The sequence below is a fragment of the Astatotilapia calliptera genome, chromosome 1, assembly GCF_900246225.1.
Source record: "Astatotilapia calliptera chromosome 1, fAstCal1.2, whole genome shotgun sequence".
Lineage (NCBI taxonomy): Eukaryota > Metazoa > Chordata > Actinopteri > Cichliformes > Cichlidae > Astatotilapia > Astatotilapia calliptera.
Window position 1 is genome coordinate 18,671,805 of NC_039302.1, and position 263,599 is coordinate 18,935,403.

Sequence of the window (263,599 nt, forward strand, 5' to 3'; positions counted from 1 at the left end):
TCAAAGATAATCGAAAGAGCGTCAGGGAGCAAAACTTGAAACAGAGTTCCTTTAAGTCTCTTCTTCATTCTCCACGTGGTTTCCGTGCATTCATTTGGAAGCTGCCTAACTATTTGTGCTAAAATGTAATCTTTTTTGTGATGTTGATCACTGTGTGTGTTGCATTTCTGGGCTGTGCTCTGTAACCTCTGTGTTCCCCGTCTGTCCAGGTGTGATTTACCTTAAGAACATGATAACCCAGCACTGGAGCGATGGAGACGGTTCAGGCACAGAGACGCCTGTTAATAACATCCCCGAGGAGGACAGGCAGTTCATTCGAGACACCATAGTGGAGGCCATCATCCACTCCCCCGAGCGCATCAGGTAACCACAAACCCCACTGGATGAGTAGAGAGAGGAGGAGCTGAGGAGAGTTTGTCACTCTTGCATTAAGTTGCCCAATCTGAAAGTCGTCTGTTGAACTTTTCAGGGTCCAGCTGACAACATGTATTCACCACATGATCAAGCATGACTACCCCGGCAAGTGGACGGCCATCGTGGACAAGATTGGCTTCTACCTGCAGTCAGACAACAGTGCAGGGTGGCTGGGCATCTTGCTTTGTCTTTACCAGCTTGTCAAAAACTACGAGTAAGTCAGAGTTTTCATTGTTGACCTTTACATGGTCTTATACCACACGCCCTGGGTCTAACATTGAGCTTGTGGACCTTGTGTATGAAACAGGTACAAGAAACCAGAAGAGCGTCAACCACTGGTGGCCGCCATGCACATCTTCATGCCCATGCTGAAAGAACGCTTCATCCAGCTGCTCTCTGACCACTCTACTGACTCTGTCCTCATACAGAAACAGATCTTTAAAATTCTCTATGCCCTCTTCCAGGTATTCTTTGGTTTGCTCAGCAAAATCATTGTTTATTTTTAATTCTCCTTCTTTGACACACATCTTAATATCTGGTGACACTGGAGTAAATGACTGGTTCCTTGTCTCCTTCCACAGTACAACCTTCCTCTGGAGCTCATCAACAGACAGAACCTGACAGAGTGGATGGAAATCCTGAAGACGGTAGTAGACAGAGATGTGCCTCCGGTAAGTAGGGAAAAAAGATTTCCAGTTTCCACAAGGTGTTCACATTTACCTGCTCCGCATGCTGACTGCGATACTGGTTCCTGTCTGTGCTGCAGGAGACGATGCAGATCGATGAAGATGAGCGGCCTGAGCTTCCATGGTGGAAGTGTAAGAAGTGGGCCCTCCACATCTTGGCTCGGCTCTTTGAGAGGTAAAAATCCAATAATTGTTCCCTTAACTTGTTCAGCAAATGATAGGAGCAAGTTTAACACACAGACTGCATGTTTAAAAAAAAAAAAAAAAAAAAAGTAAATAAAAATAGACGCACCGACTGGGTTTGGACTCAGCATTTTTGAAGCGACATTGATGGAACTATACTTGGATTAGTATAAGTTAATCCTACTAGACAGCAGTCACCAGGGCTGCTTGTGTTGCTACATCAATCTTCCTCACCCTTCACTTTAAGCGTTACAGTGTCCCCCAAAAAAATTCTCACCTCCAGTTATTATGAGGAAAGAAACTAACCAGTTTTTTGTACCAGGCTGTAAATGTGCTATTTAATGGTGTTTTAATACTTCAGCCCTAAAGATTGCCACTCGGTTTAACATTCATACTCTGTTTGCAGGTATGGAAGCCCAGGAAACACAACCAAAGAGTACGCAGAGTTTGCTGAACTTTTCCTAAAGGAATATGCAGTCGGTGCACAGCAGGTAAGAACTTTGGAAGATGAAAGAGCAGCAGCATCTCACCTTTTAAATTGAACTTTGTTTTTTGGAGTGAAACCCACAAGTGTAAGGAGTTTCTTTGCACACTTTGCCTCTAGGTGCTGCTGAAAGTGTTATACCAATACAAGGAAAAGCAATATGTGGCTCCCAGAGTACTCCAACAGACGCTCAACTATATCAACCAGGGCATAGCGCACGCTCTGACGTGGAAAAACCTCAAACAACACATCCAGGTAAAAATTCAAAATGTTTAAATGTGCTAGATATTTCACAATTATGTATAAGACTGTTAGTGGTTTCTGGAACACTTTGAAAAAGAGCAGTGAATGAACCTTGATAACTGCAGTTTAAAGTGCATCTTTCCATTTGTAATGATTGCAATGAGCACTTTGATGTACTGTTTCTGTCCACGAACAAACCTGACATCTGTGTTGATGCTCGCTGACCATTGTGACTTTGATCTTTCAGGGCATCATTCAGGACGTGGTTTTCCCCCTCATGTGTTACACAGATAGCGATGAGGAGCTCTGGCAGGAGGATCCATACGAGTACATCCGCATGAAATTTGGTAAGCTGAGACGATCAATGCCTGAAATCCAAAAGAGTCCGTGCATGAGTGATGACTAACAATTACTCCAATCTGTGCTGTCTCTGTCAGATGTATTCGAGGATTTTATCTCTCCAACAACCGCAGCCCAGACGCTTCTCTTCACTGCCTGCAACAAGAGGAAAGAGGTGAGGCCATTTTTTGTTAATTGTATTAAAAATTTATACCCTTTTAAGAGGGAGGAAAAAAATAACTATCCCTATAATCTGTATTTGAGGTCCAGAAAATAATAAAATGTTCTTCTTACTGTTTAGGTGCTGCAAAAGACTATGGGCTTCTGTTACCAGATTCTCACAGACCCCACCTCTGACCCCAGGAAAAAGGACGGCGCCCTTCACATGATAGGCTCTCTGGCTGAAATCCTGCTCAAGGTAAACGTCTCTCCACTGGCCCGTTTTCTCCACTTATCTGGCAAATCCTGTTTTCTAGGCACAAACTAAAAGACATTTAGTTCCACTTTCACTCATGTGTTCAGTTGCAGATATTGCACTGATGGTGAAAACTGCTCTTTACTTTATTGCAGTCCATTTTAATACTTTCCTAGCTGTGGGCAAAATATCAGTGCTGAAGCTGTGTAATTATCAATCATCTGAATTCAGCCTGCATCCTCTTTCTGCAAACCACTGCAAGTGTAAACTGTTTTGATTGCCTCGTGAAACTTACTTTTTTCTTCTTCCTCGTTTTATGCAGAAAAAGATATACAAAGACCAGATGGAGTTCATGCTGCAGAATCACGTCTTCCCCCTGTTCCGCAGTGAACTGGGATACATGAGAGCCAGAGTAAGTGATCACATAATCCACATAATCACCAGTCGTCAGACTTGTGTGATAATAGCACGGAATAACTTTATGTAGGATGTGTTTAATCAGTGGTCCTGCCACCTTTTCCCATAGGCTTGCTGGGTGCTGCATTACTTCTGCGAGGTGAAGTTCAAAAATGACCAGAATCTGCAAACGGCCCTCGAGCTGACCCGCAACTGTCTAATCAATGACAATGAGATGCCAGTTAAGGTGGAGGCCGCTATCGCCCTACAAGTTCTCATTAGCAATCAGGAGAAGGGTGAGATAATCTATTCATGGAGCCTGTGATACTAAAACACTAAAGTTCAGTTCCCATCTAACAACATTTTTCCTTGTGTCGTTTTTAGCCAAAGAATACATCACCCCCTTCATTCGGCCAGTGATGCAGGCACTCCTGCACATCGTCAGAGAGACGGAGAATGACGACCTCACTAATGTCATACAGAAGATGATCTGTGAATACAGTGAGGAGGTCACTCCAATTGCAGTGGAGATGACACAGCATTTGGTAAGTGCAGACATGATGGAGGCTACATTGTCATGGCATAATCTCACAAAGATGCCACATAAAACTGCTCCTATAGAGCAATAAATGAGGAGAGGGCTGTCATCCCATAAGGAAAAAAATGTTGTATTCATTTTTTTTAAAGAATTTGAAGATTAATTGCAAGTTTCTCATGACAGATAAAGTACCAGTGGCCTGATTTTTAATAAATATATAATATCCCTGGGAAAGGAAGAATCAGTATCGCGATTAAGTGTCCTGTCATGTTTCTGACTTTTCTTCCCTTTAGCTTCTTTATTTTCCATCTCATGCACTGATGACTGATGCTGAATGTTTGCAAAGTGACTGCAGTTCCTCTTTGCTGCTTTTAACAGAAAGCTACAACAAAATCTCCCCCCCTTTCCTGTTTTTGTTGCTTTTCCCTTTTCAGAAGTGGAGCCTTCATATTAATCAATCTCCTGCCTGATGATTCATGTGTTGCTATGAGGTTCACTAGAAAGTACTCTGCTCATCATAGACGCAGTCGTAATGCTCTTTCCTGTTTGCTCTCTGGCAGGCCATGACGTTCAACCAGGTGATTCAGACGGGCCCTGACGAGGAGGGAGGGGATGACAAGGCTGTGACCGCCATGGGCATCCTCAACACCATCGACACACTGCTGAGTGTGGTGGAGGACCACAAAGAGGTTAGCATCATAGCCACCGTAGCCGCTGCCCACATGTACACCCCTCCCGGCTGATCGCTCATCTCGGTGCCACTTCCTCTGTGGAAGCGGCTCTGGTCTGCTGCTACAGCGTTCCTGCCAACACACTCGAGCCACCCACCAACTCCTGGGAACACGCTCTGTTCTCACCATGTTCAAAATGACTCAGAGGCTGAGGCAGACGCTAGAAATAGAGCCGGGGCACGCTGCCACCATGTCTGCTGAAACGCAGGACTACTGCTGCTCAGTCAATAAGCACTCTGGGTTTTTTAAATTGCGTAATGGTTCTGTAATTCAGGATTGTCAACATGCATTGCTTTGCTGCACCAAAGTGGTATTATTTTATTTGACCTGTGGATTTGGGAAAATGGAAATGTAACCAAATCAATGGCTGTAGGTGCATTAGAGGACCTAACAGCACAGATGGTATTGACTCAAATAAGTGTTGTCCCAGGTTACAGTTAGTACAGTTGGGGAGTTCTAGTCCAAAGTTTCCAAGTGGATCTGGAAATTTGTGTTTTCAATTCAAATTTCCACATATAACAAGTAGGGGTGCAACGATACACAAAATTCACGGTTCGGTTCGATACTTTGGTGTCACGGTTTGATATTTTTTCGATACAAAAAAATGTTCATGCCTTTTTAATTTGTCATTTATTAAAATTATAAATATATATTTAACTCAAAAGTAGTTTTTAAATTTAATGTTGCTGAAACAAAATAATAAAAAAAATCTATGTGATCGAGGAATCACTCATCTTTGGAAAAGAGAGTTTATTACAGAGAAATGGCTCTTTCCAAAATAAAAGCTACACTATATACGCTTCTTCTGGGCTATATTCTCAGCAGCATATTAAACATATCAGGTCCCCATAAGGAGAATCATGTGCTAACGGCTGTCTAAATGACTCGGGTAAAGTTTGTAGCATGCGTGCTTGTTGTTTTTGTCTTTGCACTAGGATGCTGTTGGTGTAAATGTGCAGTCATATTCGTTGTGTTCCCACTAGTGCTGTCAGCGTTAATCTCGTTAAAATGACCTTAACGCCACAACACGGCAAATCTCCGTTAACAAGCTACCGCGGATCGCCCCGTGCGTGGGGCTGAACGGCCAACACGTTAACGAGCTAACTGCGCTAACACACTAGTTCCCACCAATGTAATTGAGCATTGCGTGGCACATCCGACACACTGTTTTACTTTTGTCCATGACGCGCTTACCTTCAGGGTCATGCTTCACATGAAGACCAACATGGTTCCAAACGCCACATCTGAATGAGGGTGGGGGAGGTTCAATTTGCCATGTTGCAAGGAGAGCTTAACTTCTGTCTCGCTAGCTTGCCCTGCGCTCAGTGAATCTGCGTTCGACTAGGCTGCACTGTCGAGCGCAGATCCACTGAGCGCTCAACACAGACAGCATCGTCAGAAGGAAAGTTGATAAAATAAATTAAAAATTTTGTATTGTTCGATACATATGCGTACCGAACTGTATCGAACGGTTCAATATCGATAAGAGTATCATTGCACCCCTAATAACAAGGTTTGCATCCAAAAGACTGTTTTCTATTACCGTATTTTCACGACCATAAGACGCACTGTGCTAAAAGGCGCAGTCTCAGTTATGTGTGCCATTACTGTATTTAACACACACATAAGGCGCACTGGATCATAGGGCGCATACAAGTACCGTATGCGTATTTAAAAATAAAGCGGGAGCAAACCTGAGTTCGGTACCTCACTCACATTTTTATTACCAGTAATCGTCATCATCAACAACACACAAGCATACAAGTGTGCGTATTTAAAAATAAAGCAGGAGCAAAACAAAGTTTGGTACTCACATTTTTATCATCAATCAAACCCATCGAAGTCCTCATCCTCTGTGTCTGAATTGAACAGCTGCGCTAAATCTCCATCAAACATGCCAGGTTCACTGTCTTCACTGTCAGAGTCACTTTCCGTGCCGTGCGGCTCCTCGGAAATGATGCCGGCTTTTGCGAAAGCTCGAACAACAGTGCCAGCAGCCATGTTAGCCCAAGCAGCTACAATCCATTGGCAAATTGTGGCGTAACTCGCCCGGCGCTGCCTTCCACTCTTGGTGAAACTGTGGTCTCCATCGGTCATCCATCGCTGGATGCGTTTGTCGCCGATGTGTTTGCTGCAGTAGGAGCGGAAGATGGCCAGCTTTTCCTTATAATCCGCTGGAAGTTGCTGCGCTACCGTAGTCCTGGTCCGGATGGAAAAATGGCACCGTTTCATAAAAAGTGAAAGTGAAACTGCTTTTAGTCGAATGGTGACCGTCGAAACGCTTCTCCCGCTCGTTCTTTGCTCGATGATCGCCTTATGTCCGCGGAAACTCAGCTGCGTCTTCTTGACCTGTCGGAGCTTGTTTTCCAGCTTCCTCTACTTGCGAACCATCGATTCATTAACCTTAAATTCTCTCGCCGCTGCTCGATTTCCATGTTCCTCCGCGTAGCTGATGGCCTTCAGTTTAAACTGTGCTTCGGAAGCGTGTCTCTTTGCCATTTTCAGGGTTGTTAAAACAACGATGTCCTGCATAACGCACATACCTGTTCTTTTATACAGGTATGTGCAATAAAGTCAACGCACACACTTCACCCTTTAGCGTTCTCATGGTGTTCTCTACTACGTCCTCCTTACAACACACAGGGTGCACTGCGCTATAGGGCGCGCCGCACTTTTTGAAGAAAATCTAAGACTTTTAAGTGCGCCTTATGGTTGTGAAAATACGGTAAATCATTTTACTTCCTACTCGTGCTAAATTTAAGAGCCTTATGTGACGCAAAAGCAATATAGTTTTGATCTCAACAGCTGCATCTTCTTTAGTGAAACTGAAAGTGAATTCTGAATTTTCTTTGATGTTTTGTGGTATTTCAGATCATCCAGCAGCTCGAGGGCATCTGCCTGCAGGTTATCGGCACTGTGCTGCAGCAGCATGTACTGGGTAAGGGAGACCGGTTCTTCCTGTGTTTCCACTTTCCTCCCGCATGCTGGTCTTAAACTCTTTGTGGTAAACAGATCGTGTTTACCTCCAGTGATGCACTTTCGATTTTACCCCCAGAATTCTACGAGGAGATCCTGTCCTTGGCCCACAGCCTCACCTGCCAGCAGGTGTCACCGCAGATGTGGCAGCTCCTTCCACTTGTGTATGAAGTCTTCCAGCAGGATGGCTTTGACTATTTCACAGGTACTTTGATTTTCCATTGAATTTTTCACACCCTGTGTAATTTTGTCTGTCTGTTCAGCTGAGTGAATAACTGTCTTTCTTTCAGATATGATGCCTCTCCTTCACAACTATGTCACAGTTGATACGGACACCCTCCTCTCTGACACTAAATACCTGGAGATAATCTATAGCATGTGTAAGAAGGTAAGGTGCTGCAGTTTATTCTACATAATGTGAGATGGGCTTTTTTTTTTTTAATATTCAGGCTAAACTAGTTGCTGAGCGCGATTTTGGTGTTAAACCATCCTGTGTGTTCACACAGATCCTGACGGGCGATCCAGGTGAGGACCCAGAGTGCCACGCAGCCAAGCTCCTAGAAGTGATCATTCTGCAGTGCAAAGGCCGCGGCATTGATCAGGTCAGTGTTAAATAAAGACTGCATCTACGCATCAGAACAATGAGCTGTTATATTAAAAAGAGCATCACCACTTGGCTGTGAAATAAAATGTAAAAGTAGATTTTTGTTGTACAGTTCCTGCTTGGGATTTTTTTGTATTATTATTATTCATTTATTTATTTTTAAACTTCATCCTGCCCTTGAAGGTTGTGCCTTTGTTTGTGACGACTGCATTGGAGCGTTTGACGCGGGAGGTGAAGACCAGCGAGCTGAGGACTATGTGCCTCCAGGTGGCCATTGCTGCACTGTACTACAGCCCTCCTCTGCTCCTCAACACTCTGGAGAATCTCCGCTTTCCCAACAACACAGAACCAATCACAAACCACTTCATAAGCCAGTGGCTGAAAGACGTTGACTGCTTCCTGGGGTAAGAATGATGTTTTTAATACTGCGAATCGCAGCTTAGGTGTGCGCCAGTCAGCAATTGAAGATGCACAAAACACATTTGCTTTTATTTCCCCAACTGACATTGAATAGTAATCACTGTTAATCAGCACGAATGACTACTCGTAAATTTAAAACAGGCTGTTAGGGCCATTTCTAACAAAACCCTGCACTTGTTTTCTTTATAGCTGCATATATGTTTATTAGTTTTTATTATCCATTTAGCTTGTCACTGATCTTGTAAAAGAACTTTTTAATAGTATAGGTACTTTGGATTTTGGATTAATAGGCTGTATTTCTCACTGTGAAGAAGAGACTGGGAATGAATCACGGTGTTGTCTACAAGCAGCATCAGGCTCTGTCTATGACGCTGTTTGCTGATTTTTATGGCTGCGTTAGTTCTTGTTTTGCTGCATATTCCCCTCATACTGAGTTGAGATTACATTAATGGAGCTGGGTACTGAAACTGCAATAAAAGCCTCCCAACAAGGGAAGGGAGAGAGCTTTTCATTTGCTTGTGGAGAATTTCAAAACGTTGACAAACAAAGAACTGTTGTTCCAGACTCCTGAACCTTTTGGTCTAGCTTTGCTCCTGTGGTTCACTGATGCTGGTGCTCAGTAAGTGTAGAACAACATGGCAGTTAATGTAGCGGCCTGTTGTCACATCTGACCGATGGCTCTTTTTTAGAAAGGTTGGGTCGGTGCAGCTGCTGCGTGACTGGAGGGATATGCAGATGAGACACTGAGGGGGGGGGGGAGAGGGAAAGTCACCTTTTTTTAGGAAAAATATTTGTCTTCTCCAGAATTAACTGACTATTTTTATTTTAGTTGATTTAAAGGTTACCTTGAAATCACTATTAACAGTCTGTCTGCTGGCAGTGAAAATATTAGAGTATAAAATTAAAGTGACTGGCCCAAGCATCTTATCTCAGTATATCTTGTGTTGACTGTTCATCCTTGTTGAATCTCAGAAGATTCAGCACCTTTTAATGCTTTTACTCCTCTCTCTCAGCCTCCATGACAGGAAGATGTGCATTCTGGGACTGTGTGCTCTCATGGACCTCGAGCACAGGCCTCAGGCCATCAACCAGGTGGCCAGCCAGCTTCTTCCAGCAGCCATCTTGCTTTTCAGTGGCCTCAAGAGGGCGTACGCTTGTCGAGCAGAGCATGAGAACGAGGAAGACGATGACGAGGAGGATGGGGAAGAAGAGGATGATAATGGTAAGATGAAGATTTTTATTTATTTCTTTTAAATGTGTCTAAGCGTTCAGCGTTAATCAGGGAGGTAATGTCTAAATGTGTCATCTTACGTCTGTAATTATAGCGGAGCTGGGCAGCGACGAGGATGACATTGACGAGGAGGGCCAAGAATACCTGGAGATGCTGGCAAAGCATGCAGGCGAGGACGGAGACGACGAGGACTGGGAGGAGGACGACGCAGAGGAGACTGCACTCGAGGGCTACACTACAGCCGTAGATGACGAAGATAACTTGGTGGACGAATATCAGATCTTCAAAGTCATTCTACAGAGTAAGACCACAAGCTACTGATGGCCTAAAAACAAACCACTATATGCATGTGTATTTTTTTTTCACTAATTGATGTCACCTCAATGTGGTGCAGATCTCCAGAACCGTGACCCAGCATGGTACCAGGCGCTAACACAATCCCTCGACGAGGAACAGGGCAAACAGCTTCAGGACATCGCCACACTTGCAGATCAGAGACGGGCAGCACATGGTGAGGCCCGGCTAAGACTACCCAAGTTTGCCAATTTAAATCTTGTGGTGCTCTAAAGTCTGAAAATAAAGTGCTTTTGTATGTGCTGCTTTTTCTTTTTCATTGTTGTTGATGCAGTTGTACCTGTAATAAAAACTACTTTAGCATTCACTGCCTCCATCTAATTGCATTTCAGACTGATGTACTGAAATAAGCCATTATTGGCTCAGAAATGCAAGGCATAAAAAAAAAAAAAGACGCTTGCCACACGAAAGAAAACATGTCTAAAATCCCACTTCAGTAATAAATGGGATCTTCCTCACCATTGCAGCTTTGATAATGGACCACAGCGATGGCCAAGCAGTTTGTTCCAGACTTTCTTTGGTTAGACTATCTTTTCCTTCTTCATGGGGGCCTAATAGGCATGCATAAACAAATAAATAGTAAAGGCTGCCCAGTGGGAGTAAATCAAGGTACCTGTCATGGTAAAAAGATAAAGATTTTACTTGGTTGTTTTGGGTGAGCTGCATAGCTGGACAGCAGTAAATCTTGAGCAAACAACTGTTTTCTGCTGTTTTATTTTATTAAAAAATATATTGCCCATCTTATTACAGAATCCAAGATGATCGAGAAACACGGCGGATACAAGTTCACAGCGCCAGTGGTGCCATCTACTTTCAACTTTGGAGGCACTGCTCCAGGAATGAATTGAGTCATCTGTTCTACTTTTTATTACTCCGTGACTGATTGTAGTGAAGTGAAAAAAGAGAAAAAAAAAGAAAAAAAAGCTTGTGTTGTTCCCTTAAGTAGTGGTTCCAGAACTGGTTCTTCTCAGTCATTCTTCAATCTGTCAAATGGGGGAAATTGCACCAAATTGCAACAAGTGGCTGGGGGGAAAAACGAACCAAGAACTTGAGCACGATGCAGGAGATGATGATGATGATGATGATGAAGAAGCTCTGAACAGCGCTGTCTTCTGGAGCCCAGCGTGGAGGGGGATACCATGACAGCAACTCTTTTTGGCTTTGTTTTTTTGTTGTTTCTTTCTCACTTACACAAAATTTGGGGGATTAACCGTTAGAATTGATAATGGGACTAAATATTTCATTATCACTGTCATGGCCATTTGGCCTAATAAGATTATACCTCTGGTAGTGGTGAAATCAACGTTATCTTCAGCATAAACAAAACTCATGTTTATGTACATACAAGCCAAGGTTATTGTTTATTTTTCAAGTAGCCTTGAAAAAAAGCAACCAGAGGCATTTGTAAGGTATCAACAGCTGTATTCATATGTAGCATATTGGATAATTCATAGCACTATGTGATGCCTGATCTCTGTAAATTAATAATACTAGCACTTTCATATTGTTCAGGTCTCCTAGCCCTCTGTATCAGACTGCAAATTTTTTTTAAATTGAAAACTATTTAAAATGAAAACAGCTGTAACTTTGTTACTTTGCAAGTGATTTCTGTAATGGCAGGTTGTAATAATCTGGTTACAGAGGGGATCAGTGGGCGACTTCAGGAAAAGAGAATGCTCTTGGTGTTCACTATTGGCTGCAGGACAAGTGTGAGCACTGACAGTGCAGTTGGATACATCTTTGAAGCATGTACAATTGGACTTATCGTGAAGGTCTCAAGCTTTTGGTTGGTGTATGGATGAACCATCTATATATACAACAACATATTAAAAAAAAACAAAAAAGATAAGGGAATTCATGATGACGAGTGTCTCCTTATCAAGGCTCGTGTCTTTACCTGCTTTAGAAATGTGTTTCATGACGAATGAGTAAATAACGTTAAACTTGGATGACTACCCCTCAAAAAGCAGCGCTCTCAGGTGATCACAGATCAGAGTTCTTTCTTTTTTTAAATTAAGTATGTGCACGATGCTCTGGTAACCACTCAAACAAGGTTATCCTAGGTAACTCAAATGTGAAAAAAAACCCATTTTACTTAACTAAAGCAAAAATAAAAACTATACTTTGGGGGGGGATGAACTGAAATGGTTTTGTGACCTTGCAAAAATATAATAAAAATGTAAAAGCCAATATTCTTAGCTTTAGTAATTGTTAACTTGGTAAAAATGTTACTTTTGCAGAGGTCTTTATTGAGATTCTGGATGTCTACAGGATTGTGAATTAGCTTCCTTTAAGAAGTTTTGTGTTTTTATTGTAACACCTGATTTTCCTAAATCTTACCTTCAGTAAAATGAAGCAAATCAGAAAGTGGGTTATTTGATAAGGTTTGTCAGATACAGTCCAACAGCACCAACTTGGACCAGAGGTGGTGTATTACGGTAAGTACAATTACTTGAGTAAATTTTTATTCGTTTCCGCTTTTCCCCACTAAATCCTGGAGGGCGGCATTGTACTCCAGTAACTGTTTCGAGCGCTTAGGTTGTTAGCTTAAGCTACCCAAAAGTCAAAGTCAACTTTATTGTCAGTTTTGTGATACTGGAGGGCATGCAACTAGAATAACTCAAAAATGAGATCCAGATAAATATGAGGTGTAAATATTATGGACTAAAGCCAAAAAATGGTGTAGCTACATATTAAACTAATTGTAAAAGTAAATATACTTTATGTTTACTTTTACAAAGTAACAAATTTTGTTATGTTATTTGATTTTCATTTGGGTGGTTATGCTTCTTTGTATCTAAATGCTTCTTTCAACACTTTCCAAAACAAGTATTCATTACAAAATTATTTTAGATTCCCACTCTTAGAGGAGGGAAATCACGCCTGTTGTTGTTTTTCTTTTCTTTTTCTTTGTTTTCCCAAAACAAGTTTTTAATTCTGTATTTATTTCTGATAAAATGATCTTAATTATTGAGGCCCCTAACCCTTTGAGTAGTTCAGGTCACCCCATGTGAAAAACAAAATACTGGAGTAACCTCTGAAGACGTCCTTAAGCGTTGCCCTCGAAGTTGCCTGGATTTGAAGTATTCTTTTGGGTTCAGGTTACTTTATCTGTAACCTTAGCTAGATTTGAGTTAGTGTAGCAGGTTACACTTACCTAATGAGTGAAAGATCACCTGTTTAATCCCAGGAGGAGACAGAAATCTGTTTGAGGTTGTATCAGGAAGAGCATCTGGTGTAAAACCTAAGAAATCAAACACATGGGAATAAGTAGATTTGGTCTGCAGGGGGAGTCATCCTCACCAGCACATTTTCAACACAAATTAGAATAACACAACATAATGAAGAGATAAAAAATCCACGTAGTGGTCAGTATGAACGTCCAATAACTTGACCTGCTTTTGTATACCATCAAAAGTATATGTGGAATCAAATTGCAGCACCGAGTCCAGGTAGGCAGTTATAACATGTAGAACTAGGAAGTGGAGGTTATGCTCTCCTCCTTTAGGCTCTCAAACTTTTTCCAGCATGCTCCCAATCCAGCGGCTGGGACACTCTACAAATAATTAACAATTAGAAAAAAGGGGCCAAATCGGTTAATTTTATTTTTAGTTAAAAACAAGCCAGCTCTCTTCTGTCTGGCTGCACATGTTAAACAGAAGGCTTGGACAGTAGGCGGGAGGAGCAAGGTTACTCAGAGCTGTGTCCCTGACGTCACCATATCAGGGATAACGGCTCTTCTTGACATCACAGAGAGCCGAGACTGGAAAAAGAATGTTTAAAAGTGTTTAAAGCAGCCTGAAGTGTGCGTTTTTGTCTCACGTGGATTTTTGAAGTCATGAACGACCACATTTAATCCAAACACCTACCAACGTAGAGCATAGCAGGCTCACTTTAAAGTTACTTATTCATGATTAAATAAACTGTTGACGTGTTACTTGGTTTTAATTACTCAGGTCAACTGACGTAGCAGGTTCAGCTCTTTCAAGGTTACTGCTGAATGTAATGATGTGGGTGAAATGTACAATCCTGAACTCTGGCCTGAAGGGGCTCTGGTCCGGCGTTTTTATGAACCTCGTAAGCCCGGTACGGTGGTGCCAAGCTCAGTGGATCCAGCAGGGGAGATAACTGCGCCTTTTGGTACCAACGTATCAACATGAAGATGTCTATTCGGGTATTATCTTACAACTGTCGTGGTCTACGTTTGGGACAGAGTGCAGGGGACAAAGCTCGACAGATTGTTGTGGACAGTCTGCTTGCAGAATGTGACATTTTATGCTTGCAGGAGACATGGTTGTCCAAACAGGACCTGGGAAAACTTAACTGTCTAAATGCAAGTTTTTTGGGAGTGGGGGAATTAACAACTGATCTCAGCACAGCTATAGTCAGAGGCAGAATACCTGGAGGGGTTGCTGTGCTTTGGGACAAAAAAATAGACCCTGTGATAAAGCCCATTAGACTGGATGTAGACTGGTGTATTGGTATACAATATACACAGAACAATAGTAGTTTTATCATTCTTAATATTTATACTCGCTATGAATCTTGTCAAAATGAGCAAGAATACCTCAGTAGGCTGGCTTTTATTAATGCATTTATTCAAGACAATGATACTTACAGCATATATGTTTTGGGTGATTTTAATGCTGATCTCACAGACAGCAGTTCTCAGTTTGCTGACCACTTAACTCATTTTTGTCAAGTTAATAATCTTATCTTGTCTACCAAAGTGTTACTGCCTGCAGATAGCTATACATACATAAGTGAAGCCTGGCATAGTACATCATGGCTGGACCACTGTATCTGTACAGCTGATGGACATGCAGCTTTAGCAAACATGACTATTAGGTATGAGGTAACTGTGTCAGATCATATACCTTTTGGTTTTACTGTGAATGTGGAACAAATGCCAGCAACAACTGGAAACAATATTGCTAATATTGCTACCAGTGTAAAATTAGACTGGTCAGCTTGTAGTGAAGATGATTTCTTAGCTTATCATAGTAATACCGATATACATCTGAACAACATTTCTTTGCCGAAAGAAGCTATTTTGTGCAAGGATGTCAACTGTAAGAATGCTGTGCATAAACATTTACTCTGCTCCATGTATGATGATATAGTGACTGCTCTGCATGAAAGTGGTACACTGCTTGATAAACAATATAAGCATAAGAAACCTAACATCAGACCTGGCTGGAAAGAACATGTATCCATGTACCATGATGAAGCTCGCATAGCTTATAAATGTTGGGCCATGGCTGGAAGACCTAAACAAGGCCCAGAATTTGAACAGAAAAAATGTGCGAATGCCAGATATAAGTACGCTGTTTGCTTTATAACTAAAAATGAGCAAATGCTGAGAGCAGATTCTTTGGCCAGGAAAATGTTGTGTAATAATATGGCAGATTTTTGGAAAGAGGTGAAAGCTCTTAATAACTGTAAACCATCTCTACCATCAACTGTTGAAGGTGTTTCTGGGGCAGATAACATTGCAGCATTATGGAGACAGCATTACAGTGCATTGTTTAACTGTATAAAAAGTGATCCATATGAGGACAATCTTGACATGAGTAATGACACAATAAGTGTAAGGACACATGAAGTATATGAAGCCATTCATAGGTTGTCTGATAATAAATCCTCTGGTTTGGATCACATCACTGCAGAACATTTAAAACATGCTAGTGTAAGGCTAGCTCCTCTTTTAGCACTCTGTTTCACTGGGTTTATGATTCATGGCATATTACCAGACTCAATGCTGTGTATTTTACTGGTACCAGTTATGAAAGACAAAGCTGCAAAAGTGAGCTGTTTGGATAATTACAGGCCGATTGCACTAGCCAGTATTTTATCTAAGGTGTTAGAAAGAATCTTGTTTGACAGAGTTAGTGTGTTCATCTCTTCTCTGGATAATCAGTTTGGCTTTAAACCAAAGCACGGCACTGACATGTGCATATATGCACTCAAGGAAATAGTCAGGTTGTATAGGGCTAAAAATTCATCTGTCCTCATGTGTTTCATTGATGCCTCTAAGGCTTTTGATCGAGTGAACCACAGAAAACTTTTTGATAAATTGAAGACACGGGGAGTTCCTCAATACATCGTGAGGATTCTCTCTTACTGGTACGCTCATCAGAACATGCAGGTTAAATGGGGAAGCAGTATTTCTGCCCCCTTTGGTGTCAGCAATGGTGTCAGACAGGGTGGGATTTTGTCTCCAATTTTATTTAATTTATATGTCGATGATTTGTCCATACAGCTGAGAGCCTGTAACACTGGGTGTATATTAGGTGAAGCACTGATAAATCATCTTATGTATGCAGATGACCTGGTTGTTTTTAGTCCAAGCAGTGCTGGGTTACAGGATCTTCTTAATGTCTGTACTGAATATGGTGTGCAATATGACATTGAGTACAATGCTGCTAAAAGTGCTGTTTTGATATGTAGAACCAAGCAGGATAAACAGCTAAATTTCCCTTTGTTTAAACTGGCACAAAAAACTCTTGAAGTTCATAAAAAGGTGAAATACCTCGGTCACTTTATTACTGAGCAAATGAATGATGATGATGATGATGACATATACAGACAACGATGTAAGCTCTATGTGCAGGCAAATACTATTGCACGCAAATTCAGCTTTTGTTCACTTCCAGTTAAAGTGGCTTTGTTTAAAGCGTATTGCACACCGCTATATACTGCCCCCTTGTGGTCATCCTACAAACAATGTAGCATGCAGAAGCTGCATGTTGCATATAATGATGCGATGAGAATCCTTTGCAGGATACCTAGAAGTGGTAGTGCCAGTCAGATGTTTGTAGCTGTGGGTGTTTGGACTTTTAAAGCACTTTTAAGAAAGTTAATGTTCAGTTTTAGAGAACGACTGGATGGTTCGAGTAACAGTATAATTTTAGCACTTACAGATCCGACAGTGAGTTGTTCCCGTTACTCATCCAGTCTCAGAAAGCACTGGTTAAAGTGTTTGTGTATTTATTGATTTATTTTAAGTAATTGTGTTTTATGTATATTATGGTTTTATATTTTTACAAATGCTTTATATACTTATTTATATACATATATATATTTAATGGTATACCTTGTGTTGTGTGTGTGTGTGTGTGGGGGGGGAGTTGTGTGTGTGTGTTTCTTGTCTTGTTTTTATGGACATGTAGTCTGCCAATAAAGATTGAATTGAATTGAATTGAATTGAACAAACTTCCACTAGCAGCGGGACGCATAACAAAAACTAAACAACATGTGGCGCTATCACACTTCTCCCTTTTTTGCGCCTCTAGCGCAGCGCTTCTCTCTGAGAGGCGGATAGTTTCAAACCCGCAAACATACGCAGAGAGGGAGACGGACGGAGAGACACACAGACACCTCCTGCGGTGCTGCTGAGGGACAAAATGTGGCTGCGAGAGGAGCTTTTGAAATCCATATGGCACGCATTCACAGCCCTGGACGTGGATCAGCGTGGAAAAGTCTCCAAGTCTCAGTTAAAGGTGCGTTTCGGTTCTTTTTTTCTTCTTCCAGTTCAGAGCCTCTTCTGCAGGACACTAATACTTAAACTCTGCCGTTATTTTTACTCAGTAACGTAACTGCTGAATAAATGACACTTCCTGTATTCACTGTTTTTTTTTCTGACTTTATGTGTGATAAACGCGGCTGAGTTGGTTTTACTTAGTTAAAACTTAGTGAAAGTAAATCCGTGAACTTTCACTCAATTTTATACGTGTTTCCCTCAATCACAAATTATGCTGAGTGCAGGGATTGTTACAAACGTGGGCTTAAACATATAATCATGTTATCATAAACATATACTGTCAAAGAAAATCCAGTTTCAGGCAGCTCCACTGTAGAAAGAGGTGGTGTTTTACTGTATGACAGCCTGGGCCTAAGTTTGTTTGCCTGGTGGCTCTGCTGTCTGTGTGCCCAGCCTGACAAAGACACTGTCTGACTTCAAGGCTCCTGCAGGGTTTTTCATCTCTAACATATGGACACTGCAGCACAGCCAGGAAAACTGAAAAAGTCCCTATTTATGGAGATGTATTTATACACACTGCTTGTTGAACTATTCACACGAAGCCGTAAAACCTTTTGTACCCTGGTGCATTAACGCAGTCGCACTAATCACCAGGGACAAGCTTTGTTCTGAGGAGTGAACATTCATCTTCAAGAACTGGAGTTAACGCTTGGTCAGCAGTGCTTGTAAATGTTAGAAGTGTTTTGCATGCATATCTGCAAACATGAAAACGGCGAGAGTGAACCCAAGCCTAACCTTTAATTTAACCTCGTGTGTGTTATTTTGAGGAAGTGTAATTTGACATATGTTGAGGTAATGTACTGTCCAAAAGCTGGCCTTCATCTTTGTATTTGCTAGGAAAATAGGAAATAGGTGGAGCGATTTATTGAAATGTGTGCAATGATAGGTGGAAATGCGGAATAGGAAGCAAAAACATTTTATAAAATTCATACAAACTTAAAAGTCAATATCCGTCTTGGACTTGAACTCTCACGCAGCTTTGTTGCCATTTATTTTACGAAGTCTTCAGGACTAGCTCTCCAGGCTTCTTGAAGGACAATTAAAGCTCTTCGTTGTTTCTGTTCTCTGTCAGGATGATCCCACGCTGCTTTAAAAATGTTGAGGTTTAGGCTCTGGGGAGGCCAGTCCATGACTCATAGTGTTTCATTGTGTCTATCCTATCCAAGCATAACCACCTTGGTGTGCTTTTACTGCACTGGCATTGTGTTTGAAATTATTGTCATTCTGAACAATTAATCCAGTGCCAATCAGATGCTTTCCAGATGATATTGCATGTAACAGATTCACATTTGATGGTGCTTTTTTTCTATATTGATAAATGCAGCTCACACAATGACAGAGCCTCCACCCTGTGTTACAGATGACTGTAGACACTCACTGTTGTACCTCTCTCCCCTTGCCTCCTCCATACATACTGATGATGGTTTGAAACATACATTTCAAATCTGGATTCATCGCTCAGTAAGATCTGTTACCACTGATTTTTTTGTAGTTTGCCTTCATTAAGAACGGCTTCTTGATATCCACCCGTCCACTGAGACCATTTCTGATGAGGCTTCAGGAAACAGTAGAAGAATCAATTAAAGGGTCTAGACTGGAGTTTTTCTTTTCTCTTAAGGACATGACTTTCAGATACTGATGTGCTGTAGATAGTCTTTTGGGTCTGGCACTGACAGGGAGCTATTAACAAAGTGCCTAAAGATATTATCTTAAAATGGGTTCTTTGCTAAGTTGTCTGTTAGGTGTAGACACAACAGTGGTTCACGACACATCGAGTTTAGAGCCTTCTTTATGCTTGAATGAGTCATGTGTCACCAGTAAGTGGCTTAACAAACAACAACAAACAAAAATTTCTTCTTAAAATTGTCTCATACAAGGACTTAATGAAAAAGGAGTGAAAAAGCAGCAAATGTCCAAAGACCTTCAGAAAACCTGGAGAACTTTTTTTTCAAGACTGCCATAAAAATATCCAAGAAAGCCCGGCAGCATCTGTTCCTTTGTTTATTGTCCATTTATTGTTGTGTTTTTCAGGTGCTGTCTCATAATCTGTGCACAGTGATGAAGATCCCACATGACCCTGTGGCCCTTGAAGAGCATTTCAAAGATAACGATGAAGGGCCTCTCTCCAACCAGGGCTACATGCCTTACCTCAACAGGTTTATTCTTGACAAGGTGGGAGCAAAGAGCCTTGGTTCAAATGTTGTTCTCAGTATGGATACTTGAGACTTCTAAGAGATGTGAAAACTAGAAGTTGGTCAGTTAAACACTATGACATGTTAACACTCTCTCAGTGCTCGCTGAATAACAATGACTGTGAACAGAAGCTGATCACGGGGTGGCGCCATAGCTCACCTGGCTTAACCAGGTGAGGCTTCTGCAAACTCCTGGGTTTAAGCCTGCCCCAGACCACTTTCCTGTGCATCATTTGCCCTCACTTTCTCTCCCTACTGTCTTCTCCTGTCAAGACAGTAATGCACCAAAATAAAAAATCTGGAATATGCAGTGTTCACTTTAACATGACGGGTTTCTGACTCACTCGCTTTAGCATCTTGTGCAAGAATGCTGAGACTTCTGAGACAAGACTCGGATGACAAATGCGTCATCCTGTTTGATGATACAAATTCTTAGTATTCAGCAGTTTTTGACCTTGTTTACACTTTAAAATGTGTCTCACCAGCAAACATCTGCTCCACATAGTCATTTACACCTGTGACTCCAAGCTGTCCAGCTGATAAGTTGTATTCACATTTTGTTACTGCTCACGTAACACCAGCTTGAAGGCCCTCCATGCAATAAATTAAAATCTTAATAAGCTGCTGTACATGTGCATACATCTCAAAGCATGACATGTCTACAAAGGACATATGGTCAAATGTGTCACCCCAACATTGCTCATTGTCTTTGATACTGTGCGCTTGTGAACTGCTTACCCGTCATGCATTTTAAAGCTAACTGCAAACAGGCCCTTTGATGCATCGTGTTGTCGACACTAAGAAGTGCCAAAGCTTTTATTTACACTGGATATCACACTTTGCCAGGAACAATCCTCAAAAGGCTTTGTAGGACGAAAATTAAAAACGCAAAAAAAAAAAAAAAGTAGTCAGTTACACAATAAAAATAGTAAAAACCTGCCAACACACACTTCACACACGGTTTTGTGGCACTGAAAACGATGACTAATCATGGTCTGTTTTGCTCAGTGCACACAGAGTAGCAATGTGTTTTGTTTTGTTTTTAATCAATGCAATAATGGTTTAATGAATGTTAATGAAATCTGTGAATAAAATGAGTTTCATCCTCACATATTCTTGGCACAAGTGGATCCTTGTGTCTTCGCTCTGCAGCTTAGCAAGCGGCAAACGCACGACAAACGTGCATTTTATAAAAGTTTGATAAAACCGAGCCAGGAAACTGCTTTGTTTCTCTCTGTTTTCTCGCTTTTCTCTCGTAGGCTCTGACTTGAATAAAAATGAGGCATTTAATTACATCACGTTTGCACCTCACATCCTGCAGACTCGAGGTTTTGAAAGCTCTAAGCAGTCTCCTGCTTAGCATTTGTAAACACGAAAACCCTTGTTCCTTTGTGCTTCCGACTTTGAATTTGACTGAATTCTGCATTTTTAATCTCAGGTATGTGGGGATTTCGACATAATGGAGTTCAACAGGATGTGCTGGACACTTTGTTACAAGAAAAATATACACACAAAACATTTGCTCATCTCAGATAATGACGCTTTCAAAGTGTGGTGCATTTTCAACTTTCTGTCAGAGGAGAGATACCCGCTAGTCATCGTCATGGAAGAGGTGAGGATCCCGTAGTCTGAAATGTTTTACCATTCCCTCTACCAAAGCTCTGAGCTTCAAGTAAAGCTTCTACATATCTCCTTAGATCGAGTACTTCCTGCGAAAGCTCACGGAAGCCATGGGGACTGTTTGGAGTAAAGAGAGCTTTGCAGAATGTAAGCAGCGTCAGAACTCGAAGAACTTCCTGACTGCCTGGGAGCTGATTGAGCTGGTGGGAATGGGTTACTTCAGCAAAGGTTTAAACCACCAGATCCTGTCCATGGGCATCAATGAGGTCTTCAATGAGCTCATACTGGACGTTCTCAAGGAGGTCAGAGAGGATGTTGATCTGTTATTCTGTATATTTCTCATATTTGCAGCTTCAGATTTCCCATCTAAAAATCTCTGAACCGTGAGCTTTCACGGTTTTGCTGCCACTGAGATAAAAATGTCAGCTTCCTCAATGCAAATTCCCTCATCTCTCACTGCATTATTCTTTAGGTGGCTTTGCACCTCTGGCTACACTAACCCTCCCAGACAGCCCTTTGCAAGAGACTTTTTAACCTTTCCAGTGTAGCTACTGTATTCATATGTTCTTTCCTACACTGTGTTTTGAAGGGATACATGATGAAAAAAGGGCACGTCAGGAAGAACTGGACCGAGCGCTGGTTTGTCCTCCGACCCACCTCACTGTCGTACTATGTGTGTGAGGATCTCGAGGAGAAGAAAGGAGACATAATTCTGGACCAAAGCTGCTGTGTGGAGGTAAACAGCTGACCTGCATGTCCTACATGTTCCTTAAACGAAAGACTTTAAAATGATGAGCATACGCTATAGCAGCGACTAATATTTCTTTCTCCTGCAGTCGCTGCCAGATAAAGAAGGGAAGAAATGCCTTTTTATTATAAAGTGTGCTGACAAAAGCTTTGAGATAAGCGTGTCAGATAAAAAGAAGAAGCAGGAATGGATTCAAGGTACTGACTCATCATTTTCCGGCCCTCTGTAATTTCCTCATCATAAAAAGGTCTCATCATCACTGTCTCTTCATTTTCTTTAATGTTGCCTCTGAATTTTTGAATGTCAGTGTCTGACTCAACGTAAAATCCATAATGACTAAATGTCGTGGGAATAATTCAGCCGGTGACTCTGTCTTGTGGCAGCTATTCAAACGTGCATCCAGCAGCTGAGGCTGGGGCTGCTGTCTCCTCACCGCGAGGCCCGGCTCAGGCGCTGGGAGCTCCGGCAGAGGCAGCAGGTGGAGGAAGACGACCTGGCAGAGAGGATGAGGCAACTCCAGGCGGCCAATGAGAGCAAACAGAGAGAGCTGGAAGCCATGAGAATTGTCTGTGCTTAAGTCAACTAAAAACTCTAAAAGCCCTGTCATGTGGGAGGAAGAATTATGACTGCCTTGGTTACAGTAACATTTGCTCTTCAATGAACAGAGCCTAGAAGATTTAAACCTTTATAAACCTAACAAAATATATATTTCATATATTTTTCATGCTACATAGATTCTTTTTTGGGGGGTTGTTTCTGGGGTCCTGAAACTAATCCAGGAGAGAATGAAAAGTGTTGAAGCACTGCTACAGTGTAACCTAAGTTCCAGAGAAAATCATGGTGCTGTCCACTTCCTATTTATTTCTATGTATTCAGTTGTTTTTTTAAGAACACAGAGAGTTTAATGTGACACTCACAGTGAAAAAGGGAAACAAAACTGCTATGCAAACTACTGTTTGTGAACATGTCAGTCATGGACACCTGCATCCAGCAGCAGGCCTGGGCGTATGATTCTTTTAGAACTTTAGAAAAGTTATACTTTCTCACTTCTGCTTTTACTCTGCCAGATGGCTCTTTTTTTTTATTGTTTTGCTAAACACACCCTGGTGTTACTTAACAAAATATACCTATCGCTAATTGCACTAGAAATAGATGCTAGCATTACTTGTGTGAAGTTCAGCTTTAAGTAAAACCAGTCAAGAACTTCCCTGCAGGCTAATGTGGCTTCCAGTCGAGCAACTCTTTCCTCTTTTTTGGGGGTTTTGCAGAAGATGGAAGAGGCTGCGGCTAAAGCGGCGCTGGAGGAGCAGAGGAGGAAGCAGACTCAGTTAGATCTGCAGGATCGCTACAGACTGGACTTGGAGAGAGAGAAGATGGTAACTAGTGTGCCTCTCACAACACCTGATTGCATTGTGACACAGTTTTATGTATTTTTTTTTTCTAAGTAAGAAGAAAAATAAATGTGTCCGGTAAACGGTGACTTTCTGTCTCTTGGTTTTGAGTGTCTGATTAAGCCGTCTGTATTTTAAGGGAAACAAAGGCTAAAAAAGCTCAAATTATCCATCGCAGGATGCTGACTCATCTTTGGTCTGAGTGTCAGATGAGCCAACAAGTTAATCATCCCCCCAAGTTGAAAAACAAGACAGACAAATGCCTTTGCAGAGCAATAAAAGGCGATTTGTTTTGCAGTAGAGCATACTAACAGTTGACGTGTAGATAACTGCTCTGAGTGAAAGAGCCCATTGATTAAAAATGTGGATGACTGTGCGTGTGTTTGTGTCTTGACTCATTCAGGTGCGTCAGCAGATGGAGGAGCAGGTGGCCCAGAAGTCCAGTGAACTGGAGCAGTACCTGCAGCGCGTCAGAGAGCTGGAGGACATGTACCACCGGCTGGAGGAGGCCTTAGAGGATGAGAGGCAGGCCAAGCACGATGAGGAGGCCATGCGGAAGCTGCAGGCCAGGTCTCGAAAACACGCCCACACACACACACGTGCTACACGGCATGTGGATACATACAGGAAGTAAATCTGGTGATGTCAGCTCCCTGTTTGTGAACCCGATTAACTGACCTGAAGTCTTACCAAGGCTCCTACTAGTTTTTAACTCAGTCACTTTGTGGTTATGTGGTCAATTTATTTGATTTTCCATCCGTCCGTCTGTTAAAAGTGAAAACAATATCTTAGGAATGCTTGGTGTGTGTTCATGTGTAGCCTGCTGGAAGAGGAGGCAGCCAAGAGGGCAGAACTGGAGCGGATCCAACAGCAGCAGCAGAGGGCGCTGTCTCAGACCGAGGCAGAGAAGCAGGAGCTAATGGCCGAGCATCTGGCCAAGGAGAGAGACCTGAAAGCAGCCGTGCAGCAGCTGGAGAGGCTGCAGAGGGAGCGGCAGGGAGCAGTGAAGCAATATGAGGTCAGCTTTCAGAAGACAGAGGCCATGTATCTCACAGAACTGTGTATATCCTTACTGTCTGATCAAGCTTCTTTAAAATAAGATTAAAAAACATAATGCCCTACTTACATTATATGTTCATGCATGACTTTGACCCCTAGTAAAGGTGAAATGGAAAAGCTTGTGATAAGATTATCTTCTTCTTCCTCCTCTTCTTCTTGCTGGTCCCCCTAGGGGTCTCCGCAGAGGATCACCTGCCTCCATCTGATCACTCTTTTTCTCTTCTGTCACATCAACCCTCCTTCACTACCTCCATGATTCTTGCCTGTGGTCTCCTTCTCCTTTCCTCCTGCCTGGCAGCCCCATTGTCAACATCCTTTGTACAATCTATCCACTTTCCTTCCTCTGCACATCTCGAACTCTGTCTCCTAACAAAAAAACAGATTCACTTGAAAATCGTTTTTATGAGAACAGAAACAGTTAATCGTATAAAACACCTCTGTTTTCCTACCTCACATACAGGAAGTGACAAGGAAACTTGAGCGAGCAGCTAACAAGACTAAGACTTGGAAAGACAAGGTGGCCAAGCACGAGGGACTGGTGCGTCTTATCCAGCCAGGTAGGAGGGCTCTTCGTTTATGAATTTCATTTCCATTTGCACCGGCCAGAGGCAGCATCGTCTAAGACTTCAGTCCAGCCTGATGAATGACTGGCGAGCTCTCACATTGTAGAGAAGTATGGAAAAATCTGGGGACTCTTCTCTGTGTTTTGCAGCAGGACAAGACATTAAGAATGGGTCGTGTTATGAGAATGGTTCTCTGAACTGTTAATTTAGTCCGAGCCAGAGGTCTGAGTCGTTGTCAGTTTTACGGCACTCTTGGTAATAAAAAAATTACCCGCGGCATGCCAGACCACACCGAACTAAAGCCGCTTAGCCAAGGAGCCCTCGATTTATGACAGAAGCATTTATTTGTAGTGTCAGTGGACTGAATGTCGAAACACTAAAAAAATGTTGTTGAAATAATCTCAGGTTGCTCTTTGTCAGTTTTGTAAATGGATGGTTCATTAATATTTTCTGAAAGCCCATTGTCAGAAAGAGGAATCATTCAGTGGTTATGCAACAGACTAGCAGAGCCAAGCTCACACTAAGCTGTATAAAATGAGTTTGACGCCCCTGGCACAAATGTTTTCTCTTACTCGGCAGAAAAAAAGAGGAACACCAGCGATCGGTTTGTCAGTACATCTCGCTGTAATTTTTTCATCTCTTTTCTTTTGACCCTCTCTTTTAGGTCACAAAGAACCGCAGAGGATCACTAACTGGGGTCCTGCATCGTTCACTGACACTGAGCTGGATCTGAAGAAGAAGTTGTGGCAGGAGCGTAAGAACCAGGGAGCTCAGACTCAGTGATTTATACATGGATAATTCAGTGTTTGTGTCCGAAGTCACCCGACTGTTCACTGCTTTGCTAGTTTCTGTATAAGAAACCCTATCAGTGATAGCCTTTTTTTGGAGGCCAGGTAATCATATACCTAAAAAACAATAAAAATAACAAAATGCTCACAAATTGACACAAATGTTGACGGTAATGGCCCATTTCACAGATAAATCCAGATTAATTTGACTGTATCCAGTACCATTAACTGCAAATGATGACATTTTAAATATATTCTACAACACACTTTTTAATTTGTTTATTTTGCAAATTACTGGCATCCTGTAGAGCAGGAGTTTCAAACATAAGGCCCCAGAGACAAAGACTCCAATTCCGACCGCTGGACAACTATGAAAAGAGTGCATAGATTTGGACCTTTTAACTGTGTTTTTATAAGTTTTAAAGCTCAAGATCAAAGTGGACTATATGTGGCTCACAGTGAGCATTACTGTACTATATAGTTCATGTAATAGTAAAGAGTTGAAGAAAGAACCCTGCTTTTAAATACAAAACTTTTACTTATCTGAACATAATAAAATAAAATGTAATCTTTGCCAGGTCACAAAATTATATAAATACAGCCTGAGATGAACAACAGCACACGAAGATTACATCTTGTCATTATTTATTTAGCAGAAACTAGTCCAAAATGCACTCAGAGGAGTTCATGGTCGGCTCGATAACTCCAAGATGTGCCGGTCCCTTGGTTGCAGTGCAAGCCTGAAAGCCTCCGCTTTTATAGAGGTGCTCACACTTGCTGGCGATCAGTTAATCAAGTGCATTTTACTTTCAGCATCTGGCTGCTGCTGGTTCCTATGAAAGCAGTAAGGGTGTAGTTAGTTTTTCACACACTGCTTCTGCATTTTGGCTTAACTTTGTTAAATGAATAATGACACGATGTAACAGACAACGTGCCGTTGTGCATCTGAGGTTGTATTTGCCTCATTTTAAGACCTAAGGAATATTATTTTTAGTATGTCCCGATATGTAAAAGGGTGTTTTTCTTTTTTCCCCGTATGTATCATCTTAATTTTAAGTCCTCTGTGTCAGCTCCTGTCATGCAAAGATATGCGTCCTCATTTTATTGTCCAATGATTGTGGGTTTGCTTTTAGGATGCAAACAAGTTACTCTTCTGCTCTACTTTTTATCCCAGTGTCTACAATTAAAGACTAAATAAACACACTCAAACATGGCAGACAGAAAAAGTAGGTAAAGTAGTGAACAGGCAGTGAGTTCTTTCACAGCCTCTGACTGTATTGAAATGTCACAAGTCTAAAGGCGCTTGATAACATGAACTCACCAAACCATGTGAAAAATGTAAAAAATGGTTTACTTCTCTGAGTCACTTGTAGATGTAGAGCTTCGAGGAATTTTCTGTGACAAAAAATCAGATCCAAGCCTCAGAAGTTTATTTGTTACCTTGGAAGAAGATGTTCCAATTTAATAACAACCATCTCCTGAGAGGCGATTAAAAGAGGTGATGAGCTGAGATAATTTGATCACAGGTTAACATCCACCTTTTTATTTTATTCATTTGAGTTTTCCGTTTTAGATTTTATTTAGATTTTATTCTCATCTCATGTGCTGTATTTCATGTTAGTACTTTGCTTTTTTTTTTTTTTTTTTAATATTTCGACTTGTTAGAAGACTTATTGTAACATAAAAGGAAAAGGAGGAGGATATGTGGGCAGAAATGTTTGTTATACTGTCCCAGGTCATTAACTCTAGATGAGTTAATTGTGTCTGTTATAACCAACAAATTAAAGCATTGTTTCATGACTGTGGACGTGGCTGTTCTCATTTCACAGTTTGAGAAGAGGCTTTCTACAAATAAATGTAACTAAAGAACCCAACAAGCTTTCCATTTTCTACTTGATTGCAGTCATACAACATCCAGCAGGTGTCAGCAGATGAACACGATCCTCAGTCACGCTGAGGAGGGACGGGAGCTTTAAACCGGGACTGCTCAGGCTTAAGCGGAGCCGTGCCCCTCGCACTCCTCATGGTTGTCGCTTGTAAATAAGCCCGCTGTCATTGTAAAAATGTCATTTTGGCTGTTAGAGAAACAGCAAAACTACTCAGGGTGAGATATTTAGTTGTTGAGACTACTTAGAAAATAATTAAAACGAATTTCCTGTGACCCCCCCCCCCCAGTTTAAAGGAAATCACGGGAATTTCAGCTTTGGTTTTGTATTCAGTTAGTCTGGGCTTGTATATCGGACATATGTCATATTATATCATGTATTTGTATTAGGTATTGCCATAGTGATTCTTCTTCAGGGTGGGATTGGGAAGCTTTACTGGTGAGTGAGCCCGGAGCATTGACAGTTCTTCCACGAATGTTGAGCAGCCTGGTGAACACATCACCTGGGCATGCCTTCACAGCTTTCAGCACGAAAACAATAATAGGGCGTGGAAAATAAAAGTGAAATAATACGGCCCAAAACCGTTTGTAGTTTCAGGCATCCCTGATTCAAAATAGAGATAAAGTTGCTGAACTACTTGAGTCACTACCCAAATATGAATTTAATTGGACTCTGAGCAAACTACTGCCAAAGGTAGCAAAGACATTAGTTTAATTACACGTCGTTTTCACCCAGCTGCGATTCTTTAAGACCGCATGGAGCCAGTGCCTGACTACACAAACAGTACACAATAACAGAACCCATTTATTGTTGTTGTTATTTATTTTTATCCCTACCCTTGTCTTTTCAGTTAGGTAGCTTCATTCAGACTTCTTGAAAAGCAACGCAGATTGGATGCACTGATCTGATTTGCGGCAGATTGAGTGTCACGGAGCGGGCCCACTATCAGCCGCAGCATCACTCCAGAAACTTCCACTTTGGCTGGTGCAGACGCTGAAATGAATATCAGAGAGAATGCTTCGGATCAGCGCTTGGCCTGGTTACCTGTCTGATCGTGTAACAGGTCTTGTAGGTGCTTTACAACATGACTTCATTGTTCCAGTAACCACTAAAGAAGATGAATCACTTGATGCACGTGACATGCAGCGGTGAGGTCTGCGTGTGTCAAAACACATCAGTTTGTGCAACAAAGAACCACTGTTCTTACACGTACTGCTCACCTTTGTCTTCTTCATCCTCATGTTTCAGTGAAAACAGAGACAGCATTGCAGGAACATTGTTTCGGCATCAAGCTGTCATTTCGGGCACTTGTTTGTCTCTCGTCTTGTCAGCCAGGCAGCTCGCCTGCACAATGCACGTTTATAGTTTACAGTAAAAAAGCAACTCGCCTTCATTTGTCCTTCTGAAAGGAAACTGGGAGTTCATTTTGAGTTCAGGAGATGAGATAACGACCTGCACACCGGTCTAACAGTCAGCACCGTGCACATATCTCTATACTGGCAGGTCACTGATAAGATCAGGTGTAGAAACAGATCAGTCAAGGCTCTGAGCTAATAATGTAAACGGGATTGTAGAAAAAAACCACTAAACACAACACAGACTCTGCTTTTATGGGTGTCTTGCATGATGATATACGATTAACAGGGTTTGCTGTGTGATAAACAGATTTGGTGTCCACATTTGTTTTTAAGAGGTATTTATATCTCAGAATCTGAGAAAAATGTGCTGCTTTTTATTGCAAATACTATTCTCAGAATTGTGAGTTTCTGATCTCCGTAGCTAAATTGCACAAGCCCTCTGCATTCCAAGTAAAGGCTATCTCTAGCTGTCTCACCCTCAAGCTCATGTGTTCGAATAGCACCCTAATGCCCATAACCAATCCATCTGATTCCTCTCCAAAACATCCTCATAGAGACTGATTTGAAACTGGAACATCTTATGGGATTGTCTGCTGGTGAAAAAATGTCTGGCAGATGCCTGTTTTCTGGGTTAGATGGCTTCCCACAGTGACCTCAGCCCTGAGCGCTTCTATAGCTGAATGGGCTCAGGGTTCAGCTGCAGAGAGAAACTGTGGGTCACTTACACAGGCAAGTGAAAAACATCAGGGCCTCAGATAAATCACTCAAAATGGGCCAAAGAAACAGTCACGAAAGCAAACACCAGCCCTTAACGATACAAATCAAATGTTTATTGTGCTTTTCTATTCATGGATGAGCGGGCGGTGTCTGGATAAGATCATCTGGAGCATGCACTGGATAATCTAGACCCCCATGTGCTGCCCGCAGTTGACATCACCCTGATTTCCAAGGGTGGGACTCGATGATGTGTGTCAAGCTAAGTGAGATCAGCGTTTGGAAGTGTTCTGCTGAATTTTGGAGCAGGTGCCCGCAGAGAGGCCCGCAAGTTTGTGAAGCGGGAAGGACCCCCAGCAGCGGCGAATGAACTCTCAAGTTGCCTACATGACATGACATTCATGTAAAAATTGCTACATAGCAGGCATTCATTGCAGCCACAGGGCTACATGGATATTAGCCTTGGAGGAGCAATAAAATAAATCAGGATCATCTGTCACTGGGGTATTTTTGGGGCCTGCGGAAAGGCCAATCAGCTTATTTCTGGAGATGTTTTATTGGACAAGAAGCATTTACTGCAGCTGTGACTAAACACGAAGAGCGCGATCCAAAACCAACAGATACGTGCAATGTTTAATTTATAGACCACTTTTGATGTGGAAGCAGCACGCTTCCAGCCAACCAAGACTAATCACAGTGAACTCAAGACACATGCAGCCAAGTTACACAATATCACTGTTACACAGCAATGCATTTAAAACACTGCTGCTTGTAGGGTTAATAGAGGCTTTCATCAGTAATTTGTCTCAAACGTTGAGAAAGAAATCACTTGCACAGGCAGTAATGTACACCACCTCATGCTATCGTTATATAACAGCTTGGAGTTTTCATCCTAAAATACTTATTCAATTGATGTGCATGAATTTGGTGCAATCCGGTCTTAAGGAAGTAAAACCCCCATTTTTATCTCTGGAGAAGATGATTCCTATCATGCCATTCCACACAATCTTGCTGGATAACTTCCGCTGCATCCCAGTATTAACGGGCCAAGGTCCTAATCCCCTTACCCAAAGCAAAATGCTAAATATGATGTGTCATAGACTCTGTCCAGATGTTGGCCTGCTGCAGCTCTGCACCTGCTGCCAGTACAAGCCAGCTGGGAGATTGCATTGCTTGACAAATACTCACCACTTCCCTCCAAAAAAGTGCCTCACCGCTCTTCTTTTGACCTCAGCTTCCTCTCTGAATCAAACCTTCGAGGGACCACACGAGTCCTGTTCTGCACCGCCAACCAGGCGCCACAGCGCCTGAGCTGGGGCTCCTGCCCAGTCCCATATTCATTGTTGGCAAGTGAGACATAGATCATCATCATCCTCTCCAAGCCCTGTTGCTGGCTCAGATCAGAAAACATCAGTTGAAGGGGTGTCTGATTACTGCTCATTGATAGGACATCCTTTCTTGAAGATGAGGTGCTCACACGAGGACAGAAATTACAAATAGTTCTTCCTGTATCCTGTGACTCTATCCTATGTGTGACATGACAGCAAATGATGAGCAGCTTTGTTTTGTTTTTGTTTTTTTACCTTGAACTCACTGCTAAGGTCAGCATTCAGTACTCACTGTACTTCTAGAAAACCTGTTGACAAACCTATGAAATTCATCATGTGATTGTGGTGTGTTAGCACTCACCTTATTGACAGAGCTGATGCTCTGAGATCACAGATAATAAGTCATAAAACCAGAGTACAGAAGAAGTTAAAATGCCGAGTGCTAAATGAAAAGCCAGAAGATGACCAAATCTATTTTTGTTTATCCTGAAGGGAACATACTGCGAGTGCTAGGACTCGATTGCCATGTGTTAACAGTTACATGGAAAGTTTTCACAGGACTCTATTAAATGATGTGAAAAACTAAGTGTGCTCCATGTTTCAGTTGATTTTAGAAGAGCTTTTAGTGGGAATAACTCTCTCTGCACGAGTCTCTGACACCCCACTCTTCCTTATAATGTTGCTTTAGTTCATTGAGGCTTGATGTGTTGATGCACAGCTCTTTTAACGTCCCTCCACAGCATTTCAGTCATGTTGAGGCCTCGACTATTGATTGGACCATTGCAGCACCTTGGTTCTTTTCTTTTTCAGCAATTCTGTTGTAGATTTGCTGCTGTTGGATAACTCAGTTCAGATCAGCTGTAGCGGTCAGACAGATTGCCTCCCGGATGCTTTAAATAAAGAGCAGTTCTTAGTCGACTCAATGACGGCAAGGTGCCGAAGTCCTGTGGCTGTAAAACAAGCCCCAAATCCTCCACTCTCCATTATCATGCTTGTAGATTTGTATGAGGTGTTTGTACTGCTGTATTTGGTTCTCTGTGCAATACACTGTGCATGATGGCCAGACGTCTCCATTTTGGTCTCATCTATCCAAAGGACATTGTCCCAGAACACTTGTGGTTTGCTGAGATGCAACTTTGCAAACCGAAATTGCGCTGCCATGTTCTTTTCGGAGAGGGGACGCTTTCTCTCGTCCGAAAGGTCAAACTTTCCTGTGAGGGGAAAGTTTGACCTTTCTTTCAGCTGTAATCCAGATAAATATGAGCTTCAGCTAACAGAGAAATCATCACTAGCTAGCAGATGGCAGACAATCCAGTCTTACACTGCTGGCTGCTTAGCTTCTACATATAAACCCAAAAACATTCCTTTGGTAAACATTGTCTGAGAATACAAAACAGTTACACAATAAAGTAAACTCTGAGTCATTGTTTTTCGGACACTTATGACAGATGGATGGTGTAAATGTGAGGAGACATAAAAAAATGGCAGGCGATTTATATCTGACCTGACATGATTAGACTGGGAGCTCTAACAACCAGACGATCCACTATGAGCCAGCACTTGGCGACACTGGGAAGGAAGAACTCCCTTTTAAGAATAAGAAACTGGCAGAGCCAGACTCAGGGTGGAGCTGGCATCTTCTTCGACTGGCTGGTGAGTGAGGGGGAAGGAAAAGAGGAAAGGAAAAGAGGAAAGGAGAGCTTCGGGAGTCTGGAACAAAATAACAAATTTAAACACTATTTTTTTTTAACATGGGGTGAAAAGAATCTGGCTGAATCAAATCAAAAGGCTGACTCGCTTTACTCCATGGTTACACATAAATCACTTGATTTAAAACATTATTTTCCTCTTCGATGTCCTAAAACCCTGACAAAACAAACCAAAAATGCCCCTGCTGGTAGTTAGGAGCAGTCAGGGCTCAGAGGTTTCTATGTGAGATTGACTCCTCCAACCTGCATATCAAAGTATCTTTGGGCAAGATACTGAAGCCTTAGCTGCTCCTGATGCACAGATTGGAGTTTGTCTATTTACTACAATGTCACCTTGATTCAGTGCAAACATATCCATAATTAAAAAATTTGTATTGCATTGGTAAAGAAATACCCCCATTTGGCTGTGGGCATTCACTCTTCCCTCTGCTTGCATGGAAACACAGTTGTCATCGAGATTTTGGCCCCAGATCTTCAGCACTCTTTGGGGTCTCCTGGGTGTTTCCCTGTCCCTTTTCATTTTCCACTCCTCCTTCTCCTGCGGTTCAATAACCTGGCCTCCACCTCCTGTTTGCCTCAGCATAATACCCACTCAGATAATGATGCAAATAATAAAATAAAACAAATAAACAAAACAAAAAGACTAATAAGATGAGCTTACAGAGAGTTAAATGTGCTCCTCTTGGAAAATGCAGTTGATTGTGACCTTTTACTGGCAGTGTGAGTTCAGTCTCAGCTCGAGGCCAAGTGTACCTGAGCCAATGTGGGCGCCTAGTTCATACATTCATTTTTGGCAAGACTGTGGGATTACTCAGGGTGAGTTTCTATTTATTTATTTTTTTCACCAGTCCCAGAGGCACCACTTCCATCCAGACAAGGCAGGCAACTGCTTGAAGTCTAGGGGGCATGGGGTTAACAAAGTTTAAACTAGTGCAGAAGTGGCAAAGTGCAAAGTCTGCATGTTGCACAAATAGGAGAAACCTGACTCCCTTCAAGGGGGCCCCACCTGACTGCACTCTCTCCAGCTGAAAGTAGCGTGAATGATTCTGTTTAAACAAACCTAATGACAACAGTGAGAGCCAATCTGTGAAAATGAAGACGAGTTATCCTTCTGGGACTGAAGAAAGACAGGAGGAAAAAGAGGAGAAGAAAAGCAACACAGCAGTGAGTGGAGCGGATAATTACTATTAAATATAATGCTGAAAGAGACACTCGAATAACATAACTTTTACTATCTAGCTATCGTCTTCTGCTTAGCTGTGATAGGGCGAGAGGATTCATCAGCTAATTTGATCCCACGCATCTCCTCACACTACAAAAACTCAAAATCTTACCAAGTATATTTGTCTTATTTCTAGTCACAAGATCTCATTACACTTAAAATAAGACAAAATCAGCTACAAAGCGTCATTCCAGTAAGATACAGGAACTTGTTTCAAGACAGTGAATTTTGAAACTAGAGAATTTTCACTCGTTTCATTTTTCCCCTTATTTCAAGGTAAAATATCTTGATGAAACAAGTGAAAATTCTCTAGTTTCAAGATTCACTATCTTCAAAGAATTTCCTATATTAAGAGATATTGGTGATAAAACACTGGCTGCGGTGCCATCTGTGAATTTTCCCTAGGGCCCCAATAGACTCTAGAATCGCCAGTGCCATTTTAAGGCCCCACTAATCTCGCGCACATGTTCAGATTAGGAAATTCAAAATTAGAAATGGTCATCATTTAATCCTGCCTTTACTTCATCACTAGGTAGAAAAATATATGAGCACAAAAGGACCAGGTAGTTTCAAGTATGTTTGATTTATTTCCAAAAAAAAAAATAATAAAAAAAAAATAGCGTAACCACAAAACATGGTACAAAGATACAGTAACGCCGCTGATATGGCTGAATAGTTTGTGTTTTTCTTCTTTTGTAATGAAAAACTGTGAAGGCTGCATAAACAGAGGACAGATGGGACGATAAACTCTGAAAACAATCACGTCCTACATGATATATATTCTTTAAAAAGCCCTTAAAAGACAGAGCCTGTCCGAACAACAACAACAACAACAATGTCCATTTCATTTTCAGAAAAACATGTCACCACAAACAAAGAACAGGCCACTCGGGGGGTTTTGTGCACCAGTAACAACACACTGAAGAAAAAAGAAAAGAAAAACTCAGTCACATTAGAATTAAAGTTAGAAAAAGTATACTTATGTTCAGTACATACAGTATATAAAACAACATGTCATGTAGGTATTTACAGGAAAACGTAACGCCACCACACTTACACAGTTACACTTTTAATAAAAATAATAATTTACATTACACGAGACAAAAGTGTTAAACCAGAAGTCAATGAACATTCGACAAAACAGAGGAAACATCACATTTTTAAATTAAAACAAAACAAAAAATCTCAGGTAACTCATTTGAGCTCACTGTGCAAAATCTTTCCATTTAATCTGTCACGAGGAAACGACACATGCACATTGCCAAGTAATGCCTTTAGCCTCGCTGTCCGCATCTGTCAGAAAGTCTATATTTGATGACGAGTGCATACGTTAGCGCTAAGTGCAAACAAATTGCTTTTTAATGTTGTGCATTAAAAATCTCTGAGTTTTTGGCGGTTCATACGTTTATGTAAGCAGCAATAACTTTTTCCTTGTAGTAAAATAAGATAGAAATTCTTTTACAAGCTTTTTTTTTTTTTAATGTTTTTAAGTCAAAAACTGAACCCACAGTTTGATTGGCCAGTGATATTGCTTTGATCTATGTACATCTAGAACAGGATAACATGTCCTTGGTAGTGCAGTCCCCTAAAACCTCAGCTTATGTTTACTTTATCCCTGTCAGGGGGGTGGGAGTGGGGCACGCTGACAGCAGAGGCAAATTTGGTCACCCGATTCCAACTGAAGCTCACCTGTGGAGTGATGACAGGTTGCTAAGTAACAGGCAGATAGGTGGATGGAGAGTATCCATCCTCCACTACCAGGCACTTAATTCACTGTTTGGTCCCCAAAATGAAAGACATCTAAAAGTTGGATAAAGCAGCTGTCGCGTCTCGACCGCCCGACGCTGCCTCTGATGTCGGTGATGTCGTGTTTACTTCACGCATCAGAGATGCAGTTCTGGATCTTGTCTATCCACACTTGAGCGCTGGGAGCATCTGAGGCACAGAAGTTGTAGACTCTCTTGCTGGTCTTCAGCTAGAGGACAAATGGGTGGAAGGACAAAAGGTTAAATGGCAGCAAAAAGGGCAACAATGTCACAAATTTTCATCCCAATTTAGCACACATTTTAAACACGTTTACAGAATTCCTGCTGGATTGTTGAGGATCAAATACTTATTTCGCTCGAAGACGTGCAAATTGATGCATTACTTTCATGTAAGGTTTTTTTCTCTGGATGTTTCTGGCTAGAAAATGGACGGATGGACCAGGTTTCTTCACAATTGAGCAAACTTCCCTGAAATTTACGATGGGATCAAAAAGCTGTTTCCCTCACTGTACGTTCCTACCCTCACCTGGTCTCAATCTCTGAGTAGCGACCGAAAGAATAATATTATAGATGGCGTAGCTCTCCCTTAGTGACAGCGGTAGGAGCTCAGTCATTCAGGAGGGAATCAGACTAAAGCCTCTATGACATGCTGCAGTGCAGGCAGCGAACTCACGTCAAGTAGTTTTTCTATAAAACATTTTGGGAAAATACCGACACCCATAATGCAACACTCTATGCAAGACCATATTAATCCAATTGTATAATATAAAAACAACTTCCAGATAAAATATAATATGTAGACCAGTGAATAAATGTGTACTCACATCAAAGAAAGCCTTTTCACTGATGTGCTTTGGAGCTCCTATAGTGGGCGCGGCCGTCATCACGGACTCCACCTCTGCTAGATCGATGTGGCCTCTGCAGTTCGTGTCCTCGCCGGTGTCGTAGTACCTCATCTGCAAAGACGAGACTGTTAAACCTGCAACCGGTCACTCAAACTACAGCAGGGTAGTGCAACCTGCTCACCTGGTGTTTTGTAATGTCCAACACGAACCAGCGAGGCTTCCAACCTTTCAGCAGTGCTCCACGTTTATACAGGACGCCCTCATAAGACCTACAAAAATAACAGTTGTAAGATTGGATGTTATGCGTCGACACTTTTAACCTCACATTAGTCTTAAAAGCAGAAATCACAAGAACTCTGGTATTTTGTTAATTGCGATTTTAACCGATTCCATCAGAGTCAGAGTCCCAAGGAGAGCAGCTGACAGAGGTAGTCATGAAATTTTGGATGAAGTCTGCATTAGCCAAAACTCCTGGCTCCAACTCCGCACATATCTCCGACAGAAGTAGCACACGCTGCTTCACAAAAAGCCACAACTAAACAGTTGGCACCCTTTCTCCTCATCCTCGTTGTCATCTGTTCATGAATTTGCTATCTTCCACTACACATGAACCTATAAATGAACCCATATGCTGACTTCAGTGTCCTCCACGTTTATGTGATGTGTAGTTAGTGGATACGGTTCCTTCAGAGGAGTCGCCAGGGCACCAGGGAACATGACACCTGACGCCTTGCAGTGAAAATTCAGTGTTTTATTTATGATTTTCACTGTTTTTGTGTCTGACTTCCTGTCTGCCTGATGCAGCTTCATCAAAAATAGTCGTTGGGCATATTTTTTTTTAGCAAAGCAGAGTAAAGAGGACTTTATGCTCGAGCAGTGGGAGAGTGACCTCTTTCAGGTCCACTCCGGCGACCGCCTGCAGTGAGCTCTGATGTCAGATGGAGGCAATGTTCAAATATGTGCTACAAACGGTCTGTGGCCCACTGTTGTTCGTGTTGCTGTCGGTCTAACAGCTAACCATGTAGGAGGGTTGTGTTAAAAACAATGAATGGTGTCACTGCAGCCACTGTCCGTGCTTTTCGTGTTTTATTTTTTGATAGTTGTTTTGTTTTTGCAGTTCTCCCGTTCCCGGTGAACTCTGCTATCCTGCTGTGTTCGGCACTAGCTTCCAGTCAGGATCTCGGGCGGGCGAAAACCCCTCTCCACCCTCTGTCCTGCTAAAAAGTGGACAAATTTGTGGGACCACGAGACATCAGAATAATGTAGGCCATGTTTTGTGATTTGGATGCAATGAGAAGGTGTTGAAACATGGAAAATGCTCGCTGATAAGTAATATCTGGTTTCTGATTTACTTGCTTCATCTGTTAAAACTTTAGCCTGTCCGAACATTATTTGAATCAGGAGGAGCACGTATTACACTGAAAATATACTCATTTTTTTTAAACATAAAGTAGATTTTAATGACCGTATGTCCACCTCAGGAAACGATCCAGATATTGGAGCCAAAAGACTGTACTTTAACCTCACAGTAATTGTAAAATTACACACCCAGAGTTTAATAGAGTACAGACAATTCTCACAAAACATGACACACAGCGTACCAGAGCGCTGACTCATTTTCCAAAACTGGACTGGCCCCTTGGCAACAGCTTGTCAGCGAAACAAATGTGGACTTCTAATTTGTTCCGGAAATCGGGAAGTTCACGACCCACCTGTTCTCCTCGCTCTTGGGGGTGAACTGGTTGTAAAGTGTTGCGGCGCGGCGGTTGATCCCATTGGCTGTGGCGGTGCTGTGGTCCTCTACCAGAGCGCTGTCTGGCAGGTGCAGCATGGAGCGCCGCTGGAAGGCCTGCAGGTTAGGTGTGGAAATGAGGCCTGAGATGGACAGCGAATCCTTACAGAGCTACACACGAACAAAAAAGAAAAGAAATATTTAGACAATTAAGCAAATGCAAAGCATATGACTGCCCTTCTATGTTCAATCATAACATGTCATAAAGACTCCTCCAGCACGCACATTTCCCTCTTGCTTGAGGTCCTCCTGAATGCTCATTCTGACTCTTTCCAGAGTTGTCTGCCATTTTTCCGGGGCCTGGTTAAGCTCGCTCTCTAACCTCTCGATGTCCTGCAGCACAAAGAAGAGCCGAGTAAAGTTACCCACAAAATGACAAACAGAACAAACATTTTAAACAAAAGCTGGGGTCTCTTACAGTGAGAAGCTTGGTGATGGCGTCCGGCTGGGCGCGGCTCACGCTGCTGTAACACGGCCAGACAATCCTCCTCTTGCTGTTGGAGATGGTGTGCAGCTCCTCCGAGCTCTCCACCCTCACAGCCATCGTCCTCCAGTCGTAACACGGCCCAGTCGACAGGGTCTCCTCTGTGAAGAAGTCCCATTTATTCAGGCTGAGGATGCTGATAGAAGGCTTCAGGATCACCTGAAACACAGACATCACATGGCTTTAAGGAGAATTTAATCTAATTCTTTAATCTAATTCAGTTTTATTTGTATAGTTCGTCTATAGGGTTTGCTACTAATCGAATGAATTGGTTGTTTTATCCCAGTCCAGCATGCCAAAGCACACCAAGGTGCATTCATTGGACTGTGAGCGTGTGAATGTTAGGTCAGAAAAGCCACCAGTGCTACCCTTCAGCCTCCCAGCTGATGTAACTATGGTATGAATTCAAAAATTCGAGGTAATTTCAGAAGCTAAAGGTCACTGAGATTTCAACTTATCTGAGATCAAGTTATTGTCTTCATAAACTTGGGTGTCTGCACCAGCAGCTCGCCTGTTGTTGCGACAACAATTCCCCATCAGCCTTTCATGTTTTTTTAAGAGGTTCTAGAAATGATCAGTAGAGTTTGCTTCCCTCTGTTCCAGAGTTTGTGGCATAAACTAGGGCTACGTCCACACTAGCCCGGATAGATTTGAAAACAGAGTTTTCGTCTGAAAACGTTCCGCGTCCACACTAGCGTTTTAAGTCGTTGTTCACAGAGTTGTTCGTCCACATTAAACGACCGAAAACGCTTATTCCAGTCCTGCGCACGCGCAAAAGCGAGTGAGAATTCAAGAATTTGAAGAAAAGCTATCTGGAGCATGTACAAACTCATATTAATCTTTTGTAGGGCTGTCAAAATTGACAGCAATCAAAACAACTGCTGTATAATGCCCTCCGCTATCTTTGTTTAATTGGCCACATGACTGCGTCACATGACTAAAATGCGTCATCGCTTTAGAAAGTCTGCGTTTCCGAGTGTCCACACTGCAACGGGACAGCTGCGTTTTGAAATGTATGCGTTTTCGAGAGCGTTTCCAAAACGCTGCGTTTTTCCTTGAGGAAAACGCCGTCTCCCGTCCACACTGAGACGGTCCAAACGAAAACGCATTAGTGTGGACGTAGCCTAGGAAAGCTGCATCACTGACAGGTTAGCGGTGCAGAGATTAAAGAAGATTCAAGACCATTTAGGATTTAATATACACATGGGAGGATTTTTAAATCAACTCTGTAGAATACTTGAAGCCAGCATAGCGCTGCTAAAACTCGACTTGTGTGTTTAGCTTGTATGAAGTCTCGATACGCAGCAGTATGCTGACCCTGGAAAGTCCAACAATCTACTGTGGCAACACAATGTGTAACGACTGTCTCCTTGGTGCTTTCCTATGATGATGCTCAACTTGAGATCAAAATCAGCAAATGATTAACAAAATAACTGACTGTTCAGTCTCTGTAGTTAATAAGTGTCAACTCCAAACTCACGTTGGCCACTGTAACCAAATTCTTGGTCATATATTAGGTTATTCTTTAAAGATTAGTGAAAAGTCAGTTTCCAAGATTTATATTAAAAAAATGTCTGAAACAAATTCTTTGCTGAACTTTATCTCATCTGGTCCGGCTGTGAACAGCCAAACAGCCAACCTTTAGTCCGACGAGAAAAACAAAGAAATGTTTTCACCCTGATTCACTTTGTTTCGGACAGACTTTCAGACCAAGCACAGGAAGCGGACCAAAAGCTGAAAACCAAGTCATCAGACTGGTTATCCGCATTAAAACGACACATGACGTTCACTTCGGCAACAATGTGGGCGAAGACCTATTAGGTGTGTGCAAGTTTTACTAAAATCTGACCGATACTCGAACAGGAGGAGTAGCTTCTTGGAAAACTGTCTAGAAAAGGAAGCAGCACAGTTTGAATGAAGACCCATTGTGTACAAATTTAATTACATTTTGACCAATCCTCTGGGAGGAGGAGCGTCTTTTCACGACGCCCCATTACAGGTGTAGATGCAATGAACGTTTCTCTATAAACAGAGTATCTTTAAATGCTTTATTCATTGAGAAGATGACAAATCACCATGACATCCACCCCTGCTCTAACCTGTCACTGTCAATGAGAGCAGGATGGAGGTACATAGTGTAACCACCTGTGGAGTCCCTCAGCCTCCTGGTAGATACACAGATGGTATGAATTTCAAACTCGTATGTCGGGTCGTTCTCGACTTAGTGCATTCACAAACTTGGGTGTTGATGTGGGTCGCTAATTTCATCTGCCCGCCTACCCGGCAGGTTGACGACAATACCCCGTGAGCCTTAAGCGGACACAACTAAACTAAACATATTTTAGGTGTGAAAATCAACCTTCATCAGCGAAAATGTTGGACTATGAAGCTTTCTTGGTGTCTACTGACTGCAGTCCAGGCTTCAGGCAGTTGTGATATTAAAATGATCCCTTCACGTTGGCGCTAGCGACGGTGATGGCAAAAACGTTCCACTTTGCGCAGATGAAACAAACTCAGTGTTTTAGCCTCAAACTCTGACAATAAATCATTCAGCTCGGAGGAGCCAAAACATCCAAGTGTAGCACGTTTGAGCGCTGCGTACTTTAAAAATAAAATATTATTGTAAACATGTTTGATCAGTGCACAGGCTACAAGATAGGACAGGCGAACGATTTGCCGTGAGTACTCAGGATTTGGCTGGAACATTTGTTTTCAGTCAGCTACACGGCAGAATTTTATTATTAATGCCGTTCAACCTTGAAACACTAATCCTCATCTTATTTTTGTATATTTATGTTTGCATGTGGTGTAACCACAGACCTACAGATGACGAGGATTTCTTCGGTGAGGAGATCTGATCCAGTTCTCAGTGTGTCACATCATTTACAGGAACTTTGTTTTTCTATCAGTCTCTGAAGAAAATATAAACTAAAGGTCCACAATACCATAGTTACCGATTAAAGTTTTGCTTACATGTGACAGTAGCTTTCCAACATTTTCCATCATTCCATTAAGGGAACAAGGCCCCAGTCACAGGACTACAGACTCGTCTACAAGCATCTGGTTGCTGAGAAAATGCTGGGAAAACGATTCTAAAGCACCAGACATGCAGCCCTGCAGCCCCTTAGCAACCGAATGTCACCAGGGAAAAACATGTATTCCACAAACAGCTGGCAAAAACCTCCTTGTGATTGGTTTGGCTTCTTACACCTTGCTGCCATCTTAGTTTGCACGAAGTGACAGACTTGTCTACAAACACCGTCCCCAGCTGCTCTTCGGCCTGAAACTATGAAAACTGACACAAACCAGGAATGGAGACCATTTGACTTCAAAGTAAAAACATGTTGGCTGCAGCACTGAGGAGCAACTTTTACTTTGAAGGCAAACCTGTTGCTCAGGAGGTAGAGCAGGTCATCTACTAATTGGAAGGTTGTTGGTGGTTTGATCCCTGGTTTCTGCTCCAGTCTGCATTAATAAGTTTCCTGGGGCCATACTGAACCCCAAATTGATCTCACATGCATTCAATGGAGTGTGACTGTTAGATAGAAAGCACTTAGGCTTAAAAAGTGCTTGAATAAAGGAGGCAAGTTGTATAAAGTGCTATATAAAACCTGTTCCATGTAACATTTCTTGTTTGCATCACGCTTGCTCGGCTAGTAGTTAACGTTTATTGGCAAACAAACATGAAAAACTACAGGCAATTGTGGCAATCTGTTAGCAACCTAAGCAGTTGAGATTTGAGGGTGATTTGCTTACGTTTGCTGTCAAAGTAAATGGTCAAGTGTTAAATGGACTGGTTCTTCTACAGAGCTTTTTATCAGCACATGAGCACTAACAATGCTTTATCTTATTTACACACACATTCATACAAGCACTTTTTTCGACATCCAAGTACCTTCTATCTAATATTTACACACACTCCAATAAATGCATAGGGAGCAACTCGGGGTTCAGTACATTGCCCAAGAATGCTTTGGCATGTAAACTGGAGCAGCCAGGGATTGAACCACTAACCTTGGATGACCTGCTCCAGGAACCGCTGCCAACCAGTTGGAGAATACACAGTTCCCTAGCAACTGGTGGCTGCGATCCAATCCAATACGGCAAATAAGCCTCGAGCAATGTTTGTGTGATGCCACGTGGAGGTAGAGGAATCACTGACCCGTATTTTATCCTGCAGTGGGTGAAGTATCCTGATCATTTACATCAGGGGTGTCAAACTCATTTTACTTCACATTCAGCCCACTTTGATCTTAAATTGGTCAGACCAGTGAAACTCACCTTTCTCTTGGTGTAAAGCACTTTAACTACGCATTTAACCCATTGATCTTTATATACAAACAAACAAATAGATTTTTTTTTTTACATGTTAAAGAAAAGCGTGTCAATACGACTCTTTGGGCTTAAATTGTAAGAAATAAATGTGCAAATTGACACAAAAAGTTCTGTTAGCTCATGCATACACTGTCCTGTAATTATGTATGTTTCTGATGTAAACCAATTGTAACAAGCATACATTTCTATAGCAGACAGTAAAAAAGCATTTAATTGTTTATCTAATGTTTGTTTGACACCCCAGATTTACATGGTAAAGTAAGGTGAGAACATTTTTAAGTAGCCTAATCAAATATTTTATAGCTATCCAGCTTTTATATCTGGACCCTCCTCGAATACTTTAAATGATTCATAGTTCAAAATGAGCCTACACTCGGTGCTCGTCTTCTTTTAAGACCAGTTTCACTTTTTCTGATTGGTTGGCCTTCACAAACAGAAGTTTAGGAGAGCAGGTGTGTGACACTGCTGTCCTCATAGTCATGTTATGTTTATGCTGAAGGCTCTGGCTACTAAACATCCTTCTCTGGATCCACAGCTGCACGAATCAACTATAGCTGCCTGATGTATAGGTTAAGGTGAAGGACAGAAACTTGAAGGAAACACTCACTTCATTCTCAGAGGGGCTGTACAGATAGTTGAAGAAGATGGGACTCCTCCGGTGCATCCTGTTGATGCAATCCCAGATACAGATGCCTCTCCGGGCCTGCTTATCACCCTTATCCTCAAACAACAAGCCTGCAAAAAAACACACAGGATAAGCTGACGAGGATGTGAAGCCATTACTGTTTTGACTGATGTAACAGCTTCCTGGGTAGCTGTGTGCATTCATATCAGAGATCTAGTTTCCTTTATTTACAGTGACAGAAAAGCCAGAATCTTGCTACCCAGGGAAGTGGTGTTGACGAAGAGGGGCCAAGAATCTTTTCAAATCAATAAAATTGTTGTGACTGTTAAGGAAACCACCATAGGTTCATAATTCTGTGTAACAAAGCATTTTTAGAGAAGAAGAAAATAAAAGATCCCCTCTGGTTAAAGGACACTGACCGTGTTCCAAGCGCTCGTAGTCAGAGTCCAACAGGAAGTTCTTGAAGCGGTTAGAGATGTGATGATAAGCCAGGAACTTCAGATAATACTGATTAAACTCAAACTCCAGAGGATGCTGCTCCAAAATCTGCAAGGATATGAAAAGATGGATAAAGACAGTTAGAAGGAGGTCAGCGTGTGGGCGACAGCTGCACCGTGTCCCCGTGTAGCGACGTCGCATCTATCCAGTGTATAAATGACCAATCGGAAACAGGAAAGAACCTCTCCCGCCTCTGTGAGGGCAAAGGTCAGTGATATCATTGCCGTCAGACACAATCCAGACTGAGCCAGCATGACTGCTGCTCCACGGTTCCCATCAAGCGCCAATCACGGTGTCGAAAATTTGAGGCCACCTGGGTCTGCTGGCAAAAACAACAGCTGTTTTGGAGATGAGGCACTTCTATTTTGAGCTCTTGTCCGAATCCCCTGCTTCACCCCTCGTTTATAGCGCTCCAGACCCCCGGGTTCCTGCCAAACCGTCTTAGCTGCCAAGCCTTCGGTTTCAAAAGACAAATGCAGAAACTATGTGTTGATGTAAGTGTATGGGAGTGGGCCTGTGTGACCCGAGGAGACACAAAAAACCCCCACTGCACTCTCTAAAGTTAGTATTTCAGAACAGACCCGGTTCTCCGGAAATCATCTGTGTGTGTGTTTCATTCTTAACTTGAGCCCCCTCTCCCCCCCAGCCCACTTCCCCCAAATCCTAAAGCACACGCAAGCCTTCCTAGAGACTCTCAATCCCCAAAACTGTAATCTTCCACATGCGGCTGTAAACAAGCACTAAAATGTGAAGAAATGCCGAAACACGTGAACACGTACATACAGCTCAATGCTGATCACTGTACTCATGGACCATCTGTGCAGCAGCCTCGCTGCTCACTCCCCGGGTCCAATATGTTGTTGTGATTACACGTCCCGTGTTGGAAAGTGCTAAACTAAAACAATGCACCGTTACTGACAGCAGAATCGTTCGCTTTGACCCCTCGCTCACCTTTTCACTTTTCGAGGAATGTGATGAGCTCACGAACAAGCAATGAATGACATCCAGTCATGAGGGGAAAAGTGGAGAAGAGTCACGTAGCAGGGGCAGAGATCAGGGTTCAGCGTACCTGTGGTACCTATGGCAGAAGTGAGACTCACCTGGTGCACACAGTCCAGGAATTGGAGGAAGATGGGCGTAAAGCCGCTACCCTGGCTGCTGGGGCTCAGGTTGCTCCTCTGGCTGAACTTGTGGCCGAAAGACAACCATTCTTTCTCCAAAAGGACCTGAAAACCCTCAAGAGTCCGGTAGAAAGGATCGCTCAGCAGCTGCACCAAGGACACAACCTGCCGAGAGGAAGAGAGAAGCTGGCTAAGGAAAAACCCTCAATACACAAGTTCAACTTGAATGAAACAAACAAACACCCTGCAGTGTAAGAGCATGTTGTTCACATCACAGATAACTCTGGGATTAGTGGACAACCTGCTCTATCATCTCAGCCAGAGCTGCTCCTCTGGAAATATTGAGAAATAAACACATTTTATGAACGTTTTGTGAGATGCATTTAGCCTTTCTTAGTAAGTAAGAAAAATTGATTGATTGAATCGTGCTCTCGATGTAATTTATCTCACACACAAATGCAAATATGTCATCAGCCAATCATATGGCAGCAACTCAGTGCATTTAGGCATGTAGTAAAGATGCCCTGCTGAAGTTCAAACAGAGCATCGGAAGTGGGTGAAAGGGTATTTTAAATGACTCAGAGCAGCGTAGTTGTTACCGTTAGACACGTTGATCTGAGTATTTCAGAAACTGCTGATCTACTGCGAGTTTTCCAAACGACCATCTCAAGAGTTTACAGAGAATTTTTCCAAAAGGAGAAAAATCTTCAGTAAGTGGAAGCGTGTGATAATGTACAGTAACCCGAATAACTGCCTGTTAAAACAAAGGCATGCAAAAGGTCATCCTTATATAACACCTCACACTTCGAAGTGGAGTGGCTACAGCAGCAGAAGACCACACCAGGTGCTGCTCCTCTCAGATAAGAACAGGAAACTAAAGCTACAGTTCAGACTGGAAAAACATGACCTGGTGCGATGTCTCGATTGGGTCTGAATTTTGCAGTAAAAACATGAAAGCACGGATCCATCCTGCCTTGCCTTCAGGCTGGTGATTTAATGGTGTGGAGGAAATTTTCTTAGTGCACTTTGGCCCCTTCATGCCAGCGGGATGGATCTGCAGCTGATAAATCTGCAGGAAGTGTGTGATGCTATCATGTCAATATGGACCAAAATCACCAGTACCTTGTTGAATTTATGAAATGAACAATCTGAAGGTAAAAGAAACAGGTATAGCTATGAAAATTCAGATTTCTATTGTGTTTATTGTATCTGCTAGCATACAGACTGATGAGCCACAAAGGAGAGGAACCCCCATTCACTCGTATGCTGCTTTAACAGGTACCTCCCACTACAACATCCTCCCCGATGACTGCAGCCTCTTCTAGCAGGACACTGCGCCTCACCACAGACACTAATAAAGGAGGTCTGAGTGGTGATCCCACCTTTAATCTTGGGTTGTTCTGGTGACATGAAGGGCGCCTGATGGCTTTAATGCTGTGCCTGATTTGCCAGTACCTACAACACGACCTACTTTTATTTAATATTTTTATCATATATAAGTTTAAAACCCTTACATTGTGATAAATTAGATGTTGAAACATCTTATCACTAAAGGAAAGTGGCAGCTGTTTCACCACATCTGTGCATATCGTTAGTTTTTTCCACTTGTCATGGATGGTTGCAATTTAACACACTTTAGTTTAAAAAAAGAAATCTGGATGGCATGATTTTGCTTTCTATCCCCCCCTAAAAAAGCTAAATGCAATCTAAAAATGACCCTTCATCTGACAGTGCAATGTTAAAATGATCATCTGCTATCAATAACATTTATATAACGCTGGAGCTTCAGGCACACTTGAGCTCACTCCACGAAACACCAGTTGAGAATCGCTTGTCTACACATGCAATCTGGTTGGCCCACTTCCCTGCCCGCGTCTTCTCCAAGACGGCTAATGAGCCCTGACGCGTGTGGAATGAGCGGGAAGAACAGTGTATGGTTTCCCCGTGGGTTTACAAGAACATCCAGCCCTGAGTGGTAGAAAAAGCCCCCCGCAACCCAGCAATGAAATGAGCCCCCCTGCAGCAGACTGAAGAGTGGATTTAAAAAGCGAGCGCGGAATAAGAGGGGAGAGCGTATAAAGGCAGAATGGCAGAAGACAGGAAGAAGAAACCGAAAAAAAGAAAGAAGCATTCAGAAAGGCAGCGAGGATGGTTCTGCATCCTGCCTGCTGGGTGTCTATGGTCCATGGCAGGAGAGCCAGAGCATATGGAGCCCATTTGCCTGTGCGGGTCGATCTGGACCTGGCGAGTTGGAGCCGGTGGCCCGTGGAGAAAGATGCTCTGGGCCGAACACGTAAGGGATCCACAAATTATACTTTTAAACAGCAGCTCAGGGCTGCACAAACCCCATAAACACATCTGAGGGACACACACTTGCAACACCATACATGTGCACTTTAGCAGGTCAGCATGGAAAATATGAGCTCAGAGAGCAAATATGTGAAGAAAAGCAAAGTTTAGAAGCGAACGGACACCGAGAATTGATCAGGATCTAAACAAACTATGAGTTTTCATGAATTAAATCAGCACAAATCAATGACATAAGGCCTCGAGACTTCAAACATTTTCACTTTATCAACACAGTCGGATCACCAGTCAGTAAACTGAGTGAAACGGCCAGAAGAAGCAGGTGCAGTCTGAACGGATGCCGTGGGTGTCCGTGGGGAATCCTTAAAAATGTGATCAATGTCCAAAAATCACATTTAAGTGTTACAAAACGTGTTTTTTTGCTTTCAGTCTTAATTTGTGAGTCTAGAATGACAGCAGGAGATACATAAGAAGTTCAGAGGTACCCTCTCCCCCTCACATTTAGCCTCTTTTTAAAAAGGATACTCCAAAGCTCTGAAGCACTTTGTTCATCGGAGTCAAAGAGACAACATTGCCGTAATATTGCAAAACACACTGAATTAATAGCTCAGCTGTGTAAAGTGCTTTGAGTAGAGCACTCAGGTGGAGTAGAAAAACGCTAAACTAGAATGAGTCCATTCAGAATATGAATTGAGATTATAAGTAGTACTTTTGAATGATCTCTAGTTTGCCGTGATTGCAGAAGGGTTGATGGCATTCAAAATACCCGCCCTGTGTTTAGCGGTTGAATGACTGTGCGGCTGCATCTGGATCCTTTTTACACCTATGAGTTTGCATTTCTGCGTTTCTTTTCATCCTCGCTGAACACTTTGTCCCCACTTTAGTGCAGATGAGGGCTGATAATGAGAGTTTTTACCCCAGACGCCCTTCCTGATGGGGATCTTTCACTGGTTGGGCAAATATGTAACCCACTACACTTGCAAACAAATGTTAAAAGTTACTCATAATAAAGTAAACTGTAACCTATTTTCTGTTAGTAATTAAACTTTAATAACAACTTTTTAAACTCCAGTTTGTATCTAGAAAATCTATATGTGTGGAAAAATACCTAAAGGACAAATCTTGCACCGTTTTAAACCTCCCTCTGGATATTTTGCCCTTCTTCACATCTGTCCCGTTTTCTTTATGTATTTTTTATGAATGGCGTTGGTGCATTTTTCTCACTTGTGTGGTAATGTCCCAGCCGTCCTCCAGGCTGAGCAGAACAGATGAGCCACTGTCCATAAGCTCCACCAGAAACAGCGCCAGCTGCAGGATCTTCTGAAGCTGCGGGAGGCCAACATATGTGCATGTGAACAAATATGCTAAACACAGACCCAACATTTATCCTCTCTGTGCATATACTGCCATGTTTGGTCTGCCAGTAGACTGCCTTCTTGTTTCTCACAGATAGCATTTGTCAACCGTGTGGAATATGTTCAATTTAAGGCCGCTGGGGGTCAATCAGATAAACAGCAAGATAAGGGGTCTCCTCCCACTGCATCGCTGTAAATCTGTTTCTCTTGGGAAAATGGCTTCAGAGAGGATTCACATAATTTATCCATTATGTGAATCTGATACACAGGATGAAGAGAAAGAGTGGACCGATGGGTCATTCTCACACGCTTTTAAGAGTCAGACTCCCGCGTTAGATCAGATGGTTTCTAGACCTGAATGCTGTCTGTTTGCAGATCATAAAAATGGCATGCTTTGTGTGTTTCATTACCTGCTGGATCCATTCGGAGTCTTCCAAGGCTTTGAGGAAGGAGTCCTCCGAGTCCGACGAGGTGGCGCTTGGAGCACAGGCCCTCAGCAGTTTTTTAAAAGCAGCTTTCACCTGCCGTGTGTCTGCAAAGTCCACTGGCACCAGCTCACAGTTCAGAGAGGAGTCCACTCGGAGGCCCTGCAGACAGAGGAATGTAAATTTCAACTAAGAGAAAAATACAACAGTGTGCGCAAAGTACAAAAAACAGATACAGCACGCCACTAAAAACGCTGCCTTTATATCAAAGTTAAAGGAAATAAAACGGCTCATTTCAGACCGTGGATGAACTGAGGTGCTGAGCGCAGCCCAGTGTGTAATAGATAAGAATTATAAAACTGCGAATCGTGCAAACTGCAGAAGCGCAAGATGTTTTTAGTCGACACGGCTCCTCGGCATGCTTCAACGGTGTGTGAAATATGTTTCTTGATGCGTGAATGAAAAATAGAGAAACAAACTGAACTGTGTGACGCACTCGTGCACTGTCCTGCACTGTGGTGGACTTCGCCTCGCATTTATAGACTTGCCTTTAACCTCTTGCATGCTGTAACTGTTAAAAGGAGGGGAGCAGTGCTGACGTCAGTGGCTTCTCCTGCAGATCAGAAGTCATTCTACTTGTGTCTTATGGATGAAAGAACAGCTAGCCAAGCAGAGATTGCAGACAAGGACACGGGTAGCTGCACACTCCACGGGCGAGAAGTCATTCCTGTTACAGACGCTCACCGTCTGATGACAAAATTTACGTCATTTGGACCCAAAAACAACACCAGCAGACTATCAGACGCCAAAACTATAACACACCTCTCAGAGGCTTTGTATTACAAGTTGTACTGGCACAGGTGAGTCTTTGTAATTGTAGGCTTTTGGTAAACTGATTGAGTCATCCCAGCAAAGGTACTATTTCACTGAATCAGCACACTTGGATTAAAAAAAGTGAAAACTGCATAAATGCATAAGATTAAGTGTTTCTGTGAGTTTAAACACAAACCGTTTCATCAGATGTGCTAGTTTTTGACTTTCTCCTTATAATTCCACATGAATTAAACCAACAATTATCCTTTGATACATCAAACTATTCCTGTGCAAGACAACCTGGCCTGAAAACTCCAGACAAACGGCAATGTTTTACAAATCCATTTTACAGCAAGTAGCATGAGCTAGAAAACCCGTGTCTTGATGCACGCTCAATAATCCAGGTAAGGAAAGTTAATCTGTTCATGTGAACGAAGCGTTTTCAGTGAGAGAAACTGTTCATCCACTCATCCAGGTGACTTCGGTGTGACTGCAGATCCCCCTTAGTCTTATAAACAGCACAGCCTCATTGTCAAAATCTCTGATCAACGGCCACGAATACTATTGACAGAGACTTGTGGCATCACAGGTGAAAGATGGTTCAGTGATGGTCTACGTCACTGAACCATCCATTAACTCCACCTCTACAGACTTTACAACATTTATGTTGCCTCAGAAGTGTTTAATTTAACTATATTTTGACTGCTGGGTCTCTGTTAAAAGTGGTGTTCTACTGGACTTCATTATACCCCTTTACACATCTACTACACCACCACCAATAAAACATAATTTAACACATATGACAGTGTAAGAAACATTATAGGTTTCATAAAAGAGGCCACTGAGTGCAAATATAAAACGATATACTACAACAACTCATAGCAAACATGTCCTCTCAGTCTCCGGCCGCTTTGTTTGCATTCTCACCCTTAGATGTGACTTTTCCCCGAAGATGTAAAGGGCTGCTTGATGTTTGAGGAGTTGAGCCTGCAGACTGTGGCTCCCTGCAGGGGGTGCCAGATCCTTCCCTGCTAGTCTGGCACCCACGTCGGCTGCCAGCGGATGCTGACCGAGTCTGCTGCTGGAGCGCAGGCTGGCCCACATGCCTGCAAACACACACACACGCGAACAGAAGTCACACACACACATGCATGAGCCGGCTAGTTCGAATGCCAGAGATGTACACATGCTGTCAAACAAACTAAGACCGAATGATGAACAGCGCATGACATGCGAGCTACGTTTACATGCACAGCAGTACAACGGCTATTATGTAAACACCTTCATTCCTTCAGTCCATGAACAAAGCGACTGCTCTGAGAGTCGGATGTGCTGGGATATTAGAAGCAGAAGGTGCTGGAATTTTTAGCAAGTCAACAAGTCTAGATGGTGTTTCTCTGAAAACAGCATGCAACGCCTTCCAAGCAGCATGAACCACTGCCAGAAGGACGTGATTTTTCACAATAATCACTTTCAGGCCTTTTTCAGTTGCACTTGCGGAGTTATCAAACCACAACTGTCAGCTGCTGTAGCCGGGTCAATTATACAAGAGCATAAATTGGTGAAGTTTCAGCGACGCCTCGATTCAGCACGTTTAAACCGACGGGCTTCGTAATTAAAGTTTACAATGAAAACCGAACACAAGCTGTCCGTTTTCTTTTCCTTCAGACAAGATCAACAATGTAATTGTTCCCACCTGACTGACATACCTGCTGACTGTTGGTTAGACCTTTTATGATTGAGAGACAAACAGGAAATCAAACCACGTCATCACCACTGCTGGGGTGGTCACTTCTGAAATGTAATAGTTTCCAGATAGTCTGCTTGGCAACTTTTTGAATCAAATTAGTGAAAAATAAAAGTTAATTTCTATTTGAATACCCATCTTAAAAATGTCTCCTCATTAAGCTGCAGTTAAATAAGCTTTGCCCAAAGTTAGAACAGTAATTCTAAATGATTATTTTTCCAGGCTGAAGATGAAACGTAATAAAAAGTACTGCTCTTGTCCTTGACGCGGCTAGCTCGTTTTGACTCTGGTCGCCCAGAACTACGAGCACAGATTTGACCAGCAGACAGAAGGTGATGGAAATCTTAAATCTTAGTAAATACTACTAAACATGAATGAATGAATACAGCCCAGATGTTCAGATGTAAACCCTGTAAACAGATTGTGCATTTTCATACGCAAGCAAGGGCCATTACAGTCTGAGCTCCACTGACAAAATGATTTTACTTTAATTAGATTTAGTTTATTTTATATGTTCGAAAATAACAAAATGAGCACAGAATAGGAAGCCCCAAAATATTGGCCACTGCTGCCGTTGGCGGTGGATTTCCAGGTGTTTGTAAGCAGGGATTGTCAAAATCACTTTAGATTGCGGGCCACATGCTTCGATCTAAAGTGGGTCAGACCTGTGAAATTCTCCTTCCTTTCAGTGTAAAGATGTTTAACTACGCATTTAATCCCTGAGGTATCTTAATGTGAGATAAAAGAACTGCAAGTTCAACACTACGTCTAAGAGTTATGAAGAAATGCTGCTGTAGAAAACGAGCGCTTATTTATTTACTAAGAAGTAATTGTGCGAAATTACAGAAAAACTTCTGGTAGGTCCCAGAAAGCCCTCTCAATTATTAAACAGAAACTTTTTGTTAATTCACAGAAAATGCCCTCTTTTAAAAAAATGTGAGCCTATTGTGACAAAAACGAAATGATATTTCTGTATCAGATAGCGACAGGGTCTTTTCTGTCATTTAATTTTAATGTAATTTTTCAAAACCATTGAATGGGCTGGATTGGATTTTTAATCCGGACCTTATGTTTGACACCCCTGCTGTATGATGTTGTGCTCAAATTTGGAGAGAAAAGCATAAAAACCATCATTAACTCCATATTTATTCTATATAAGCGCACTTTATTCCAATTAAAACTACACATAACTAGTTGCTCACACACCACTTGTCTAAACATGCAAAATATCTAAGAATTGTCATCTCAGATCTTTACTCGTCAACTAAATCCTACTCCTTTGAGTCAGGCTTACAGAATATTCAAGCTGTCTTTATTACACTGCAGGATCGCAGGGGCCTCATTTTGTGTGATTCACGATTTGTTGTGCCATAACAAACAGCTCACCCCCCCCAGCCTTAACTTGCCGCTGACTGACCACAGTTAGTCCTGCTGAGCCAACACATTAACAATGGAAAAGACCACATTAGAGCCACCACTTCGGTTTGTGAAAAACCACAGCTCCCAGAGGAGCGCCCACAAAGTCAGTGAAGATTAGCACTGCGTCCCAGAAGGTCTTTGTGAGGCATTTGCAGCACAGTGCACTGTGACCCTCGGCGCGGTTAGTGAGCATTTGCATAGGTTAGGAGTGTTAAAGAAGACGAGAGGTGCTGTTATGAGTGCTGGCAGAGGAGAGAAAGAACAATATCACTATACCTTGATTAGGGATTTTCTCCTTACTGGCAGGCTTTTGGTTTGAGTGAGTGAACAGTTTATCTCTGTACTCAAGCACTGGGTGGATGTTTTGTCGAGGAGACAGGGCGAGGGGGTATGGAAAACACAAATCACGTCAACATCAAATGAACCAACACGACCACCAACCCTACCAAAGATTTCAGATTACAGACTAAAACATGCAAATGAGGATCGGCTATTATTTATTCCGAATGATCGAGTGAATGATGGTTGCATGCATGAATAAGATTGTTTGTGGTTTGGTTATAAATGATGGCGTGAAGACAAAAGGGTCGTATTTAAGCTTGTTTTTTGGGGCTTTTGCAGATAACACATGCAAATAAAACAGTAATTAAATTCACATGAAGTTCAAGGCACAGTTTTGCATGGCAAATCCTCTGGATCTTAAGAGAAGACGTTACATAGCGTTACATAGCGATGGGTTAAGTAAAACCCTGTGTCATCCTTTTAGGGCATTTACCGGTACAAAAAAAAAAGAAAAAAAAAAGATGACTCACAGTTTCAGCGACGCCTTAAAATATTTGACCTTCATCTGACTAACACGTCGGACACTTTGTTTTCAAGAAATCACATTCCAGTTCGAGCACTCATCGCGATGTGTCAGCTTTGACGGTACATTAAGCTTTTATTTGATAAGTTACAATAATGCTAACGTGGCAAGAAATACGGGTCACAGTTAATGCAGTTAATGTAGCCCCAAGTTTCTCTTATGAGATATAAATCCTTAAATTTCACATAATTATATTTCTTGAAGTTGAAATTGGATGCACGTTTATAGCTATAAGGTACAGATGGCCCCAAAGATAACCAGCAAATAGCTGCTTGATGCTTTCAGTCTGGGGAGTAATGCTTCAGAGGTTACCCAACACTCATAATGTACGCTGTAATCACAACTCCTTAAAGTATGGTGTGTCTGAAGAGATGCAGAAAGCACAAATCCCTGTTTGCTCACTTTCTTTCAAATAACTATGTAATTGTAACAGTTCTGGTGTTTCATATTTCACCAGGCAGCAAGGACGCACATGAAGTGCCAAGCAGGAAACAGAGAAAACCACTCACCTCCTCGAGTAAAGCTGTTTGAGAATGGGATGTCTAAATGGACAGGAGCCATCTTTGGCATCCTGGATATTCTCCTTTCACTGCCTGGAAAACATTCACACAGCACACAGGTGTCCATTACAAACACACGGAGTAAACAGTGAGACACGAGTGAGATCTAAGAAACTAAATCAAATTTGATTTTAGGATCACTCATTGTAGCAACTTTTGATCAGACTTAAATCCCAGTTTTCCCATTAAGAACCATCAATGTGACCCGGGTTATTTAAACACATGAAAATTCAGTTAAATCGTAAGCATGCACAGGATTTGTGCTTGTGTGTGTGTGTGCGTGTGTGTGTATAGAGTTTATTCAGGATACAGGCAGAAGGAGGTGAAGTCAGAGGAGATGGATTGTGTGGTCAGTGACCTCAGGCTGTCCTTTGATTCTTACACAACCTTTCATTGTACAAAATTTCCTTCTTAATTTCAATAAATATCACACTCTGTAATGCTCCCATACAGTCACTCTCCCCTATTGCACTCATACACACACAAAGATAAGGTGGTAAAAAAATAACTGCTGACCAGAGCGAACACAGAAAGGAAGAGAATGACTACCTGAGAAAAAAACACACAGAGCCGCAGAAAACTAAAATAACTTTGTGGAGTGCAAGTCTGCAGTTTTTCTGAAGACGTGAACTCTGCATGGCCTCTTGTCCCTTTTGAAACGAACTTGTTCCCCCCGCCCCAAGAAAAAAAAATTGTAGTACAATTATGGTCAGTGTAACGGAGCAATAAACGCTGTAAAGCGGCATACTGTCAGCCACAACCCAAGTAAAAGGTTGTGCTCTTTCTCATGCCCTACAGTTTGACCAACAGCCTTTAACGTTCACTGATAACACTGATGGCAGCCGTCCATTTATTGTACATGTCCTCATTTCAGGCACTCGGCACAGATCATGGGTGTGCCTTTGTGGGAAAATGGAATGAGAGAGACGTCGTCGGTGTTTGACTTACGACGAAGATTTAAGGCTCAGAAATCAAAAGAACAGAAGCATTTTGTCTCCACTAAGTCAGAGACTGAAACAGGAAAAGGAGTCAGATTCTCACATCACTGAGAATACTGAGAGAAGTTTGAAAAAGCCTCGCTGTTGCCAATCTTAAAATTGTGAAACCACAGGAATGTTCGGCCTAAAAGTTGGAACCAGTGAGTCCGTGGTGATGAAAGGAGCTACCTCAAAAAAATGTAAAGATAGTTCTCAGATAGAGTTCACAGATTATAGCTACCACTAATTTCTTCCCATGGAAATGGTCAATATACTATTCTTTGGTTCTAAAATTGATGAAAATGTGGGCTGAAAAATACATTAAGAATAAAACATGCAAACCACGGCATAACTGGGACTGGGTCTACCATCAGCACAGTGGACAGAAAGTAGGAGATGCATTTTAACAAATACCAACACGAATCATTATGAACCTTTATGGTGTTTGTGAGACATAAAATATACAGTGAACATTACAATCTTCTTGAAGTGTACCTGGCGAGAGGCCTATCAGGGAGCGGTTGGTCAGGGTGTTGTTTCCATTCATTTTAAAGTAGATCGGGATGGAGTCCAGAATAGCCTGCAGGTACTTCTCCTGTTCAAGACTACTGGATGAATCTGAGGATGAGGCAGGGGCTAAAAAGAGAAAAAAAGTGAATGACTTCTATAATAAAAGCTGTTTGAATAACAGACTTTGTGATAAGTTTTATAAGGAAGATTTATATGAACATTAAAATTTTTTTTTTTCCACTAGTTGCTTCATCAGAAAACCTGTAATCATTTACAAACAGAACATCTGTGCCTGTCAGCACGTAAGCACACCTGTTGAGGACGGGTTCTGTGACTTGAACAGCCCCACTACACTCTTGCCATGAAAGCCTCCTGAGCGGAGCAGAACGGCTTTGGTGCGCGGGTGTTTCCAGCACACAACAGGCAGACGGTTGTGTCTGAAGCAACGGGCTACTTTGTGTAAACCGCTGTCCTGTACAGCCTGAGGAACAACCAGCAGTCCCGGGTAGCTGTCACAGAGAGAGAAAGTGTTAACATCTGTCTAACATCGGTGAGCTGCTGCAAAGCCACACAAATATGACCGCAATTAAAAAGCCTCCTGCAGAAGTTTGTGTTTTTGCACACAGATAAGAACAATAATTCAGTCAAACATCCCCTCCGCAGGCCTTTTGAGATTCTCAGGCTTGCCTACTTATGAAATCGGTGACATCAGCACATGTAGGGTAAATAAGACAACCTCTAGGCGAGAGGCGGTGTACCTGCGGCACAGCGAGTAGAGTCTGTTCACGGCCGTGATCCTGAACTGCTCGCCGGACTTGGAGCGGGACGAGTTGGCGGTGATGGTGCCCATTCCCAGACGCTGGTAGTCACGGAAGCACGACTGCTCCACAAGCTGCTCCATGGTGGACTTCTCCGAAGCTCTCAAAGTGCTGCTGGGTGGCGGCTCACCATCGTCCGATACTACAACACAAACAGCATTTTCTTCAGTTTGTTTTTCCCCCCTTTCCCATTCTTCCACGTCCAAAAGTCACCACATTAAAATATGTCGCTTCTCACTTGAAATATCGTCATCTTCATGCCAGGTCATTCTGCTGCCTCTGTCATTCTTCTTCAGCGAGGGCTGGCTACCTCGGCCCATGGTGATCTTTCCAGCCCTCTTTGCTCCCTTGACAATCGTCTTTGACAGTGTTCTGCGAGGAGTACAGAGCAGAAATGATTTACTGTGGCATCAAAACCCACTCATAACAATATCTCAGATAACCATGTGTGAGACTGTGTGATTCATGCACGGAAACAACGCTCGGTGAGCTGGCACGCACTACAAACCTGAACCCAGTGTTTCTCTCTTTTTGCTTTGGAAGGATTAGCTGAGGTGCTGTTTGTCCTGCAGCAAATGCAAAGGAGCTGAAGATGGACTGTGGGTAGCGGATTCTCTGCAGGTGCTTCCTGAAGATCTCCACCATCTCTGAGCTCACCTCCTCATCAAAAGCCACTTTAATCAGCTGCAAAAGACAGTTGGTTAAACAGACTGCTTAATCACACAAGCAACGATTCAAATACAGCATTTCAAGTGCAAACTGCAACGGTGAAAAATGAAGCAAAAAATGCTGCTTTATCATTTATGTTTACTCCAACAAGGACCTCAATTTACAAGAAGAACTTCAGGTTGTATTAAAAAAAAGAGGTAAAACGAGCAACTGAGACCATAAACTCACGAGGAAAGAGTGACAATGACACTAATCTGACCTAAGTTCAGTCAGTGCACTTAACCTCTAGACCATGTTTGTGCTGTTTGTGCCTTTGGGGCCATTTTAAATACATAATCTTACACATAATACGGACTGCTGTGTGTTTACTTGAACTAAGAATCCACCCCAGAAGTTGTGCTTTAGTTTTGGTGAATAAAATTTTATTATTTAGCACTAATTAACTGTAATTGCACTTTGATAACCAAGCTACGGAGAGTTATTTAACTTCTCATACATATCTGGTGACTTCTGGCTCCAACACAGAACAAAATGCCAAAAGACCAAAAATGCATGCCACCACAAACCAATCAATGGATGATGTCACAGTGTTTTTTATACGGTGGGGCATCGTGACGCACTTCGGCAAGTTGATTTAAGAGATTTGCTCATCTGTACCAATCTGCCCACATATGGTTTCTGCACAGACACGTACACGCACAGAACAGCACAATAAAAACTGCAGAGATGGCCACACAACTCAAGTGACCCGCACTCACTTCCATCATCCCTGGCAGTAAAAAGACAGGAATGAGCCATAAAATTTTTACAACGGTACATCCAAAGAGTAAAAACACATGCTTGGCTGAAAATTATAATGATGTGCCACACCGAATGTTACGGTGTAATTAGTTGTCCAATCTTTTAGTTTGTGATGTGCTTCTTTTTTTTTTTAGAATCTTTTGCAGCTCACCGAGTAACGAACGAGATCCAGTTCATAAAATAATGTGAAATAATATTTGAGTACCACATATTAAGCTTCAGGCTTCATCCTCTCCCAACCAAGCAATTGAACATCGTGTATTCATGCTAATTTGAGAGAAGCGTGCTTCAGTGTCTACCTGAAACGTTGCAGAGCGGAGCTGCAGGCCTTCCTGCATGTTCTGCTGCAGCTGGTTCTGGATGCTGATCTTCTTCTCTTTGGTCAGAGTGGACACTGGGAAAGCTCTGATCACTGCCTGCTCCCCCACTGCATACAAACACACCAGCATCTTGTTATTATACATACAACCCCAATACTGCATGCCCATGATGTTCAGTCCCTCAGGTGCATTAATGCCGATGGCAGCTAACATATCTGGACAGGTGCCATCCGTGCTGAAAGGTATATACAGGTTTTAGAGCAACATATGCTCCGATCCAGAGTACATATTTTTCAGGGAACACTAAACTGCTTCTATTACAAAAACATGGCTTCATGGTAAAAGACGTGTGTGCTGAACTGGCTTGCCTGCAGTCCAGACCTTTCACCAAGTGAAAACATTTGGTGCATCATCAAATGAAAGAAGACAAAGAAGACCCAGGACTGCTGAGCAGCTAGAAGGTTATATCAGACAACAATGGGACAACATTCCTCTTCCAAAAGTTCAGGAGCTGCTCTCCTCAGTTCCCAGACATTTATGGATTCAATTAGATTCAGTTCAGTTTTATTTATATACCAATGAATCACCACAACAGTTGCCTCAATGCTCTGTGGTTAAAAGAAGAGTGGATGCTACACAGTGATTTCTTGAGACATGTTGCTGCCATCAAATTCAGATTCAGTCTTTTTAAACATTTGATGTTTTTTTATGTTCTGTTGTGATTAAAATACGAGATTAAGAAATTTGTAAATCACTGCATTCTGCTTACATTTTAAACAGCGTCTCAACTCATCAGGATTTGGGTTAGTATCCGATGCCCCTTACTGACAAAACAGACTTTTGCTTTTTTAGTTTAACACTGAAAATTAGCCAATAAAAACAAAACATATGAGTATTTTTCCATTTTATTGAGACTGTTTTTGTACTCACCCAGTGGATCATGTGGGATGCCTTTAAAGATGACGCGGTACGTGGTGAGAAACAGAGCTCCCTCTGCTGGCAAGATGTGCGGGCCCCCAAGGAGGCCCCCTGTGGCCTCCTCCCTGCCATTGGGGTCCAGAAGCACCCGCAGCCCCTCCGCAACCAACTCTTCTCCAGGAAGCAGCGCTGGACGCAGAATCTTAGGCTGAAAGGTAAAAGCATAATAACCCATCACGTCTACAAACACATGCGAGATCCAATTTAGACATTTTTCATTGACAACAAGGTGCTCAAAATTAAGCGCATGTGCGTCACTGAAATCAATTTGTCTTCATAATGTCAAATCACAGCACCGCATGAATTTCTTGGACAAACTTAAGCTACGCACAAACGTCATCATTGAATAAAAAAGAAAAAACACCCCACACATCTTGCAAGCACACTAGTCATCAAACGGCGTTCAGAAATTAAACATCCAACAAAAACAAATTCCTACTCTCTGCGGAGGCCAATTTACCATTTCTACTCTCCTGAAAAACTCATGATCTACTTTTTAAGTGAAAATGTTTCTGTTTTATGCAGCTCACTGAACCGAGTAAGGACTGGTTTTCACTTTATGTCCTCAACATCTGGAAACTGACTGATGTTCTATAGGTGAAAAAAAGTGCATCACAACAGACCTTTGTAATCATATAATTCAAAAAGCAGCTGATACACAGTACATTCTGTTCCCTCTTTTAATCCTTTTGCAATAAAAAACAACAACAATAAAAAGGTGCACTAATGTTACGTTGGAACACATACTTGTATAAGCGGCGTCTTTTAACAGTAAATACCTTACATTTTTGTGCGAATGCTGATTCAGCTGCAATGGCTGAAATTAGTTTCGGTTTAAACTCGCTTTCCCAGAGACGCATGCGACTGACTCATGTCTTTGTTTCGCAATTTGCTTGATAATTAACTGGCTGCCGAGTATCTACTAAAGCAGTATCTACTATACAGTGGGGCAAAAAAGTATTTAGTCAGCCACCGATTGTGCAAGTTCCCCCACTTAAAATGATGACAGAGGTCAATAATTTGCACCAGAGGTACACTTCAACTGTGAGAGACAGAATGTGAAAAAAAAATCCATGAATCCACATGGTAGGATTTGTAAAGAATTTATTCGTAAATCAGGGTGGAAAATAAGTATTTGGTCACCTCAAACAAGGAAAATCTCTGGCTCTCACAGACCTGTAACGTCTTCTGTAAGAAGCTTTTCTGTCCCCCACTCGTTACCTGTATGAATGGCACCTGTTTGAACTCATCATCTGTATAAAAGACACCTGTCCACAGCCTCAAACAGTCAGACTCCAAACTCCGCCATGGCCAAGACCAAAGAGCTTTCGAAGGACACCAGGAAAAGTATTGTAGACCTGCACCAGACTGGGAAGAGTGAATCTACAATAGGCAAGCAGCTTGGTGTGAAAAAATCAACTGTGGGAGCAATCATCAGAAAATGGAAGACATACAAGACCACTGATAATCTCCCTCGATCTGGGGCTCCACGCAAGATCTCATCCCGTGGGGTCAAAATGATCATGAGAACGGTGAGCAAAGATCCCAGAACCACACGGGGGGACCTGGTGAATGACCTGCAGAGAGCTGGGACCAAAGTAACAAAGGTCACCATCAGTAACACACTACAACGGCAGGGAATCAAATCCCGCAGTGCCAGACGTGTTCCGCTGCTGAAGCCAGTGCATGTCCAGGCCCGTCTGAAGTTTGCCAGAGAGCACATGGATGATACAGCAGAGGATTGGGAGAATGTCATGTGGTCAGATGAAACCAAAGTAGAACTTTTTGGTATAAACTCAACTCGTCGTGTTTGGAGGAAGAAGAATACTGAGTTGCATCCCAAGAACACCATACCTACTGTGAAGCATGGGGGTGGAAACATCATGCTATGGGGCTGTTTTTCTGCCAAGGGGACAGGACGACTGATCCGTGTTAAGGACAGAATGAATGGGGCCATGTATCGTGAGATTTTGAGCCAAAACCTCCTTCCATCAGTGAGAACTTTGAAGATGAAACGAGGCTGGGTCTTCCAACATGACAATGATCCAAAACACACCGCCCGGGCAACAAAGGAGTGGCTCCGTAAGAAGCATTTGAAAGTCCTGGAGTGGCCTAGCCAGTCTCCAGACCTCAACCCCATAGAAAATCTGTGGCGGGAGTTGAAAGTCCGTGTTGCTTGGCGACAGCCCCAAAACATCACTGCTCTCGAGAAGATCTGCATGGAGGAATGGGCCAAAATACCAGCTACTGTGTGTGCAAACCTGGTAAAGACCTATAGTAAACGTTTGACCTCTGTTGTTGCCAACAAAGGTTATGTTACAAAGTATTGAGTTGTATTTTTGTTATTGACCAAATACTTATTTTCCACCCTGATTTACGAATAAATTCTTTACAAATCCTACCATGTGGATTCATGGATTTTTTTTTTCACATTCTGTCTCTCACAGTTGAAGTGTACCTCTGGTGCAAATTACTGACCTCTGTCATCATTTTAGGTGGGGGAACTTGCACAATCGGTGGCTGACTAAATACTTTTTTGCCCCACTGTAAGTCAACAGTCAGGTCTGCACCCTGCGCTGCTTCAGCTCCTTCTGGCCTCCACAGTCAGCAGAAACACTCAGTTGTTCCATTGTCACAAATGTGCACGAGGAGGGACGTTAGATCATTCACAACATTTCCCATTAAGGCCACAGCTGACCTGTGGGAACGAAGCTCCAGCCAGGAGATAATAGCTTCTTGTCCTCGAATGAACAGCGAGACCAAGAAGAAAGTCCCTCTGCACCTCATTACTGCTGCGAGCTCGGCTGCTTATTGTTGCTGCACCTTAAAAGCATGCACTGCTTTCCTTCTTTAGGGTTATTGCTGCCATTACTACTATTCAGACTTGTCACAAAGCCAGAGTCGGTGTTGTTTACACACTTTCAGCATGTTTTGGCATGATGCTCGCAGCCCAAGATGGAAGCCTTATCCGACACATAAACATGTGAGTAGCTAACCAAAAGCTGCAGCAGACAGACAGCTCTCCGCTGTGTCCAGGTTGCTCCCTAAGCAGCATTGGCATAATGTTTTAATGCATGTATAATTGTGTGATTTATCAAAAGCTGGCAGGCGTGTGGTAGAGCGAGGTCCAAAAGACTAAGTGGTAAAATATGAAAGCGTGATGATATCTGGAAAACACTGGATGACATTAGCTGGATGCAGAGTTGCAGCAAACCAGACCAAACTGAGCACGTGGACTAAACTAAGAGACATGAGTAAAAGTCTTCATTAAGTCAACAGTGCAGAAGAATACAGTGTTTAAAATTAGTCTGTGGTTGTCTGTGTTAGCTCTGCACAGACTGAAGACCTTTCATCCTGTTTCAGCTATAGCATGCTCCCCTCTGTAACCCCGATTTAGATAAGCGGAGGAGGACAATGGACTGGATGGATGGAAGCATTATGTCAAGTAATCCAGATTTATTTTTCTCAGTTATCAATAAAGCATAGAGTATATATATAAAATATAACCATCGCCACAGTAAATGGTAAATGGACTGATTCTCTCACCCATTCACACAAGCACTTTCTTCTATGCTTTTAAGCGCTTTCTAGCTAACATTCACGCACATTCATACCCTGATGGATGCATCGGAAAGCAACATGGGGTTAGTATCTTGCTCAAGGATATTTGGCATGCAGAGCGGGGGAGCCAGGGATCAAACCACCAACCTTCCGATCAGTAGATGACCTCCTCTACCTCCTGAGCTACAGCCATAGTGACGTCAGCTATTAACCATGGCGGGGCAGAGCTCACTAAGAAACCAGACACGCCATCAGGAAAGTGTTTACTGAGGTCTTAAACAAGTAGCAGTCGATAGACTTTTGTACAATTTGATTTTATTTTGCAATCAAAAGATTCACCCCCTGCTGGCCAGTGGTGAAACTGCAGGATTTAAGGAAGGCTATACCCATCTTTTAAATACAGTCTATGACATAGAACCAGATGCCTCAGATGTGATCTGCTTTTTCATATTTGCCTGTTCAACGAGTTCTTTTGGAATATAACTTTTAGCTTGCGCCTGTTGTTAGATGATAAGTATGTGATGAAAACTTAAATTAACAAACTATGAAAGCGAATTTTTAAGTGTGTTACCAGTGGACTCCTCACCCATTTGTAGTAACTTGCAATAATATGGGTCAAGTTCTCTATAGGTTATTATTATAAATGGAATGAATTGGATCTAAAAAAAAGGTCTGCCCCAATTGATCTAAGGCTTGGCTATTAGACAGATGACTCTAGGCTTTCTCCTGGAAACTACTTGATCAGTTTTCCCCCCTAATTGTACTGTCATTAACTTTGAATGTGCTAACTAAGGCCTGCACAGTGTGAGCTGTAGCTCTTGGGTCTTTTGCACTCTCTCTGAGCATTGCTTTGTCTGAATCAACTGCTGATGATCAATTAATCAAGTGCATTTGATTAGCAGCATCTGGCTGCTGTTTACCCTCCTAATTCCTATGGAGGCAGTAAAAGTGTATTTAGTTTTAATCATTTGAAGACTTTTTCATGTGAATGTAGCTGCATAAATACTGTATATACAGCTGCTGGGTCTATGTAGCATAGAGTCCCAGCAGCTTAGTGAGAAACAGCACTCACCTTCTGAATAGGAGGTAACCTCCTGCTCTCGCGGTGAACCGCCTCCAGCGCCTCAATCTGCATAGCTACAATGCCTGTAGGTCAGAAGCTGGGGTCAGTTACCATGTGTACACACACACACACACACACACACATGCATGTGTGTGCTTTCTATCAGGATGTGTATTTACAGGTTTTGACATGCCAGGAGTTTAATGAGCTCACAGGCCTCTGTTGCTGTTGGCCTGAGCTGAGAAAACACAAATCGAAGGTTTTACTCTGAATACAGCTGAGGGAATCAGGGTGGTGACAGAGAGTGAATAAATACAGTTAGTGCTGTACCTGGGATCATGCTGTGCAGGCTCTTAATGTGCTCCTGTGTCACGCCGCTCTCTGTGCACACCTTATCGATGAAGCGGGCCACAAACCGAACCACAGAGTTGGCGACGTCGCTGTTTTCCGAGTCCTCAAACCCACTTTCAGTATCAAAGCTCTCTGCCACACTGCCAGCAATGCTGCAAACACACACGATGACACAATGAAAATGAGAAAGGTCAAGCCACCATGCCCAGGAGGAGATCTGATCCTAGATGTGAGAGTTGTGTGCTGACAGACATGGATTTAAACATGCACTGTGCTAAAGAGCAGTGAAGGTGAGAGTGATTTGCAGCCTGGCATGAGCTGAGTGCTGATGCCTGGATCGCTGGCTCAGACTCTATTATCCAAGGAGAATGTTTCACATGAGAAACTGATGCAACTTTCCTTTTGGATGCACAAATACTAAGTGATGAAATCCAAATGTCCTCTGTGGGAAGCAAACATGTCTGGGGTGAAAGCAAAAGAAATTGAAAGAACTTTTCCACATAAATACATTCTTGGCTGCAGCTTTTCTCTCATCTTATTATAAATAGAAACAAAACACATTATAAAATAGCGACATTGTGTTCTTGTGCAATTAGGAACATAATATAAAAAACTGCAAAAAGCTACATCCTCCTGACCTTCAGTTAAACAAGAAATGACAACAAGAAAATCTACATGAATACCCTTCGGTTTTCAGGGCAAGACATTTAAGAAGGGGATCTTCCCCTGTTTAATTGTCTCCACAGTTGGTATAGAACATAGGAAATCACTCCCACTCTTAATTTGTTTGGTTTGGGTGAGTACAGCGTAGCTCCAGTATAAGACAACCTGATGGTTTTAAAGTTTCCAGCAGAAGTAAATGAGCCGCACACTTGTTTCGTGCAGTAGCGATGTGAGCCCACAGGATGGATGTGGTCCGGAAACAGAAGGGGAGCTGCGATCCATTTGGCTAAATAGGAAGGTATCATGTAGACCGCAAGCTCTGCCACATCCACCCACATGCTTATCATCACCTTATTAAGAGAAGCACAGATACTCCCAAATCATGAAACCCAACATGGAAGTTTCCTTCCAGATAAGACTAATCGCTCTACCTTGCAAATGCAGAACAAGCCAAAAGACATTAAAAAGGTTGCAGTCGGGTTTAAGATGTTAAACCGCTCTCCTGACCTGTTTGTCACAATGCTGTTACTGCCGCTCTCCCAGTCAGTTGCAGGGGTGTTGCGCAGCAGCTTGTTCTTGCTGCTGTCCAAAGGCACCAGCAGGTAAACCATGAGGCTCGCGTAGTGGATGGCCTGGCTGAACACGGTGCTCTCCTCGTTCTTCACGAGCTCCTGCTGCTTGTCTTTGCTCAGACTGGGCCATAAACGCAGCTGCTCTGCTGCTAGGTCCATGGCTGTCTGCTCTTCATCTCGGTCCGCTGCAGGCACGGCACCGGCATCCTAAAGGAGGTAGAAGCAGAAAATAAACATCTTAACAGCCTGCTCAAAAACTTGTTTTGACATTCATACTGTCTTTGAATGTAACTTTGCTAAAGAAGCCAAATGTCATGGTTTGTTGAGCTACTTAAAACCAAGATTGCTTTGAAAAGCATTATTTTGCATTTATATTCGGATATTTGCTTGAAAATTACATATTAGTAATAAATTATAATAAAATTATTTTCTCACTCTGATTTTTAGTTTAATAGACTTAAAATTGTTACAAAATGTGCAACAGTCCCTCCTATCCCTGTTTTACCTTTAACGTGGCGGTGACGCCCCCCTTTTCCTCCGGGGTGTTAAGATAAAGGGCTCGGATCTGGCTCTGTACTTCGCTGTAGAAAGTGGCTTCCCAGAACTGCTGGTTGGTCCAGATGGGATGGTCCTGTATGCAGGTGTAGGCAAACTGGTTCACTCCCGGAGCCAACTTCTACAAGGCAAAACGGAGATCACACAGTGAGGACAATGTGGACAAAAAAAGAGAAAAGAAGCAAGATTACACAGCAGGCTGTTTGGTGGTTAGTTTTCTATGTGGGGCTGATTTTTCACTGGATTTGTGACCGACACTGTATGTTTGTGTAGACACGCGATCTTGTGTAGAAAGAGAAAAGAGCCCTCGTGAATTTAAATCTTGGGGGTTATTAAATGACTGACTGATGGAGTAAAAACATAAAAAACAACCTAAAACAAACAAAAAAAGGATAGAAAAAAAAAGTTTATGTCAGCTCCGACAGTAAAAGACACTCACCAGATGTTTGACTGTCGGGCTTAAAAACAACGAATGACAGTCTCATTGTTTACAATTAAATATATGTTAGGACAGCAACTGCATTTCCTGTTTTCATAAAATTGAATTCATGTATCAACTAAAAACCTGACAAAGTCAATCAAATCCTTTTTCACCCCCCGTGAGGACAAACACACTGGAGCATGTGGCTCCACAGCCAAACAAAGGCACACAACTTCATTTTAAATTCTGATGGAAATCAAAGCGGGGACGCAAATCATCTGCGGTACTCGGCAAAAGTCTTGAATCAACCCTAAAGAGGCAGACTTTCTTGGAATTTGTAAAGTGCTCTTGAGCAATAGTTCCCCAGCTTTCTGAAAAGCTATCAAAACTTTTCTTTGGACACTGGCTGCTTTTTCAGTATTTTTCAGAAGAATTGAAGAACACCTTCAATTTTCAATCGAACAATGATTCCAAACACACAGACAATGGTGTAAAAGCAAACCTAGATAGAAATAAACGCTCAAGTGAACACCATCAGTCATGGTGTGGTCTCCCCAGAATGGAGATCTCATCATTACCGCAGCAGTGAGGGATCATTTTGAGAGAGAATGGAATTTAAAAAAGGCAGCAAACATCCAAAGAAGAGCTTTAAATGTCTTTCAATAAATCTGGCGATGTATTCCTGAAGGCCACTACTAAAGAAATTACAAAAAAAGTTTACCTAAGAGTTCAGGCTGTGTTCAAGCATAAAGCTGGTGATTCTTTCGTGCTTGTTAGAACTGTACAGACTCTGTTTTTGCCTGATTTACTGTTTTTTCAAAGTATGTTTAAACAGGTTTCAATAAATCATTATAATTTTGTGTGGTTCAAGACTTCTTACTGCATAAACACAATTATCAAGCCATGAAAATACACATTGGACTCAGGTCTAGAGCCTAAACGTTTCTCTTTTTGTTCTCCTGAAGATAAATACAAACGCTCCCCCAGCCTGAGCTAAAATATCCTGCATGCATTATTGGAGATATAACTTCTTAAACAGATAACAACTCCTACTGATGAAGCAGCACACGTTCTTGTGCCTACACTAGTGAAAAACAGTGTTGTTGTTTTTCACTAGTGTAGCCCAAGCAGTGAATCACCTGCTGCTTACAAAAACAGATTCTGAACATACTGTACCGTCCTCAGCACAAGACATGAACGTTGCTGCACACTGTACTGTAATAACACATGTTTAACCACGCTGGAAGTGGTGGGGAAGCAAAAAAATAAATCAATCACGCCACGAACAACACGATCCAAATACAAGCACGGCGTGCCATTAAATTATCATCACAAACCAACCGCCCACAACCGTCCACCTCCCTTCAAAGTCTGACAGCCATATGTAAGGCTGAAGGCTTTTATTAGATTAGCTTCTGAACCCTCCCCCTGAGCCGGACACAACACGGTGGTTTCTATTATCACTTTATAGTTTGCCTTTGAAGGATGAGAACTTTGGAGGTGGGGGTTACTGTAATTATAACAGACAGAACCAAAACAGTTTTATTCCCAGTGAAATGGGCCAGAAGCCAGAAGCCAGGAGAGCTGGGAGCTAATGCCCGCAGCTGCAAGCACATAGCACTGATAACGCAAGTCTTTCTGGAGCTGTGTCTTGTTAGCGGTTTATGGGTGTTAACAGGTCAGCGGTTTTTCTTCATAATTCAGACAAATGTGTTTTTCCGCCTTAATAACACATGTAATTGAAGAAGAGCTGGCAGATATGTCTTACTGTTTAAAAAATGTGTAGGTTAAACCTCTTGAAAGAAAGAATCATTCTGACATGTTGACACACAACCGAAGCCGAGCCCTCCTCCGCTCGTCTAATATTAGATTACCCAAATGAAACCGCTTTTTTGGGAAACATGACTCTGCTGAGCGCAGCAGATTTTCATGAGTTTTCAAGGTGTTTAAAATAAGAAGCAATAACATCCTGCTGGCTGATGACAGAGGCCAAGACAGATTCAAATGATCACAATTTAGAACAAGAATGTGAAATAACAGTGTAGGTTACTAAAGGTCAGCTGTTGTTGTTGTAGCTTTTTACCCTTTATTTAATGTTTTAGGTGCATCATTTTACATTGACTCAAACCATGAATACTGCAGTTATATAGTGCAGCTCTGCAGTGGTAGTGCAGATCCCGCACTGGTTGGGGCATTTCTTTGTGTCTCCACAGGTACCTTCAGCCCCACAGATTAAAGAGGCAGGATATACCATGCAATGAAAGAACTGATATGATATTAAGATATACACTCACTGACCACGTCATTCCACCTGTTCAACTGCTGTTAACTCAAATATCTAAATTAGTCAATCTCATGGCATAAAAATAAACACTGAGGCCTGTAGGCATGGTCAAGACGACATGCTGAGGTTCAGATGGAGGATCAGAAATGGGCACAAAGGTGAATTAAATGACTTTGCTGAACTGCTGATGAACTGAGAATTTCCCACACAACTATCACTAGTGTTTACTAGTAAATGTCTGGAGTCAGTCTGCCAACTTGAGGTCAGATTGCCTCGAGCTGACAGAAACACAAGAGTAACGTCAAGTAATTCACCTGTTAAAACTAAGGTAAGAGCATCTCTGAATGAACAACAAGCAGACGGGCAACAGAAGTATAAAACCAATGCACCATCATCACCTAAGAACGGGAAACTGAGGCTACCAAAACAGAAGATTGATGTCTGATGAGACTTAATTTCTGCTGGTACATGGCATGTTATTCAGTTCAATTCAATTCAGTTTTATTTATACAGTCCCAAATCACAACAGCAGTCACCTCACGGCGCTTTATATTGTAAGGTAGACCCTACAATAATACATACGGAGAAAAACCCAACAGTCATATCACCCCCTATGAACAAGCGCTTTGGCGACAGTGGGAAGGAAAAACGCTCTTTTAACAAGAAGAAACTTCCGGCAGAACCAGGCTTGTTTATGGACGTAAACAATGGTTTAAGGCTGCTGCTGGTGTCATGTTGTCAGGTATATTTTCTTGCCACACTTATCCATCCCTTTATGACCACAGCGTACCATCTTGTGATGCCACAAAGTTCAAATGATCTCAAACTAATTTCCTGAACATGACACTGTACTCCAATAGAGTGACTTTGGACTGGGGTGGAACAGGAGATTCACATCATGGATGTGCAGTTGACAAATCTTCAGCAAATGTTTGATGTTGTCAAACAGTTTAATATGGACCAAACTCTCTGTTTTGAAGGCAAAAGGGGGTCCAATCCTTGTATTTTCCATTTGTAACAGCTCTTCCTGCAGGGCCTTGCCATCAACTGTTCCTAAATGATGCCTCAGCACTATGACACACAGTTTACCTCTCCTTCCATTTAAACCACTCGTACTAGACACAGATTTCACCTGACGCTTAAATGCAAGCTGCCGGAAGACATACTTGTAGACAACATTAGGATGTCATTATGAGAACACGTGTAGATAAACTGTTTCCGCAGAGCTAAATTGATCACAGCTATAAATAAATACTGACAAATAGGAACAGAATAGCAGCCCCCTAGATGGTACTGTGTGCTAGCCTTTGTCAGTGTCTTGCAAGAGATGCTGCGAGGGAGTGTGTAGTTTGTGTAGGAGGGTCCGAGTGTGTGCGATTTGTTAGTGGCTGTACTTTCTTGACTTATCAGGAGTTTTGTAGGTCATTTCGACCCAGGTTGGCTCTTACTCATTTGTAAAGCACCAGACAGATGTGCAAGGAGGAAGGGAAAAGGGAAGGAGAAAAGAAAGGAAAGGGAGGAGGAAAGAATAGAAGGAAGCAAAGATGAAGGGAAGGAGGGAGCATACCACTATTAGCCCCATCTGGCTGTGTGATCGGTGAAGAGGAGGAATGCAGGGCTTGGTAAAAACAAGCTGAAAAAAACAAAATAAAAAAACACAAGGGGAGACAGAAAGGAGAAAAAGCCGTGCACAAGTCACAGTAATTAGGCTATCAGGATTTAGAATCCCACTTTGAACTCTGATTTTATCCAGAGGTTCATAATATGATTGATAACCGCCTCAGCCATGCAGCGTTATGCATGTCCGCTGTCTCTGAGATGGTGAATGTTGTCGCTGAAGGGAGGACGCATTTGCATGCAGACTGCTATATCTGATACATCGTCAGCTTCGGGGCAGCAACATTATTTACGGGCTTTGGAAGAATTCATAGCATTCCTGAACTGTTGATATAAAAACAATCATCATTTCTGGAGCAGCCTTGAGTGAGAATGCACGCTTGACCCGAACACAATCCATCTCCGACTTTTGCAATTCTTGCACGAGTGCGCGCATTGCGAGGAGAGCTACTAAAGTCGTGAAGCGTCTAAAAGCCTGCCTTCAAATAGCGTATTCAAGTCAAACAAACAAAGAAACACATGCCGACAGTCATACTAATAAACATGCCTATCGTGGCATCCACAACTGTGCAAAAACACAATGTACAAGTAACATAAATGTTCCAAAAGAAAAATGAAAACACAGATACGGTGAGGCATTTTGGAGATAGTCAGGGGTCACGGAGTACGTCATCTTCCTTGTGGGGACAAAGTGGAGAGCAGTTTGACAGAACGAGCTGCCAAATGCCTCCAGGCATAAACTCTGGATGAAAGAATGCTAACAGTCAAGTGCTCTTGTTGTGCAAGTCATCCAGTCTTGTGTTTGGGTTTTCAAACGGCTGCTGCATTCAATCTGCATTTTCCCCCACGCGGAGGCATTTAATCTGGCGACACATTCAAATGTCAGGAGAAAGGGATCAGGTGGGGCAGTAAAAGGGCAGAATAACACTTCCATGCATCAATGACACCCGTTCATCTCCTGATAAACCCACGCTGTCCAAAGGCTGCGAGGCATTTAAATAAAATTTACCTGCACAGGCCAAATGACATGCATGATTTAGACTAGACATTCTGTAATATTTACACCGTTTTAGTGTGAGCAAAACATTCAGGAGAGGGATAAGCTGAGGGGAAAGCAAAACAACTTAATAGAGAATTTGGGTCAATAACATAGGGTTTTAGTGTGAATTATATGGCCAGCCATAAGAATAAACACGGTCTCTATCCAGCAGCTTCAGGGACATGAGCTGAGAGCGAAAGCGAGAGAGCGCGAGAGAGAGAGAAAGCTTCCCACATTACCCGACCTGGAGACTCGAAGGCCGTGGGGACAGTGCCACTGTAAGCATGAACACACTGTGAGCCTGCCAAAGTCTGGCCAAGAATATCAAACAGGAACTTGACCAATGTCTGACTCCTAACCTTGAACTAACAGTCTTTAAAGTGCACTGTCTGAACAGAGGAGGGATAATTTTTACCCAAAGTTTGGCTTGTAGTGCAAAAGGAAAAGTTTTTTCCCCACAGTGAGAAATGTGCATCATTGATTAAAGTGTGCTTAGACTCTGACTTAAATGAAAACAAAAAATAGAAACTCATTTATCTTTGAATCATTTTATATCAAAATTGCAAAAATTCCTGCTTAGGAGACTCTTTCAAGACTGTTACAATGGAAATTATTTGGAAACTTGGAAAACCTTTTCTCATGCAACAATGGTACTGGACTGTTACACTTTATTGCAACAAATCAAACTTCGGCTGTGGCTACAATGTGGCTTGCCATCACCAGTGTGTGAATGTGTGTGTGAATGGGTGGATGACTGGTTGTGTAAAGTGCTTTGGGGTCCTTAGGGACTAGAAAAGCGCTATACAAATACAGACCATTTACCATCTAAATGTGTGGTTTATTGGGACTGAAGCCTCTCATTTATACAATAGGTGCCTTTTAGGTGAGCATTCATCACAGCTTTATTACACAATTATGGAAAGTCCTGCAGAAGGCTTACTAAAGCAGTATTACTCAGGACAAGATAAATGACATGCTCTTGTTGTTCTACGGGTTCTGAAAAACAGGAACACATCTTTACACAATTTTGAAAATATTCAGTCAACGGATCAAGGAATGATTAAACTGTGAGACCTCACCTATCTGAAGTGAGGACTACAATGTCATTTGATTTATTTTTGTGTTGGAGATGCTTATGGATAGACTTTGCTGCTTTCTGATGGTGCACTTATGTAATGAACTAAGACAAAAGCCTTCTAGGAACAGCTGGAAGCAACAGCCTGCCCAGACAGGTTAGTCTGAGTATTTCACAGACTCCTGGATTTTTAAACATTCAACGCAACCATCACTAGCATTTACAGCGGATGGTCTGAAAAAGAGCTTCAGTGGGCGGCACTGTCAGTCTTTTTGTGAAAATGTCTTGTTGATGCTAGAGGTCAGACTGCTTCGACCTGACAGAAAGGCACCAGCAACTCAAATGATCACTGGTTATAACTAAGGTATGCAAAGGAGCATCATCAATCATCAATGCACAACGCGTTGAACCTCGAAGCAGATGGACTACAGCAGCAGACATCCGCAGCGAACCTGAACAATAAACGAAGGCTCCACTGGCTCACCAAAATTGGACAAGAGAGTCAGGTCTGGTCTTGATTTTTACTGCATCATCTGAATGATAGGGTCAGAATTTGGTGTAAACAATATGACACACAACATCCATCCTGCTTTGTATCAACACTGCAGGCCTTTGTCAAGCTGTAATGGTGTGGGGGATATTTTCTTGGCATACTTTGGTCTCCTTAATTCAGAGGTTGGCAACCTGTGGCTGGTGAGCCATGGGTTATAATTAGGGTTAACCGTAACCCCATTAGTACATATACTATATGTATTAATTTATTCTCTCCCATTACATCTGTCCTCCGTCAACCGCCTGTGTTTCTATAAAGGTTCCTTTGATGTTGAAGGCTGCCGACGCCTGCGTTAGTACCAACTGAGCATTGTTTACCACAAACTACCTGAGTATTGTTGCTGACCATGTCCACCTCCTGATGGCTGCTTCCAGTAGGAAAATGGACCATGTCACGAAGATCAAATTATTTCAAACTGGTTCCTTGAACATAACAATGAGTTCACTGTAGTCAAATAACCTCCACCGTCACCAGATCTCTATCCAAAAGAGCACCCCTGGGATGTGGTGGAACGGGAGATTCACGTCATGAATGTGGAGCCGAGAAACCTGCAGCAACTGTGTGATGCTATCATAAGAAAAGGTATTTTAAGATAATCCGGCCAAATATGTGCAGGGGCTCTTCAGGCAAACACAACACTAAAACAAAAAAAACGTGACTAAAGGAAGGAAAACGTCAGGAGGAAGGAGACAGTAGCCTTTTTCAGAAAAGACATTTTGAGCAGTCACTGTAGTAATATTAGTAACAGTTTAATTACTACATCCACATGATTTACAGCTTTGGCATGCCACAGTGTCTTTATGTGAAAGCAAAGTAAGAGCATCTATCAAAACTCCTACATCATGTCTTTCTAAGATTGTGTAGGGTTGAGTTTAGATTGGCACTATATGAGGGTTGGGTGACGAATATATATCGACTATCGTTTTTCCAAGGACAAGTTATTTATTTATTTGCCCATGAGTAAGCTTGCTAATAATGATGGAGCTAATAGAAGCAGTCAAAAAAAAAAATAATAACGCTGTTTTAACAGCACCCTCTTTCATCTGCGAGCAAATGCACCATCCTCAGAGTGCGCCCAAATGCTTGTTGATGGACCTGCAGACTCTGGTGATAGCCTAGCATACTCAGCCGGATGGTGGACACGTACGTGCTCATGCAAGTTAGTCTTGCTTGAGTACTTTACTCGAACAATACGTCTGCACAAGCGGCACACCACTTTGGTTCCATCCTTAAGTTTGCCTCTTTCATCCCAAATTGGCGACTTTATATATATTTTTTAGTGCTGTCAGTGTTAACGCGCCGTCATCACCGATTAACAATTAACCCATCTGGAGCACAGACTGAGTCAAAATCCCTGAAATGTCTCTATCAACGTTTTTCGGGCAGTTTGTCCAAAGTTCGTTCATTCTGCGCCTCAGATGGGTTGATTGTGTTAAAAATTTTAATCGCGTTAATCGTGATGACCGCGTTAACGCTGACAGTCCTAATGTTTTTTATGGAAATTAGTTTGTCCATGTTCGGACTTCTGTGTTGTACACGTGCAAATCAGTCTGTGCATGATTACATTGCTCCGCCCATCAAAAGGTCTGTGCATGCGCGAATATATTGCCCATCGTCGATTATTGGATTGACGATTGTCAGTTGGAAATTTTTTACATATCGCCCAACCCTACACTATATTAGAGATGGACCGATCCGATATTAGGTATCGGTATCAAAAATACTTTTTGATACAAGATTTTTCTTAGCTGCACACACAAATGTGGAAATAATGAATAAAAATATTAAACATGTACAGAAACATGTGAAACAGGGTATGGAAATCAATTGTGAGATATCAGATCATGCATGCCTCACAGTCCCCACCCAAAATGACAGCTGCTGCCATGCTCCATTACCACGCTTTGTTTTTCTCACATTTCCACTGCATGATCCTTGTTTTATTAAACCAGAGATTACAGACATTTTTGGCAGATTCCTTCGTGACCTCACTTTACTTTTCCCCCTTTGGATGAAACACAGCTCAGTGCTGTCATTAATTCCAATCATCTGTAAACAACAAAGAAAAATGGCTTTCTCTAAATGTCTTTACTTCTAACAAGCTGCCTGTGCCACAAAAGGCATTATTTTTAATCTTCTAACTGAAAAGGGAGGAAATCGCTGCAGTGTGTGGTAACTGTGACTTATGATCAGCTAACATAGTTGAGACAGAAACCACTTTGTAACGAGAAGTAATTTTACATGAGAGAAAGTTTCAGTCCTGGTGGGTTTGAAGAGAAACGAGAAAAACAACAAATATCAAACAAAGTTACATCAGCCTGTGGCATGTGAACTGAATAAGTCATGTGGTGGCACAGAGCAGGCCAGTTCCCAGTCCAGCCCATCAGGGTACAGCACTGGTATCCAACAAAAAGCCAGTGTGGACAGTTGTGTCTGTTCCTATAGCAACAAGTAAGCTGCAAGGACATAGTTGTGGTTGATTAGATGATTTGGAAACCAAAGGCCACGGCTGGCTTTAAAATACTGTGTGCTTCTAGCAGGGGTCGAAAAGTCAAGTAAGCAGTTCTTTCTCTGGTTATTCCCTGTGTAGAAACTTCTCTATTGTGAAGGCAATGTTAAGTTAAGGTCAACTACCACTTGAAACTCTTGGGCTGCCAGTAAAATTGATGATTGAGAGGTGTGTGGCGTGGGTCATGGGAAAAAAGAAGGTTCACTGACATGGACAAGCATGTAACAGACGCTGTATCCAGCTTGTGGTTACATTTTGACTGACATGCATCTCGCTACCCAAATATCTTCAATAAAACTAAGACAAAGCTGATATATCTGCATTTTATTAGTCGAAATCCGCTGTTACTGCACTTCACTGTTTATGCATTATCACACTTGCGGTGGCAGTTAGGGCAGGGCGAAGACAAGGGAAATGGTTAACAGTTCAGTTCCTTAAACCAGCTGTGTACACAAGCCCATCTACTATTCACAACAGCCAGCAAGAAACCAAAACAGAGAAATTCACAAGACCTCCAAAGTGGAATTACAGACAGTGATGGTCCAAAATACTGACAGGAACTGCCTTGTTTAATGTAATCCCCAGAGCTGATCTGTTCAACAGGAGTCAATGTTTGCAGGTTCAGTTTGATGAGATTTAGGAGCAACATATTTAACATGTTTAGGCTGACAGGTTTAAAAGAGTCCAGTCCGGTACCATCTGTCAATGCGCTGATAAGCTCAAATCAATAATTTATCTAAGATTGTTTTAAATATTTAGAGACAGTAGTTTCACTTATTAAACTAGACTATATGCATGGCTAGAAACCACAGGGGGTAAGTGAATATTTGCATACAGCTGTGTGGAAAAAGAAAGTTCCCAGGTATTAATGCAGTCATGTGAAAACCTAAGCACACTCCTTGATAGATTATATTGTAAAACCACCTTTAGCAACAATAGCTTTCAACGTGGTTGCAAAACAAGCCCAAATAATCAAATCACCCCTTCACCACCGTGGTTAGCAGTGGGTAGGTGGTCAGGTGTTTCTGCTGATATGATGGACTTCTCCATTTTGGTCTAACTGTCCAAAGGACATTGTTCCAGAGATCTTGTGGTTTCTTCAGATGCACTTTTGTAAACCTAAGTCGTGCTGCTACACAATATTGTCAACAGTATTTTTTCTTCTGCCTTCACAAGCTTATGAATTCAAGTGACATGCCATTCTTAATATAATCTTATGATGTTTAATATGATATTGGCCCTCGCTTTGCTGCTATACCAGCTTCAACTCTTCTGGGAAGGCTTTCTACAAGGTTTAGGACTGTGTTTATGGTCATTTTTGACGATTCTTCCAGAAGTGCGCTTGTGAGATAAGATGCCGATGTTCGACGAGAAGGCCTGGTCTCCATTAATTCATCCCAAAATTGTTCTATCGGGTTGAGGTCAGGGCTCTGTGCAGGCCATTCAAGTTCTTCGACACCAAACTCACTCATCCATTTATGAATCTTGCTTTGTGTATTAGTGTCAAGTCATGTTGAAACAGCAAGGGGCCATCCCCAAACTGTTCATTCGTCACTCCAGAGATCACGTCTCACTGCCCTAGATTCCAGCGGTGGGGTGCTTTACACCACTGCATCCAACACTTTGCATTGTGCTTGGTGATATGAGGCTTGAATGCAGCTTACTTACTATATCAATTCTTATCGAAGCATCAAAGGTTTGCCTAGTTCTTCACAGGACTGCAGAAAGCCTGGGGAAACTTTCTTTTTCACATAAAAAAGTTAAACTGATCCCTTAGATGATATAGACGGCATTGAGAAAACAGGTGGAGCAAAAGATTTACATTCAAGGCACACATTTCTATGCTTTGATAGAATTATTATTTCCTTACCCTGTAAAATGCTGTTGACAGGGGCAGCAGTGCAGCAGCCACCGTGAACTCCTCAGAGGTGGAGCAGTCCTGCGGGGTGAAAAGTAAGAGAGAAGTGAGAACAGGGCAGGAAACAAAGCATGGTGCGAGACTCGGAGAGAACATCTTTTCAACCCTACTATCATCAGGTTTGATAACTTTGTGTGAAAATATTTTATGATGTCAACACAATTTTAAATTGCACAACAACAGCAGAAACATGGTCTTTGAGGGCTCTGCTGATCAACAGCTACAAATTAGCAATGCAGAAATGTGACTTTGGGAGAACTTTGGGTGGCAAAGAATCCATCTTCAGCATTTCTAACGTCCTGTTACATAAAGACACTGTTCTGTTAAATGTCAGGGCAAAGCTCAAAACTAGGCCTGCCAAATCCCCTCACTCTGCTCTTTTGCACCGTTATGACATATGCTTTCAATCTTCTTATATAATTCCTGCCTTGACACGACTGTCAAGTGTGTCCCAGTCTTCAATTTATTGATATTGATTCAGCTAGACTGCCATACAAGGCTAATTAAAAAAATAATAATCACAAAATGTTGCGTAAAGTGCAGTTATTTTGGCCATTAATCAAGCATCCACGACCAGCCAGAAAGCAAATTCAATTTTCTTTTTTTTATAGGTGTTTTTTTTTTTTATTTCAAAAGGGATTGGTTGAAAATATTCCCTCTTTGACATTTACACACCATTCCAATGAGTCTCTGTATCTGAGACTGTTTCAGGTCAGAGAGGCGGTGCTTAACAGCACTTTTAAAAGGATGGCATTAAGACAAAAAAATCACTACACGGGAGGCTGAAGGTGGGAGGCGCTTAGGGGCCCAAACTAAACTTTTCTTACACAGACCATAGAAAACAATGGGGAACAAAAGAAAAAGAGTTGAGTTGGACTCAAAAGTGCTTCACCCACAGGAAATTGGTACTTATGTGCAGTAAGCTTTGTTGGGATTTATTCGTTGAACTCTGCAAATGAAAACAGCCAGAGGAAACTTGATTTAAGACCATGTACAAACAACAGCACTGATTTTGACCTTGTGCCGCACCGGATAACCCCGAGTCATTAAAAAAAAAACCAAAAAAAACCCCTGTATGACAAATGTTTTCATATTTAATGTATTGGTTTTGGACCAACGTCACGTGAAAACGAGACTCTTAAAACCATGACTGTGTTCTTCAAAAACAACATACTATCAGAGTGCTTCATTTTGGAGAGGGAGATAGGCGGAGGAATGCTCCACTTTCTGATAGTGGTCTGTAATGGGGGGCCCTCTTGCCGCCACTCCTGAAAATGCGCACAGGCAAGAATGTACAAAGGGGAGAAAATGCAAAACACATGAAAGCCAGTGCCCCCCCGTCGACAAAGCAACACAGTTTCTGCTTTAGTTTTCTTGTTGCTAGTTTTTTTCCTTCTTCTTTGCAGTCATTGGGGCTGTGGTCAAATGTTCCAGCTTACTGGAGCGGCACCAAAGCATTGTTTACCCAGCATCCTCGACAAAGCTGCAGGTCACTGGAGTTCATGGACCCCAGACAAAATAGAACAACAAGTGGAAATGCACAGGCAGAAGAGTGTGACTATTTTACAAATGAGTACTCGTCCAAGGAAAAAAACAGAAATTTAGCGGTGACCGGAGCCTTTTTAACCAAAATGGTCCAAGAATGGCTGGAGGTGGGAAAGGGGAGGGGTTTAGATACTTCACCATATCACCTTTCATATAAAGAAGACTTAATCGGCTTCACTTAAGCCACACTTAACCTCCACCTTAATCTCCTGTGAGCAGCCAGAGAAGATAAGTGACAGCTCAAAAGCTTTTGAGGTCGAGTAACAAAGTGAAGAGATAGCAGTGAAATCTCCAGCAGATTAGACTGAATGAGTGCTTGTAGTCCATCAAACACTTGACAAAAAGTTACTGCATTAAGCACTCAGTCATTCTCACAGCGTCCACACGGTTCATGGTGGGGAACTCGTCCTTAACATATGTTATTTGGGTTTTCAAGAATAGAGGGAGAAGAAGATGTTGCGGTTTGCACGGACACCCTGCAGCCTCCATTTCCTTCCATTATTTACTATGTGTCTAACCTTTTTCCCTCATTCTTTAGCCTGCTGGAGCTATAACAGCGAGGATGACTAACACCGCTATTCTGTTTCAGACACGTATGCACTGGACAAACACAAGGAGGCTGTCAGCATGCGACACAAAACGCTGTAGGATGTGAGCAAAGACTAACTTCCTGTGTTAGCACCTTCCAGGAAAGCTGTGGGATGACACTTGTGGCATGCATTTATGAGACTTTCACGGCAGAGGGCAAACAGAGCAGCGCCTGCCTCATAGCCTATTACTGTTAATTGCGTCTGGAATTACGAATAGGAAAAGGAATTAGGCAAAAATAAGCAACATAGCTGACATTTGTGTCACCCGGATGAGCAATAAACAGAAATTCCGTAGTGAAAGCAAGATATCCGATTAGCACTGATGTTTACCTGGCCACACTGGTGCACATCCTTGAGAAACATTTATCCGAACATGGGAATGATACTAAGTACAGATTCCCAGTGACCAGTGAGTTACATAAGGCAGTCCATTAGGACCACTAAGGCAGACAAGAGGGCATTTTCTCACAGCAAGAGACTAATTTATGAGCTAAATAATGTACAAATGTAATCACTAATAACTATTAATGGAAATGTTCAAAGTGATTAAAGTGCAGCGGGTAGAAATTAAGCTAGAGGGGGTGGACGGGTGACGGTAAAGGGTACATCAGCGTTCATCAGCTCAGATGTGGCAACATGCAGTCCATATAGGACAGTTAGATGGAGTTCACCCTCCACCCGACAACAACATCTATGCTTAATATGCATTACTGTACACTTTTCCATGTCACACGTTTGAGGTCGGGATCATAAATGACGCATGGACTCTGCGCCGAGGCGATCTCTTCCCATAGACCTCGGACTCTGACACCCTCTCACAGTAAACCTCCATTCGGAGCGTGTCCGTGAGCACCATCATGACGCTGCAGGCCATGAGAGAGCAGAGCACAGAAGGCTAATAATCCTATCAGACAGGAAATGGTTGGAATGCCAGGACACATCCACAGCAGGGCTTGTTCCCCCACATGGTTTGCGCAACTTTTACTTCTAAATGCTAGAGCATTGACCAGCGCATGCACGCACATGCGCACGCACACTCATATAAATGAGCAATTAACATAAATGCCTCAATAAGGGGGGTATTACTCATGGCAGAGAAACACAGCAGAGATAAGGCCAACAACAGATGCTTAAACAGGAAAAAATGCACAACTGTAAATTTCTTACAGACACTCACAGATTGTTAGCGCGCCTAACAAGATAGCCAAAGAAAGAAAAGCTAGTTCATACATACTTCCAAGGTACAGTTTCATCTGATTCCAGCGCCTCAACCTTTAGCCTACTCTGTGGCGCACACATCCTGCTAACTCTTTCAAAGGAAAACTCTGATTGTAACCAGAAAACAGAAAAGTCACACAGCCGTTGACAGTTTAACGATAAATCTTGTAAGTGGTTTCTTAATGATGATGTCACTGCAAATCAACGTGTCAGATCAACACACGCGCCACAAATACTGAGGCGGCCTGTGGCTGTCATCACACAAGAAGCATGAACATTTTTTGCAGAATAGGTCACTTTGGCTTTGTGAAGCTCTGAAGGACCTTTGAACACGCACACACAGACACAATCCGGCCGGCCGCGGCACGCTCTGTGACATCTTTATGGGGTCCTTGTTTTGCTGGGTATTGAAACAAAGGCGACGTAGCAGAATTTAAAAGTAATAACTGGCCCCACATCTTAAAATGTATATTTAGATGCCAGACGAACACAAGACCGAGAGCTGCAAGCCAACCTGGCTTTGAGACCAAAAACAAACAATAAAATCTTTAAAAACAACAATAAATGATTCTAAAATTTTTAGAGAAAGGCTGATTACATACTTTGTTGCAATTCATCAAAGTGTACTCCACGTCTATATTTGTGAAATTATTACGTTGTCCTTTGGGGTACTAGCATTTCAGCAAACATGTTTTGTTTATATTCTTTTTAAACATGTTCATGTCTAACATGTAGTTTACAAGAGCAGAACAAATGAAAATAGTGAATATTAGCACAACTTGGATGTAGGTTTACTTGCTTGAATTGCAGACAGCACTAAAGATACAGATGACCTATTCATTTTCCTAGAGCATACCTGTTCAACAGGTTCATTTGTTTGGGTGAAAGAAAAATTTAAGCCCAGGTTTGCAGATTTTGTTCTGATGGTGAAGACCAAATGACGCACCAGCTTTCATGTAACAACATGAAACAACATGAAAGCACGCGTTTGATTTATACTTGAGATAGAATTGAACTAAAGAGGCTGTGCAAACGAGATTTTGGTTTTATAAAGCCTTGGTAAATGCAGACCAGCGATAAAGTCTCTGATCCTGAAAATGAAGACAACCAAATGCCAACAAACTACTTTTCTCTTCCTGTTCTCGAAAGGCCAAATTCATCAAAACTCCATTTGAACAACTCTGAAGCAACGTGCACATTTTGCACGTCCCTAGCAGATGGTGGGATTAATTGGTTTTCTGTTATTTGGGGGGGAATGACTGGAATCTCAAGTCACTCTATAAATGCTGTACTTTTTGACTATTGCTTACATTTTTAAAATCCCTCAGATGGGTTTATTCACACTAATAAAACAAGGGGAACTACCAATTAAGACCAACTGCTCCGTTTGAGTAAAGCTTTACAGACTTTTTATAAGCTGCAAAAAAAAAACAAAAAAACAACCACACTACGTACTTGCTTTGACAAAGAGCTGAACCACCAGGAGGGCACGAAGAAGACACAAACACAGTATCTGATTAACATTGAGAAGCATTGTTAGGTCTTATAGGTCATAAGTCTCATGACACAAGGCCAGACAGTTGCAAATAAAGGCAAACTTTATATGGCTTCAAAGTAGATGTGCCTGATCACAGCTTTTACTTTGAAGATGAACTTTCTCCTTTTCCGGTTTGCATAGCATTTTTTTTTATAGTTTCACGATGGCGTGGAGTGTTTTGCAAGTTTTTGCAGACGGGATGGCATCTTCCATGAAAACCAGCAACTGCAACCTGCTAGAAACAAAACAATCACAAGGCCATTTTGGATGCACTACTGTGTACGTCTTTACGACCAATTTCACGCTAAAACTACCAACAACCACTCACCAAACAGTGATGGGATGCACACGCGACTGGAGGTTACCAGCAGGCAAGGTCACTTATCAGTCTTCAAACTTGCATGACTGGGTCTTACCGATTCAATTTCACAGCGACTGCAAGCAACATCCATTGAACAATCGCAGTCTATTGGGGAATATGCATTCTTCCCTCGTGACCAGGGTTTACTAAGTGGTCGCCAACATGTCCCTAAGCCTGTGTGAGACCTTAAGCATTACTATCTGACTCTCTACAGCTAATCTTTTAAACTCATAAAGTCTACTTTGTGATACTGAACTAAAATATTTACATGGATCTGAAAAACATTTTCCTGTATATCAGCTTTAGAAAAAGTGCTTTGTTAAAATAAATCTCAATATTTTGTGGGAATAACACGGTAAATTTGACATTCACAGTTTGGGGACGACAGCACTGAGTGTCTCAGTACAATTTCAGACTTGCATTGTAAGGAGGAAAAAATCCTTTAATTCATATAAAGTTTTGATAAAATGCATTGCTTTATAAGGCCACACAGTCTCTAAGCCATCAGGTTTGTGTAGTTCATTCATTATTTACTTATTCACCATCGATTTTCTTAGAATAACAGAAAAGCTCGTAATCCAAGATGATGTTTAAATTGACTTTTTTGTTAAAAGCAACAGACCAAACCCAAATCTGGAACAAATAAAGACATTTCAGTACTTTAAACAGTTGATTGATTATCAAAAATTCAGGTATTTAAATTTCTCGATTAGTTGACTGATTGTAGAACGTGACCCCCGCATTGCAGGGGGGAAAAAATCCAGGCTTTTCTAAGGCTGACTGCTTCTTCCTATCTGCATGGAATATTACTGTGCATGTTTACAGTACAGATGTAACAGTCTGTGACTTATGTTGGCAGGTTTATCTGTCACGTCACTGACCTGAAGGGCACAGTTCATCATACGAATGATGTAGTCAAACTGTTGGTGGTCCAGTATGGCGCGGTTCTGCTGAACATGGAGACTGAGCTCCTCAGTCAGACATTGGCGGGCTGCCTTGCCTTTCAGCGCACGCAGTGCAGCCGGCAGCGTCTGTTAAAGTGAAGAAAGAGGGAAAGAAGGTTTTAGAAAGAAGTAACAGACCTGTGAAGAGAAGTCAATTAGCACAAGAAACAGGAAACTATTAGTAATTTAAAACTGTTAAAAAAACTGAAGACAGGAAACCTTCATTGTATAAAGTATTTGTCAAAAGTGACATTCACTACAACAACTACAGGAGCACCTACAGTGCTATGAAAATTATTTGCTCTTTCCGGATTTATTATGTTTTTGCAAAGATAAATAAATATAAAATGCTGTTTCTTGCAAACCTATCTGGCCCTATGTGAAAAAATAAAATTCAAGCACACTTGGGTTATGCAGCAGGACAATGATCCGAAACACAGCAGCAAGTCCACCTTCGAAGTGGCCTAGTTAAAGCCTGGACTTAGTTTAAACAGGTCCTTCATGTTGGAAAACTGTCCAATGTGGCTGAATTTAAACAAACCTGCAAAGAAGAGCGGATCAAAATTCCTCCACAGTGATGTGAAAGAGTTATTGCAAATGCTTGATTACAGTTTTTGCTGCCAAGGGTGCCGCAACCAATTATTAGGTTTAGGGGGTAATTTTACTTTTGTTTGATGAGCTGAAACATTTAAATGTAACAGATTTCCAAAAACAAACAAACAAACAAAAAAAACAGGAAGAGGATAAACACTTTTGCACAGCACTGTATGTATGTCAAAGACTTACAAGTTCACGGGGTGTTCAGAGAATTCCTGCTATGCATTTTTACCCTGTGTGCATGCAGATGCAGGTTCAGGTTATATAACTCCTGTATGAAGCTATAAGGATACATAAAACAACTGGCACTCATCCCATTTTAAACACACTGGAGTCATATTGGACTGAATGCTCACCTATGAACTCCTACAGATGAGGCTGTAGTGTGGAATATAACTTTGAGGAAAGATTCCTGTTCAGCATAAATACTTGCAGGAACAAACAGATCAGACAGGAATTGATCAATCCCAGTTGTAATTATTGCTTGGCAGCTTAGCCTGGCACAGGGATGCAGAAAGATTGATCACAGGCCTTATTTACTCCTGCTTCTAGGTGTCTGTGTACCAGCTGGGACATAATAGGACGATAAAGCTAAGGAGAGACCTGCTCCTAAACAGCCTGAAGCTCTGGTGTTACCCAAAGCACGGGTGCCTTATGAACTTGTTTAAAGGTAGAAAAATAAACAGTGCGCATCACCTTTTCAGTCTCCAGAGTCTTGTTGTAAAAGATGAATGAGATGCAGTTCCTCACGACCTCCAGCCTGCGAGCGCTGTTAAACACAGAGTAACTCTTTCCCATGATGGATGCTGGAAAAAGCAAACAGATCGTTGATGAGTCATTTTAATTAAAAATTTACATGCAAAAAATTCTGTGAAACGTATTTTTTGCGCATAATAAGGTTTTAAAGTGAGTCATACCAACAGGTGGTCCAGCGGGTACTACACACTTTTTCTCAGTTCGTGTAGGAAGAGGTGCGCTGCTGTGTTTTGCTGTACCCTCCTCCATAAGCTTCTCCACCTTTTCTTCATGCAGCACGGGAAAAGGTATCTGGTGCACGCGCAGGTGGGATCCCTCAGACGGCCGAGGCACTTTCTGGAATGCCATGTGGGGGTTTGGGTTCTCCTAACGTACAACAACCAGGAAACAACATGGATTAATGGGACAGATTTGGAGCAGCACACATGCAGAGCAGGCTAAAATGAGGAAATCAGACGTACACGGCACACCAGCACAACAGAGGAAACTTAGCAGTCGTTTGTTGCACGAGGACTTACATTTCTATAAAGCTGCTCGGAGAGCTCCCTGATGTGCTTCTGAAGCTTGGCGGGGTTGACCTCCTCTTCCTTAAAGCTGTCAAAGTCCAAGGCCACCAACTGCAAAGCACACCAACAACAAAGAAAACAAAATGTAAACTAGAAACAGGGTCAGTTGATTGAAAAGGTGTTTATGTACGAGCCTCTCTATTTAAAGTTAAAGGCTAAGGTTTCGGTGGTGCGTCACGGTACAGTACCTCATCAAACAGATCGCAGGCTCGGTAAGGTGGACCCCTCTCTGAGACAAAGCCGGCAAAGGCCATGCCATCCAAAACCTTGGTCAGGAAGTCATTCTCAATGAGGCCTCGCTGGCCCAGGAAGGCAGTCTGGATAATGTCAGATTAGAGCATTCACAATCACAAACCTTGTTCATATGGATTTACTACAGACTGCACACCAAGCAGCCATTTTTAGAACATGATCACAAAATATCTCTGCAAGGGGGACTTTTATATTGTTGCAACGTGGGCAAGTTCTTCAGTGTGCGGAGAAAGGGAAATAAATCCAGTTAGAAATGACTACATGCAAATGAATTTAATTTACTTTACACATAATTATATGTGCCTGTGGCTAGAGGAGATAAAACAGTTCACTCGAACCCCCCACCTCCTGCTCCAGGATTCCAGGCGAATAAGCAGAGCTTTAGTTTATAATGCGATCCATGTGGGGTACTTTGAGGGTGATTTGCTGATGGGTTACCACGGAGACACCACAGACACGAACAAACAAAAACCCCGGCGCAAAACAAAAATGTAAACCTAATACGTTTCATATGGCTCACTGCCGGATTTGCCCAAGGTTACGGGACTGTGTCCGAAGCTTGGATAAACAAACGGATACCATCAAGGAAGAGTCACGAAGATTCTGTGACACGTTTAAAACAACACGCATACACAAACGCACGCATTAGACACTTCTGACAAGTTTATCTGTCAGGTCTTTATGTGCGAGTCCGCCCACACTGCTGGCTAAAGGAGCGCGGGCAGATTGATGGAACGTCGTGTTTTCTAGGGAGGAATTGCTTAACGAGCTTAATCAAAAGGTCATATATTGGCAAAAATGCTAATTTTAGCCCCGGGAATTTCATGACCTGGTTTTAATACCTTGTGAAAGTGGATCACGGGTTCAGAATGGATGCGGATGAGCTGCAGGCAGGACCTGTAGCCCTGAAAGAGTTGTGCAAACAACCTGAGAAAGACGGCTCTCACCTCCTTGTCCTGGAACACACACACACACACACACACACACACAACTCATCAAGCAGCTATGCCACAAATGCAGTCTGATAAGGTAATTATACAACAGACATGCTTTTTTTTTTTTCTTCACTTGGGTTATGGGTTACCGTCAGTTAGTACCCCCACTCCAACGCTAACCTCCCTGTGATAAGAAACCTTTTCTGGGCAGCCCGTCCTCCTCGTGTGGGAAGGAGAAGGACATCACTCCTTGAGACACTGAGGAACTTAAATGAGGCCAAATGTTAACCCCGCTGACTTACCAACAGCTTGAGGTTGGAGGGTGCGGTGCGAGGTGGGGGGAACGCGTTGTCCGCTATCTCCAAATCCGGGTGTAAAACCTAAGAAAATGAATTTAGATTCAGACGATACATTTGTTTTCGTTTATCCCAAGCATTTATGGAAAATAACTTGGAATGATTCCAACATTAACTTAGGGAATGCTGCGGGTGCACAGCGAGTGACCAGGTAATGTGGTAATCAAGAAGTGCCTTATTATTTCATTAGGAAAGCAAACATTTTATTAAACAAAATATAAGAATTAGCATTATTTCTCTATATATGTGTAGTGATGTGTTTGTCTTTGTAAAGGATGAAATGACAGATGACTTCTTGTGCAATCAAAGAGCTCTGCAGCACCTCCTGCAAAAAACAAAAACATTACCTGATCATCCCTTCAAGTTAGTCTCCCTGTGACTTCTAGGAAACATACGTTGCACTCGGGCAAAGTTCAGTTCACTCCATAAAAGTCCTGCTGTGACTACCTGCATGTGACAGTCTCTGATGGCAACTGGATCATGTTGTCTGTGTCAAAATACACGCCTTCAACCATTTTTGATTTTCAGGAAGAGGAGAGTCTCAGAGTGTGGCCGGGAAAAAAAATAATCAAAAAACAACACGTGGCACAGATCAGATCAAGTGTTCTTCCTCAGCTGTCTCAGGATATTACAGCCAGTACTGATTCTCCAGCCTGTTGGGGCCCAAAACAAAAATACACAGGGGGCCCGTCCAGCCACAGGTCATCCCCATTCTGTTCTAAATAATGTGACATCACCAACAACAGTCTATAAAACAACAGGTAAAGTGTTACTAACACTGTAACTACTAGTTTCTATGTTCTTTTAGCCTACTAGCTATGCTAATAAGTCAGGTTCCAGGTCTGACTCCTGGCTCTGACCTTGTCACATCACAGTGGAGACAGGTGGGGCCCACTTAGGGAGGTCATGTGTCTTTTGCTATCCTTGGAAACTGAGGGCACTGCTGTAATGTACAATTTGCCTGCCTTGCTTAAGGCAAGTATTACAGCAGAACAACTCGGTGACCCTAAGGGATAAATTCAGGGAGTCAATCTAGGAGCATGTACCTTGATACCCATCTAACTTGATGAGCTGTCTTCAAGCTGGCCGACATGAGTTGTAGCTCAATCCTTTGCTCAATAACAGTGATGGAAGCTGGCTCAGGTTGTCAGCATTTGTTCTTTGTGCACGTGTATGTTCCACAATTAAATTGCAAAGCAGGGTTTCTAAGGAGAGATTTAAATGTTGCAAGGAGACGACCTTGAAAAGGTCAGGTATGTTTTTTGCTTTGTTTGGCCGGCATTACGGAACTTTCTGAGCACACTTCGTATACAGAACACAACCCACTCTATTACTCTATTATATAATGTTCAAAGAAAAGGAACTTCGGGAATATTTAAAATTTTGGGGTGCTCACTTTAGATGCCATCATCTTTAAATAATGTGGTTTTAGGTGTTTTTGTGTGCATGTGTGAGTTTGCGTTTGGGCTCACCAGGGACAGGGTAGACTGTGTTTGGTGTAACAAAGGTTCAGGTAGCAAGGACAGGTGGATACACTCAGGAATCTTTATTGTTCCTCCATCCAGGTCAGCAATGATAACATCCAACTGATCAAAACACACAAAACACTGACAGGTCAGGTGGTTTTACTGCTGCTGGAGGAAGCGCTGTGTGGTAGACATGTCTGATGAGAGTCAAATGCAACCAGCTAAATATAGAGAAATCTTTTAAAACCCAGTGTGCAAAAACAATCTGAAAAAATAAAAATGTCAATTTCGCTGGTCAGTAGAAAGAAAAAGTCCTTAAAGCAAGACCTGCTTTGAGGATATCAAAATAAGCCTTTAAAGACTTTAAGTTGTCTGTTAATGATTCATTGTTACCTTTTAACAATTTCTAATCTTTAACTTGTGCATGAAGGTAGGACAAATTCCTGGATGTCTGTGACACGTCTACACTCACCAGATCCTGGATTTCGTTCTGAAACATGGAGTGCACGCCGATGATGAAGGGCGTGGGTGAACTCAACACTTCCAGCAGTCGCGAAGGTAGAATGGGGATGTAGGGGTAGCTGTGTGCACGGACACAAGCAAAACGCACACATTTACTCAGAAGAAAGATTAAGAAGAATTATGGAACGATTGGTCAACTATGAGCTTAAAATATACTTCCCCGCAGGGAAGAGGATGTGATTTGATGAAAATGGAGCTCGGATGACTAAACTTATTTCAAGTGATAAGAGAGCAGTAAAGCACGGAGGACATTTATACGTAAATTTTAAATGATCATCATCATCTACAGGAAACTTGTGTCAAAATTGCAATAAACCCCAGATAATTTAAATGTAGAACACTGTGTGTGGACACAGTGTTTCATATCATGTTAATACATAGTGGCTTCTAATTCTACCTGAACAACAGAATTACTCGAGACCACGATTGTGTACCAGTCATCTGAAACGCCCGTTACTTCTGTGCAAGTCCTGTTTTACATTTTCCAGTAACAAAAGGGTTTTTTGAGACGTGTGACTGTGTTTGTGCAAACTTCCAGCAGCTTAGACAGACAAATAAACCGCTGCTGATTTTTGCTGTTCTTGTTGCTGTTGGCAAACTTAGACCAAGCAAACAATGAAGGATACAGGCACACAACGCAAGGAATGGCAGAGTAGCATCATGGTTTTAGTGCTTTGATTGCTCATTTGTTAATAGGAACTAAATACACTCGCAGACACTTTATTAGGTACACCTTGCAAGCAAAGAAAGGGATCCCCTCAATTCTTCATCGCATAGATTCTGCAAGTTGCTGAAAAGATTTCTCCGAGATTTCGCTCCATGTTGACACGACAGCATCACGCAGTTGCTGCAGATTTGCCGGCTGCTCATGCATGCCCACATCTCAAGGTTGCTGTATTGGACTGAGATCTAGTGACAGTTATTCTGCTGGAAACAGTCATCAGAAGATGGGCACAGTGTGGTCATGAATGCTGTTCATGCCAAATTAGTCATCTGAACGTTGCTTCAGTGCTCAATGTGTTGTTCTTTTATAACCGCCGCTCACAGGAGACTTCCTCTTTTTCTATAAACCCTAGAGATGGTTGTGTGGGAGAATCTCAGGTCAGTAGTTTCTGAAGTACTCGGACCATCCCACAGAGCACCAACAACGATGCCATGTCACTTAAATCACCTTTCATCCCCATTCTGATGCTCAGTTTGAATTTCAACAAGTCTACACACCTAAATACACCTAGCTGTATGCCAGCTGATTGGCTGATTAGATATTTACGCTAACAGTGAGTTAAATAGGTATACTTAATAAAGTGGCAGATGACCATATATCTCATACTTATAAATATTTATATGTATTAGCATCCTACTACACCACATTAGATCAACTTGATGTTGGTACTTTGCTTTCACATAAAGACACGGTGGCACGCCATGGCTGGAAATCATGTGGATGTAGTCGTTAAACTGTTACTAATATTACTACAATGATGGTTCAAGACGTCTTCTGTGAAAAAGGCTTACTGTCTCCTTCCTCCTGACGTCTTCCTTCCTTTTGCATGTTTTGTTGTTTAGTGTTATGTTTAAGAACCCCTGAACCCATTTGGCCGGATTAGCTTAAAATACCCTTTCTTAGAAGATATGTTTCACAAGGGAGAGTGATGAACAAATGTATCGGAGAAAGGTAAGGAGGTTATTAACCACATACATCTGAGTCATTTCAAGCAAACAAAAAAAAAAAAAAAGAGGTTAAAGAAGGTTAAATTGTGTGACTTTAAAAGGTGATCTAATGTGGTGGAGAAAACTGTTTTTACAGAAATGAATGAAAAATTAACAAAGTTAATGATCAGTCAGATCACAAGCCAAGAAAGTCACAACTGCAGTCAATGGAAAGTCACATGAGATTCTGTCTCATCCAGCCATATCAAACACATACTCACCTGTATTTAAGAGGAAACATGAGGGCTTCCAGGGCACGGCATGCCTCTCCAAGCCGCTGGTAGCTGGTGGAGTGGAATAAGACCTTATGTTCTGTCAGAACTGCACAGAATAGGCTAAGAACATTTTGGATTCCTGAAATGACAAAAAACAAACCAAACCCCAACACAGAATGAAATAAATGAGGTATTTGCTGGAATGTGACGTCCACATTTTCCAGATCATTCATCTAAAATTGATTTGTGAAGGCCTTTCAGACTTCAACAACAGATTACAGCAAACAATGTGCACTTGGAAGTTCTCTGATAACCATAAAAGCTTCAAGCCGGATCACTGAAATTCTAAGGAAACAATATTCTGTACGCTCGTTCCTGTTAGGCGGAACAACGTGAAGAATGTTAATATAGAAAGTTCAGAACTTCATCTCATTGAAATTTGCTCCGGCTGTGATGGAAAAGTACAGAATGACTTCAGAGGGCATGAAAGGAGAACGCAAAACACTGACAGCAGTGTAGCCAAGACCACTTAAGGCTTTGTATGCAAGAACAATTATTTTAGCATCAGTTCTACAAGACTACAACACAATGTGGTTCTGCTTTTGCTGAAGTTGTAAAAATTTTATTGCACGCTACCAAAAAAACCTTTTGGGAAGTGCACTTAAAAAAAAGAAGAAGAGTGTTACAGTAATGCAGGCTGACTTGTGCCAGTTCTTCAATTAGTATTACCTCTTTGTTTTATCACCTCCTGTCTAAATGAAGCTACCACAGTCTGTCTTTGTATGTGGGCACTGCACTCTCTGTTTACTATACACACAGAGCAAATGTATGCAGATGGGAACACTGAGCTAAATTTATATATTCAAATAAATGCATAATTGAAAATACAATGTTTTTAAAAATATGAATACTTTGAACTAAACTGAAAGGGCAAATTCACTTTTGTTTATATTTCTTAGCTTGTATTATTATTTTTACTACTGTTGTTATTTAGTGCAGCTGCATTAATTGGAAATAAAATTACAGTGACGCTGTGTAATCTGCACTGTGTCCACTAGCTGTGAAAATAAATCTGCATTCAAATAGGACAGTTTCTACTGAACCATTGAATATAAAGGTAGGTGAAAAGTCATCTCTGAAAAACAAAGGAAATTACACACTCTCATACAGTATAAATAATATTTCAAAAACTGATGCGACAATCAGGAAGAATTCTAAGTTTATAGTTCCTGTTATTGTTTCCTATCAAGCAACTGACAGACCAATTCATCACACATCGGAGTGATAAGGAAAGAGGAACACCGGCAGACATATCCGCGCCGCTGGGGGCGCTGGGTCTGGAGTCTGGCTGCCTGAATGGAGCGCTTCAGTAATAAACAGGAAACGCGCACCTCAAAAAAAACAAAAAAGGAAAAAAAATCTTCCTTTTTAAAATGAAAAAGCGTGACTTAAAAAGTCATAACAGGCACCAAATGATGTATTTTTGTCCGTAATTTTTACTGAGATACCGAGGCTTCCAATTCACAGTCACACCTCGTGTTCAGGTGTTTGCTTATCTCATGGAAACAGCGACACGTTTCCGAGCCCTAAATAAAAGAAGTGGCAGCAAAAACAGAACAGACAAAGGCAACAAACAACAACAGTCGGGCTGTTGATGGTCGGATTTATCTCGCTCCCGGCCGGGGGGTGGTGTTGGGGGGGCTGTACTTCCTGTGCAGTGTAACATGTTTAACACACATTCCTCTGTGGTGACTCGATGACCTGTGTGCACAGAGCGATGTCCCGACCTGCCTGTCCCCATGCTAGTAGCTGATCCTTATATGGATGTAAGGACGAGCTAATAAGTGGAAACAAAACGCTTACGTGTAACTCATCAACTGACTTTCCAATCAATGTGCAGGAAAGTCAGGCTTTAAGGTCAGAGGAATCATTAACTCTACTGTCTAACTATGTCTGTAACTTTCAGTTTCCTGCACCTTAATAAAAAAATTATTATTATATAACAACCTGTGACAGCAGCAGGAGAGATTAAAAAAAAAGATTATGATTTCATATTCTTGCCAAGAGTGGAATAAAGAATAGATAATACCGATGCCGTGTCTACATATATAGCTTACAGACACGAGATGGTCAGGACAGTTTAGCCTGAAAAAACCTGCAGACAAAAAAACAAAACATGCAGACTGAAATAATTGAGGTGGTTTCAAAACACCATTGCCTGAAGTACATTTGTTCATTTATCCAACATTAAACTTCTGATAGAGTAAACCTGACTTTATAAGTTAAATTACAGTCATGGTATACTGTAAACATCACAAGATGAAAATATCAAGAATGAGTACATTCAGTATTTGATAAATTCAGCGTCACTGTCATGAAAGTAAAACGATATGATGCTTTTATTGGGCGTTATAGGTGCATGAGTCATTTTAGCCATTGGTAGGTGGTTGCCAGGCAACTTATAATCATGTAGGAGGAGTTCCCAGCCAAACCAACAGACAGTTTTTGTATTACAGTAAGTAACTATAAAAAGTGACAAATTGTGGCTTTGAGGTTTTTCTGGCTAGCTATTTTTCCCTTCTGCTAGCCTCTGTTTAAAGCTATGCTAACAATCTCATTGCTTTAGCCTTTAGCCTAGTTTAGTGTAGATTCCCTGCGCCGTGTCAGAGGTACTTTTCTTCCTGAAAGTCATGATGATACAAATATCATAAATATGACATTTTCTGTAAACACCTGGGTAGGGCTGGGCTATATCATACCGTTCACAGTAATACCGGTGTAATGTTGGGCAACGATAGGAAAATCAAATATCGCGATAGAACGTGGGTAAAACGCGCATGCGCAGTGCCTTTGTTTACATACGCACATGGCGGCGATGCAGAATGAGAAGAGCGAAAGTGGATCGTTAAATGAAAGGAATGAACCAGAATTGGTTTGTAAAAATGCTGCAACTTCAGTGGTGTGGAACTGGTTTGGCTTTCATCCGTCAGGTACACAACAAAGCACTATTTTTGGTAGAGCATGTTAGCGGGCCGTCGTTATTACCGTGTTTTTTTTTTTTGGAAAATACGGCACACTTAAAATCAATCCTTTGATTTTTCTGAAAATCGACAGTGCCCCTTATAATCCCGTGTGCCTTATGTATGAATTCTGGTTGTGTTTACTGACCTCGAAATGATTTTATGTGATACACGGCGCTCGAAAATCTGTCAAATGTTTCAGTACGACTTTGCTAAGCTACGAACCCGCAACGCTTGATGGATTGTCGGAGCATTACGGCTATATTAGGCAGGAGCCTCGCGGAGTGATACGTACTGTGCTTCAACATAATATTACCGTATTGTGTGTGTATAACCTCTTTTTTTGTGGATTTTGTGGATGTTATACATGGTTATGCTGAGGATATGTCGGCCAATTTCCACTGGAAATGCCTTTTGGTTAAACTGTCAGCAAGGAATTTGCATTTGCACTGTTACGTTTTTATGTAACTTTAATGCACTTAAAAAAGCTGCCTGTTTAAGTGAAAATACATTGATGTTTTTTTTTTTTGGCACTAATAAAGTTGAGAAGTTGTAAATTATTTTGTCTAGTGTCAATTATATCGTCAGTTATCGTTATCACAAATTTTCAAATGTATATCGTGATAAATATTTTTGGTCATATCGCCCTGCTCTGGGTACATTTAGCAGTGTTCAGATATCGGTTTGCATGCAGAAGAGTACCTGTCTATTCATTTTCATTTTCAAAATTATTAACAGAGCGACCGAACTGTAATCATTGCGCTATTCGTACGTGACTCTAAACATTAGAAAGAAACTAAAATGTGCAGTTCATCTTTCCAGCACACATGTACTGTATCCTACTTGCTGCTCTGAACTGCAAATGTACCCTCCTGATTAAAGGAAGCAGGTTTAGGAAAACTGACTGGTCGTGATTCGTTATTATGTCAACATTATTTTGTTTTGTGTATCCAAATTGGCAACAAATGCATGCTCTGACATGACCCTAATTGCATATATCGTGTAAGAACACCTACCCCTCCCAATCCCCTTGCTGCTTCCAAACAAAACGAGGATGGTGTTAATACAGTCAGGATACAGAATCTACTCTGATGTGAAGCACATTCTCCTAATCAAGAGAGACCAAATGAGGGCCAACTTTCCATTACAAATCAGATTTCAGGTGAATTAGATTTAATCACACTCTCGGCTTACATATGCAAAAAGTGAAATAAGCCCCGCTGTTTAGGAATAACCCCAAAATCTGCAAACATAATGCAGAAAGTTCACAGCGTGGCTTTTGCCAATTTGCGGGTTTTTTTGGAGTGCTAAGAAAAACAATAGACACACTCCCTAAATACGTCTGGACTCCCTCATGATTGAGTCATTGCGTATCAGGCACGTCGGCTCTTTACCAGAGCACGTATCGCCTGTTCAAATCATTTAAGTCTGGACCATTAACATATTGTGCAAACACTGCAATCCGAAACCACAAAACCTAATCAAATCTTCATTATTGGCTCCTTCTACCCAGACAAAATTACAGAAACATTGATGGGACACAGAGAAAAACGCACAGCCGTGCTAATCCGAGCTCTTAATGGCTCACCGCAAAAGTCCTACAGTAGTGGAGTTTGCCACTAGGTGATTAGCAAAGTTACACAGAGCATTTAAAAATCTGATAAGAATAAATGTGAAATATGTCAAGCATAAAGGCATTTTACTAAATAAGCTGAGACATTGAATGCTTTAAAACTTATGTTTTTAAATGTGACTGCTGTCAGATTATAATAGCTACTAGAAATACTTACATGGTGATTGAGTCTACAGTACATGATAAACTGCAGCAGGGTAATGTTAATAAATACATGACAAGACATTTAGTCATTTCATTTCAGATACAACAATGAAGTCATAAATAAGTCATGTTGTGACTCATGATTGCTGGTTAGTAGTTATCACAGTTCCTTGACCCACCCAACTGCTGGAAGAGTAGAGCAATACTCTTGGATGTAACGGGCAGCGTGTCGTTCAGGGGTGTCTGGATGAGCTGACGGTCTCCTGCTCCCAGGCTAAATAGCTTCTGTAAACAGAAAAAAAAGGGCGTGACAGTCAGACAACAGCAATAGAACATTTTAACGACCATCACGTCTACAGGGTTGAGAAGTCCAACGACTGACAGTCACAGGACTGTTCTGAGCCCGTGGGGCATGAAAAAGATGCATTCTATTCAATGCAAACACTGTGCAGACCATCTGAATAAGTCTTTTTCACACTAATCAAAAACATAACTGATATGGTGCACAGCTGCATCAATATAAAAATGATTCATGCACTGCAAAGATTCAAAAACATATTTCCAAAGTGTGTACGTGTTGTTCAGATCAACACAGACTCTAATCAGTCACCTAAAAGCTGTGCTGTAATTATTCTCACAAATACATCCTGATTCACACCGTGTGCAGGTATCCTCTGATATAATCTCACAGTATCATATAAAGGTCTCATGGGGTCCTCATTCACACAATTCCTGGCATACCTGTATGTTCAACTGTGTTTTGTTTTGACAAATGAGTCTGCTTGGGTCTGGCAGACTTGAGGACATGAGATTTTTTGTGGCGTCTTGCTAGAGAACAGAAGGGGCCAAATTCTTCCTTCTAACAGCACATTATCCATCATTTAAAACAAAATCAGATGAGAAAGCGAATGTGGCAGAATGAGCGGGCTGCGTTTTTGTTCCGGGTGTTAAATAAATTATCTTATGCCTAGCTTACCGGAGCATTATCTTCTGACATTTGGCCACCAAAATACATTATGACATCAAGAGGGATCCTAATGCAGCGACAGTGCAGTACAGTCCTCAAAAATGCTACAGATAAAGTTCAAGAGATTTTCTTTCTTGCTCCACTCTAAGAGTGAACCCTGAACACGATGGTGGTGACTGGCTGCAAAGCAAACATCAGTCTGCATCACTGAACCTCAGTCATCCACTTACAATCTGGCTGAAAGCAGAGCAGGGTTGACATCAACAACCAACTAGCACAAAGTCCTGGACCTGTGCCCCCCTCCTTGAAAAACCACCCAACAGCAGAGCTAGACAGTGATATGTGGACATGTTCTCTCTTAGGTCAGACTTACCTGAGATCCACCAGCAACAGGAACCAAGAACGTAAAAAGGTTGGCCACCAATCCCTCCAAAGGGAAACTCAGGCTATCGATGTAGACCGTGTAGATCAGCCCTAAGCACCCCTGTAAGAACAACACGTGGAAGACAACTAAGACATGGAGAAAAAGGAAAGAAGCAACCATCAATGTGCTTAATAAGTGTCTGCATTTTCTCTTTTTGGGCCAAGAGCAAAGGATCCTCAGTAGGTAAGGTCTGCTAGTAAGGTTATTACCATGGATGGTATGACTGGCCTTACGCCAGCACAAACTGACCTTAATGAAAGGCTCAAAGTTTCTTATACACCTGAGACTCCTGTACTTTCTGAAGTGCATGCCTACATTACACCCATTTTACAGACAGAACAAAGCAGATTAGTATCTGCAAGACGAAAATCAGATTTGACAAAAATTCTGAGAATTCTTCTGAACGGTCAGAAAAAACATTTTTTAAATCAAGATTTAATCGTGCGGTGTCTTATTACCCGGAATATTTCGGGATAATCCAGCCTGGACACGAGAATGAGACTTTTTGGTGCAAACACTTGAGCTGGCTGGATCAGGCCATCCTCTTCTGCCTCCTCATCTTCATCGCCATCAGCTTCAATGTTCTTTGATCCCTGAAACATAAAAAGAGCAGTCGTTACTTTATAAGAAGAAGCACCTTGAGGAGACTGTTGTGATTTGGCACTGTATAAATAAAATGGCCTTTAACTGAATTGAATGCAGCCCAAAGAAATGTTAAAAATCCTCCTTTGTCTACAGTGAGCAGAAAAAAAAACATTCATGAAAGGCTGGACAATTAATTATCCTCTTTCACAATGTTGCATTTTAGTACAGCCAGCAGAGCCACTCTGTTAATTTCTTCAATTACGATGATGCTAATAAAAGATTTCTCCAAAGGGACCAAGATTAAACGAGATTTGCTTACAGAAGAGTCAAAAATGACTTTAGGAAGTTCATCCTCCTTCTCTCCTAGGATCACATCATAATACAGCAAATGCAAAACATCAGTGACAAAAATACCAAACAAGTTAACAACTGCACAGCGCTTAGTATCTGTTGTGTAAGATAGAAAATTTACAGTTTCGATCTGGTCTCTATTGAGATCCACGAGCTGCATTACGACACTGATACGCCAATCTCTCGGCGCTCATTCCAAATAAAGCCTTTATCACAGTCTAGTATATTTCTCCAGGCAGTCAAAACATGCCGCAAGAGCTTAGGTATCTCCAGCACCAAGGAGTGCAGGATCAAAATATCTGTTCTATCCATCTGAGAATTTGGGGGGGGAGATTTGGTTCAATTATTTAACAAAATACATTCCTGCGCCGCCTGTCTGGACGCTCTCTGAAATCTAGCTGAGCAGATAAGGACGTCAACTCAGACAGTTAAGACTGTTAAAACACCCTCACGTTTCAAGAAGATCTTCAGCGCTCTGAAGTGAACGCTGGAATGTTTGAGGTACCCCGATGGTCTCGATGAGACCAAATATAGCCTGACCTAATGATTAATATGAGCGAGACAGATAAAAGATAAGGCCGTGTGGTGGATAATAAACGTTTATAGGGTCAGTCTTTATGCTACAGCATGTAATCTACACCAAGCAGACACGCATCTCGGTCAAGTGTCTCTCTATCAGACACAAACATCTCAGTTAGTTTAATCTGTTTGAGTGAAGCGTATCAGTTAAACTGTAAGACAAACTGTATTGTTTTCATGCTTTTTTTAAAAGCCTAAAGATAGCTTCAAAATTAATTAGATTAACTTCTCACTTTATAAACTAATACATTATGTGCCAACATCAAAATCAGTGCAACGCTCTGCTTGGAAGCCCTGATTCTTTCCAAGAAGCACGGCACTTGGGCATACATGAGATATCTAAATATTATTGTAAAACAAGCATGCCCCCCCCACCTTGGGGAAAGAAGGCACTCCGTGACTCCCCTTCAGGACAATGTGGCTGACAACATTACAAAATCTGCTTCAGAATCACACCACCACCAGCACCATAGCAAAGAGTTCAAGGCCTTGACCCATTTTAACTGGAAAAAAAGCTAAAACAACCCGATACTCAAGGCCCCCAAAATGATCTGCTGCCAGTGTCCCCGTGCCAGACACCCCCAGAGGTCCAATGTCCATAACTCAATGGATTGAAGCTTTCCACGTGGCATCAGGGACTCTTGCACATGTATTACTGATTAAAATACATATAAAAACAACAAAAAAAACCAAACAGAAATTAGGTTTCTCAACAGTTTGTATTGACTTTATTTTACACACAACCACCTGCTTCAGGTGTGGGGTTTTTGACTGAGTGAAAACATTAAGAGTCCCACTTTTCCAACCTGGCAACAAAGTTTACATGTTGAGATACACCGGCTCTGTGATTGTACATACGTTTACACTCCTCTACTGCCACAAAAAAAAGTGTTCAAAAATGTGTTTTTTGAGCATAGTACGAGTTCTCCCTGTAGTCTCGATCATGTCTGGTAAATATGTGGAGCATTATCAAAATTGCATGAAATAGAATTTCCAGAGGTCATCCTCGTGTTAAAGTGAAATCCTGTCGCTAAAGTCCTCCTACTCTTCACAATGAGGGTGATCCACTTATCTGTAAACCCTAACATGCTTTTCACAGACTTCACCAACAAGAGGCGAGCAAAGTGGAAAAATGCACTCAGTTATGCAAAGTGAGGCATGCTTTAATACAAATGTAATTATAATGTGATTCACACAACAAGTTCAAATGCTAATGAGAAAAGGATGCACTACAACAGAGCTGAATTCAGGCATTCCACCAAAGTGACTCGTTGCTATTTTGAAGTTGACACATTTCTCTTACGGGGCTCGATTTCAAATTTCCCTCAAAGATGTTAAAGTGATATAACTGGAATGTGATTGATGACTGCCTTCCACATGCGAAAGGATGTGAGGTCACAGTGGGCAGAGTGACAAAGAGTCATTTAAGGCCTCCAACAAAGGCCAACACAGTGAAACAATTATCTTGGTATTGTGTGGGCCTCTGGCAGGGAGAGAAGTTAACAAGATCACTGGTAAGTATGAAAATGATCCCAATGAAACTAATCTGTAGTAATCAATAATTTATGGGGGTTTTGGACATTGGTGCCGTGACCACTAATCTGCAATCAAACGCAGTCTTGTATGCATGAGTAAATCACATGCCGAAGGGGAGCAGAGGCTATCCTGTCTTTCCTCGGCCAAGTCACAATTTATTAGGCTGGATGCAAACAGGCTGTTTTATAATAACGCCCGACATTCTGGAAGACATCAACCACGCGACAAGCATTCCTGAGAACTAAAGAAGAGTGCCAAAGACGGCAAAAAAACAAAAACAAAAAGCAAATCAATAAGCCTAAAATGAAAACAGAAAGTCACATTGCCCAAGCTTCATATCCCTAAGGGTGTCTAATGGTTATGAAAAGCACACAAGAATGACAGTGACCTCGTTTTGGGGAGGAGGAAGAAACCGACTTCAACATTTTGATATCAGGGGCTTACAAGGTGATGATGTCATGCACTGCTTTCTACTAAAGAGGACAGGTGACTGTAGATTTGTATTATTACTGTGGCTCACATGGCAGCTCAAGGGGTTACAGGTGATGCACCGATCTGACATTTTGATCAAATATCAGTGCGATCACTGATGATCAGATCATGTTGGTTACAGCCAACACATCATTAACACTGCACTGATTGCTAACAGGGGAGTTAATGTAGCATTTAAGAAGCTAAAAACTAGGAAAAAGCAAAGATAGAGCAGCTGGAAGGCATTTCACTTCCAGCTGTTCGCAAAAGTTTTTAAGATAAAACATAAAACGATCGAGTGAGTTGCAAGGCTGAAAAACTCCAACAGCACGTTATGATTTCTCTCTTTTACTCAGTGGCACATAATGCTTGTTTGAAGGCTTCTGCTGCAATTCTAGTAAAATTGAATACTGTCGCCAACGGGTTCTTGTCCACTCCACTTTACACATGACATGCTTGTGTGGATCTGTAAACGGTGGTGGGTTCAGACTGAGCAGGGAATAAAGGAGAAACTCTCTAAGCTGAAATGAGACTGCAGAGACTGTGGAGTACCTGCAGGTTGACCTCGGCCTCGTAGAAAGTGAGGCAGGAGCAGTAGTGTCGGTCTGAATCGATATCTGTCAGCACAACGGTGAAGAAAGTGGGTGCTTTCCGATCTCTGGACAGCCTCCAGCCCCCAGGCTGGCAGAACTGAAAAGACAAAAAACAGTAAAATGACGTCACATAGGAATCCACAGAATCACATCTCACTTACAGTAACATTTGGTTACTTTTGATTTTTTTTAAATAAATTCAGTGGTTATGACACCCACTGAGACTTTTTGCTGGTAAACCAATCAAACCTTCAAATTACTGTGAAATACTGCAGCAGGTCCTAGCTGAATCCCAACGCCCCCATAAAGAGCAAAGACAGGATGTCCTGCTCTGGGGTTGCAATTTCATCTCCTATGCATGCCACAGAGCAGGAAGTGGCATGTTCAGAATTGATTTTCTTTAAAAATCGTCAGCGATGGTGCCCGTTCTAATTGAAGGTCTGAGCATGAGAGGAAATGTCGCACACAAGACTTACAGGGACAAAAAACTCCAAAACAAAAAACAGGAATTAAGCAACTTTATACATTAAATCAAAGCTAAAACTGAGAATAACAACAAATATTTATTTATCCTACTGTCCCAATTTCTTATTCAGATTTTTAAATGACGAATCATCATTTAAGAAAACAACACATCTGAAAGGCGGACCTCTCTGTTACACCGTTTTATTGATTCAGACTGTCCAGGGTATAAGTTTGGACAGAGGTTTAGATATTCCATGAGAGAGTCCTGTTCTCCCAAAATCTTCCAGGAAGGACTTATTATTTAGACTTCCAAACATTCCTGTTTACTGACGATTTAAGTATCACACAAATCAATAATTTTCTATGCGTGACAAAACTGAGCCATTTTTAGAAAACTGTGGGCAGACCTTAAACAGGTTTTAGGTCCCAGAGCAACAACAGCGTGAGTCATCTCCAATCCTGACACAAAACATCTGCAAAGTGTGGAAAAAAAACAAGCTTCTCCCGATACGTTGTCTGGTTAGACAAAACCGGTTTATCAATCTATTGACTTTATAGTTAGAGACATAAATTGCTGTTGATGTTGCCTTCACATAAACACTTGCAATTCTTCAAGCTCAAAATAAACCTGCCCACTGTTTGGAGAAATAGATGAATTATTTGTTCTTATAGATAAACTTTGAATAGTTTATCTTCCAAAAAAAAAGAAAAAGGAATAAATAAGCCACGTGGCACACGAGAGCACAGAGGGCCAAAGTATAAGGGGCAGGCAGGCATTTGGTCAGAGAGTTGAGTGTTTGTGTCTGATCCTTCTCTTGTTTTTGCAGGAGGCCCAACTGGCTCTGGTTTTGAAAATGGTGTTTAGACTGCTCCTCAGGGGTTACGCAGGGGATCACCGGACACATGGAGGAAGAGAGGAGACCGGGTTAAGGAGGGGCAGCTAAGGGCAAAAACAGATGAACAGATGGGTAGATAGCTGGCTCTGTACACGAGGTAGTGTCTCTTGGGCAGCAAATGATAAGAGGTCAACTAAAAAAAAAAAAAAAAAAGGAGAAAAGGAGAAAAGGGAATTAAAGGGGAGGGCTGGAAAACAGAGATTAAGAGAGGAAGGGAGGAAAGAGAGAGATGGGAGGGGGACAAGGGGCCTGTTCAACCTGGAGGATCAGACCAGGATGCCATCTTCTAGCAGATACAATAGCCCACAGGAAATCTGTTAAACCTGCATTGTGGGGAGGTGTGTGTGTGTGTGTGTGTGTGTGTGTGTGTGTGTGTGTGTGTGTGTGTGTGTGTGTGTGTGTGTGTGTGTGTGTGTGCGCATGCATGAATGCTCGGGCCAGACAGGATCCAAGGACAAGTGCGGATAACTGTGCTCCTGTCCTAAAGTATTCCAACTATGCCATTCATTGTTGTCAAAAAAGAGACAAACACATTTGGGACCACATAGCTCAGAAGATCACAGGAGATAATAACATCCTGTGTGTGTCTGTGTGTGTGTTGTATTTCTCCATGTGTGTTTCCGTAGTGGTGAACATATGTGCGAGATGGGGACTATGACACGGTGACATGCAGGCAGCAGATGAAAAGATGATGGTGAAATGATGAATTGCCTTCCATAATGTTAAATAAGTGTTTAAGTCAGGGGTTTCTCTCCTGTAGGTCTGCAGAGACACTTCAGGGCTGGCACAGGTTCAAAGACACTTGACTGAGTTTGGTGTTTAGTAAACTTCATGGTATTCAGGGACCAATGCTTCCAGACAGACATCCATTTACATGCAACTTATCACTGTCTACATAAAACATGTATCTTTGATGTAGCTGGATCCGATTCAGACTCTACAAAGAAAGTGATTCCACGTATCCTACGCAGCTGCATTTTTATAAAAACGTGTCTCATTTCCGAGGTTTTAAACACTCAATGCTTATGACGCTACAAGTTTCAGGCCTGTGCAACAACTGAGTTTGGATCCTACACTAAGGTGTTCACATATGGTGAATGTTTGCTTGATTAAAACTATTTCAAGTAAGATGAGTATACTGATGGTCTCTCTCTGCAACCTACTAGAAAGGAAGGGCATCTCTGAAGGTCTGCAGTGCTTTTTACAAATGTTGTCATTTTAAATCAACTGCATGTAAACATCAATCCGAAGAAATCCTCTGTGATTTGTAATTAAGTGTGGATATACCGATAGTAACACTTTTCTTAAGTTATTCCTCTTTAAAAAGGAATTGAATAAAATGTGGCTTAAGCGCAGACTTTGTTTTAATTTAGTGGCCTAACAAAAATATTGCATTTTTAAGACTAAATGATACCAGAATTAAACTTTGTAGACACAGCGTTGTTGTTAGGGTATACCTGCCACCAATGGGACCAGGTCAGTAGAGTTTATTACTGAACTGACTGCTAACTGACAGACTGACAAAAGTAGCAGTGTAAACTTCAATGTAGAGCAATCGTTTCAGGTCAGACTCAAGAAGTCTAATATCTGTAGAATGGATGTGGTATTACAGACTGGTTTAGAGGCCTGGCGCTAAGCATGTTCACCACTGCATCCTGGTTTGGAACCTGATGTGATGAGCGAGGGGTCGACTGAGAAACTGTGGTACACTCAAGCTTCATATGGCAGCAGCTCTTCAATCACAAGGCATGGCAGCCTTAAACCAGACCATGCTTTGTCATGCTTTGACTCTGATGGGGACCATGACTTACAAAGTTTGTGTCAGTGAGATGTGAAACTAACAACCGAGACAATAATCTTGTAAGATAAATGTTTACTGAGGTCACAGATCAGGTAGGATGGGGGGCTTCTATGCTTCTATGCTACATTCTTCAAACAGAAACAGTAACTGCTATATAGGACAGATAGATTCCAGAGACCAAGCAGAAGGTAACAAAAGGTGAAAGCACTGACTGACAGGATCAGACATAGGCTACACACTGACCTATAGCATGACACGGGAATCAATTACAGAGCAACACGTGCTAACAGTTTAGCCTTTATACAGCTAAGAGAAAGGACATCTCCTGGTCCAAAATTAGATCTCAGTCAAATGACAAAGGATCTCTGGGACACACTTGCTCTGCTGATGTCAGAGGCGAGCTGACTGCAGCCCTCCAGCTAAACCTACCACGTCGCATCATGTGCTACAGCCCAGCATGACTGACTCCCAACCCCACAATTCACCACCCCATCAGTGATATTAGATATGCAGTCTGACCTGGTAAGCATCGTCACAGCACCAATCAAAAGAAAGAGAGAGAGAAAAAAAAGAAGGAACACAGCTGCATTGCCTGAACAAGACACGGCAACATTCTTCTATTATGACAAGTGATTAAAGCTTGCTTAGGCTGGTGCGGCCAGCTTAAACAGGGGCAGCCGCCATTACTAACGATGACTAAGGAAAAAGAGTCAGAGACAACGATATCAGCTTTGTTTTCCACCAGTATGACACAATTGAAACATGACTGGAAAGCGGGGTTTAAGTGTTTTCATTATGACCACAACATTTCAGAGTCCTGTACTAGGAGAAATACAAACAGACTCTGAAGGGTCATAAAACCTTGAAAGAGTTCCCGTCACCACCAATGAACTCTGTCCCGCAAATCCTCCACGAGAGAATTATTTCATACTCTGGTTAGGTTACTACATCCAAAAGTTCTCGCATGTTTTCGCTCCGCAGCAATAAAATGTGTATAGACCGAGCTGTCTCCTCTAATCTGATCGTCAACAAGAATGACCCAAAGTGGATGAGAGAAAAAGGAAAATATTTTCCTCTACAATCCTCTAATCACATAGGCGACTTTTTGTGTATGAGACAGAGGGAGAGACCTGGAAAATGCAGGAATATGGGCAGTTTTTAAAATGACAACACATACAAAACACAGAAGCTGAGTTCACACACACTAACATTTGCATTCCTAAAAATAACTGTTCTCACATCCTAAAGCGGGTGTTACTGAAAGGAAACACACACAAAAACAACAACTTCAACTTTTAAAGAATTCCAAGACAATGCTGCCAGAAAAATCTAGCAGCAGATGTGCCCTACACCACGTGCTTCCATCATCCTTTTCCCTCTACCTTGCTCTTTCCCCATTCTTATGGAAGCATGCCAGGAAGACAACACAATGACGGAAAGTGAAGTGCAAGGTGTCAGGGGCTGGCCGGGGGGTGAGAAGGTCAGCGGCGTGCAGCCTAGCCAGGATTCCATCTTTATCAGGTCTGCAGGATGAGCAACGGACAAAACAACCAGAGATGGCCGCGAGCGAACAAACATGCTTACGTCCACCCCCCACACACCTCATCTCCTTCACTCAAGGACACCAAGATGATGACAGGAAATGAAACGGTCAACAAAAAACAAACAAACAAAAGAAAAAAAAAAAAAAACCCTCCCACACCATAACTCCCAAACACTTCTCCATGGTTACAGTGACTTAATTCACTTTACTGCAGCACAGATGCATCACAAAAGCCTCTGAGGTGACATCTGATCTCCTCAGCTCTGCTAGTTTGAAAGTCTGGTTTACTTTACCTGTTATGTAATACAGGAGACATATGGTTCATTTTAAAGATAGATTATTTTTAGACAACCATGATAGAGCACAGCATGTAAAAAAAAAAGAAAAAAATGTCAAGTCAGGCAGTGAAGTAAGAGTCATCTAGCAAATATGGCAAACACTAATGCAGTAATGTACACAGAATTCCGTGCTTCATAAATGCCACATGTGTAATAGGAAATGTAACACTGGAAAAGGACCCCGCTACAACATGTATTTCAAGCAAAAACGTAAAGAGTTTTTTTTTTTTTTTTTTTTTAAATTGCCACGCACAGTCCCACCACAAGCTTGCAAAGGACAGCTTTGCTTGAGGGCAAATACTTTACTTCAAAAACACTGCATAAATGAAAACCAGGCAGCTCACCACAAGCGGCTTGAAAATAGAAATGCAGAGACGGGAAAAAAAACTAAACATCCCATTGGAGAATTAAACATTCCTATTTATAAATCAACCCACTGTCAGTTCATCCTGTACCCAAACCTTACTACTTCAGCTTCACCTTGAGTTAATATGGGATGTTCACTGTTTGGCATGTGGGATCCCAAAGTTTAGATTGACTCTCTGGTGCCAATTCAGTCAAAAGTAGGTTAATAGACTCTGTATCTTCCAAGAATGAATAGGTTGAATCATAGTTCGGTCAGGAATCTGCCATAAAAATGTACTCAAGAGTAGAAAAATTCCCTGTCGGAATCCAAGAAAAGTCCATGGACTTTCCCCATACTGTTTAATAGTAGTATCAAGCGGGAAAAATGATATTAAAACCACCTGAGTAGTATGAAAACAATCATAATCGAATAAATTCTCCCATTGTGATGATGGAATATGTCAAAATGGACAAAAAGAGCTGTAAAAATCAACCGTGTAAAGTCCTGGCACTTTGTATACAAAACGAAAAAGAAACAACCAGACTCGATAAGTCATGTATGAACATGTTAATCACTTGTCAGCATACTGAACTTCTTAAACAAGATTAAACTGATGTCAAAGTCTTCTAAACACTACAGGATTTCATAATTCAAACGAGGTGTCTTGCATTAAACAAAAATTACAGCTTGGGATTTCACAAAGTAAATAAATGAGAAGTGACCTATTGGTAGATGAGTACAGCACATATTATGCTGCACTCGAGAAAGCGGACTATGACTTTCAACACGTAAAACGCAAAAACTCGAGTTGGTTTCCAGAGAAATGTACGAAAGTTACAGACAGTTCTTGATATTGCCCGACTTTAACGTAACGTAATGAAAGCCGGGTGAAAAACAGACACCAGCAGACCGAAACAACCTGTCAGGTTCCTACATTTGTGACAGCCGTGGGGAAAAATACAAGCATGGGTACCCGGCTTGGGTACTCATCCTTGTATTAAAGAACGTGGCAATGAAAAGGCGAAGCTTTTAGCAGAACTGGCTGTTCCTTTCAATATTTACAGAGATATGCTTGACATATAGTAAATATTTGTGGAACAAAGGATTAGGCTTCATTATGATTCAGCGTGCAGCGAGCCACAATTTGCTCCAAATAACTGTCATACTTATTACATAAGATCATCTTCTACCTAAATCATCCTCTTTAAAGACAGTGACACGCTTATAAATACGGCTTTATTGTACGTTTTGAAATCTGCTTGTGTCTCTCACAACAGATAGCAGGACTCTGATTATATTTACTCTACCAAAGAACCCCGATACCTCCCCGGGATCTGGTTCACACTCACATCTGGCATTCAAATCTAGACTGCCTGCAGATGTGCATCTGACCTTGGAGCACTTCATCCTCACAACTGAGACAGTCCAGGATCTATCCTAATTTTGCAGCACTGCCTATAAAAATCATCCTGAACACCTCCCGTGTCCACAGGTCAGATGTGCGGTGGGTTAGCTTTGTCTACCACAGCATCCTTTATGACAGGAACACCAAGGGGACTAAAATTAGAAAGTGGGAAACAAAAGCTAAAAATTAGGGGGTGGATGATTTCAAGGATTTTGCTGTCAGTGTGACTGCAAACACTATGCAAATCAAGGTAAAAATTTAGTTTGATGTCCCATTAAGGCATTAAATAAATCACCACTAATAAAAAATATTAATTGTAATCATTGTCTCTATGTGCATAATGAGCATGTGGGACACGTGAGCCTGTATATGCATATAAAAACAGATGGACTGAATAATTGTAATGGGCCTTATTTTTAAGGTTTTAAAGCACCAAATTACTACAGGCCCTTTTTTTTAACCCAGGAGTAGGTAAACATGGTTGTTACGGTTATCTGTAAAAAGTAAACACGACACATCAAAACACATTTCTGAGCACATGGAGCGATGCATGAAAGAGCAGGGTAAACAGCTTTATCCTGATGTTGTCGATCAGTACAATGGCCGTCCAGCTCAGAAAGATAATAGCTTTGTAACAGGTGCTTCCTCCACTGCCTTGTAGGGGCCCTGGCTAAATATCAGTACTCACCATAGGTTCTGCTCTCACTTCTGCTGTCCTCCAACCACAACATGTTTTGTTCCTCTCCTAACTATACACTAATGCAGTGCGTGGAGTAAATGCAAAACCTTAAAAAAAGAAATAAACTTGCTACAGAAGGTCTGGTGTTGTTCTCAAAAAACAACAAGAGATGATATCTGTGACGTACTTCAGACGTGGTGACCAACATCTCCTTTTCTACCCAAGCAACCGGCAACCTCTGTCGCTGAATCGTGAAAGCAGGGTTGTAGGGTTGCCAAAACATGCAGCGTTCATATCCTGTATGAGGTTTTATGGATAGTGATGATACTATTCAGTCAAGTGGGCTGTGGGTTAATGGTAATATTTATCCTCCTTTATACCAGAACAAAATCAGCTGGTAACCGTTCGTTTGAATGTGGCGAATACATCCGCAAGTTTGGTTTTATAGTGAAGATGCTGTATAAACTGTGGGTGTGACCATTCAACCATGCTCCCTACAGGACATGCAGCTCTTAAACCCACAGAGACTACCAGAGTTTATCAACCACCCAGCAGAGCTATGCAAAGAGCCATAAAGTCTTCCTAGGCTACAAGAAAAAAAAAAAAAGAATTCATTAGTGCAACATATTATTCTGTGACTGGAATTAATCGTTTCCCCTTAGTTTCAGTATTTTTTCACCTGAAATTTCAAATATGTTCAAGTTCAGCACAGGGAGTTCAGATTATTATAGGAATATTTTGCTGGAAAATCATGTTTGAAAAGCACAACGCTGAGACTGATTTCAGAAGCTGGGTCTGTACACCTGCACTCCTGAGAGTGATAGAGAGATATTTCAAAGATAAATATTTAAGGCACGTAAGTAGAATTCACAAGTGAGGGGAAGTAAGGGACTCTGCAGTTATAAGCTATGTCGCCAGCCACTGGTGTAGTCATCATCAAGTAGTCATTCACATATTTACTAGCAACTTTCATTCACATGTAACCACGTAGGGGAATGTTTGGAGCAAGCATGTGGGTGGTTCAGGATAGCCGTGGTATCCCAAAACTGGCACCATTTCACAGCTATTGTTTTTGCGTAGGTCCCAGTGGCACGTGAGATTGTTATTAACCATCATCACTTTCATGTATTGTTTGCTCGGAAGGAGGCTTTCCATGTTATTCTCAAACTTGAAGTCGATTAGGAAATAACATTTCTGTTAAGTGGACAAGTCAAAAAGCTCTGCCTGTATTTTATCTAGAAGTATGTGAGCTCTCCTGTGTACCGTGGCTCGATTTCATCCTGTGTATTCCCATTTCCTGGTTAGCTCATATCATGGAAAGTCCTGCCTGCTTGACAACTCCAGCTTTGTTTCCTGATGTGTTTAGCTTCACTGGCACATAAAGCATTGATTACTCATCTGTGGATCTTCCTGATGTACACATGGTCCCATTTTCCCGCTAGCTGGAAGGGCTTCCTGCTATTTGGAATGCACTGTTTAGTTTCTCTCTCATAGCTTTACAAACATCAGAAGACTGACGTGCAGCGCGACATGTCACACATGAGCCAATCCATAAGGTGATATAATTAGGTTTCATTCTTTCATAAGTCAGTTATTTGGCAATTAGCCTAAATCGGACTAACAAGGCCTGCTGATTATGAACAATGCAGTAAAGCTTTGTCATGTTTTGCTTATCCAACCAACAGAGAGGTTAGATAAATGACCCCTCATAGCTGAAAGGGTGAGTCTTCTCTCAAGTGAACTGAACTTGACCTAAGCCCAGATGCTAGGAGGTTTAACAAAACAGCTTTGGTGTTCTGGTTAGATATGAGACAAAAAGCTTCAGTTATGTTTGGCTAAAATCTTAAACTTTAAGACACTTGATGGATTAAAAGAGATTTTTAAGGCATTAAAGCAGAGTACGCTTCTTTCATTTGTGCTTATTATATTGCCTAACCTGTAGAGCTGGACGTACATATATGACATAGATGTCACTGGGTGCTATTTAATAGATCATTTTTATTTTATATACTATATTCCCATAGTTAGAATATTGAATATTCTTGAACAATGCTAAACAAGTAATCATGTTTTTGTGTTTTTAATCGACTATATTTTATCAGTACAAAACATTCTAGGGCTCTCGTTCTAATCGCTGTGTGTGCACTCACGTTACCCTTCCTGTGAAGCGTCTTTACTTTTATCTTGGCTCCTAGATGGGTGGAGACGATATGCAACATAACACTGGACAATCAGGGCCTTTATCGCCTCTCTGAGGAAGAAAAAAATGGCATGCAACTCTTCTCAATAACAGTTTCTATCGAAACACTTTGTGGCAGATCTCTGAACCTCAATACGCTGCACTACAACTGCAGCTTAGTGCAGGTAAACGAGTCACTTACTTCCCATAAGGGTCGAAACTGCTGCTTCTTAGAGGGAGTAAAGTTCACCCAGCATACCACTGTTATCATGCTGTACTCCTTTTGTTAAATTCTTTTTCTTCATGCACAAAAATTGGGTTTGTTGTCTTACAAATAAATATTCAGTCTCTTTATCATATCATATTATATCAAGGTCAGATTTTTCTTAGCCATATTGCCAAGCTCTATGAGGTGAGTAGAACTAGCAATACGGTTAATATTGCTCTTATATATTTCAGCCACACATAACAGTCAAAAGAAAACAACGAGTACGGGAGGAGTTTGCTTCAAAAATAAATTCCAGATTTAATCTACGAAGGTGGTTGCTATTGTATAGTCATTGTAAAGATCATCTATATGATTCTGCCAGTTGAAAAACACTTCCATTGAGGGTTTTTTTTTTTTCCATTTTCATTGCTTAAGTCCTTTGCAGGACAAGAGCAAGATGACGAGAAAACAAATATTTACAGTGAACATTTTAACCTTAAACATAAGACTTAAAGACTCTGTTTGTTTGTGTGTTGGGTGATGTTGTAGCAGTACTTTCACCAGGAGGGTGTTTAAAAGAAGCCTAAAACTTTTTAAAGTCCCAAATTGAAGTGGAGAAAAGTCTACCAGCAACTAAAACGAAACGGTGGCAGATATCTTAACAACTCTACTGGATCAGCAGAGAAAATATTTTTTTTCAGGTTTTTTGTCTTTTTGTTATAACAACAAATAACTTAAACACAGTTTAAGTTACGACTTTCTGTTTTTTTGTGCAGTGGACTAAATTTGAGTTTCACTATGATTTCAAGGAACATTTTTACTTAAGGGGGGGCGCAGCCCAGGTCTTGCTGCAGTCAGGTCCAAGACTTCGTCTTCCTGAGAATATCTCTAATTAAAACCATATTTTAAATTTCAGTTAGAATTTCACCATTTGTACTCTGGCCCAGTGGACATAAACTATCCACACATGACACTTGCAGTTCACATTTTTCTAATAACTTGAGCATCTTTTCTGGAAGTGAAGCCTTGTTTCTCATTACAGCAGGGATTTGGAGGAAAAGCAAGAGTTCAACAAGTTAAAATTCTAGACAAGAGACATGACACATGTGAGTCTGGTCAAGTCAGGTCACATTCCTTTAAAGGAAGATGGGCCCTGAAGTTTAATGTTTGAACAACAACAAGCAGAGAAACAAAAAAAAAAAAATCCCAAAAATCTCTGTTGTAAGATCATTTGCTGTTACAATACATGTACTTCTCTGCATTTGATGCAGGTACTCTGTGTGTTTGCATTTACTGTATATGCCACAGGAAAAAATGCAGCCTTTTCAACAACAGAACACAGAGTACAGTAACCTTTCTCCAACTTATCCTAGTGTCTCTCTGTTATCAGCCAGCCTTGGATTAGCCTACTGTAGGAGCACATGTGATTTAGTGTTGTTTGGATGCAGGACAGAAATTGCAATGCCTCCAAGAGCACCATATGCACTACAATCCCTACAACTTGTAAACTGAAACAAGGAATTTCCAAAAACACAAGAAAAAAAAAGTTCATAAAATAGCAGTTATACTTCTTAGAACTCAGTATCGGAAGTTAGACCTTGTCTCAGTATCGAAGCATAGCCAATGCAAAACCACAGCTTGGATAGACAAACTGATTTCTAAAATGCTTAGAAATCACAGGTGTAGCTAGAGAGAAAAAAAAGGGAAAGTCAATTGGAGTTTTTAAGGTAGGCTGCCACCGATTTAGTTTTGTTGCTAGTAAACCTGTCTTGATTTCAATCTTAGACTTTCAGAAGTATAACACCCTTCAACAAAAATAATTGAGGTATGAAGTTAATATAACACTATGTCTTGTGTTTAACACAGCAGATGATCAGAACTGACTAACTGATAATGTTTGCTCCTCAGCCCCCACATCATTAGCTGCTACAGCGCATGCTACCTTACTTAACGGATGCCTTATGTGGTAATTACAAATAGCTAAACAGCTAATGTTAAAGTATGTACTGGACAGGGAAGTTTATGATAACTGGGCTTGACTTCATAAAATTCCTCATAAAGACTGGGGTGTTGGTCTGTAAGATGCTTTGCCAAGTTTGCTGTGCTACTGTTTATGTGTTCAGCTGCTAGTGAGGAGAGAGGCTGATTGTTAGCTACAGGCTTTTGAATTCAATACTGTTACAAATGAGTAAAGGAGTATCTAATCCGATCCGTGACTTTTTAGTATCAATTAGTAACAAAGTATCTTTTTTTTGACAACCATCCGTGGTACATATACTGCTTAAAATGCCTATGGAATTAAGTATTTTCAGAGGTATGGTATTAGTATCACTAACCTGCAAAAAATTACTAAGTAACAAAGTAATGTGTCGTTGGGACAAATGTTAACCAAACCACAGGCTTGTAAAGGGGAAAAAAGGTTAAAAGGTTAAAACTGTATTTGCTGCAATAACTCCACATGCCAACATTTGACAAAGTCATTTATATCATAGTTACTTGATTTATTCATTCCTACTTTTTAGCCTAGATGTGCTGCATATGCTGCATATCCTGTCGACAGAATTTTCAAGGACTGTTCTGAAGAATGAATTTAGGTTTACCACTGACCACTATATTGGGTCAGTGGGATAAGAAAGTTCAACTTTGGGCAAACAGCAGAGACGTAGAGCTGTGGATAGATGAGGAAGACTAACACTTCACCTCAGCGTGACAGACCGACCCTCGTGTCAATCAAGAAAACATCCAATTTTAGTTTTAAGGACCACGAAAATGCATACCAGAGATGACTCAGGCTAGTGTGAGACCATAATGTCGTCTGAATATTTATTGTAATGCTACATCTTCAGGCACTTTCATGCTGGCTTGACTGATTGGGACACTGTAGGCGCCATTTGTGTACGTGTCTTTCATTTACCAATTTAAGGAAATTATTGCTGTGGAAAGTATTAGTACGATGCAATTAAAGCCAAGATTAAATTAATTGTGGAAAATGGGAAGAAAAAAAAAATGCCCCCTGAGGTCACGATAATTATTTCAATCAGTCAGAAACCTAAAAACAATAAAAATGCACACTGAAGCACATACCAGGGCTGGGACACGCAAATATTTTTATTATTTAATAAATTATTTTAAGGAATAAGCAATTGTTACATCTGCCGACAATCATTTCTCATTAACTGACTAATTATTTCAGCACTGAATTATATAGCACTAAAACTTCACTTTGGCCTTTTGCATAAAATGCAGAGCCCCAACCTGAGCGCACTGTGGTGAGCCCTGTGCCTAGCACATGATCAAAGGACACTGATTTGAGGCTACATCTACTGAGGAGATGCTTTGTTTTCCTACCGGGAATTACAGAGGAGACAGCAGGAATGAGTCTGTTGACAGAACATTGTCCGCAGGCTACATGTAATAGACTCACCCTCATGTTCAACACTGAACTTTGTGGTGCTTAGGAATGTGTTTGACCTCTCAGGCATAGTTGTTAAGATACTTCACCTCACCCAACACGCATAAACACATGGAAAGCCAAGTCGAGCATAAACACAAAGACCTATCCGTTTCTATTGCACAGTGTGTTGTGTATGTAACTCTCAGGGGATGATAATGTCACGTGAGTTAAAGTATTATATAAGAGATTTTTTATGGGCCTCTAAATAATTTTATTTAACCAAACTAATACTAGGTGGTCAAGTCAGAGATCAGCCAAAAATGAGAGGATTTTTTTTTTTTTTTTTTTTTTTAAAGAAGAAGAAGAAAAAAGACAAAGTGTGTAAATAAAGTGACGGGTCACCACTCATTGCAAGAACAGGTTTAGTGACCCCTGTGAAACTCTGTTGAAGGGATTCTTCTGAAAGATATTGGTGTTTTGATGCTGCAGTACTCCAAAATCCAAAATTAGGTGCTAATCTGGTCACTTTGGAGGCCATGGCATGTGCTAGAACAGCGGTCCCCAACCCCCGGGCCTCAGACCGGTACCGGTCCGTGAGTCGTTTGGTACCGGGCCGCGAGAGTTGGGGCTCAGGTGTGAAATGTATGGTTTTCAGGGTTTTTATCGTTTTTCAGCGTTATTTTGTTATCGTTTTTATAGTTAACTCGGTTTTCCTGGGTCTTTTCACGTGTGTTATGAATAAATCTTCTTTTTTTCGGTACCGGTACTAGTTTTATTTTGTTGTATTTATCCGCGACACCTTAAAGGCCGGTCCGTGAAAATATTGTCGGGCATAAACTGGTCCGTGGCATACACTGTGGATGGTGGGACTACCCTTCCTTAAGAGACCAGTCGCATCAGCCTAAAAAATGCGTAATTGAAATGAGGTAATCACTCAGTCCGTTTTTTTAATGGCAGCAACCCTTCCTACTTGACTGGTCTTGATTTTGTATTCTATTTGATTGGATTTTGTCGTGTACACAAAACATAATGATTAGTACATGCAGGATTGTGCAAAGGTCTTGAGCCACCCCTGATTTCTTTATATACTGCTAGGAAAATGCAAGTGATCTATTCAAACATCCGAGAGCAAAAATGGAAATAAAAACAAACAAAACTGAAAGTCAATATTTGCCGTGACTTCTTTTAATCTATGACACAGCTTGAATTCTTTTAAGCAAGCTTTTTTTGGCATTTTTCAAAGTAGTCTTCAGGAATAGTTCTCTGGGTGTCTTGAAGGACATCTAAAACTCTTCTTTGGATGTTAGCTGCCGTGTGTTTGGGATAATTACTATGCTAAAAAAATAAAGCAGTTGCTAATCAGACCCTTTCCTCATGGTATCACATGGTGGATCCAAATCTTACATTACTTTACTGCAGTTCTACCTACGCTGCAACTCTGCAAGTCCATCAGTTGTGACAAGATTAGGGCTCAAATTGTGATCATAAATATTTTGTACTTGTAAATCAGACTGCGTAGCTGTGAACTGAGTTTTATAACCTTGTAAATCAAAATATCTCAAAATGTTATGTTTGTGCGTCCACAGATGAGAGTTTCTATCTGTGTAAAAAAGATTTGTGTTCGTGAAAAATATTTACACAAGTTACAATTTTTTTGTTAGGTCTGTTTACAGATACAAAGGAAAAAACTATGTGTAAAACTTTGTGCTCAGGATCCCTCACTTGTGTGCGAGTTTCAACTTGCAAGTACAAATTTTGACCAGATTTTTTTTCCTTTCAGCTGATTGGTCAATGTCCACATGTGCTGCTCTCACCGCTAACTAGAGCAAAGCTCCCCAGCAGCACTGGCTGAAACCATGTTGCAAACCATGACAGAGCCTCCACCATGTTTTATAGATAGCTGCAGACACTCACTGTGTTATCTTTGGCATTTTTATAGATTAAATAAAATACATGGGAAATAAACGATGTGTTGTTACACTTTATTACTAGCAGGGATAGAACTGGTTCTTTGCTAAGCTGCCTGTTATGTGTAGACTGGTTTATGCACTGAGTTAGGTGCCTTTTTTATGCTTGACTGACCTTCATAAGCCTGGAAACCTGTTGCTCAAGAAAACTTTGAAACAAATTACCAGAACGTCTGTGTCGTTAGAAGCAAAATAATAACATGTCCTCTCTCTTTTTATGTCTGTCACCTTACATCAAGATCTTTTTAATCACTAGAATCTTGAATTTTTTTCTTGCCATGAACGTCATCTTACTTAGCAACAGATTTATTTATTTTTTGCAGCCAGTAATGACATAATAATTTTTTTAAACATGTGCATAATTAATAACTCATGACTGATATTTCAATTACAGTGAGCAGCCTGTATTCGTAAATGTTCAAAAGAGAAATAAAGGTTGTCTGAGTGGGATCATTATAATCGGTTTTAACAGACTTGATTTCTTTTATGTACCATTTGTACAACAAACAACAACAACAACAACAGAGAGAAACCTTTTCATCATAAACTGGCGCAGGTAGAAGACATGAAGGTTTTTAAGGTGAAATATGCAGGCATAAATTACAACTTTAACCAGCATTTTGCACTTTAACCAGCAAAAGCAAGCTTGGACAAGCTTTTGTGTGTCTTGTTCACAAATAGATAGATCAGATCAAACAGCTTTAAGTCCATGTGGTTGTCTTACAGTGTAGACTTTACAAGTACTATTAATAGAGCCCATAAAACAGGAAAGGAAAGAGTGTGTCGGAAGCAGAAGACTTTTTGAGAGGGAACAACAGAGGAAGAATAAAAAAAAACTTAATTTGATACCAATATGGTGTCAACAACTGTGAGCAGCTTATGGCCCTTAACATGCACTGAGATTTAAAGGGTGCTTGCAATTAGACAAGCAAACTCAGTAGTTCAAAAATAATACCAGACGGTCTTAATTTTCGCCAAAGTAATACTCTGACAGTACTGCTGCCCACCAGGACTAGTGCTGGGTAATGCTTTAACATCTTGAATATGACCGGTAACTACTTTAGTTTATGAACGAATAAATATTTAGTTAAACTAAGTATTTCTGGCACTGACCAGCAAGGGCTGCAACTATTAAACATAAAGTTAATTGGTAACACATTTCCCTACCTATTACTGTAGGACCAGGCTTTTTTTTTTTTTTTTTTTTAATTTTTTAAATTGGCAATGAATAGGTCTTTTCCCTATTTGGCTTAAATAAGCCATCGTCTGTAAAAGCATGTCTAAAGCCACAAGAAGACCAATTGGATAACTGAATATGTTGATGGGCTAGCTGCGTGCAAGTAAATTACTCTAGAAATATGAAAATAAGCAGCCTTAGACTTATTACAGCTCACCACATTCATTTTGAACAGAATAAGCAAAAAATCAATAATCACATGGCGAGCCACGTTTAGCCTTCTGCATCATCATTGGATTCAGGTTAACCTTTGCATCGCTGTGTCAGTCATATTTACAAAATTCTGCTTAGCTAGCTTCTGTCACCTGACGACTCAGTGAGGACCTTCACAGAAAAAGTTAACGAAAACCAAACATAAATTTGTTTCTACCAACAGTAATGGGGGGGAAAAATTTTTTTTTTTTTAAATCAACCTATAAGGAAAAATTGTTACTTCTGTTTATTTGCTAATGACCCAGATAGCAATTATCATTGCTGAAATTTGGTAAAATACATAATTAAAACATTTTTTTTTTGATTGCGAAAACTCCTAGGGGGTCCTAAAGTTGCACTACCTTCAAAGTTAGCTAATTTACAGTATAGCATGAGGCTGTGCCCCAATTCTGAAAAGCGAGGTGATGGAAATGTACTAGGTGCACTGACCTCCATCTACAGACCTGACTCATCCATACCAGATGAGTTCATGGGCTGGTTCCTATCATCATCACTTGCCTGCAAAGATTAGAAACACATTTTTCCGAGCGCAAGTTGTAAACGCTTTTTCTTGGTGCATTCCTCATCTGTGGTTATTTAGTCTGCTGGGGGCCTGTTGTGACCGCAAAATGCTTTTCGTGCTCAGCTTCATCCACTGATGTGCTCCTTAGTGTTTGTAAAAAGCAATTTTCTTTTTCATGGAGTGGAGAAAATCTGCAAATAATAATGGTTTACATACCAGCTCAAAACAGGGCCAAAATGCAAATTGCTGAGTGGGTCTGTTAAACACTATGGTGTATCTTCATTAAAGCTTCAAAGTTGGAATTTCAGTCATTTGGCCCCTGACCAAAGTTTGTCACACACAACATAGTAGGAAAGTTAATTTCTGGAACAACCCCCTCTTTCCTGTCCTTGCTTACCCCTCTGGGTGCTTTTTTTGTTTGTTTCTAATCAAGAAGATTTGAAAGACTTGAACATATGAATCCTATTCAACATGTTATTCAACAGTCCAAACTAAACTTGCAAATACTGTCATATCTTCGAAGTACAAAATGTGATTTTTGCAAAAAAAAATAAAAAAATACGTCACTGAAAAAAAACTTTTTTCAGTGCCTTTAGTGAGAAACATCATCCCTATGCTTTCTTTGCAAACTGGGGATTGCAGTATGTCTTAATTTGAGTCCAGGCTGACACATAATGAAGAAGCATTGGTGGGGATCACTCCGGAAAGATAAAAATTCACACACCCACACAAGCCCAAAAAGAATGCTATGCAGGTCCTCAATGACATCTGGAACCACTAAACTAATAGATTCAGCTAAACGTGTTTCAGTGTTGCTATATTTAAACTAGAGGAATCTTTGACAGGATACTTGAGGGATGATGCAGAGAAAACAGAGCCACCTTGGTTTCTTTTTCTCAGACACACTTAGAGTAAACTAGGGTTTGAACTCAAGAAAAAAAAAACAACTCGCCAGTCTAGAGACATTCTCTTCATTTCATTTCTTGAACTACGCCAGTCACCGATGCGGTTTGTCGGCTTTGAGGAGCATTGTGCTTTGCTGCATGACACACGGTTGCTCGTATCTAAATAATGACTCCCAATGAGACATTCCTGTCGGCCACCAGCAGACTCAGTTAGTTACACAGGAAGACGCCGGCATGCCATTCAAACCGCCCACTCACAATATGTCCATTTGTGGCGGAATAACAGCCTCACTTGTCCTCATCTGCCTTATAAATACCGCTGCGTAAACAAAAGTCGGAATAATAGCGTCTCTTTGACCGTGACAGAGATCCTAAAGATTTCAGCTGCAGCCATAATACCTTACAGCCATCGTTTAATCAATGATTTAAAGATAAACAAACCTTTTTTCGTAAATCATCTAAAAGACGGAGACAGAACTGTAATGTTAAACTTTTAAATCTTCAAATATTATATGAAAAGAATAAATTATGAACTCCACTCCACAAACTACTCTATCATAGTGAAAAACTTACCTCCTCTAAACATGACTTTTTGTGGAATGCCAAATGTTTGCATAAACTAAGTTTATCTTGGCGTAGATATCTGACCCACATTATGCAACTTGTATGCGGTGAAGTTACAGAAGGGTCACAATTTAAAGGAAAAAACAAAACAAAAAACAACAGAGTGTCTTAGCAAGGTGTCGAGTGACCAACCCTGACAGCAGTTTTAATGGATCTTGGCACAGAGTATCTCCCTGAAACACTTCTGGATGGCTGAATACCATTCTTCCACGAAATATTCACTTTATTTGTTGTTTTGATGATGGCGATGGGGTGGAGAAAGCTGCCTAACAGATGTGGTCTAAAATCTTCCATAACTGTTCAAGAGGGCTGAGATCTGGTGGCAGCAAAAGGCCGTAGCATGAGTCACAAGATAGGAAAAATACATGCAGATCCACGCCAAAAAGCGAGGCAGGTGACGGGCTGAAATATGTATGAAACACACTGACAAGAGCAGAGCAGTTTTATATATTTATTGCATTTGGTAAGGTGTAACGTTTGGCGTCCACCTGCTCTCCATCAGAGGACAATCAGGAAAAAGTTGGTCTGATGAAGAGCATGTGTGCTCCAAACTTTACACCCTACCAAAATGCAATAAAAAGATAAAACCTGAGTTTTGCATGTGATCACAGAATGAGTCAAATATTGTAAAACCATGCAGCGACCTCTCTGGCCCCACTGATGTGTTCATCCTGGCAATGATCACTTTCATGACAAGATAACATAAAGTATTGATTTACAGTGATCTTTCCCTTATAAGGCAAGGGTCTCGAACCTGTGGCTCAGTGTGACTTTGACTCCAAAAAAAAAAAAATCGCTTGACCTGCAGCTGAACTTCAGTCAAAATTAAGCTGAAACTGGTCAATTTTTGAAAGTTTCACTATTATTTAAAGTTTTGAAGCTATATATTTTATTGATTATCAAAGGAGGCTACTTTTCATTTGACTGATGCCCAGAAACAAAGAAGTCTCAAAGTGGGTGGCATAGCTTTATTCTGAAAGTACCCCAAACAGGCTGGTAGTTAGGATTAACAGTTTTAGTATTTTCAGTACTATACTTTCTATAAAACCTACTTCTTTATTATTATTGTTATTATTTTAAAACACATGGATCAACAATATTATACATGAGCTAAAACTTAATATTGTTTTGCAGAAAAAGAAGAAATCTGGCAAAGCTGTGCAACCGTTTGGTTGTTACATTCAAGTCAAGCATTGAGGAGAGCAGGCGCTGCCTCGGTGAAGTGAGAAAAAAAATGAAACAATGTACAGATGAGCAGGACAGCATCATGTGCAAGTACTGCGTTTGGATGCAAAGTCCTTTTGCTGTTTTCCCTCCCTGCTGGTTGCCTGAACCATTTAGCTTAGTCATTAAAAGCTTATCTGCAGTAGCTAATATAAATGAACAAAACAGATATAACGCAGGCGCTCATGTCCTGTGCAGTAAGATACTGTTAACTGCTAATGTTACCCCAGAGATTGACAGTTTTCCCAGTGCTGAGAAGCAAATATTTGTTCATCCATTTTATTGTCCATATAAGGAAAACAGACCCCCAGTCACAGACCCCTTAGTCACCCTGCAGAAGAAAAAAGGAGGGGAACATGCTAGTATCTATTCCCTTAACATGACTTAACAGGAAGCTGGAGAGAGAATCAGAAATGGAGACCAGATAGCAGGGTGGGCAAAATGTGAAAAGGAGACGAAAGGGGTTACCCAATTAGTGACTGTGAAAAGGGTTTAAACAAACTGGAGTAAACAATTTAGCTGAAACAGGAAATGCCAATATCTGATACACAAGCTCCAAAAGGGCAAGAGAAAATTCCCTGGGGTGTCATCTGTCATCTGACGCTGAAAATACTTCAGATTTCTTTTTTTCCCTGTGACAAATGTTTCTTATGATGCAGCGCTTTCCACAAAACACATTTCCTAACATTGAACCAGGAAGCATGTAGTGTTATTCAACAAGGTCCACCGTTAAACACGAAGTGGGGTCAGCACTGCACGGCACAATCGTCAGTCACAATGACGATGGAAATATTTAGATGCCAGTCAATCAGAATTAACTCTATCAAACAAAACAAAGCAAAACAAGTGTACACTAAAGGTGAAATATCACAGTTCTCTTAATGAGACGTGCTGTGGAGGTAGTGGTAAAAGAGGCCAAAGGAAGGGTCAAATTTCTAGATTTTTCCCCCTCGTTACTCATAAAAGCTCAGTTTATCTAAAATACTGCGGTGAAAATGCCTTTTTGTTGCGAGAGGTCGGAGGAGAATCGCCAGACTGCTTTTATGCTGACAGCATGGCAACAGTAACTCAAACACTTGCTACAACCAAAGTATGCAGAAGAGAATCTCTGAATGTACAACACATCAAACCACAATGAACCAGACGGCTTGTAGTAGTGGAAGAACAGGGAACTGAGGCTACGATTTCAAAGGGCTCAACAGAAAAGGACAATTAAAAAAAAAAAAAAGGGGGAAAATCTTGTCTGGTTTGGCGAGTCGATATTTCTGCTGTGACATTAAGACGGTAGGGTTAGCATTTGGTGTAAACAACATGAAAACATGAATCCATCCTGCCTTGTATCAATGATGATAGAATTTCTGAGCCATGTTTTCACCCCCTTGTTGCATCTATGCTACAAAGAATTAAGGCTAAATAGCAGGTGAGTGTAAATTGGCACTAAATAATCACAACTTTTAGAAACCTTGAGCCCATTTTGAGTCGTTGTGAGTGCAGAAGTGTCATGTATCATGACTTGCCATTTCCACCCCCTGAGGAAAAGCTGTTCCCTCCCAGTCCTTTTTGGGAAATCGCTGAATTATCTTTCCACATCCCTCTCCTGAACCTGCAGGTAAAAGCAAAGACAAAGACTGGTCAGTCATTACAGAACACTTTTAGCGCATTAACATAGATTAAACAGGCGCCTCTGTCAGTGCGCCCCAGGGCAGCTGTGGCTACAATGTAGCTTGCCATCACCAGTGTGTGAATGGGTGAATGACTGAATGTAGTGTAAAGCACTTTGGGGTCCTTAGAGACTAGAAAAGCGCTATACAAATGCAGGCCATTTACCATTTACCATGAATGAACAGAAAAAAGTCATTAATGTATACGTATTTATGTATATAAGTCAACCAATTCAGCAACATGTTGATATGTAATATAACAATACCTCAATTTAAAGATTTCTCTTTATCAACAAATAACAAATGAAAGTCAGCATGAAAGGATGTAACGTGTAAAAAGGCCATTACTTGGTTTCTCCTTTATCTGGAAAAAACCCCCAAATCATCTGATGATTTCTAAGGAAAGTCACAACAGCCAGGAAGTGAGAAAGTGCTGAGCATTAATGACAAGAATTATTTTTACCTGTAAAAGGGAACTGAAAAAAAAAATCGTACTGAAAAAAAAAATAGAAAATACATTTGTTAAAAGAAATTTAACATATTATGCGTGAAAGTCAAATAGGTTGAAAGGATGAGGATAAATGTATCAGAGAACTGGGGAGCAATTCATGCCAAACAAAACCGAGTTTGATCAAATCAACCCCTTCAGGAGCTGGAACTGTTGTCTGTTTTTCAGTATTTCCTCTTTTTTTTTTTTTTTTTTTTTTTTTTAGACAAGTCAGCAAATGTGGCTAAAATCACAACAGTACCAGTAAATTCTTTAAGTTTATTTCTGGATAACAGTTAATAATAATTAAAAAAAATACAACAAAAAAAAAAAAAAACTACCTTATTAAATAAACATATTTAACCCCATGGAGAAAAATCTCCTCGGTTCCTTCAATTTATCTGCTTTAACTGAAGATACGCTTCAAATAAATTGAGTCGGTGTGAGACGGTGTGCTAAAAGAATCGAATCATGGTTGATGAATACCACCTATCTTTTTGTGAATGATCTTCCAGCATCGCTGCAGTATTATCACCAAAACCAATTCAATAACTCTGAAATGCATTCTTGCAAAGTTGGTGAAAAACTCGTTGTGGATAGAATAATGAAAAAAGTCCTGATGAGACTGAGTAAGGCAAGATGTTTAAGGAGGAATGCGTGTGTGAGAGAGACATGAAAATTACAACATTAACACAAAGCAGGCCTGTTTCAGTGATAGTGTATGGACAAGCAAATACTAAGACAACACTGAGCTTATGGTGTGTGTGAGAATACTTTAAGTTATTTATCAGTAAACTTCTACACGCTTTTATAGAGACTAAAAGCATTACAAACGAACTTTGTAAGCTTTTTAATTTCATCTTTTAACATCTTATTTTTGCCGTTTTGAGTTAATAAATGCTGGGTTAGCTCACTCGAATTCCCAGTTACGATCAGTAAATTACCACCCTAGGTGGTAATTTTGTCACTGAAGATGTCCAGTGAGGACAGTCTCCACTTAAATTCATATTATAAAAACCCACTGCTCCAAGCTAAAGTCCATAATTAATCTTAAATGCATATTACTGTGAAGTGAATACATGAAATTACTGAATGATCTGAAACATGTTGCCTCTGAAATAAACCCTGCCATTCACTTTTGTTATTTCCCTAAAGAAATTGTTGATGTTGGCAGGAAAGCATATATACATATGCAGTACAATGTAATGTACAATTCAATGTCATCCACACTTAGAGTACATAGTGGTGACAGAGAGCTGGATACCGATCTATAGCAGTTGTAGTGAACTTCCCATTAGTGAGGTTGACCATCTAGAGCTTTACCGCTGAAATAACTCCCTCACCGATTTCCCCCAGGACCCCATATGGCCGGGTCTTGCAAAACCCCAAAACCAAAATTAGATGCAATAATTCACTTATGCAAAAACAATATGTATTTAGGACTTGATATATGACTGGAGCATTCTTGTTTAGCAATGTTGAAGGCTAATAAAAAAAAAAGCAGCTTTTATCTAATTAGGGAAAAATTCCCCCCACTTAACATGCCAAAAACTGTTTCACAACATGCACTTTGTCACAATGTATTGCCTGACCCCATGACTTCATCTTCACGTTATTTTAAACTCTTAGTCACTCTCTGACAGTTAGGACACCCTTTCTATTCATCGGCCAAGAGAAAATTGCCTTTTATCAGGAGAGTACGAAAGAAACAGACAGAAATTGAATACATGTGTCTCGTTTTTTGGAATCCTTTTAACTAAACTGTATAAATAGCCCTACAGAGGTTTTTTTGTTTATGCAATCAATAAAAAATGTTGTTTTTGCTGTCACATATGGCGCTGAACATTTTTTGTAGAATCTCGATAATTAAAACACACTTTGAAAATATTTTTGAATTTACTACATGGAAAAATTTAAAAACAAAAAAAATTCCACATGCCACAATCAAAAGCATGATGTAAGTATTGGCTAGCACTAAAATCATATAAAACAGTTACAATGGTTAGGGAAATCAAAACCAAACCATGTGCCTTTTAAACATAATTTATAACCTGCAACTTTAATTTCAGACAGTAAAAAAGAAAAAAAAAAAAACCCTCAAGAAGCCACACAAGGACATTTCTGGATGGATTTGAGGATATTCCATCTTCGGATGTGTGAGGACACTGCACAGCATCGTATGGTAAATACAATCTGTCAGTGCTGTTAGGAAGAGCACCAAACCATAAGCAGCACCTGTCAAGCTCAGCATAGGAATAAACAGGGAGGTTCTTCGAAAGTCTGCGTTTGTATGTGTACCTGTGCTGCAGCTAGGCTAGCAGCTCACGACAGCCTATCAAATATGGGTGTAACACTATGCATACTCCTCGTGAAATGCACTCACGCCCTTTCAGAGACAATTACTGTCAGAGATCTATTTATGTCTCCATACTTGCTCTCCTGGGACAAGCTCCACTTGGAACGTTTCGACGCACCAGCTGCTGTCCGTCAGCGATAGCATGCTAGCCTTGATTCCTGCCAGTTTTATGGCGTGCCGAGTGTCAACTGACCTTGTTGCACGACCAGAATCTGTAACTGTCCTGCATACTCGGCACAGATTAACCAATCGGCCACCATTTGGAGTTCAAAAGTCAGATATCAGAGACTGTAAGTGAGAGATGGGCAAAGCTTCTGGAGATGAGAAATTATGTCTGTGAGCTCAGTGTGCACTTTTCTGATGAGTTTATGGTCTTTATCCTTATTTTATGTCTTTCTGAATACAATGTGATGTTCGTTTTTTTTATTTTGTTTTATTTATTTATTTATTTTAATAATGTTGGTCCCATCAGAGTCAGTTTGCATCACTATACAAATACATTTTGATGTGCAACAATTTCCATTTCTTTTCAAGGTTTTCCAGCCCCCCCCCAAAAAAAACCAAAAAAAACCCCCAAAAAATGCTGTGACTCAGCAAGCTATTCAACAGACTGCTTATGAAGCCCCTGTGTCACAGTTTGGCAATAGGTCATATGCCAAGGGAAGCAGAATTGCTTGAACAAACAGGGAAAAAAACCCCCACTGCAATACATTATCGGAATGACATGAGATCCTACAGCTGCAGCATTCATGCACCAAGCGCCTCAAGCCTGCTGTCAGCAACGCCATGAAATGTAGACCGCTGCAAAGGACAGCAACTAATTTATCATGCTGAAGCACTTTGGCCTTAATGGGACTGATGGCCTGGATTCGGAATTGTATGCAGAGTATTGCGCAAAGGTTTTAGGCACTTGAGATGTTTAGATTAATTCAGAAACATGCAGGGAGAGTCAAAAATTATCTTCAGCCACAACAAGTTGAAGGAGACCTGCAACACAGACGGTATGGGGTGGGGGCTGTGGGGGGTAAGCCTTAATCTAACATCACACAAGCTATGTACAAAAGGAGGCAGAAGACAGTGAGACTGCCTAAGTCAATGGTGCTGTTTGAGTTGACTGGAACCACTTAGGGAATGGATTTAACCTCACACTCAGGTAACGTCCTGCTATCTATCTACCAGCTGCTGTTGCATGAGAGCGAGAGAGAGATAGCCACAGACATGTTTATTTCCTACTTAATGCATTAAGAGAAAGTAAAACGTGCTCTGCGAGCTGAAGAGCCTCATTCACATACAGCGATCAACAACTTAGTCTGCGTCTCATGTGCTCTGCAACACGCTCTCCCCTCATACGCGCTCAGATTAATACCAGAATACGACAGAGCAGTGCAGGAAATAGCTAGCCCCTGCATGAACTCATTTACATTAAGCATTCATTTTTTAAAAATCAATCAAACAGACAGAAACTCCCTCGGTCTGCTTTTTCTCATTTTGAAATGCTGAATGTATCAAATTCCCACATGCATTCATTCAAAAAGACTGCAAAGGTGTGAAATACAAACTATTGCCTTGACTGGCAAGTTGTACAGGCTATCACTCTGGTCATCATTGGCCCTGAAGTTCATTGGCAAAAACCCTAGGACCCACCTGCGAAGTTCTTTAAAAACACTGTGCATGCGTAGCAAGGAAAGCTGTGTACCACTGATACCAAGTCAGAGAGTTAAGTGACAAAAATAATTTGCGTCATTAACTTAGAAAGCATTGATGTTTTCCATTTACAGGCTAAAAACAAAGAGAAGCCTGATGTTGTTTACACGGAAAAGCATGTGCAGATATATCGTGGCTTGTGCTGGTAGAACACCAGTCTGCCTGACTGTTACATCTTCAGGTTTTTACAGCTCCTCTAATTGAAATCACATGCTTCGAGTCCTCCAGGTTCTAATTTTCAACCGCAGATGAAAATAAATGACAGAATTCCTCGCATTCCACGAGGCTGCACTCTCGTATTAAAACAAGCCGTGCTTTCAAATATGGCCCCCCTGATAACTATAAAGAACCCCATTGGAGAGGATAATAGAACCCAGGCCTGAATGCGAACATGCTAATTTGAACATCCGCTGGCACGACACGAGGGGAAGATACAGTCCAAAATCAACGCATGTTTATTTATTTATTTTACAGTTTTTGGCATGTACTAAATATGCCCAAGCCTTTCCAGCTCAATAAAGCACAACCTCCGTGTGGTATGGCCCAACAAGAGGGCTGGAAAACAAACAAACAGAAAAAACAAAACGTGAAATAAACGATACATACAAATAATAATTTTTAAATGTCTTTGGGGACTAACTTACTAGGAACATTAAATATTGGTGAAACAGCCTTTACTAAGTGTTTAATAAGGAGATATGTACATTCCAGAAAAAACATTAAAAGCATAGATCTCGTAAACTGACACTTCGACGCCAGCAAACTCTTATCAACGGTTTGTGGCACACGGTAACAGCTTATAAAAAAACAAAAATATTCCAAGTGTCCAGGAGAAAGGGGGAAAAAAACGTGGCTGTTCCTGTTTGTTGTCTTCCTAAAATCCTTTATGTTTAGCTTTAAACTGACTCCTTTCTTTGTAGTTTGTAGCTAATTTGAAAAAGCCCAGTGATTTGTTTGACAAGTGTAAAAAAAGGATCATCATTTGGTCAAATCTAATCGGCCACTTAAGCAATCCTTACGCCTTGATTATAGTCCACTTTGGACACAAATGGCTGGAGACTCAATGGCTGAGTAGTCATTCCTTTTACACTTCTTTGAAGTCTCCTTCAAGTCCACCGCCTGGGGGCGCATGCTCAGTTGGTGCATTGGAATATATATTCTCCCCGGACGAGTCCACGCAGTCACACAACAGGCTAGCACATCTGAACCAGGCAATTTTTTTGCCCCGAGGACCAAAGTGGATACTAGCAGACACGGAAAGTATAATCTCGCCTTTAAACTAAACTCTAGATTTGCTAGAGTCAGTGCGGTCAGTGGTCACTGACACAATTGCAACAGGTATTTTGTTTGTAAATGCAGAAACTCGAGAAATCTGTGGAAATATTTAGAAAACAGTCATCACACTCAGATGGCGAAATGATCACTTTTCGACTGCCTAGTTTGAAGCGCCCCTGTCAATGACCCGGAGTGTTATGTAAGCAGCCTGAAGCTCATGCACGATAATATTTGATGTAAAATATGATCATTGTTTAAAACGTTGCTTAAAACTGACTATAAATGTAAATAGTTGCAATGCAAATCACAAAGGGCAAAAGATTCAAGTCGCTATCTCAGAGGAGATGTAAGAGGTGGCACGGAAGTGCTGTAACACCGTGGCAATCCCCATCGCTTTGTGGGCAGCTCAAGAAATACAATATTTTGGATTTGATATTGGATCTGACTCTACATTGGGTATTGATTAAATCTATGGGCGATTTTACTGAACAGAAAACTGTGACAGGACGAATGAAAAAATGCTTTAACTGTTCTATTATTAACTTGAATACATTTCTCACAGTTCACTAAATTATTTTTATAGGGATTATTAAATTCTATAGCCATTCTGCAGAGTTTCATGCAGTCTTTCTCCACACACACACACACACACACACACACACACAGAAATATGTGACTTAGATCGAATGAACCTAATAATTTATTACTCAGTTGCGTGATTTAGCACAGTCCCAACAACAAGTGAAAAAAAAAAGTTGTTAGTCTTTCTTGATTAGAGCAGATGTTTCTCCTCTTAAAAAGAAAAAAAAAAACTCAATTTATCTTTCTGATTTATTTTCCTGCTGTTACTGTTGATAAAATACAGCCAGATGCTCATTTTACCATGTATGGAAAAGGCCACCAGTGGACTCTGCCAGTTTACGTAACATGCACGTCACCGTCTAACCTCATTTTGGCCCAGGCACTTACACAGGTGGACCATTCTGGAACGGGTTCACAGGTATGGCTAATTCACTTTCTGTCACTTTACTATCACTACCCGAATATAAGGAGAAATTCCATGCATAAACCTAAAAACGTGATTTACTTTAAGCTATTACAGTGAATATATAATCATCGTTTAAGCACAAACATTCTGCTGGATCTGCTCCATCCATAAGAGTTTAGGTTGACAATATAGTCTCCAGATGTGAGGAAATATGGCTATGGTAGCAATCTTCTTTATTCAAACAGTCACAGTGTGGGGAGCAGCTCCCATTGTCTGAATAGCAACACAGTCGACGATGCTCAGTCACAGTTAACCTGAAGATAAACTTGTTTTAAAATCCTCAGCTACTATAGAGGTCTCCTGTATGAAAACATTTGCATGCAAATTCTGTAAAAGGCCAAATCTTTCCTGTAACATCATCATCGTAGTACACGGAGGCCCAGATTGACCTCAAAGTTGACCACGATCAGGAAACTAACTTGTTCTGGATGTCCTGTGTTCAAGATAGGCAAAGAAGTGAGCTTTGGTTTTATTTGCATGGTGAAAGGGTACCACAGATTAGACAACTGTTGATGTCATAATTAGCCGAGATCAACAGCTAACTCAGGAAGCTTAGTACAAACATGCAAAAAGATAAATTCCCTTTAGGTCATGCCCAGGTCAAAAGCCAGGAGAGGAGCTTTAGACAATTACAGTCAGTGCAAAAGAAAGTTTTCACAAGAATCTGTGAATTCCTGTGAAAAACTAACCTAGCGGCCAAGTGCTGCTAATCAAATGCACTTAATTGACTGGTCATTAGCAAGTGTGACTATAAAAGCAGAAGTTTTGGCAGTTTGCAGGTGTGGAGTATTCAGTTGTGTGTTAACACAATACCACAATCTTCCCAGGAGTCCCAGTAAATTCATCCCAAGGTCAGACCGTGCAGTGCTAACCCGAGAGCTACAGCCTCCACAGACGTCAGTTAGCATGTTAAATGACAGTTCATGACAGTACAATTAGAAACAGACCGAATAATTATGGAGATTAGAGAGACCTTCTCTCTAAAAAAGAACAACACAGCTTACGTTTGCAAAGTTGCACCTGAACAAACCGCAAGACTTTTGGAACAATGTCCTGGACTGACGAGACCAAAGTAGATATGCCCGGCCATAATGCACGGCACCATGTCTGGTTTAAACCAAACATGTCAGCACACACAGTTCGTACCAACTGTCAAGCACAGTGATGGAGGCATGATGATTTGGGCTCGTTTCCAACCACAAACACCTCTGTATACCAAAGTACTCTAGATTCACGTGAGAGCATCTGTGTGACAGTTAAAGCATGGCCCAAACTAGGTCATGTAGCAGGACAATGATCCCAAACACAGCATCAAAGAATGGCTGAAAATAAAAGGATCAAGGTGTTTCAATGATCCAGTCAAAAAACCAGACCTCAACCTTGCTGAAATGCTGTGTTAGCACCTTAAGAGAGTTAGGCATAGGCCACTTCAGTGAGAGAGAGCTTGATAAAGTAATACAGAAAATCTTCTAAAGGTGATTCAAGATGGTGAATCACGTGGAGCACTTGAGTTTCTTACAGGACCTGCATAGACCCTTTGAAAGCTTTTCACATGACAGCAACTTCCTCAAATGTGGATTACAGTTTTGTCCGCCTCCTCTCTGCTCACAGCTTGAAAGCTTTGTTTTCCATCTCAAAGAATAATTTAAACCAGTTTCGATATTCCACAGACAAGTGGTCCCCAGTGGGTTTCTACAAACTACATAAACATTTAAATATACTAATCAGTCAAATTCTCACCAGTTCCACTTTCACTCAGCTCATGAAAACTAAAAGCTGTGCTGCTCTCTTATATTAATGTCTTACTCATGATTCGGGCGGTGCATGTGGAGGCAGTTCCATCCAAAGAATTACTCCCTTTTCTAGCTTTCATCAAACAATTAGGTGCAATTTCTTTTACAGCCTTCGGTTACATGTGTTGATATAATTCTTGAGACTAGTTTGTTTATAACAATGGCAATACATACACACTGAGTTTATTTGGGATCAATACTGTACCCATTCCAATGTTTTACAGTATTTTGTGTGGATCGAGCTGTATCCTACCAACCCATTTCATCTGTCTCAATATATTTATCCTTAAAATGTCACAGTGAAAATGGTTCCTGCCATGAACTTTACTGTAATTTGCATAACCACAAAAATCACAATGCTCTAATTGTTTAACACCTTTCAACACACTGTGACTGGGGCAACAGGAGCCAGTGGAGTTTCCCTACATATCAGTTTTAAACTTCAACGGAGAGGAAGGAACTCCCCCATTGTGGTCAGGGTTCTTTCCACCACAAAGTTTAATTCCAAACGAGGCGCTGCCAAATGTGGAGCCCAAAAGAAAACAATCAATGGAGGCAGCGAATCCAAGAGTAAAAGCAGAAGTGAGTCAATTCCACATCTGCCATCTTACTCAGTGCAAGAGCCATAAACTCAAAACTTTGTCTCTTGGTGATGAAAAATGCAAGGACTGGTAATCAGGGTGCAGGAGAGCCTAATTTTTCTGCTTACATAGGGACCTAAAAGGATTTCAGGATTACAGGAGCAGTGTCACAAATGTTAAAGGTGAAACAAATATTTATTTTTATCAAGTAACTAATTATACACTGGAACAGCAGATATTAAAAAAGATGGATATTAAAGGTGTAACCTGTAATTAACTTTTCTAAAAAAAAATAAAAATAAAAATAAACACTTGAATCGTTATAAATCTTCTCAACGACTGGCTGTTTTGTGTTCCCCTCATTAAGATAGATGACAAAAATAAAGAACTGTGAAGTGCGGATTAATGTTGAGACGATTTATATTCTCCTGTCCTTGGTAACCATTATTATCTTGTCACTAAACTAGAAGAAAAATGGAGAAAGTCACTGCAAGCCCATTTTGAAATTTATTATTCACAAACCTCAAACTTTCAGCAAATTTTTATAAAAAAACAACAACAACAAAACAAACAAAAACAAAGGAAAAAAAAAAAAAGAGTTTTCCAGAAACACAGAGCCAGCCACCATTTTCAATGTGTTTGTTACCACTAACAACAAAACAGACCACATAACTTACAAAGAAAAACGACACATGGCAGCACTTTATAATCCACATACATCATGAAATTAGCATCCCTGAACATCAGTGGAGCTTACTAATCTAACATCACCTACACAGGAATAAATGCCTTCCAGATAAAGCTATGTCAATATTGCAACAAAGTTTGTAATAAAGGCCTAGTGTGTCTTCGTCCCAAACTGTTATGCACCCATAGCTCAGTTCAGTCCTTCCTGTGCACATTCACTGTCATAAATGAATTCTCAGTACTGTGCAAAAGCTTTAAGGCATCCTTCATTTCTTTATATTCTGCAAAGAAAATAAGAAAAAGGCGCAGTAATCATAACAGTTCATATTTAGTATCACCACCTTTATACTCCAGATCTGGCCCTTTAGTTGACCCATCTAATGTTCCTCACACACAAATCATCACAGTGGAAGCCATTCATAACAAAGGGAAAAGGGGAAAAAGGCTGGGGTATGTAATTACACAAGAACTGGGCTGAAAATCAGATTAGAGCAGACACATTTGAAATTCTTAGTCCAAATTTGCATTTGTCACGCTATAAGATCATCAAGTTGCACAGAGAAGGTCAGGAGAGAGGTACAACAGTGAGCCTCTACAGCCTTCTGTAAAACACAGTGGAGGCTCTGTCATCTGAATTTCAGCCATTGATCTGGGGGGGGGAGGGGGTCCTGTCAAAATTGATTGAATTATGAATACAGAAAAATGCCATGAAGATCTCGAACCAGCATACTATTCCATCTGGAAGCATCTGATTGGCAGGGGCTTATTTTGTAGCATGAAAATAATCCCAAACAACAGCGCCACTGCATTAAAAGCATACATGAATAACGGACAGTGGAATAGCATCAGTCTCCCCAGAGCCCAGACCTATGTAATGTAATGTAATATGTAATGTAATGTAATGTGTGCGTGTTAGTCCCCGTAGGGAAATAGTTCCTCTGCATTTGACCCATTCACCCAGTGAAGCAGTGGGCAGCCACCAATGCAGCGCCCGGGGAGCAGCGTGTAGGGACGGTACCTTGCTCAGGGGTACCTCAGGGTAGCCGTTCAGTGGAGTCGAACCACCGACCTTCCGATCATGGGGCCACCACTCTACCTACTGAGCTATCCCTGCCTGTGACCTCAACCCATTTCCATGTATGATTATGCAAAAAGAAACAAAGGATAGCTCAAGACATAGCACAGTAATATAAATGTAAAAGCATTGTTTTTTTGTGATAATATGCACTTAATGATAAAATGAACAGCCCATGTCAATCAGCCCCACTGAACAAACTGCCTGCGTCATTTTTTCCAAACCTAATTTGTTTTATTATCAAATTCCTGGTAAGAAAGTTTTTGTTCCAAATAGAAAAAGCTCCAGGAAAAGTTCTATATTTCATGCAGTCTCTAACAAGCTCCTTAACTACGCAGGCATAAACAGAAGACAAGAAGGAACCACAAAGCTACAGATGTATGACTGCATGTCAAATAGTGCTCGAACTTGAAAAAGGATGTGATTCTGTAGATGAAACTACAACCCTACGTGGTGCCGATCAACACAAGCAAAACAAGAAATGGTCTAATGGCAAAGTTAAGCGAAAGTTTAGGAAGACAGCCATTAAGATAAACCTGAGAAGCAGCAATATATGCTGTTTATAAAGCATTTCCAACCTGATCGAATAACTGAGCAAAAAAGGGGACAAAAGATTGAAACTCTTAACAGTAAAAGTGACATCCTTTTTAAAGAAAGGCCAATGTGCTTCCCTTGAAAGTGGGTTCAAAAGGCAGCACAAACACACTTGTTAAAGGTTGCAACAAAAAGTCAATTCATGGAAGTTTTGGACAGAAAAAAAACTGGCATGGAATTATTGCTGGTTGACCTATTAAAAAAAACTTCCATCTAACTATTTTTCCAAAATTTCCATGATACTGATATGAAGACAACTTACTGTGTTTTTCCAAATATACTTAAGTTTATAGTTACAATTTAGATCAAATTTTCTAGTTGGCAGTAGGGCTGCCACGATTTGTCGACTAGTCACGATTACGTCGACTATCAAAATCGTCGACGACTGATTTAATAGTCGACGCGTCGTTTGAAGCTTTGTAAGATCACAAAAGACGCAGGAATAAGTGGCAGGATTTAAGAGTGTAATAACGGACTGAAACAGAAGATGGCAGCATTGCATGTACAAGGATGTCAGCTACTGTTAAACCCCGAAGAAGAAGAAGAAGAAGAAGAAGCAGCTGTGTCCCAGAATTCATAGCGCGGCCCAGCGCAGTTTCCAACAATGGCGGGTCACAAAATAAACGTTTAACATATTTTCAGGCGAGAATGTAGCTGTGTAAACCTCAAATATCTGCTCAGTTTATCAGGACACCACATATTTTCAAAAGCGCTCCGACGTTTTCGGAGACATCTGTTACCCACTAGCTCGTTAGCGAGCCGGGGGGCTAGGCTCACTAGCGCCGTGAGAACACCGGACTCCCCGCAAATCGTTTTCAAACCCACCGCCGTCTTTCACTCCTCAGGTTAAATATATATGAGTCACATAGATAACTTAAAATGTTATTGTTTGGCTTTTTTTTTTTTTTGTATTTTATTTGTTCCTGAGTAAATCAGTTTGTCTGAGATTAAAGTTTTTACACAGCTGAATAAATGTCAAGCAGACAACTGATTATCAGAAGTGTGAGATGCTCCAGAATATACTCCAGTGTCCTGTTATATTTTAGATAGCAAGGAGTTTATTAAACTTCACCGAAACAATCTGCAAATTTCATTAAAATTTAATAAACTATCATCTTGTCTTTATTTTTAGTTAGCACAGACCTTAAACACTTAAAGCTGTAAGCTAATGATAGTTATATAAGAGCAGATGCTGCTGGTGCAATAAGCTGTAGTTTTACGTCCAATGGATGATGATCTGATTAGTCGACTAATCGCAAAAATAATCGGTGACTAGTCGACTATCAAAATAATCGTTTGTGGCAGCCCTAGTTGGCAGCTTCGCATTTCTTGCATAACTGGAAGTTATGTTTGTTAGAAATAAACCAAACCCCAATACTCTCCCATTTGCCAGGTTACAGCTTCTATATTGCACTATTATTAAAGCTGGGAACAGCCATTTATCCTTGATAGAGATCTCTGAGATACACATTTGACGTCTACATCTAACCACATTTTACTCTTACAACTAGCTGAGCATCATTCCCATTTGGGATATTACGGGAATCTCATCAACCCAGCAACCGGCTGAATCCATGCCATCACTGATTGCCTAATCAGACATGTAGGTAAACCTAATAGAACCGAACATAAGAAACTTTTGCAACACACCCACTGATGACATTACAATACAAAACCCAACGTGGCTCAAATAGTTGGCAGTTCGTCTTGTAACCGGAAGGTTACAAGATATGGCAGCCTCGCTTCCCTCCACCAGTGTGTGAATGTGAGAGTGAATGAATTGTGGAATTGTACAGTGCTTTGAGGGCCCCGAAAAGCACTATATAAATGCAATCTATTATTATTATAATTCTTGTAAAACCACTTAAAATTAAAAGAGAAAACCTTTGCTTCTGTTTTGCCAGGAATGCTCTTATCTAGTCTGTATCTTGAAACCAGCCTTAATGTGTTTCTGCTGACCGCGATCCCACCGTAATCAGAGAAACAGCTTCTGTGTGCAGTAATGTTGTGGTCATCATTAAAAGAGAAAATCCAAGAGGGGAAATACTGCGGAACCCAAAGCTTTTCCAACTTATAAACTACTCCCTAACTATGCTCAGAGTTGTCACTCTTAGGCTGAACTAACAAGTGGATGGACTCTGGCACAGAGCTTTCCAGGCAGTAGCAGAAGGTTTCCAGTGTGTGGCCTCAGAATTAAAATTTTGCATTTTGCAGATGACGTGGTACTTGTGGCTTCACTGAGCAGTGACCTCCAGCTTGAGGAGAGGAGGTTTGCAGCCGAGTGCCAAGCAGCAGGGATGAGAATTAGAGAATGAGAATTGTTTATGTACATTTCTAAACTCATTGATGGAAATGAGCTGCAAGTGACCTGAACAGTATGGATACAAAAAGCAGAAATAAGCTTCCTATGAAGGGTGTCTGGGTATTATCAGTGATCAGGTGAAGATGTTTTTTGGATGTTTTGGAGAGCCACTACTCCTCAAAAAGAGCCAGTTTAGGAGGTCTGAGCATCTAGGATGCTTCTTGGATACCTTAGCGGGAGGAGGCCCAATTCGGCTAGCTTGGGAATGCCTCTGTATCTCCACATATTAGCTGGAAAAGCTCTGCTCTGCTTGGACTGCTGTCCCCACAACTCAGACAAGGAAGAGTCCAAAAACAGATGGCTGCGTGGACTCATATTACTAGTATGCCTGATAATCACACATCTAAAGCTGCAGACTTGCATCTATCAGGGTACCAATAGCATTATCCTATCTTTAAAAGATAGCAGTAGATAGAAGTATTTTGCTCTTATGGAAGGTCTTCTTTCTTTGTTTTGTTTTTTTCCAGGACTGTGCTTGTTACATAAGCCGTTGCCCAATGTCCAAACTCGAAAATCCAGACCGTAGAGTTTGGGCTCTGTGTCTGTGAAACACATTCCAAAAGCAGTTTGATTCAATAAAAAGTGATGATACACCACCAATAAATTGTTTCAGAAAAGCAGCTGGGCAGATACCTCTTTTTCACTTGGCAAATTGCAATTTATGGGGAACCGCATGCCAAACCGTATATAAACCTTTGCCAGTAAAGGGAAACAGCGCCTTAATGCAAAAGGAAAAAGCCAGGATACACTGTGGGTTCGATACAGGCTGCATCCTTCAAACGAGGCGCTTTCACATTCCAACTCATTCGTGAAAATAATTCCAGGGTTTATGGCTCATGACACTAGCCCCCAGGGACACAGACTCAGGTCCAATTTCTAAAAGAGGAATCTGCCGGTTATATTCCTTGCTATCAGACTGACGACTGCACATAATTTTTTTATATTTCAGAGGTACGTAAATGACAAAAGTGTGTGCCAGCTATAGGTTCAACCAACAGCAACAAACTCTGGATTTAGAAGGGGCCAAACTTCAGTGTTTTATTGCTTGTTTTAAATCACTTCAGTCTGGTGGACCAATCGCACAATAAGTGTGATCTGAACTATATTTCATGAATTGGGTCATCTGCCTGGTAATGAAAATATCACAAATAGTCTAGCTGGATTTATGTTGACACTCAGGGGACACAGAAAAGAAATAAAACAGCAATTTAAGCAAGTTACTGAAACTGGGTCATGCGATTCCAAAGAAAAACAAAAAGCAGACCTAAGTAACAAACAACAGCATACATGTGGAATTATGGTAAACAAAAAATACAGTGTATGGTATTGCAACTTCAGCCTTACGTACTTGCATGCATGAGCTTGCATTAGAAAAGCTCCACTGCCACCAATTTAAATACTTACCTGACTTTAAAAGCATTAATGTCATACTATTACAATAATAACCAACAGCAATTCATTATTTTAAAAGCTGGAGTCTAATTTTACTACAAACTGTGAGCCAGCCTAAAACTCAACAGATTGTGGGCTCTGTGTTATTTCTAGCAGATCCATTCGTAGTAATCTAACAATGAGAAGTGGGTCAGGGCAGTGGAGCAAATGCCAGCACAGAACAGGAGGGTTAATGAGGACCCATGTAGGGATCCCTGGTTTGAATTAATGAGCGAGGTGGCCAGGAAAAATCTGCCGTCTAGACAAGCTGCTGCACATTACCGTGAATAGCATGCCTTCAATGAAAACACTCTTCTCACTCAAGTCATCGCTGTGGAGAATTCATCTGTTTATTTTCCTAACAAATATAGAAGGCAGTGCGATTTTCAAGTTCTGCTGCTTACAGACACGGGCGTTCCTGCAGGACTGGTGTCCAAACCATCACCCGATAGGAATACAATTCAGTCAGGACTTCAGGAATATTTTTGTCCCCCAGAGAGGCTTCCACAGAGATAAGACATAATCAGCCACAACTCATGCTAGTGGACTTTTTACAGCTCCCTCTCTCTCCCTGCAGCTAACTTCTTCATCATCAGGAGGCAGGCAAAGAAAAGACTTAACTCGTGGCCCCTGCGTCTTCTTGTGGCGAGACCATCTGAATGTGAATCCATTCAGACTCTTCGGGTGACGCCAGGAACATTTTGTCCCCGGAGCACAAAATATTCATTTGTCAGTTGGCGCCGGGGTGCACAGAGCTGATGAAAAGCACTGTTTACCTATTATGCATAGCAAGCGATGGTGACTGAGGGGATTCAGCTGCTCCAGCCCCCTTCTGAAAGCACATGGCACTGAACGGATGCCATTGAAAAAGTGGCCGGGAAACTTTCTTTTATATCCTCAATGCAGATTAGATCAGTTTTTTAAACTTTCTCCAGGCAGCTCATTATGCATCACTTTCACAGGATAACAGTGCATCATGAGAAGTGATAAACTGTAGTACCATTCATGCCCTGTGCACAGCACGAACAATGCGTGCAATGCCAAGATGTTTTCATGGCTTTATCTATGAATGCTTGGAAATGTGTGCAAAGCTGTTTCCTGTCTTGGATGAAAAGAATGCGAGGCTGGACCTGAGGTACAGCTTGTAAGTGGAAGCATGAGGAGCTTCCTGTCCCACAACAGTGGAGAGGGAAGAGGAGGGAAAAGGACACTGGCCCAGAGCAGGCACTGCCCTTTTGTTGCAGCTGTATAATGTTACGCCCATCATGAACCACTTCAGCATTCTTCCAGCAAATAAATAAATAAATACAACACAACAACTCGCTGACAAATGTGGCTACAGCGGGTAAACACAGACCGGAAACAGAGCATGCAGGACAGCTGAGGTGCAACAGCAAGCGCGCCCCCCCCCCCCCCCCCAAAAAAAGAATACACAACATAGAAGCAAAACCGGCTACCAATAGCAATCCTGACCTGGCTTGAGTAAGCACACAAATATGATAAAGGAGGAGCTAGATTTTGGTTTTATGTGGCTGAATGGCCCCTTAGACCTGATAACAGGTTCACGATCAACAGGGCAGGATGTGACAGATTTTTTTTTCTGAATCCACGAGAAGTTTCAGCTGATCCAAGTCAAATATCCCAACTCCTCGTGTGTAAACATCCACTGGTGACTTAACATCAGGCGTGTGCTTTCTGTGTAAACACACGCCCGCTGGATTGAGCGTGTGGCTGGTTGAGGAGGAGGGGGTAAAAACCAAAAAGGAAGAAAAAGTATCTCCCAGTCTCGCCTTGTAGCCGTGTGGCTAAGCTAGCGCAATGCTATCTAGCATCAACATCATCACACACACACTGACTGACGGCCTGGACATAAACCTCAGCTCCGCCAGCTCAATCTGAGAGCCAAACTTACCGGCTTTCTCCTGATCGTATCCCACGACAGTAAAATAGTCAGCCAATCTAGCCATGTCTGCCGCTTTTCCCGAGATTTACCAACACAATTCAGCATTTTTCCTTCTTCCAAAGCACAGCCATGTTTGACAGAAGGAGTGTCACTGCGCTTGCGTGCAGGAGCGGGATACATCCATGGGCGTGGGCCCTCTCGAGTTTACAAATACAGCTCTGTGCTCCAGCAGAGGCTCGTTTTGGCCCTCAAGCACTGTTTCTTTTTATAAATCGAGGGCAACCAAACCTACAGCCACCAAAACCAAAAGAATACTATATTTTGCTATAACTGTGTGAAGTTTAGGAAAATTATTTTTATTTGAACGGCCTCATATCACAGCATTAGTCAGCTCATGGCACAGTTGTAAGTAATATGCAGTATAACAGAAAAGAAACCAAGCAATTCTAATAGGGAATTTTATCTAGGCCACTCTTGGATTTGCTAGAGACTCTGTAAATAGAATAGAATAGAATAGAATAGAATAGAATAGAATAGAATAGAATAGAATAGCCCTTTAGTGTCATTGCACGTGTACAACGTGGGTGCTCCAGCCAACCGTGCAGGAAAAAAATAGTAAAGACATCAGGAATAAAATAAATGGAAAACAGAAGAGACAAGATATATACAGTAGAACTGCTCTAAAATGCAAACAATTAAAAAAGAAACACACACACTCATTTTCACTTAGTAATGTAAAATATTTGCATCAGATTTTTAGTCAGCAGAAGTTTCCATGTTACTATATCACCACATGCTGTTTTATTATCCATGCTATGCTCTTTTTTTAGCATGGTGATTGTGATGTAACATCTCTTAACCAGTGGAGTGTGTACAAACCCTTAACCTTAAGTGCACATTGGCCACTAGTCAGCTCTGTCTGAAGCTAAAACTGAATTTTCTGATTTGTTTTTACTTTTTATGCTACGAACTCCAACGCCAACTGCAAAAATTAAAAATCCCCATGCAGGGACTATTCCATAGACGTACAAATTTAATGTAACATTAATTTTTTTAGTTGTTTTTGTGTAAAAAAAGGGGTCAAATATCGTGTTTGTGCAACATATTTAGTATCAATGAAAAAAAAGAGAAAAGGACAAGCCGAGTAGCACGTGTCGATGAGTAATATGTGAGTGAGAGAGACAGGCATCCACCACCACCACCTTTGCTGTCAACAATAGCAGGAAGACAGCAAGCAATTTCCTCTCTCTTCTTCTTTTTTTCCCCCTCGTGCTGTTCATCTGCTAGAAAAAGGACACAGGTAGTCAAAGAGTTGAACCTGTGGCAGAACATATTAAAACTCCTTTTTTATAAAGTGTTTATCGCAACACAAGAATGATCATTATGTAAACAGACCCCACAGCACAATGGATATTTCAAGGTAATAATTATGACTTACCTTTGCAATTTGTGCTTTGGGGACTGACAGCCTCTTTTTTTCCCTCTCCTCCCAAACATGACAACTGTTGCTCGGCTTTTCTGACACACAGACCTACTCATGCATTAAACTGTAAGGTTGTACAAAAACTGTCGGGTCATCTTACCAGGACAACATCACAAAGGACTTTCAAAAGATTGCTATATAAGGAGCCAAAAAGCACTAGAGGAGTTTTGTTGTCATGATTGCACCATCTCTTGTTGTAAACTCTGGTAGGGGAATTATTTGTCCGCTGGAGGCAATTATCATTACAAAGTGCTTGCAAAACATTCGCTGGTTTACAACACATGTGTTTGGCATTTATGTATTTTTTTTTTAGTTTGAAATATGACACCAAAGAATGAGGTTGTCTGAGTTATAAATAAACTCAAGAAAGTTTTTAATTATAATGATATACGAATTACAGGATGCTGGTGCGCTACAGGGGAATTTCAAGCGTTACATCGTCTTTAATTCAGTTTGAGCTTTTCTTCCCCATAATTGAAAGTGAAACAAGTATCAAAACTGAAAGAAATACTTGGACCTTCTCTGCAATGTTAATTTACACCATATCCAGTGCCTTGTGGAAATTTCTGTACTGGAATTTCTATTCTGAAAAAAAAGAGAAAAGTTGGTATTTACAGCATTTCACACACAGGGTCATTCTTGGGTGCATATTACCTGTTTGTGCTCATCTCAAATACAGACACACACTAGATCTTCACTAGCCGTGGCTCAGTGAGATGAGATAAAGTCTTAGCCTCCCCAGCTGGTTATTTTTTATGCAATTTTATGTGATTTATTTATTTATTTTCGTCCTCCCTAAGGGGCTCGTAATAAGCATCTGTCTCACGAATCCCACAGACAGTTTTGATTTTCCGCGCTGTGGAAATCTAAAACATTTTCCTGTGTTTTCGTGTAAAAGCAACATGCAAATTTTGAGTTATAATGAAAAAGATATAAATATAATAAAGTTCAAACTAATGAGACATGTTGGTATCACCTGTGTGAACTTGCATTCCTAAGGTGAAAAGTGAGGTGAGATTACTCACACACACTGGCACACTGAGTTAATATTGTTCACACGTGACAGTTCTTTTGTAACTTTATTTCTAGTTAATTGTAAAATTCCATTTCACATTTATCTAAATAAATTTGTGGTAAGCCCATAGTCAAATATTTGCCTCTTACAAACAAAAATATAGAGCATACTCTGTTTATAGTTGGGAATACATGTATTATTTAATCCCTTATTATGTTCAGTGTCTCTTTCAACGTCTCAAATTCATCATCCAGTACATTCTCAAGCTAATGTGGAAGTTCAGCACATCAGGGAGTGCCCTGAAAAGGAGTCTGATGAAGCATTCCTTAAATTTTACTTCAAACAATTAGCCAGATGGACTGAAAAGAGCATTAACAAAAACTATAGCCGTGTGACCTTAAAGTCCAAATATTACAACTAAAGTTCAAATATTACAGCCACAAAGGAAAAGCTCTTTTCTTTCTGTGATTAACACCCACTGGAGAAAGCAGCTATCTGACGCGAACATGTTGTACGTTTACTGGCACAGTGAGTGCACTGTTTGACTTACATAAATAATGACTACCCATTTGGTTATACACACACTTAAATTCAAACAAACAAACAAACAAACAAACAAACAAACAAACAAACAAACAAACAAACAAACATTATTTTATTTTTAAGAGTCATGCTGAGGTGCAAAAAGAAAAAGAAAAGAAAAAAAGAAAAGAAAAAATCTAGTGCTGTGACTCACGGAAAGCATGAAAGAAGAACACAATGACAGCAACTCTTAAATTTCCTTTAATGCTTCATGTTTAATGCTTTTTCAAATGCATTCCTGAAGTTTTAACTGCTGTAGTACATGAACAACAGCGCAGCAGTAGTGTACTGGATGGGGTGGGGGGGAAAGGATGAGAGAATGAGTGTGTCACTCATTAGCCCCTCCTACAATTTTTGTATAAAGGGCTGTCCGTCTGGTGTGTAGGAGCTATTAGCAGAGTGACACAGCTGCCTTACAGAACTAGAAGCAATCTCAAGAAACCTGTGGAGTACTCTTTCCCAGCTGATTCTAGAAGAAGAAGAAGAGCTTTCTCATCCAACTAAAGAACAGAGACTAAGGTATGTGCACTTGCCTTTAAAATAGACATTGCTTAGATTTGTTATGCCACTAGCTGATGGCTTTATCCTTGCTTTTTTGAGGTCAGGGCACAAGTGTAGAGACAAGAACAGGTTATCTGTCTGGTTATATAAGCAGTTCAGCTCTTAATGTGTGCGTCTGTTAAGGAGTTGCCTTTAAGGTGCAAAGCATCCAACAGGGGCAGCATACCATGTGCTGTTTATCATATTATTGCACATAATTTTGCTGTTTTGTTCTATTTAATCAGGTGACTGAGTTGAATTACATTTGTTTGTGAACTATTTTTGCCTGCTTAATGGGAGACTGTGTCCTTCACAGTACTGGCCAGGGGCCCAAAGCATGGTTGTAGGTTTACTTAGCCCAGCAAGATCTGACCTTAGCTTAACTTTCTAAATAAATGAATGATATGTGCAAATAACTTGGCTTTTGGACTCTTGTGTAAGCAAGCACACTTATTACAGTATGAAGGAGTCTAGCATGGACAGAAGGACAGCAGGAAATTTGTATAGTTAAATATTAATAAAAATGTACGAGTAACTAACTATTGATTTTTTTTTTTTCCTTCTCCAAACAGGAGCCAAAATGAAATTGATCTTCCAGTCCTTCATCTGCTGCTGTTTGCTGGCAACAGTAGCACACTGTGTGGAACTTGAAGTGAATCCTGAATTGAAAAAGAGGTGAGTTAACTGAGGCATGATTTTCATTTGAACCCGAGGCAGGGTGTGACACTCAGCATTTCAATTATCTACCTTGGACTAATGGCATTTTTTCCCCTTCCTCTTACAGGCTAAGCATATGGCTAGGAAGCAGACTGAGGCGAGATGTTGACACCATATCAGTAGAGAAGAGAGCAGAGGCTGAGCACCTTGTCAGACCAGAAGACATCAGGGATGCATTGTTGCCACATTCCAGGTAAGATCGTGCAATTCTGACAGTCTTATTATAAAGTAAATATAAATTCAAGAAATCCAAAGTCAGCTATTAACAGTTCAGGATTGAACAGTATAGACTCATGCCCTCTCCCTTTGTCCTCCAGCACTGACATCCACGTCCGGACCAAGAGGTCTTCAGGCTGTTCCCTGGGTACCTGCACAGTGCACGACCTGGCAGATCGTCTGCACCAGATGGGCAAGTTAAGGGGCGGGAATGCACCTGCCCACAAAATTAGCGCACACGGATATGGCCGGAGGCGTCGCTCCCTTCCATCATACAGAGTCTCACTAAGGCTAGAGAAGGGCAGGCTGAGGCCCATGTGGAGCACGGTTGACTCACAAGTTCACAAGCTTGAGGCCCTCCTCAGACGGACATGAGCACCACTTTGCAAAGGGAGTTGGGAACAAAAGTAAAGGAGTAGTGTCCTGTGCGCTCTGCTTTAAAATTCTTGAAGTGCCTCAGACTACAGCCAAGTATGCTCCAGCACATTTGTTCCAGGCTGGAGGACTGAGTCAGTGAATCAGAGCAAAACTGGCTGCAGCTGAGTTTGTCCAAAGCCCGAGCCTTGCAATGAGCTCAGCAATGTACAACTTTCAAAGAAAAAAGAAAAACTGCAGCTGCTTATAGACACTGGATGGCACAGCATGGAGCAAACTACAGGTGCTGCTCTCTGCATGGCAGAGGAAGAGGAAGAGTGCTAATACCTGGCAAAGTGGACTCATCCTCTCGATCAAGGGGGAGGACTCTTCTAATATTCTGGGACTTAACACATTTATTCCTCAAGGCCAAGACTTTGATAAGTGCTATCCTTTAAGGATTTGTGCCATTGTGTTCCATGAAACTGTCAGTACTTGTCTGCACTTTTCCATTTGGACTTAAAGTCAAATGAATCATCAGGAAAAGACATCTTCATCACAATGCCAAACACGAAGATAGGCTCCACAGCTCTAAAGCTATCAGTTTATATCAAGTTTTGGACACTGTATAAGGGAAAAATGCCTTAGATTATGTGATATACGTGCCAGTTCTTAATGGACTGAAATATACTTGAAATGTTATTGTTTGTAAAAAAACACAAGTGCAATCCATATTTGTTTTTATTGCAGGTATGTGTAAATATGAATTACTTTATTTAAATATTACATAGGAGTTACAGCAAAGTACTTATACAGATAGAGCTATTTTTGTACAGGAAGAAATATATGGGCATTGTAGCTATTTGTCATTACTCTTGCAAACTGTGGTAATAGGATATCTGTTTTAGAGGTATATTATATATTTGTAAATGTGTTCTATTTTATTTGTGTCGCAGCAATAATGTCATTCAATAAACATTTTGCATACAAAATCTAAACCTTGTTTGGCTCTCCTTTCTTTGTGCTCCTGGCTCGTGTGAATTCAAAGTGGCACTCTATTGTCTGAGGGCAGACTGTTACAGCAAAACAAAGAGCACCTGGACTCTGTTAAGTGTTTAAAGGTTCTCATTAGAGCCCCCCTCCCTTCTCTTGCTGCATCCCCCTATTTATGATCCCACTCAAAAAAAAAAAAAGGGCAGACAGGTTGCCAGGCACATTCCTGCTAGGTTCAGCTCACATTTGCTGGTTCTCTCGACACCACAGAGCAGCCCTGAAGCCACTGGAGGAGGCTGAGGCTTTGGCTACATCTGTGTTCAATGGAAGATGTTTGGGACACAAGTCGGCTGATGCGGGGGGTTCCGGTTTAACATTCTTTCCATATCATCCCAAAAGCTACTCAAACACGGCACCGATCAAAACGTTCCCGTTCCAGCACAACAAAGACCGAACCAGATTTAAATCATTCAGATGTCCCATTTTCACCCCTCCTAAACCATTTAATATATTCAGAAGTATTCACAACAATGAAATGTGCACTTTTTAACACTCATTTAAATCACAGAGGGAATAAAAGATGGGTCTTTCATATCAGCTCAAAGATTATTACTACTCTTTCTTTGTAATTTGAATGATAAGATTCCTGCTTTTAATTTAGTGGAAATTCATATTACAGCTGTTCAAAGTGCAGGTAGAAACAAAGTGAGGATCACAGCGGTGTTATGTGTCCTCTATTGCCATCTAGAGATATTTGACGGCCATAACTGCAATATTATGGCACAATTTAAATTGGTATTATTTATTCACTTAGGTTAGTCAGCTGAATGAAATTATTAATTAACAGTGTTGGGTGAGAACCTTCCTTTTTTATATTATTAGATTACAAATTTAAGTTCTGCCTATCCCGATTGTGAGCATTCACAGTTTAAAAAAAAACAAAAAACAAACAAACAACTGAATGGGCGATCGTGGCTCAAGAGTTGGGAGTTCGCCTTGTAATCTGAAGGTTGCCGGTTCGAGCCCCGGCTTGGACAGTCTTGGTCGTTGTGTCCTTGGGCAAGACAATTCACCCGTTGCCTACTGGTGGTGGTCAGAGGGCCCGGTGGCGCCAGTGTCCGGCAGCCTCGCCTCTGTCAGTGCGCCCCAGGGTGGCTGTGGCTACAATGTAGCTTGCCATCACCTGTGTGTGAATGGGTGGATGACTGGATATGTAAAGCGCTTTGGGGTCCTTAGGGACTAGTAAAGCGCTATATAAATACAGGCCATTTAATATAGTTTTTGTTGTAAAAAGTTTTCATTTGAACGATTTAGATTTGTTTTCTATTTTTGAAGTATAGACAACTGATACATTTAATAATTAATATAGAACAGTAACTAAAGACAAAACGTGAACCACAAATTACAGAATAGCAAAAGAGCCACACATAGTGCAATAAAACTGAAGCAAAGCAAATGTGCCATCTAGTGGTAAATCAAACGATGGATTTCTTAAATATTAATTTACTTACACTTCGTCTGGGAATTAAATTCCAAGACAAAAGGAAAAACCTGCAGGAAGTAAAACTGTAAAGTGTTCCTCATCACTGCAAAATCACTCTAAGAATAGAATTCTAACCATGTAACGGTGTCACTCCTTCAGTAAGCCAATCAGCTGGTGACGCCAGAGACGTTTTGTCACTGGCGTCACCAGTCTGACTGTGGCATGGTGATGCATCAGCAAACTAATGAGTCTAGACCAGCTGGTAAAAAACCTTACAGACATTTCACAGCTTACTGCAGACTAAACTCCAGGTGTTGCTATTAAACTCAAAGAGCTATCATGAGAATTATTTTAGGTCCTGCTTGTTGTCAGCTAAGATCCACTCACTATTTGAAATTTAATACCCAAATCCAAATGACTTTCATCTGGAAAATGCAGAAAAGAATTATGGTAACAATGAGATCCACATACTTTCATTGTTTGAGGCACTGCTGAGAGGAGAGGGGACAGGCGAACACTCTATCTGATAACAATAATGTCAATCAAAATGATACAGGCCCAAGACTAAGAGCTAGGCCTCTGAAGCCAACTCTAAAAGTACCTTGACAACCTGAGCTGAGAGGATTATCCTCATAATCTCCACCACTATCAGTCTAAATCTGGGACTGGACCCGTTTGTGGTTACACCAGTAAATCTGAGTCCTCTTGTGAGGCGATGTGAGGAGTTGTGCAGTATTCACTTACAGCCACTGTCCACTTTATTAAATACACCAGTTCAACTGCTTCTTAATGCAAATATCTAAACAGCCTGTCAAATAGCAGCAACTCAATGCATTTTTGTAGACATGGTCACGAAAACTTGCTGAAGTTCAAACTGAACATCAGAATGAGGAAGAAATGTGATTAAAGTGACTTTAAACCTAACATGATTGTTGGTGATCTTCTAGGATCTTCCCACACAACCATTTACAGAGATCGTTCTGAAAAAGGGAAAATATCCAGTGAGCGACAGTTCTCTGGGTGAAAATACCTTGTTGGTACCAGAGATGCACGGCGAGAGTTTAACCTCCTAGGATGGTTTTGTCAAACACTATAAAGTCACAATAGCAAAGAGAAATGAAAAATGCATGCCATGAAAGAGTTTGGGTTTTAGGAGGTTAAGTTGATAGAATGGGAGCAATAACTCAAACAACCACTCAATACAAAGAAGGTAAGCAAAAGGGCAGCTCTGAACAGATAACATATCAAACCGTGGAGCAGACGGGATATAGCAGCAGAAAAGGACAATGTTTGCCACTACTGTCAGGTAAACACAAGAACCTGAGGCCAAAATTCATACATGATAACAACCAGAAGACTCTCTCTTTGGATGATCTTTGGATGGATGCTATGTAAATTTATTAAGAAAATGAAATTATAGCAAATTAAGTCAATGCACAATTACAGGCTTTAAAAAAATACCCCCTTTTAGTGAAAACCATTACTTTCTTTGTAGGTCCACGTGTTTATCTAATGCAGTGGTTCTCAATTGTGGTGTAGTACACACTTTTCATCAGTGATTGGAGAAAAGAGTGAGTTTGGGATTGTAAACACCTTTTCCCTAGCTTCTTGAAGTTAGACATGCTATGAAAAGTTTGAGAACTGCTGATGTGTGTGTGTGTGCCATGCCACTTCTCGGCAAAATATCCTGCAGTGCAACAAATCAACCACAAGAGGACATCTCTGCCTCTAAAAAAAAGGAGCGAGACATTTGGGGGAAAACCTAACAATTCATATACTGAGCTGCTGTGAATGTAATTACTACTAATATTAACCTGCCTCATAAAGTTGTGGAAGGTCCATTAATGGCAGACTTCAGGATTCGGTTTTAGCTCATATCCTCGCACTAAGATTTGGCCATGAAAGAGTTAAGGATGGAGCGATGTGTGCTGCTGGCTGGTGGGTGAGAAATCAAATACTTTCTCAGCAACAAGAGCACAGCATGACTTAGATGTTTCTGAGAGACCTTGAGCACAGTTTCAACTCACTTCAGACACAGCAGAGCCTGAAGAGGTGAGTGGACTTATTCGACATACTAGTCTAGTAGCTGAGATGGCCACCATCATAAAGACTGAAAGGCAAAAATCACTTTAATTTTTCCTGCTAGGTCTTCACGTTTGTATCCATTTTTCTCCCCGTCATATAGATATTGACGGGGAGAAACAAATTCTATACAGATTTGTTACACTGTATGCGATCATTTGTCACTCGTAACAAGTTTATGTGTATCCATATCTAAACCACTGATGCATAAAAAGAACACAGACTTACGGGAAAGTCTATCTGACAAGTGTTATAGAATTGCTGAAAGAAGAGCGGCTTGATATTAGTAGTTGAGTGCTTTGTTTTTTTATCTGTACTGTTTTCCAGACCCTGGCCACTGAGAAAGATGAGAAGAGAAGACACACCTCTTTTAAAACAGCACTCAAATCCCGGCTTAGGGAAGAGTGAGTCCTTTTCTCTCCCCCCCCCCACCCCTCGCTCATGTCTATCTCTCTGCAATGTGGTTAATGGCTTTCTCTTGTGTCATTGGCCTCCCTGTCAGATGTGACATTGACAAAGAACCAATTTGGGGACTCAGTCAGCCACAGCAGTGAGGTGTCTGAGAAACTTTTTTTTGAACGATAAAGACAGCAGAACATAGCGAGCTGAATCTGAGATAGGTGTGCGAGTGCTCAGTTAATGGCCTCCTGAAACCTCCTAGGGGTCTTACACAAGTAGTAGGAGATGATACATGTTTCCACATTATAGTGCTTTTAAATCAGACTCACAAATACGAGGGTGCACAGACCCACATTAGCACAGTCCAGTGCGAGAACCATTACAATACTCTTCACATTAGCGTCTAATAATGCTGCCTGCAGACCAACACCACTCTCGGACATTTGATCCAGTGTTTCCAGACACACGATCTGAAAGGTTCTTACGATCTAGAACAAAATGTTTTCCTGCGCTGAGGAGTCACAGATAGATTGCAAACATTTGTAATTTAAGCGACAGATTGATCACAGTGTAGCGGTGCAGTGGAAGTTAGCTGCAGGCATATTCATAGTAATTTGCTAAATATCTTAAAATTATAAATACAATTAGTTTTATTAACGTAAGGAAACAAACATCAATCTACTTTAAAAGATAAAACAATGAATCAGTAAAGCCTCCATTAAAAATTTAAATATGCAGTGGTGTAGTATATAATATAGACTCCTAATCATAATATGAATATATTACATGCATATGTATCTGTTGCTTTTTTATTTTAAAAACCTAGCAAACGGATATGATCATCATCTTTGCTTTGAACTCACAGTTCATACAGGGGATCAGGCTGACTACATAAGCCTCCCATAAGAGAAAATAACCCTGGATCAGGTAACTGTTTTATCAAATGACATCAACACAAATCGAGACAAGGGCACGCTGATGTTAGAATAAATAAATAATAAAGAAAAGGCCCATTTAACCTCAAAAATCTTCTCAACAAACATATCTGTCATTCTGTCACGAGCTGTTCATTTATGGGTTTAATTGACAGAAAAACAAATGAATTAATAGAATATTGATGCTATTGTAGATATAAGCAAACTGATACTTAACCAAAAATGGCTCAACCTCTTTACATAACCTTTGAGTTATGATCTTCTCAAATACTTTCATAACATTAGAAGTTAAAGTCACTAGCCTATAAACATTGTCTACCTGAGGACAAACCTTTTCTGGTGCTCAGAAATTGTGCCACACCTGTTTTCAATTGCTGTTATCTAATAAACACGTGTGCAACAGCATCAGAATTGAATAATATGAAAATTATTTTAATGTACTGCCAAAAAGCTCAGTCTGTCTATTGTTTTAATATCTACTGAGTAGTGACGGAGGATAGTGACTTATGAAAATATGAAATATCAGGAGGGGTCCAGTTTTTTCCAGCACATTCATAAGACTGTGAATTAATGACTAAAAAGGACTCTGGTGGTTATACAAGCAGGAGTCTGTTTTCCTCTCGCCATTTCCGTGTGTGCACACCGTACAGTAGGTGACACACAGCTGTGTGTTTGTATCAGAGAGCATGTGTTCCCAATGGACAGAAAGCAGAATAGTGAAAAAGAGCAGCAGGCTATGTCTGACTTTGACTGAAACCCTCCCTTTGTTGACGGCCAGTTTTAACACATTCACAGTACTAGTAGCACTGCCAACATTATGCCACTGGCTCCTTTAAATAGAAAGAGATGGTAGACTCCTAAACTGCAGACAGCATCTCTTAAGGTATCGCTGAATCTGCGCATACCTTCTTTAGAATCCAACTTGAGATGACGACACGTTCAGATAAGGCTATGGCTGTTGTGCAGATAAGGTAAGCACAACAGGTTAAATGGTTGCTATGGTGTAAGCTTCTTCTTTATCTTCTTCTGGCTGCTCTGTTTATGGGTCACTACAGCAGATCATCTGTCTCACCAACCCTCTGCATGTCCTTCTTCACTACATCCTCAATCTTGTCTCTAACTTTGTCTCCAGACTGCTCGACCTGAGCTGTCCCTCCCACTGAAAAACATCTTACCATCTTCTAAGTCTTCCACTTCCAGCTTCCACCTGCTGTCCTTTTGTTAATGCCACTGTGTCCAAACCACATCATAGCAGCTCTCACTATCTATAGAAGGCATAGGTGTAACAATTCTCCAAAACCACACGCCATTTTTTTATTCTCCCCACAGCCGTGATTGCATGATCATGATTGGATCATACAGCTTTTACCAGAACAGAGTGCTGTAGGCTTCAGCAGCTCCAAATGGGTGTCAGTGTATAGGACCACAGCAGCTTTGAATGAGAAAGTTAACTTAAGGAAATCATAAGAAAGAGAAACAGGAACCTGAAAGGAATCCAAATTGATAAAAATAGCAAGTAAAAGTTTAAAAGGGGAAGAATCCAAAATTCCAGCTGAAAGTGGTTGAAATATTTTTAAAAAAAAGAAAAAAAAAGCCTACATCTTCTGTTAAATAAAAGTAAACAGTTCAAATTTTGTTAAACAATGAGTAGATGTTGGTATTATTACCCAAAGGTTAGGATTAAATGTACTTATTATAATGGATATTTGGTGTGCTAGACTAAACATAATAGCCAAATAGTAAGCAGGCCAGCCTTGTGCTTTAGAACAGGTGGGTTTAAAAATTATTTTCAGGGTTTTGTGCAGGTTAACATGTCCAGGTTTCAGCAGTAGATTTGGATTGGATGCCCCATTCATCAGTTACCACATTCTAAATATCATTACTACATATCAGACCATTCATTTTGTCTTTATTAAGTACACTTTAAGACTCATCTTACTGTATTTACTTAAGTTATTTCTGCTATAAATATACAGTTTTCACTTTGAGAAAAATAAGAAATGACTGTGAGTCAAAAAAGAAAAGAAAAGAAAAGTGATTCTTGACTTATTGACCCATAATCTGGCAAACATATCTCTCGTGAATGATAACAAGTCATTCTGAGAACATTTTTGTCACAGGGTAGGCGCTGCAATCAATGTTTAACAAAGAAATATATTTTTATTTATTTATCCAGATTAAGTCTCATTGGGAATAAAAATATATTTTTCAAGAGAGATCTGCAGAAGATGTCACCAGAAGTCGCAATAAATAAATAACTAAATAAATCTGAATATAATGTAAAACGCAGAGTTGGTAGAATAACGTTCTAAATCATGGCGACTAAATTCTATTCATCAACATAAAAAAGTCTATGGGGGCAAAACGCATTCAAACATCGCCAGTCATTTTTTGGCAGACATGTTATAATGCAAATGATAGAATTACAGAATTGGCCCGCACGGATGCTTTTTTAACCCGTGTTCTTTTATCTGAAATGACAGCAGCGTCAAACGCGTCAAATGACAAACAGACATGAGAGCAGACTAGGAACAAACATGAAGGACATTCACGCATTTTTGCATCTGAGTGTGTAAATCCCACTGAAGTGAAAGCTACTGAGCCCAAAACAACGCAAGAAACAAACAAAAAACTTAAGCAGTGCTGTTAGTAAAATGCGGCTCAACAGATTTAATCTATAGAACACATTTATCCAGTAAATAATCTGTCGCAGATAGAGCATACAGACAGACGATTTTAAACCGAAACTATGGACCAGTCTGTGTGTTCAGCATGAGCTCCCGCGGTGACCTAGAGAGCCCCCTTTACTCCGAGTTCAAGCTCGACTTACCTCGTTAACCCATCGACCTTTCCGGTAAATCCTGGCACAGATTTTCCTCAAAAGCCACCTCGCAGACCCGCCCCCTCTTTTGTCAGTCATGCGGTGCAGATGGCGTGCATAGGTGAGCGGTCAGGTAAGCAGAGTGCAGAATCGGTCAGATTTAATTTGATCTCCTATCAGAATGTAATGTCGTGTAAGGCGATGGACATGCAGACGCTATTAAAAAGGATGTAGGCCAGCTTGAGGCCGGCCTGAGGTCAGGTTTAGGTTGAACTTTGGTGCTAACGTTGTTGATGGTGTTGTTTGAAGGCAGCATTCATGGCTGTTTCAGCAGCTGCTGTCTATAAAAACATTCGTCTTTATGTATATTTTATTTCATGTTCATTTAACTTGATTCATTTTAATATAATTATTACAAAGACTACATCGTAGGTCATTCCTCTATTTAACTCTGATATATGGGCGAGGGCAGTTTAGCACACTGAACATTAGGCTGTATTGCAAGCACAGGCCAGGTCCTGCTGTAATTTGTGCAAAGTCTGCCAAATAATGCATATACTTAGTCTTGTCTTTCACACTTATCAGTTTTTTGTTTATTCCTTTCTATACACAAATATGTTGCCTTTAGTAGTTTTTGCTTACAGGTAGCCCTGAAAAAAGAAATCACTCAGAAATGAGGAATCCCAGTTTAATCCTCACTGCCCTTCGTTGTGAAGCACTGAACTACAGTTTTTTTATGAAACAAAAGCATGGGTTTCATCTAAATTATTTAGGTGTGTGTGGCAAGAGAGGAAGTTTAATGATTCATGAATCCATCAGCCAAGTGGCTTTGAGTCTTTCTTTCCAAAGTGTTGTTGTAGAGCCATAAAGGCCCACGGTGATGGTGATGCATTCAGGATACTGTGTGTCCTGATTGATGAGCTTCCTGGAAACACCCTGGCAGAACAGAAGCCGCCTCAGATTACAATGTACCACGCAGTCTTTCTCTGTTGTTGTTTCACCACTACAATGATAATCAAGACACTGTCTGTTAGGTCACGTTTTTGGTTTGATATACTGTAAACAGATTGCGTGTATATACTGTAGTTAAAATAAGGGATTTTTTTTTTCAGTTGTAGTGTTGATGAGAGCTAAAAGAGAATCACTGCTATTCAAAAGAGGAGACAAAAAAGAGGAGTTTATTTTAACAGAAGACTTGCATTCCTTTCATATCTGGTTAATGTTGTTGAACTAACTTAACTAATGGAAGTTATTCAAAATTCTTTCAACATATGTCTGGTGGGGATTTAATGAATTTTATGCAGGTCTGTTCATTATTTATATCAAAGTATAGTACACACAATAGTGTAGTTTATTTTTATGTAACTTGTAACTTTACAAGTCTTCAGGTCGACCCACTCTGATTTGCCTAGAGGTGTGTGTGTGTACTAAAGTCCCATTTTTGAGTGCACACTAATTAAAAAAAGAAAAACTTCACATTGCAAAAAATAACTGGTGTTAATTTCTGTAAATAGCTTATGTGAGTTCTTAATATAAACAATTGTATTTCTCAAAAATACAAGACAAAGAATGCTCTTTAATTTGAAATTCTTGGTTACAAAAGTGAAGAAAATGTCATTTTCATTCAACTTTGAGAGGAAGTTGTACCATAAAGTCTCAGTACGTTATCTAATCTGAATTGAACAACGTTCACGAGTTTCCAGATGTTATTCTAAATATAACTGAGAAAGTGTTTTTACATATATGCATATTTTTCAATTTTAAGACCCACTTTGTAGGGATGTACGTTATCCTGGAGGAGTGTGATAATTCAGCCCAAGTTTAAAATATACTAAGAGGCATTAAAAGCACAACAATGCAGCATTTTCATACAACATTTATTCATAAAATGACTTGTAATAATTCATAAATAAATAAATACATGCATATCTAGAAAAGTACTTGATGAATGAAGAAGCTATAATTGCACCGCAATCACTATTGAGCAGAAAATATCGTGAAAATTCGATGACTTAATATTAATGTTACTGCAGTTAATAATGATATTAAATATTACTGCATTGCGCTGACTGCATTCCTTTATATAAGAGGTGTTAAAAACATCATGCATGACATGAACTTTAGCTTTTAACATTTTAACAAACAGTTCACTCAGAACTCTCTAGGTGGTGATGCTGTGCAATAGTTGGATAATGAAACAGAATAGAATAGAAATATCCTTTATTGTCCCTTACTGGGGAAATTTGGGTGTTCCAGCATCAAAGTGACAGGCAGATGGAGCACGCAGATTCAAAAAACAATTTGCAGCATAATGAAAAAAATACAGTACAGTTAGTAAGTTATTAAAAATTAAAAAAATTATTAAAAACAGAAAAAGAAAAAACTGTGCAAATAAGAGCAGGGATATTAACGGCTATAATGTAACTATAATATAAACAACTTATTGCGTTTGTTGGGCGCAGTGATAGTTATAAAGTCTACCAGCTGCGGCGAGAGAGGACCTGCGATGATGAATGCCCTGTCCCCAAACACGTGCACAGGTAGATTTCCCTGTTTACAAAACACCACACAGTAGTCAGAGCATTTAACGTCCTGACAAGTACTGCAGACCTCCTTTGCACTCTACAGTCAGAGACTTCAGACGCCGGCCATTTTACTGATGCTTCTGGTCTCTTGCAGACATGCCTCGTCAATTTCTAAAGGTGAATCTGAGTGAGGTGGAGGAGGAGACGCAGTTGCTTGCAGAGAAAGTATATGCATCGGCATTAAAAGAAGAAGAAACCAAAAATGCCTTGTCGATGTTCACGATGCCTGAGGACTGCCCAATTGGCCTCCAGCAAGCCAAAGACCATGAACTGCTTAAGGAGCTGGCAGAGCAGCAGTCAGAGGAGACTCTTAAGAGGTAAGTCCTGCTTGGACTCTGAACCGCAGATCAGTCTGTTCATGCAAGCAAAATTATCCTAGTATAAAAAACAAAACAAAAATCCCTTTATAAGACGTATATTTTCAGTTTTGCTTATTATTTATGTGGTGTTAGATATACATGAGCCAAGACTTAAAGTTTTCAGTCTGCTCCTTTTGATTTTTCTTTTGTGGTCTTGATTCTGTATGATGTAATATAGTCTCCTTAGGCACACAGCTCTGACTGTTAGCACTGAAGCCACACCCACCTGTTATTTAAATCTTTTCTTTTCCATAAAAATGGAAGGTGGGGGTAAAGGGGGATGAACTAAAACAGATTGTGCAAAGTTCAAACTGTAAATAATGCAAAGCGGCTCTGTGGAGTCTAATGATATAAATGTGAAGTTAAAACTGAGCATAATAGGCCCCTTTTAATGAGTCATCTTACCATGATTTTAGGTAAAGACTCGTTCATTTAAGTGAGCTTTGCACCAAATGCTAATCAAGTTGCTGACTTTTCAGGAGGAACAGCCTGAGGATGATTCGTTCCAAGTCACTTTGCCTACAAGTCCCAGCCAATGCAGATTGGGCACGCCTAGTGACACCATTCATGTCCCCCAGTTCCACCAGCTCATCTGTGCAGGAAAACTGCCCTGATTATCAGAGGGTTACTATTAGTGGAGATTACTGTGCTGGTGTAAGTACTCTCGTTGAAAGTGCCAACTGGTGTAGTTACATACATATACATCCCATATGTAATATTTTGAATTTGAATATTAAATGGTAAAAAAAAAAAAAAACTCAGACAAATGTGAAATGACAATATCTTCAAATTGAATGTAGCATGATTTAAGTGTGCAGTATCCAAAAAATCGAATTATTGGAAGTAGAGACAACTGCATGTCTTCCTGCCACCCTCTGAAGGAATTAATTCAAAATCTTAAAAGTGCAAAACTGTCTACATTTTGAAGTATAAAAGATGAATTTAGATGCCAGTCAAAGCATTGTTGCTTCAAAATCTAGCAGCCAGTCACTGCACAGTGTCCCTCCATGATCCAGTGTAGCCTTCACTATTACTACTATTGGATTAGACTTGAATTTATGTTTAATGCTCATCCTCCTCTCAGATCACACTGGACGACTATGATCAGGCCGCCAAAAATCTGTTTAAAGCTCTGCTTCTTCGAGAGAAATACTCAAAGCTAGCCTATCACAGATTCTGCAGAACGACGAGCAAGTTCCTACGAAGTGCTCAGAACACGACCTGGAGCGAAGAAGATGAGGTCCTTCCAGGTATGATGTACGAAGCTGAGCTGTATGTATAACAAAATTTAAAAACATGCTTTGTTCTAATTTATATGAAAGTAATGGAAAAACCTTTGCGACCACCAGACATGTGCCCATGTTCAGAAGCTGGGGAGGATCCCTACTGCATGGACAACATCCCCAAGGATCTAAATTATAAACTGAAGATGAAGGATGGGATAGTTTATGTGTATGATAATGAAGAGGCTTTCAAACAAAACCAGCCTCATGACCTTCCTTACCCAGACTTGGAGACCTTTGCTGTAGAGCTGAGTCATGTGCTTGCCATGACTGCAGATGGACCCACGTAAGTTTCCAAAACAATTATGCAGACATGCTGGTTGAAAAACCGGTTATCATCCATTCTGCACTTTTTAGAGAATGAACTGAGTGTCACTTTCAATTTTCAGGAAAACCTACTGTCATAGGAGACTAAATTTCTTGAGTTCAAAATTCAACCTCCATGAGATGCTCAATGAGATGGCTGAGCTCAAGGAATTAAAACGTGTGCCTCACAGAGATTTCTACAATGTTAGAAAGGTTAGTATTCCATCTCTGGGAAGTGAGGCAACCATTACATCTGACTGAACTTTAAAGTGAGTGTAGATACTAAAGCATGCTCTGCAAACTACCCAGATTAACCTGCAGCTGTTATCATTTAATTGCTTGGCAAAAAGCACTTTGAAGAACTTCTGAATGTGACAGCAATGTCGTTTGTAGAGGAGGCAGAGCCTGAAGCCTCAGGGGAAGCTTCACCAATTACACCATCCAAAGTAAGAGCTGGTTCTGCATCTTTGGCACAAAGTGAAGCACATTTTCAGTGCTGCTGCTCCTTTTGTCACAACAGAGCATCACCTCCACTCTGAGATCCATCTGGAAAGGAAAAGCTAGTTGAGGTGGTTCAGACATCTGTTTTAGTTGCCTCTTGGATTGCTGGGCCTGAATACCTTCTGAGCATGCCCAACTGGGAGGGGTTAAATATAGGATATTAGTGCGTGCAGACTGAACATACGGTTTCTTTCTTGCAGGTGGACACGCACATTCATGCAGCTGCATGCATGTCTCAGAAACATCTGCTCACCTTCATCCAGAAGACGTATCAGACTGATGCAGAACGTGTAGTTTTAGAAAAGGGTGGACAAAGAATGACACTCAAAGAGGTTTTCCAGCACCTCAACAAGGACCCCTATGACCTTACTGTGGACTCTCTCGACGTACATGCTGTGAGAAATATTGTCTATTCTTTTGAATTCAAATATTCCATTAAGACAATATATTTAAGAATTTCAGATTTTGTCTTTCTGCTGCTTGCATCATTCTGGGATTCTGAATCACACTTTATGATTTATTACATTTACAGGGGAGACAAACCTTCCACCGCTTTGATAAGTTCAATGCGAAGTATAACCCAGTGGGAGCCAGTGAGCTTCGCGAAATCTTCCTGAAAACTGACAATGTTGTTAATGGAGAGTATTTTGCTTGCATCATAAAGGTACTATCATCATTTGTAGCATTTCATCAATTTCAAGACGGAGTGATGCAGAGAAAACTTGATGCACGCTTCCTCTCACCATTTTTTTATAGGAAGTGGCCCATGGCCTGGAGGAGAGCAAGTATCAGCATGTAGAGCCACGCCTGTCCATCTACGGAAGGTCTCCTGACGAGTGGTACAGTCTGTCCAAGTGGTTTATTGACCACAAATTATACTCTCCAAACATAAGGTGGATGATTCAAGTGCCCAGAATATAGTAAGTGCTTCATGCTGAAAATGCAGGCTTTTAATGTAAATGCATTTTGTGAAATCTAAAATTTACTTTTATGTTGCAGTGATATTTTCAAGCTAAAGAAGCTGATACCCAATTTTGCCAAGATGCTGGAGAACATATTCCTTCCTTTGTTTGAGGCCACAGTCAACCCACAGAAACACAAAGAACTTCACATTTTCCTCAAATATGTAAGATTTGTTGTACCAAAACAGATCTCAGCAAATATTATGAGGATCAGTTTTGCACAAAAAGATGTACTTCATGTCTTCAAATGATGCATTTATGTGCAGTATAATAATAGTTGAGTGATATAGCAGACTATACTGTAGTGGTAAGCAGATGCACCCATTAGGGCAATGAAAATATAATGACGCATCAATATGAAAACATGTCTTTATAATATAAACTGGCTTCATAAAATGTAAAATTGTTCAGAAATACACTGTATGGGCAAAGGTATTGTGTTCCACTACTTAATATTGAAGTACAGGTGTTTTTAGTCCCATTGCCACAGGTGTATAAGCTCCTGTGGGTGTAACCTGCAGGTGGCCCAGTACGTCTGTCCATATATTGCACAATATAAAAATAACTGACTGTTGATTGGTAACATTTGTGGAAACAAATGACTAATAACCATTTAATATTAATACCTGCCGGGCTTCATTAAAAAATCCCAGCAGAAAATGACTGTTTTTGTGGATGCAGGTGTCTGGCTTTGACAGCGTGGACGATGAGTCCAAACACAGCGATCACATGTTCTCCTTCAGGAGCCCAAAACCAGAACAGTGGACTTCAGTTGAAAATCCTCCATACAGCTACTACATCTTCCACATGTACGCAAACATCATAGTCCTCAACAACCTCAGAAAGTAAGTATCATTCCCCAGGTACGGTGAAGTATCAGAAGCAGGCAGATTGAATTTACTTGATGTCTGCTAAATGGGTGACTCAATATAAGTATATGAAACCCAAGGTAATTCAGAGTTCTGCACAGAAAGGGAGAAAAATGCAAAGACAGTTAAAACATGTCAACTATATGTGTATATCATGATATAAAGCTGTATTACTCTACCCTGTAATGATTAATCTTTAGATGGGGAAACACAGACAAGAAATTAGGGTTAAGATGAAGTTGCAGACATGCTTTAAGCCCCAATTTAAATGTTTTATCTCAGATGTACAGAAAGGTTGTACCAGCAGTGAAGACCATAAAAAATAAAAGCTGATTCATTTTTTAATATTCTAATTTTGGAAACACACAGACGGCTTAAGAGGTATCTGCCCTGCCGAATAACTGACAACTCCTTTGTGTGACAATAAGAATACTTTTTTCTTTCGTAAACACATAGATGAAGGAAGACTTGACATGGATGTAGGACATGTTAGACCCTGACCTAGCAGTGTGTGTCCAGCCCTCAAAAGACAGTTTATTCTGTCACTTTGTATAACTGTCAGTGGAAGAGTGACTAATAAATTACAGGAAAGCCAGTTCTGAACTACTTGATGCTTAAAGCTGATCGGCACTCGGTGTGATGAAGATGATTAAATGCTGTTATGTGATGTTGCTTATTATACTCTTCTGCGTCTTGTATAGAGAGTGTGGACTGAACACCTTCCAGTTCCGTCCCCACTGTGGAGAAGCTGGATCACTCACTCATCTGGTCTCTGCCTTTCTCACTGCTGACAACATCTCACATGGACTCAACCTGAGGAAGGTACTCACGACTGTCCCGAGTTATAAACCAGTAAACCACAAAGCATTGCTTATAAACTGCAGAATATCCCAAAGGTCACCGCTATAGTACGGACTCCAACTCACTCAGCATTAAGATAAAACACACAATGACAGTGTGTACATTTGTGTGTTTTCCCATCTTTCACGTTCACGAGCAGCACCTCTGTCAAACTTCCTACAGAGCCCAGTGCTGCAGTACCTGTACTACCTAGCCCAGGTACCAATTGCAATGTCTCCACTCAGCAACAATGGCCTGTTCCTGGAATACTCCAAAAGCCCGCTAAAAGACTTCCTGCACAAAGGTCTGTGTGTGTCCCTGTCCACAGATGATCCCATGCTGTTCCACTACACCAAGGTAAAAAAAAAATAAATAAAAAATCTACAGGAAACTGTGTTTTCAGGTCATCATTCAGTGATCCAAAACCATTGTTTGCCTAACTAATACAGTATTTGTTATTTTGATTCATTTCTGTAGTCTGAATAAAGCTTATCTGCTATTTGTGTATCCTCTGAGGAACCACTGATGGAGGAGTACGCCATAGCAGCTCAGCTGTGGAAGTTCAGCACCTGTGATGTGTGTGAAATAGCCAGGAACAGTGTGCTGCAGAGTGGGTTTTCTCACCAGGTGTGGTCACATCCTTCATTTGAAAAAAGACAACATAAATTCTGTCTTAGCAGGCATTGGTCAACTCACACAAGATCTAATCATCCTTTCTTCCACCTACTGTTGTGATTACTTTTGCAAGGATAAGATGCACTTCCTGGGAGAGAACTATCTGAAAGATGGACCCGAAGGAAACGATATCCGTAAGACCAACGTCGCCCAGGTCCGGATGGCCTACAGACACGAAACGCTGTGCAATGAACTCAGTTTCATTGTTGATGCAGTGAAGGCTGAATCTATGAATTCCCACAGCGAGTAAAGAGGACCTCACATTTGACAGAATCGAAGCATGTTGCACTCTAAGATATCTACATTTACCTTTATTTATTTATTTTGTAAAAAGTGCCTCTGGCTGGCTGTGATGGAATAAAAACGTCAATAAAACTAAAACTAAAAGAGCAATACTTAACTAATTGCAAATTAATAGCAGATGGGTTTTCTAAAATTGAATTGTAAGGGACGATGCTCAAGTATTCAAAGGCAAAGCTGTGGAAGCCCACAAGATCTCATAGAAACTTTTCACAGCCCATATCAGACATTAGAGTTACCAATGAGAGAACAAACAAACAGTTTGCTTAAAACAAGCTTCAGTGACTTTTAAAAAAGCTTGAGAGATACTGAAGAGTAAAAACTAGAATAATGTGGATTTAAGAAGTGGGTAAACCTGCAGAAAAGCTGTTATTATGAGTTTTTGTTGTGTAGAACACCAAACCCGTATGAGTATTTAAAATCATTTTATTACAAACACTGCCCTCCAGTGGCTAAAATGCACCATTTAACAGAATACAAAAAGAAATCACGTTACAGCCATTCTGTCTCTTAATTTAACACAAATCGAGGATCACAAACAGTTTCTCATCAGAATAACGTTTACTGTGCGTCATCGCCCACTTCTATCCTCTCATCTTCCTCAGCAGCTTTCTTGGTTTCTGTAGGGGTCTTCACACAGATCCACTCTTCTGTCTGGATGTACTCTTTCTGCTCTTTCACGTCTGACTTCTGAGAGCAACGTCTTCTGTTTTTTATTAACAGATGGACAGGAAAAAGATGTAATAATATGCAACAAGAGAAACTTTATTGTGTTTTATGTATTATAAAAAAAAAAGCTCTTACAATTTGAGGTATGTCAGGATGATTGTTATGAGCAGAAGAAGCGCACAGGAGCAGAAGATGAGCACAGCTTTTCCTAAAATATGAAACATGCACACTGTTGATAACGAGGCCTTTGCCTGTCTATTAGTCTTGTGCTGTGTTAACTGACTGTGACAGAGTTCAGATTACGAGTCCCATACCTGCAGTAAAGCTTTGTGAGCTGCTGGCAAAGCGGGCTGGTTCTATCTCACTGTCGAGCGTTTCAGGAGTCGAGGAGGAAGATGTGGATGGTGGTGTTGTGGTGTGGTGTGTGTGACCCACGCCACGTGTGCTCTTCAAAGGACTGTCAGTTACTTCATCCATTCGTTGTATCGCTGCATCTGTGCAAAGATTAGACGATTTTCAAACAATTCTGATTATTTTTTCTTTTCTTTTGTACTTCCTCCTGTTTGAAATGATGATTATGTTTTGGAAAGTGCTAGGAGTGTATTGTATGTATTTGAAAAACCTTCGATAAAAATGCTCTCCAATGGTTTTTTTTTTTTTTTTTTTTTTTCCCCATCCTAGTTATGTGGAATATACTAAAATGCTGCTGAATACAAATTAAAATCCAATGCGAATACAATAAAGAATCAAAGTTTGTGTTAAGAGTATTCATTAATACTAATGTATTCTTATTTACATAGACTATACAGCAGACCTGTTTTATTCTTTGAATAACAAAGCTGTGAACAGCATGCACAATCACTTTTTAAATATCTTTTGTCTCTTCATAAGTAAAATGCAGGTGCAAAGTTACTCACCTGTCTCATTGAAGCAAAACACATCAAACTTTTGTTTTACGCTGGCTCGCCAGGGCACCAAGCCGCTCTTATTCCTGCCACAGCTGGAAATTGGGTGGATGCGGGGAATGACTGCGAAGTGTTCATCAATCCATCCAAACCTGAACAAAATATTACATTAGGTGCTTCTCGTTATATTACTCAGAGGTGATACTGAGGTGATTTTTTTCTCTCACTTTGGTCTCACCTGCATGTTTCTAAACCTCTAGAAAGAGCTTTCTGTACTTGTGCTTTTGAAGCAATGTTCAGTCCAAAGGACCAGCAGAGCCTGCGAGCTTCACTGGCATTGAAAGCATACTCAGGCTGGTTGAGCTCATTTAAAGATGTGACCAGCATTACTCCTGCAATACTTTGATTGAATCCTGGGGAAACTGGAAAAAGCATATTTATATTTACTATATATGGTAGTACAATAATCTATATATATATATATATATGTACATATTAGAAAATATGTGAAATAACTTACCTCTGAGGTTCCTTATGTCAGTCATTTGAACAGACAAGGCTGAAGTAACGAGCAGCGCTGCTGGGAGGCAAAGCCAGATGATGTTCATGACTGGTCAGAGTAAAGACAGATGAATGCTGGGTATCACTGCTGCTGCAAGGTTTATGTGTCTCTGAGCCAAAAGGCACGGTTAAATAGAGGTGATCATGCTCACTGGGATGTGTGGACTCTGTCACTGCCAGAGAATAACGGAAAAGGAAGAAGGAAGTAGTGCACATGGGTCAGATCAAGAGCCATCCTATGTTCTGGGAGCAGGGCTCAGGAGACGATAAGTAATACATCAAAAACACTAATCTGCAGAAATTCAGTAGAAGGGGAAAAGCAGTGCACACGTGTTCCCATTCAGCATTTTTAATGTGAAATGTTGTTAAACTTCAATAAATAAGTTATGTTTTCAGGTTCAACTGCAACCAGTATTTTTACAGGCACAAATACATATATATATATATATATATATATATATATATATATATATAATATAATATAATATAAACACTCACATTTACTTATTAGAATTCTCTTTTGAATCTTATTACATCGAAAAAGAAAGTTTATTAAAATAGTTTGCTTACTCTCTTTGCACTGAATAGAATTGCGTACAGTTTTGTTGTACTTTTTGTGTGATGAAAATAAAGAGTCTGTATATAGTAATTCTATTCTATTCCATGATTCTGTACAAACAATATATTAAAAGGATAAAGTGAAAGCACAAAGGTGGGATTTGCAGTAGAGTTGTGAAAGTTTCTGAAAACCATGATGTAATACACTCGAGAAGAGATTCTCTTCTGTCCTGATGATTTCCTCTCTCTGGGAAATTCTCCATCATGTGTGCGCTTATTATCTTTGGTCTCCTCAGATGAGCCTTTGGCACGCGGCCTCCTATTTCCACAAAAACATTTCTCCGCAAGCCCCGATGGCAGGAAATGACGCAGAGCCTGCTGACGAAGATGCAGCAGGGTTTTTGACAGATGTGAGGTGACACTCTGGATTAGAGCAAGAATGCTCATCGTACATATCACCTCTCTAAGAGTGGGGTTTGCATGTCCTTAAAGTTGTTATAGAATTAAACTAAATTAGACTATGAGACTTTCAAATGGGAACACAATAGAATTTCCCAACAGGTCTTGGTGAGAGAATTTAGACATTTTTCCAGCAAAAGTATCCTGTGGCCTCTGTTTGCACAGTTGCATCTGAACAAAGCATGGTCTAGTTTTGCAGTGTGGATACACACCATCACACCACACACCTAACGCAGACCCTGTAACCATAACTATAGCCCCTTAACTTTATCGACTATTACATTCTAACCCCCAACCATAACTCTGACCCTAACTGCCCCCTTTTATAAAAATTTTGTGGACATTGGCAGGTTTTTTCCCCCTGCATTCCAAAACTATATCATAACAATGTGATTGGATACTTGCAATATTGACCCTGGACCAGCATTGAATATGATGCTCCAGGAACAACACCAATATGGGGATATCAGATTATTCTGGAACAGAGTGGAGATATTTGGTCTTAATGCACAGCTCCATGTTTGGTGTTTGGTGAGAATCAAATACAGCAGACCTCAACTCAATGGAAATGCTGTGGTGCGACTTTAAAACATCTGTGCAGGAATAAATGCCCCCCAAACTCGATGAAATGGATCAACAAAGAAGAATGGGCCAAAATTCTGACACTTCAAGTTATTGCTGCTAAAGGTGGTTTTACAAGCTACTGAATCATTGGCAGTACTTAGTTTTCATAGCAACGAATATTTGTCGCTACTGAAATGACTAGAGGAAATATTTCAGGCACTTTTTATTTAAAGGAGAGGTGACAGACCATAAAATGAACAGAGAACGGACAGCACAGCATGTGCAAAGACAGAAAAGGAATCATGAAGTCTAAACAGTGCTCGTTTACAAGAAAAAAAAATCTCTCAGTGCTCTGAAGTAACAATCAAACATGGCACAAATGAGAACCATGAGCTGAGTATTGCACTTGAAGAACTGCTGTGGAATGTGCTTACATTTGAAACATTTTTTTAATAGAAAAAACAACAGATAAAAACATTTTTCTTTAAATATGTATTAAAAGTCTCTCAGGGACTTCATTATCTATCAAACCTGAGAGATTCTATTGTGTAGATAAATATACAATGTTTCTACTGTGGCATTTAATGAAAAAGTGCCATATTCAGCATTCAAAGTACCAGAACCAGAATGTATAATTACAAGATCTAATTTAATTAAATATCTATTTCAGCACACAATATAATTGGTCCCTAAACAGAATCATCTTATCTTTTGCTGCAGCAAACATCCTTTCAACTTTTCATTTCAAGCAAGATTATAACTTATCTCTGCTGACCATGAAGAAGGCCTCACGAGCCATAAAGCCTCCCAAAATGTCTCTGACCCTTGAGTATCGGGGTCATTTGATTCAAGTGTGTCTGATGATATGGTAAACTGGCAGAGACGTGATGTATGAGGTCTCTGTTATTCTGTTTAGCGGGTTCTTTCGTTGCACTCTTACACCCAGTCCAAAGATCTCAATCAGTGTCTCACACAAAGTTCCTCTTCCCTTATGTGTCCTCGTGTCGGTTGTAATAGTCACTGAAGAATGAATAAATACTGAACACCACACACACAGCCACAAACAGCGTCAAAGTGAGCCATAGAAGCCGCCGACTCGTGGATACCTTGGGGCAGAACTCGCCTACAACAGCCAGGACTTCCTCCATCCTCCTGCAAAGATAATAAGTTCATATAGCAGGTGACAAAATATTGGGCAGGGGAAAGTGCTCATTATGGAGGAACTACAGAAGTTTCTTTAAATTACAGACATTATCTAAACTATAAAAAGACCGTATATATTTGTTGAAATAATGGCTGTGGAGGCTAATTTTACTCTCACTTTTAATCCCACAAGATTAATTTAGCGATACGCATGTAAAAGTTATATGCAGCTGTGCAACCTTTGCAAGCTGTGCAAAGGTCTTGAGCTTTTTCCTGTAATTTTTAAAGTGGTCTTGAGCAAAAGTTGCCAGACATTGGCTGCGTTTTCACTCATTTTCAGTCCAGTCCTTGTACCTGACTATTTTCTTTCTTTTTCTTGTTTTGACAAATGAATCATTCAAGCATAAAAAAGCCAACACATAGCAAATTAACAAAGACCTGACACACGACCTGAGTTGATCTATGTACCGTTTATGTTTGCTTTTATGCTCTATTTTCACATATGTTTGCAAATGCTTCCATAAATCACTGCACAAATCACTGAGTGTTTTGTGCTTGGACTTATTAATCTTTTCTGTTTTTTTATGTGTTATACTTTCAGCACTTTCTGGGTTGGTTTCCTTATTTTTATGCCTTTCTAGTTTTAGTTTAGTAATCTAGGTTCTGTTCATGGACATTGTTTGTACTCAGTTCCTTGTTTCAGTTATCCTGCATCTTACTGTTAAGTCTCTGTCTCTGTTAGGTGTTTTCCTGTTTTATCTTGGTGGTCTTTCATCTCTTGTTCTTTGTGTGTAATTCTACTTCCCTTGGTGCGTTATTTCTAATTAGTTCCAGCTGTATTTCCCAGCTGTTTCCACTTCCCTCATTACTTCTTGTAGTTATTGTCTCCATTTCCCCTTAACTTTCGTTGAGTTGTCCTTGGCAGGTGTCTTACCTAGTGCTGGTCTTTCCTTGTGCTTTCTATTGTTCCCTGAATGTTTGCTTTCCTCATCTTAATACGTCATCTTGGATACTTTCCAGACTTTTTAAACCTTGGTAGCTGTCAGCATTAAAAGCTCACCTTATGTTATTCTGTCTCAGCGTCTTGCATGTGGGTCTGTAATAAGGTCTACCATCCCCACAGCAACTCATGAGAGAAATGAGGTGTGGCTAAAGACTTTTGCAGAGTACTGTAGATATAAACTCACTCTTTGTGATTTTAAAAATGGGTTTGTGGTGTTGTTATAATTTTTTTATGTATTTTCAATTAAATGTAACATTTTGTGTGTAATAAAGAGATTCATCTTCCACTGATCATGAATTATTTACAAAAAGAGCACAAATAATTTGTTGTGCTTATATCAATACTATCAGAGATGAGCATAAATACACAATTTATATTTCCTTTTCTAACATGACAGAGTGAGTTCACCTGCTGTTCTTAAGCCTCTCTCCGCTCTCTTCGTCCTTATTTTTTGTTTCCAGCAATTTGTCCGCAGCACTTTCGTCTTCACGTTTTTCTTCCTGAAGCGCCTTGCCTTGCTTCAGTCCATCTTGGTAGCTGCGTTTGAAATATTCACATTTACAAGTGAAATTGGGACACACAACTGAAATGATTTCTGATAAACAACTGTGTCATCACACTGTCCGCTTATCTACACTAAAAAGCAGAAGAGAGGGCCTCACCCTTTTTGATAGGCCTCCTCTTCGATATTTGCCTTGATCTCGGCTCGGAGCTCCTCCAGGTTTACTGAAGGCTTGGCTGGCTCATTTTCCTGCTCCGACACACTCTTTCCACTGCATTGTTTCAGATAGGAAAGAACAATTAGCCTTGGACACCGTGACGATCACAGCAGACGTAACAAAACACTGTTACAGTCAGGTTCCATCACAGTACTGCGGCCCGGTCGTATAACGGATGAGACGCAGCGCAGGCCGAGTGGGATGTGCATCCCACCATCACGAGAACGATGAGTACAAACGAAAAACTGTGATTGCACTTTGCACATTTGTTATTGCGATTGTCCTTAAAGAACATCTAGCCCAGACACTGAGAGAGCTCTACTCAGGCTGACTTTATAACTACAATATGATTGGAGCCTTGTGCCTGGACTTCATCAAACTCTTTCATAAATGTTTAGATTACTGGATAGCAGTCCCGTAATAGCATATCCCTCAACTCTAGCTTTTTTTTTTTAATGCTTTCAGGTTTATTTTTACCTCACTGGAATTGTTTCTGCACTTTAAAAACATCCTGAAGGTCACAAAAACAAGCTGAAGTCCCATCTGAGCGCTTTTGATAAAAATGATTAGAAGTTCAGGGGTGAGAGGACTGAGGAATGACCTTGAAAATTAAGCAGTGGCACGTGACTTACATGCAGCCATGTATGTGTGTGTGCACGTGTAACAATATTAATACAAGAAACATACCATTCTGTTCCTGGTTGTGCAGCCTCTGTGGAGGTGGTGCCTTTCACGTCATTTGCTTCACACTGAGGAGAAAAGTGTTAAAAAAAATCGTAACCCTAATCTAAATCTTAATAACAAAACAGTATTTGCTACAATTGGCTTTACTTCTCTGGATGAACATATGCTTTAACATTTCGGGCCTTTATAAACTTTATTATCTATTTTTGATTTTTCAGTTCCTCTTGGAGAAATACTAATTTCACATTTCAGAAGGTTTTTGGCACAGTTACATAACCCTTGTTTTTGTGCTATGGTCTGTGTATTTTGAATTTTGTACACACTCAACAGATGTGAATTATCTCAAAAAGAAAAAAGAAAAATGACAGAGTGATACAACAGTTTTAACCAAGGACAGCAAAACAAATCTGACTAAAACTGTGTTGTGAGGACTGCCTCGAATTTCTTGAGCTGACATTGTTTTTAGTGATTGTCCCTCGAGAGGATTCAAGTGTCCAGCCAGGTTCCCTTCACTGTGCCAGAAGAATGTCACAACTTGTTTATGGAACCAGATTTGACTGACTGCTAAGCCAGGACAGATCTAGCCTTTCCTTGACTTTCCCAAAGGAAATGAAGGTTTTTCTAGCTACGTTCACTTCTGGTAAACCCGGAGAACTCATTGATGACATAGATTGAAGTGATGAGTTATTTATAGGATCAAGCTCTACTTGTTCAGAAACTAATTTTGAATTCGCTATCCTGAGATGCCCAGTGATACCTTGCATAGTGTCCAGCAGCACCTGGAACCTTGTATTGGATAAGCAGAATACCTGGAGAGAACCCAGGAAGGAAGATGCAAACTCCACTTTGCACGCAGGGTCCTCTGATCAGTAATCATTGCTTTAATATGAGACAGACAGTCTGATACTTTATGGACTTTATTGTACCAGTTTCGACTCATGTCGATGGTCAAACACCTCGAGTGACCCTGCTAAAGTAAAGTAAACTTCTATAGGAGTAATCTTCTATATGCCAGATATTTGGTGTTAATATGTTTCTTATAAAGATGAACTATTTTAGCAGGAACTCATTCAGAAACTCCACAGTTTTATTTCAATGTGCTACTGAGGACTGCTCTGAGAATCAAAGAGAAAAACATTTGTTTGTATCAAGCAATCTGTCACATACGACACATAAAAAAAGTTTTAAAAAAGTACTTTTTCCTTTTAAAAACTGTTTGTGTCTGTAAAAATGCCAGCTACATTTACAGAAATACTTGAGTGGAAGTATTTTATTTTACAAGAGATGAATATGTTGCCCACCTGCTGAGAAACTTTAACTCAGCAGTTTATCTGTGAGCGTGGGTGTCATTGTACTAAATGCTTAATACATCATTTCCCATCATTTCTCATCAGGACAGGAAGACCTACCAGGACAGGAAGAGCAGCACCAGTTGTGGGTCCTGCGTTGGAGCCTTGGCCAGCTGTGGCCGGGGTCTGACCCGGGATGTTAAGAAGATTAAACTTTGGCACCACCGCTACGCTCACCCTGCGTCGAGGCACCTGGTCGGGTGAAAAGAAGACAAAACATGGAGCACTGTGTTTTACAAAAACAGAGTCACTATAACTTTTCTTTTTTGTAAAGAAAAACGAAACAGAAAAAAACTGTAAAAACGGGGGAGGGTGAGACATTTTTAGGTGTGCTCGCAGCATGACAGTATGGTCATACTTGCCACCCACTTTGGCGGACGGATTTATCTCTGACCCTTTGGACTGGTCAGTGAATAGGAATCATGGTCCCTAGAGGCGCCGATGGGGACATAATTTATAGGGGCGAGGAGGTTAAGACCATTATCCTCGTCTAGTCTCTTTATTTTATTTTATTTATTGTTGTTTAGGGTTCAATTTAAGATTCTTCAGATCACTTTTAGAGCTCTTCATGGTCAGATGCCTCCGTATAATAGTGAACTTCTGTATGGAACCATATCTAACTACTAGCTCTCTGAGCTCAGCTGATCCTGTTGGTGATGCGTCAGAAGAAGTTAATGACAAAAGGCAAAAGGTGACTGTGCTTTTGAATTTGTGGCCCCCAAGTTGTGAAACTCGCTTAAATAGAATTTTGGATCTGTGGACACTGTTGATAACTACCAACCTGTACAGATTTACTTTTATATTTTTAAACAGCTACTGTGAAAAATAACCATGACAATCAGCCAAGTGGTTGAATCTTTATATTGCTTGTTTTGTCTGACTGGCAGTTGCACATCCAAAACCTGTGCAACAACGTGAAGCAGAAAAAAAACACAAAAAATTCATTGCTTACCTTTCCAGGGATGAGGGGCATTGGTCTACATGGACGTGGAAGTCCATCGTCTTTATAAAGAGAGACAAAGAACCAGCATTAATAAAGCACAGTAACCATTTAAATGCTGATGTTTCTCCCACATCGACAGTAAAGCTGCTCAGTAATGCAGCATTAGTACACTCCAGGCGCTGTGGGAATTTCCTAGCGGAATATACGAGTGAAGATGAAGCCAGCAGCGGTGCTGAAAAGGGAACACAAGTGTAATCTTACCTCCAGGGTCTACAGACACTCCGTAACGAGTCGAGTTCTGGTTGGCCAGCTTCTTAAACTCCATGAGCTCTGCATGGTCCTTCTCATACGTCCTCTTAAGATTTTCCACATACTGCATCATAACCTCTGTGGCCTTGTTCATACGCTTCTCCTGTTAGACAATAAAACCAGTCTAAGCAGGCTTAAGTTACAGCATGAGCACAAAAACAAGAGCTTCCACTAAAAAACTGTACATAGAGAGGAAATCATTCAACAGATGTACAAACCAAATACACAATAACCTGTGTATTTATGGATTTGTCCAACATATCTTTGACTTCTCCCATCATGTTGCTGATATTTTAAGTGAAGTTAAATGTTTTTAAAGGTGAATTAATGACACTATAAATAAACTGAAAACACACAGATTATTTATTTGATATTATGGGAAAACACAAACAAGTATTTCTCTAAAAATATCCACACTCATCATGAATGAAAAAGAGGAATTAATAGATTGCTATTAATAGATTGGTAGCTGTACACAAAAGCAATGATTCATCTGATTGATTTGGGGTTTTAAATAGCTGAAGCTCTTTTCCTGATGTTTTCATTAGCTGGCCTGAGGTCAGCCATGACATCAGATAAAAATCCTTCAGCATAATTTAAAAAACGCTGCCAAACAGGCATTCCTGGAGTACCAGTTGTTTAAACAATAAGCTGTTTCGTGTATTTTCGCAGCATGTTTCACTAAATTGTATAAAATTCTCATTCGTCTGTGTGTAACTGCACCTGGCGAACTGCGCCCACTATCTCTGCTCTGCTGGAGAGCCGTGTGGCAAGCCTGTGCAGCACTGCTACCGTCTCTTTTAGGCGCTGATAGGCTTCGCGCTGCTCCAGGTTCTGCCACATCGGCGCAGTCATCTGCAAGAAACACAACATGTTGTTGCAAATCTCAGGAAGAGAAAGTGTGCGTCCTTTATTGCACCTGAATTAACTCAGGCAAGAAAAATATTTACTGTGGGACACGTCCAGGAAACATTCAATAAATGAATGAGCACTAAAGAGCCAGGGGGAAATCTCCTTTTGTTGTAAGTTATCATCTATCTTACATCAGCCTCTGCTTTCGAGGACCAACCTTTAGCGCTCCTTTGAAGTCGTCTAATTCTTTTTCCGTGTCCTCCTCAGTCAGGTTCCTCTCCCTCTCTGACTGCTTGAGTCGCGTCTCCAGAGTGTAGTTGTCATTACGAAACGCCAGTGACAGCTGGACGAATGCATTCTGTAGAAAGAAAGCTAATGCAGTTCAACACTCAGATTAAGAAACATATTAAAATGAAGGTGAGCTGCCTGTGATCGCAACACATGAACTCATTGTAAATAGTCATAGACGGGAGTCGGTGCACACGGTTACTGATGTGTGAGAATCAAGCGTCCCTGAGATGAGCATGGGGAACAAACTGTGAGTGTGGCATTCGACCTCTTGATGTTTTGTTATGTTGATCAAAGCTAATCTGCAGAGGTTTTTCCAACATACACGCCTGAGAGGAAATCTATGACCTCTGACTGTCCTGATCCAGACACATCCCAGAGGGAGCAGCGCGAGAGGCTATAGTCCGGGGCTTACAGCGTCACAGATGCCTGGATTTTCTCCACAGGAAATCACACAGAGTCTCTTTGGACTGATCAGGAACAGAAAAACACTTTCCTGTTGACAGAACACCACCGAAGCCAGGCAGGCAACCTCTGACGACCATGTAATTGTTTTTGCATCTCTTGTATAATTTTACAACTTCCATGAGCAACTTTTACCCAAGAATATCCCCAGCAGGGAATTATAAAGTTTTTATGATTCTAAGCATCTGCTTTGGGAACACAACAGGTTATTACAAACACTTGCACATGTACTTGAAAAAGCTCAAACCTGAGTGGAACAATCCATCTGCTTCCAGTGTTTGAACACAAGTCACTGTTCAAAGCAAACACTTTACTGCTGGCAGTCACTTTTATGATTTGCTATATTCTAACTCATGTGCAGCTAATCACTGTGGATAATTTAAAAGGCGCAAGTCAGAACGTTAAAGCAAATATGTCTTATTTGAAAAGGAACATTTGGAATCTGCTTAAACTTATGTTTCGTTTTTCTTTTCTTTGTTTAAAGAAGTAAATTACATTTTTAAATTGGTCGAGTCTCCACTCCCTTCAGGCTTCCAAACGTTACATAAGATAAAGTGTCTTTAGCTTCTATAGAAACATATTTGCTCATTTATTTGTGTAAACTGACTTTGTGCACAGAAAATATGTGAATGAGCTTCAGAAGTGCTGTTAGGTGGATTTTGTTACCATCATTTAGCTGTTTCCAGTCTTTTACTAAGATTAGTTATCAAACTAACTGCTGTAACAAAATTATTTCCCAAATTTGCAATAAATATTACTTTATATTACATCATATCGACTGGCATTATTAGGTAAAATTAGATTTTCACAGATACATCAGTATGGAAGTATTTATTGTCTATTTTCAGTCAAAGTGATGCTTGGTGTAGCCTCAAATCAGTCCCAAAGGTGCTCAGTTTCCTGTTCTTAGTGATAGGAGCGGCACCCAGTGTGGTATTCTGCTACTGTAGTCCATCTGTTTCAAGGTTTGATGCATTGTGCATTCAGAGATATTTGTAATGGGTGTTTTTTTGAGTTACTCTTGCCTTCCTATCAGCCCAAAAGCAGTCTGGCCATTCTCCTCTGACCTCTGATATCAACAAAGCATTTTCACCCAGAGAACTGCCACTCACTGGAAATTTTCTTTGAACAGACGATTGTTTGGAAAAACCCAGCAGATCAGCAGTTTCTTACTCAGACCAGCCCATCTGGCACTGACAACCATGTTACATTCAAAGTCTCTTAAATCACGTTTCCTCCTTATTCTGATGCAGTTTGAACTTCAGTGAGTCGTCTTGATCGTGTCTATGTCCCTGATCAATGCACTGAGTGCATGATTGGATATTTTCATTAATAACGTTTGAATTAGGTGTACCTAATGTAGTGTACACATGCATAAACAGAATAAGGGCCAGTGTGTCAGTATTGCTCCCTTTTAATTTACAGACTAAACCCCATTATCCATCCTCTTATCTAGTTCTTGGTGAGAATATAAATTCAGAGATCAGGTACCAACCTCAACTTCTTTTTCGCTGAGTGGAGGAGCACTGGAATGAAATGAGAGAATGGAAGCATTACTCATAACAGTGAGATAGATGGTTATAAATTAAATGTTAACTACAGCAGCAGGTTGTTACACACCAGCCAGGCAGACCCCGATGAAGTTTGAGTTTTCTCAGCATCAAGTCTGAAATGTTGGGCATGGCGTCGGATCTTTCATTTGTGTCACTGGTAGGTGTGTTCAGTGATGACGGCGAATCTGCAGACACAATGCTACACAAATTAGAGCTCAAAATTATTTCTGGAGAATAATTTAAGTTTAAGGTAATTTGATATCTTCTGTGCAAGCTGACATAAACCAAATAGGAGATAGGAGGAGAGTGTTGTTACTACTACTAGTCCCATATAAATACATCGATCTTTGGGTGGTCAAACCAGTTCTCACCGGAGTAAATTCCAAGCAAAATCTTAGTGATTGGACTTTTTAAAGTCTCAGAACATAAGCATAATTTCCTCTTTTCATCAGGTGCTCTGTGGTTCACAAGCTTTAACAATAATGCCATCTGCTGATAAAAAACGAGAGCACAAGTTTCCTTTCTGCTGCAGTACTGTCAGGGGTGGAATAGAGGTAAAAAAAACAGAAAAGAAAGAAAAGAAAAAGTCGTCATTTTCTGAAGCGAATCAGATTTCAGGAAGTGCACACCCTCAGTGTGCTGAATGTGCTTCTGAAAGTACTTTCTGTCTTACACAGGGCAAGAGGGCAAACAAGGAGCGTCACCTTTTTCCTGTTCAGCAGCTTCGCTCAGCTCTGGTAACTTCGATCCCACGATGCTTTGGTTTCGCATTAGCTTGTGCTCCTGTGCGCGCGCGCACACACACACACACACACACACACACACACACACACACACACACACACACACACACACACACACACAAAACATTATGGCATTTTTATATAATTGTTACAACATTCTACCAAATGGACAGCTGGCACATAAAAAGAGGAAATGATAACAATAAGACTGAATTGCTGCTTTACCTCTCTGAGTTTAGACAGCTTCTGTGCACCCACCGGTGGGGTGGGGAAATCCTTGTACCCCGAAGTCTTTAAGCCAGCATCCTTGGGCTTGTCTGAGAAACTGTCCTCAGTTTCTGAAGGGAAAACCGGGGCTCCATTTCTAGAGTTAAGACTGCCTACAGCATCCCAGGAAACAGCTCTCATTAGTGGTGGAAAGGCCCCAATAGTCTTAATCTCTGCTGTACACGGTGCCTGTTGAGTAGAAGGTCTGGGCACAGGCTTGGCGACCCCTGTGGCTGGAGCCTGGTTTGGACTTCGATTTGACTCGTCTGATTTGTTGACAACTGTAGGACTCTTGGGTTCACCGTTTTTCTGAACAGCAAAACGAGGTGTGAGAGTCCCCGAGGACACTTTCCTTTTGTCAGCTAACTTCCAGTCCACCAACAGCTTTCCCTAAAGTTGGCAAGATATGAGAGAAATACTGTATGTGCATTTCATCAGGCATTAAAGCGGTTGGATAACACTCCAGTTGGACATGTTGGTGCTTCATAAGAGAAGCTAGGGTAGCACTACAGCATGCTTGTGAGGACAAACTAATAGTTAGAAGCTGAGATTCAGAGTATACTGTCCTGTGAAAAACGGAGTATACCCTTACTGCTTCCACAGGAATTAAGAAGGTAAGCAGCAGCCATGTGCTATTATTAAATACACTTAATCAACTGATCATCAGCAAGTGTGAGCACCTCTATAAAAGCAGAAGCTTTGTCAGTTCATTAGTTTGTTATTAGTTTATTATTAACACAATGCCACAGTTTTTCCAGGAGTGGACGCCCCAGTGCAGAGCTTAGGCCGTGCAACACTCCGAGAACCTAAAGAAAACCTGGAGGCTGTCGGTGCAATCCCTCCGCCTCTTAGTGAATACACATATGGCACAAATGTTAAAATTCTAGCTGACTCCCTTTTTGAGTTGTTGCATTCATTGCATGCATTAGTATTGCATAGAATTGTATAGTTAGTAATTAGTACCTTTTTATCTCTTAATTTTTACTTAGCATGTTATTTATTTGTAATTCCTAGTTTTATATCTCTTGGAGATATATCCTTTATATATTTATAAATGGAACGTGGGGGGGGGGGGCTTAGGGTGAAACAGCATTTTGGTACACTGTATACTGTGTATACTACTGTATTGACAATAAAGCTCTTGAATCTTGAATTCAAAGAGATTTTCAAAGATGTGACCTCTGACCGTGACCTTGAGTTCAAAGAACTCATCATTACCAAACAAACTTGAAGCAATGTGATGCAGAGCGGGCCAAAATTCCTCCACAACGCTGTGAGAGACTGATAAAGATAAAGATTTCGAGGTATTGCTGCTAGAGGCGTCTCTACAAGCCACTGAATCAGGACTGCATAGAGTCCTGTGAAGTGTTTCTTTTTCACATGACTGCACAGCTGAGGTTGGTGTGAAATTCAGACAACAGACAACTTATAATATATACCTGAGAATAACATAATAAATCTTGACAAAGGTCACAGGGAGGCGTTTTGAATCTTTCAATGATCAGTTGTGTTTTTCCTCGTCACATTTGACATTTGAGTTTTGGTGTGTAAATAAAAAAAACACAGTAAGCCTGTTGATCGTACCTCCTGGTTCTGGCTGGTTGCATCAGGCTGCTCCCTCCCTGGAAACACCTCCTGATACTACAAGAGATAATAACAACTTTCTTCTGTTAAAATTTACTAACCTGATTAAAATTTGCCCAATGGTGATTTTTTTTCTTTGTTTTGTTCTGTTTTTTTTTTTCCAGAGACAATGTTCCACTTCATATAAAGCAAATTAAATAGAGGAACATTTAAAAAAACACACACAAAAAGAGCCAAATGTGGCAAACATGTCATACTTCACACCACTGTGGGTGAAAGCTGTTTAACAGTGAGATCAGTTTCTTTACCTGGATCGTCTCCGAGGGTCCTGCTGCTGAAAGAGCAGAAAACAACTTACAAATCATCTTCACCAACTCAAGGAGTGAAAAAATGACGCCAAATTAGGAAAAAGGTTAAAAATGAGGAGTGTAGTTTATTGTTAATAAATCCAAAGAATCCAGACATGAGACAGAAAGCACACACCGGTCTGAGGGGCCACAGTAAGTGAGCTGCTTCTCGATGAACACGGTGAGGATGATGGCGTTGGAGTCGGTGAAAGACCTGAGGTAGCGGGGTTGTGAAATAAAAATTGAAGCTATAAACATCTTTAATTTAAATGAAACGCTCAGACACCAGCTTCACACTCATAAATCTATGTGCAATGTTTTAGTTTCTATGTTTGTGTATGTTTGTGCGTGCGCGCTACCTGTGGGCGAATCAGTGAGGCTGCTGGTGGATCGCCGGCCTCGGCGTGTCAGGAAGCGATCGCTGACCTTCTTGGCCTCTTCAAGCAGCTCCAGGTTCTTCTGTCGATCCTCCTCGGAGAGCTGCAGCTCCGGGAGCGGATCTTTCACCAGGTCAATCACATTACCTGTGCTGTCTGAGAAAGATAATACACACGTGACACACAAATGCACACAGACCCGTAAAATTTCTGCTTGTTTCTGGTACCAAAATATAAGCAGATAATATGCCGTAAAAAACAAAACAAAACACAAAATTAGGCTTCAAAATATATCAGATCAAAAGTGTATGCTCTGTTGTATCGGAGCAGCTGTGTCTCAAGTGTATTTATGTGGGATTCATTGGTCTAAAATCTCAAAGCAAGGAATAATTCACGGATGGATATGAGCCAGGAAATCAGGTGATGAGTGCTCGCCAACTTGGGGATGATTTTATCGTCTCCTCTTCTCGGAAACGGGCAACAAGCTAAACATCAAAAGTAATCAAAGTGCCAAAAGCATTTCAAGCATGTGTGAGTCTCAGGATGCAGATGACCAAACTTAGTCTTAATGTTGTAAGAGTTCTTGTGTATCCACGCACAGTGAGAACATTAATTTATCTTTATACATCGCTGGACAGGTCTTTCAACAAATCTGATTGAAATATCTTTTATATAAAAAAAAGTCACTGTGAGAAGTCGCGATTTGACACAGTGTTAAAAATGTTTACCTAAGAACGGTTTAGTTATGGAAAAACACTTAAAAATAAAGTGGAAATTTTTTATATGGTGCTGCACTACATCAAATAATAACTATTACATCATAACACTGTAAAAACTACAGTGATGTATGTGTGTTTGTGTGATTTACCCACCAATTGTGGTGATGGGCACCCCGGGGGAGCTTCTGACCAAGCGAGCTCTGGGACTGTGTGGTCTGAGAGAGAAAACTGTGATGATCTGGAAATGCTGTCTCTGTTTCAAATTAAAATTGAGAAAGCTACTGGACGATTACCTGGCCTGTTCCAGCGGACGCCCATCCTGATGGACAACCTTAGCCTGCTTTGGGTAGACGATGGTGGGCGCAGTCATGACAACAGCTCGACTTTCACCTGGTACTAACTGTGCAACACAAAAAAACTTAAGTGTGCATCACTTAACACATCAGCCAGTTTGTGATATTAGATTAAACACAACCTTAATAAGGAGCAGATCTTTTTAAATTAAGCTTGAACTTACACAATAAAAGGGTTAAAGGTAGATTTTGAACATTAACTTAAACCTTAAACTACATATTCCAAAAAAACAAAAAAAGAGCCAAATTTCAACAAACCAGTTTAAATCTGGCACTAACAGGAGAATATTGATTTGACCCACTTAAGCACAAAGAGGTCTGTCACCTCTAGTAGGTTATGATGAACACTATTGTGGAATAGCTTCAAAAGGCTGCTAAAGGTAAGTACGCAAATAAATACAGACTGACATGAAACCCTTATTCTTTGAGAGGTGCTCTTAAAGCTTATCTTTGCAATAGATTCTTGAAAAAGGAGTCTTTCTGCTGCAGACAGGCTGCTGATTCACCGTGGCTCTGTTCCTATAAGGGTGGATACTTTTATAGTGTTGACTTATGCACTGAAGATTATATTACACAGTTTCATTACTTTCTTCAGAGATTTCTTATCTAGCTTGTGTGTTTATGAGGTAAAGGTCACTGTTCTCTGAGGTTTAGCCTGTTTAACTCTTTATTATCTCTGGGATAATTAATGACTCAAACTCGGAGTCTGCCCCATTAAGATCTGTCCTTAAAGTCTTTGAAAGCATTTCTAATCTTTATATATTTCAAGGGTGAGATCGCTCAAATGGCACACAGATAAAACTTCTGATTATTACCATTACCATCACCACCAGCCTATCACAGGGCTAACACAGAGAGACAGACAACTATTCACACTCACGTTCACAGCTATGGCCAGTTTGCCTAATCCCACTAACTGCATGTCTATGAATTTGGGAGGAAGCCGGAGTAGCTAGAGAGAACCCACGCAGACATGGGGAGAACATGCAAACTCCACAGAGAAAGACCCAGGATATTCTTCCTGTCAGCCAACAGTGCTAATCTCTATGCCATAAATACTGAAAAAACTAATAACTCAGACAGATCAATTAAGAACAAACCCCCCCAAAACATAACCAATCACAGGGATCAGGACAGGAAATGCTACTGATGTCACAGAAAAATGCAGTAAACTCTGGTGTTTTAAACACAATATCATTTAAAGTAGTGATGTTTAGCTGGTGGGGGTGGGGTAGGGGAGTCATGTGACATTAAACAGACATTAAACAGATAGAGGATGTGGTCATTGAACGGGAACTCAAACCATGGCTCCAAACCTGAGAGCCCAGTCCAACTCTGGTAAACCTGAGTGGACTTGTCTCCCCGAAGAAGTTCTTAAGCATGTTTTTTTTTTATCCTGTTGTATTTAGCTTCATAAGTAATTTTAGATATAAAAATGACTGAGGCCTTGATCTATGTGACCTCACAGCGGGCAACAGGCATCACTGGACAGCTACATTTCCACTATAAGGAAACTACAATCATTTAAGTTGTACAAAATAGTGACATATGCATCTATGCAAGTTTTTACAATACTTTTTTTTTAACGATAAGGAGCAAAAGACCTGCATTTATAAACTTTGCCACACATTTTCTTTTAAAAGTTGGTAAATTGCTTTTTCCCATCTAACCAAAGGGCTCAAATTTGTCACAAGGGACATGAAGCAGATATTTTACAGAGCCAAGGTATTTGTCAGATAGTAAAAAAAATCCTGCTGTGCAAACGTAAAAGCAGCTTTTACCCTTTTTTAAACACCTCACTTTACCTTGGCTCAGGGAAAGTTATTATGACAGCCGAAGTGACTTTCAAAGAATCGTAAAGCATTCATCAGTCACCGGAATGAAATTCATTTCCAAACATTTAGTGGGAAATAACTAAAACATGAGTGCAAAAAAAGGAAAGTATGTACCAAATCAGTTGCCAAAATTTCACTTTGTTAACTTCTGTCATTCTTTGCAAAGCACTGCCTTGGTCTGACAACAGCAGGGAACATTTGTGACAGAAGAAGGCTTAGTTAAGGAAAATATTGCTTTGCTCTCACTTGAAAAGGAATGAATCAGTGACTTATTCAGTGAAGGAACTTTTTTCTGAGGGAAAACTCAACATTGATAAAAAAAAATTCCTTTCAGGGCCAAATGAAGTATGAAGTCAGATGTTTTACCTAAAAACAGAATATCAAACAGGGACAGCAGCTGCACTTACTGTGCTGGGAGAGCTCGGGGAACTGTCCATCTCCTCTGGAGAGTCCTCCTCTTCCTCAGGCAGTGTGGGCATGGCCGGGTGCAGAGAAGGGCGAGAGCGGGTGTGCGGGAAAACAAAAGGGGTCTCAGCAGCAGGCGAGGCGTCACCGGACTCCTTGAAGTTACAGTCACTTTGTTCGAGAGGAGATGTTTGCAGCAAGTCTCGCTCTTCTTCCTGGAGCTATAAACACACAGAAAACCAAATACATGCATTTTAAGCATGATTAGAGGCATGCTGAGGAGAGCTCCTTCCGATCAGCAGCAGTTATTAAACTAGCACTTTAGCCACTTTTCTTTCTGCCTAACCACAGCTAAAAAAAGGATAAACCAGAACTAAGAAAACCATTGCACTGCACAAACAACTCCCAAAATAGCTCCATTCTGCACATTAGTGAGATTTCCCAGCATACTGTACATACGCATCAGAAATGAAATCACCGTGACTCACATCGGATGTATGGGTTTTAAACTTTCATGTGAGCATGATGATTTCCAGCCAGAGCATCAGGAAGCGTCAGAGAATAAAATAACATGAAACATGCCAGGAGTTCATATTGGGAGTTTTAACAGGAGCAACAAGACTTCAAGGAATGCTTCCTTATTCACACAGAGTCACCACAGTGGGTAGCTCTGCATTTTCGATTTGGTAGATTTTTATATCAGATGCTTTTCCTAAAGCAACACCAAAGGCATTCCTGTCTGCTTCCAGGATTGAACAGGAGAGCTGTTGCTTGTTCGGCAAATGCGTAAACCACTACACCATGAAACACTTTAAAAAAAAAAAGAAATCCTTCTTTGTCTGGTTCATGATCTTAATGACACGCTGTCTAAATTCAAAAGAAACAACATGCAGCATCTCTGCTTTACAGCACAAGTGACTGAAATCACAAACAAGCACTGCTCACGAGTGAGCCTGCAATGTTTCATGTGCTTTTCTTCCCACACTGTGACTTTCAGCAGGCGGTTACTGTTTTGAACACAAACAGTGACTGGGATGCGCTTTGTTGTTATAAAACGCTGCTACAGTCAGTTTAACTTGCTCTCACAGGCTGAATGAGGCAACGAGCTCCCGAGGGGCAGCGCAAAACAAACAGAAGGACTTCTAGATAAATTATGAAAAAATGATTTAGTGGATGGTGGATGGAGGATTACTGAGAGGAAGAGACTCATGTCTCATTCACATGAAGGCAATCAAAGTCAATTAATTAAAGCTTTCCTGACTAAAATTATACAGTGCTGCCAAAAAGTATTTGCCTTCTTCCTTTTTTAATTTTGCATATTTGTCACATTTACATGTTTCAGATCATCAAAAAAACTAATATTAGATAAAAGTTACCCATGTTACTTGCAGTTGCAATTATTAAAAAAGACTAATCCAAGTTCAGTTTCACTAGTCACACCCAGGCCTAATTACTGCCAGATCAAGAAATCACTTAACTAGAACCTATCTGACAAAGTAAAATAGGGTAAAAGATCTCAAGAAACACCACATCATACCAGGATCTAAAAATCAGCTGAGAAACAAAGTCTATCTATTTGAAAAGTATGACAAAGCCATTTTTAAGGCTTTGGGACTCCAGTGAACCACATTGAGAGCTTATTATTCACTTATTCACAAATGGAGAAAACCTGAATAGTCGTGAACCCTTTAAAGAGTGGCTGGCCAACCAAAGAGCACATTGACAACTCATCCAGAAGGTCACAAAAAATCCAGAAGAACATCTAAAGATCTGCCGGGCTCATTTGCCTCAGTTAATGTCAGAGTTAATGATTCAACAATAAGAAAGAGACTTGGAAAAAATGGCATCAAAGGAGAAAATCACTGCTGAGCAAAAAGAACAGAAGGGCTCAACTGACATTTGTGAAAAAAATATCTTGATGATTCCCAAGACTTTTGGGAAAATATTCATAGACTGTTGAGACAAAAGTTAAACTTTTTAGTGGTCCACCTCTGGTTTTGGAGTGGCCTAGTCACAGTCGAAGCCATTAAGGCTCAAAAACTCTCTGATGCGGCTGAATTAAAACAATTCTGCAAAGAAGATTGGGCCAAACCCCCTCCACAGCGATGTAAAATTGGCATTGGCAGCTATTGCAAACACTTGATTGCAATTCTTGCTGCCAAGCTTGGATTTGACTAGGGGCATTTACTTTTTTCACACAGGGCCAGTTACCAGGGTAATATTTTTTTCTCCTAATTAAATTAAATCACCATTTAAAAACTGCATTTCATATTCACTCGGATTATCTTTGTCCATCCATCTTTTCTGCTTATCTAGATCAGACAGCTGGAGCCTATCACAGCTGCCACAGGAAGCCAGTCTGGTGCAGGGTCAACACATAGATACAGTCAACCTTTCATATTTACAGTCATCACCAATCAATCTAAGCTCATGGATGTTTTTGGACTATGGGAGAAAGCCAGAGTACCAAGAGAGAACCCAGGCAGCAGACCTAACCATTTCACCACCGTGCCGATATCTTTGTCTAATATTAAAATTATTTTGATGATTTAAAACATGTAAGTGTGAAAAATACACAGAGATATAACAACATATGGGCAGCATTAAGAGGAAAAAGCCAACTGCAAACAAACTGAAGCAGGATTTAGTTTTGAGGAGAATGAAAATGAGAAAAATGCCTCAAATTTGCCAATTATATAAAAACCTAAATAATCTTGGCCCCAAGATAAGACCCAAAGAGCAGGGAACGATCAGCGAACATGAATTTAAATGAGTGCAAAGATTAGTGTAATCATCAAAGCTGAAGCTGTAAAAGCTGTGTAATCAAAATTTATGATGCGGCTCCTGCAAATGTGTACATGTAGAATATTTTATTAAGAGAAGAAAACAAGGCTGTTTGATTCAGTATATATCATAGTGGTACATGTGAAAACAACAAAACTATTAATCAATTCTCAATAAATGACTTTTAAAAACCACCATGTATTCATTTTACAGCGTTCAAAGTGCTGTCTTATTGAGTCAAACAAAAATGTAACAAAACCACATTATCACCACATCTGATGTTCACACTGGAAAAATAATAATTTATTTGTTTCAGGTCTGAGCTGTTTGAGCTGATCTTTACCATGGACACTGCAGCAGTTACCTGGCTCCCTGAGCTACAAGCCAACCTGACTTGATGCGTGCAGCTTGTTTGAACCATTGTTTGAACACACAGCGCTTCCCTTTTCAGTAACAAATTTATGCAAATCACATGTACTGTATTTTTAAACCACTCTGCGGAGGAGCACGGTGCACTCATGATCTACACAACTCCTGTGTGTGCTAATGTGACGCACACATTCATTTGATTTCACCAGAAAAAGAGAAATTTACATAGGTCCAATCAGCACAGATGTGAGCCTTCTTACTGCCTTCTCTTTCAAATCACGTGCAGCAGCTTTGAATAATATGCGCAGGAAAGTGGAAGGTGTGATGAATGAATGGTTATTTCAGAGGTATGGCATGTGGCCGTGTGATGGACGAATCCTCTGAGAATTCAAGGACAAAATATGCTGAGTGCTGCTCAGTGTCATCACAAAGATGACAAGATCTTGGGAACATATGGGGACAGAAAGGCTGTGAGTCACTGGGGAGGAAATGGGTTGTTTAACTCCTCCCTGCGAGCAGCAAGGACGTTTCCTGAATGCAGGGACAGTGTCATATGCGACGGAAGCATTTAAAACAGATGTTTTTATACTTTAAAGCGATATTTCACTTTGGCAGAAAAGAGTTAGACAGATACTGGTTGCTTTGTTCTTGAGGAGAGCCAGGACGTTTTTATCTTCTTTTTTTTCTAATTCTGTAATTAACTGTCTTAAGTCTTCAGGTGCTATTTATAAATTTAGAAGAAAAAAACAAGTTTGAGGTCCTTCTGAGTTACTCACAAATGAGCTACTGGTTATTTCTAGCTAACTGCTCTTGAACTTACTGAACTCATGAAACTATTTAATTTTGTGCAAAGATTTTTTATTCAGCCATAACCTGATTTGTTTCTAATTATGGACAGAAATATTTAGACAAAGAATTTGAACAATAAAGGAATCAATGATTATGTTTTTGTTAAGGCTCGCTGTGAGGCAGGCAAAGTAGGATCCAAATGGAAATAAAAATACAAACTAAAGTTGCTCAGCAACAAATAAGCCATGGCAAGGAATCTTACTGAGAACACATGAGGGAGAACATGTCAAAGAGCAGAAGGAAACTGTGGACATAAATACACACCAGGTAATTAGGGAGCAAGAAAGCTGAGGTAAACAAGACTCAGGCGAACAGAATCCAACTAATGAGACAAGGGGAAGCAAAACTAAACACACCACAAAGGGGACAAGGGACTATCAAAATAAAACAGGAAATAACAACCACTCAATCCAGGAGTACGACATGTGAACTTGAAACAGGAACAGGATATAAACAAACATGGGGACATATCCGACTGGGGACACAGAAAGGGATTACAAAAGGTGATATAAAATATAAAATATATAAACCCCAAATACAAGATTATCAGAAATACAAAACCAGAAAATCCCAAGCACCCTAGAAACTCAAAACTCTGGGTCCAAGACCCAGGGACCAAGAGGAATTGTAAGAAGAAGCCCAAACAAAGTCAACCTACTCTGCAGGAGGTTAAATGGTGTGGTGTTTATTCAGCAGACCGAGAGACTGAGATAAATATTGCATAGTAACTGAATCACTCTAATTATTTCCTGCAAGGGGGGGGGGGGGGGGGGGGGGGGTGAGAACACAGGGGCCCGAGTGGCAATAGTTAAAGACTTCTTTCCTTTACTTGCACAAAGAGAAGTAAAACACAAGTACTTGTTGATTTCATGAGGAAGCTTCATTTTGCAGCGTACTTTAGTGGTCACTTTTTCTGTGGAGGGAGAAATAAGGACCAGCATCCTGCTCCCCTCCTCCTGTTACATAAGCTCATTCCCTCTAGCCAGATTTGTTTAAAATTTGGTTGTGTGAAGCATAGAGCACAGGGCCAACAGAGGAAGTGGTTACCACGCAGTCGCAATCTGAGATAACAAGTCAGAGGAAGTGTCAGAAAGAAAAAATGGATTGAATGAGGGAGCAGACTAAATCCACAGGCTTCAGAAAATGCATGGTCACATATGAAGGCGCAGGAAACATGAGACAGAGTTTCACATGCAAACAAAAAACACTTTATGTAAACTCACACCAACAGTTATCTAGAATATCATTTACCCACAAATATTCATGCACATGTTTGTTAAGGCTGCAGAGACCATAACTAAACTGAAACTGCATGCGTCCACCACTGTGGATAGTCCACTGTGACCAGCCGATCATCTAAACCTGTCCACAGAGAGCATGCACCTTACCTGAGTCGGGTGCTGTAGTGCTGTAGAGAGAAACACACACACACCGCGGCTGATCTCTCCAAGTCAGACCGACTTCCCACAGTCAAAGCGTCACCCTCAGCCTTTCCTTCAGAAAACTCCTCTACCCTCAGGGCTTCTCCTTCCTTCTCCCGTCCCCTCTGTTCCCTGTCTTTTTTCAGCAGCAGCCTCTCTTTCACTCCTGGGAGCTTTGACCATTTAAGGAGAAGGGCTCTGTGAGCTGCTGTGCAGTGTGTGTCTCTCTGTGTGTGTTTGTGTGTGTGTCAGACCGCTGCTCCCCTGATCATCCCTCAACTTAACTTAAAGCTGAAGAAAGATACAAAATGATGTTGTTGTTGCTTCAGAGTTTGTGTGTGTAAGTGTGTTATTTTTTCACTTTTTACTTTGTCAGATGCGTAGGACACTTTTTTGCATGTTGTGGTACGTTTGCATGTTTGTGAGAAACTGATGGATCGATTGTGCCTGCCTGAGCTGTGTTTACTCTGCTGGCTAGGAGGAATCCATGCATCCACTTCCAGGCTCTTGAGGTCCATTAATGTTTGGTAAACTGCCCTTCCAAAGCTTCTGTTATTTGTGCTACTTTGTCTTAAAAGTGCTGAAATCATCTTGAGTTTTGATGGTATAAAAAAGGAGGACAGCAGTCACATTGTTTGTATGAGTACAGCTGACTTTTACAGCAAATTACAGCATAAAATTTTTATTTAACATGGGCTTAAGTCTTAAGTAATCATGTGTGAAGGAAACAGTTGTTAAAAGGAGGAACTTGTGATAAAAAGTCAGCTGTTTTCCTTATTTGATACGACTATTGCGATGATTATCTTAATGCTATTTTGCCAATAACATTCTGCTGTTTTATTAAGCAGGCAATGATGATGATGATACTAGAGTCTACAAATAAATTAAAATAAATTATCAGATTATTGTTGCAGACAAACTAATTCCTATTTTACCCTTTTAGCAGGTAATTATTTAGTCCATCTGGTGACTAAACAATTACCTGCTATAAGGGTTGCTCCTGGGGTGGGTGGGGATTTTGTGTTTCAAAGGGTCACAAAATAACTTGTGATTATAATTTTATCTTCGTAGGAAAAAATAAGTACACCCCAGGATTCAGTAGCTTGTAGAAATACCTCTGGCAGCAATGACTTGAAGTATGTACGGCTTTAACAGTGTTTCATATCGTTGGGGAGGAAATATGGCTCACTTATCTTGAAGTGTTGCTTCAGTTCATTGAGTTTTATGGGCATTTTGCATTACGCACAGCTCTGCTGACACCTTGCCACAGCATTTCCATCAGGTTGCAACACCTTTTCTTTTTCAGCCACTCTCTTGTAGATTTGCTTCAGGGCTCGGGATCATTGTCTCGTTGCATGACCCAAATATGATGATGTTTTCATTTGTCCAAAGGACATTGTTCCAGAAGCCTCGTGGTTTGTCCAGATGCAGCTTTGCAAACCTTAGCCATGCTCTTCTTTTTAGAGTGAAGAGGCTTTCCAAACAACTCACAGTTCTTTCAGTCTATATCTAATTGTACTGACATGAACTTTAACATTTAACATGCTAACTGAGGCCTGTAGAGTCTGAGAAGTATTGTACTGTCTGACCTTGGGGTGAATTTGCTGGAACCTCCACTTACTGAAGAACGCAGCATTTTGTAAACACACACCTGAATGCTTGAGACCAGCAAACTGCCAAAGCCTCCACTTTTCCAGAGAGGCTCACAAATGCTGATGATCGATTAGACAAGGTCATTTGATTATCAGCACCTGGCTGTGACATACCTCCCTAAATCCTCTGGAAGCAATACTTACATTTTTGCAGGTCTGTATAGAGTCCTGTGAAAAATACATTTTTTAAACAGCTGTATGTACAGTCTAGTAATTTGGCCCTATTTAAAGCCAACCATTTGTATAATTTCCTATCATCTGCCAGAGACGTCCTACTCATTACATACCCCTTGCCAAGTGATGAATATTACTCACTTTACTTTATCTGGTTTTAATGTGTTTTTATTTAAAGCTTTTTTTCTTATATACTGGTTGTGCTGTAAACAACCAGTATATAAGAAGTTTATGATACACCACCAAGTTTATAAGACACTATTATGTAACTTTAAGTAGATAAGTGTTAACTTTAATAGAAAATAAAGGCAGCCATAATAATATAAACTAGCTCCACAAGAACGCATACTTCTTCCGAAACATATTTTACCACAGTATCTCATCAGCTATCGTAAAATAACGATCCTAGCATATGTATCTATTTTTGCATGTTTGTATGTTCCTTATCTCCTCCTAGACGAGTGGACCAAACTTGATAAATCTTTGCTGAAACACTGCTCTAGGTACTCTGACTGCAAGCATCTAGATGGCAGACACAAATATTTTATAAAAAATATATTTGTATGTTTGATGGTTCAACAGTGAACTAAATGGGATTAGATTAGATGCACAGTGCATCATAACATGATACTATACCTTTATAGGACAGGGTTTTTCAGGTTCATTAAATGTTTGTGTCCTGCTTCTACATGTTCCATTAGGAGATAAAAGTACACTGTCACTTATTTTTAGGGCAACTAGAGTTTATTTAAAGAGTAAAAAAATATTATTATTTCCCTTTTAAAGAAGGGGCTAGAAGTAATATTCAATGAAACAATCATATGAAGTACAAACAGCTTATAACTGCTACTAAAACATTAGCAGAAATCAAATTTAGTTATTTTTAATCATGGCCTAAAGTCAAACGAAGCAGTCACACTTTATCTTATATTGGCAGCCAAACATATATACACATTTCTCACAAGTCACTTCAAAAACCATAAAAGACATAATAATCACACCTAACCTTCAGTTCTGCCTCTCAAATATAAAACAATAGTGCATTTTACAGTAATGGAACAGAAGGAGCGCTTACTTACCGTGCTGTAGCTGCTTCCTCCTGTGCCACCTGTGAGAACCAGAGCACAGACAGAGAAAACAGATTGATTTGCATTTAACAGGAAAGCATGTGCAATGCAAATGTCAGGGGAGAGTTAAAAAAAGAAAAGACTAAGTGAAACATGCAGAGAGAGAGAGAGTGAAAGAGACAGAAACAGAAACAGAAAACAAATAGGGAAGAAATAAATTGAGTTTTCTGCTCTGTGAGGCTCTTGCCAGCAGCATGATATTCATCAGGTTGACAGAACTACTGGAACTCCCGTTTCAGGAAGTATGTTCCCCACAAACCACCTTGATAACTAGGGGCAACAATAACCTGGCAACCTTAAGTGCATGAGGTGTTTGAGTCGCTGGTTGAAAGCTCTTGTCTGCTGCTTTAGGGGCTCCTGATACCAGGCAAAGGGTTTAAAATCAGCAACTTTCAGACAGAAGCACCCTCAGAGCTCAAAATCAAAGTGTCACTTTAGAGGTAATGAAAGAGCTGCTCAAGAACAAGTATTATTCCTGCATAAGAAGACACAAAGGGGGATACAGTACTAGAAACACTCTCAACTGGGTTTATGTTCCAGCTGTTGAATTGTAGCTTATGAAAAAGTGCAAATCAGACTCTGAAACATTCTGCGTAATGCAATGCAGTCATTCACAGCTAGTATTTACCTTATAAATCCTTTCACAAGTCCATGAGGGAGAAAAAAAAAACGTGGACTTTTTTTTTTCCTCGCCAGATCAAATTCTTTCTATTAGTGGAAGAAGAGTTCAACCTGCCTACAAATGAATTCACACTCCAGCTTCCAGCTGTTATTTCCACCTTTCTCTCACCTAAAGATTGCCCCGCGAAAGAGCGCACCGTTTACAGCCACCACATACCAAGCAGAGCACAGAGACCCACTGCTTTTCTAAATTATTTACATTCAGGCTTCAGGGGATCTTTAAGCTTTAAGTAACCTGACTGTGCTTTGTTTTAAACAGAGACATATAACTTAAAAGCAGGTTGGTATGCCTAGTGTTCATTTAGTATCCCAGATCAATGCTTTATTAGTTCTAGGAAGACTGAAAAGTGTATAAAATAGTTTTACAGCCACCAACACAGGCACTGCAGCACTCAGAGACATTTAAAACCTGAATATTTATTATTCTTAATCATACTGTTTGCTAGTTTATAATGAATGATATGAATGATAGAGAGTTGCTCAGCAGGTTCACCAATACAGTCCACAATAAAAAACCCTAGCTGATGGAGTGCTATGATTATTCCTCAGTGGGATGAATTTCACTGATTTTAGTCATACACATGCAAGTGTATTGTCTAGTTTAACATATGATCCTTAACACAAGATGGTTTTTATACACTGAAATAATTCCTGCATGTTGACTGAAATGAGACGATAAATATGGCATAGCTTTCCACAGACTGTATAAAACGATCGAAGCAGTTAACTTAAATGGGAAGTTGTTGTGTATAAAGTTGAAACTTGCATTCTTTCTAATGGCTAGTCAGGCTAATTTGGTAGCAAAAGTCTGATCTTACTGAAAATTAACCATTTTTCACTTGATTTATGACATTAGTAAACACTGATGTTGTGCGAGGGTAACACACCAATAAGCCAATAAAGAAATAAACTGAGCAGAAGTGAGTTCAGCTTATTGGCGCGACCTTCCACCACAGTCCCAGTTTCTCGTGTAAGCTTTGGCCTCCTGCATTTTGTAACTCATTAAAATACATGAGTGAGTGCAGACTGCAGTCCTGTCAGCTTCTCAGTTAGATCTACTTCTCAGTTGTGCAGCATTCATCTTGCTTAAAACACACTGCAAAAAGCTGAGTGTTCAGTTGTTCTCTTAGCTACGTTTGTGTTAAGTTTTGCTTGTCAAAACTACCATCCATAATCCCTCAGGACAACATTACAGAACAGTTCTAACTAGCAAAAAGGTGTAAAAGGGATTATATAGGTTATATAGAGAAAGAGATTATATGGGATATAGTCTTTAGTTGTATTGAAGTTTTATATGTGTGCATGTATGAATGTGGAGTTAAAAGAGACGTCCTCATAGTGACAGTTTACTATTACACACTATTCAAATCAACAGACGTCAAACAGAACAGAATAACCTTTGTAACCATGTAAGATAAAGTGTTTACTGTTCATTCTGACGCAGCCTTTGCCCGTGTGGATGCAGCTTCACATGCTAAGCAAAAAACAACCATAAGTGTACTGGAATATAAACTTTAGATGGGGGGATAAAATAAACAATTGCACACTGAGGCAAATACTGTAAGTTCATTTAACATCGCATGAAAATATAAATCCACCCACTGGTTCACAGGAGTTTCTACAAGCTCCAAACTCTGTATCACTAATAAACAGTTACATGTAAGACTGGCTTGTTTTTGAGAAAGCAGAAAGTGGAAATATTTGACCTTTCTTGACAAGATGGGACACAAGTGACCTTTGCTTTGGCCAAAGTACCTACCGCAATAATACATGTTGCGGTAGGTACTTTAGTGTACACATTAGTGAACAGATGTATGTAACATACGGTGTCCTTTCTGATTTCTTCTTCTTTTTTTGCATATTTCTCACACTTAAATGTTTCAGCTCATCAAACAAATTTTAATATTAGTCAAAGATAACCTAAGATGATGTAAAATGCAGTTGGTAAATTGTGGTTTTATTTCATAAGGGAAAAAGCAATCCAAGCCTACTCCTAAACCTAATAATTGTATGTACCACCCTTTGATAACTGATCATGAGACATGCTGGGGGTGAATTTTGGCCCACTCTTCTTTGCAGAATAGTTTTAATTCAGCCACATTTGAGGGTTTTTGAGTATGAATGTTTTTTTGAGGTCGTGCAAAATCATCTCAATCAGATTTAAGTTCAGACTTTGACTAGACGAGACTACTACAAACCCTTTAAGAAATAGACTTACTGGTGTGTTTGGGATCATTGTCCTGCTCTCTGAGCTGATGAATGGAGATTCTCATTCAGGAGTTTCTGGTAGAGAACAGAACTCATCCAGAACTCGTCCAGGTCCTGAAGAAACAAAGCAGCCCGAGACCATCACACTACCACCACGGTGTTTGCCTGTTGTTATGATGTAAGCCAGATGTGACAGGACTCATCAGTCTCATCAGTCCACAGTTTTCTCTTTAAAAATTCTCCCATTGATGCCATTTTTGCTCAATCTGCAGAATCTGCAGTTCTTTAGATGTTTCTCTTGGTTCTTTTGTGACCTCGTGGATGAGTAGTTGATGTGCTCTTGGAGTAATCTTGGTAGGTCAGCCACTTCTGGGAAGGTTCTCCACTGTTCCAGGTTTCCTCTATTTGTGGATAATGGCTCTCACTGTGATTCAAAGCCTTTGAAATGACTTTGTAACCCTTTCCAGACTGATAGACGCCATTGACTTTGTTTCTCAGTTGTTTCTTTAGATCACTGAATGCTGTGTTGCTTTTTGAGATCCTTTAAGCTGCTTTACTTTGGTTTCTATTGTGATTTCTTGATTCAGCAGGTCTGGAAGTGATCAGCCTTTGGTGGGGTTGGTGACATTGAACTCAGATTTCCAAAAAATGCAGTTTATTGCAGTTAATTCATGATTTAAACAGGGAACAGTTAGTTTTTCACACAGGACGAGATAAGTTTGGATTGCTCCTTTTCCTTTAATAAATGAAAACATCATTTACAAACTGCATTTTGTATTAACTTTGGTTATATTTGTCATATATTATTTTTTGATTATCTGAAACGTTTAAGAGTGACGTTAAGCCTCTAAAAATATGTTTGTAGAAAAAAAGTACTTGAACTTCAGTGTGTTTACATAAAGCATTAGTCTACGTCCTCTGCTTTTCCCCATGCCCCATTTTGATAGATATCATACACTCCCACCAGAGCTCTCCGCTTCCCCCTCACTGTACCAGCTGCTGTGTGCACAGTTTATTTCCAGACATCCTCAGGGATTGCCATTATAAAAGGAAGTAGCTTTAATTAATGTGCATCTAACAGAACCACATTAACACAGAAGATGGATCTCTGATATGCATACCATTCATGGACTTCTGTGGAGGCTCACTGACTTCTGGGTTTAATGGAGGTGCAGGAGGAGAACGCTCTGTTCCACACGCTTCCTCGGGTTCAGCCGTTAACCGTGTGGCATCTGCTTCATGATCATTTGGCAAATTTAGATCTGGAGACTTCAGGAAAATACAGACAAAAACAACTGATTGCTACTGTTTCCACTGGATTACAAGTAAAATAGGTGATGGGCTTTAAGGCTGTACACATGAAAAATTTGTGGAACACTTTGCTAAATCCTGTGAGAATGTTTATGTGATCCTGCTGATTGTGCTACTGCATTACCACAGAAAATGCAAATAAATGAGCATTGCTCTTTTTTGGAAGTTGTTTGGAATCATCCGCTTCCAACAGTGGATCACAGCGCAGGTAAAAATAGCAACAAGAATAAAATTCTACTGACCAATAAAATGTCCATTTTTCCATAGAAATAATACATTAGATTGAAATAAATATTTTATAGAATGCTGGTGGGAATTCTTCCACGTGGTTTTATTTTATTTAACCCTTTCACGCATAGTGCTCACTACAGTGGACAGCTATTCAAAGGCTGTTTTCTTGTGTTTGTGTCAGTGTTGATGGTATACTTGCACATAAACCACTACATTGGACACTGATGTGTCACTCCATATCCTGTCACCCACTGGTCAGTGGACTGATTAAGTGAACATGTAAAAAACTCTTTGAAAAGTACATGTTTAAAAAAAATGAAGTTCAAAAATCTTTTTTCATGCCTAAAGATGAATAAAAATACTTAAGAAAAAAATCCTGATTGAGCTTGTCATAATTGTGCGTGAAAAGTTTAAATAAAGATACAATTAACTTTGATTTTATGTAAAGCAGAGATGGGTTTCTAACACAGACAAACCTGAGTTGGAGCATTTTCTGTGATCCTGGCCTCCAGCATGTTTAGCTCCTCATCAGTGTTTGCAGCTCTCCCCAGAGCCTCCTCCACCCTGTGAGTGATCCCTTCCATCCTCACTCTCACCTGGCTCACCCTCTGCTCGCTCTTCCTCACCAGCTGGGCAGTCTCCAACGCGTTGTTGACCATCGCCTCCATCCTCCTCAGGGTTGCCAGAAGCCTGTCTGTGGTGTCCTGCTCTGAAGCTGCTCCGTCTGTGATACTAACAGGATCTGTGACCACTGAAGCATCCTTCTGATCTCTCAGCTCTTTCGCCGCAGTTCTGTCTTCTTCTTTTCTCTCTGTATTGCTTCCTTTGTCAGTATGAAGAACTCTATTGGTGTTTTTTTGCTCGGTGTGCTCCTGTGACGATCTTAGTGATGCTTGCAGGTGGCAGACCTGCTCCCTCATATCAGTGATCGTCTGCTCTGCTTCCCTGAGCTTTGCTTGCATCTCAGAGAGCTCCTGAATTGACTTAATGTCTTTACTTCGGACCTTAGCCCCCTCTACGCTGAGGGCTTTCCACCACTTCGCCACAGCCACCTTCTTGGCCTCCTTGATGGGAATCTGGCTCCCACTCTGACTTTCCTTTTGTTCCCTATCCCAGGCTCTCTGCTGATCCTCCACCTTCTCCCCTTTATCCTCCCACACATACTTGTACAATTCGAGCTCCTGCAGCCTGAAACCACCACCACAGCTTTATAAACATCACTGTAATGTCTATAGTTACTAAGGGGTACTAAAAGTGCACTTATCCCTGATACGGTCTTGCACACGGAAGATGGTAACTGGTATGATTATGTAATGGAGATGCCCATAAATACACTGTAAAAACCAGACACTCGTTTTATTAGCTTAGCTTCTCAGAAGAAAGACTAACATCAACCAAAACCAATCTGTTACCATAAGAGGAGAAAGGGAGGTTACAAAAAAATCACATACACATTGAGAAGCTGCTGCTTGATTCTTGCCTGTTGCTGTTGAGGAAAAGGCCTCTCCTGCATTTCCACAGGAGCACAGTCCTGTTTGTGAGAGAAGACGAGTGAGATTTCTTAATATGTACATTACTGCTATAATGAACATCATCCTCACCCTCTCGAGATGTTTATTGTGAAGAAGGTGAGCTATTTCTGCACTCGTGATCCTTTGGATGATGCTTTGAATATCGTCGTGCGTGTGGGATGGGAGACTTATATCATCTAAAACTCTGTGATGTTCCTGCAAATGAAGGAAGCATGAACTACATGAAATGAGCGGTGCTGTTAAAAGATAATCTGCAGGCAGCAAGCATTACTGACCTGCTGCATATCCTTCATCTCACTCTGCAGAGAGCGATGGTTTGGAGGCTCACGACTGTAAAGTCCCTGAGGGCTGATACAGTGTCTTTCATACCTGTCAGAATTCAGCAGAAAAAAAATCACTCATTCATAAACCATGTGTTTTGTTAAGATAATTTATAAATTTTTCAATTCACATTCACAGTGCCTGAAAAAGTAAGCCAGTGTATAAGTGCCAAAAACTGCAGTTGCACAAAATGGCCAGTTGAGGATGGCTGCAAAAGGGAATCAGTTTACATAGACATACAGCTCACATAGAAAGTGGCATGTGCTTAGAGCAAGGGTGTCAAACTTATTTTTCATGGCGAGCCACATGCAGCCCACTTTGGCCCTAAGGGGGCCGAACCATCAAATCTCCTTTTCTTTCAGCGTGAAGAAGTCACATATTTAACTGTTTCTACATGATAAAGAAAAAACTGCTGTGACAAAGAAAGGAATCCGTCAGCACAACTCTGGACTTTATAGAATTACACAAAAGTTTCTGTAGCTCATTGCCCAGACTGTCCAGTTTCATTGGCTTTGTTTTGTTTTGTTATAGAAAGAAATTTCTGTAGTAGAAAGTAAAAAACAAACAAAACAATGAAACTGTAATTGTTTATTGATTAATTACTTTGTGTAGTATGAATGACCATAAGATAGGTTGTTATCAATAAAGATGTAAAAGTAATAAAAGTAAAGATAAAAGTCCTTAATTTATGCTTGTTCTTGTTTTTGGTGTGCAGCAGATCAAACAAGTTAAGAATTAGAAATGACTTCAATCGCACATTTAGGCCTCTGAGACTCATTGAGACACTCTGAGGCATGGTTTTGTGATAGCATTTTTTTATTCAGTAATTTCAAAAACCTTATTTTTGTGCAATTACCACTATACTGGGGAGAACACACATGAGGTTTAAGGCCCGGACAAGTTAGAAACCTTTTGTCCTCCACGATGGAAAATGGCTGAAAATAAAAACTGGGATCACTTAAGGCCAGTTCCTAATTTTATAGATTCTGCACTTTCCAATATAGTTGAAATCCAGCCAGATGCTGCTCATTTTACATTTCCCCTCTTTCGTTTTCGTTCCTTCACTTTTTTCTGACATGCTAGCAGTAAAATACGGTGTTGTGCCAAAAAGTGATTTCCGGTATTTGCCAAAAAATTATTGATGGAATTTAAGCTGTTTTGGCTTGTTGACCTAAAATCTGTCAAAGCTTCTCTTGTGGAGAACATCTAGTAATTTAGAGCCAAAAAGAACATTCCTATCGCGAAGCAGCTGCTGCAATCAGTTTTTGGCAAAGTGACTTTTATTATTGGGGTAAAAAGTGTCGTTGAAATTAAAAATGTGTTTTTCTAAGGAGATCTAACCAAGAGGGCAGCAGAAATTGTAAAAATAACATCACAGTTTTATAAACTTACTTGAAGTGACGAAAAAGGACAGAACCGATGATTATATGGGTACAATTACATCATAAAGATACTTCCAAAACAAGTAATTTCTTTATTTTATATATAACCTCTTCATAAATCATTTTTATTACAGTCTATTTACTAATATAAGTAAATACATTAGATTTAAAAAAAACAAACAAAAACATAGAAAATCACTTTTTGGAAGACGATCAGTTTTTGGCACAACACTGGCTCCCCCTGTCTCCCTGTGTACCTGGCCTATACCATCACGCTTCCTGTCATCAGAACGTCTGCCCCCCTTCCTTCTGTCACATAATGGTATGACCCCAGTCGCTCTTTGCATGTGATTGGTCGCATCTTGTGCCCATCAAAATAAAGCTACTCACTCGCTTGGTTAATTCCATTAAGGATTAAAGTTATGCATTATTTATGCTAGCACATCAGCCTACTAGTGGGCTAACTGATGTGGGATTTTGTGCCTTTAGGTTATTAAGGCAATTGTCTGACAAATAAGTTTCATGTACAGCTATTTTTACTAACAGCCTGTCCAGGAAGTCTGCATTCTCTCCCCGGTTTTGGGGAGTAAAATTCTAGCATTTTTATTTTTACTTTTGCCCAATTACGAGCTACTTGTGTCTGTGGATGCAGTAACGCCAAAATTGATGGTTCAAAGTGAGAGCTATGCTGGTAGCTACCATAGTGATAGTGATACCATAGTGATAACTACCATAGTGATAAGCTATGCTGGCTATATCCATCTTTTATTTCCAGACATGGATATTACTCGTGTTAGAGAGTCGAGATTTCCCAGTCTCTGTTGCTCTGATTTTCATCCTCCCTTTTTAAAGCTACAGTGCAAATCATAACACAGTTTGCCACTCAGTTTAATAGCGTAGTATTGTGCTAAACTTGATTCTCCTATAATTCTCAGAATCATATGAATCTCAAAAGGAGCCCTTTTGAGAAGTGAAAGCAACAGTCAGCACCATGTTACATTTATAAGCAATTAATTAAAAATACCTCTGAAGAACTTGGTTTGAATGTTCGTGTAACCTCATCAGCTCGGATTGCAGACCCTACAACACCGGAATAGAGGAACATTTTTCTAGTAACATCTGATTAGCATTCAATATGATGTCATGGCATTTAAAGTATCGAATATTCTCACTTCAACTCTAAGCTCCACAATATCAAACATACCTCTATCATTCTGTGATTCTCCACATGAGCGTTCTTCATCTTTTCCATAAGAATGTCTTTCTAGACAGTTAAGGTTAAAAATTTTTTTTAAATGTGACAATTTCAACTTTCATTGTTAGGAATTTTTTTTACTTACCTTTGATATTTCTCTGTCTCTCAGTGTCAACATAATCAGAGTTTCCTCAACTCCAGCCTGTGAACATACAGGCTTTTACTAACAACACAAACTCATTACAGTGTAGAAACAATTACACTCATCTCTTCTTACCCTCAATTCAGTGTTGACCTTCCTCAATTTGTTGAGGCTTTCTTCGGAGCATGTTTTCTCAAAGATGAGTTTTTCATTCTGTGTGGAAATGAAAAATGCTCGTTTTTGTAAACATCAGCTTTATTTTATATAATGGAAAGCGCACAGATTGGGCATATTTTTAAGATGTACATTACCTTGTCTTCAAGCCTTCGAATATCACTCTGAAGACATTCAACCTCATTGCTCTGAAGATCAAAAAAAGAGACTTAAATGTAAATAGTTGCCATATAAAATAAGCCGAACGCAGCAGAAAGTTTCACTGTGGGACTGCTGAGAGTTTGACATACCAGTTTGGAGCAGCTATTCTGGGTCCGACTGGCTTTCTCCCGGGCCTCTTTAAATGCTTGACGTGTCTCCTCCAGTTCTTCTGTCAGAGATCTAACTCTCACTGCTGACCTCTGAGCACTTCACATGACAAACAAACCAAGACAAGCAAATTACAAGGTAATTACATGACTGACTACATGAAAAAAGATACTGACAAGAACAAACCAAACAATTAATAAATTAATAAATGTGTGTCTATGAGAAGATTGCTTAAGGAAAAGTCTGAAGGGCTTATTTGTGCCATTTGGAGTAAGTAACTGATGCTTATTATGTTGTTGATGTTTTTTAAGAAATGGGCTTGTTATATATGTATGGTGGGTGGAATGATTGTGAAGCATGCATTTTTTATAGCTTTAAAATTTTAAAAAAGAATTGGGTTTTGGATTTTTTTAAATGTTATGTTGAGTTTTCTCTAATCCACACAGGATCAAAAGAATATATATATATATATGTATATATAAATCACCAAGGTCGGTTTACTTCTCATTAGTGATCACGATTGACTACAACTGGTAGTTTCTCTTTATCAGCATAAAAGGGGTTTGTTTTACAGCACCAGCATGGTGGTGGTAGCGTCATGCTCTGGGGCTGTTTTGCTACCACTGGTACCGGTAGTGGAAAATGGATGAAATGATGAAGAAGGCTAGCTACCTATTCTTCAACTTCACCTCAAATCAACAGCTACAAGGTTGAAACTTGGACAGAGTTCAGTGTTCAAACAGGACAGTGATCCCAAACAGACATCAATACTTCTTTTGGAATGGATAAAACATTAAGCTTCTGGTCTTCCCAAAGCGATGACCGTAAACCTATTGAAAATGTATGACTGCACTCCAAAATGGGGCCTCGAAATCAATCATTTTAAATTAACTCCAACAGTTCTGCCAAGAAGAAGTCAAATCTCCATCCAGAATTTTATCAGAAGCTTGTTGACGGTACCAAACGAGTCTGGCAAGTCATCTTCACTTCATCCCTTCCACCAATCTAAATTAACTCTACCAATTCTGCTAAGAAGCATAATCAAATATCCTGCCAGAAGCTTGTTGATGCTTACTGAAGGATTCAATTGAGGTGAAACTTGCTAAGGGATGCTTAAACAAATATTAATGGTGGTGTATGTACATGTATTTAGAGCCTTTATATATTATTTTGCCCCTGTGTGGATTTGAGAAAGTCTAAATGAAGGTCTTGCTTCTTTGGTCATTAAAGATGAATGCTGTACAATCATTCCACCCTGGAAAAAAAAGTACAGAGAAATCACTAAAAGCCCAAAATTAATAACATTTGTGCCCACAATGAGTTCATGTGAACTTCTACCCATAGCTGGTTTTCAGAGTTTATCTTATTTGTTTAAATATGCTTTTGAATATGTAGTCACTTCACAAAGGTGTGTCTGTTAGGCCTTATTCATATGAATAAGTTCACATAAACTAGTTTCACAATAGTTTGATACAAGTTAATCTGAGCAATCTGAACACTGATCATGTTCAGAGTTAAGATATATTTGTTAAAATATACGTGTTGTCCAAACCCGAGTTTACCTACATGAAATATGTGCAGTCTATAATGATTGGTATTGGTATTTCTGCTCATTTTTCAGTCATTAGATGTTTATTACACTTTTAGTGATCAGTTTCTCATTTTTGAAGTGCAAATAAATGATATGATATAGTTGAATAATAAAACTTGAATAATAAAACAATCTGCTTTTGCTGGAAGTTATTACAGTAGTGTAATCTTACATGCTTGAAATGCAGTTAACTGTGGGAGAAATTAGTTTATTCTTCACCTGACCAGCTTTGCTCGCAGCTCAGTGATGTCCAGAGTGAGCTGCAGGTTTGTGTCTTCACATTGAGCAACAGTCCTCAGCAGACTACTGTTCTGCTCACTAAGTTTGCGGTTGGCATGCTTCAGTTCAGCCACTGTACATGACAGGTCTTTTCCATCGCTGAAGCCAAAGAAATGGTTACTAATGTGTGAAATCAAACTGATTAGGGAGGCAAACAGAAGCAATGGTTAAACTAGAATTAAATATCCAACCAGAAACACAGCTGGCCTTCTGCTGACGTCTCTTCACTTTGACAAAATGACAAACCCAGCCCTGAAAGGAAATCAGGAGTAATGAATTGTTTCATATTTAATAAACTGAGTCTCAAAACTCCGAATAAAACCTGGAAACACACCATTTGCATTTACAGGCTCTTCAGATGTGTTTGGCCGAGGTACATGGCTGCTGTCCTCATCAGTACTGTAACACAGGAAAACTGAGTGATATCACAGCTGATTAAAAAAAAAATTTTATTGATAGAAAAGTAGGGAAAAAAATAAATTTAACTGCATATGGCCTGCTGTGTTTGTAAAAAAGATCAAATGTGATAGACATTGTGGTAGACCATCTTCATCCCTTCATCTTTAAATTATTCTTCCCCTTGTTTTAGATGATTACCTTCAAAGGTAATTATTTAAAGTGGAGCTAACTTAAAAAAAGTCAAAATAAAAATATACTGTTGGGAACTTTAATCTGTAGTAACAATATATTTAATTGGATATGAAGCTTTAGATGTAATGCCAAGGTTGCATAACATCTCTAATAAGATCCCTTGTGTAGAGTTTAAGTCTCACCTGTCCTCGCTGCACTGGGTGATCCACGTCCTCATGGTGGAGTGAAACGTCTCTCTGCTCACATGTGGGTCCTGACAGTCAGGGTCAAGCAGCCGTTGCAGGGCAGCCAATCGGTCCTGCCCTGGGCTCTGAGCAGTCATGGTGTGCAGATACTCGAAAATGGTAGAGGCTAACACTTCCCCTGAAGGCAAGAGGGGAAAAGGAGGAAATGAAAAAGACGTCACACCATTACTGCACCGTTTTTTTGTCTAAATGAAATTCAGTCCATCTGTGTACCTGATTTGCTGCTATTACACGTATCATACACGATGTCAAGGAGTTCATGTTCAGATAATCCGCTTGTGTCTTTGCTGTCCTCAAACACATCGTTCATCCCACAGCCAGATGTCTCCCACACTTTACATGTGTTAGAAAATGTTAGAAAAAGAAATGAATATGCTGTATACTTGTTTGATACTAATACTGGATAAACTGAAACACTCACCATTATTGTCGTCAGACATTGTGTTTGTTTCTCCTGAAGCCACAGAGAGCAACTATGCTGGACAGTCATGTCCCTGCATGACCTGAAATTTAAATAAACAAATGCATTTTTAACTTTGTGCATTGTGTCTGGAGGCTAAAACTAACAGACTAATATCATAAAATTGAACAGAAATTGGAATTACGTATTATCTTTGATGCAAATTGGATCATAGATGGTTTTTAGAAACTAAATCTAGCCAGTCTTCATAAAAAATGAGTTAAAAAATGCAGGTTTTCAGACAGTACAGTTGTGTTAAAGAACTGTCACGTGAACCAAATTTCCACCTCTGAAGATTTCTGCAGGGAAGACAATTCATATGGTTTACAGTTAGATTGGAAGACACATATGTTTTTGGTCTTATCTCATATAGCCTTTAAACATTTATTTTTAAACAGAAACAAGTCAGAAAAAAATCTTACTTTTCAGTCCGGAAAGGTTTTCTGTAAAGAAAATCATTCAGTAAGAAGCATCACCTTATTGTTTGTCTTCTACTCTTTAATTCTGAAATACTGTGAAGTCTTCAAGGTGCTTCTTTGGTTTTCAGGACTCACATCAAAACCAGCTGACATCCCCTCAGCCTCCCTCCACACCCTCCTCCCACTGCTTGCCAAAATGCAGCTCTGGAGAGGTTTGTGACAATGATGCACACAGTAAATTTAAATTCACACGTTTAACACATCAAATGCACAGTCTCCCCTTTGAATTCAGCAAATGTAGGAAGTAACTACCTTCCAGTGTGAGTGTGTGTGGCAGTTTATTCCCAATAAAACACTATTGTTTTATTGTATTGTAAGCGATGGCTCTCCCATTGTTAACTAAATTCGTCTTTTTTTTGTGGCAGTTTCTCTTTGAGTTATAGTAATGACTGTATTTTTTTCTACAGTCATTGAGTCATAGTGTTTATGGTTTCTGCCCGGACATAATTTCAGTTGCGCCATCCGTGTGTTTCGGAAGCATGAATTAGCTACTAGCAGACAACGGGTGGAAGAAATTGTATTTTTATTTTTACAATTTTTTTTTTAGATAAATCTAGCTTCGGGTCGTTTTGGTTATTCTTTCAAGATGTCTCGAGGCTCTATCGAGATCCCTTTACGGGACACAGATGAGGTAAATCTTTCCGTGAACCTGTTTTCACTAAGAGGATCTAGCTGTGCTGTTAGCCGCTTAAGCTAACTGCGGATAGCCTGAGCTGATGTTGTGTACCTGCTTACAGAGTGGCATTGTAACGAAAGCCTGGTGTATTTGTTTGCAATCTGGAGTTTAAACATAGTGACATTTTAATGCTTGTCAGCTGTTCCAACTCCTTAAATATGCGTTCGGCGCCTGTGCAAAGCTTACTTATCGCGATGTTTTGTCGTCGCCGTTCTCAGTGATGCAGTAAACATTAAATTCTACTGAGGTGTTTTCTATTTCATTTAAGAGCCTGATAAGCGTTGTGGTATTTCAACACATCACCGAATTTGTGACAGATGTGTTGTAGTTGCAGGCAGTCGGTTGCATTAGTGTTTAGGCTACGTTAGGAGTGGACCAAGTATTAGAAACATATGCCAGTAATAGTCAGTATAACCAACACATTTATTGAACCTTGTAAGCATTTGCAGCAGCAAAGTTTTTCTATTAAACTGTGTAGGTCAAGTGAAATCTACCTAAGAAACTGACGTTGAAGAATTAAATGCAAAATGTTTTTTTTGTTAAACATATTTTGTTAAAATAGAAAATATGCAAGAGAGAAGATGGAAACCATTTTTTAAAGTAAAAATATAAGTACACACTTAATGTAAAATTAAAATCAAATATTCCAAAATTAAAGCAACACTATGTACAGTACAGAGTTATAAAGTCTGATGGCCACAGGTAGGCATGGTTATCAATCTCTGGGTTCTGTGCATAGAGGATGGCACTGACCAGCACAGACTCATAAAAAATTGGGAGCATCATCCCATAAGTATTAAAGTTCATTCATTAGACAGTAAATACAAGTTTGATTCTCCTTGTAGAGGACTTCTGTGTTTTAATCAGTGTAAACACCGAGGTATTTGAAATCCCCCATCGTCTCCACACAGACCCCATGGATGGAAATGGGGGTCGCTGGAGTTCTTGGCCTATTCATGCCCACAACCCGTTCCTTAGTCTTTGCTACATTAGGATGCAGGTGGTTTTCTTGCAGTGCGTAACAAAGTTTCCAGTTTCTAATTCATAACACTCTGAATTGATACATGTGTCAGGATTTACACTACTATTACAATAAAATAATATAATGCACATATAATCTGCATAGATATGTTTTTCCACTGGCAACACCATGCATGCTGAGATACTTACTGTAATAACATACATACATATCTGTGTTTTCCAGGTCATCGAGCTCGACTTCGACCAACTTCCTGAAGGAGATGAGGTCATCAGTATCTTGAAGCAGGAGCACACGCAGCTGCACATTTGGATTGCTCTGGCGGTGAGTCGATACATCGGCCCTAGACTTCATGGTTGTTGTTCTACAAATAATGATTAAGCTCTTTTTTCAGTTTATCCCAAACGTCAGAGTGACAGCTCGAAGTATTTTGTTTTCTCAACCCAAAATACAAAGATGTGACAGAGAAGCAAAATCGCACATTTGAGAACCAGAAAATTTCAATAAGTGAATTTTAAACAGTAAATTTCTTGTCAATCAGGTAGTTCTTAGATTCAGATTAATTACTGCATCAACTGATGTGTGTATAAATGTTAATTTGATGAAACGTGTACAAACAATGTGAAATTCCAATCGAGTGTGACAGTTTTCCTTCTATTTCTTCTTAAGTTGGAGTACTACAAACAGGGCAAAACAGAAGACTTTGTAAAGCTTTTAGAGGCAGCACGTATTGATGGAAACCTCGACTACAGAGACCACGAAAAAGACCAGATGACCTGTCTGGACACACTGGCAGCTTACTATGTCCAGCAAGCACGTAAAGAGAAAAACAAAGATGCCAAGAAAGAGCTCATCACACAGGCTACGCTCCTGTATACTATGGCAGACAAGATCATCATGTATGATCAGGTAGGAAAAAAAGTAGCATAGCAGGTGATAAATGAGGTTATGTTTCTTGCATTTCAAGTAAATTGAACATACTGTTGTCTCGATCAGAACCATTTGTTGGGAAGAGCCTGTTTCTGCCTGCTGGAAGGAGACAAGATGGACCAGGCCGATGCTCAGTTCCACTTTGTCCTCAACCAGTCCACTAATAACATCCCTGCTTTGCTTGGTAACTTGAATATGAAACAGCGTAGGACTGAAATGCACTACACTGATTGACTGAAGTAATAACAATGTTGTTGTTAAACAGGTAAGGCTTGCATCTCCTTCAATAAAAAGGATTACAGAGGAGCATTGGCATACTACAAAAAGGCTCTGCGTACAAACCCCGGCTGCCCAGGTAAACCAATAACATGTTATGTCTTTAAACAGTCCCCGCATGCCTGTATTTAATTTATTATTGTTGTTGTCATGATCATCAATATTATGATGAAAATATTATTGTTGCAGCAGCAACAAGAGCCAGCATGTTCATGTTTTATGTGGCAAAGATATGTAGGTAATGAGCCACTTCATTGTTAACTTACAAATACAATTTATGAACAGAAGATCCTTGATTTTAAAAACACAGGACCGCAGATAATATATTTGCCCTTCACTCATATTGGTTCTAAAACGAATGTTCCCAACTTGTTCTTTGTCTTGTTTTTGTGTAGCTGAGGTGAGGCTGGGGATGGGCCACTGTTTCGTCAAGCTCAACAAACTGGAGAAGGCTCGTTTGGCTTTCGGTCGAGCCCTGGAGCTTAATTCAAAGTGTGTGGGAGCGCTCGTTGGTTTGGCTGTTTTAGAGCTCAACAACAAAGAGGCAGACTCCATCAAGAACGGAGTGCAGCTCCTTTCGCGGGCCTACACCATCGACCCCAGCAACCCCATGGTGCTCAACCACCTCGCCAACCACTTCTTCTTCAAAAAGGTAATCACGGCTGTGTTGTTGAAATGCGGTGAAAATATAAGTTTTAGCCTTTCGCTGTTATTAACTGTTCTTCGTGCCTATGTGCTTTCTGCTTCCTCTCAGGACTACAGTAAAGTGCAGCATCTCGCTCTGCACGCTTTCCACAACACCGAAGTTGAGGCCATGCAGGCTGAGAGCTGCTATCAGTTAGCTCGCTCGTTTCACGTGCAGGTACGATCCCAACCAGCCGCGTGCAAGCTTGTTATTGTTTACTGAGATCGCCATTCATATCTGTGCTTTCTTCTTCCACAGGAGGACTACGACCAGGCGTTTCAGTATTATTACCAAGCCACTCAGTTTGCCTCGTCTACCTTTGTGCTGCCGTTCTTCGGCCTGGGGCAGATGTATGTATATCGAAGAGACAAAGAAAATGCAGCGCAGTGCTTTGAAAAGGTTTTAAAGGCTTACCCCAACAACTATGAGACTATGAAAATCCTTGGGTCTCTCTATGCAACATCTGACGATCAGGAAAAAAGAGACATTGCAAAAGTGTGTATTCTCATGTCACTTATCTCATAGCTTGGAAAATTGTGCCAGACATATTTTGATAAATATGCTTAATGGTTACTGGATATATTCCACTGTTTTTGTTTCATAGGGGCACTTGAAGAAAGTAACAGAGCAGTACCCAGATGATGTGGAGGCGTGGATTGAGCTGGCACAAATTCTGGAGCAGACAGACATCCAAGGAGCGCTGTCCGCTTACGGCACAGCTACGCGCATCCTGCAGGAGAAGGTGCAGGCCGACGTTCCCCCCGAGATTCTCAACAACCTGGGGGCTCTGCACTTCAGACTGGGCAACCTAGGGGAAGCCAAGGTAGCTAATAATATACCATAAATGCAGTTTAACCTGAGAGCTCCTGAACTAAGTATAGCTTCATTTAGTTGGGAATTTATTCAGTTAATATGGAACTGCAGAATATTACTGGATGCCTGTGGTATTTACTGATCATCGAGTGTACATAACTCTGTATAAATAGTAGAGCTAATTCAAGACGGGGTCATGTCTTGTTCCCACCAGAAATATTTTCTAGCTTCTCTGGAGCGAGCCAAAGCCGAAGGAGAGCATGACGAGCATTACTACAATGCCATTTCTGTCACCACCTCCTACAATCTGGCCCGTCTGTACGAGGCTATGTGTGAATTCCACGAAGCCGAGAAACTCTACAAAAACATCCTCAGAGAACATCCCAACTATGTGGATTGTAAGCATGCATCGATAAAACATGAGCCTATGAAAAAAAAAACAAACAACAAGTTTCCACTCTGTGATTGTTTATTTTGGCCTGCAGGTTATTTGCGTCTTGGAGCGATGGCTCGGGACAAAGGAAACTTCTATGAAGCCTCCGACTGGTTCAAAGAAGCTCTTCAGATTAATCAGGTACAGCCTGGTGTTAAATGTCATCGATAGACAAAGTCTGCTGCAAAAACTCTTTTTTTTTTCTTTTTCCATTAAGTGATATTTGTTCTGCAGGATCACCCGGATGCCTGGTCCCTGATAGGAAATCTTCACCTGGCCAAACAGGAGTGGGGTCCAGGTCAAAAGAAGTTTGAACGTATTCTCAAGCAGCCGTCCACGCAGAACGACACCTACTCCATGCTGGCTCTGGGTAACGTGTGGTTACAGACGCTGCACCAGCCCACCAGAGACCGTGAAAAGGTACGTGGAAACCTGCTGTCGGGACACCGATTTAATATTTAACTGTGTGAGAGAGCTTAAAGAACACTTGTAAAACAGCATAGCAGTTCACTGAATGCTATTGCTAAATAAACACAGGCAGCTGGTTAGCATAGTTGTTACAAAGTTCAGCTATGTGCAGGCACTTGAGTAAAACATGTGCTCGCTGGTGATAAATGTCTCGGCAGGAAAAGAGACACCAAGATCGAGCCCTGGCAATCTACAAGCAAGTCCTGCGAAATGATGCCAAGAACCTCTATGCCGCCAATGGCATCGGTCAGCCACTCTTCAGTCTCTCTTATCTTTTTTATCTGTTCTGCTGTGTGTGTTTTGCATTAAGTATATGCATATATTTTTATGTCTAGGTGCTGTCCTTGCCCACAAGGGCTACTTCAGAGAGGCGCGAGATGTTTTCGCGCAGGTGAGGGAGGCCACAGCCGAAATCAGTGATGTGTGGCTAAATCTGGCTCACATCTACGTGGAGCAGAAGCAGTACATCAGCGCCGTGCAGATGGTAAACGCCTCACTTGTGTTAAACTGTTACAGTTTTTGTCTTTCCTTTGCTTTTTCCATTTAAGTTTTTCTCTCTCTGTCTGACAGTACGAGAACTGCCTGAAGAAGTTTTACAAATATCAGAACACAGAGGTGCTGCTTTACCTCGCACGTGCGCTCTTCAAATGTGGCAAACTGCAAGAGTGCAAACAGATGCTCCTGAAGGTAAAATGAAATCAGAGGCTTATGCTTCATTCTGCAGTGTGGGGGGAAGTGTAACTCTGTCTTTCTGATGTTCCTACATCAAGGCCCGTCACGTGGCGCCCAATGACACAGTGCTGATGTTTAATGTGGCCCTGGTGCTTCAGAGACTGGCCACCCTTGTGCTTAAAGATGAGAAGAGCAACTTGAAGGCTGTGCTCAGTGCTGTCAAAGAGCTGGAACTGGCTCACAGGTAATGATTTGATTTATGTTCCCACCTCCCTGTCTCTTCCTCTGGCCGTCCTTTACTAATCCTGCAGTGTCATCTCCCTCACAGGTACTTCAGCTACCTCAGCAAGGCTGGAGACAAGATGAGGTTTGACCTCGCTCTCGCTGCTTCTGAGGCCAGGTCAGTCTGAGTTGTTTCACAGTTCAAAATATTCCTTATTTAGTTTATACTGATCCTGGGTCAGTGCAACCTTTTAGTTCATCCACAGATTGTTTTAGCTTCTTTCTGAACCCCAGTCTTCTGATTGGCTGCCCCTCATAAAACAGCAGGTTTGTGGGGTTGTGGTGTGGATCTGGTTCCCACTGACATCATACAGACCCAAGAGTAGAAAGACCAGTTTGAAATGGAGTGTGATGATTTGGCAGTACTTCTATCAGTCTTTAATTTAATGAGCTTTTTTTTTGGGGGGGGGTGCTGTGTTTGGTGTCTTTTGTAACATAATTTGGAATATTGGTGTGTTTTGGGAATGCAGGCAGTGCTCTGACTTGCTGAGTCAAGCTCAGTACCATGTAGCTAGAGCCAGAAAGCAGGACGAGGAGGAGAAAGAGCTTCGAGCCAAACAAGAGCAGGAGAGAGACCTGCTGCGCCAACAGCTGATAAAGGAACAGGTACCTTTTTTTTTTTTTTTTTAAGTAATCACCATGATGCGTTTCATTTTGCCCATAATGTCTGACTGTGATTCATTTTTTAAATAAACTAATCAGTCATCTGTTGGGTTGTCTCAATAACTAACTTTCTTTAGGAGGAAAAGAGGAACAGAGAAGTGGAGGAGCAGAAGAAGCTTTTGGAGCAGAGAGCTTTGTATGTGGAAAAGACCAAGAACCTGCTGACCTTTGCAGAGGGATCAAAGGAAATGGCCAAAGAAAAGAAGAAGGGCAGCAGTGGTGGAGGAGGACGTGTGAGTGTTAATACGGCTAAACCCAGCAGCGAGCTCTAAACTGCACTTAATGCATTGTGGTTAACACTTTTTCTTTTGTTTTTCTCTCCAAGCGTAAGAAAGGAGGCGACATGGACGATTTTGTTAATGACGAGTCTGACGAGGACCTGCCGTTGAAGAAGAAGAAGAAGAGAAAGGCCAGTAGCAGCGAACAGGAGGAGGATGAGAAGGGAGAGAGGAAGAAGAAGAAGAGGAGGTAAGTGTTCTGCAGTGAATGCAAAATGTTGTTTAGTCTGACTGCAGAGCACAACATTTAGATTCTGGGATTCAATTTTGTGTTGCAGACCTGCTAAAGGAGGAGAAGATGACAGCGATGAGGAAGGAACATCACGACCCAAGAAGCAGCGTAAACCCAAAGAAGGACGCAAGAAGATCGAGAAGGTCCGCTTTAGTCATTATTTGCTGTTTTTCTCTGTCTCAATTAGTTTTCAGAATTTACAAAATCAGTTTTCAGCTCTAGTTTCTCTTATAATTGTAACATCTTTCTCATTTCAGTCTCAGCCTGAGCGTCTGCCTCCGTCTCTTAAAGGAAAGATCAAATCTAAGGCTATCATTTCGTCTTCTGAGTCCTCCTCAGATGAGGATGGACTGAAAATAGCAGAAGACAGGTAAAAGCTTAATGTGAGATTTTTACAGTATTACGAAGCCTTGAAAACATTATTTGACACAAACCTCATGGCGCTCTTTCTCCCATCCAGACATCAAAGAGACAGTGGTTCGGGATCTGACGATGAAGTCGGCCACAGGAAGCGCATTGCATCTGACAGCGACTCCGACGGCGGCCGTAACCGCTCCGGTAGTGAGGCAGGCAGCCCTCGGCGCTCCGCCGGCTCTGACGACGACGAATCTGGCAGCGACCGTCCAGTGAAGAAGAGAAGGGTGCAGAGGCAGTCTGACTCTGAACAGTCGGACAATGAGAGCAAGAGGAGTCGGTCGGGATCAGATGATGAATCTAGGGCTGGATCACCCGCTCCGGCATCGGACCGAGGATCTGAAGCGGGATCGGACAACGAGGGCTCCCCACGCCGCTCTGACAATGGCTCCGAGCAGGAGGCCTCCAACAACGAAGATGATGACAGTGATTAACTCTTCACATCACCCAGACTCGTGTAACGCTGAGAAAACTCTTAAACATCTGCATTTTTGTTTGAAATAAAAGCAGAATTTCTGTCCGTATGAGAATTTTTTTTGCGCATAGTGTTTTGGTCACATCTTACTGGGAATTTCTTTTCTTGATGTTTTGTTAAAATTTGCTAAAATGTGTAAAGAAAAAAAAGTTAAATAAAAAACCCCCCAAAAATTTGTTGCTTATTTTGTACAGATGTTTATTTGCCTTTGAAAAGTACCGGTAAGGTGTGCAGGGGCTGTAAACCACAGTAGAGCATTAAAAAAGGTGTCCTATACTTGTGCTCGACAGCAGGGGCATCGTGATGTGATCAAACACCTGCTGAGTTAAATCAGGTCGACACATCACTGTAATTGTTGACTGCTATGCCTGGTTACGCTGATGTTCAATAAGACTACTATTCATTCATACTAACAATGGGTTCATACCACATCTTTTCATCTCTATTTCCTCCACAGTCATAATTTGTCATGCAAGTACAGGTATATTTATATTTATGTTTTACATTTTTGGTAAGGTGGTGTTGATAAAATACTGAGAGAAACACTTGATTTAACATTGTTTTTACTTGTGTATGAAGACAAATCACTAAAACTATAGACAAACATGTAGCAAGTACGTAAAAGTCATAACAATTCAACCTGCAGTAAGCACCATCTGCTTTGTTAGGTACAGCCGTTCAACTCACACAACTATCCAATCAGCCAATCACGTGGCAGGAAGCTCATTTAGGCTTGTAGATGTAGTCAAGACAACCCACTGAAGTTCAAATTGAGCATGAAAATGGAGAACAAAAGTGATTTAAGTGACTTTGAATGTAACATGGTTGTTGGTGTCAGTATTTCAGAAACTGACGGGATTTTCTCACTCAACCATCTCGAGGGTTTAAAGAGAATGCCCCCCCCCCCAAAAAGGACACATGCAATGAATGAGTGATGGTTCTCTGCTTTGTTGATATCTGAGATCAGGATTTTTTTGAGGCAGCTGTGATTCAAAGTACCTGTTACAAGCAAAGTAAACATAAAGTCATCACTGAAAACACAACATGTCATGTCTTAATGGCCACAGCAGTACAAGACAACAGTGGGTGCCACTCTTGAACAGGAAACTGAGGCTAAAATTCCCACAAGCTCACCAAAATTACACAATAAAAGGTTGGAAAAATATTGCCTGCTGTGATTAGTCTCCACTTCAGCTACATTGCTACATGATGGGGTCAGAATTTGGTGTAAACATAAAAGCATGGATACATCCTGTCTTGTATCAATGGTTAAGGCTTCTGAGGGTGTGTGATAGTTTGTTTGGGCCCCTTAGTACCAACTAAACACTGTTTAAACACCACAGCCTTTGTATGGTGGCTGACCATGTCCATTCCTGTAGGACCACATTGTACCCACATACCTGCTTCTAGCAGGATAATGTGTCATATCACAAACCTCAAATCCTTTTAAACATGACAATGAATCCACTTTATTCAAATGGCCTCAACAAGCACCAGATCTCAGACCAATGGGGCACATTTGAGATGTGGTAGGAGATTCATATCACATATGCAGCATCTGTGTGATGCTATCATGTCAACATGGATCAGAATCTGAAGCATGTTTTCAGCAGCTTGTTCAATCTATGCTATAATTTTAATAAACTGAAGGTGTATGTTTCTAAATCAAGGACACTGCCTCTCACCTACCTACTCCATGATGTGCTGGTCAGTCAAAGGCACATGTTCAGTAAGACAGATTACCCAAATGCACCACTGAATAACACAGGGAACCATTACCTGCTGTGGCTCTCTGTACAATTCCTCCATCTATTAGTACAAGTATACACACTGCAGTAGATGTGTAGGGTGTTAAGGGTGTACATCTTCTACAGAGAAAACGGCAGCATGAGAGGGGCACCTCAATTTCAACTTTATATTGCAATTTTATGTAGTGTAATATACACTACAATAGTCACTTCATAGTGTCATAGTTTCATAACTATGTTCTTGTGATCCGCGTGCTTTGTGGCCTAAACCTGAGAAGTCACAGCTTTTTAGGAGGACATACCATTTTTCAAGTCTTATGACTTTGGCTGGGGAGGTGGAAAAAGGACACAGCAGGACAAAGCCATCAACTGTTAAACTTTATTCAAGGTTGATCTGTAGTTGTACACTCGACTTCTAGCACACAATGTTACAACACTCCAGAAGAAGAGTACACAAACAGTACATTCTTGGTAATTTCATGAAGATAAAAAGACCGTTTAAGAACTTGACAAATATGGCAGATGGACAAAATTTCCACAAGTGACAAACAACCGTAGCAAAGGAAACCAAGCTTTGGCTGTCTCAATGTCAAAACCCGAGACATTCAAGTATAGTCCGAGAAACAGAGGTATATCCTTATAAATTAAAAAAGAAAACAAAAGGCCACACAGATTCATTCCTGACAGCACAACTTGTTTCATACATAAAAAAAACCCTCTCGATTCATTAAACTACAAGGCGGTAACTGAAATCACACCGTGCAAGTAAAACAGGCCTCACCCAGGTTAAGAAATGGTCGATTTCTAAGCATTAGTCTCATTATAATCATGGCAGACAACAACGTCATGATCACGTTTAACAAATCAAGGGAAGTTAAATTTTTACTATTGCAACGACTCATGATGTTTAAGCAAAGTGCATTTAAAAACTGATTAGCAAATGTAGATTAAAAAAGGAGAAAGCCTCTTTGCAATGCGAGCTCCCTCTTTTGTAAACAGTTTTTAAATAATTGCGACAGCACTTGGTGACTCCTACCAGATGTAAAAAGGTGACAAAAATGGGTCAAGTTCTGGGTGCTGGTGCATTTTCCTGCTAAATACTGTCTACTCTTAAACCCAAGTTGATTGAAGTGTATAAAACATCTGCTGTAGGACATCAAAGAGAACAGTATAGAAACTTGGAGCATAAATAAGATTTGTGATGCTGGCAGAACAATCTCATTGTGAAATGAACTGTAACAGTGGTTACAAGAAGAGCGTGAAAGACAGGAGGAAAAAAAACAAAACAAAAAAGATGGAAAAATAAGGAGGAAAAAAAAAAACCCAAAACAAGTCTGCATCTGATAAGACATGGCTTTGGCCTATTCCTCAGTACTCTTCATCCTCTGACTCCTCCTCTTCTGCAGTCTCCAGCCAGGTCAGCCACTGATTCACCTGCACCAGAACAACAATACAGCCACTGAAGTGTTTCATTTACAAATAGGCACAATGGTGTCAATGGAGGCAGTCCACACAAAGCCATACTTCAATGGCTGCACATTACCTGAAATAATGCTTTTCCTTTCCCTGGATACTCTTGGGTGAGATCTTCTTTCCATGAAAGGAAGGCTTCCTCTTCAATTATTTCCATGTCATAAAAGTTCACATAGTAGCGTAGCAGCATGCCTAATTGGAAAAAGGAAAATAAGTTAGCAACCAGCTTTATTTAAGGTTATGTTTTATTGTAACTGCACATGCATGCACGCACCTTTAGGGAACCTCTTGGCATTGCAGTGCACCTGCAGGGCATACAGTGCACTGACTTGCAGCTCAATGTGATCGTGAAGAAACTTTTGCAACACCGGCTTGAAAGAGAGCAGGAGCTGCTTCTCTTCCTCCAGCTGGTCCTTACTGGGCGATGCATGCTGCTCTTCATCATCGTCAGGGTTGCTCTCGTAAGCAATGTACTGCAAGAAACTGGAGGACCAGAAGACCAACACACGTTAAAGCACTTGACCGAAAACCACAAAAATACAGTGGCTGATGGCATGTGCTTGCTTCATCAATGCAGACCGAGTCACTATAAATACTGTCCACTGCTGTACCTGGTCATGAGAATGTTGACAAAGCCTCTGTCGGTGTGAAGTTTTGGAGAGATGTTGTCTTTGATCCACTTGTAGATTGACTGCGGAGAAGGATCCACTTTGATCTGCTTCAGCAGCTCCTTTTCCAGCTTCATCAGTGGGAACAAAAAGCTGAGGCCTTTACCCTCCAGAATCTCCAGCATCCGGTCCTTGTTCTGGTCAATTTCTATGGGAGCATAATTACTAGTCAGTAATGGGGAAGAAGAGAAAAAAAACCCAAAAAGAACCCACACACCAATTCTTCCTCCTAAAGAGAAAAGAAAACCAAATGACACTGAATTTAAAACCAGTGTGGCCAGTGTGTCCTTTCACCTACCAGGCAGCATCTTCTGCATGTTGACCTTGCTCTGCTGGAAAAGGTCAGTCAGCCACTCACGGTCTTTCAGTTTCACCAGTTGCTGCAGACAGAGCAGGAAGAGTGGGAAATGTGTGCCATTCTCCAGCTGATGGGCCAAGTCTGCAATGCTGACCAGATCAGCAATGATCGCTCGTGCTGCAAACTGAGCCAGGTACGACTTCACCAGTGGGATTTCTTCCTCAATCTTGGGACACTGGTCCAGAACACCCAGGAAGGCCTGTTTGAAAATGTGCGGCAGGCACAAGGTTAATATGGTGTATTTGATTACACTGTCAATTTAAAAAAACAAAAAAACAAAAAAACTTTAATGAAACTTGCCTGCAATATGTTGTCACCAGTGACGAGGCCCTCTGTGCAGAGGGTGTGAATCAGAGTGCTTGCATGTTCCTTATCTTCATCTGAACGATCGAGTGAGCAGACTATGATCTTGTTCAGCATCTCTGACAAGAAGTGTTTGGGGGCCTTCATCTCTTTCACAGCACTCACTGCATCGTTAACATTTTTGTTGTTTAGGTAATCTGTGAGTAGTGTCTCCTTTAAAGATGAGGGGGGAATAAATAAAAAATATCAGGCTATGAAGGCCCCATATATAACACATTACTTAGGAAGTCATGGGTAAAGCTTTGAACAAACTTACCGTCATTTTGCACAACTCTTCCTTTGTGGGAGGAGCCTTTTTGTTAGACTTTGCAGGTTTTTCCTGAATTGGAGGAGGATTGGCTTTAAGACCAAGCTGTAGGGCCACATAAAGAAAACTTAGCATGCATTTCCTGAAACTGCCCCATCAGCTCTGCTCACATGTTTTAAGTCCATTGTCTGTTACCTGTCCAACTGGAGAAGGCATCATTGTCTGTGGCGGCAGCTTTGGCACTTGGTTTTTATTCATAATGAAGGACTGTGCTGGCCTCAGACTGATCTGGAATGACGGAGTATTAATGCATCAGATTAACCACAATTTATTATCACATAATCATGTGCAACAATGACACTAACAAACCATCAATGTAAGCAGCTGTACCTCATCTGCATTGACTTTCCCCTTCTTGCTGAACCTTGGAGCCATATCCTTTGACTGCATCTGGACTGAGTGATTCTGTTTATGGTTGAAAACTGGTGAATTTCTCCCCTTTGAAAAGTTTAAAAACAGAATGAGTATTGCACTGACCATCTCAGATTAAAACAAACAGAGCTGAACTATAATGTACCTGGTTCGGTTTTATGAACGGCTTGCTTTCATTTTCATATGGCTGGTGTGACCCATTGCTGTTTCCACTGTGGCCATTAAAGAGTGGGCTGCTACGGTGACGACCCATGGTTGGTGAGTAGTGGTCCTGAATTACCCCTGGAGCACTGCCGCGGTGGCGACCCATGGTTGGGGAATAGTGGTCCTGAATTACCCCTGGGCCTGTGCCGATGCCACTTCCTACACAACATAAGACAGAGCCTTTAGAGACTGAAATCGCTGCATGAGTTACACTTCAAAGAAAGCAGCATGACTCTACATACCAGGCATTTGTCCAAACATGTCGGCCAGCCCACCAAGAGTCTCCCTATCATACTTGATCTTTCCTGGAAGGAAGGAGGAACTGTCCATGAAGAAGTCATTCCTTATTGAATCACTTGAAGGTGGAATAAAAACGCCCAAATCCTACAAAGCACAGAAAAAGTCAGGATCCAAGGATACACCGATTGTGGGCTACATTAGTCATCCAGTAAATCAGATCAATCCTCATCAGCCTGTGATAAACTGAAAGGATATGGTCAACTAACCTTTACTGCATCTTGACGAACTTGGGTAATAGTCTTTGGTCCATTGTCAACATAAGCTTTCCGAGGCACCCAGTTGTTGTGTCGCAGCTCCACCGTGTTCTGCAGCAGGAAGCGAATCCGTGCAGGCAGATCATTGCTGTTGGTTAAGGATTGCATGCGAGCAAAGTACTGGTCCATCAAAGACTGTAAGCGAGAGAAAGTAAAAATAATTAAAAAAAAAAAAGTTATTGAACAACCAAGGACTTCAAGACAAGACTCATCTTTTTCAGTTTAATTTCCACACACTCACCTTTGCCTTTTCATGATCAAGTTTAGGACCAACTGTTTTCATTATCTGACAGAGGCATTCCAAATCTTCACCAATATCCTTAAGTGGGACTCTCTTCTTCTTCTCCAACAGCTTAAAGAACAAAATAATTAAACAATTGTTAATTTCTTACACCACAGGAATGAAAACTGGATTTTTGATAAAACCATCCCATGTACTTGCGCTTTATTAGAACTTACTGTTTTAATGCACTTGTGGAGAATAGATTCATGGATGAGGTTGAGTTTGCCCAGTTCACCGATGAATTTGATGTTGCCCAGCATCTTGATCTTTGCAATTGCACGCTGTTCCTCCTCCTCAGAGGTGAGTGGGCTGTCATGTTTGTCGAAGTCTACAGTGGATTGAAGAAGAAAGAAGAAGAAGAAAAAAAAAAGTTTAAATAACAGCTCTCAAAAAAATCCTTGACCAAATTCCCATTTTGTAACAGTCCACAGTTACAAATGCAAGTTACTCACGGTCAACATTCCTGGCACGATTCTCAAACTCATCTTGAAGCTTAGAAATCAGAAGCCTTCGGAAGGTCTGCAAGACAGAAGTCATTCAAAATCCAGACAGAAGATACTCAACAGGAGTACAGAGTACATTTGAATGCTTAAAACTTACACTATTCTGCTTTTGTGTTGCCTGACTTTCTGTTGTTGGGGCTTCAAAGTTTGGTGCATCTTCTGCCAAGCGTAGACATAGTTGAGCGTACAACTGGCTATACTTGGGCTCTTCGAGGGCTTTGTCAACAATCTTGAGAAACACAAAAACGCATTAAGATCCCATTTTTAAATATTCTATGAATAGGAGAACAGCAGTTAGGAAAATACTCACCAACAAGATGATTCCTTTTAAGACAACTTTTGAATCTACACCCACATTGAGGAGCTCCAGGCATAGTTTGTCAAACTTCTCAGGAGTCAGCTTATTAAGTATGCTGAAGGCGAAAGAAACGTTTGTATTAAAAATCTTAAATGATAATACAGCACAAACAGCAGCCTTCAACATCCATATTAAAATGACATTTAAACAATACAAATTACAGTTTACGTAAAATAAGTACAAATCCGTTTAAAGGGAAACGTACCCTCTCACTTTTCTGAAGATTGCATCATTTTGCCCTTTCTCGTTGGAGGAGCTGGCATCTCGTCTAGTGCTTCGAGAAGGTACCCATCTCTGAACGCTAGAACCTGGGGTTTTCCCCAGGAACTCGCTATAATCAACAAAGACAGCAAAGGTTATCAGGGAAATGGTCTTGTCTTGCTGATATTTAGCCCGGATTTGGTTACACAGACAACATAGTTAAGAGTCTCACTTTTAGCCAGGAATGACAAATATTGTGCTCCTACTTGAAGTTTGCGTGACTTATTATAGAACAAGTTATGGTACAAGTCAGACCGCTTCAATTCACATGCTGCTGGTTCAGTGTTGCCAGTGTCATAACGTTCACACTGGCAACACTGAACCAACTTGTAAAACTGCTGTGACAGAAGGCTTTGAAATTCCAAGATTAGGACTTTATTTAGATTCTTTAACCTAAACAAAAGGAAGCTACTGTCCTACCAGGGTACTGAGTCATATCCTTACATTTTTAGCCATTTTCTTTTCAGCTTCACTAAACCAACTGCAATTTGTTTCAACATGAATATGGCAGTGAAAGTTACACTCTGTTCAACTGTTTTAGTAACATTAGAGGGAAGCTACTGGAGTTTCTTGTAAACAATGATCTATTTCTACAAGTAGTTTAAACCAGCCTCAACTGGTCTTCTCCCTGCCAGTTCTGCTCCCCACCCCCCACACTTCAGGAGGCAAACAACACACTGAATCAGGCTGGGTTCAACTGAGCCACAGTCACCACCACCTGCTATGATTGTTTCTCGCTTAAGTAACTGCAAACAAATCATGTTTATTCAGATTGTCTTATCTACAAAAAAGCAAAAGAAAAGCCCACACATCCAGTTATTGCATATTTTTGACAATTTCACCATGTGATAGTACACAGCTACAAAGTGCAGACAAAAGACTGCAAAGTTCAGCATAGTACTGATAAACCACAGCTGAACAACCATCCTGGAACACCCAGTTTTGTAGTTAGATTACAAGGGCTCGATTCTGTCACATATAATACTTGCATTTTACTCATGTTGTTACACATGAAAAGACCTAAAGCATGAAGTCTAACCAGACAGTCATACTTTACTCAGGTTTATGCGTTTTTGAAGTTGATCACTAGTAGGTTACAGCAGTTGGCAGTTTGATAATTTGTGTTCTCAGTTCATTTTCACTGTCAGTGCACATTTCAATTTAGCATTTGTTTAGAAGTTGTCAACTGTGTGTTCTTTTTTCCCTTTTTTAAATATTAGTTTAGGGTCACTTTTGAAAAAAAGACAATATAACAATTGGGGAGTATTTGTCAAGGGTAAGATGTCAGACTGATGACTGACACGTCCATTTATGAAATTTCAGTTTTGAGTATAACAGGTGAAACACTAATTGTGATTCTTGTAAACATCTGTATGTGGATGATGTGATGACTAATGTGTTACATGTATAATAAAGTTTAAAAAAAAAAACAACAATCACCTGTTGCCGACAGTTTTGGGATAGTGCTGAGGTGCACCCCCACCTCCTCCCCCTACACTGTGATACAAAAAGAGGAAAAATGTTTTTTAACTTAACATTTTGGGAACTATGTGAGAGGTGCTTGGGTGTAAATGGAGCCAGACATGGTGGAGTAATGTTGAATACCTGAAACGAGAAGGACCTCCTGGTGCGACGACACTCTCCACTTTGGCGGCTTGACAAAGAATATCTGAAAAGAATTGAGTCCTGGGAGTGGGGGGGGGGCAAAGAGCTACCTGGAAGTCAAGACACAGCAGCATATTAGCCAAGACCTAACGTGTATGTGTATGACACCTAACGTGTCATACACAAACAAGGCCACAGTAGCACATCTGACTGTTATGAAGACACATGCAAACACAAGACAATAATACCCAACGTACTCTTTCGCTTTTGGTTTCCGTTTAGTACGTTTCAGGGAACTTGCGAAGGTACATCAACGCTAACACGTGTCCCCTTACCAGTAATGTGGAAGCAGAGCATGCTAGCGTTGCGTAACTGGAACATTTCCTAGCACAACAAGCTACTGAGAAGTCAACGCCCGGTTTTCCATTATCTATGTTTATTCAAATTACCTTTTGAAACTAGAATATTGCATGGAGATCTATAAATCAGCTAGAATAAACGTAATCCGAATAACAATTGGCATCGTCACAGGAAACGCTTTGTGAAAGTAGGACAAATCTATAATTTTAACTCCACCGACAGCGGATAAAAACATATTTGTTAGTACACGTTTAGTTACCCGTTTTCTAGCATTCCCCACGAATGTTTGAGATTCCACCGCTACCAAAAACCCCAGCACGCTGGTAAAGAGTCTTTTGTTTAACCAAAACTCATGTTTAATATGTCAACCAAACTGTCACGAACTTATACATTTTTTAATAATTAGAAAATTCTTCACCCTAGTCAAGCTGGAAAATCCTAACAGTGGGATTGATGAGGCCTTTGTTTAGAAACCGGATGTCCACGCACCGACATTTTGGTTTTGTTCTGTAGGCCGCCGGTAAGCTATGAGCTAACAAGCTGTAAACAACTCAAAGCCTTCAGTCTGGCCATAAACCCCATACCTCACAACTTATTCGATGCTGACCAGGCGAATCAACGCCAAAGAAGACATATCTAACTTGATATTTTGCCGCCGCCCCAAATTCTTATCCACCATCACCAACTAAAGCGAACTTTCTAGTAGACCGGCTAACCTTAGCCAGGCCAAACAAAAAAAAAACCCCGCAAGATCTTACCTTTACAAAAGGAACGTCAGCTTAATTGTTTTCTTGTCAACCAAGAGATAAAAAATAAAATCAAGAAAGAAACGAGAGCTCAAAATTAGTTTTTAACCTATAAGGGTTATGCAATGTCGCCCTCAAGAACACGACGGCTTGGCTCTGTTAGCTACTTGCTACGGCGAAGGAAAGAGCGACGACTGTATAGGTACGTCATATGAACTCTGCTATTTGAATGGGATGGCTCTGACGTCATCACCCACGCCCTGCCGACGGTCACATGTTGCGTTTCGCAATTCAGTTTCACCCCACCCGCTAGGCAGGTTTGTTTTTCTTTTCAACGTCGGGAGACATACAAGAAAAAAATATGACCACTATTTAAGAATCACGTCAGGCCACATCACTCACTTTTTCTCGTGTTAGGGACTACTTTCTGTCACAGAGTAGAAAAGCTTCAAACCAAGCACAAACTAAAAGAATTACGCAAGCGGTCGAACCTTTTGTCTCATTAAGTAACCATCATGAGGTACAGTAAGTAAATAAACCTTTGCTATCAAATGCATTTGGCTCTGGTTTATCTGCTAGGTTTTTATTTACATATTATTTCATCTGCCTTTTTCCAATCTTTTCAATCTTCGTTTAAAATTATGAAATAATGTGGTGACATTTCAGACTTTAATAAAATTGAGTTAACTGACCTTAATATGACATTGATTTGTATTTCTATTTTGCCTTTTGATTTTATATTTTAATTCATTCAGTGGTTTAAAGTGGATACAAATATTAATATTATATTATCAAAACTAACCTTTTTTAAATTGTACTGGTTCATACATTTGACATGTTAGATTTTCCACTTCACTCTTTTGACTGCTTAATTACATATGTTTTCATTGAACATCTCACATTTCCCAGCCATATTTATAAGATGATGTTTTGCTTGTATCCACTCTATATATTTTTTTGTTATTCTGAATAGGTGGAGATTGGCATGTATAAGGAAAGAGATGTCAATGAAGGCTAGATGTATTGTAACTTTACTCATGGAACTACACTAACTCCATTAGTGAAACTTAAATCTAGGGCTCTCTTTTCCAAACACACAGTCAGCCACAGAAGTTGCTGGGTTTTCAGTCTTTTTACTCAAAATGTTGCAGGAAAAAGATTAATTCAATTTTTATATATAACACCAAATCAAAACAACAGTTGCCTCAAGGCATTTTATATTGTAAGATAAAGACTCAATAATACGGAGAAAACAGAGAAAACCCCAACAATCAGATGACCCCCTATGAGCAAGTGCTTTGGTGTCAGTGGGAAGGAAAAACTCCCTTTTAACAGCAAGAAACCTCTGGCAGAACCAGGCTCAGGGAGGGGCAGTCATCTGCTGCGACTGGTTGGTGGTGAGGGGAAAAAGACAGAGCAAAGACATTTATTAATGCGTGTTCTGATACTTTCCAATCAGCCATATTGATACCCAAGTGCAACTAGCCAGAGATGTTTAAATCTGTTACGATTAAAACATTTATATTTAGTGGTTTAAAACTCTGCCAAATCACACATAACAAAGCTACCTGCTATGGCAAGAGAGCAGCTGCAAGTAGCCCAATATCTCCACAGGTACTGGATATAAAGTATTTGTATGAAGTTGCCACAGATATGAATACTTTTGAGAGGATTTTCAGTGAATTCCAGTGATTTTCAGTTTGCTGAGCATGCCAAAGTTAAAACACTCATCAAATATATCCCTAAAATTTGATGTGGCTATTCTAAAAGAAGAATCATATTGTTTCAGCAGTCACTAGACTTCCCCTGAAGCATACTGGCACAAAATAACATCCTCTTCTCTCTCTGTTCATCTCTTCAGAACAGCATTTGTACAGACAAACTCTTTTTTTCTGGCAGTGTATTAACAAAGATCTCTCACTTTGTCTGCTCAGTATTTCTTGACAACTTTGTTAGCTAATGGACGCGAAGGTCTGGAGTGTGATGTTAATAAGAAGTTATGTGGATTGTTTGTATGATATTGCCTCACTGGCCTAGCTAGATGAGTCACTTCCTCCACGTACCAGTAAATGACTACAGAGCAAGACTGTACAGGTAACGCCCCTTTGTGCTCAGATTAATCTGTGCTTCCCATTGTACACAATAAGGGCAGTTCTAATCTTTCCTGGTATGATGATGGAATCAGTTCCGATAAGAAAAAAATATAATGAAAAGTAAGTGTTTTCCTAGAACTCACAGGTTTTTCCTTTAAGGAGCTTTAATGTACAGACAGTTTAGATCTATGTTTAACCAGCTGAAAGTGTGAACCAGTGCTTTTTTGCTGACTTGCAATTAGACTTGCACATCCAGACTGTCAGGAAAATTTTGTTTTTTTAAATACATGTTTGGCTATTGAATTTTAAAAAATAGTCACAGTGAGGAAGAAACCCTGGTGATTAGAGTGCAAAAAGTTTAACGTGTTTATGAGCAGTTTGTGTAATGAGGGATGTTTCCTTTCTTTGACTAATTAAAAACACGAGGGGATACGTAGTTTCTCACATTACAAATGGCAAAATAAAAAGTAGGAAATGATAATGTTGAACTATTTCCCGATATAGATGCAGCTGAAAAAAAGTTGATCTTAATTTGGGATTATTTAGCAGCCAGTTTGCAAATGGGTTGTTTATTCAACTGTACCGTATGTAAATGTAATCACAGAGTGACATTTATCAGATCTGTTGTTGCAGGCATTTGTAGTGACACACACTGATTAATCCCATCGCTTGTGAAGATGTGTGTTTCACCATGTTTATTTTATCATTTGTCATAATAGTCAAGGAAGCTTTAAAGTTCTTTCTGTGCCTGTAATCATGTGCTTCTTCACCTCCGAGGGGCATCAATCATTCATCAAAAGCAAATTGAAACCAGTTGTCTCACAGTAAACACAGTAAACAGTTAATTAAGCCCAGTGTGCCAATAAGGTGAGAAAAGGCTGGTCCAGTTCCAGTCTGAGCTGGCTTGAAGTTAGTTATCACTGCACCAAAAATATGTAGAATACCAACTTTATCGGGCACATTCATTTATGTTGTAAGTATTCAGTATGACTATTCCTAATTAAGAGCGAGAAAATATATAAATAAGTTACTAACAAAAAAACAGACATAAAAGTTGATGAAGCTTACCCCCTACATTTAACCGATCTATAACTACATAGGGGCAGTGTGCATTTCTGAGACTCAGGGGTAATTGCAGGATTACTTAGTCCTAAACTGTGTCATGCCTTTAGGTTGGCAGGAAACTCACTGTTAACAGAGCCAGTTATTTCAAATTATAAGGTGAGATATTATTACTTATTATTGAAAATGTTGGTGTTGACAAACAACAATATAAATTTGAATTACATAGTAGATGGGTCTGCTTTTCTGTTAGGAGAACTCCAGAACAGCTGCTGAGTGGATCAGGGAGATGATATTGCTTATTACTCCAAATTTCAGTAAACTCCAATTTGTTTACTAAATCTAATTTAAAATAATATTGATAATATATATGATATTTTTTTTATAATACATTTTTAATTTATAATTTAAAATCTAATTTGATCAAATAATTTCAAATTCATATTTTCTTTTTACACATTAATGAAAAAAAATTCAACCTTGAACATCAATCAGCTCCTCTGGAGTGACACCTCACAGTGACTGTACATGCTTCGAAGTTCCTTTGAGTGAAACCTCTTTTTAACTCGACTGAGCGGCAGTTTTAATTATGGACATGAACAAAAACAGATGTGTCCTCATTGTGTCAATACGTCCCAAACTCTGCCCCAAAGTACATTGAACTGACTCATGCTCATAGATCTACTGTCAGGTCGAAAATAACTTGAGCCAGAACAGGAATCTAGTTCTGTGGAAAACTAAGTCGACTCTTGCTGCTTCCGTAGGAATCAACGGGGTAAATAGCAGCTGGGTGCTGATAATTAAATAACCTTGATTAACTGATTAGCAAGTGTTACCACCTCTATTAAAGCAGAAGTTTTAGCAGTTTGCTTTTCTTTTCTTTTCTAGTTCAGATGTGTGTTAACACAATACCACTGTCTTCCCAGAAGGGAACATTGCAACAAATTCAGCCCAGGGTCATGGTGCAATGTTCAGAGAAACTGCAGAAAACCCAAGAGCTACATCTCAGAGTCTATTAGAAACTATCATTATCACTATTAGAAAAAGACTGAACAAGAATGGTTTGTTTGTAATGGTTACCTGGAGAAAGTCTCTGCTCTCTAAACCTGGCAGCACAGCTGAAATTTGCAAAGCTGCATCTAAACAAACTGCAAGACTGCTGGAACGATGTCCTTTGAACAGATGACACAAATGTGAAGACTTTTGATTATAATACAAAAAATGTTCTTTGCTGAAAACCAAACACAACATATCTGCACAAGCACGGTGGTGGAGGGGGGATGATTTTGGGTTGTTTTGGAGCCTCTGGACCTAGGCACCTGACACTTAGTTGACCATGAAGTAAAGTAATTAAGTGATTAAATGTGAAAAAACTAAAGCTTGGCTGAAACTGGATCATGCAGCAGGACAATGATCCCAAACACAAGCAAATCTAAAATCTAATGGCTGAAAAAGAGAACGATCAAAGTGCTGCAATGACCCAGTCAACGCCCGGACCTCACCTCGATTTCGACTCGATTGAAATGCTGTGATGGGAGCTTAAGAGGATCTTTAAGGGAAACAAATGCCTGCAAACCTCAGTGAACCAAAGGAATGCGAAGTAGAGTAGGCCAAAATTCCTCTACAATGATGTGAGAGACGGATAAAGACTTACAGAAAATCATTCAAGCTCTTGCTGTTAAAGGTGGTTCTACAACCTGTTGCGCTATTAACATGTTTAGTTATAAAGGACACCCGCATTTAGACTTATTCATGAGCATAATATCCAGAAGTCTGCGGATGTGTTTCATAGTTTTTCCTAACAAGCTGTTGACAGTTAAACGTCTTCATGATTAACATGCTGAGTCACATGCTTCTCCTCTCGGTGGAAATGCTCTTTCTCTTTCCTCCTTGTAAAAAGATTTTTGACGTTAGTTTTAATTCAAAATTCACAGTTAAAAAAATAATCCTACACATACAAACGAATAGTTCACTCTAACATGTGCTCCAGCTAGACATTAAATCTGAGCCAAACTGTGTCCATCGCTCTCCTTTTAAATCCTGTTTGATAAATTTTATCCAGATCAGTCACTCTGAATAAAACAGCAGCTTTGCGCTCAGGAAACAAACAACATTTGCTTATCTTGTGCAGAATATTACGTTACGACGTTAGGTTATACCGAGCAGCAGCTGCCCATGTTAAACTGTGACTATTGCCAGATAAGATGACATGGCCTGACATTCAACAGCGAATTACAAGAAATCTCTCTCATGGTTTAAAACGAGAGAAACTGTTTTCATTCAAAGCTCGAACATTATTACAAGAAGGACATTATGAATTTCATTTTAACCATCACAGGGGACTTGAAACCACAGGGAGAGACTTATTAAAGATAATTGAAGCTGTCCCTCAGAAAAACATGCATGACAGTGTGTCTCCATTTTTCCCACCTAAGATGAGAAAATAATTTATGAAGGACTGCAAGATCTGAATATATGACTCATGAAAACTTGCAGCTGATTTACACTTAATGCTCGATACATTATGAAGCCAGTAGATGGCGCAACAGAGGTTTGTAGAAATCTTTCTATTGTTCAAACAGAAGGCATCAGTCGTGCTCATTGCACTGAGTGCAAACTGACCGACTTAAAATTTCTCGTGAGAATTAAAATGGAGTTTATTTTTATTTTTATAGAAAATGTAAAAAGGTTTATTTATTATTTCTATGATTCAGTTTCAATAATACTGCAGAATGCAAACAGAGAAATTATTGAAAACCCCCAAATCAAAATCATCTTATGGTACTTGTTGAGGACCTACCTTAGTTTTTAAATCTTTTACTAAATGACTAACAGTAAACGTAAAAGAAGTCTTACAAACATGCTGATATTGGCCTGTGATGTACCAAACAGCTCAGGTTTTGACCTTAACATCATCATAGCCTGTTGTTTAGGACTCGCAGTAGAAGGTTCCTGAAGGTCAAACACCTGAATATGTGTTGTTCTTTAGAAGAAACACTGACAAGTTGAAATGAAGACTGATTCCTTGTGTAATTTTTAATGTAAATGCATGTTCATACTTAGATTCAATGTAATCAGAAATATCCCAAAAAGTTTCCTGTAGTAAAGTACTACACACATTTTGAATGACAAAAACATTATATATATTTAAGTATTACTCACAGGAACCCTCAGATGAGCAATAATTGGATGTCGAGAAGTCTACTGATATGGGGCTGCATGTATGTACTACAAAGATCTGGACCTTAAATACATGCCATAACCCTTTTTGTCTCCTTGCATCGTCTACTTTTACTGTCACTATTAAACATGATTAACACATAATCTTAAAAAAGATGTCATGTAGCCTATTTCTTTTTGAAGAAAATATATGTTATGATTATTTTAAGCTGGACCTGCAGTAGTTGCAAAGGTTTTAGTAGCTAGTAGTGCCATGGAGAATATTTATTAAAATGCATTATATACATTATGATAGGTTTATAATGCTTGGAAATTAACTGGGAGACAGGAAAAAAACACCCCTATATATGCTGACATGTCTGTGAATGTGTCCAGCTGCTTTAAGATGTAAATTTGCATTTATTCAGATTTCCTTGCCTTTTATGTTTAACACGTTCTTCCCTCTGAATCTTGGACAAAGTGCATTTTTGGTCATAAGCCATTCCAGGGACACACAAACGCTTCAGGAGTGCGAGCTTTATACCTGCAGTGGCAGATGGGTCAACAAGTTTAGAAACCGTCCATTAAGGAATCGAGACAGCAGGGGAAAAATAATCCTCTTTGGAATGCAAATTAAATTGACTGAAGTCTCAGCATACAGAACATGACTCACATTAGGAACAACCATAGTTTGGCTGAATTATTCATACACACCGACCTTTTAAACCCTGCACCCGTACAGCAGCACATAGGTGGTGTCATAAACTTGTAGCACTTCCCCAGCTTGCACCGCCGCCTCTTGCTGCTTTGATTTTTCCAGGACTTGTCTCTTATATTACGAGAGATTTCCCTTGCTTTCTTATTATCTAAATGTCTCTTTAATTTTCCTTGTGGGGTACATGACAGATATGGTGTGTGGCCTGAGATAAAACTGCAGTTGAACATACAGGACTTTAATATTCTGGGCACACACTGCATGAATATGCTGAGGTAGAGCAGTGGTGGCTGTCCTGTGCGCCAAATTGTGTTGGGCTTGAGGGACTGTCTGAGTCATCACTGACAGGCCCAGTCTCTGATTCCAGCTCTGCTTCTGTGCAGGCAGGGCTCTACCTGGGGCTCTGAAGGTATTATCAGGAGAAGAATACGTTCCCAAGAGACAAGTTAAAGTGTTTTCTCTGTAATGAGCCAAAAGTGGAGAAGGAAAAAATATTCAATATCTAATTTTTGGGCCGCAAGAGCAGTTTTATATAGTGAAAACATCTATGAGTAGTAGCATGATTGTGGAGGAAGGCATGATTGCCAGGTTGGTCCTCCAGGGGTCGAAATAGAAACAGACCTATTTCAGTAGGCTACTGGAGCATTTCTGCTTCAATATTCTTTTTACTGAAAGAATTATTTGTCTACTAATTTAGTTTATGTCCAAATAACTGCAAAAGTAATGACATTCAAATTAACTGTAGAGTGACCAATTTCTTCAAAGCCACATTTAATTGTTCTGAGAACATGAAGTACTACTGTGTGAGATGATTTTTGTTTCATACACTTTGAAATTTTCATGTGCCTGTTTTGATTAATTTTTTGTACATATTTATGAAAATACACAGAAGAGTCACAACAAACCAGCCTTTCTCCCTGAAGCATGGAGTCTACTGAACTCGCTGAAATGAAGAACCTCTGTTGGAGGATGTCTTAACCATAAAGGTGAAATTGAGGTTTATTTATATTCCCCAAATAACAACAGTCCCCTCAAGGTATATTATAGTGTAAGGGAAATACCCTACAGTATTATGGAGAAAACCACAACAATCCAACATCGCCCTATGAGGAAGCACTTTGTGAAAGTGGGAAGGAAAAACTTCCTTTTATCCTTTTAACAGGAAGAAACCTCTGGCAGACATAGGCTAGGGGAGGGGCAGCTATCTGCTCTACATGTTGGGTGGTCTTTTTAATTCTATAGTGTTTAATCCAGTTGTCACCCTTCTCTCTTTGTCACAATTTTCGACAGAGCTTTTCCCCATACATCACAAACAGTTCTAAGAAATCCAGAAAAACATAGCCATAGTGTTTTTTTCTTCCCTGCCACTGATCAGCTCCTCATTCAGCATGTTAGTATTGCCATTGTCTCGATTTTGCCTTGATGAAATTAGCATTTATCTCAAAACACCAGCCTATTATAGAAGTACAGGATCAGAGAAATCAATGTACCCTTGCATTATATTTGTTTTTTTATGCTGTCAGTTTTTGCCTTTTTTAAAAAGAGATAGTCCCTTCAAGTAAAACAACAGCCTAGTGAAAAGACTCAAATACATTGTTATGTACAAAACCATAGCGCTCTAATAAGAGGTCCATGGAGACTGTAAGGACCATAGTTCGTCTTTAACCTCCTGGCGTCCACATATGTGGACATGACATTTTGGGTTATTTAGACCAAAATACTTAATTTTACTCTAAAAGCACCTGATATCCACTTACGATGACATTATACTGCTACTGTTCTATTGAAATTTTAAACAAATATCCATATGTGGCTCTCATTTTTCTTAGAAACAAAAATCAGGTCAAAAAAAAATCTGGCAATTCTTTGTTTTTACATTCGTTGGGTCCCAATATGCCCGAATATCAAAGAGAAATTAAAAATGCCTGCCATGGAAGAGTTCTGGTCTTAGGAGGTTAGAGTGGGCCATGTTACCTTTTAGCATGTCAGTTTAATCCAAACACAGTACTCAATTTAGCCATAATCTCACCAAACTGTGGGATCAAAAAAAAAAAAAAAAAAAAGGATATAAATAGATGAATAGATACATGCTTCATTCATTCCCTCAGGGAAAATCGGGCATCATGTAGCTCACGAGCATGATAAAGATTGTTAAAATATCATAAAAACCGTAACTGTTCTTAAACTGGTGCATTAGGAGCTACAGGAACATGCTGCCTCTTGGAGAAATTAAATTTAAAAGTGAAAACATTTTAAAAGATGTGGACACAGTTGTTCGATTAAAAAAAAGATTTAATTTTCCTGAGATATGGCTAAAAGCCTTTTCTTCTTAACACATGTTGCAGTACTACTTTAGTTGGTCACACCATAAGTATTTCTTATCGCATTATCTTATGTCAACTAGCAAAGAGTGAGTTTATCTAGCTTGATTGAGACAGTCTGCAATTATAACTTACACTGGTTGTCATAAGTGTGGCTGTGTCACGTTACTTTTAAATGGTTGTAACATCAACTACATGTGGAGGCTGTGGCCGTGCAGTGATAATTGAGCTGGCTCAGCATATAAGTGAAGCTATGTGGGCTCCTGTGGTGTAGTGGTATAACACATCTGTCATGTCTGAGATAACAGAAGCACCACAGGGTTTCAATCCAGTGTAGCTTAACAAAGCTCTCTTGCTAAGTGATAGTAGGAGCAGTAAGGGCTGTCGCGGTACATGTGCCACAGACATCCATAGCGGCATCAGTTCAACTCCAAGCAATAACCCTGTCCACAGCCACAACGTCAGCCAGCACAGCCAGGCAGAGCAGCTGCAGCTGTGTTGGAAAATGTGCCTTTTGAGAGGAGGAATGAGCGGTAAATGTGTAATGTGTCTCATAATGTGTCCTTTCTGTAGGAAGGATGGACTGGATTAACAAAAGAATTGTTTCTATGGATCAGTGACTGAACAAAGTATTGCAAAGGGACACAAAAGTTAATGTAAGGCAACACAAAACAATTTTGGAAAAAAAATCATCCTTCAGGGACTTTATATAAACAGAACATGAGGTTTGTTGTGTTAATCTGGGAGGTAATTTTGGCTTTCTAATATGCAGTTTAGAGCAGACAGGAAGGGGAGAGATGAGAAATGATTCCTAGCCAGACTCAATGGGAGTACATAGACAGCCCATCAAACCCCGTGTCCATCAAATCGCTAACCTCTGATACAGAGAAGCTTCATGCACAGAATAACTAATTCCCCAGATTGTCCGTGTGAGAGAGCTTGCATATATTGAGTAGGATGGATACCAGCTGTCATAAACACACTACCTGTGACCTTGTCTGGACAGTGTCCTTACCCATCAAGCCATCTTGCAGCCAGAAGGTGGCTGGCTACTCATTCCCAAAATAGTAGGTGACAATGCACTATATAAAGAAGTGAGGCATCACTGTGGTTGGGCTTAGAAAAATAGAGGAGGTGTTTCTTCTCCAGCGTGAAATCATTCAGTATAATATACTGTCTGCCTTGGGTGAAGCCGTTCTGTAAGGGCAAAGAACTAATGTACTGGGCAGCAGAGAAATGTCTTCCTTCAACAGCCAAACAAGTAATAAAGTCATTTATCAAAATCACAGTGTGGCAGCGAGCACTAAAACTCAATGCCTGAGTCTGAGGCCGAAAAAGGGCGAGCAATAGATGTTTATTAGCTATCAGTGAAAGCTTTCTGCTGCTTTCATTGAGAGGTTCAGGGCATATGGAGACATATGGAGTTCTAGTTAAGGGTCTGCTATATATTTTAGTGACATGACCTGTTTCTCGCAAATTTAATGTGGACTACTATTTTTGAGTTAGTGTGCAGGACAAAATCTCATATAAAGCAAAGCTACCGTTCAGTGTTTTTGAAAACTGTACTTAAGAGACGACTAACTGTGGCATGCATAGCTTTAAAAAAATTCATTTTTTTGTGGGAGGGGGTGTGGGCAGAGAAAGCCATAGAAAGCCAAACTATAGAAGAGCCGCTGTTGTTACTAGCTGGGGAAAATAATATGTCAGGTATTCAGAACATGAAAAAAGGACATAGTAATAAGGATGAATAGATTTAAAAATACATCAAGCAATGTCGTGCAGCAAAGGTTACGTACTCTTGAAGAAAGAAAATTCAGAGTGCTTAATGAAAAGAAAGGGAAAAAAACTGCCTTGTTAGCGGTGTCATTTTCACACTTGCATCCTTGAACCCCCCCATTGACTCCACTAAATAAATTCATAAATAAAAAAAACTGAAGGTTTTACTTAGACAGCAAGGAACTCATGAGTTGAACCTCTCCTAACAAGTAAATAAGAACATGAGACTTTTTTTGTACTCTTAGTGAGTCAGAATCACCTTTTTCTGCTCCTCCTGCCTGAAAGAAGACAGCTTTTCTGTTTATCAGCCAAGGTTTTCTCTTTCCCGCTTTGTTTGCAGAGTAGGAAGGCAGTGCACAACAGATGAATGTGTTGCATGTTTTGTCATATAAATATTGATTAGCTGTATTGGCATTTATTTTGCTTTCCTGGGACTAAATATAGAACTGCTAAAAAAGCGCTGAGATATCAGGCAGCTGAGGAGATCAGACCATCCCTCAATCACTTACCTTCTTTTGTTGGGTGACCCTTTCATCAAATTGCTGAATATTCATGATCTACACAGTGCATGTTGTGATTATCAACACTGCTGATGGTGGTTTATTTTTCCTTTTCAGATCACTTATGTTTATGATTTTTTTTTTCTGAATTAACTCTGAATGACTAGATTATTCCCACTACCCGCCCGCTTTCTTCTTGCAGGTTGACATGTATTGGTACTGATAGCTAACTCCCACGTGGAACAGGCTTTAGTTTTGTTCTTGGAGTGCATTACACATGTTGACAGATGTCTTCCCGCATAGAATCAGACAGAGATAGATCTCAGCAGAGCGGAGTGACAGGGTGAGGACTCGGCTGAGCGACTGAGAGACAGGCTGAGGTAACGTGACCAGGCCCGAGATCGTCTGCTCGGCACTCGTACGGCTGAGCTGAGCTGCTGCCTGTTTGTCTCTTTATCTCTGTGTCCTGCTACTCAAATCTGCTCTGGGAAATACTAAAGTCTTGTCTGCAGTTTCAGTCTGTCATCAGGGATCACAGCTATTGTACTTTGGGCTAAAATTTACCTGCATCTGCAGTGATTTCTCAGAGCTCATCCGGAGCATATTAACAACACAAAGGGAAATGCTATGTGGGGTACGTGCCACACTCCGAAAAATACCCAACCTGCCTTACAGCTTCAACTGCTAAAAATCTAATAGTGATGCAATGGTTCTCAGTCTGTTTTATCTACCATAACCCTGCAGCCTGAATCAGAGGAGCTACAGATTTCTTTGAATGGATCGAAAACTGGTAGTTATAAAATTAGTCCTTAAATATAACAATACTAGTACAACACATACAACTCATTCTGTTAAATGTTTCTCTTATAGTGACATTTTCTTTGTTTCTGTATTTGTTGTTATTCTTCTTATTGAAACAAATTACCTGAAAGTAACTGTTTCTATAGTAAGTTTCTAAATCAGATCCTATCGAGCGTATGGAGAAACTTCATATGTGGAAAAACTTCAACCTAACCACGTGGCAGCTTCTTCTTACACTTCTAAATGCAAAATCAAGGCCAGGTTTGTTATGTTGACTGTGAATATGATTAATATTAAAAACCGAGGATGATTCTGTCAACAACAGCTTCAGAAGATTATGACCCCTTAGGTACTCTCATGGTAAGGGCCTGAAATATCAGGTTTTTTTTATTATCAAGACGCGATCAACAGGAATCTCTTTTAAAGTAGACTTGGATAGTTAGAGTTTTAACAACTTTCTGTGTCAGCTGTTGTACTTCTAAAAAAACATTTCTTTCAACAGTCGCATCACAAAATTTTTTAGATATTTTTCAGCAAACTTTCTGTCACATGGAGTTATTGAAATGATGGAAGTAAACTGAATTAAAAGAAAATAGATGTGCATAAAACAATAAAAACAATTATATAGAGTATCATGACCATCAGAATAAGTCATACTGTTACCTCTGTAAAGCCTGAACCATGAAATAAAAGCAAAAACGTTTTATATATTTTTGAAGCTGAAATTTGACTTTTTATTGGACCTTCTGACAATTAAAAAAACAGAAATTAATTTTCATAAATCAGTTTAAATTTGTATCATTTTCACTATATCTGGCATTTTTGTGTAATTCACTGCTCAGAGTAGCACTGCATGTGTCTAACTCTAAACATCAGGTTTTTCCAGAAAAAAAGGATTACACTGATCATGTACAGGTCTCAAAAACCTGTGTATCAAATATGATACACTTGGTATTACAGGGTTAACTTGTAAAAAATACTCAATGCAAAAATAATTTGCATAAATATACATTTAGTTTCCGTAGTGCCGTTTTTAGAGTCTCATTTACTTGGATAAGCACATGACTGTGTTTGGTAGTGTACTGCAGTGGGTTGTTGCTGTATGAGTATATATACTTTTAAGTTTTAATTACACCCAATAATCTTTAGCATCGCTTCTTGTTGTACTGTTTAACATTCAGTGGTAACTGGGATGGGCTCCACCCTTACAGCAGCATGATGACACGTAGTTTAATCATAGTATCTCTGTTCTGGTTCTTACTTAGTTTGTATGTAGTTTGGGGTACTTTTTTTTACATTGCTTCATGTATTATTATCACTTCCTACCTGAGTTTGTTATTTGTGTTTGGTTCCTTCAGTGTTCCCCCCTCTCATTGTCCTGTGGTTAAGCATTTGTTGTCAGTGTGCCTTGTCTTCTTGTTAAGTGTGTCTTTTGATTGCATTACCCTTTTGATAACTTCCTGTTTTACTTTGAAGTCTGGTTTTCCTTCATGCACTGTGTCAGTCTTACTTGCCACCTTGTGACTGTCCTGATTGTTTTCACTTGTCTAAACCCTTTCATCCCCCTCCTCTCTCTCATTGGTCTTGTCAGATTGCTTGTCTGCCCTCCCTGCTGAATGCATCTTCCCCACATGTTACCGTCTACATTTTGTTGTGTTTGTGCGAATTTGGTCTGTTTGGCATTTTGGGGCTTTGTTCTTGCCTAAATAAAAGATTAGACTTGTTCAGTGTCGAGTCCTCCTCCACCCACTCCATCACGTGGCACACAAACATTTACATCTTCTTTCTTAACAAGCATCTGAAGACACTGCTGCTATTTGATTATTATACATGAGAATGAGAAGATTTTGTTTGATGAAAGGGCTCTGGCAGAATAATAAGTGTTCATGAATCCACAAAGAACGATGGTGATACATAACATGCAATGGCCTTGCAGTAACCTCACAGAGAAAGGAAGATTTTGTGGCCATCAAGCAAACAAGTCTCTGCCTTAATCTTGCTTTTGAGTTGAGCTAACACTGTTTGACAGGATGTGAAGTTGTTCCCGGGCTCTGTGTAATGCCGTTGGTGTGGTATTGCGCTGACTTGTCATAGCACTAGCAGTCTGATTTCTGTGCCTGTAGACACTGACACAGTGAAGGAGAAAGAAAAAGACTGCTGTCTGTATTATATTTTGAAGCAAACACTTCTGCTGGTGAGGGGATGAGGGTGTAATAGTTACAAAACAGTTGGAAGGAACATTTAGGAATGCAACAGCAAATACTGAGCTATAAAAACTAAATGTTGCACAGTTGTGTGATCAGTCCAGACCATTGCTTATGGCACTCGATACATTCTCTAAATATTTAAATGCTGTAACCAGAACTCTTTGGGCCTAATGGACCTTCCTGCCTACGCTGAAGAAAAATGGACAAAATGTGCATATAGCTTTCTGACTGCAGTGAATCTCAAATGCCTATTAGGAAAATTTGCACTTTGAGCATTAAAGAAAAAAAATAATCAGCACATCTCACAAAAAGATAAAAATGAAGTCGATCAAACTAACAAGTGTTATCTGGGTAGGTAAAGCCTGATGTAGCTTTTCCCTCTGTGCCAACAGACCTCCTTCTCAGTACGCAAGCCATTAAAATACACCACGAAGCCACACTTCTGCACGGGGTGACATGTTCCTTCATTACCATGAATGTCGGTGCTGTAGTTTATTTTGATTCAAACCCACACACGGCGTCTTGCTGCCTGAAAATCTCACCAGCACATAAAATGTATCCCCGAAAATAATCAGCGACATTTTTATTCCCGCTTTAAAATTGCTTGTTAAAAAGTGGACTGCCCAGCTGTTAGTTCCTGTTTGGAAGTTGTTAGCCTCATTTAGAAATGAAACTATATGTGCAAGTAATTTTTAAAGCTTTTGTCTTCCGTATAAGGAAAGGAACTCAGAGACGAGCCAGAAAGTATGGAGAGACTTATGATTTTGGTGCATTTGTAACATTTCTTGATACAAAAAATATGTATCATTGTCACACCTATCCTTTGATTAATGCTGTATACAAATCTATACAAAAACCTTATTAGGATAGGTTACAATTACAATAAGCAGCACAATAAAATGTGCTTTTACTGCTGAGAAACTAAGTTCTTCTTTTAGGAAATTCATATGCATGGTTTTAAAATAGACTCTACACTCGCCCCCCTCTGTTGGTGTTGAAGCTTGTTCACGAGGAGGGGCGTAAATCTACTGGGACATTTTTGGCTCATGGATATTCAAACCCTTCTTACAGCACAGGGAAAGTAATGTAACAGGAGCTATGGAATGCAAACATTTTGTTGGAGGTGCAAAGTGTGTGACCAATGCTTCACATTTGGACAGCACACACAAACCCACCTCTCCTGGTGAAAATGGTGTGAAGAAATGCCTCCTTTGTTCTTTTTCATTGTCATCCTTGCTTTGCTAAACATAACTGTGAGCCACTCCTGTCGACTTTATTTCTTCTCAGCGCTCTCTTGTTGCACTGTGAATGTGCTTTTATATAGTGCTGTGATTTTCTGTGAGATTATAGGTTCTTTAAAACACAGAGATGTGCTTCCAGTGAAATTGTTCCGACAAACATTTTGGTCTTTTTTTTTTTCTTTTTCTTTTTTACAAAAACTGATGTTTTGACATTTTTTTTAAGTTTTATTTTTATTTGTTATTTTCATTGAAGTTTAAATAAGCCATGTCAGTTACTTCATTAATGAACTTGTCACATGGCTGTTTCATTCTTTTTCATCAGCTTTACAGGACTTTCCACAGGAATTTCCATCATGTGTAGAGTAGCAATGCAATAAATAAAAAATATTAGGTGTTAAAGTGTTGTCTTCCATCATGTCTTTTTATTTTGCAACAAACTGCCAAGAATAAAGCGTGCAGCAACAAAACTACAGTTTGTTGAAACCAAAAGTAAAGAATTCAAATCGAAAATGTGCTCAAGAAGTAAATAAAGTGATGACTTGTGCCGTCCATCTATCTCTCCTGAACCTTTTACCTGAATTCCATATTTATTACAACCTGGTCCAAACAAAGTCCTAACTGCTTGCAAAACTTTACTTATAAATATTTATTGCAATGTGTCGGATCCCATTTTGTAATAAATAAAACACCAAATAAACAAAGAGCCAACCAACATAAACACTGCTTTGGCCTCCAAGAAAGCTTTTGAGTTTATATGAGTTCAAGATTTTAGGGTGCATGGTTAGTTGGCAGTTTTTTTTCCACTAAGGCAATTTTTATTTTACTTCTCCATAATACTAGAACGACGTTAGGTCAAAAACTTCAATCTCAACACTGGTTCAGCATCACCCACTCATGTGACAAAATGTATTTTGTGTGCTATTAAATTGTATACAGTTAATTAGAAATAAGAATATAAAACAGATGTTTATCTGCAATGAGTGAAGAAAAAATAAAAAGTTCTGTTTTTTTCCACACACCACAAATATATATAGATGGCAGTCTTCTCAGAATTGATGTAATCATGAGCATAGAAAGTATCGCCAGATTTTTACCCACCATGCAGTACTTTCTGAAAAGTGTCAGATTAGCACTGAGTTTATTTTTCAGTATGACAATAACCTCAGTGCCATTGCAATAAAAGCATACCTGGACAGAAAAACATACAACGGGACATGACTGGTCATGGACTGACCTCCCCAGAGCCCAAACTTCAACATTATTGAAGCAGTGTGGGATCAGAGAACTGAAAGCAGACAACATCCAAAGAGGAGCTTTGAATACTACTTACTTATATTGTTAAGAGATGCTATAGGTCAGGGGTGTCCAACTCCAGTCCTCAAGGGTGTCCTGCAGGTTTTAGATGTGTCCTTGATCCAACACAGCTGATTTAAATAGTTACATTGCCTCCTCAGCATGTCTTGAAGTTCTCCAGAGACCTGGTAATGAACTAATCATTTGATTCAGTTGTGTTGACCCAGGGTGATATCTAAAACCTGCAGGACACTGGCCCTCAAGGACTGGAGTTGGACACCCCTGCTACAGGTAATCCTTCATTGTTTTGTGAGCTTTAGAAGCATTTTATTATAGTTTTGAGTAGTTAGACATAGCAGCTATGCGCCTCAGGCGGTTAAGCTAACGGTAAAAACTAAAAATGTCTATTGTCATCCATTTTGTAAGGAAATGTTCAAATACAAATAGTAAGAACTTCATTATTATTTTGGTTTATTAATTAGCTCTTTCTTCTACTGTGTGACATTGAGCAGTACGGAATGTAAAATACTTAATGTTCATCTTTGATTGCATTAAACTACTCCATGAGAGAAGCAACTGAAAATCACTCGTGATTCTTTCCCCCCTGTTTTCAGGTGGTGTAACAGCTGCATGCCATTCTCCCCTGCAAATGCAAATTCTTCATCCTGTCACTCAAAGTGTGGCGGGTTCCCTTTGAGTGGCTTCTCATTTGAAGTGTATGTACAGGCCTTGGTCTTGACAAGGATTGGGCAGTAAAATCCAAAGCTTTGATTTGTGGCTTAGTTCTTCCTTATTAGCAAGGTCTGAGACCAAAGTGCAGATTGCTCGGGTAGCAAAATTGTTACACCATGGCTGTCAATCCCACAGTTCTTCTCATACTCATCTGCGTCACCTTGATGACTCTGCTTGCTCTGTCAAATACTGTACAACCAAAATGAGAGCAGTGCTCAGGTGCAGTGTTGATTGCGCAGAACATTAAAATGCAGACTTTCTCAGTGGAATCGCTGCAGTAACAAATACTCTACTTGCTGCCGCAGTACTTTGTCTTTGCATGTGTTTGTGTGTGCCTGTGAGACCTGAATACTTTACATATGCTTATGGGCATTCATGGGTGTTCCCCTTGTGTTTTTTAATTTATTCTATTTGCATTTCAAACAGCTGAAGCATCTAAAAATCTGTCACATCACTTCTTTTGGGATAACAAGATCAGAGTTGCTAACCCCATGTCTCATGCTGCTCAGGTCATTTGTTTTCATTGAGGATGGCAGAATGAGAAGCATATTAAACAAGGGATTGTTTAAATCCTTGGCACCGTTTTAAATGAGAAAGTCACCCAATTGTACTTTCTGGGTAATAGTCAACTCACCCATTATTTTTGCACAAAAAAAAAAAAAAAAAAAAAAAGATTTAAAATGAATTTTTCTGAAGTTTGAATTCTGCATTCTTGATTTGTAATGGTATTTTGCCACTTTGCCAAGGCAGTACATCTTCAGCACGGTTCATCTGTCTGCAAAATTTAAAAAAATTACTAAATTTCATTAAACTGTAGAGAAAACATTGGTTTTCTCCACAATTTAATTTAAATAAAATAAAATAAAAATTTAATCCAGATCCAAAACCTATTAAATAGTTTTGGATCTGGACCACAACTTTATTTATTGGTAAAATGCTGATATATGGCATTGTTCTTTGTGTTGAAAGGTCTCTTGCAATTTATTTCCACATGTGACAAAGTGGTCAAAAGGAGTTACATAAAAATTATTAAATGACAATTTGTCATGTCTGTGTGTAGGCAGGCAGGAAGAGATAACCCAAAACGCAGGCCTCACGGAGGCAGAAGTAACTCAAAGCACACAGCTTTATTGCTGGTATGAAACTGAACAGGAAAAACAATAACTAAACTGGGTGAACAGAATAACTAGACAGGTTGGCAGGCTGGCAAATGGAACACAAAGAGGAAGCGAGGGTGAACAGACGTTAACAACGCAACACTGACACAAAGACGCACTGGGCTTAAATACATTGAGGGAGTCATCAAGGAACTAGAGACAGAAGGGGAACACAGCTGGGAGGAATAAGACCTAACGAGACAGGGAGAGCAAAGCCGGAACACTGACATCAGACAGGAACAAGAACCTTCAAAGTAAAACAGGAAACAAAACACACTTTACTAAGACACGGACTAGACAGAGAGAGACAGACTTGACACTGAACAAAGCCTACTAAATAATAATCATAATCAAAACAGTATCACTGATTAATAAAATCATAAATCATAATCTAGAAAAACACCAAAGCATAAAAAACAGAAAGCTGGGTCAACATGACCCAGAACCGTGACACAATTTCACCTCGAGGAAATATAAAGTCTTCGTACAAACCAGAAAAGGTCGCACAGGTTCAAGGATGCACTTCTGAGGCAGATTGGCTCAAATATGTCTTTATTTGTATTTATAAAAATGAAACAAAGAATAAAGCAATAAAGGCTGACTGTGGCACAGTTTATTCTATAACAGTGTCCTGGATTACATAAAACCGTACATTGAACTGAACTTGCCATTAGTTGAGGCCCAAAAGAAAACCACACGAAAAATCATGTCTACACCCCAGGTACTGTACAACAAAGGACGTGTGGAAAACGACCCACCACCAAAGGTCCCATGGCTACTGGTGGCGTCCTCAGTTCGCTGTAATAAAAAACTAAACGACACATTAAAAGTCAAAGAAAAACTCTAAAAGGACACTGAGCACAGAGCTTGCTGAGCACAATCAGGAGACAATATACATTTTAATAAAATAAAGAACCACACACGGACACACACTTAGAATAAAATACAAAACACAGACTGAACTTGCACCACGCGAGTGAAGAGTGGCCTGTGCTGGTTATGGTTGTTAAAATATTGATCATGGTCCCTCAAAAGAAGAGGAATCCTGTACAGCTCCCCATGAACACTGGAGCAAGCCAGCTGGATAGGTTCAGATATTACAACCAACCAGCACAACGCACAGGCGGAGGATCTCTCCGTTTTTGTTAAGCTTGATGGTTCTAGCTAATAAAGCTGTACTTTGAGTTTACTTTTGTCTGAGTGTTCCTGCGTTTTGGGTCTGCTCTCCACCTACCACCCAGTATGCCTTGACAGTATTTTCTGTTACTGCAGCGTGCAGATGATTTAAGCCATGAAGTGATTACACACTGGATTGGGAATTCAACTGATTTTCTTGTAACAGTCGATTGTGAACAGTCGATTTCATGTTTAGCAATCAAACTCATTCTGTTGGAGTTGTATTGGTAACTTATTGAAGTGTTATTGGGTATTCATAACCAGCCACTTTGCACATACAGTGAGTGAAAGCATTGGGTGGACTGAATTAGGCCAAATTAAATTGCGCTATTAGAACTGAGTGGACTCGTATTGATCAGAGAGTTAGAACACCAACTATAAGAAGCTTAGATTAATTTAAAAGGAACTAATATAGGTTAACTGGTAGCTGATACGAATCAGGATTTAAAACCAAACCTAACCTGGGAAGGGAGAGAAACATATTTTTGTTTTGTTTTTCTGTTTGTCTTTTTGTTTTATTTAATTCCTTCTGTGATTTGGATCCAGAAGTAAAGGAAAAGGTAGAAGGAAAAATAGGTTAAAAAAACCAAACCAAGCCAAACCAAACAAAAGAAATAGAGGGGGCAGTCAAGACTGGTTGGGGGTGAGGGTGAAATAGAAAAAGGATGAAGAAAGGAGGGGAGAGGTGTTAGGAGAAAAAGGTAAAGAGGGAGGGGGGGAATTAAGATGGAACAGAGGTGGAGGAAGATGAGATTACATCAGGCGAGGAGCAGCAGTCTCCCTCTTTTGGAACAAGCGTAAGAGTTTTTGCTTCTTTTTCAGGCACTGTTCCATGAGCCCTTTTTTTCTCTAGGATGAGGATTTTCAACTCATTGATTGTTTCTGCATTTTGAGTTTCAAGTTTCTTGCATCTTTTCTCCATGGCTTCCATTTTTCCTTGTTTTTCTTCAAGCTTTTCTTTTAGTTCTTTAGATGTTGCCTCTTGTATTAGCTTTGCCTTGTGCATTTCTTTATTTCTCTTTTGTGTGTTGTTGTGCTTTTCTTCTAACTGCTGACTTCTCTGGATTTCTTGAATCGTACACTACAGGTCTTCATGTGTTTTCTCTTGTTGTTGCTTTTGCGCCTCCATTAGAGTGCTTTTGGACTTCAAGTTGTTAGAAAGTTCCTCAAGTTGTGTTTTTTCCTCAGCATTTCATTGATCTTACTTTGTGTGACCAAGTGGTTGGCGGGGCTATAAAAAAAGTAATAAAATGACAACGCCACCTAGGGGAATTTCACCCCCAGGAAATAAAATTGTTTGGGAATAAAATGTAATAAAAAGAACCAACAACGTTTGTACAGGTTCAGGGATTCACACTCAGGCCGGCTCAAATATTAACACAATTTTATTTATTAATATAAAATAAAATAAAAACATCAACAATGACAGAGCACTGAATGTAGTGTCATCTAAAACTGTGTCCCAGATTACAATAAAAATAAAACAGACAACTGGGACTTACCAGCAGTGGTGGACCAAAAAGAAAACCACCCGGTGCTGTACAACAAAGGAAGTGTGGAAAACGACCCGCCACCTGAGGTCCCACGGCCGCTGGTAGATCCTCAGTTCGCTGAAATAAAAGCACAAGACATACACATGAAAAGAATAAAACACGGGACACCAAATAACAGGCTCTCTATATAATTTAAAAAAAAAAAGAATCAAAAGAAAAACTAAAATCTTTAATAAAACACACCCACACACACCACAGAGCACAGATTGAAAATCTTTGCACTCACTTCTTTGCAGCCCACAGCTGGTGCTGGTTATGATTGTCCGTAGCCTCACTCAGTCTCATGCAGCTCTCCACAAACTGGGAGCAACCAGGGGAGGCAGTACCAGTTTTGTAGCACCAGCCCGATATGCAGCTGAGGATCGCCCTAGCCAGCCGCGGAAGCGAGAGTGCAAACAATAGTCCAGAAGGGGCTTAAAGTGAGACCCAAAGCCCCCAGAGGCGAGGCGAGGCAAAGCAGCAGGAACAAAACTGGACAGCCAACAGAACGGAACACAAGACAAAACAAGACAAGACAGCAGCTAGGCGTTTCGACTCCTCACTTAAAATCAGGTGGTTGGTCACTGAGAGGATGCGGCAGCAATCGAACCCTATAAACAAAAGGGCAAATATAACCTTAATCTCCTTAAATTTACAAATACTATTAGCTACGTTGGTCGACAGGATGCACATTTGAGGTAGACGTTTGGTTTAATAATTTGTTTTATATTTGCTGAGAAATAACCCACCTGTTTGAAGATTTTGTTTGTATGTGATTGTAGACAAGACAGCAGCATCCAGGTTCAGGAGGAAGAGCATCAGGATTTTAGCATTTCGCTACCTGATTTTAGTTGGTCTAGGACAGGGGTCAGCAACCTTTAATACCCAAAGAGCCATTTGGACCCGGTTTCCACGCAAAAGAAAACACTGGGAGCCGCAAATACTTTTTGACATCTAAAATGAAGATAACACTGTATATATTGTTTTTTACTTTTATGCTTTGTGTGAACAACTAAGGTGTGTTGCTTATGAAATCCATGAAGTACTAGAAAGAAAATTACACTTTATTTATGTAATTAACACATTTTGAAGTCTTAAAAAAATATAACCAAAGGGAAGACACCCAGCTGAACTAAAATGATCCATGTAGCACACAAAAACTGTTGTGAGCCGCCACCCTTATATCGCCTTTGGGCTTTTGGAGCCTTGGCCTGACTTTTAAAAAAATAATTGGACAAAAAGCACTATGCTGCTAAAAACAGAAAAACAGATATTTGCAAAATTCTGCCTAAATATGTATTTTACCTGGTTAATGTATGTGGCGGGGCATTGTCTGCTGCGCCGCTGCAGGGGAGGAGGACGCACCTTGGGCTCTTTGTTTAATTCACCTTCTGTGTCACAGGCACCGAGACCAGTTTTGGAGGCCTTACATCAGTGTCACTAGTCTGCAGCCCAAGCCCCAGAGGACCCTGTCGGTACCGTCAAGGTACAGGGCCTGCGGGTACCTGGTGGTGTCATGCAGCTGGTGGCCACCACCTGTTCTCAGCAGTTGTCAGGTCAGGCTATGCTTTTTGAGCCTCCTGAGTCCAGGTTGCCAGTTGGGTTGCTGGCCTCTCCATGTTTGGTCCAGGTGGATAAGGGCGTTACCTACATCCCAGTCACTAATGTGGGGACAGCAGAAGCTGTTCTCCACCCATAGGGCCCGTTTAGGAGTGATAAGCCAAGCTACTGTTGTTAGCCTCCCTGCTGGTGTTAGCGAGGAACACTCCTTTCCCGTCACAGTTTCCTCCCATACTACAAGCAGCTCTGCTCAAGACATGGTGGATGTGATTGACCTGTCTGCTCTCGCTGAGTCAGAACAACATGAGGTACGGTTACTTTTACAGAAGTACCGCTCTGTTTTCTCTGCTCATGAGGGAGACTTGGGCTGCACAAACCTCATTTCGCACGACATACCTCTGCTTGATGACGTACCTGTCCGGCAGAGGTACAGGTGTATTCCTCCTTCCGATTATGAGACCCTAACCCTGTTCGAGTGGAATCGTATGCCATTCGGGCTGTGCAACGCTCCCGGTACCTTCTAGCGCCTAATGCAGAGGATGTTCGGGGACCAGCTGTGCCAGTCGCTACTGCTGTACCTGGACGACATCATTGTGTACTCCTCGTCGGTCTCTCAGCATCTGCAGTGGTTAGAGATGGTGCTGGCAAGGCTGCAGCAAGAGGGGCTCAAGGCTAAGCTGGAAAAATGTGCCTTTTTCCAGCAGAAGGTTAACTACTTGGGCCATGTAATCTCTTGCAAGGGTGTCTCCACCGATCCAGCCAAGGTCAACACAGTAACCAAGTGGCAGTGTTCTCGTTCCGTGTCAGTTTTGCGATCCTTTTTGAGTTTCGCCAGCTACTACCGGCGCTTTGTGGAGGGGTTCGCCACATTGGTGGCTCCCCTCCATCAAGTGGTGGCTAAATTGGCTGGCACCAAGTCAAAGAAGGGCTCGGGACAGACCTTGAGTGCCATCTGGACAAATCAGTGCGAGGAGAGTTTTGAGGCCCTGAAAGCGAAGCTTGTGTCTGCCTCTGTGCTGGCGTATGCCGACTTCACACGCCCATTTATCTTGGAGATTGACACCAGTCACAGTGGTTTGGGTGCAGTTCTCTCCCAAGACATAGAAGGTGGTGTTAGGCAATGGGTTCAGCGTTGTGAACGTTGTCAGGTTGCAAAAGACTCAGAGTTGGGGTCTTATAGTTACATGGGCCACCTGTTCGCGTCTAGGCCAAATGAAATCCTGGCCATAGACTTTACAGTGTTGGAACCTTCCCGTAGTGGAGTTGAAAACGTCTTGGTCATGACTGATGTTTTCAGCAAATACAGTGGGCCACAAATACTACTGTGGCCCAGGTGTTGTTAACGGAGTGTTTTTTTAAAGTTTGGCGTTCGTAGAAATTTTGAGAGTTTGGTGATGCAACAGCTATGTGAATTGTATTGGGTAGCCAAGTCCCGTACAACTCCTGACCATCCTGCGGGTAATGGGCAGTGCGAATGGTTTAACCGAACCCTCCACAACCTCCTACGGACCCTGCCATCATCTTGGAAGCGCGACTGGGCTGTGTGCTTACCACACTTGCTCTTTTGCTATAATAGCACACCCCATCAGGGCACTGGAGAGTCACCATTTTTCCTGATGTTTGGCAGGGATCCTAGCCTGTCTATTGACTTCCTTCTAGGCCGGGTTCAGGACCCAGTGCCTAGAGAGGTACAGGATTGGGTGGCCGAGCATCAAGCCAGGTTAATGGTGGCTTTTGAGGGAGCTCGGGCACGGTTGTCGGGCACAGAGCCTGCACTTTAAAAGGTCGGTCAGCTGGTGTATCTTTGAGATCACATCGCCCGGGGCCAGCACAAGATCCAGGACCTGTGGAGCTCTGTTGTCTATCAGGTGCATAGGACACCTCAAGGGAACGGGGCTGTTTATACCATTGCCCCCGTGGGAGACTTGGAGAAGGTTTGACATGTCCATCACGACATGTTGAAGGCACAGGTCAGCCCGGGGCCTCCTGCACCTTGTCCACAGGCTCCACCCCCACCTGTGCCTGCTGATTTAGAGCGGACCTCTCTGAGTGACGATGAGTTGTGGCTCCTCGTCCCTGAGGTACCCTCACAATCTGTGGCACCCATGGCGTCACTTCCCGACACCTCAACAGTTCCATTGGTGGAGCCCAGGCCTATTTCCAACGTGCCTGTAGCACCCCCGACCTCTGCTCCCCCAGATTCTTCCTCAGGCTCTGTTGGACAGTCTGAGGTGAGTGGGCCACAACTGCGGAGAACAGCACGCTCCACAGCTGGTGGGCTCTCTAACATTCATCGCTTGCCATGTCCTGCCGAATCTGGACCAGTTGCTACTGCTCAGCTTACCATATTCAGGCCATGGTGTTAGTGCTTCCTTGAGTCATTGTCGGGGCACCTATGCAAAAAGGGGGGTAGATGTGGCCGGATGGGTTGCGCGTGTCTCTCTCTCTTGGTTGTTTGCTTGCTCACTTCTCTCTCTCTCTCTCTCTCTCTCTCTCTCTCTTTCCTCTGCACTCACTCCTAGTTAGGAACCCACCTGCATATTGATTACAGGGTGGTATCTATCTGTATAAAGGGAAGCCGTTTTTTTTGTTGGTTCATTCCTCCTGAGCTTCTGGCGCAACACAGCAGTAAATGCTGGCCTATTGTTATAGGTTAATTTACCGAGACGATCGGATCGTGTGACTGCTACAGGTAGGCTTCCTTTTGACCTCTGATTTCTCTCAGAAGTAGTGAAACTAGTAGTAATATTTCTGCGGCTCGTTGTAGCGCGGCCGTTTCTCTTTTTTACTTCAGCCGTGGTGGGGAGAAGCATTTGAATTACGTCCACCGTGCAGTATAGCGCCTCTGGTTTTGGGGTAAGCCGCCTATATTATAGCTGCTAGTTTCACTACTTTGTACTTCATTGTATTATAAAATTCTTGCATTTTTTTTATTTTTTTATTTTCCTCTCAAAGTCCTGGAGAAGAAGAAGTTTTTCTTCTTTCTGTTTTATCTCCTGTTGCTCTTCCTCTTGAAGAAATTCTTTATTTTTTTGCCAGCCTTATTTGGAGCACTCTGTACTTTTCCTCCGTGTCTTCAAGCTTGCAATCCATTTCTTTTTGTTTTATGTCCTGTTGCTTTTTCTTTTGAAGCAACTCTTGATTTTTGTGAAGCGTTTCATCAAGGCTTACCTGCAGCCCCCTGTATTTTAAAACAGGAAATACACAGAGACACAGACCAGAGGGAAGCACAGAGAAGCACGAGGGAGAGCACAGACATGACGGGCTGGGAAAACATGGAATGTAACACAAGGAGGGGAAGCTCAATAAACTAAGCAACTTAGGACTGATAAAATAACTCCAAGAATAACAAATGAACTTGACATGAAACAGGAACACAGGAAAAACTAAGAACGCTGGGTCGAATGACCCAGGATCCTGACACATACACTCTTCCGGTATTGCTCTGTCTCCAGCCTTGGTGGTGCTGTTCTCATATTGTCATATTGTTCCCCTGCCACTGAGAGTACACCTTGGCTGGTTCTGTGGAGAACAGCAGGTTTATTCTGCTGGCTTCTATCTCTCTGGTGTACCAGAGGGAAGTTATTATTTCGTCACTACGGGCCATTAAACATCAGACCGATTTGAGTCTAAACAGCAACACAGGAAAGGAAGTCCTGTTCACCTATTACTCACCAGGGGATGTCACATAAAAAGAGATGAAAGAGCCAAAATGGTGCGGCATAGTCATGGGTTAAATTAAATCTGTGAATAGTCAGTTTCATGTTCAGCATTCACATTCCAAAAGGTTGATTCTGTTCATCTAGACGTAGTGTTTTCAGTGGGAGAAATGTTTCGTCACTCATCCAAGTGACTCCTTCAGTCTCAGCTGACTGCAGGTTTCTCCAATCTTATAAACAGTATATCTGCACAATGACTGAATCTAACCCATCTAATGAACAATGGGTTGTGAGGAGAGTTCCTTGATCATTAATATGCACATTGTCACGACCATTGATCAACAACAACTGATCAAAGCCCATTGATCAATAGCCATGAGTACCATGAGTACTGAAGAAATCACTTGGATGAGTGACGAAACGTTTCTTCCACTGAAAACACGACGTCTAGATGAACAGAATCAACCGTTTTGTATTTACTTACCCGGATGAATTAGCATGCATCAAGACAGCATTCAAATTCATTCTGTTGGAGTTGTATTGGCAATTCATTGAGTTATTATTGATTATTTGCAACTAGCCACTTTGCGCATACAGTGAGTGAAAGCAGTGGGTGGACTGAATCAGGCCAAATTAAATCAAGGTATTAGAACTGAGTGGACTCGTATTGATCAGAGTTAGAACACCAACTATAAGAAACTTAGATTAGGAAGAAAGTGCTGTTTTATTCTCCTCTGTGTTTTACAAATTTAGGCTAATGGATTGTCACTTTTTACTTTCCCATCAGCTGTCACATACAAGTTGCCTGCTGAGCTGGCAGTGTACTGATTCCAGTGAAATACAACATGGTTTAACCAAATATGGGGATAATTTGGCATTTTTGTTTTTATATATACTTAAACTGATACAGCTCTAATATCTTTGTACAAAGCCACAACCTGTCTGTCTAGAGCTAAACCCGTCTGCCTATGAGCACCTGTAGGTCCCACAAATTAACACGTTACATCATGTTTGTTTAATGTTTACAAAAATCAATGAGCAACAACAAAACATTGTGGTGTTTCTGTGAATTATGTACAGTTGCCTGGCAACCATCAGACTGGCCCATCCAAGATTTATAGTTGGTGCTAAATTGGACCGGGCAAAGGAACTCTCCGTTCTGCTAAGACTAGCTCCAGTTGTTTGTCACGAAACTACAAATATCACAGCAGTGTTTAAGGGTCACACTGCTTTGCTCTTGTAGGTTAAAAAAATTTGGAATTGTAATTTTGCACCTCTAATTGAAAGCATTTAACAGTTCTCTGTATCCACCTGAAAGGAATAGTTGGAAAGATTCAGAAAATAGTCTGAGGGTTTGTTTAAACAACAGAGTGTTTCAGTTCTATTTTTGTATACACTTTTATCTACATTTTGCATGAGAAAATCTTTTACACATTTACAAATTGAGCTAGACTCCATTGATCTCAGACGAATGACTGGCCAAGATTCTCTGACTCAACCATCTTGCATCACAATTTGGTCTTTTTCAAATTTGTGCAAATCCTTGCCCATTTTCCCCACTTCTAATGCATATTGCCATGGATGAAACCCATAGCTGTACTGGACATTGGGCATTTGCCCAGTGGGCTGATGGTGATTTTTTGTTTTTATGGGCCAATGTTTTTTTGTATGTTTGGTTTTTTTGGTAACAGTATAAACAATGAAAAGTGGCGGATTGGCCAGACGCTGACCGATGTGTAAAAATAACTCAGTTGTTTGGTGGTGGTGGCTATGTCGGAGCTTCCACAGAGGCCAGCAAGTGGATGAGGGAAAGGGGAGGCAGGAGGAGAGACCCGAGGCGGCCGCAGGTCCGAGTGTCAGGTGAACTGAACTTCAGGTGAGGAGTTATGACCTACAGTCTATCTGGGTCAGATATAAACCAAGTTTAGGTGGAGTTTATTATTTGTGCTAACTTTTTACAGTTAGTTACAATAACTCGTACTGTGTATTAGCTAGCATGACGGAGTTTATATACTGCTGGGTGGGTGCTATGATGTTACTGATAGTGAACTTTATTTTATTCATAAGGTTCGTTAGTAGAGTTGCCAACCGTCCTGTAAAAAATGTAATTGTCTCGTATTCAGAGAAAATATTACACGCTTCGTATTGAGCTGAAAAGGAACACATGAAAAAGACACAAAGCTGGAGTTATTCTGCTTCTTTACGCTGCACAGCTGCCTCTTCTTTCATTCTCTCCCCCTCCCTCTCCTGTTGCTACTTCAATCATGAAACTGATCAATGATCAGCTTTTCTGACGCAAGTCCCGTCTGTCTTGTTTGTTTATCGCCCACTTTGCGCCAGAAAGAGGAAAGAAGCAAATGTCAAGCTAAACAACAGCAGCAGCACGTTTAGCTTGATCAGCTGTTGTTAGAATTTATTTAATATTAATTTCTAGTATCAGCTGATGTTTGCTGGAGCCACAGCTGTAAAAGCTGCTGGTCATGATATCGGTTTGGATATGTGGTGAGAGGGAAACATGAAGATGAAACCAGGAGATGTCCTTACTGAATCATCAGAGCTGAACAGGTGATGGAGAAACAGGTTTACCTTTTAGGTGACATGAATGAGTTGAAGGGAAGATATGAACTGTTTCTGAGAGACAAATAACACCAGGATCCTTTTCTAAGTAGCTGACAGCTGGTAACTGTGCAGGGGCGGGTCTAGCAAAGCTTTGCCAGGGGGCCAGGTAGGGCATTAACAGGGAGAGGGGGGCACAAAGAAATGCTTTTCTTTCTTATTTAATTTAAAATGTCTAGCTTTTAATAAATATTCATTCTAGTCAATGCAATTAAGCATCATCTAGGAAGCATCTCAGCTCAGAACCAGCTGTGTATTCTTAAAAATGAGTTATACATGCCTCTGTCTATATCTATCTAAGAGTGAAAATATTTTCTCTTTTTACTCTTAATAAAAACATGCAACATTTGTTTCTCTGTTAGTTTGTGAGAGGAGAGTGGCTTTGACAAGATTATAACAACTGGTAATGCGGTACTGTTTTATGATTACATGGACTGAACCGAGAAGTGGTTCAAAAAGTAAATACTGCAAAGTTGTCAGATAGAAGCCTATTTCAGAGTTTCAATATGGCAAGCAATCTGTTTTCCCGGACCTCATCTAATTGAGTTCTGTAAGGACATTCAGAAAAAGGCTATTGATGGATTTTCTCCTGCAATATACAGGGGATTATAGCTTGTTGTGTGGTGTGTGTACCCTGGATAAGTTCAGAGTCAGGTGGTCATAGAAATGTGCTTCTCTCTTTTTGCAGCACATACCATTAGATCAGTGCTCTCCATCTGCTTGACAGATGCTGTTTGCTAGAAATGATTAATTTTGCATCTAGGTCAGAACATTTGTTTGGAGCTTTGAACATCAAACAAATGAAAACTTGAAAATGAAATCCAAAAAGGATGCAAATGAAAGATGAGAAGGATGTCTTCTAACTTAATTGAGCCACTGTTACAGATCAAATTAGTATTGCTCTTTAGCTTTATCTGTAGCTGTGCTGCTGGATATTCAGACACACATCATACAGATTTTTCCATTTAATTTGCCGCAGTTTTCAGCGTGTTATTAGGAACAACATGGTGCACTGCATTTAAAATGCCAGCTCAGAGTTGTAACCTGTAGTTTAGTATTTATGTATCAGGTCAGTGTATAATATGCACATTTTAATTAGCTATTACTAAAATTGTGGCTTGCAAAATGTTTTTTTTTAAATATAAAATATCCTGAAAAATAACGAGTAATGAGTGTACTTTTTCCAGCTGAAATGCTCTGAAGAAGATGAATGGCAGTACTCAGGTACCCCAGTTTCTATTGAAGAGCACTACTTCGCTTGCTCTGTGTAATTGTTTTCTATTCCTGACAGATAAGACCATGGACAAAGTAACCAGAGATACACTGTGTGAGGCAGCTGCACAGAAGCTCGTGTCTCCTCTGTGTTACCAGCTTTCAGCATTCGGTACCATCTCAGAACAGCATAGTGTTTAGGAGTTGCGTGACTCCAAAGATGACACATTAACTCAGCTGTCAATAACATGAAACCACACGGCTTTTTGTGTTCACATAGACAAAGTGAAGTCTTTCAACAAGCTCATCCAGTGGAAGAACAGAACCTGGATATCCATTGTGATGCGTTTTCCTGTTTGGAGGGACGGGGGATCTGTGCGCTAGGGAACAAGAATAGAAATGGAGTTTTGCTCCAGTACTCACAAGATGTCTTTATCAACATTGATGTGGGAGTGGAGTCTAAAACCAGATTGAAGTGATTAGAGCGTCTAGGACGTGACTTCATGAGTATAAGCCTTTTTCCCTTCTTCAGATGAATGCGCTGTCTGAGAATTTTTCAGGTCAGGGGTGTCAAGGGGTATTTTCAGTAATCAGTCTGAAGTCAGATTGTTGTATAAGAAAGATGAACTATAGATATGTGTCTGATCTAACCTAATGCACTCTATGTATGACAGCCTCAGACTGAATCAGCTATTGAGTTGTGATTAAATTTTGATTAACCCAAGCTGTCTCAGATGTTCCTTGTTCCTGTGTGATTTGACAGGCAGGGCTTCACTGAGGCAAAACGCCATAACTTCTGTCTTCAGAAGAGGATTTCCTGCTCTGATTAATATTTGAAGGGCCTTCTTTAAAAAAGTGGTTGCAAAAATCAGATGTGGAAAGGGATAGATGAGAAGATTCTGATTATCTACTATAACCATGATCTAGTTATCTTAGCTTAGCATAAAGACCGGAAACAGCCTGGATTTATTCATAAGTGTCAAAGCACAAACTTATAGTTTAGACAGTATTAAAAACACTTTTTTGGTTTGGTCACTCAAGATTTAAGAACTGGCGTGAGTCTTTGCTTTGGACACACTTTGCTCTTTCTATTTTCAGTCTGTAACAAGGTAACTGGAGCAGTTTCTTGCAGCAACTTTACATTTGTTGCCAAATGCCAGGGAGGAAAGTCGTCACGTCTAACTTTCAGTTGCATTGTAAATAATCCATTTCCCAAAATTTCACACTAGTTCCAAAAACACATTTTGAAAACTCTGTTTTACATATATGAACATTTTAACTGAAGTGTGTGTGTGTGTGAGTATGTATATATATATATATATATATATATGTATATATATATATATATGTAGAGAGTATAGGTTAAAAAAATGTCTTATTGGAATTTTTATCATTTATAGCTCATCTCATCTAACCTGCTACCTTTCTCTACGGGCAATATTTGATTGCTTAACACAGCTGTTATCATTACATATTAATTAATATTTAGTTAAATATTTGTTATTAAATTATTAAAGTAATTACTTAGTAATCAGTTCAATAATCTTTTTTTCAACATTCTTGTAGTTTTCGAAGCATTTAATGGGGAACTGCCATGGGAGGCACAGTCTAACATTTCAGCTACACAGGTGGTATCCAGAGCTAAGGTTGGTTCTTCCAGTTTAGTTTTGTTTAGGACATTTGACTCCTTAAATTCCTTAAACTCAGTAACATAAGATTATGATCAGTAATTTGTTGAGGGGCAGCTGATGGATGTTAAAGAAGACAAAAAAGAAAAACAAAAAATGCACACAATCTTTCCACGAAGGCACATTTGGCTCCAGTATGAAGTTACTAAAATGTAACAGCAAACAGAATGCAGACATCACAGTCAATACTCATTTTCACAGTTTAATCTGATTCATGGGCTTCTGAATGGAACCTCATCCATCACTGTCAACATCCAGTTAAGCTGTAATGAATAAAATGTCACCATATCTACATCCTTTCACTTGTTAACACATACTGAGTGGAACAAGAGCAGTACAATGAGCCATTTAAACATATGCGTTAATGGCTCAACTGACTGGCAGACACAGAAAGAAATTGTTTCAACTCATGAAAACAATGTGGAAATTAATGACCCACAGTTCTAAACTGGGGAAAAAGAGCACACAGATTTCAGAATTGCCCTAATCAGTGTTTTCACAAGTTTAAATTATGTGGAAGGTGAAAGTTGTTGCTGAGAACTTCAGCTTTATTTGTTGCAGTCCGTTTTTGCTGCCAACATACAGAAAGAAGAAAACTGTAAATGACTGAATAAAGCATTAGGTCCTAAAACCTAAACCGATTCTTCTTGGTGAAGTGTAGACAATGAGTTCATTAGTCTCAGAGCCTGAGGAAAGAAACTCCTCCGAAGTCTGGTGGTATGGCGGGAGATACTTTGGGTTGAGTAAGTATTGTCTCTTAGTATCCTTTGGGCTGTGCACAGACAGCACACATATCAATTATAAGTGCATGGGTGCTAATGATGTTCTGGGCAGTTTTAATCACCTGCTGCAGAGCCTTCTGGTACTGAGCTGTCCACACTACTATTTGGGGCTCTTTTCAGTTTGGATGCTTTCTGTTTTTTGTCTGTACAAGTTAGCAGTAACTTGGTGCTAGAACATAGAGCTTTCTTTAGTTTCTCTCATAAGCACAGTACTTACTGAGTTTCCTTTACCAGGGTGGATCCTTATAATAACGAGTCCAAGAATCCTAAAGCTGTTCATAGTTTTGAGCCATAGTTTGTTTGCCACTCTACCAGGATTATCTGTTAATTGTTACTGGTATCATCCTAAAAACATCAAAAAGTAGGCACACATAATAAAGCTGCACAACTCATTTTTAGTCAGCACTCATGAGTCAGTTTTTACAATAAGGTTATTAATGTCTACACTTTCTACTGCATCTTAAAAAAGGATTTATAGTACACTAAAGAGTAGTGTGTTCATTATTCACTGAGTGTATCTAATGCCATCTAATTTTATGTGATTATACATGGAATTATACAAGTTGTGCCACTTTAAAAATCAAACTCCTACCTGTGCTCTCAGCTTTTTGTTTCAGTTGTCGTTAGTTTGATGGCACAGGTTAGGATCAGTTGTTTATTAGATGCAATGGGTGCCTTTTCACCATCCATTAGTGCTCTTTTTTTTGCTTGCTTTTAAACAGTCATGGTTACATACTTACTTTTCACCTTTTTATACTCATATTTTGAGTGTTTTTGCCATAAATAGAAAAAAATATATATCTGTAAGCACTATTGATATCATTGTTATTTTACTTTTTTACACGCATTGTGAGAATATCATTACTTCTTTTGGCTGATGTTACTGTATGTGTAGTTATGTGAAAGCCCTGCTGGCATCAGTTAAAAATCTCCTGGCTGGTCAAACATCAGCTGATTCTTCCTCTTGGTTTTATCCAAGCGGGGAACTTCAAGTCTGCTGCGGCAAATCTTTCACCCACCGTTATGCTGTTTTACTTTCCATGCAGCGCACAAAGATATGCACAAAAACAAACAGATTTGTTAATTTGCATAGGTCATTCCAGTGCAGGATTAAAAGGGCAAAGATTAAAGGTGCATATGTATCTGAATGCAATTACATCCTGTCAGGTCTCTTCAGTTAATACGCTCACCTATGGTCTGGTTCCTGGGGGATATCTGAGAATATGCAGCTTAGGAGTTGTAGCCATGGAAACGCAGTTACAACACGGATTCATTCTCACAGAAAACAATTAACAGTGACATTTATCCACATGTGAAACATTTTGGCTGCTTGGTGAACACAAATTTCACGCCCACGTGCATTGTTCTGGCGAATCTGTTTTTCTGCTTAAACATTCTCCATTACATTTCTGGCTTGCTGTACATTGCAGGGGAAGATTCGTTTCATCTTTGGCAGGGTTTATGTTTATTTTTAACGCAAAAGTGCCTGCTTTAGCTTTTCCCTGTTTCTGCTTCTCTCTCTGTGTGTGATGTCCCACACACCCTGCAGTACTGACAGCTTCCCCTCAGCTACCTGTGGCTCACCTACAGGAGAGACAACAGAGAAAACTTTCTGTCTCAATCCTAGGGGGTGCTCAGATAGTCTCACTTCTGACAAGCTGCTTCCTTTTGCCATATGGTATTCTAAACTCAGTTGAATCCCCTGATCACATCTTGACTTGTGCCAGGAATATATTCCTCAATGTTTCATGCTTCTGTGTCGAGGGCAGAAAATAATGACAAGATGTGATAGGTTGTCTCTCAGAGCGTGCTCCCATAAGAAGCAAAAAGATGAATGTTAGACGTAGAAAGAGACTGAGATATCGAGGGAAAAGAGAAAAGAGGAGGCGCGCTCAGATTTTATTTTAAGAAATGGTTTGGCATTTTGGGAAATGCGCCTATTTGCTTTTTTGTTGAGTTAGAACAAGTTCATACAATCTGCATATCTCTACAGTTTAGTGCTGTGCATCCTAGAAATCATTGGCTAAAATCACTCACAGTCAGTACAGCACTCATACTGTACCAGTTGTTACTGAATTGGTTGTTTCTACACATTTTTACTTTTTTAAAATCTGTTTCTTACCCCACTTAAAATATGGTGGTTGGGACTGAGGTTAAAGTTGAGATTTGACCTTAAACACACAGATGTAAATATTACCTTAGTTTGTGATTTGTGTTTTATCTTTTATCTATTGGAAATATGCTGTCATATTGACTAGGTCACTCTGGAAAAGAGGAATTTTAGGCCTTACAGAGACTAAAATCCAGATAAGTAAAGGACATAATAACAAAAAGCAAAACTAGACATAGTCATACTTATTGATAGTTTACTTTAAAGAAGCTATGGAAGAGATAATGATTTTTCCGTATTACAATATTTTAGATATGGGTAATAACAAAAGCATAACAATAATAAACACACAAAAAATGAAATAAAATTAACACTGGGGCAAAAAACCTGTGCCTGGTGTGGTTTTCTAAGCACTGAACCTTTCTGAGCACTTAACTGCAATAGTGACCCAAATTAATTTTGACACTGTGATTTTCAGTGTTTCGTGTCATTGACCAGTGACACTCTGGCTCAAGCTCTCAGCTCAGAAAGCTCAGAAATGATTTGACCCACAAACCCTTGTAAAATGGGATGGATGGATTTTGTTACCTTTGAAATGATCTGGAGTTTTCCGTTCCCCTCTGCGTCCAGTCTTCATGCTACAATAAGTTCTATGACATGAAAGCAGTAACCAACTTCTGACTCTGAGTAACAAGTGTGCAAATAGATATTTTTCTTTTCCTCAAAAGATCAACTGTTGTGTTAAAAAAATCATAGACTGAACTAAATTGAGGAAAGACATGCAAGAAATAAGATGACTCAAGAAATAAATTACACTTCAAATACGTGTAAATTACCAGGAACTTATCACATACTTGCAGAGGATCTGATGCAGCTTATATTCAGCAGCAGTTTTTGCTCATTACATGTCAAAATGAAAAATATAATCAGAGCTTAATTTGTTTGAAGTACACATAATTGTTCTGTTTTACTGAAAGATTGTATGTGAAAGATTACTAGCAACTGTTGCACAATCCATAATCCAAAGTCCTGTTTTGTAAAGTGCATTGCATGTTCATATAGTATTGACCTGTCAATGACAAGGTTTGCAAATCCCAAAACAAGCTTTTGTTTATCTTCATTCTGAACACTAAAAGCGTCCATAATTTACAGAAGAACAATGAACATGAAGTATCAAACAAGTCTCTGCATGACCACTGATCTGCAATTTTGCTGTGAAAACACTAGTTGGTGGTGGTCCATTCACTTACAGTCGATTAATGGCAGCATAAGGAACTGCCGGAACAGTTACTGTGAACTGCGTTTATGTGACGTGCAGGTCATTTCCAGTGAGGTAAATGTCAGGTTACAGCGTTAAGTTATAACATAGGGTTTTACTAGGGTTTTGTGGTTAACCATTAGCAGCTGTCACCATGCTGAGATTGGGTAAGGTTTACAGGGTTATAGTTACAGCGCTTTTTTCTGCTAATGTGGAAACATTTCTTTCCCTTTCTCTATGGCTTTTTACATTTTTGTTTGTTTTTAAATTGGTTTCCTTCCCTGAGCTGCCTTTGTGATTGCCTGATCGGTCCTGATTAGTTTCACCTGTTCCTTGTTACCTTGCCCTCCTGCCTTAATTAGCTCATGTGCTTTCTTAGGTCTTTGTCAGCTCATCTGTAACCATTACCTGTGTTCCACGTCTGTGCTTCTTGCCTTTGTCCCTCATGCTATTTTATGCTAGTGTTTTTTTTCTAGACTTTATTATAACATTTGTTGAATTTAGTAATTTTTGTTAATGATGCTCAGCTTCATATTTGCAGTTATTTTTTCTGTCCTCCCTTTTATAACACATAGAAAATTACTTAAAAATACACAAAATTGTTATTTTCTTCTTAAACAAAGAGTGAAATCATTATTCATTAATCTCTACAAGAAATGTCCCACAACATAAACAAAGGTTTCAGCAGCATTATGTCGGACTTTAAGTTTGAACTGTGTGGGGAAAAAAGAAAGAAAAATCAATTTAATCAGTAAAGCAGGGAGAAAAACGGTGGGGAGTCAGGAACTCAAATGTTTTTGCTGGACACATTTTCACCTAGAGAGCCACTTCATTTACTCAACTGTAAACACATTTCCTTCAGTGCCCTGTGGTTCATGTTAGTTATTAAAAATATCTGATATATACTTGTACAAGATAAAATCAGAGCTGCTAAGTTTAAATTGAAGAAAACTTTTCTCACTATGCGGAACGCCAGAAAAAAAAAGTTAAAAGTCAATTTTTGCTCGTGTTAAAAGTCAGTTTTTAATTCCCATAGCACGAGAAGTGTAATTTTGCAAATGCTATATCTCAAAGGGAAGACAGGCATATTATCACTGTGGCTTCATCAAAACCAGGCCAGCGCTTTTCTGAGAAACTGAATGTGACTCATTGATTCTCAGACAAGAGCAGCTCCACAGCTCCATCTCTGTGGGATACATTTAGATGTAGCTACATCTCCACATTTACAGGAATTTAATTCTCTGCTGTGTACTTTGTAAACCCTTTATTGAGTTATTTTGAGGCACACGATTATGTGCTAAATCAACAAGGGTGAAATATGCATTAAATACAATGAATTTTAGCAAATATCCAAACAAAGAACCCCTATTAACAGACATGCCCAGCTTAAAGGTGAAAGGAAGGTTTACAGAGTGCATCAGCGGGCAATCAAGACAAGAGCTCTGCTAAAAGAAGATAAAAGCAATGTGCATGGGAACACTGTTTTAGAGTTCTTTCATTCAAAAATTCAAGCGTGCCGAGGCTCTCTTATTGCATATATTAGGACGTGTTAGTGGGGAAGTCCTTTTGATGAAAGTGGGTTTCCATGTATATTTAATGCCATGGTTTGCTGAGCTCTGCTTGAATGTGAATAGTAACGAGGACTGGCATGTTAGAAGCAGTCTGTGCCACTCGCCTCGTCCCCAGGTGCCTACAGTTAGACTAGATAGCTGCCCCATTTCTCCGCTTCTGCCCCAGCATTTATCAGTACAAACTGACAAGATCACTGCCGTAGCTCTGTACCTTTTAAATGTTCTATGTGTGTGTCTTAGTTAGAGTTAAATAAAAAGGTCTCTTTGAAGGTCAAATCTCAACATAGAGCAAAATTTCAGCCTCAGCATCTTGTTGTTGTTCTTTTTAACTGGTCCTTCTTTAGAAAGCTCGGACGCTGTTATTTAATTTTTTTCCTTAGCAGTGCAGCTTTCTCTCTTACATTGTCACCATTGTCTCATATTAACCTCCAGGTAAACTTGTCTTCTTATGTAGAGACATTAGAGTGAGGCTATTTGCAAATATATCACATATACACATAACACACACAGCAAATATTTTAAAGTATAGATTTAGGAAGATTTATGCCAGCATTACCCCAAATTACAAGTAAATCAGTGTGTCACAGCAACTCCAAGTGTTTGGATTGATTGATTGGACCAGTCGGAGGACCACGGTTTTGTGTTTTGGTAGGTTTGCTGTCAGGCAATTGATGATGCTCTATAGTTCAAAAAGTTTGTGCTACATCTAAGTGGGTCAGTTTGCCGAGTGGCTTCTTTAATGTTTAATCTTCCTTGTTGTTGACAGGTAGCAAAAACACATTTTTAAACAACTAAACTGCAATTCTTCCATCCCCAAGTGAAAGCCCCAACATGTTTTCAGCAGGTGTCTGAAACCTAAACAAAACCATTAGCAAACCATTTCCTGAAAGAAAGTGATTTGCAAAAAATTCAGAAAATGGTCTCAGAGTTCAAAGTGACACCATCACAGTGCTTACTTTTTCCAACCAACAGCCTAAAGCTGGAATTACTGAAATGGAGTGGAGCCCATTTGCATGTTTAAAAAGTGGCAACTGTGAAATTTTGCAGCATTTGTATATACAATTCAATCTGAAGAGAGATTTTTCAGTTTTTGTGATGCCACTCTGAGGAAATTTATACAAAAACGTCTAGTTAAACATTGTCTGTCTTGCCTTGTGTTCCTCTGTCTGACAGATGGTTTTGAGAGTGTTTGAACTCCCAACAGTTATCTCTGTTATCTGTGCCACTTCCAGTATTTCTGTATTTGTGATTTCTAAATCTAACAGGGGTCTGCATTATGAAAGAGGATTTGGTCTTACCCAGGCAACTTCAGGGTTAACCCTGGGTTTTCCTTATTGTCACCATGGTAACTTATGTTGCAGGCCTAACCTGCTCCAAAGCAGATCGTGTTCCTAGATTAAGAGATAGAAAATTACCACTTGCTGAACAATTAGAGCTCAAAAAAATCCTGTTACCATTCCTGGAAGTCCCCCAGACTTCTGTGCACAGATAAAACAAAGGTCTAAAGTGTTTTAATATCATCTAAAGTCTTTGTATTTCCCTGATGAGCAGCAGTACGATGTTTAGAGAAGATAAACACAACTCTTTGATTTCGTTTCCTGCTTGCTGAAAAAAATATTTTTTTTATTTTTAAACTACAACTGATATTTTGATGAGCATAAGATGTTATGCCCATCTAAATATCAGTTTAATGAATAACTCCATCAGATTTTCCTGTGATTTAATGACAAAGTACTGGTACTCTTAACTTCTACAATTAGCATTTTGCCCAACTTTCCTCCTGGATTCAAAGAAACAATGTTATTAATTAAGTAGGTCTCTTCCAGTCTTAACATCAAAATTGTTTGGATTGCGCACATTTATGCAGCACTTTTAACGGTAAATGACTGTAAAGTGCTTTTCCTCATGACACAGTACTAGCAGTGTAACAAAAGTGTCTAACTTCTTGATGTTTTTCTAATATCATAGTTTTATCTTCCTGTTTAGGATCAATCACACCTCTGCCTGTGGACCGTTTTTGTAATAAGTCAGATGATGCCAACGCTAACCCCTTCCACGTGAGTGCACTTGTAGCTAGATTGAAAAACTCTGGGTTAAATTATCAAGCTGACAACCGCCTTTGTGTAACTGCTTAGCCTGACTGACAAGTTAGAGCAATTGAAGCCAATAATGGAAAGTTATCCTGGGTGTGCTGAGCTTTGTAGCACAGTGTGTATACAGTCTTTTTTGATTTTTAAAATCCTGTCCTGTCTGCCAGCTTTTGCAATCAGAATTGTGATCTAAATGCATTTTGGTTCCAAACACACTTTGCTTCAGCAAGAACAGCTATATAAAATCTCTACAGGCTCCTGTTGTTCATGTGAATCTTTTATCTCC

At 40.5% G+C, this 263,599-nt stretch overlaps 9 protein-coding genes across 14 annotated transcripts in view; 5 read left to right on the forward strand and 4 right to left on the reverse strand.

The window, feature by feature from the left end:
• The window catches only part of ipo7 (importin 7), a 16,485-nt gene extending 4,625 nt beyond the window's left edge, over positions 1 to 11,860 (forward strand). The window contains exons 3-25 of the mRNA XM_026167729.1: positions 210 to 363; positions 470 to 628; positions 722 to 878; positions 996 to 1,085; positions 1,181 to 1,275; positions 1,690 to 1,774; positions 1,888 to 2,022; positions 2,258 to 2,357; positions 2,448 to 2,524; positions 2,651 to 2,767; positions 3,087 to 3,176; positions 3,291 to 3,456; positions 3,545 to 3,705; positions 4,259 to 4,387; positions 7,301 to 7,367; positions 7,485 to 7,610; positions 7,696 to 7,793; positions 7,912 to 8,007; positions 8,193 to 8,413; positions 9,443 to 9,651; positions 9,755 to 9,961; positions 10,055 to 10,171; positions 10,765 to 11,860. Of these exons, the coding sequence (XP_026023514.1) occupies positions 210 to 363; positions 470 to 628; positions 722 to 878; positions 996 to 1,085; positions 1,181 to 1,275; positions 1,690 to 1,774; positions 1,888 to 2,022; positions 2,258 to 2,357; positions 2,448 to 2,524; positions 2,651 to 2,767; positions 3,087 to 3,176; positions 3,291 to 3,456; positions 3,545 to 3,705; positions 4,259 to 4,387; positions 7,301 to 7,367; positions 7,485 to 7,610; positions 7,696 to 7,793; positions 7,912 to 8,007; positions 8,193 to 8,413; positions 9,443 to 9,651; positions 9,755 to 9,961; positions 10,055 to 10,171; positions 10,765 to 10,862 (2,954 nt within the window). The 3' untranslated portion in view covers positions 10,863 to 11,860. The remainder of the gene's footprint in view (positions 1 to 209; positions 364 to 469; positions 629 to 721; positions 879 to 995; positions 1,086 to 1,180; positions 1,276 to 1,689; positions 1,775 to 1,887; positions 2,023 to 2,257; positions 2,358 to 2,447; positions 2,525 to 2,650; positions 2,768 to 3,086; positions 3,177 to 3,290; positions 3,457 to 3,544; positions 3,706 to 4,258; positions 4,388 to 7,300; positions 7,368 to 7,484; positions 7,611 to 7,695; positions 7,794 to 7,911; positions 8,008 to 8,192; positions 8,414 to 9,442; positions 9,652 to 9,754; positions 9,962 to 10,054; positions 10,172 to 10,764) is intronic.
• Positions 11,861 to 17,307: 5,447 nt separating this feature from the next.
• swap70a (switching B cell complex subunit SWAP70a) lies at positions 17,308 to 27,792 on the forward strand. Its single transcript, XM_026167740.1, has 12 exons — positions 17,308 to 17,516; positions 19,589 to 19,729; positions 21,188 to 21,361; positions 21,447 to 21,671; positions 21,959 to 22,105; positions 22,206 to 22,314; positions 22,501 to 22,682; positions 23,386 to 23,493; positions 23,912 to 24,078; positions 24,328 to 24,526; positions 25,028 to 25,124; positions 25,795 to 27,792. Exons 1-12 carry the CDS (start codon positions 17,421 to 17,423, stop codon positions 25,911 to 25,913), a joined length of 1,764 nt encoding a protein of 587 aa, XP_026023525.1. The 5' UTR covers positions 17,308 to 17,420; the 3' UTR covers positions 25,914 to 27,792.
• Positions 27,793 to 35,191: 7,399 nt separating this feature from the next.
• On the reverse strand, positions 35,192 to 141,292 carry sbf2 (SET binding factor 2). Of its 3 annotated transcripts, XM_026167761.1 has the most exons (42): positions 141,112 to 141,228; positions 123,663 to 123,748; positions 102,179 to 102,316; positions 98,563 to 98,697; positions 98,054 to 98,164; positions 96,893 to 96,998; positions 91,923 to 92,055; positions 89,942 to 90,050; positions 89,476 to 89,589; positions 87,950 to 88,027; positions 87,555 to 87,668; positions 86,649 to 86,777; positions 86,413 to 86,511; positions 86,056 to 86,260; positions 85,835 to 85,944; positions 84,479 to 84,628; positions 78,299 to 78,367; positions 66,881 to 67,051; positions 66,311 to 66,582; positions 65,120 to 65,292; positions 64,799 to 64,872; positions 60,118 to 60,313; positions 59,167 to 59,294; positions 57,906 to 58,081; positions 57,636 to 57,769; positions 57,338 to 57,539; positions 56,892 to 57,088; positions 56,565 to 56,705; positions 55,042 to 55,125; positions 53,944 to 54,018; positions 51,429 to 51,607; positions 49,674 to 49,850; positions 49,133 to 49,234; positions 45,581 to 45,766; positions 44,402 to 44,528; positions 43,965 to 44,092; positions 38,957 to 39,181; positions 38,764 to 38,871; positions 38,459 to 38,649; positions 36,928 to 37,015; positions 36,726 to 36,857; positions 35,192 to 36,110 (listed from the first exon to the last, which is right to left on the reverse strand). In XM_026167761.1, the coding sequence occupies exons 1-42, from the start codon at positions 141,164 to 141,166 to the stop codon at positions 36,012 to 36,014; spliced, it is 5,706 nt and encodes a 1,901-aa protein (XP_026023546.1). In that variant the 5' UTR covers positions 141,167 to 141,228; the 3' UTR covers positions 35,192 to 36,011. The 3 variants fall into 3 exon arrangements, with proteins under 3 accessions (XP_026023546.1, XP_026023537.1, XP_026023554.1); XM_026167752.1 differs by lacking the exon at positions 123,663 to 123,748 and having other exon boundaries at positions 141,112 to 141,292; XM_026167769.1 differs by lacking the exons at positions 53,944 to 54,018; positions 123,663 to 123,748 and having other exon boundaries at positions 141,112 to 141,292.
• Positions 141,293 to 144,558: 3,266 nt separating this feature from the next.
• On the forward strand, positions 144,559 to 146,753 carry adma (adrenomedullin a). Its single transcript, XM_026165742.1, has 4 exons — positions 144,559 to 144,701; positions 145,295 to 145,397; positions 145,507 to 145,632; positions 145,757 to 146,753. The coding sequence occupies exons 2-4, from the start codon at positions 145,303 to 145,305 to the stop codon at positions 146,028 to 146,030; spliced, it is 495 nt and encodes a 164-aa protein (XP_026021527.1). The 5' UTR covers positions 144,559 to 144,701; positions 145,295 to 145,302; the 3' UTR covers positions 146,031 to 146,753.
• Positions 146,754 to 154,774: 8,021 nt separating this feature from the next.
• On the forward strand, positions 154,775 to 163,495 carry ampd3a (adenosine monophosphate deaminase 3a). Of its 4 annotated transcripts, none has more exons than XM_026167780.1 (16): positions 154,804 to 154,855; positions 157,191 to 157,262; positions 157,402 to 157,624; positions 158,146 to 158,320; positions 158,751 to 158,916; positions 159,016 to 159,235; positions 159,339 to 159,468; positions 159,957 to 160,151; positions 160,289 to 160,420; positions 160,513 to 160,676; positions 160,756 to 160,882; positions 161,400 to 161,563; positions 162,289 to 162,409; positions 162,611 to 162,784; positions 162,944 to 163,054; positions 163,176 to 163,495. In XM_026167780.1, the coding sequence occupies exons 1-16, from the start codon at positions 154,831 to 154,833 to the stop codon at positions 163,350 to 163,352; spliced, it is 2,376 nt and encodes a 791-aa protein (XP_026023565.1). In that variant the 5' UTR covers positions 154,804 to 154,830; the 3' UTR covers positions 163,353 to 163,495. The 4 variants fall into 4 exon arrangements, with proteins under 4 accessions (XP_026023583.1, XP_026023565.1, XP_026023574.1 ...); XM_026167789.1 differs by having other exon boundaries at positions 154,816 to 154,843; XM_026167798.1 differs by lacking the exon at positions 157,191 to 157,262 and having other exon boundaries at positions 154,775 to 154,855.
• Positions 163,496 to 163,810: 315 nt separating this feature from the next.
• On the reverse strand, positions 163,811 to 165,627 carry lyve1a (lymphatic vessel endothelial hyaluronic receptor 1a). Its single transcript, XM_026167818.1, has 6 exons — positions 165,497 to 165,627; positions 165,215 to 165,398; positions 164,989 to 165,128; positions 164,386 to 164,565; positions 164,207 to 164,279; positions 163,811 to 164,108 (listed from the first exon to the last, which is right to left on the reverse strand). Exons 1-6 carry the CDS (start codon positions 165,582 to 165,584, stop codon positions 163,964 to 163,966), a joined length of 810 nt encoding a protein of 269 aa, XP_026023603.1. The 5' UTR covers positions 165,585 to 165,627; the 3' UTR covers positions 163,811 to 163,963.
• Positions 165,628 to 167,324: 1,697 nt separating this feature from the next.
• mrvi1 (murine retrovirus integration site 1 homolog) lies at positions 167,325 to 204,666 on the reverse strand. The gene is made up of 39 exons (XM_026167830.1): positions 204,561 to 204,666; positions 204,046 to 204,127; positions 203,838 to 203,957; positions 203,562 to 203,742; positions 203,123 to 203,187; positions 202,980 to 203,040; positions 202,729 to 202,887; positions 200,900 to 201,017; positions 200,747 to 200,797; positions 200,571 to 200,648; positions 200,439 to 200,495; positions 200,303 to 200,362; positions 200,123 to 200,178; positions 197,671 to 197,764; positions 197,465 to 197,590; positions 197,315 to 197,394; positions 196,340 to 197,051; positions 195,443 to 195,590; positions 191,385 to 191,413; positions 183,059 to 183,277; positions 180,757 to 180,863; positions 180,617 to 180,678; positions 179,727 to 179,900; positions 179,504 to 179,581; positions 179,329 to 179,354; positions 179,021 to 179,077; positions 177,395 to 177,826; positions 177,131 to 177,209; positions 176,494 to 176,611; positions 176,369 to 176,399; positions 174,338 to 174,478; positions 173,992 to 174,123; positions 173,221 to 173,371; positions 172,969 to 173,018; positions 172,077 to 172,208; positions 170,671 to 170,732; positions 169,927 to 170,037; positions 169,673 to 169,801; positions 167,325 to 168,270 (listed from the first exon to the last, which is right to left on the reverse strand). The coding sequence occupies exons 2-39, from the start codon at positions 204,062 to 204,064 to the stop codon at positions 168,108 to 168,110; spliced, it is 4,668 nt and encodes a 1,555-aa protein (XP_026023615.1). The 5' UTR covers positions 204,065 to 204,127; positions 204,561 to 204,666; the 3' UTR covers positions 167,325 to 168,107.
• A 325-nt stretch (positions 204,667 to 204,991) lies between these two features.
• On the forward strand, positions 204,992 to 213,012 carry ctr9 (CTR9 component of Paf1/RNA polymerase II complex). The gene is made up of 23 exons (XM_026167842.1): positions 204,992 to 205,194; positions 206,444 to 206,542; positions 206,888 to 207,127; positions 207,215 to 207,332; positions 207,414 to 207,503; positions 207,820 to 208,076; positions 208,179 to 208,286; positions 208,368 to 208,604; positions 208,714 to 208,932; positions 209,137 to 209,320; positions 209,408 to 209,496; positions 209,590 to 209,775; positions 209,982 to 210,069; positions 210,159 to 210,307; positions 210,394 to 210,510; positions 210,594 to 210,739; positions 210,824 to 210,895; positions 211,248 to 211,383; positions 211,518 to 211,673; positions 211,766 to 211,908; positions 211,997 to 212,093; positions 212,208 to 212,320; positions 212,411 to 213,012. The coding sequence occupies exons 1-23, from the start codon at positions 205,150 to 205,152 to the stop codon at positions 212,796 to 212,798; spliced, it is 3,477 nt and encodes a 1,158-aa protein (XP_026023627.1). The 5' UTR covers positions 204,992 to 205,149; the 3' UTR covers positions 212,799 to 213,012.
• A 1,940-nt stretch (positions 213,013 to 214,952) lies between these two features.
• Positions 214,953 to 222,006, reverse strand: eif4g2a (eukaryotic translation initiation factor 4, gamma 2a). Its single transcript, XM_026167858.1, has 20 exons — positions 221,897 to 222,006; positions 221,732 to 221,788; positions 220,236 to 220,361; positions 219,983 to 220,085; positions 219,770 to 219,901; positions 219,622 to 219,688; positions 219,346 to 219,497; positions 219,128 to 219,238; positions 218,839 to 219,021; positions 218,575 to 218,716; positions 218,274 to 218,491; positions 218,087 to 218,194; positions 217,892 to 217,984; positions 217,706 to 217,801; positions 217,387 to 217,602; positions 217,027 to 217,285; positions 216,672 to 216,876; positions 216,335 to 216,543; positions 216,131 to 216,252; positions 214,953 to 216,021 (listed from the first exon to the last, which is right to left on the reverse strand). Exons 7-20 carry the CDS (start codon positions 219,427 to 219,429, stop codon positions 215,956 to 215,958), a joined length of 2,112 nt encoding a protein of 703 aa, XP_026023643.1. The 5' UTR covers positions 219,430 to 219,497; positions 219,622 to 219,688; positions 219,770 to 219,901; positions 219,983 to 220,085; positions 220,236 to 220,361; positions 221,732 to 221,788; positions 221,897 to 222,006; the 3' UTR covers positions 214,953 to 215,955.
• Positions 222,007 to 263,599: the final 41,593 nt, after the last annotated feature.

What these genes read in the sequence shown, in the direction of transcription:
- swap70a (XM_026167740.1), top strand. Translation starts at nt 17,421, where the DNA reads ATGTGGCTGCGAGAGGAGCTTTTGAAATCCATATGGCACGCATTCACA. An exon ending in GAGCAGTGAAGCAATATGAG is followed by an intron (nt 24,527 to 25,027) that starts GTCAGCTTTCAG and finishes CCTCACATACAG; the next exon opens with GAAGTGACAAGGAAACTTGA. An exon ending in GGTGCGTCTTATCCAGCCAG is followed by an intron (nt 25,125 to 25,794) that starts GTAGGAGGGCTC and finishes CCTCTCTTTTAG; the next exon opens with GTCACAAAGAACCGCAGAGG.
- sbf2 (XM_026167752.1), bottom strand. Translation starts at nt 141,282, where the DNA reads ATGTATCCCGCTCCTGCACGCAAGCGCAGTGACACTCCTTCTGTCAAA. An exon ending in ATGTTTCCTCTTAAATACAG is followed by an intron (nt 90,051 to 91,922) that starts GTGAGTATGTGT and finishes CCGTGCACACAG; the next exon opens with CTACCCCTACATCCCCATTC. An exon ending in CCTGCACAGCATGATCCCAG is followed by an intron (nt 64,873 to 65,119) that starts GTACAGCACTAA and finishes TCTGACCTACAG; the next exon opens with GCATTGTAGCTATGCAGATT.
- adma (XM_026165742.1), top strand. Translation starts at nt 145,303, where the DNA reads ATGAAATTGATCTTCCAGTCCTTCATCTGCTGCTGTTTGCTGGCAACA. An exon ending in AATCCTGAATTGAAAAAGAG is followed by an intron (nt 145,398 to 145,506) that starts GTGAGTTAACTG and finishes TTCCTCTTACAG; the next exon opens with GCTAAGCATATGGCTAGGAA. An exon ending in GCATTGTTGCCACATTCCAG is followed by an intron (nt 145,633 to 145,756) that starts GTAAGATCGTGC and finishes TTTGTCCTCCAG; the next exon opens with CACTGACATCCACGTCCGGA.
- ampd3a (XM_026167780.1), top strand. Translation starts at nt 154,831, where the DNA reads ATGGCGTGCATAGGTGAGCGGTCAG. An exon ending in GTGGAGATTACTGTGCTGGT is followed by an intron (nt 158,321 to 158,750) that starts GTAAGTACTCTC and finishes TCCTCCTCTCAG; the next exon opens with ATCACACTGGACGACTATGA. An exon ending in TTCACATTTTCCTCAAATAT is followed by an intron (nt 160,883 to 161,399) that starts GTAAGATTTGTT and finishes TTGTGGATGCAG; the next exon opens with GTGTCTGGCTTTGACAGCGT.
- lyve1a (XM_026167818.1), bottom strand. Translation starts at nt 165,584, where the DNA reads ATGAACATCATCTGGCTTTGCCTCCCAGCAGCGCTGCTCGTTACTTCA. An exon ending in AGAGGTTTAGAAACATGCAG is followed by an intron (nt 165,129 to 165,214) that starts GTGAGACCAAAG and finishes TATTTTGTTCAG; the next exon opens with GTTTGGATGGATTGATGAAC. An exon ending in GTTTTGCTTCAATGAGACAG is followed by an intron (nt 164,566 to 164,988) that starts GTGAGTAACTTT and finishes ATCTTTGCACAG; the next exon opens with ATGCAGCGATACAACGAATG.
- mrvi1 (XM_026167830.1), bottom strand. An exon ending in AGGTCAACACTGAATTGAGG is followed by an intron (nt 200,496 to 200,570) that starts GTAAGAAGAGAT and finishes GTATGTTCACAG; the next exon opens with GCTGGAGTTGAGGAAACTCT. An exon ending in GTGCTGCTCTTCCTGTCCTG is followed by an intron (nt 170,733 to 172,076) that starts GTAGGTCTTCCT and finishes TTTTCTCCTCAG; the next exon opens with TGTGAAGCAAATGACGTGAA.
- ctr9 (XM_026167842.1), top strand. Translation starts at nt 205,150, where the DNA reads ATGTCTCGAGGCTCTATCGAGATCCCTTTACGGGACACAGATGAG. An exon ending in CTATGCCGCCAATGGCATCG is followed by an intron (nt 210,070 to 210,158) that starts GTCAGCCACTCT and finishes TTTTATGTCTAG; the next exon opens with GTGCTGTCCTTGCCCACAAG. An exon ending in CTCGCTGCTTCTGAGGCCAG is followed by an intron (nt 210,896 to 211,247) that starts GTCAGTCTGAGT and finishes TTGGGAATGCAG; the next exon opens with GCAGTGCTCTGACTTGCTGA.
- eif4g2a (XM_026167858.1), bottom strand. Translation starts at nt 219,429, where the DNA reads ATGCTGGGCAACATCAAATTCATCGGTGAACTGGGCAAACTCAACCTC. An exon ending in TTCGTCAAGATGCAGTAAAG is followed by an intron (nt 218,717 to 218,838) that starts GTTAGTTGACCA and finishes TGTGCTTTGTAG; the next exon opens with GATTTGGGCGTTTTTATTCC. An exon ending in AAGAGTTGTGCAAAATGACG is followed by an intron (nt 217,603 to 217,705) that starts GTAAGTTTGTTC and finishes TCATCTTTAAAG; the next exon opens with GAGACACTACTCACAGATTA.